At 41.1% G+C, this 222,153-nt stretch overlaps 6 protein-coding genes and 1 non-coding gene across 12 annotated transcripts; 4 read left to right on the forward strand and 3 right to left on the reverse strand.

Annotated features, from left to right (window-relative positions):
* The first annotated feature begins 12,380 nt into the window (after positions 1-12,380).
* Positions 12,381-61,471, forward strand: NIPAL2 (NIPA like domain containing 2). The gene is made up of 11 exons (XM_064703577.1): positions 12,381-12,709; positions 30,019-30,087; positions 34,315-34,486; positions 44,907-44,966; positions 46,917-47,038; positions 50,644-50,740; positions 55,075-55,210; positions 57,559-57,647; positions 59,446-59,509; positions 60,818-60,912; positions 61,223-61,471. Exons 1-11 carry the CDS (start codon positions 12,584-12,586, stop codon positions 61,315-61,317), a joined length of 1,125 nt encoding a protein of 374 aa, XP_064559647.1. The 5' UTR covers positions 12,381-12,583; the 3' UTR covers positions 61,318-61,471.
* Positions 61,472-82,798: 21,327 nt separating this feature from the next.
* Positions 82,799-105,768, reverse strand: POP1 (POP1 homolog, ribonuclease P/MRP subunit). Its single transcript, XM_064706441.1, has 15 exons — positions 105,500-105,768; positions 102,828-103,004; positions 101,816-101,991; positions 98,081-98,329; positions 97,419-97,506; positions 96,942-97,117; positions 96,075-96,325; positions 95,849-95,942; positions 94,963-95,074; positions 93,908-94,027; positions 89,831-89,946; positions 88,311-88,502; positions 87,269-87,423; positions 86,175-86,516; positions 82,799-85,370 (listed from the first exon to the last, which is right to left on the reverse strand). The coding sequence occupies exons 1-15, from the start codon at positions 105,618-105,620 to the stop codon at positions 84,707-84,709; spliced, it is 3,033 nt and encodes a 1,010-aa protein (XP_064562511.1). The 5' UTR covers positions 105,621-105,768; the 3' UTR covers positions 82,799-84,706.
* A 94-nt stretch (positions 105,769-105,862) lies between these two features.
* Positions 105,863-114,615, forward strand: RIDA (reactive intermediate imine deaminase A homolog). Its single transcript, XM_064703579.1, has 6 exons — positions 105,863-105,997; positions 110,179-110,284; positions 110,836-110,890; positions 111,730-111,798; positions 113,335-113,390; positions 113,806-114,615. Exons 1-6 carry the CDS (start codon positions 105,936-105,938, stop codon positions 113,866-113,868), a joined length of 411 nt encoding a protein of 136 aa, XP_064559649.1. The 5' UTR covers positions 105,863-105,935; the 3' UTR covers positions 113,869-114,615.
* Positions 114,616-122,562: 7,947 nt separating this feature from the next.
* On the reverse strand, positions 122,563-138,419 carry ERICH5 (glutamate rich 5). The gene is made up of 6 exons (XM_064703213.1): positions 138,375-138,419; positions 129,746-129,922; positions 129,125-129,533; positions 124,939-125,358; positions 122,848-122,964; positions 122,563-122,748 (listed from the first exon to the last, which is right to left on the reverse strand). Exons 1-6 carry the CDS (start codon positions 138,417-138,419, stop codon positions 122,693-122,695), a joined length of 1,224 nt encoding a protein of 407 aa, XP_064559283.1. The 3' UTR covers positions 122,563-122,692.
* Positions 138,420-138,630: 211 nt separating this feature from the next.
* On the forward strand, positions 138,631-142,527 carry RPL30 (ribosomal protein L30). Its single transcript, XM_064706449.1, has 5 exons — positions 138,631-138,764; positions 138,853-138,902; positions 139,791-139,936; positions 141,034-141,164; positions 142,419-142,527. The coding sequence occupies exons 2-5, from the start codon at positions 138,882-138,884 to the stop codon at positions 142,466-142,468; spliced, it is 348 nt and encodes a 115-aa protein (XP_064562519.1). The 5' UTR covers positions 138,631-138,764; positions 138,853-138,881; the 3' UTR covers positions 142,469-142,527.
* LOC135444735 (small nucleolar RNA SNORA72) lies at positions 142,046-142,180 on the forward strand. Its single transcript, XR_010439263.1, has one exon. It is a non-coding gene; the product is annotated as a small nucleolar RNA SNORA72 (small nucleolar RNA).
* A 1,501-nt stretch (positions 142,528-144,028) lies between the features above and the next one.
* MATN2 (matrilin 2) lies at positions 144,029-208,792 on the reverse strand. Of its 6 annotated transcripts, XM_064706442.1 has the most exons (27): positions 208,763-208,792; positions 200,776-200,937; positions 185,766-186,335; positions 181,589-181,711; positions 178,173-178,295; positions 172,515-172,637; positions 168,446-168,568; positions 164,407-164,529; positions 162,080-162,202; positions 161,115-161,237; positions 160,833-160,955; positions 160,425-160,547; positions 160,215-160,337; positions 159,847-159,969; positions 156,663-156,785; positions 156,446-156,568; positions 156,230-156,352; positions 155,940-156,062; positions 155,618-155,740; positions 155,356-155,478; positions 155,068-155,190; positions 152,698-153,111; positions 152,060-152,212; positions 148,054-148,125; positions 147,451-147,555; positions 147,114-147,209; positions 144,029-144,362 (listed from the first exon to the last, which is right to left on the reverse strand). In XM_064706442.1, the coding sequence occupies exons 2-27, from the start codon at positions 200,906-200,908 to the stop codon at positions 144,310-144,312; spliced, it is 3,810 nt and encodes a 1,269-aa protein (XP_064562512.1). In that variant the 5' UTR covers positions 200,909-200,937; positions 208,763-208,792; the 3' UTR covers positions 144,029-144,309. The 6 variants fall into 6 exon arrangements, with proteins under 6 accessions (XP_064562512.1, XP_064562516.1, XP_064562515.1 ...); XM_064706446.1 differs by lacking the exon at positions 164,407-164,529; XM_064706445.1 differs by lacking the exon at positions 155,618-155,740.
* Between the last annotated feature and the right edge of the window lie 13,361 nt (positions 208,793-222,153).

Below are 222,153 nucleotides of genomic sequence, written 5' to 3' on the forward strand. Positions count from 1 at the left end.
AGCCTGTGGGAAATCATTAAACACACAGGTCAGCTAAAGAGTTGGAGGAATGTCAGTATTTGTTGGTGTACACCTCATAAATCATAAAGTGACTCATAAAGTAACATGTGTAAGTGCCTACACTACCTAGGTGAAGGTGGCAGCTAAAGTCCCTGCTCACCCTTGGAGAGTATTTAGTGGGAATTTCCCATCCTCTGCAGGGACAGACATCCTATTTAGGATCAGCTGTGTTGATGGAAGAGAAGCAGCACCTGCTCATGTCCTCCATCCCTGTGGCTTGCTCCTGGGGATGCAGCTGAATGTGCTTTGGAGCCTGACCTGGGGATTGGCTCAGGCCAGCAATTTTAACTGGCTTAAGTCATACAGTAGGATTTGGGTTTGCCTGCTTGGAAGGACAGGGGTGCTTATGTCCCCTTGGGTGCTTACAGAGGGGAGGCCAGCAACAACAGCTGCCCCCAGAAAGGCAGGCTGCAACCTTGAATCTGACAAGTGCACTGGCCAAATGAAATCCATTTAAAGCTGCCATAATTAATGCAGATGCAGAACAGATGTGAAGTTTTACCTGGCATTTTACTGTGGCATCAAATAGAATTTGAAGCACATGAGAAAAGAGCTTGCCCCTTCCTTGTGCTGGCATCTTTGGATGCTCTTGCAACACTTAGGACTGAGCCCAACATGAATGTTGTTTGTTGGTCTTGAAACTGGAAAGAGGCATCGGTGGGATAGTTTTCACTGGGAAATTACATCATGTTAGAACATGTTGCTGGAGACTCCGGGTGACTACTAGCACAGTGTCACTTCCTGCCATAAGCAAGGCCTGGCAGACAGCTGTGGGGAGGCCAAGCATCATCAGGCTGGGCTGATCTTGCTCTTGTTTGCAGCTCCTTGGGCAGTGGGTGACTCAGCTGCAGCCAGGACAGGGCTGAGCCCCAGCCTCAGCATCATTCCAGTGGCATGGTGCAGGCATGCTCTTGCTGCTTCTAAGTGCCAACAAGCTTTTGGTTTGGTTGGTGGTTTTGCTTCTGATTTTAACAGCCTATAAAAAGGAGATCATGCTTTCTTTTTTAGCAGTCTCAAAAACAAGCAAAATCACTCCTCTTCTAAAAAACTTTGCTATGAAACCTCTAGTAAATTCAAAGTTTTTGTCGATGATTAATCTCCTCTGAATAAAGAGGAAGCATAAACTGTGAGTAAGAGTTTAGGTCTTGTAGGGCTACAATACTTGAGCCATCCCTTTGGGAGTTTTCTCTACTTAATTTAAAAACACCTCCCTTTCAATTCTCTTGTGGTGATTATCACACATAATTTTACTGAGAAGCAGCTCAGACTGAACCACTTCAAAGACAACACTACATTTGCAAAGGAAGGAATTTCTCTCTGACAATTCAGCAGCATCAGCATGTCTTGGAAAATAAGCATGCATCACAAGACAGTGTGCTACACATGGGGAATCCTAAATAAAAAAACTGCTTATGATGAGACTGCACACAGAGAGCTCACATGATTCTGAAGTAGCTGCTTTCAATGCCTTGGAGCACTGAATTAAACTGCTCAGAGCAAAGAGAAGTTGCTCTTGGCCTTCATGTCAAAATCATTATTAGGGAAAAGAATTATTATTTTGCCATGTTTATACAGTGGAGTCTTAATCGGTGTTGCCAGACTGCAAATGTTTAACAATAACAAACACCAAGTGCACCTTTCTTTCTGGAAAATATGGAGGTTACAACTTCAGATAACATATAATAGATCAACAGGCATTTAACTAATTTATTGCAAAAGCTTGATACTTGCAACATGCTATTTAAACCCACACACAGGGAATACTTGCAACCCATACCTGAGGCTGATGGTTCACCTACAAAAGCTAAAATGACTGGCAAATATATTTTTCTTTGGCATTTTTCAAATTAGATGTTTACTTTTCTTCATTATTCTTTCTCTTTTTTGTAGGAAGATGTGCTTTCCTGGCCAGTGTTCAAATGTTAATTTGGAACCCTGAGACTGAGTTCTGCTTTTTATTAGGTTTAATTTTAAAAACAAACAAAAAACATGATTGCAAAAAAAGAAATCCATTTTACAAGCAGCTTTACCATTGCTATGAGTGCTAGTGGTAGGAAATCCGCATCTGAGGACATGCAAGACACAAATAGCTCAAGGTTATTTTAGACCAGCTGTACCTGAAGGTTTGTGCAGCGCTACAGACCCAGTCAGATCCCACCCAGCAGGCTGTGCCCGACCCCCATCCTGCACCCTCAGCTCTGCAGCACCCCAGGCAGCCTCCCCAGCAGCAGAACCTGCCACGCAGCAGTGCCAGCTGAAACACAGTGTGCCCCACATCCCCTTCCCTCTTGCCACCAGCGATGTACATCCATATTTTGACTAGGAAAATAAGACTTGTGACACTGCTTTGGTGCCTGCTTGGCCACTGGGTTTTCTTGTCTAACCATGCAATACTTTTCACTAGCAATTAGAATTGGTTTTTTCTTCTTCTCTTCAGTAGTCTTTGTCTACACTTGGAGTTTCAAAATTAGCAACCTCAAGGCTAAATAAAAATGCTGTCCCAGAAGGATGGGATTACATATAATGCTGTAATATATAAAGGATGGCTCAGAAGCCATGTTCAGGCTTAAGGGCATAATCTCTACTTTGCCGTTCCCATATCCCAGGATAGAGGGGGAAAGGGGGATGTATACTTGCAAAAGATTCATCCTGATATAGCATAAAAATAGAAAAGACAAGGGGCTGAGACAAGACTTTACAGAAATGACAAACACAGCTTGCATTCAATGTAAAGAGTTATGGAAAGCCTGTTATACACTGCAAACTCCAATATACTATTTCTCAGAGAATTAAAATCACCCTCTAGGAAAAAAGGAAAAAATAAAACCTCCTCAAAATGTCAAAGCCACGAACTCCCCCTGGCTTACAGTTCCTGTGTGGATTTGAGCTATTTATAAAGGCAATCTCCACGGTTTCTGTCATGCATTGCTGTTAGCATGTCCTGAGCTAGCAAACCAGATACAAACCTGATCTATATAACCATGGCAATAAGTGGAGATATCTGTGCACTTATTGCCATGGTTATATAGATCAGGTATATATAACAGATATCCATGTTGTGCTTATTAAAATAACAGGAATTGCTGCATTTGATTTATAAAGAGATGAGTAGGTTTCTGCATGAAACTCTACTAATAGTTGAAAAAGCCTGTTCTACTATGGACTGAAAATGGTCTCTCCCCACCCACACGTTCATCTGGGATTTGATCACCAACCTTTGAGAGAAACTCACAAAACCTATTCCACTTAGCAGATTATATTACAGGGCAAAGGAAAACCTTGCAGGCTCAAGATTTGGGGGGAATCCATTTATTCCACATGTGCAAGAACTGGATGAGGAATTGGAGGATCCGCAGCACCAAAACCTCCCCGTATGCTACACACATAAGCCACTCTTGATTGAAATCCTGTAAATCTTTTCCTTATATAATATGTTTCCTTGTCTGGTATAGCTTGATTTCAATTTCAACTGCTCTTATTTTTCTTTCCATCATGTTCAAAACTATCATAAACAGTCTGTAAACTCTGCATCACAAATGGCTTCTTAATGATAAAAAAGATATTTTCATATGAAAGATCAGTTCCTCATGTCTAAGTTGAAAATGGCACAGTGTCATTCAGTCAGAGGTTAAAAAATTCTATTAATCTTAAAATTATAATAATATGGTAAATATACAATAAATACAGAAAGGAATGTTCTGCAGACTCTAGACAAGGAACCAAATTTCTGGCAAGAAAATCAATACCTACTCCAAAGAAAGTTAAAACTCATGAAACATCCATAATGGAGGGTTTTTTTTATATTTTATATATATATAAAATATAAAATATACATATTATATATATATATAATTTGTATTCTATTTTCTTGAATACCTATTCTAACAAAATGGTCTGTGTCAACCCACATCACAGTCAAAAGTATTTTTCTCCACTAACAATGGAAGGTTCCTCTTCAGTGAGGTACTTAAAATCCATCATTTGCCTGAAGAAAATGTAATACACCCCCAGGACATACCCTTGCAAAATCCTGTTTACTTTCATGGTGCTAGTATTCCTCACCAAAGCAAACATCTGCACTTCTGCAGCAAATGCTTCAGGGATCTCTACTTGCTCTTTCAGGAAACATCTGTGTCAATATACCTCATTGAAGATGTTCCCTGCAAAAGAAGTCTATCACCATGTTCTTGATTTATTATTATTTACTGTTGTTCTCTCCAAATAATTCCAAATGTTATCTCCATCTCTGAAGATCTGTATGTCCTTTTCTTGCTTGAATGGTTTTACAAGGATGAAAGCAGCATTTCCAAAACACTACAGTGAGTATTGCTGTAGTTACAGCAAAAAAAAAAAAAGGGACTTTGATCTTTGGTATTTATAAAAGCTAGTTTTAATCAGAATATCTTATCTGTCCTTAGAACACAAAATAATTAATTTGTGAAAACAGAACTCTTATGGAAATAAACCTATTGGATCTTAATTTAAAATGCAGAGGCATAAAAGGGTTTTGTCCTTCGTAATGTGAAGAAAGCTGGTTTCCAATTTTTAAATATTTTAACAAGGAATATTGTGTATATACAAGGTTTGTGATATCAATTGACTGGTTATTAAACATAGTTCAGCTCTTCCCCTGCTTCCAGCACACTCACAGACATATGTGATATTCATGTTAACAATTTATTTCTTGGAGGGAAGAAACCAGTGTGTTCTCAGTCCAGTTTTCCCGGAGGTTGCCTCAGGTTATTTTACTTTTTATGTTTAATATTGCAGGGATTTTATGGATTTACCAAAATACCATAATTTTTATTTTTAAATCACTATTTTTTTAAAACAGATTCAATCCAGATCAGACCCTATCATACTCTGTTTCAGTTCACTGCCACCATATGTAAGTGTTGTCAAGGCTGTAATACATAAAGTATCTGGCTCCAGGGCTAGTTTCAGTGTGGTTTTGGAATACAGATTTTATAATATGCAGTTTCCTTCCTCTGAAGTCAGTGGGCTATTCAGTGGAATAAGGTTTCTGAGGCACAGGTCAGCTTTTCAAAGGCACGTAGGCACCCAAATCCTGTTTAAGGATATTCCAGCGGTTTGAAACAAGGTGCCTGCCTTATTCCCTCCAAAGAGGGGGGATTTCCTGAACCGTGGATAGAGTCAGGTTAAACAGGCACTCAGGCACTCCCCAGGCAGTCTCTCCACTACTTGTCCCCTACCCTTACTGCCTTACATAAGACATAGGCAGGACATGCCCTTCTTTTGAGACTCTGTTGAAGCAGGGCCATCCTCAGACTGATCCAGCTCATGCCATGGATCAAACTGAAAGAGCTGATGGACTTTTGCCCTTGGATTGCATGAGTTTCAGTGATGTTACTGCATTCACACCTGCAGTGAGCTTGCTACACAGACCATCTGCATACACGTGCCTCTGGTGTGGAATGTCCATCTGGTGCTCCTGGGAAGCGCCACATTTGCTGAGCTGGAACAAAGCAGCTGAACAGCAAGCAGGCAATGGCGTTGATAGTGTCCAGAAGCACTGTGCTTTTTGTGTCTTCTCTACGAATGTGCAACCTCTGAAGTTGCCTCAAAGCGTCAGATCTGCTCTGTTGGTGTGTGGTGACAACAGCACGTGCCTCCAGCAGAATTTATCTGCTGCAGCACAGTAGTCACGGCTGTGAAGTCTGGAGGGATGCCAGTGCACTTGGAGCTGTTGTACTGGACCTTCAACTAAAGCTGCTGTACACCCAGAAAGTCAGCCAAATACAGTAAAATCCTCAAAACTAAATTGAGACTCCAAGTCAGAAAAAGAGGACATGTTTTGGGACACTCAGATGTATGGCTTTTTGACTCACAGCACCAAAGGAATGTCATTTTGCTGAGTTGTCCCTTGGGTTCTGACTTTCTTACTTGGACTTTCTGATAGATCAGTGTTTTGTGACTTATTGGGATGTGTGTGGATAATGGCAGACCTAGGGCCGAACTTACAGTGGCAGAATAATGAATAATGGTTTCAGCTCTGTACATGCTCATTAGGGAAAGCTGTTTTGAAGGGGCCTTGTTGCTTTAGCTGTTTTAAATGGTGCCTATGACTGGAGGAAGAGGAATGCATGTACAGAACTTAAAGGATCAAGCCATCAGGGTTGTGAATTGGGCATGTTTGGTTGTAGTACAGGTCCTGCCATAGGACAGAAGGTAATAAGAAGTGGGGAAGAAGCCTTGCAGCAGGTTACCTTACTCTGAAGAGCTGTGCCATTGATTTCAATAGGAAAAAATGCAACCCTCAGATACCTATATTAAAGTAGAAAATTTGTGCAGATATTAAACTGGGTCATCCAAAGAACAGCTTTGGCCTTCTGGCATTTTCCACAGTGGGAAGGAGTATGTCAGAGAATTAAAAAATCGCATCACAATTTTCCCGCTGTTCATATTGTTTCCCTAAGTCATCGAAAACCACTCTCTGTGCCCACCTCCTTGATGAGTTCTCATGTTCATTCATAGCCAGAGCAGATACTGCTGCAGTATTTGGGGTAGGGGTGTATCTTCCCTAACTACATATATGAAAAGCAGGGTTCTGGTTCCACAGCAAGTTCTTCTCTCCCCTCTTGTCCTGGATTGGAGGAAGATGCAGGTCTTCAGGTCCATGCTAAGAAACCCCATTAAGCTATAGGTTGAGGACAGGGCCAAAGCAGGCCCCTCACAGACCTCTGGATGGGGAGAAGAATTGAAGGCAGAGCAGATGGGCACGTTCCAAGGGCGGAAGTAAGCAGATATTTGAGCAAAACCTCACAGGCAATTTCTTCCACCTAATCCCTGCCATAATTCTTGCCCCAGCAAAGCTGATATGGTACATCATTTCCATGAGGCAAAAGGCATTTTTGTAACTGCTCACTTCTCAGAGGTCTCAGACACTTGCTTTTAATCATATAGTGTATGCTGACATCTGGTGGCATTCAGCAACAAAATCTTCATTAAACAAATATGTTTCAGTTTTAAGGAGTCAGCATCCTTACTTTCCCTTAGCTGGCTGCAGAAAAGCATTCCTCCCAGACCACTTCAGACTGGGGTTTACTGTAACACATTAGTTTGGGACTGGCATGTCCTGGAGCTGTTGTGGGACATGTATGTGAGCACTGACCTCCAGATGAGGAAGGGACCGTCAGCCCAGGGATCATCAGCCAAGGCACCTGTCTGTGCTCAAATGCAGTCACAAAATGGAGAACATGGCATCTTGTCATTCCCTCTTCTGAGCACAGAGAAACAAAGCACTAAAAAAAAAGGGGTGCAAAACTACCATGGGTTTTAGCAGGAAGAGAACCACTGTAAAATCTTAGGTGGTAACACTTCTGAAATTTATTTTATTTCAAATTGGAAAGAAAGAAACAAAACAGCGTGTATGAATAGCCAGAGAGATGTAGCAAAACCTTGTTTCAGGGTATGCAATAAGTAGCCTGGAATCAGCTGTCATAGTTAAAAGATACCCATGATGTAGCTGTTCCATTAAAAGCTGGATTAAAATCATGTTTAAATTTCATTTCCTTCAGTCCTTATCCTGCTTTTGATTAGTTTTAAGAGCAGTTGATGGTCTTATGATTTGAAGATTTTGCATTTTAAATTTTGTGTACATGGTCTGGAATTTTATGTGAAATTGTGTGTTTGATCTTTGACCTCTGTTTACTACAGTCCTGATTTGCCACTAATTTGATAGCAAGACATAAGGGCCTACTGTAAACAAGCTGCTCACTTTACATAGCTATGTTTGGCTCCTAAATGAAGAAGTATGTATGGAATATACTTTGGGTACTGTAGCGTCCTACAGAAATAATAAAAACCACATCACTGCTTAGTTCTCCAGGTAACGTTTACATTTGGAGAAAATAAGTTGCATGCCTAATAGAGAGAGAAAATGTAGTTCTTATCCATTTTGGGCTTGTTTGCTTAAAATTATTCTTTAAAGTATTTGAAAGCTGAGGCTGTCTCTTTTGAAGTCAGTGGGAACTTTGACATTGATTTTAAAAGGATCAGGATTAAGCCTAAATTGGTAGGGTCTAAAAGGCAAAAATGAAAACATCCGAAGTCTACAAATCTCTCACTGATCCACCATGCAGAAAGGAAGGACAAAATCCTTCTCCAAGGTCTGTAACGTACATCTTGATTCCAGAACTTCTATTTTTTTGTACATTTGTAGACTTCAAGATGGAAAGCAACTTTCCAAAGGACTGTAATTGCTAGCATATGAAGCAGTACACACTTGCAGCATGGTCTTGTAAAGCTGCTGGGGGAAGGGAGATAAAGACTGCTTATAAAAATCAACTGACTGTTGGTACACATCTTCCACAGATTGTCCTGCACTATCCATTTCACAGTATTCCCTGCCTGCAACCAGATCTCCAGCCCAGAGGTACAGCCTTACACATAGTGAGTGACCAGCAAGAGCCTGCTTGTAGACATTTAGCTCAGAAACACGTCTGATCACCCTGCTCAAGCTCAGCACTTTTGGCACTCATCTGGCACTAGCAGCTGGGTAAAAGCAAGGTCTTCAGCTCTCTCCTGCACCACCCTGCTGGAACCATCTGTCCCAACACTGAACTTCCCATCACCCGGGCTCTATCCTCACAGGAACACCTAAGTACCCTGGACAAAGGGAGAAGGAAACCATTTGGCAGAGAAGGAAACCATTGACTCTTTAATTTTCTGCCCCAGGAAATCTCAGTAACTGTGGCCAGAGCCGAGTAGTCAAGGACAGGGATTCCTCTTCTCAGCTGAGAGTGTGGCTCATCTAAAGTGGCAAAGTGTAAGCTCAGAGAAGTGATAGGGCATGGGCAAGCACACGTGAAAAGCTCTCTTCTTTCCTCTTCAGACACCCAAGAGCATTGAATGTCCCAAATGCAGGGGCACCAGGTCAAGCTCTTCATGGATGACTTCCAGAGGCTAAAGCAACCAGGGGTAGGAACCTGCCTGCTCTGTTGGTTTATGAGGTCCCAATGTCACACAAGCCAGAGTTCAGGGACACACACAGATCAGGCAATGTCCCACAGCATCTGAACCTGAAGCTGACAAAGCATCCATTACAGTCTCCAAATCCTCATGACCAAACAGAGGAACATTATCTGTTATTAACAGCAACTGATGCTTGGCCCAAGAATATCAGATAGAAATGCAACATGCAAGTGAGGGAATCCATGCAATTAACACCCAAAACAATCTCTTGTATCTCCAATGCTCAGAAATATCCCAAGATGTTAAAAACTTGATGGGATGCACAAGAGAGGGTGGATGTAATCTCTCAGGCTGTGAAGTCCTTTCTCTTCTACCCCAAAATGTCGGGCAATAGAATGAGAGGAGTCAAACACGGGCACCTGCAGCTTACTCTCTTTAACCAGCCTTGAAATTTCTCAGCAAATCAACTCAAGAAGTGTCTACTCCATCTTCACAGGTGCTGCCTTGTGCTACTCCAAGGGAGTGAGGTGCTGCTCACAGGGAGAAACAGTCCTGTCCTGATACTGACGTGGTCAGCCACCACAGACACACAAATCTGCTCGTCTGTTGCCTTTGCCCATGTGTAAAAACAGACAGATCCAGCAACACCAAGTCAGGTCACCTTTCTGAAGATACTTTTCTTGGGGTATTTTTTTGAGCTACCTCACAGTACAACAAATACAACAACCAAAGATACACAGACAGAAATTTGTACATGGTGCGTTCTGCACATATCCCCAGTGAAGTGACCTTACTAATGTTGTACCCACTGAAAATGCCTTATATTTCCATGTTTTTGAAGTGGCTGTAGTCTATCCTGCTGGCCCAGCTGGCAGAAGACACCTCTGATTTGAAGGATCCTCAAACGGAACTTGACTTTGGGAACAAACTTTTGGCACAGCTGTGTGCCACTGAAAACTGGGAGTAATGTTCTCAGTTAAAACATCTTGCAGATCCCATCTTCTGCTTCCACTTCATGGGACATTTCCTCAGGATATTTCAGGATCCAGTCCTAAGGACTTAATACCTTTATGCCAAACACTTCAGCATCCCTTTTAGCATGAAAATAGAAATGCACAAATATAGGGACTTTGGCACACAGTTAGTTGTTTTTCCTAATGAAGGGTAGTAACTGAGCAGAAATAGTTTTTAAAATATTCTTTAAAATTTTGATAGGGCTGGTTTAAGATGTAAAGTTAAATTAATCAGAATAACTGAATAATGGTTTTATATGCAAAACAATCAGAGATCTTCAATAAATAAAGGATGCTCCTGGCATGTTTAGAGTGTGTTGGTATGTCTGGAACCAACTGTGGAACAATGATCTGTCACTGTTAGATCAACTTTAAAAGCAATTCAACAAGGGCTCCATGTAGACAGCATTACAGAAAACCTGTTCCAATAGCTTTCTTATGCAAGAGAAAACCACAGTCATATTTGTATTTTAGGCAGTGAACCAACAAGAATGAAGCAAAACAACAGCAACTGTCCCCAGGAGATATTTTGGGCTGCTCCTCTCCTCCCACTCCCCTTACACTCCTTTTCAATCTCCTACCAATCTGGGCATTTTTGGCAACAGAGAACCATACTGAAAAAGTCATTGGCAGGCTGATAGGGACCACTGTGGCTTTTGGCTACCGAAGACAATTTCTCCAGCCTGGGGGAGAATCAACTTCTTTGCTCCCTATTTTGAGCTGGGGCAGAGGTGAATGTGCGAGGAAGGGTGAGGAATGGGAGAACTTTCCTCAGCTCAGCAACCTTTGACAATCGTTGCTGCTTTTCCTCTTCATCCCAGGATCTGCTATACAGCAAGTGCAAATTGAGCATGACAAATAAGAGCATTAGCCTGGTGTTTCTGCTCAAATGATTTTGAAGTAGCTGATGTTGACACTTAAATTGTCAGCAGACTTCTAGTTTAGCACTGCAGTTAGAAGAATGGGTCCTTTCACACTTCCCTCTGGGCTATTGTTTCAACTCTCTCTAGACAGGGCAAATATCATTGCAGCAGTTTACACTCCAGTTTCACTGCACTGGTTATTTTGCAGCCATAACCAAGATTGCCTAGAATTTTTTTCTATAATGTCAGCTTAGACTGCAGAGAATAATTACACAACACTGTAAAAATAATCTGCAGCAATTTACACAGCCATGAAATAGTGGAGCTGTTTTTTTCCATCATACCTATATATACATGGCTGCAGCTAATTCCAATATTTACAAAGGACTCACAGGAGCTGAGATCACAGAAACTGGTATTTCAAGTTAGGCCACATGCATGAACAAAACATTTATTGTTATAAGACAAGATTTTGTATTTTGGGGTGTTATACCATCATCTAACTGAAGAATTACCTTGCCACTTCTGGCTTTTCTAAATCCCCTTCTGTCTGGATTCAAATAAATCCTTGTGGCTAAGATATTATGCGTTCAAGTTGGAAAGTATTAATTTAGCCACAGTTTCTTTCCTGTAATTGTGTGTTTCTTCTATTTTTGACCAAATTAATCATACTAGCAGTCAGCTTTGCTGCTGCTCATTTCTATTAGGGATCATTTCTCCTTGCCTGCTGGAAGCTCAGCTCCCAGCCTGCTATCCTGCATGCTGACTCGTCCTCTCTCAGTGCATCTTGCTGATGGTAGCACTACTGGGACTAAGCAATCAATGCCAGTTCTTCTTAAGAGTAGGAGAAAACCAATGTAGCAGGGAGCAGAATAATTGCCCACTGACCCTTGTCTGCTGCAATAACTGTCAGGACTTTGGGTTTCAAACCCAGCTAAGCGAAGGAATGAATTAATGCAAGTTGGTTCCTTCAAGGTACAGTGTGAGCTTTCTGGATTGCATGCAGTTGTATTGTCAATAGCCTGAAGATGTGGTGTCCTAATATTTCTTTCTATGCTTCTCTGGAGAGGCCTACTTCTGTCTCCTATGTAATTCTGCCAAGCTTGTACCTTGCCTGCTTTATACTCCCTTTAATGAGCTTGTTTATTCATTGTTTTCCCCAGAAGAAACAAATTATCAAATCAAAACTAAAAGAATGAATTAATAAAGCCACAGACCAGGAATGAACACATTGCCTGAAGTCTCTCAAAAGAAACTATTCAGGAAATAATTAGAAGAGGAAAAATAAAGGACATAAGTAAGAATTTATGTAAGTGACTATCTGCCTTTGGGAACAAAAACTTCTAAGTTTTGCAATCTAGCAGTGAGGAATTAATACTTAACCATTAGGTTTAGGCAGTGATTTGAAGGAGTTAAATTCCCAGGCTGCCTCTTCAGAGGAGGGTGGGGCATTGGGGAAGTCAGAGACCAAAAAAAAGGCACCTGAATGCCCTGGGAAGGAGCAGCAAAACCTTCTGTCAAGCTCCCCTTCCTCTCCTGTGCTCCAAGTGCTCTCCAGCTAAGGGTGTCCTGGTGCACACCAGCGATTGAGCCCTGGCTGTGCACCTGCGTGCAGAGGATGTGAGGAGCCTTGCTCACCTCAGGAAGAGAGTGCCACGTCCTGGTCACCTCTCCTCAGAGCCACCCCTCCCCACTGGTGTGACATTGCACGGCATGAACAGTGGCTGGGGCCTGAGGGCAGGGCCATGGACATCCTCCCAGGCACCTTGGAATGCATCCTTTGGGGGAGCAGGATCCGGGAGCGGGCCCCTGTCCGGGCCCTGGTACAGCACACACAAGGTAAGTGCCAGCGCGCAGCACCAGCAGCAGCAGGGCCTGGGGAGAGTGGCACTGGATTCAGCCTCTCTCCTGGGTCCTCTGAAGAGCCCCACTCCAGCACCTGCTTGCTGCTGGCTCTGCTCCCCCCTCATCCCACAGTTCAGCGTGAATCCCACCCTGGCTCCCTCTCCAAGCAGTCCTTGCTGAGCAGGAACTGGGCAGAGCTGTTCTGTTCTCTGCTAGAGCAGCCCTGGTTTTTGTCATCTGTGTTTCTGTCATGCTGACAATGGATTTAGGCAACTGCGAAAGAGAGACTGAAGCAGCCCCTAAGAGCTAGCAATTTGAAGCATCTGCTACCAATAAAAATTAATTGGAGGTTGATTAAACCCTTTACCTTTTCTCTGTTTTTTGTTTAGAAGGCATGGAAAGATAACCAGCATACTTGACTTTCTCTGCATATGAGGCAAACCACTTTGTCATGATGGAAAGTATTGATATAAATTGTGCTTAAAAGGCTTGCAACTAGCTGGTCTCTTTTACTAGGAACAGCCCAGTAGCAGGTGATAGCCTGAAGAAGGTCCCAGAACTGTCCTCTCTGGATTCTGCATTTGCTGCTGGGTGGATATCCATTTGGCAGGGTGCATTTTTCAGCCCCATGTTCTCAGAGTGAAGGAAAACTGAGAATTCTTGTGCACAGGTCCCTGGAGCAGCAGGACTCCTGGCTGATGGCTGGCTGGTGGCAGTGCTTCCCAGGACCAGAGCTGGGGTCTCCTACTGGGAGATAAGAATGTGGAGCCAATGGTTTTACTGTGGGTTTGTGAACTGGGCTCCCAAGGCTGTGAGCTTGCCCAGCTGCCAAGAAGTTGGCAGCAACAGGGAATTCCCTTGGCATGGGGATACCCACCTGCAGGTCAAAATGGGGGGTTTCTGTTTGCTTGGAAAACTTCCCAGTCCTGCTCCTGTACTCCTTGGGGTTGTTGCATGTGGCTGTTTTTTAAATATGGTCGTTTTCTGGGTAGACCTTAATAGTATTGTAGAGCTGCTTGGGTGTCTGTGGGTGAGACTGATACTCTGTTCTTTTATTTACTTTAGTTGTAGCTTTGGAGCAGTAATGGATAGCTATGGGTCATGTGTTGATGCCAACCCTAATTTTTCCAACAGTTACATTCTTCTGTCCACCCCCTTTTTCACATTTTATGTTTGTGGAAGCCTCAGAAACAATTCCCTTCTCCCATTTGTGGCTATCCTGTGATTCAGTGGACCGTCCCATTTTCAGGTGTTTGCACAGGGGCTTTCCCTTCCCCTTTTCTTGAGGTCATTTTGTTCTGTTGGTTTGAGAAGGAGCTATTTGTTTTCTCCCTCTACAAGAGACTATAACTGCACTGGCTCTGATCTGCCTGGGAACAGCCCAAGACAGCTGAGGTGAATCACTTTTGGGAGAGTATTTTTCAGCCCCTTCAACCCCATGAGGAGGTGAAAGAGTGAGATCCCCTTTCAAGAGCTCCTAGACATGAGGGGCTTGGCACAGCTGTCAGATGCCTAATGCCACATGGGCATCAGACACATCCACCCAGCAACAGCAGATCTGATACATTCTTTAGGGAAATCCATGGCACTGGTCTAGGCCTTCAGTGATGTCTGTAAACACTCAGCTCCCTGGAAAAACTTTAAGTGGCTGTGTCCATGTGACTGTGTAGTATAATGCTTCTTTGTGTTGGAATTACGTTTCTTTGTCTTTTGATTTAATTGGGATTATTCTTCAGAGAGGACCCTGATCAGGCTGATTGTAGTCTAGCTGTTGGCCTAAGTGTGGAAGGGGGCACACATGGCCATGGGGAAGAACAGTGGAGTTGGATTTCTCCTTGCCATCAGCATAGCTGATATAGCTTGGCTGATACTGCCTGAGGAGCTGCATCTCTGAAATCAGCAATACCCAGGCCATGCTCCCACAGTCCTCCCTGTATAGGCAGGGTGTGTTATGGGACATGAGTGTGTTTAATGATGCAGTAAAATCTGATGAAATATGTACTTAGTTACCTGAAGTATTTCCTGCAAACTAATATTGTAATATTTTTGTGTCTGCTGGCGCAATGAGTGTAGGAAGCCACAACATGTGGGCTTTGTCTGCTTAATAGAAAGTGTATGTAATTGCCTCAGTGTAATACATTTTTATTTCCCTCAGGACTTCTCATAGGTTTTTACTTATTTACAATATTGTTGTTTATGGACAAAAACAATTTGCAGGATTAGTTGAGATTATTATCTACAGTACTGATCTTGGTTTGACTTTGTATTATCAGAGTAGGCAAAAACATCTGTATGAGAACAGTCACTGAGAGCTCAGATGAAGTAGAATCATAGAATAGTTTGGGTTGGAAGGACCTTGCTGAAGTGTTGGAAGGTCCTTGGAAGAGCCAGGCTGGCTGGTTCCAACCCCCTGCCATGGGCAGGAACAGCTTCCCCTTGACCATGTTACTCAGAGCCCCATAACAACTCTTCTGTAACTCAGCATTTCACGTCTGTTGTGTGTAGACACTCTGTGTAGTTATTCAAGTGCAGAAGCTGAGCCAGAGATAGAAATTTATTTCACTTCTGCTTCTTTTTCCTTCTTTGCCTATCACTTCATAGACTCTGAGTTATTACTGGCTGCCCAGACAGCCACCTTCCTACAACCCACAGCCTTATATTGTGGGTTGTAGGAATAAATAATTGCTACTCTGTATTTAGGGGTTGACAATGCTGACAGTTCCTTCAGATGGACCTGTGGCCTCTTGTCCCCTCAGAGTCCATCAGAGCCTGCCAGGTGGTGAGGGTGTGCCTGATGCCTTGTGGGGTCTCATCAGCCAGCAGTGGTAGTTGCTATCAGCTGTGAGGAGAAATCCCACAGATTAAGCAGATTATTATAGAGGTTTTTCTACTCTGCCTTCTATCATATAGATGAAATCTAGATTTTTTTTTTTTGTGGAATGCCACAATTGAGGTTTTTATCTCATTCTGTTCAAGAGAAACATCTTCAGTGCTTCAACTCAGGGCTTGATGTCCAGTGCCACTGAGCCTCAGCAAGGTGAGAGCATCATTTGGTCCCATTTTTTCCAATGCCTGCTGGTACTTGTGATGCCATGGGGACTGCTTCACCTGAGCTGTGAGGGACCCAAGGCAGGAAGGCAGGGAGCTGCCTCCATGGAGAGAAAGATTTTTCTCTCCATTTGCCTTGGCTCAGGAAGCACCCCAGAAACAGCGAGGGTCTCTTCAGCTGGCACCATCACCAGAGAAAAATGTTGTCATGGTACATCCCTACAAACAATCACCAGGACATTTTAAATACTTAAGAAACGGCATTTCCAACCATGGCTTTCAATTAGGAAAAGCTCTAAGTAACTCAAGGTGTCCATAGGAGATGTGAGTGGCAGTCAGTGGGCAGCATGGCCACAGCACAGGTGGGTTTCAATCAGGACATCTTTCCTCTGCAGGAAGGAAGAGAAAGTCTGTTGAAGTTGAAGGCAAACCCTCCTGGGGTTTTTAATTTTATTTTTTCTGTCTCTGTAGGATACCTCAGTCTCCAGTCTGCTCCCTGATGCACTGCAGATGTTAGCTTTTCCAGGTTAATCAGTAAACCAGTCCCTGAACATGGGGAAAGTGGAGAAAAATGTCCTCACCCAGCTTTCTGCTGGTGTACTCATCTGTGAAGACTGCAGTGAAGTTTTTCCTGTTCAACACCATCCCTTAAGCTCTTTATTCTAGAACTCCTCACTGACAGCAAACAAGAGTATCAAAACACTGACCCTATGTCATCCTGTTGTCCTTTACCTGTGAGATTTCAGAGTTCATGCAGTTTCAGTTTCCTTTTTTTTACTGGGAAATGTGTTTGGGAGAAAATGCAAATAATTTCCTAGGTACTGCAGAAATGTATATTAGTTTCAGCCCTAAAAAATCAATACTTAGGAAGAGGACTTTCTTCAGCCTTTCAAATGCAACCTTTTTTAATCTCTTTTATAGGGGAATTCAAAACTTAAATGTTATAATGAAGCACATGATCATAGAATGGGTAAGTTTGGAAGGAATCACAAAATGGCTAAGGTTGGAGATCATCTGGTTCAATCTCCACGCTCAAGCAGGGCCCCCTAGAGCACATTACTCAGAATTGTGTCCAAAAGGCTTTTGAGTCATTGCAGAGAAGGAGACTCTACAACCTCTCTGTTTCAGTGCTCTGCCAGCCTCTCAGTAAAATAGTTCTTCCTATGTTCAGATGGAATCTCCTATATTTCAGTTTCTGCCCACTGCAGCTAGAAGCAAGAAGCATTGCATGATTTTCCAGTGTTGTTCTGCTGTCAAGAATCCAGCAACTTTCCATGGTTTTATGCCCATTTAACTAGTTTCTGCTAGAAAACAATTTGTGGCTTTGGCTCATAGATGCAGGACTCTCAACTGGGCTAACTTGCACACAAGCTCTCAGGCTCTGCCAGAGCTGTGGGTCTGATCTGCTGAGGGTTGTGCTCTGATTAGCTTTAGTGTGACTAAGAATCTGACACAAGAGGGCAAAATTGAACACTGGTTAGAAAATATTGTCCATATCTTTTTTTAACCTCATACATTCTGCTGTGCTGAACATCAACTGTCCCTGCAGATGTAAAGATCTCATCTCTGATGTGAAATGAGCACACAGCTTATAGACTGCAGCCTCCAGCTTAAAGGGAGATCAGCTGCTGCTTGGGAATTTGCTCATGACTCAAAGGTAAGGGAAATAAGTACAGGAAAGCATTACCCCTTACCTGTCCTTTTGCACAACACTATAAGTATGCTTGTATCATCCCAGCTCTCAAATTCCATAGGGAAATAGAGAGGTTTTTTCCATCAACCACTGCAAGCAGAGTGGGAGACAACCATGAATTCCTACGAATATAGAGAAGGCTGGACATGGGGCAGCAGGTCTGGAATAGTGGGAGAGTAGCCCAAAGACTGGAGGCAGCATGCATTTATATCAGCCTGCTTGAGGACTGACCTGCTTATCTGGTTTCCACCAGGCACTTCTCAGGGTCCCAGAGCAGAATTCCCTAGTGTGTGCTATTGGCAGGCCTCTAGTATCCTGCTTGGATTCCCCTACAGAGCCTGGAAGGAGCCATGGGCCCATGGCAATTTCCTGCTAAGCCCAGCGTGGTGTTGGGCAGCAGAGAGCAGCAGACCAGCCCAGCTCCACATCCTGAGCTTGGGACACACACTCAAAGCAAATGCTGATGGTGGGAGAGCTTACAGTCCATCTATGCTGGACATTTTCTTCTCTTCAGCATTGCTGGCAGAGCTGCTTGCACGAGTGTTTCCTTGCCTGACAGACAACAAAGCTGGTGAGCAAAACCCTTTTATTTAGGCTGATGGCTCACAATTAATTTTGAAGAAGTCTTGGTAGCTCTACCTGGACACCTCATGCAGGACCTTGGAAATGAATGCTCTTGCAGAGCTAGGGCCATGCTAAGCACCAGCTACAGCTTGTCTGTCTGTTGTCTGACTCTCACTGGGCTATTTTTCAGAAATCTCAGACTGTTTTCCATGCTTCCCTTTCCAGCAGATGCAATGGTAAAATGAGTTTTAATTTTTTTCCGAGGACATTAAAGAGCATTTGCATTTGATTTTTTTCCTTTTTTTTAACTGATGACTGAGGTGACTGCAAGTTAAACAGGAGCTTTGTAATTACACTAATCTGTTTTAAGAGGCGTGATAATGTTAATTAGGAAATTTCTAGGCACTAAGGAACATTACAATACTTGTCATTTGTCAGAAAGTGGGGTGCAAAAGACAGATGCAAAGAAACTTGAGTCACTAATTACACATATCCTACCTAGTGCACAATTTAGTTTTGCTTCAGACTGCTTCAAAATGGAATGTTGAAGAAAAATGGGGTGCATAGTGCAGGCTGTGTCTGATATCCAGCTTAGCCACTGACTAGAGGGCTTAAAATATGGAGCCAGCAGAGCAGGGCAAGTCCTTCTCTTCCCTTAGTCAGCATTGAGTGGGAAAGACCAGGCATGGCCTGAATCTGAATCTCTACCCTCCTTTGGATGTGCCTGGCTCAGCGCAGTGCTTTGCCCTTCCTGTCCCCATCTTCTAGACTTGTCTGCAAGTAATGACTTTAAATTAGGTTGGCTGTGGCCACTGTGTTGATTTTCGAGTCTCACAGCATGTCTGTGAGTTGCAAAGCGATGGAGGGTGAGAGTCTGACTGCTCATGCAACACCTGTCTGTTCCTGAGATTTCATGAGGTTGCTGTTTGGATCTAGGACATTGCTGTCACACAAAGGAGTAATGTTGCTCCCACCTTGAATCTGTGCTTCTGGTGCTCCATTTGCCTTAGCATTCATTTGGTTCCTTGATGAGGCAATTTGTCTGGGTAAATTGACAGGAAAATACTCATGGATATAATTTTTAAAATAAAAGTTGTCTTTCATGTAAAATCTCACCTGTAACACCAGCCTCTTAAGATTTTGTGATCCAAAGACTGTGTTGCTCTTCAGAGCTTAAGTACGATCCTTTTACTAGGGTCTTGAAGCCTGTTTTGGGCATTGATAAAAAATATGTCTTATCCTTGCTTGTCTCCAATAGTCTGCCATATCTGATTAAGTCCTCTTTGAAGGAATCAAAAAACCCAAATCACTCAAGCAGAAACTCACAAAAAAGGCTTTAGAAAGATGAACAAACAACAACTGTGCACTTCAGTGATAAGGGAGGTGGGGACCTTTGACTAACCTGGCAACTGAAGACTGTGATTATTTTATTTCATTTGGAGTTTTGGTGACATGTATAAACTGTTATGCTCATGTTTATAATGTCACCATGGATTGTCCCAGAAAAATGGCATTCGCTAATGTGAGCAGTGGGGAGATATGCTTCCCATGCTTTGACTAATATGAACTTTGAAACAAGCAGCCAGCAGCTTCAAAGAGCAGCCAGTTGGTGTGTGAATCAACACCAGGCGAGGAGCAGAGCTTTTAAGGAAGGGATGTTTGCAGTGTGCTCAAAAGTAAATAGTCACCATCAAACTAAACAGGTGTGTGCTGCTTGGACTGAGGTTATACTGGTATAATTCCACTCTCCTTGAGGACGTTCATGGCTGATTTACATCATCTAAGCTAGAAGCTTTGGCCTCGTTTGGTGATACGAACTGTTTTGCCCATAATGGGGAAATGAAGAGAGGTTATGGAACTATGATAGTGAGAAGTCACAGAATTGTTAAACTCTTGGATGAGGCGCACAGCCACTCTCTGGCTATATTTCCTTTGTGTCCTGCTGTGGTTTGCAGAAACAACCTGTAGTGTAGAGGTCTATGGTGAGGTGCAAGGTTTGGGGGAAGTCCCTCCACACACCAAAACAATGACTCAGAGCAAAGCAAATGCTGGCTCCTTGGACAGGACGTCGTGGTGGTGAGGTGAGGTAGTAACATAGAAGTGCATTTCCCTCTGTGGACAACTCTACCTCTGGCTGCCATTTAATTCTCCAGAACCAAATCAGCCTCATGGGAGCTGAAACCTCCACCAGAGTCCTAGCTAGCATGCTCAGTGATTTGACTGTCATCCTAATGGAAACAAAGTAATTTTGCCAGCTAATACAGATTGTACTTGAAGCCCTTTTATTCAACAGCCAAGGGTATCTCCACTGTAAATATGTTCCTGTGAAAAACAACCAAAATATAGACTTTGTGTGCATAACAGACTTGTACCCACACAGTTAACTCTCAGTTAAAACCTAGTTTAATTTTTTTGGGCTCCAGCTTGGGAGTAAATACTTTGCTTCATTTGCTTGGCGTTATGATTCTAATCTACTATTTCTTAATATTTCTTTTCCATTTTTGTTGGGGGTATTGTCGTGGGTTTGGGGTTTTTTCTGCTTTGTAGTTGTCTCAAGGTTCTTTTATTTATTGACTTCTTATCACATAATTTTCTTTCCTTTATTTCTCTTTCAGTAACAGTCTTTTGCTCTCAGCAGTGACTAAAGCACCATGAACATTTTCATTGTGTCTGTGTTATCGTGCAGCAATGACTCAGTCGTCGTGTCAAGGTGACCAAGAGCAAAGCTTGTCGTGTCTGCAGAAGCTTCTGTCAAACAAATAATAGCAGCTTTCACATGATCAAGTCTCTAGCTCCATCTCTTGACTACTCTACTTGTTTTCGCCAGAGTTAATGTTCTTCATAGTAATTTGTGTGGTCTGTGTTTTGGAGTTATGATGAAAAAGTACTGCTAGCAATCAGGGTGTTTAGTTACCGCTGAGCAGGGCTTGCCCAGCATTGAGGTGGGCTTTGTTCCTCATACTGCCCCAGCAATGTGTAGGCTGGGAAGCGGGAAGCAAGAAGGGAAAGGGGACACAAAAAGCAGGAAAGGGGACATGGCTGGGAGAGTTGACCCCAAGTGACCAAAGGAGTATTCTATACCATATGGGGTTGTGCTCAGCATATAAAGCAGGGGGAAGAAGGGCCAGAGGGGACACTTGGCGTTGGTGCTCCTAGGTAAATTACCCATGTTGGAGCCCTGCTTCTGTAGAAATGGCTGAACACTTATACACCAATGGGAAGCAGTGAATGTATTCCTGACATTGCTTTGCTTCTCATGCAGCATTTGCTTTATTTATTAAACTGTCTCTATCTCAACCCACAAGTTTTTGCACTTTTACCCTTCCAATTTTCTCCCCCATCTTGCTGGAAGAGTGGCTCCAGCTGTGTGAGGCTGAGCTGCTGGCGGCTGTGATAACCACACATCTGAGGCTGCCAGGACAAACTGAAGAGCAGTGCATGGTTTAAAAAGCATGCATGTGAGAGATAATAGCATCTGCCTCATGAAAAGGATACTCAATTCTCCTTCATCTCTTCAATTCCTGAAAAGGAATTTATCTTCCTCACCCCATTTCCATAGTAATCCCTGTCAAGAAGAAGCTCTATAACCATTAAATCCTATACTAATGCTAAAATTGCAGAAAAAAGAGACAGCAAGTTCTATATTGGAGAATCCACATAAGATACAGTTGCTGACAGACCAACAATGCTCAAAACTAGGGGAAAAACCATCACCACCTTGTTATCTCTGTAAGTACAACAGAGCATATAAAAAGGTGTTAAAGGTATGTAGAAGAGATCATTCAGCTGCACTGGTCTTGCAGAAGGCAGATATGATCTAGATGCTTTGGATTTTTGTGAACTAAACACCTACTCTTTATGTCAGCATTCACTATGAATTACAAAATGCTAATAATACTTTTTATATTTTAAACCTGTAAACTACCAGTAAACTGGTTTGCAGTAAAATGTCAAAATGTGCAACTGCACTGTGCCACAGGGAGACAGCCGAGCAAACATGAGCCTGCTACCTCTGTCTCAGGCCCTTGCAAGAGACTTGCATGTGAGGCCATTTCTTTAGAGTTTATTTTTTTTATTCCAAGATTTGCATCTTACAGTTTTTATCATAAGTATCTGCAAATTAAAAGCATCCAGCTGTGTGTTTATGTGTAGGCACTCATCTATATATGTGTGAATATTTCAGGCAGTGCAGGACCTCTTGTTTTAGGTCACCACTGATAATCTAGCAGTTGTTTATATTTAAATGAATAATGCTGCTAAGCAAAAGGTTCTGCCTTCTGGAGTCCACTCATTTTTTTTGCTTTAGGAACTATCTGTAAATGATTAACACTCTGGAAATCAAACTAGGAGAGCCAAGTGCGAGAGGTGCAGGAAGGAAAGCAAGAGAATTATTGCAGAGCAACTCTCCTCTGCAGGAACAGCAGGCTGGAAGGGCAGCTCCTTCCCCTGACATAAAATCAAGTAATTCTTTTAACAGATGGAATCCAACTTCATTCTAATTGCAGTCAGGTCTTTTCTTTTTTCCCTGCCCTGTTGTTATCCCTGTTAGAATATTTCTGAAGTGCCACTGGCTTGGGAGCATTGTGATTTCCTGCCCGTGTTTGCCTCTGTCTGACATGGGTGACTTTGTGTTTCAACAACTGAGCGTGTGCACTCAGGTTGTGACATGGAGAAGCATTTCCTGTGAAGATCAAAGGAATGGTTAGTTGCAGCTAACTAGATTATTTGAGTTAGGATGGGAGACAAGCCTGCCTTTGTTTGAAAGTGATGCTGGAGAGGTGCATGCTGGAAGAGGCATGCCATTCCTCTCAACTGGTAAAGGGAGATTCTTATATAAAAATTCTTTTGAGGATTTGCTAAATAATGTATTAAGCTGGTTACATTTCTCTCAGGGTTTTCTGTTTCTGATTGAGGTGGAGTCAGAAATAGCTCATTTCTTCTTTAGCAAGACTTGTTCTACAATAACAGGAGGGAATGAGCTCTCTGTGCCTGGCTTGGAGGCACATTTGTGTGCCCATGCAGAGGTTGTGTGCGCATGCAGAGTGAGCCATCTCTCTGACAGTACTCCTTGTGCCTTGCCCTGCCTGCTGTGACACTGAACAGCTCTGTTTACTCAGTTGTTCACATAGCTCCCTTTTGAGCTTGCCTCCAGCTTGCCATAAGCCTTGTGTCACCTCCTTGGCTCTCACTTTAGGGGTCCATGGAGCCACATTAAGCATGTGATAGGAACAGCACAGCCTCTCAATGTGAGCCAGACTGTAGCTTCTGGGGATTCATATTCCTAGGCTTGGACCTTACCTTGTACACCAGGAATTAGCATGGGTCAGACAGGGATATCCAGAAAGTCTGCTCCTATGCAGCAATAGAAGCATATCCCCAAGCCAACTGGCCATTTTTGGGGAGAAGCTGGTCAGGCAGTGCTAGTTTGCCTCCATGTTTCTCCTGTGGGACCTGGAAACTGGCAAAAGTTTATAATCCTACTCTTGCTTTTCCTGGTATTTAATTTCTGTAGTTGCCATGGAGACGGTATGTGATGGTCCTTGAGAAAATTTTTTATTAAGATGTTTTCAGCTATGATTGATGTTTTTATACAGTCATGGGAGAGGTTTTTATTTTCAATCTAGCAGGTATTATTAAAAACATGAAATAGTCTTTGATTATGCAGCAAAATATCCCAGGAACTAAAATGTCCTGAAGTATCACAGGCTGCTCGTGGAAACAGTGTAAAATTCTGACCCTTCTCCATTTTCCCATTTATTTCTAGTTTTAAGATTTCATTCCTGAGAATAAGAAATTGAAATGTAGAAGTGACAGGTTTAGTTTTAACTCTTCAAATAGGAAAAAAAATTGCTACTCATAGTGGTCTCTTAAAAGTACCTGAAAGTAGGTTGTAGTGAGGTGGGTGATTCTTGTCTCCTAGTAACAAGTGATAGAACAAGAGGAAATGGCCTCAGATTCTGTCAGGGAAGGTTTGAATAGTACAGTAGGAAAAATTTCTTCCCGGAAAAGGTTCTGAAACACTGGAACAGTCTGCCCAGGAAGGAGGTTGGGTCACCATCCATGAAGGTGCTTAAAAGACATGTAGATGTGGTGCTTAGAGTTTAAGTGGTGGACTTGGCAGTACTGGGTTAATGGCTGGATTGAATAATCTTAAAGGTCTTTTTCAACTTAACTCCATGATTCTAGGCTTGTTAACAATACAGTGGGTGGATATGTTTGTACATAACCTTAGTAAGCACATAAAAAGTTACTTTAGTTACTTTATTTCACAGTTCATATTCTCCAGCTTGGTTTGCTACCTGCGATGTATTTGAATTAAAATAATCAGAGTGATGAATATAATTAAGATCTCAGGAAAGAGATTAAAACCCAGAGATAAATAAAAAAGTCCCATTTCTGTAGCTGCTGTATCCTCTGAAGTTCCCCCACCTTTTCATAACTTAACAGACTCTCATTCCAGCGTTTGCAATTTGTTACTTTCCTGGAAAAAGATAAATTTTAAATTTGTGAGGTAATGTAGTTACCAAGTCTCCTCTCTCTATTCCTAACAATGATGATGCCAAATGTTTTAACTCTCTCCTTCTCATATGTTGAACAATGCCCCTTTTCTTTTATGTCACAATGAAAAAATCAAATGCATTTTCATTTCAGGTTCCCGCACTGGTAATTGCTCTTTTACTCTTATTTCAGCTGTCCTTCAGTACTTCATGTGGACCTTAACTGATATCTGAGTATATGAATTGCACTATGAAAACCATTGGAACAAGGACCTTGTTTTATTTATACATCTGTGAAGTACTGAGTACAGCCAGAGCTCTGTGAATAATAATAGCTAAATGATAAGCCTCTCCCAATTCCACATGGTAGCTCTTTGAAAAATATGGTTTTTGTTAAGGACTCTGAATTCCTCTTGCTTCAGAGTTAACTCATAATTGGAAGTTTAGAACATGTTCTACCCCTTTCTCTTTTTTTTTTTTTAATAAGATCCATTGAGGTCTGACAAAATCCCAGTTATTGGAAATGGTGCATAGCTTTTGAAATGGTATACACCATTAAATTTATTGGGAACACCTTTAGATCACAAATACGTGGAGAAATCAACAAAAAAAAAGGAGCCACACTTTAACTAGCCTTGATGAGTGAGCAGGCAACAGACATTTAAAGTGTTTGGGGTTTTTTCTGCTCATCAGTTCAATTTATAGAGCAAGTTTCCATAAATAATGGCATATACCTTGTAGTCAATGCAAATTATGTTCCTTTTTCTAAGTTTTCATTTCACAGACCTGGCAACTGCAGTTTAATGTGCTTTAGGAAAACACACATGTAATATGGATAAATTGCATTTCACCATATAACTGAGTCTCCAATGAAGATTTTAGTCTGCAAGTGATAAACTTAGTAGAATTATTGCCAAATATACAGATTTCAGCCTGGCTTTCATTTGCCATAAAACCCTTATTTTACTTTGACAGTAAACAGAGACTTTGCATGTAAAATGTCAATTTAAAATACTGTCAAAATGATGTGAAAAGGTTTTCTGGTAAACAAGCATCAGGTCCTGCTGAGTGCTGGGAGCAGGACCATACCCAGCCAGCGCCACACTGCTGCTCACTTATTTTGAATAGCAAAATAGTGCTGCCCTCCAGGTGACAAGTGGATTTCTCCTGGCTGATGGTTCAAACCTCCCTCTCCCACACTCCAGCTTGTGCAGCAGCCTCATGTGGCTGGGATGGGAATGCCAGGCCAGGGGTGATGGTGCCTTGCTTGAGGCAAATTTGCCATTTCTTGAACTCATTTACCCCAGCACCCCCTGTACAGGGCAGTGTCACCCCTGACAAACTGCACAGCGTCACCAGTTTGAAACCCTTGCTGTGAATTGTGAGTTCTGACTCTCCTTCAGTGTTAAACATTGGCAGGTGGCTGATAAAGAATGTAATGGTAATGGGTTAAGTTTTGGATGGATTATTTCAGGAACTCAAGCACGCAGTGAGGGAGCAGCAGGCCAGAGGAAAGCATTCCTCAAGCCTGTTTGCCACCAAGGAAAATGCTGGCAGATCCACAATCTCAGTCCATGGTCTGTGTGCTCAGGGGCTATCGAGGAAGGACTTCAAAGTGGGTAGGTGGCTTTCATGGCTTGTTCCAAAACATATTTAAGTGAAGTAAAATAAATTTCTGTATTGTTTCTTATTTTCTGGAAAACTTAAGGTTGTTTCTCTGACAAGCCTCATGCATTTGGAAGCACTGGAAGAATATGTCAACAGTTTGAAATCTGGGGTCTGACAAAGTGGCCTGTATGCTCAGACAGATGTTTCAGTGATGAAGAAACTTGCATTTTATGCCAACAGTTTTGAATATTTAAAGCTCTTTCCTGTAGAAGTCCTTAGTTGACTGAAGCAGTACCATGGCTCTGAAGTTGTGTCTGCAACTGAATTCCCCAACTGAGGTTTGTCTTGAGACTTATGTGTGGGAAGCTCTGCAGTGCTGTGGATGATATCACAACTGGATATCACAACTGGAAACTCAGAGAATATCATGTTTATTACTTATTAAACTGGCTGTTCCACCAGTCCTTTAGCCTCTGAAGGATATTAAACGGCAGACACTGCACAAATAATGGAGCCTTTCACATGATAAGATGGGAACAGAAGGGCTCTGGTGGCTTTCAGTGCCGTACAGCAATTTTGTGATCTGTCTTCAGTTGCAGGTTGTCTCTCATGAATGGTTTTCCTAGCCTGAGATATGCTTTTTCTCCTCTGAGTGCTGCTGTATGTGGTAACCCTGGCTCATTAGAAATTGCCTGAGATGTTTGCAATATAATTTTCCTCTTTACTGCATTTCCCCCCATTTTTAAATTTAATATAAGCACGTGTGGGTATGAACCCACATGAGACAGCTTTGCCATGCTGTAGCTGCAGGGTGTTGCTGTGCTTTCATCTCATCTCCCTGAATGGACCCATGTGATGTTCGACCTCCTTAGGGCATCGTGCTCTGCTCTTACTCTTCAGGGGTGTGTGCAGCCCTGCCTTTGGCAGCACGGGGCTGTCCCCAGCTGAGCAGAGCTCCTGAGCCCCTGTCAGCCTGGGGCAGGCGCTGCACTATTGATGCCAACAGCAACGCTCACGTGAAACGTGTGGTCATTGTCATTGTCATGGTCATTGCCATAAGGTGACCTGAGCCATGGGGGTGAGTTTTGAGCCCAGCCTGCTGCCTCTACATGTGCACTGCTTTTCCTTGGGTGCAGACCGGGAAGTTGCTTAAGTTAGGCACAGAGGAGTGTCACAGCATAAGGATTTTAAGCTAAAAGATGGCAGATTTAGACTAGATACAAGGAAGAAGCTTTTCACAATGAGGTGGTGAGGCACTGGAACAGTTTGCACAGAGAAATTGTGGATGCTCCATTCCTGGAAATGTTCAAGGCTGGATGGGGCTTTGACCAGCATGGTAGAAGGTGTCCTTGCCCATGGCACAGAGGTTGGAATTAAATTATATTTAAGCTCCCTTCAAACCCAAACCATTCTGTGTTTCTCCAAGAAGAGAATTGACCTTTGTAAGATTGTTTCTGCTCAGACACAGGCTGGTCATCATGATAGAAATCATATCTGTTCCCCGGTGATATCTGAGCCAAGCTCATAGGTAGCTGGTGAAGCAACCACCGTGGTGCAAAAGCAGTTGCTGTTCTGGGGAGGACACCCATGATGCAGGGCATTGGAAAACCCACTGCTGGAGATTTGATTCACAGCCTCTAGAGGCACACACTCAGGTCACCATCAGTGCCCACACATGGATCTGATTTAGCACAGTATTTTAGATGACCAATGGAACACATGACCTCATCCTCTGCTCACCAGCTGCATTCAAGAGCTGGATGGAGACCCTCTTGTGGTCTGGCTCACATCAATGGTGTTTTCTCTGTGGTGTGCTGGTTGCCTACTGAGTCCTGTGCAAGGTTTGTGACCCCCAGCTGAAAACTGGGAGGAAGGAGCTGCAAGGGGTTGCATCCAGAGATGCAGCTGTAACGATATGATCAGCCTCTGGAACAAGAGCCACAGAGAGACTGAGTTCTCAGCTGGGAATAGTGGGGATTTGTTACAATTACTAATGTAAGTGCAGTGAAATGATGGGGTAAATGAGGGGGCAGATTCTGTTTTCTATTCCCTTCTGTCTTCTTTTTCTTAAACACTTCATGACAAGGCTGACAAGGCCACTTCTCCACCTCCTCACAAGGAAGCGTGTTGTCATTTAAAAAGTACAAGTCTTCAGGAGCAAGAAAACAGTTTTGATTTAGTTGCTGTTTTTTGAAGCCGCTGTGTGGGCAGGATGAAGTGGTCAAACTTTGGGCAAGATCAGTGCTCACGATTTGATGCTACAGCATTAAGGCATAAGGAAGGAAACCCCATCCCCTGTGCTTCTGCAGAGGGTGGTGTCCATGTGCAGCATTTCCCCAGAGTGGAAGGAGGCTGTGTGTCCCTCTAACAGTGGGTGCTGATCTCTGCAGGGACCTCTGTGCTGAGGTGTCACATCACACACTGGCTCCAGGGAGGTGTGTTCCCAGAACACAGTGTGTGTGAGAGCCCAGAACATGCTGCTGGATCCCAGGGAGAGGATGCAAGAAGGGAAGGACCTCCAGTGGCCATGCACCAGAGGCTATGGGCCAAAATCTTGAGTAATGCTTCTCACTGGATGCTTCTTGTATGCAAGCTGTGGCACTGATGCTGTAATAGTTAGCAGAGGGAGCCCTCTCACTCGCTGCTTTCTTGTCCCTGAATCCCTTTGGACCCATCAGTCATGTCCTGGTGATGCCTGGCAGGCAGCCAGGCCCTGCTCTCTGAGCAGTTCTGTTGTCTGCTTCTCCTGCCAGCTCCAGGCCACTGCAGAAACAGAGGGGCTGGAAACAGTTGGGTTCTGCTGCTTGGCTTAAATATTATATTTGGTTTGTAATAAGGCTGTTGTTTCTTCACACTTTTGGGGATGCCTTTGCTTAGTCTGGGAACTATCTAGCCACAACAACAATCCCCCCTCCAAGTGCTTTTGGAACATGTAGCTCTTTATAAATGTTGAGGGGCAGCAGTCTCTGTGGTGGCATTGCCTGTTCAGAGCTGCCCAGGAACCTTTTGGGTAAGCATGAAACATGAGGCTGTAAGCACAGAGTGGGATGCTGCTTTACAGCCTGGAAACTGTTGTTATGCTGGGTTATATTACCATGACCTTGTTTATAAAAACTGATGGTTATGTTTGTCTTCTCTACAAGCTAATGGGGCTCCTCACAGCACTACAGAAGTGACCTTGAATGGGTTTATAATATACTTAGGATGGCTTGCAGTGTGTTAGAACTTTTTGACAGTGGACTGGGAGCTCTGTCAAGTACATGTTGTTTGACCTTGCTGAAATGGCATCTTTAAATGACTTCTTTCCAAAATAATGAATCCTGCTTGAGCGTTTTTAATTTCTTGGCTTCATAGAAAGCTTGCAAATCTTAGTGAAATTTAGACAGTCTGATTAGGAATTTTTATAATGAAATAACACAATACGTTAAAGACACTTTCAGGACACCTATGTTCCTGGCTGCCCTGTCAAATAGTGGATATGTTAACATGTAAGATAATTGTGTTCCAATAGGAACACAATTATCCAATGGTTTGATTGCTGATGGTTTTCCTTCTGGATAATGTAGAAAACTAGGTCCTTTTTTTGGGGAAAAAAGCCCTATTTGTGGTTTTCAACTGCCTAGTTTTGTCTTTCATGAGATTTAAGAAGGTGTTCTACTGAAGGACAGCAAAACCAGCATGCCTTTTCCTTCCCACTTGTTTATTACTTAAGCCATAGTCAACCATGCAGAGGTATTCCTTGCCACTTTACTCACTGCAGCATGAACTCAGTGACTGAGAAGTACAACAATTTGGTTTTGATTAGGTCATAATGTGCTATCAGAAAACCACCATTATACTGCTCTTCTTAAACTAATAAGTATTTTTGTATTTCTTTGCCTTGTGATTTGCAGACTCAGCTGTTTGGAGTTTTACTTGCTGCTGCTTCAAATTTTCTCATCAGTGTCTCCTTGAATATACAGGTATGATATGGTTTCTCTTTATTCAGAGTTGTTTATGCTTAGCAAGTACTTACATTGCAGTTTGGTTTTGATGAAGTTCAAAATGCAACTTTTGTTGCATTTTTTAAAACTTCTCTCTTTCATGAACTATAATCTAGCAGTGCCCTGCTATAATTGCTGGGAGTTGGGAGTTGTTGGGAGCTCTCAGCCTGTTCTGTGCTGTGATTGTGTCATGCAGGAATAAAAGAAATATTCATAATTTCTCCTTCTTTCAATATGCCAGAAAGAAACACCAGCTGTGAGTCACTTGTGGTCCCATTGAACCTGGGATTAAGGAAGGGTACTGTAAGAGACAGTATTAAAAGCTTTGCTGAAGTCCAAAAAGATTACATTAACTGGCTTTCCTAGATCAGCAAGGTAGGTTACTGTGTTACAGAAGGAAGTCAGGTTTGACAAGCAGAACTTTCTCCTCATGAAGCTTTGCTGGCTGTGACCAATGACTCTGTTGACCTCGAGGTGTTTTACAATACCTCCCAAAATAATATTTTCTATGATTTTGCTGGCACTAAATTGAGACTGACAGGTCTCAATTCTGATTCCTGTCTGACTGACAGGAATTTTTCAGGGTTCTCCTTCTTGAAAACTGGGACAATGTTCACCAGCTTCCAGTCAGCTGAGAGATCAAAATCAAGAGAGATTTTGCAATGACATCAGCTAGTTCTTTGAGGATTGGATGAATCCCATCAGGCCCTATAGATTTTTAGGGATCCAGCTGGAGGAGTAGATCCTGCACAAGTTCAGGGTCAGCTGGGATTTGCTCATTCTCACAGCCATGGTCCTCCAGCTCAGAGCACCGAGACCCCCTTGGTCCATCATCTGTGTTGAAGACAGAGGCAAAGAATGCATTAAACACCTCTGCCTTGTCCATGTCCCTGGTTGTGAGGGGCCCATCCACATCCTGTAACAGATTATGTTATTTCTATGCTGCCTTTTGCCATTAATGTATTTGAAAAAACTTCTTACCATCTCCCACATTTCTGGCCAGCTTCAAATCCAATTGGCCTTTTACTGCATGAATTTTCTCCCTACAGTGGCAAGCTGCATCTCTTATTCTTCCAGGTCACCTGACCTTGCTTCCACAGGGCACACACCTTCCTTTTTTGCCTTAGACCCAAAAGAGGATCCCTGTTCACCAAGCCAGCCTTCTGCTTGACTTCTGACACTGGGGAATTGCTGCTCCTGTGCCCTTGGAAGGTGATGTTTAAAAAGTGACCAGCACTGACAGACCCCAGCACTACTGAAACATTTCCCACGGGACTTTTCTAACTAGGTCCCTGAACAGCCTGAAGTCTGCTCTCCTCATGTCTGGAGCTGAGGTTTTGCTGCTCTTTTCCCCCTTCAACAAGGATTTTAAGCTTGATCATTTTGTGGTCTCTGTGGCCAAGACGGTGCCATTCACCACGTCACTCACGAGAGCTGACAGGCAGCAGATCAAGGTTGGCACCTTCCTGAGTCAGCTCCCTGAGGACCTGTTCCATAAATGCATACAGACACAAAGATTTTTACAATATTGGACCCCAAAACAACTTTGGCCAATTTAGTTGTTCTTCTGCAATTAAGATAAAATAATCTGAGTAAACACTGTTTAAATCATAAAAGTAAAGGAAGGCGTTGTCCTTACAACTATGGTAAAGCATTGTAGGATGTCAATTATAAAAGACTTTCTGGTTTAATAGTTAGAATACATACTCAGTAGAAAGTTACATTTTTCATTATAGTCTGTATCTTGTAGGCTTAGTTGTATTTTGAGGTCTTATAACAAAAGTTTTTAAAGCACAGAAGACGTTGTGTAAATTGCTCAGAAGAAGTAGTTTTGCTAGCTAGTGTTTTAGAAGTTGTACAAGTCTCATATAAAGCTACTTCTTGCTTTTTCTGTAAAGAATGAAAGAGAAAGTTGTGGAATATGAAAGTTTCTGTTCATAGTAACCCAATTTATAAAGCTAGAAGGTTCTTCAGTGATTCCCTTCTATTTAAACATCATTAGCTGGAGAATCCCATAGAAAGAAACCTGTTTAGCCAGAGGAGGTAGGCAAGTTGAGATGACTGCTGGAATTTCCAACAGGAATTCCAACCTGCAGGTGGTGACAGCACTAGGACAGGCCCTAAGAAAACCTCTGAAGTTGAAGTGGAAAGATAAAGGTGAATTGAAAAGTGAAGTGGAAATTCAGTCTGTCCATAATAATGAGATTGTTCAGAGTTCATATCTTTTGTCTGCTGAGGGTACTGGGTGCCAAAGTAGATGCTTTGCAAGGGGATGTACCAAGGCATACAAGCAGACTTCCATTGACTTGTAATCATAACAGCCCTTACTGGATTTGAACTATCAGCTTTTTAAATGCTGATTAGGGAAACCCAATGGTTCTCATTGCCATTTGACGGAAAGTTTAAACTGAATTTTTTTATCCTTTAAATTGGGGTTTTCTCCATTTAGTAACAATAACTTCTAAATATGAATAATGACTTTCCCTAGATCTCAACATTTATTTTCACATCCTATTAACTGGACAGGCCAGATTTTTTTGTTCTGTCCCTTTCTGACCATGTAGTCCATTATCCTGTTTCTCTTCCCTCTAGCAGGTTGTCTACTAAAGAGCAGCTCATCATTTGCAATTTCAGCTGAGTTATAAACAGCCTCCACCTAAATACCATTTGCACACATCACTGTGCAAAGAAGAAAGACATCTGGAGAAAGAAGGCTGTAGGGGAGTTGCTGAGCTCACCTTCCTCTGTTTGCTGCACATCTTTTCAGTCTCACTGTGTCTTCAAAAGTTAATCCTACAAGAATCTGGGGTGAAAATACCCCTCAGGATTCAGTTAAGAATTTGTCCTCTTTAATTTTTGGCAGAAACTCAGATTCTTGAATAATAATTTAGTATTATTTACTATTAATTTAATTTGTATCTTTATTGGGGTTTCTTTGTTTATAAAAATGGAAAATCCATTTTGGATGGGTGGCACAAGTTTTTCTTCTTGGAGGGCTAAACTTTCTTCTAGAATTTCATCCCCTGAACACGTTCCACAGCACAGAGCTGCAACAAAGTGCTGCATCTTCTCAACAAGAGCACTGACTAAGACTATGGGCTATCACAGACATTGCTGTTTGTCCCATGCTCTGTCAAGTAGCCTACAGAGAAGGATGGGAGTATGAGGAAAATCCCTTGCAACCTCCCCGGGCTCTGCAGGGAGACTTCTAAAATCAAATATCAAGTGATGGAAAAAAAAAAATTCTTTTACTACCATTTGTACTGTAATAACTGTATCATTTGATTTCCACCTTGTTTGACCCATGTGCAGAAAGGCTGGAGAGTAATTTGAGAAAGGAAAATATAATCTGCAGAATATAAGAAAGGAAAATATAATCTACAGAACATTGCATCATTCCCAGTTATGACACTTTCTTGATAGAGACTGCCTGGACTCTGTTTCAGAGGATCAGTGTGATCAAAGACAAATTGTCTTGCTATATACACATTCTTGCTGTACAGCCAGAGAAAAAACAATTACAACTTGTGCCAATGATACCTTCTTCATGTAACAGGAAGTGTTCATGAAGTATTACTTGAGCATATGTTATACCTGTGCCAACTGTTTTTTCTTTAGAAAATAATGCTTTACTTATGATCTCCTTCTAAGGTAAAACAGGAGACTGTAGCGAAATCATACATTCTATTTAATTAATTTAGAGTCCTCCCTACAGAAGATGTGAGTAAGTGCTGCCTTTTTCATTTTGAAAGTATATTTGTGGCAAGGATAGGTTTCACAGACAGGAGCACCCTGGTGTCTGTTCCCCTGTCCAGTTTGCTGCCACAGTTCTGATTCGGCCCCATCTCCTGCCTTTGAGTGTTTCCAGATTCAGAGCACAACTGCTGAGTTTTGCTTTGAGACAGGAGCAGATGTGTGCAGTGATAGCTAGGAAGCACTAGCCAGTGTTCACTTAGCATTTTTCAGGTTTATTCAGAGGCCTAAATTTTCAGCCCTTTCCAGCACGGCTAAGAAAGCACATCTGAAGCAGCACTGAGTTAACACAAAGCTCTGCAGCAACAAGCTCAAAGTCATGTTTGAAAAGAAAACCTTGATGCACCTGGAACTTGAAGTTGACAGCCCCCTTAGTTATTCCACTTCTGTCAGACATAAGAACACAATGGAAGTTTTTCTATTCACGCCTGTTCCTGATAATTCCTTTTCTAGAAATGCGCTCACCTGCGGCTGGCTTGCCAGGCAGAGCTGAAGCCGTGCTACAGGAGCAAGCTGTGGTGCTGTGGCATTGCCCTCCTGGGGCTGGCAGAGCTGGGCACCTTCTCAGCCTATGCCCTCGCCCCCATCGCTCTGGTGGCTCCACTGGGATCTGTTTCTGTCATAGGTGAGACCATTTGCCATTTCTTGCTCGGGTATGTGCTTCAATCAAATGCTTGCTTCTGGCTAGAGGAATGATACCACAGAAACTGCGGCAGGAACACAAGAGGAAAATGTTAATGTCGTGGTTTGAAAAGAAATTATTCATATAATTACATGAGCTGACAGTTTGACAAAAACTGTCTACTTAAATGAAAGACTCTTCTAATATATTTCTTTTTCCATGGTTTTGTCTTTTGTGTCACTGTGCTCTGCTAGCTCCTGCCCAGTGCTGTAAGGGCTCCAGTTCTGCGAGCCCCCAAAGAGGGGGACCGGCATCCTGCTGCATGCTCAGAGCTGTGCTCTGATCCTGAGTACATTTTCTGTGTTACCATCACACCAAGTAGTGTCTGCTGCCTGTTCACCATGATTCATGTTGATGTGGGCAAACTTGCTTGACACTCTGCGGTGTGTGACAGAAAGGGCCTGGAAATTTCCAGAAATGTTTAGTACATTTATGGACATTATTAAACATGTTCATTTGTTCCTTTACGTTCAGATTAATTGGACTTTAGCTGAAGTGATAGGATCTCACTCTTTACTTCATGTGGAGGTTTTTGTTATTAAGGTGCTCAGGTATGAGATGTCTGTTTCTTTGACAAAGTGACACACATTTGAAAATATGTCTTTATGTTGTGCTAGTGTAAAGCAGAGTGGACAGGGCAATATTGCCCAGAAGCTGTAAAAACAGGAATAGAGGGTGCAGCTACATCCCTTAACCTGGTCACTTCACATCCACAGCTGAATCATCCAGGACTGAGAGATCTCAACAGTTCTGAATATGCTGGAGCTCATTTACTTGCTATTGGCAAGTGATTACATTGCATGGTCTCCAGCTACCAGTTGCATGCTTGGAAGTGACACTGCAGTGAGTGGCTCTCCATGGGAAGGTAGAAAAGATGAAATGCCTTCCCAGTGGAATGCCTAGCTGTAGTGAAAGGAAGCTGCTCACAATATATAGGTTCAATTTAGCAGAGAGAGAGGGTAAAGGAAACTGGAGGCAATTTACTCCAACCTTCAATGTTAAATTCTGTTGCAGAATTTCAGATATAAAGCCATGTTAGTTCATCATAGTAGGAGAGAGTTCTCAAAGAAAGGAGATGACATATTACCTGAGATGAAAATGTAAATTATTATGACATACCCCAGTGTGATTTTGGTGACACTAGTTATACCTGTAACAATTGTGGGCATTGTCAGAACTTCTCTGCACATCAAAGAACATTGTCTAATCTCATTTGTTGTCCAAGCTGAATAAAATGCAAATATAGAAAATTAGAAAGAAAAAGCAAAAAGCAGTGAGTAGGAAGAAAAATCCCAATATTTACTAAACTGTAAAAGATGAGATCACATTTAGGGTAGATTTTTATCCAAGCAGATTCCTTCTTTGCTTTTTCAGAAAGTGAAGAAATGTTGCATCTGGTGATCCCAGCACTTGACACTTCCCTCACTTACAATAAATACCAAGAAACCATTTTCCTAACTGTTATATCTTACCAAAATTCTCACCCATTTTATTTTTTTAAACTGTCTCAGAATGCTTATTCTGTAAGATCTCAGAAAGCACTTTAATATCTTATATTCCATTCCCATAAATCAGCTGACAGTGTCCATTTCACAGCCCAAACAATAGAAATATCTGAAATTTTATTTAGTCTAGCAAACATTCCCTTAAGGAAGAGCAAGTAAAAATCGTGCAGACAGTCAATTACAGCAATAACTTCCCAGTAACACTTCCTACTACAAGGTACATTCCTGTCTTCTGAAATTAAAGCCAGAGAGAGAGCATACCTTCAATTTTAAAGAGTTCATCATTTAGGGCAGTGACAAACTGCCCAAGTCATGTGTGCATCATCTGCTAGCAACTGGGCCAAGGGTGGTTTAGGCAGCAGGTTTTCCAGTTTAAAAGATCAAGAAATAGTTTTCTCATTACGGGGTGACCATTTTTAAGTGGTGGGAGTGGCCTTTGCAGAGTCTAGCTCACAGGTTTTTTTGTGGTATTGTTGAATGTCTTTCATAAATTAAATTTTTTTTAATGAACAAATTAAGTACTTGATAACAAACTCCAAATGCATACCTGAACCCCAAGTCCAACCTTCTGAGAAGCATTTTGTTCCCAAATTCAGTGTCAGCATGTCCCATATGATAAGGGCTGACTCTCAGTGCCATTGGAAATGCAGGACATATGGTGTGCTGGGGAGAAATGTGCTTTGCAGTGTGTCCAGGCATCTAGGGGATTCTCTGCAGGTCTCTGGGTTTGCAGGGAGTTTCCTTTGCTTTCCTTTGCTCCAAACCAGGGTTTGGAGGAGGAGAAGGCAGACTGGAGTCTCTGCCCAGAATGGATTTGGGCTGTACCCATCATACATATCCAGACTTCTGAGACGGGAGGCATCTTAAAATAGATGGAGCCAACATCTATTATGCTCTGCCACCACATTTAACTACATCCAACTGGATGTTGCACTTAACCTGGTATCAATTAAATAGTGAAAACTTTGTGCCTCTTTCTATTGAGCTGGATTGTTCCAGTGTCTTGTTTTTAAAAGAATAGAGCACCAAAGATCATGAATTGGCATGGTGCCAATACATTTAATTTTTTTTTTTTTTTTTTTTTTTTTAGATTTAAGAGAGAAAAACTATATATTTTTCTTCTTACACAGTGGAAGTATTTCTGTGTGTGGTTGCAATGATGCAAGCTCTACATCTGTTCAGGGTTTTAAATAGTTTGAGAAGACAGCAGTTGTTTTCTTCAAGAGGAGAAATTAGTAAATTTTTAATTTAAAAGTGGAGGAGTAATACATGTTTGATGTGATCATTAAGAAACTTTCTATACTTAAAAAGTAAAAGTCATGTTTTACACGTAGCTTGGGTAATTTTAGGTTGCAGTGGTTTTTAGCTCATCATCTTGCTTTTGCCTGCAGAAATGACTTGGGGATGGGAAAGGTGAGGAAGAGTCAGTGGCATTGGAGACCATTTCTTCTGCAGTGTTCACCATTCTGTGGGGAGTTGTTTTACACTTGCTTCACCCAGCCTGACATTGTTAAGATCCCTTCGTATTTTTATATACTCCTGTAAACAGCAGTGGGAGGCTTCAGTCCTGGGAAAGTTATATTCCTGAGACACTTTAGGAAGATTCTCAGATACTCTTGTAGAAATGGATTTCTCCTGCACACTGTAATGTTACATCTTTGTTGCCCAAGAACTTGGAATTCTGAGGACTCTGTTACTAATGATACCTAGGAAGCATTCACTAAACTCTTCTTTAAAATACTTGATTTGTACTTGCCTAGAAAAAGCAAAAAAAAAGGATATTCAGGGTTTTCCTTCTCTCTGCAGTGTGTATGTCCTATATACCAGGTTCCAGAATTAAGCTCACCTTAATGGTCTCTCTTTTGAGCAGTTTCTCAGATGGGAAAAAATGTTTCATGTTTTGTTCACCACTTTTCCAGTACTAATCTTTGATCATGTTAGAAATGTTACAGGTTCAGTGTGCGAGACAGCTGTCAAGAGGTATCTGTAATGTCTTTCTTTGTATTCAGTGCTACATTAATCTCCATCATATAAACTAAGAATAGCTTTTAGAAGTCAATTAGATGTAATGAATTTGTTCCCAGGCGTCATTTGAGCTGCAGCAATTAAATGTACTGTGTAACTCATCGTCTCTCCAGATTTTGCTGACTCTGTGGCAGACCACAATAGCTTCTGTTTGGGGATGGATTGAAGCATCTTCAAGTTTTCAGTACTGGGAGGGTCCTGAATCACTTCAGCTTGGAAGACAGGCTGAGAGTCTGTTCACATAAAGCATATTCTGAGGTCACATCTTGGAATGTGACTGCCAGCAACTGCATCCTCATAACTGGAGAACGGCTCAAATGATTTAGGGCAAAATCAACTGGGTGAACTTAAACTGCTTGATTAGATGGAAGCACACCCTTAAATTGCATAATACAGAGTAAATGCTTGGTCTCAAAGTGAAATATTGTTGCACAAACTGAGAGAGGTGCTGTCATGGTTTGAGCCTGGCACAGAGCCAGTGCCCCCCCATGAAAATGCCTCACCCTGGTGTCTGCTGTGAGATGTGACCAGGAATAAGCAAAACAGGCTCTAACTTAAACATAAAGGACACTTTATTACTTAAACTACAGGAAAATAGGGAAAGACCATAAGGAAAAAGAAGAAAAGAATTGAAAACCTTACAAAAAAACCATTTTCCTCCTCCCCACCACCTGACTTTCCCAATCCAATACATTCTCCCAAAACACCCGGTACGACACTTTAGTATACTCAAACATCAGTTCATGAAGAGGAAAGGAGTCCTTCTCATTCCATAGGCTTCTCCTGGAAACACACTGAAACCTCGTGTGCTTCTCTGTTACTTCGGCACCGCCCGGAAAAAAAAAAAAAAGGTCCTTCTGCCGCTTGTAACATCGTCCTTCCATGCCCAGTGCTCTCACCACTGAGACATGGACCAGAGCTGCTTTTAGGGTTGTCTTTCAAGGATGCCTTGTCTCACTCCAAAAAGGCACAGTCTCTGCTTTTGGGACATCTGTCCCCCCCATATTTTTCCAACCCCCTGGGGCCGGGGGGTCCTCACGAAGAACCTTCCTGGTTTTGAGGCACTGCCTCCCCCTAAATGCAGTCTGTGTCACAGGAACAACTGAGTCCATAGCCACGAGAAAAGTCCAGCCAAAAGGCCACTCCAAATCATCTCTCCCCATCCAATCATCTCCACATCTCATCTCTTATCTCCCTTCTTATTCAGCTTCGAGGAAGATTAGCATTTTTGCAAGGCCCCAATCATGCAAGAAAGAGTTAAAAGTTTTCAGTCTCTGTCGGTCCGGAGCGACTCCCACGCACGCTGCCCACACGCTGCCGCTCCGGCCGGGCACTCTCCCTCCTTCTCCTCCTGGCTGGCTGCTCTCCTGGGGGGGGGGGGGGGGGAGGGCTGGCTGCCCGAGGGCTGACTCTCTGGGATCTTCCACCCTTCCATCCTCGAAGCTCCCCGAAGCCCCCTCAACCCCATCTCTGTCCAGGCCCCGGGCCTACCGCATGGCCGGCCCCTCCCCCGCCCAGCAGCAGCGGGCTGGGCGGGGGAAGAGATCTGACCTCTTCGCCCGACGATGTCCCAAAGAGGGAGTTCCAAGGGCAGTGCCCTGCTTTTAACCCCTGTGTATTCTCGGAGGTGTGTCCAAACCCCACTGGCCACACCGGACGCCAGTCTCAAACCCAAAACCTTCATTGGTTTGACCACAGCTTCCCAGAATTCCCACTCCTTCCTGGTCAAACCACGACAGGTGCGATAGTCTTTGAGTCATATCTAGTTCTCTTCCCTTGGTATTTCATCCAGACCACTGGTGAAGTGTTCTGCATGGGTGAGTTTAAATGCCTTTAACTGACTGAATCTGTTAAGCTTAAGAGAATTAACATTTAAAGCAAATATGAAATTTTGTGGATTTTTTTTAAACTGTTTGAGAAGACAGTAGTGCAATCAGTCTTTGCATTTATTAGGAGAGCATTAATATTTTTAAATCGTGCATAAAGCTCATCTAGGAATTGAAAAGAGGAAAAAAAATAATAATATTGTTATTAACTGTTATGAACAGTTATATGTGTATATAACTGTAACGAACAGTTGTTACAAAAACTATTTAGGGTAAAATTAGACAGTAAAAACAAGAGGTAAAAAGGTTATATTCATAAATAGCTTTAGTATTAGGAAAACAGCTCAATAGTGTTTTGTGAAATAGTTTTGCATAGGAAAAATAAATCATTTACACACACTTGAGTTTTTTATGGCTGGATTGGACAAAATACACAAAATACATACCATGAATCAGTATGTGTTTTCTATCTTTTACTTCTGTTGTGTATTATCCCTTTCTTAAAGAAACAAACACAACCCAATCCTAACTACAGCTTTCATGTCTAGGAAGCAGAGGAGTTATTTTGTGAGCTGGATTCTCACCATTCATTGTCTGCTAGTGGCAGAACCCACACATCACACTGCTCTTTATTTCTATTTGTGCTGGAGAAAACCTACATATGGAGATAATTGTGAATGATCACTCTCCTAAGAGAATGAGCAGCTGACTGAGCTATGTGTAGCACCATTACAGCCCTTCCTCAAGTCACTTAATTGCATACCATAAAAAACTCAAATCTTTTTATCAATTTTTTCAATTGACATTGAAGTTCACATGCTGCAATGAATACATTCTTATTCAATATATGTGAATATATGATCATTCAATCTATAATTAATATATTCATTCAATAATGAATGTAAACCAGCCTGGTTTATGCTGATGTATGAAAAGATGAAGATTTTTAGATAACAATTAAGTTCCTGAACAAACCCTTTTCCCCCCTTTTCCATCCAACAGTTTTTATTTATCATGATTTTGATGTAGTGTCAAATCATATTTTCCATTTTAATTTCATGAGCATTAAGAAAGGCTCTGTCATGTGGATACAAGCATTTTAAAGGACCTATTTACTTCTCAAATTATGGGTATTAATACAAGCATGCAATCAAGGCATGAAACAAACTCAAGGATTACCTTAGGATGTGCTGGTTCTGTGATGTTTAATCCTTAACAGATCATCTACAGATTTTCTGCCCTTCTCTTCATCTAGCAGGCCACCATTGTCACTGGGAATGGGAGCTGGATCTCTGCCTATTTTTGGAAATTTTACCTTAATAATTAGTGAAAAAGCTAAAAAATTATTCTAATTCACCCAAAAGTACCCAAGTCTTCTCAGATGCCAAGGATGCCTTGATGTCTTGAAGGCTGATAATCCAGGCCTGGGGCTGTCCATGTGTTGCATTCCCAAAGCCAGGGGTTCTAAACCAGCGAGGCTTCAGAACAATGATAAATTGCTTGTTTTGTTCCCAAGCTACTGCCAGCTTTGACACAATTTCTTGTCTGGGTTTCTGTATTGTTGTATTCTATTGCTAACCAATTAAAAAAAAAAAAAAAGAAAAAACAACAAGAAGGAAACTATTCCTCACTTTGACACAGATCTCAATTTCTATAACTATGTTTTTTTTAAAAAAAGAAAGCAAACAAAAAAAAACCATTGCAAAGATGTATTCATACTTTTCAGCACAGCAATTGCCCAAGTTCCTCAGTCTATTCACTCACAGACTGAAACATAATGTTCAATAGTTTATTTCTCACATCAGTATAATGGAGGAGGAAGAACAGTTGTATGAAGGAAGAGCAAAAGAACTCTGGCATGGGAAAGAAAAAATTTGGGCTGAGTGGTAGGGAATTAAACTTACACTGTGGTGATGGGGTGAAATCAAGGGGAAATGGGCTAGGAGGAAAGTATGGGGGTAGAACATCACTGGTAGAGAGGAGGAGAGGTGGGAAGATGCAAGACACCTCACCTGTGGTCTGAGGGAGGGTAGGAAAGGAGAGTCTGGGGAGCTTCAGCAGGTCTGCATTTGGGATACAGTAAGGGCTTATATTCATATATCTGGTAGGCCTAGTTATCAGCCTCTGGATGCCTACGTGCTCTCCTGTGAAGAGTCCACAAGTCCTAGGAGAACTCAGGTTGGAAGGAACCCCAGAAATGCCTAACCCAAGCTCCTGCTCAAAGCGGGACCAGCTTGGAGGCCTCCTGCAGAGAGCAGAGCAGAGAGTGTGTGTTGGCCTTTGGCACAGAGCCTAAACTGCCTCTTTGGGAGGAATTAATGTCCTGAGCAACTGAGGGCACCCAGGGTTGTGAGTGGGAGCACAGAGGAGCTCAGAAGGAGGAGCAGAGCAGCTGGGAGGGCTCTGGATTTCTCTCTGGGCTCCTGGGGAGCACTTTGATGTCTGTCATTTGTCCTGCCGGCCAGAAAAGGCTGCAAAGCCAGCAGAAGGCAAAACTGGCAAACACCAGTCTGCATTCCCAAGGCTCCTCTTGTACTCCTCCTTCTTGGCCCATCTGCAACAAGACAATCAGCTCTGGGATTCTTTGCTTTAATCTGATTCAAGCCTACCTCGAAAACTGAGGAATATGGAAGAATACCCCATGGTCAAACCTAGGAGATTAGACCCCAGAAAACTAACAAAAGTCAAATTAAAATATCACATTCTCTTGGCCATGCTACCATAACTTACCTAAAGTTTAGTTCTGGAGGTAACAGCCAGAGTTTGTGAGGCTTCTCATCAGTCATGTATGTCTTCTAGCATCTCATCAGGTCTGTGCAACTGTTCTCTGCTTATTCTCCTTTATTTACCACGTTTCCTTTTCTTCTTCACTTGAGTGCAACTGGAGCATTGGCAGCTTACCCCAGAGACAGCTATGTTGTGTGTTCAGAGTATCTCCTGGGCCTCATTCACCTTGGTGTTATACCTCTCTTCCTACTGCAGCTTTTTCTCTACTCCCAGATGGTCTAATATGTGTCCTTAAAACCTCTCCTATTTTTAGATTCCTCTACATATTACTCTTCCTCATAGAGTATTAATTATACATAGATTCTGTTAAGCTCATGATGTTTGGTGCAATACCAGCTCTCTGGAGAGAGGGCTTGCTGCATTTGAATGCATTATTAAAGCAGAGGGACAAGTTTCATTACCTGGCTGCATTCCAGCAGCTCCTTGTGCCCACTGCCAGCCTCAGAGGCTGGGATCCCTGTAAGCTGGCATTTGGGCATAACTCATCTTACCCCAGATTGGATGCCAACAGTGTAATTGCATTTACTAGACCTCTGCTGAAGGCAGAGAATCCAGACATGGGGCACTCAAAACAAACAAACGAACAAAAAGAACAGAAAAAAAATCACTGAGGTATCTGTGCTTTAAGCAGCAGCTCTTTGCTGTGACAGAGACTATCTAGGTGAGTGATTTGAGGTGGGATTTGTAAAAGCTGTGAGAGCAGGGAGACAGAGCAGTAATTAATTCCTGCACTATCTTGGATGCTGTTGCTTCTTTACCAGTTTTTGTCCCTTTTTCCTAAACCTAGGTAGCTCTTCTATTGCCAGTGTTGCCTGGATACCTTCAGTGTCTTCAGCAAAGTCATCCCTGTAAAATTGAATAAAGAAAACCATATCAGGCAACTTAATTTCAGTGAGGCATTTTCAGTTGAAGATCCTTTTATTGTGCTTATTCATGTGCACAGATCCCCATCACTCTTGCTACAGTTTAATTTTATGACTTCTGCTCTCTCTGATTTTCTACTGACTGGAAAACAGAGGCCTGATGCTGAATTCCAATTCTCTGTTTACCTCTTGGTATGAACCTCTCTAGATTTTTCTAGAGTACATCTACTAGCTAACCACAAATTAAGTTTTCCATGAGAACAATAGAGATAAAGAGGCAAAGATAGTTGTAAAAATGCTGAACTGTTGTTTCAAGAATAAACCATGCGGTAGACAAGTCGAGAGCTCTTGTAGCAGCATTCCATGACTGTTTCAATGTGTTCCTTCACTGTTCCTCCTGAGCAGTCTTTCTTTGAGGTGAATGAATCAAACATTGCTGATGCACCTCTCACAGAGGACTTTACTCATCTCTTTTATCCAGCCTCTTTTTCTTCTTTTTAGAGGTAGCTGTTGTGTGCTGGGCTACAGCCATGTCTCCCAGTCTCATCCATCCTAAGTTCAAAGCCATTCCTTCCTTCCTCTCCAGCACACGACCCACTGAGCTGCTAACCACAAAACCTGCCCTGACCACTGCTGCTGCTCATCCCCCACTGCTGCCCATCCTGAGGAGGCAGGATTAGGGGCTGGCAGGGGTCAGATGCAAGAGCTGAGCAAGAGAAAGTGTTTCCCAGAAAACAGGAAATCATTTCTAGGACTCGCAGTTTTCTCCTTCCTCAGCGCAATCACTGTGAAAGACCATGGAGAGTGTTCCTGTACGTGTGTGGGTTTTCTCCCTGTTTGCCTGCAGACATCATGACCACTTAGCTCATACAAAATACTACATTCTTGCAGTGACTTTCTTCTTCTCAATTGCGCTGCTGTTACTTTGCTTATAAGCCTCTAATACATTGAAGACTAAAGAAGCAGAATTTTATTGCTCTATGATGCAATTTGCCTTGAGCACATCCATACAGTGACTTGGTAGCCAAATGGGCAGTGAAACAGTAAGGTTGATCAGTGCCCAGTTTTCCTGACATTTCCACACATGACTGAATCAGAGCAGTTCCAGCAGTGTCCCTGTGTGGGAAATAAGAAGGGCATTGCATGTAAGAGCCTGCTGGATACATCTGAAATCTTACAGGAAGTGAGTTTTGGTGGCTTGCAGGAGTGGACTGCTGGCTCTTTATATCATGGTATGGTGCAACAACAACACCCATGAGATATATTTAAACTTGTCCCAAGTCAGGTTTCTGCAGTAGCACTTGATATTCTAACAAATATATGTATATTTATAAAAATCTTTATATATCTCTTCTAGGTAGTGCATTTATTTCTGTCTTTTTCCTAAAGAAGACCATGAGGACTGCTGATATATTGGGTAAGTAAGCATTTGCTAATTTAGACATGTGTGCTGCCATATGCTTAGCAAGCTGTAACTCTCACACAGCCCCCCACCTTCACACTCCCACTTTCCCAAGCAAGTGTTTCAAGGCAGATACTTTCAAAATTGGGAAAAAGTGATAAAAGAGAATCTTCAATGCATGAAGAAAAGACTGTATTCCCAAATCCTCTGCTCTTATAACCATAATTCATTCCTTATGTGCCCTTATTGCTCAAATTTATTTTCATTTTCTATTTTTGCCTCTGAGGTTGCCTTTAGTATTATCTTTATGAGTACAACACAGAATTAATAAAATCAGGGAAGTTATTGAGTTACTTATTCAAATATAAGATATTTTTTCCTACTGCATACCTATTGCACAAAAATTCAAGCTCAATTTAAAGTGATAACTATCCTTTAGTTTTAGTTTTATCACTTCAAAAAACAAATAATCATATTGTCAAGTGTTCAGCTGGGAAATGTGGTCTTCGCTGTAAAAGCTTGACAACTTTTTGCCTGTGTCCAAGATTTTTTTTGCATATCAAGAGTGCTCCCATTGAATGCATCAATGGTGAGAGAAAAGCAGGTTTCAGGGTTTGGGCTTTACACCAAGACACCTCAGCTGGGACAGTGCACCTGATGCAGGGCACCTGATATTTCTGTGGGCTCCTAAAATCTAGGCTTGATTGTCCAAACTGTAGTGAGGACAGCTGTTCTCATTAATGTGTTGGAGAGATCTGTTCAGTATCGTTCCAGGAATACTATATATGATTTATTTAGGTTTGGAATCCAAGTTTGCCAGCTCAGCTGCTAAATTCAAACCCTCCCTCCCTTCACTGATCATGTTTCCCTTATGGCTTTAAACACTGTGTGTTGCTTTAACTGGTATTCAGCTGATTTATTTTATTTCTGTGAGTTTGACTTTGCAAGATGGATTTAACAATGTTGCTACATTCCATAAGAATGAGCTGTACGATGGGAAATATGGTGATGGTTTTGCAAGCACATAAATATAACACAGTTCTGCTTTTCCAAGGGAGCTGTTTGAGATAGCAGTGCCAACAAAACCCTCCGGATGTGCTTTGTTTTGTATTCCTGAGCCCTGCATTCCTCACCGATTTATAGCTTTACCAAGAATTTTAAAGATTACTTGAAGAAAAATTGATTAGCTAATATCTTCCTTAATCCAATACAGTTTATGATCTTGGGATCATCTCACTTCTATCTTGATACTTCAGCGAACATCTGTGTTTGTTACAGGCAGATGTCCACAAGGCAGAACTTGCAGATTTTTATTAAAAGCATAATAATGCAAGTTCGGCCTTGAAATGGGGCCCTGGCAGCCTAGTGGCTGAACAGTCTATTGCAAATCATCCTTTTATAAAACAGTTCATAGATCTGCAAATGCAACAGGCAGCAGCCAGAATGTTGGCCCTGTGACAGCTTCATTTGAGCACTGGAGTGGCACATGTGTGTTGCATCTGATGCTTCCAGGGCAGGTTGGTGGCTTGTGCACATCTCTGTGGCCACAGTGACTTTGGCACAGTCAGGTTTATTTGCACTGGTTAATCATCTAGCTGACTGCACTAGTAGGAAACTTGTCCTTTCAGTTTAGGCTAAGTTTGTGTGATGAACTTTGTGCCTGGGGGAAATACAAAGGATTAATTCTCCTTTGTGACACACTTGAAATTGCATTGTTGAGTTGGAACCCTAATTCACATGGCTTTACTGACAACTTTTTTTCACATTTCCAAAATTCTTTGAGCCTTTAGTAAAAATTAGACTATATAAGTCCACAAATGCAAGGCAATCCAATTGACTAAGTATAGATCTGTTTAAATTGTTTCTAGTTTCTTCTAGAAACTATTTCCTGATCAGATGGAAGTCAAGTATAACTACAATTACCAAGCACTGTATTTCCAAAGTAATGTGTCCTTTTCTTTAAAGGAGGAACGCTGACAATAACAGGGATATACTTGTTGGTCACATTTGCTCCAAGTGTACCTCAAGAGCTCACAGCAAGACAAGTGCAGAATTACTTAGTGAGCTGGCCTTTTTTGGTATATTCAGTGAGTATCTGGTTTGTGCTACTCCCTTACTCAGAAAACTGGGGTTACTGGGCTTTCTATAGCATTATGAATTAGTGGTAGAAAAACTCCTCCTGAAGATAAATTGTGTGACTTTCAAAGGAGAGAAAGTTCCCCATCATCCTACTGAATCCAAACTGAAAATGTGCAGCAACAAAAGATAGTTTTTAACTTCATGTCAGGGGAAAGTCATAATTGTGCAGGATTAGCAAGAGTGGAAAGATTTTGATATTTGGGGAACTTGGGGGAAAACCCTAAATATTGGTACTGTTTAAATTTCCTATATATGCATTCATGCCACCTTGTCTGCCTGTACCTCTAAGTTTCAGGGCTTTTCTGGAATGTGGTGGAATTATGATTTTAAAAATCAGGCTATGTTCTTGGTTCTACTTTTTGTCTTTCATATCTCTCTGTTTTATTCCCATGTTGTTAAGCCTGGCTGAAAGGAGTTTTGTGTGGAGCTGAGATGTGAAGGGGTGCCCTACTTCACTGCCACTTAGGTTAATCTGAACTTGAGATAGAATTCAAATACAAAAACAACATTTTGATTAAAGTGTCTTTAAACAAACTTCAAACACCATATATCTTATTTGATGTATTTAATTAACATCTGGAACAAGACCAGAGTGAGTAGCATGAATTTCTGTCCCTCTTTTCCCCTGGAAAGCTGAAAATGTTTTCCTCCAACCAAATGTAAACATGCAATATTGGAGCTTCAGAAGCAGTTACTATTTCCCAGAACAGGGATTCACTCAAGTTAGAGTCTTAGTGCCCAGGCTTTTCTTAGTAGGAATCTCAGTTAGAAAGCCACTGAGTAGGCAGTTTAAGGACCTTAATCTTTTTAGCCAACTTGCAGATTTTACATGCATCTAACTATCCTTTAACTACCGATTAAGCACAAATCACATGCTACCATAAAACACATTAATCCTCTCTTTCAATTTGCTGGGCATTTTAAACTCTCTTTCAATTTTTTGTGCCCTTTAAAAGATCTTGGAAGATGCTGATTCAGCTCAGTGGAAAAAATTAATATTCATGCTGTATAACTCACAACATGTACTTTTAATCAGGCAGTAGAGAGGCTTTTGAAGGCAATACCCAAGAGTTTTGGGAAACTCAGTAAGGATAGCTTCAGCATCTACAAGAGCTTCAAGAAGTCCATGCAATCAGCAGAGTAAGAGGAGGGATTTCAAGATAGGGACATCAATGCTCTTTCTTTTCTACTGAATATCACCCTCTACCATGCAGTTCCACTTATAGATGATAAAGTAGCCTGACATTTTAGAGGCTGATTTTAAATTGTTGATTCACCCATTTATGTATACATGGGGGAGAGAGAAAACTCCCTATCCACACTCAGTGACACCAGAAATTTCTGTGTGATATACCATTCACATTTTCTTGAAAACAACAGATTCCTGGAAAAGGGCTTTTCCCCACCTGAGGACTTTTTGAACTTAATTTCAGGACAAGTTTTCAAGAATACAATTGAATTTGTAGGAAGACTGTGCTGTATTCTTCTTAAGAGACATTGTGAGGAGGTTGTAGGTAACCTCTGAACTTTGTTTCTCTTTTATTTCTTTTCCCTACCTCAGCCAGCATCTAATTCTGCATGTATAGCATAGGTTGTAGGGAAGGACAGAGCAAATACAGAGCAAATCTTGACTCAACAACATTTAACACTTTATATGTTCCTTCTATGCCGTGCATTCATCTGTGTTGAGCTTCCTCTGACCAAAGAAAGGGGACAAGCGAAAGGCTCCACAGGAGACTGAGATATCAGCCTGATTACCCTGGTATGCTCCTGGAGGATCAAGCAAACCCTGCTGTAAACATCCTCTTTGGACAGGGAACAAGCTCTTCAAAATTGGTTGTAAAATGCCTAGCACAGGTTGGCTGTTGAGATATAAAAAAGTGCAGCAGAAGCTGCAGAATTTTCAGTCTAAATATACAATGAGGAGACAGTACAGAAGTACAACACAGTCCAACAGTCTTTATAAAAGTAGCCCCAGAGTGTGGTCTGCTGAGAAATACAAAGCTCCAATGGTTCAAAATGCTCTCTGTGGGTGGTAAACCATCCCCATGTGGCACTCAGCTGGTATATTCTGCAGAATAGCCCCTATTCCCACAAGACAACTTTGAGTCACCTTCTGAGTCTCTGCAGTAGCACAATTATGTCTGAGCAAGAATGACTACCCTAGCTTGTTTTTTTCTCTTTTGCTTATGTGCTCTTGGAATCTCTACAGAAGACATAAATCATAGATGAAGCTCTTAGGTTTCCCTAAACAGAAGCATAGTAAGAATTGGGTCATTAATATTTAATCTCTGCAAAGTCAGGTTCAAAACACTTCTGCTTTTCTTTTGACGTGCCTAGAAGACCATCTTGTATATGCCAGAAAAGCATCTGAGGCAGCCAATGGGGTATTTTGTTTTGGTGCCTTCTGGTAGAGCTTAGAAACATGGAAAACATGATTATTAAAAAATGTTGATGATATGTGGGCTTGAGGAGACCTCAGTAGAGATTAGCTGTAATAGCAAAGATGATTCTAAGCAGGTAAAGTTCCTTCATTTCCTCTAAACAGAGTATATAATCTATGTCCTTCCCATTCCTGGACTTCATATTTATCACTACCACATCACACTATCAGTGATGAAACTAAGGTCTGTTTTGGGTAGCTCTCAGAAAACAATTTTAAGCAGCAGCTGGGGCACCCCAGCTGTGTGAGCCCCTGTTAGGAGCCATGGACTCTGCTTGCAGTGTAACTTAATTGTCACAGACTCTCCCTTGTCTTCTGATTAAAAATGACCTGTAGGTCAGTCACCAAGTGGCAGAGAATCACAGAAGAATAGTTAGGCTGCTGGGCAGCACTGAGAACTAATTGTTTGGATTTCCAGCTCAGCATGTGAGACTTGACAGAGCTAAGTAAACTTAAACAGCAGCCCTGAAAAGCAAACATCATTTATCTCCCCGGGTTTGGCCACAGGACTGCCATCTCTGGCCCTACACCGTGGCTGCTCTTGGGGTTTCCCCTGGAGGTAGGGGAGGCCATGCACACCGACCTGTGCACCCCTTCCAGAGCTGCCATCAGGGACTCCAGTGTCCTTCTGATTGTTTTGCTTGGCTGTTTCCTTTCAGATGTGTCTTCTTGGTGGGTTGGTTTGCTTTTAAGCAGGAGGAGATGACAGTGGAGCTTTATTGTAGCTTTAGTAAGAGAATAAATGATGAAATGATGAGGAACAAGAGAAGGGTGATGGACAGAGCCAGCTGTGATGACCTGGTTCAGCCAAAGCTGGTGCTGCCTGCCACTACCTGCAACTACCAGGGGGTTGGACTGAGGTAATGAGAAACTGAGGATATAAAAAATGCTCAAAGTTTAACTTTTGCTATAACAGGAAAGATAAATGACAACAGTTGTTTGATAGCTCAGTCAACTGTCAATAGATTTTTCTTTTTAGCATATTTTATAAAGCCATTCTTTGCTTTGAACATATAGAGCAGCAAAAATGAATGTGACATCTCAAAGACTTTGAATGAAGCATTCATTACATAGTTTCACAGCTCTAACTTTCTTTTCTTTTATTTTCAGATTTTAGAAATTCTAATATTCTGCATTCTCCTCTATTTTTACAAAAGAAAGGCTGTGAAACACATCATGGTTTTGCTAATGATGGTAGCTCTACTGGGTAAGAACATATTATTCACTTTAATGTTCCTGTCTGTTACTTGATAATTCCTTGTCACTCCATCTCTCCAGACACTTTAGATTAGAGCCATTTCAAAGCAGTGTGCTTGAAGAAGAGTCATTGAAACATTTCACATGATTTTTACTGCGGTCTCTTTCTGAAGGGAAAAGATGATTTTTAAACATAGTTTCTATGCTTATTGCTGGGACTATTTCTTTTTACAGATACCCTCAAATTAATATGCTATGTGTAATGATATTCTGAAACTTGTTTTAAATAAAACTTTAGGTTTTGATCCTGGGAAAGTGGACTATTCAAAACTTTGCTTTGGAGAGCAGGCTGTGAAAATCTGTTCTCTAAAAGCTGGAGACCTTCTAAATGCTCTGCAAACAAGTGCAGTGATATGCTGTGACTGTACTACAACTTCTAATTATCTATGACTACTTGCATATGCAACATTTCATATTTTACCACCTTTCCTGAAGAAGAACAAGAACTCAGTGGACCACTGAAGTTTGTTTTCTATCATTGTCACCACAATCAATAACCAGGGAAAATATAGGAGATAATTTTATTGGCATCTTTCAATAAAATTAAACTTGAATCTATTTTGAGACATGTCAGGAGTTCATCTCTAAAGCTCCTGTGCTTGTAGGGTTATATCACAAATTTTCACGCCCCCATGTGACAAATTCTCCTGTCCTTGTCTTGTCATTTCTCCATGAAACCCTCATGGGACACAAGACTTTGGTTGAAGTGAAAGGTGCCATCAAAGTATAAGGTTATTTTTTCTCTGATTTCAGTGGGTGCAAAGACTTGCAGTCTGCAAAGACTTACATTTCTAATGGAGATGACCATGAGGGTTTTTGATAAAATAGAATTTCACTAAAGTTTGCCAGGTACAAAGTTTGTATTTAACTGAATGTAAAAACCCTCACAGATTTATTAACTCCCTCCCTTCAGGGTAAAAAACCCTGAGTGGTTTCTTTCTCAGCTAAAAACTCAGACTTTGAGAACAACTTTTTGGGGACAGTCTTCCTATGTCGCTTTCCCAGGTCTAGGAGTATTAGGATCTGTAGCTCTGCACAAGCATTGCAGGATTTCCTTGTTCCCTGCATGAGGAAGAGATGGAAGAGCCCCCAGAGCCTTAGGTCTAACTGCTGTTGGTTAGGAGGAGGGAAGTGTGAATGTGGCTGTCCCCGGCTCCTACCACAGATCAGTGTGGCTGTCCCCATCTCCCAGCACAGATCACTGTGGCTGTCCCCATCTCCTAGCACAGATCACTGTGGCTGTCCCCAGTCCTAGCACAGATCAGTGTGGCTGTCCCCATCTCCCAGCACACATCAGTGTGGCTGTCCCCAGCTCCTAGCACAGATCAGGGTGGCTGTCCCCAGCTCCAAGCACAGGTGAATGTGGCTGTCCCCAGCTCCTAGCACAGATCAGTGTGGCTGTCCCCAGCTCCTAGCACAGATCAGTGTGGCTGTCCCCAGCTCCCAGCACAGATCAGGGTGGCTGTCCCCAGCTCCCAGCACAGGTGAATGTGGCTGTCCCCAGCTCCTAGCACAGAGCCTTGGAGCTTTGGCAAAGCTCTCCTGAGCTGCTCTGCAGCTTCCAGCACAGCCATGAGGAGTGTGGAGCACTGTGCACTCCTGAGCAAAGGTCCAGCCAGTCCTGGACCGGGTCCAGCTCCTCCTCCTGCATAACTGGAAGCCTGAAGATTTCCAGATGTGTTCCTCCACCTCACTGCTGCAGTTGTGGGCTGGCCCACCGTGATGCTGCCCCGAGCAAGCCCGGGGGCTGCTCTGGCCAGCCCTGCTGCCTGTGCCCCGTGTCCTGCCAGCCCCGGTGGCAAAGGGACACGAGGGACACGAGGGACACGTGGAGTGGCAGCAGGGCTGCAAACCCATGCCCTGGCAGGCACTAACTGCAGCCTGCTGCTCTGCCTGAAACCAACCAAAAATACATTTTCAGCTGAGGGCTGCTGAGGTTTTTGTGAGCTTATGCAACCTGAGGAAAAATGTGTCATTGTTTCTGCTCTGTTAAAAAAGACACAAACAAGCAAATCCTGGTTCATGGGACCTTCTGAAATACTGACATTTCCCTTGAGCATGAAACTCAGAACTGCATCTGACTGGTTCCTGCAGCTGTCCTGGAGCCGGGCAGTCCCCACAAATCTACACTTGGAGCACTCTGGTTGGTCTCTGACCTCTCTGCTGAGTGAAGTGATGGAGGAGCTGGAAAATTGTCCATTACTTTGCCTGTGTGTGTGACACAGGCACTGCCCTTGCAAGACCCTGCCTGCTGCAGGGGTGAGTGCTCATGGAAGGTGATATAGTCCTGGTGGAGTGTTCGTACTCCATGATGTAAATTAAATGTGGAAAGGTTTCTTTACAGAGAGGGCAGCCTTGTGTTTCACTGCATATGCAAGCTGCTCTCACCATCAAGAAAATACAGAGGTGATCACAAAATCTGATGAAGTTTTGCCTAGTACAATTCTACAGATTCTTTTGGCGAGAATCATCTTACCTCATGTATACACTCAGTTATCATAAATTTGGGGAAAACATTTCAGATTATAGTGGGATTTCAGAGGTTTCTGCTCTAACAGCTGGAAAGTGACATCATTTGTCACACTAACTTTGAGGGGAGCTCATTCTGACAGAGAAAACAACTCCTGGGTTTGAAACTTGTTTTGGAGTTACTTTACTGAAAAAGATAATTTCACTTCTCAAAGAATAGAAACCAACCAACCAACCAAACCTCCTGGTGCTTTCATTTCTGTCTTGTTAAAATTTTAAGGTGTGGAAATTGGCCTTTCATCAGAAAAAAAAACTTAGCAATCTTTACCCTTAGCATGACAATTCAAAATACTAATTTTTACCTGTAAGTGTTCTTTTAAAATAATAACTTCCCCATGTTAGGGTGCAAATCTCAGTTTTATGTTGATGTCTTGTTGGGGCTTGAGTGTATTTTTGACTTTGTATCACAGCATTTGCACCACTGCAGGCCAGTGTTTGACCTCTGCTCAGTTTTACAGCTGTGTTTGTTAAAGCACTTCACCTGTTTCCATTACACAGAAAGAAGTGAAGTGCTGGGGGGAAAGGTTGTCATGAAAACAGTGAATTTCATGGTCATTAACAGGATCATCACAGGATGTATGCAACTCTTAAACTCCCTCTGAACTTTTGGACTTTCTATAAGAAAAATGCTTGCAATCAAACCCTCAAACCTGCATTCATTCTTCTTCCCCCTCCTTTTCTCCCAACCTTTGGCCTGAACCTTTTGCACAGCACAGGTCTCCTTGCCAATCCCAATGTTACAGGAGGATGAATCAGACTGAAATCCAACACTCCTCAGCTCTGCACCGGGGTGGAACTGGATCTCAGCTGGGGGATGCTGCTCCTGACAATTAATTACCTTTCTTCAAAGGTCATCTCTGCAGCCTGACTCTTGAATTTTTCAGGGTTTTTTTGAATTTGTTACATTTCGTTTGCAGTAATCACAGAATTCTTGGGTTAGTTTCCACAAACCAAGAGCTCCAAAAGGAAATCTAAAGTAACTCTTAGCTAAACTTTCAGCCCCTTTTCTTTTTGAAAGATTTCTCTTGCAAAACCTCTCTGAAGTGGTGACATGTATAAAACCCATTGCTTGCTGTCTGAAATTTGTTTGTGGTGATACAATGGTAGTGATTGAATGGATTGACAATACACTACTGAAATACTCTTTCTGTGGGATAAATCCAGTAAATGGTCTCAAGAGCCTGGCTCTTGAGATGAAGTGCAGACCCCTGTGTTGTTTATCTGCTCTTCATATATATAATGCAAGGGGAGATTTAGGTGCTTTGGGATCAGCTTTGTCCAGCTCCTGTTTCAGAAGAGAAATCCTGAGGATGATGAGTTATTTGAGGCTACCAGTGACACATGCAGGCTGCTATAAAGAGGCATCCTAACTGCTTTGAACAGATAGCCAGACCTTTCAGATGTCTCCTGAATGCTGTAATATGGGCTCCAAATTAGCTACATAAAGTGTGTGGAGCTAAATAAAGTATTTGTGGAAGATGTGGAGGCTGTTGTACCACCTTCAGCTGGGAGTTCAGTATGCTAAAAAGGCTTAAAGGCAAAACACAAAGTGTACTTGGATCTAAGGCCACTGAGCTTAGACAGTAGCTTAGCAAGCATTTTGTCAAATCATACACTTGTTTTAGGTGCCCAAGTCCTTCCTCAGTCTTAAGTGATCAGCCCTGTGGCTCTGGCCTGGATCCTTGTCCTCCCTCGGTGATGCACTGAAGTGCTAATCTGAGTCCTGCCCTGCTAATCTCTTCCCTTCCCTTGCAGCATCCCTGACTGTCATTGCTGTTAAGGCTGTGTCCAGCATGATAGCACTTTCTGTGAAGGGGAAAATGCAGCTAACTTACTCCATTTTCTATGTCATGAGTATTTTAATGGCAACGTCTTGTGCTTTCCAAGTCAAGTAAGTGAGATTCCACTTACCTACTAACCTTCATACATGTTTTATCTGACAGTTTTATTTGGTACTGATAATGATTCCAGATACAAGTTGCAAATTAAGGCAACAAATTTTGGCAGAGCCCTGACAGATGCAAAAATTGCCTCCAGCTGGTTGTACTGTTTATTTAAACTTTATTTCTTAGTTTGTAATTGATTGTTATGGACACCACCTCCTCTCATTATCACCTTCAACGAGGTCTTCCCAAACTTACTTGTCTAGCTTTGGCACAGGTCTTAACATACTAAGTGAAATTTATGCCTATGTAGTCGTTTGGGGGTTACTTTTAGAAATCTTTATTGCTGAATAATCAAATGACCGTGATTATCCTCATTATCCATGTCTGTTCCCCAGCTTTATGGCCCTAGTCAGACTGGAGAAGGGAGTGAACCCCAACTTTCTCCCTGCCTCTGTTAAATCTGCATGTTGCACTTTGCTATCCTGTCTGGCTGTACCTTTCAAGTTTCCCCTGCAGGCCTGTGCTCTGTGGAGTGCTTGGTTTGTGCTGCCTGGGCAGATTGCTGGAGGTGGCAGCACAGTAAAATATGTCTTGCAGCTGAACAGAGGCTGTTCCCTTTCTGCCTGTCCCTCTGCTTCTGGTGCTGATAGCAGCCTTCAGTAATCTCATCTGGACTGCTCCAGTGTGAGCCTGAGTAGTTCCTTGCATGATTATTTTCTGGTAGAAAAGCCAGCCCAGCTTTTTCATGGCAGAACATACCATTCCCATGTGGAATCAGAAAGTCCATGCATTATTATGCACTGACTCTCCATGGCTGACTCAGGAACTCCCTGGTAACAGATTATAAAGTGATTTACATCCAGCTTGTCTTCGCTGGGAGAACAGCTCAGGGCATTTACAATAGGAAATAAGAGCTTGGTAAATAAGAAGCTGCTGAATTAACCTCTCCATCTTGTCATTTTTTTCTTTCCCTCCTTTGCTGGCCAAATTTAAAGCAGAAGTGAACGTGCCCATTTCGTTCCGTGGGCTCAGCATCCCTTTCTCTCTACTCTTTTAGATTCATTTTCTAAGAAGGACAGTGCTGTCAGTCTAAATTTTTCATTTTATTTGTTTGCTCTCTTATTTTATATGACTGTCATTCATTAGCTGAGAACAGCCTGTGCTGCAACAATCTCCTGGATCCAACACGGGGCCTTGCTATCACTGATTTAGTCCCTGTGACCAAGTTTGTTGCAAATGGGAAAAAATAATGAGGTGTTTTCAATGACTTCAAAATCCTGACTATCCTGTGGATATGTAGGATTTCTTTATTTTTAAAGCACCATGGAGACTGTTCAACAGTTGCTAAAATAACCATGCAATTATTTTAATGGCTAAAACAGATCCAAGCTTGGATTTTTACTGTGCGCGTATATTGCACCAGAGAAATGTTCAAGTGTGGTTCTTTTTACAGGCTTGAATATAGTCTGCAGACTCCTGATTTTTCTCTCTGAAATGACCATTCACATAACAGAATATCTACAGGTGCATCCATGATGTCAGCTCATGATTCATCTCTCTGTGGGTGAATGGTGATAGCTGTGGTCTCTGTACAAGTGGGTTAATGGCTTTGCCTTTTTGCAGATTGTGCTGGCTGCTCCCTGGCCAGTGTCTCAGTCCTGCAGGGCTGTGTGCAATGCATGCTCCTGTGGTCCTGCACACTCTTGCTCATGTTTCTGATGAGAGGTCATGTTGCCTTTTGGAACAGCAGGGCAGAGAGTTTCCAACCCAAGGAGCTTGAAGCCACCTTCCTGGACTTTCCTTGCAGGACAGGGTTTCTGGATGTGGTTGCATGGATAAACATACAAATAGGTGTTTCTGTCTAGCTGGAGTGAGCAGTAGCAGCAATGTGGACTTCAGCAAAGTGAAACAGTTCCTACAAGAACTCACATGTTCGTGTCCATGATGCCACTGTACCCTTACACAACCTGTTTGAATTAGAGCAACTTGTCCCTGGCTGCTTGCAGGCAGCACTGCTTCCAAGAACCAATGCAGATCATAAGCAATAATACCCCAGCATTCCTCCCTTATCTGTGGCAAAAAAAATTTTTCCAGCAATGCTTCAAAAATATGTCCATTAAAAACCTGTGGCCAGAAGAATCCATGCCAACCTTCTTGCTTTCGCCTATTCATTTGTACTCTGCAGAGTCAAAACCAGAAAGTAAATTCAGTATGTGTATGCTGTCCAGGGCTACTTGCTGTTGTGGTAAGAAATGGTCACAGTTATTGTTAAACTGACAGGAAGTGGCCTAACCTGACTTAAAGTGCAAGGGATCTCCTATAGGCATGAGATACAATAATGCTTATCTTTCAGGTTCTTGAATCAAGCAATGCATCTGTATGAAGTAACAGCAGTTGTCCCCATTAATTTTGTGTTCTTCACCACCAGTGCCATCATTTCAGGTTTGTTTCTGACCTTCTTCCTCTACAGAAAGATTTTTTAAACATCAGGTTTTCAAGAACAGGAATCCTGTGAATAGAAACCCAAACGTGTCATATTTGTCTTCACAGAAATAATTTTTTCCTAAGCCATAGGTGTTTAAATTCTGAAAAATAAATAAGTTCACAACTTCTGAAACAAGATAAATGGTAGGGTGTTAGAGCTAGATCATCTTTAAGGTTCATCCCAACCCAAATCATTCTATAATTCTATAAAAATAATCAAATTCTAACCTTTCCAAAATAGATTATGTGTGATTCACTGTACCTTGCTGGCTTACTAGAAGTACCTGCATTTATCCTAGCCTCATACTGACATCCAGTAAATGCATTTACCATGTGCACACCAGTCTCTCCCTATACGAACTGGTAGAGTAATTTTAACAGCCTGGCAAACTACTCAAATGACAACCAGCTGTGCTTCATAGTAGTTAGTGTGTATTCCATTTCAGAAGGTGGAATTCTGGGTTAAGTGAAGGAAATAAAATGACTACAAAAACTTTTTAAGCATTTAACATTTTATTCTGGGTGAGAACTTTGAACTCAGCATTGTTAAAGAGGGACTGCAAATCTTGGAAATGGTGTGCAGTGCAAGAACATGAGCTGGGAGGACGACTAAGATGCTGTATCAGCAATGAGCCAAAATGATCATGTTGTTAGAACATTTATGACTCATTTTAACACACGCTGGGGGCTTTCCTGTCATTGCTGTGCAGGAGTTTCTCATGCAGAGCTGCCATTAATGAGAAGGAGAGTTAGCTTCACGCACAGATTGCCTCAACACCTGTGTTAGAAGAGACCTACACTTTGTGACCGAGAAGAAACTTGTGCCAAAAGGGGGTTGCGTTCCTGTGACCATATGGGGAATTTGGCCTGGTGCCTCCTTATAAGATCAAGTACCTATTCAGGAATGGCTTAATAGGTTTGAGAGTGGATACACATGCATTTGCACCAGGTTAGTTAAACCACTGTAGGGCTTAGAAAAGCAACCTCTGCTGAATCTTGCTGGGGTGCTTGTAGAAGGTACCCGTGTCGTGATTCCCCCATCCCTAGTTACAGCCTTTGAAGATACAGTCACACTTCAGCTGCACTGGGTCCCACTGGCATTTCTTAGCAAAGCTATGCTCATCAGTGGTTTAAAGCTAATATACTTGGCTGTTAATAGGGGCAGCTGAGATCCAGATACACATCTGGTTCTGTCACCTCCACTACAGAGGTGCTAATTCCTGGAAGAGGGGCGACCAGAAAGAGCTAGCGACCCCTTCAGCCAGAAAGATTTGGCAAACTTGGCTGCTGGAGCCCTTCACTTGGAGTAAACCTCAGGGACACAGTTAGTTATTGAAAATCTGTTCCCAATTGGAGTTAAAATGTCCACATGCTCTGCTGGAGTAGCTTAACGAAGTCCATGAAGAACCTCTCAGCTGTATTGGTATGTCGCTCCTTGTGAGTAAGACCTCGAGTTTGACCTGCACAGAAATTGTTGCTGACAATGCAAAAGATACATGCATCTGTGCAATTACTAGCCCAGCACGTGTTCCAGCCTGATTGACTAAATCTTCTCCAGCCCTATGCAGTATCTTGAGAAAGCCTAGATTATGGAATATAGGACATAAAGTGAACACATCACAATGTGTATTAATACCTTATTTGGGATTTTTTTTGCTCCATTTAAGCATGACACTTCTCCTGACCCTCCCAGCTGTAATTCATATCACTTGGAAGCCAGTCAAGATCTGCAATTCTTGTTTCTGTCACATTCCAGGGGTCATATTTTATCGGGAATTCCAAAGTGCAGCTTTACTGAGCGTGTTCATGTTTCTGTTCGGGTGAGTGTATCAGCCTAAAATCTGCACTAAGGTTTGTACTGAAACAGCACTGCCTTGTGCAATCTCTTCTTTTCTCAGTAAGGAGAAACCGCCTTGTTATTAAAGTATTATGGAATAGCCATTATAGTAGGATAAAAAAAACATTAAAGGAAAGATTGATGTCTGTGCTTTGGGAGTTTAGAGGCCTGGCTTTGAATCCAAAAATGTAAAAATGTGAGACACTTGTGAACTACTAATCTCATGATGGAATGAAAAACCAGCATCATCTGTTCCTTCAGCAGGAAGGAGAAGTCACTGCTCTCCACCAAATATCAAATTCTAGGGGTGCTTTTACAGCTGTGAGACATCTCCTCCCATGTTAGCTTCCCCTGGTGTGTCTGGCTGGTTTTTCCTGCCCCTAGGCATGGGCAATTATATGAGCTGCTTGCCTACAAGGCAGTACTGTAGTAACTCTCTCTCATCTGCCTGTGTCAAGAAAGACACAGTGTGCCTGCAGAAAAATTCAGAGCATGCTAAATATCTTTTTGAAGAATGGCCTAGGTGTTGTGAGAGCAGAAACCTGGGTATCAGCACCACAACAGTTTTTGGGAGAGGTGACAGTAATAATAATGGGCACAAAATGTTTAAAAGATCTCCTAGAACTGCTGGAGATGTCTTGCACACAGTGCTGTCAAATAAATGGGGCTGATAGCTACAGACATCTTCATCTTCTGCAGCTGGGCTGGAGTAGGTGCACACAGCCACTATCTTGTCTGACTGCTGGAAAGGACACAAAACATGGAGATGAGCAACCATGTATTTGGCAGCTAGGAGTTAGGGGTTATGTGTCCAACACACAGCAGATAGAAGATGTGTCCAGCCATAGCAGTTTTTCACTGTTCCTGGCTTACAGCCTGCCCCTGAGACACGCAATCAAACAAGAAAAACAACAGAGATGTCGACTGTCCGCAGCCAGACTGAGTTGTTAATGAAATTGCACATGCTAGAATGCTAGCTTGGATGCTCGGGGAAGATTTGCTCAGGGATTCAAATGTTGAGGTCTCACACCCACAGGCATCTGATTAGGTATATATTGCTGGAAGTGTAATTTTGGCTCTGGAGTCTTTGGAACTGATAATAAAGCTTCAGGAGGCAAAACTAGACTGAAAGAAACCCAAAATAAATTTACAGAGCTGCCAGGAAGAAGTGTTTCTTTATAAACTCAGCAACTTGGGTTTGGAAGTCCTTGAAAAAGAAACATGGAAAGAAATTCTCATCTCAGATACAGTGAACTGTTTCTAATGATACTGTGCCACTGTTATTTTGCAGGTGTCTCCTGTCTTTCCTTGGTGTGATTATAATTGCAAGAAATAAAAAAGAGGAGCATTTACAAATCCCTTTTATTGACTGTGGACATATTCCTGGTAAGTAGGGCTTTTTTCTGTCTCTGTTTAAATGAGGTATCAGATAATGGGATGACCTAGGAGAATTGAGTCACAAATATGCTCTAGTCATATTTAATAAATATACTGTTCACTTGATTTCTATTCCTGTTCCCAACAGATTTTTCAAAGAATTTTTCAGGGTTTTTCCAAGCTATTGTTGCAACTAGTCAAATGAAAACAATGATTACTGGAGCAAAGAATGTTTAAATGATGGATTAGTGGGGAATATGTTTTATTAAAATTCTTCACAAAGTTGTTGTTTTTTCCTTCTCTCACCACATTTCCTTAGGAGAAAATCTGACAGGCAAAATACAACCAGATTCTCATTGTTCATGCTATGGCACACTGAATAAGGAAGATGACTTGGTGAAAAGGCAAAGCTGAAAGAAGAGAGCACTTTACATGCCAATTAACAGGAGGAACACCACTGGAACAAGGATCAGTAGCACCTTTTTATTGAACATATTCAAGTATACATTGAACTCCTGTATGTTGAAGAGACATAGTATTATTTAATCCTAATTAATTTATCCTGTTATTGTATCCTAAAGATAAAGGAAGCCTTAACAAAAACCAAATCACCATTAATGAAATGGAATATTCCTCTAGTATCAATGCCTCTTGAGGACATTTTTAGAGTTTTAATTGCTTTTAAATGCAATGAGCACAGAACAGGATTATAAAAACTCCCCTTTGGAACTCCTCAGATCTGTGTAAATGTTTAAAGGCAAATGTGAGAAATTAGAATTTTTTTAAGTGATTTCAAAGTATTCTGCTATATATATATAATCCCTTTTAAACCCTTTCCTTCCTGTTCAGGAGTCAAAACTGTAAGTATATATGAAGTATAAACAAATAGAGTTGTGTCTACTAAAAAACAAAAATAATTTTGTATTGGGTGTGGAACAATCCTGATTATCTCCTACCATCAGATAAATTCTCTTATCCTCCAAGGAAATAAGTACTTGTGTGAGCAGTGGGAAGATAATGTTTGCCATGACCACAGGCACATGGGCGCAGGGACACATTTGAGGTGCCCAGCCCAGGCAGGATTAGGGTACTGTACTTGACATTTTACATCCTCCCAGAGGAGTCCTGTGCACTGGGCTGTACTGGGGTGGGCTCTAGGATCTCTTAGCACAGTCTGGCCTGAGCTTTAGCTTTTGTTTTCAGCAAAAGAAGGTTTTAGCGAAGAAAATGCATGGTTCTTCAGAGGAAGTGGGGTAGCCAGGGTGCCTCTCTTGGTATGTCTTGGAAAAATACCTCTAAAAAAGTGGGGCAACTCCTGTTAACACTGGTAATTCTGCATGAGGAAAGGCTGTAAAAAACAGGACCACAGTCACGGTAATTGTGCAGTTTTCCCTTAATTAAACAGTTGTGTCTCCACACTGATTTGAAGAGCCAGCAGTGATGGCAACAATGACAGTACAGGCTTTGTGTTCAGATTTGGGACATCTTGATGTCTCTTTATCCCAGTATCCCTTCAAAAAAGCTTCTTCAAGGAATTCCTCATGGGTGCACTTATCCCTGTGTGGTACCATTGATCCACCTCAGCCAGCACAGGGGTTTTGGTCACATCCCCTGCATAAACAAATGAAAGTGCTCTTGAAAAATGTTCATGTCTTGTTTTAGGATTGAATTAAGCTGCAGTTATGGGTAGGGGCACTAATGGGTAGGGGCCATGGACTGTGTGTACTTTGTTTCAGGTCTATTTTTTTCCCCCAGGTAATTGTTTATTTAATTTTCAGCTGAAGATCCATAAGACAGTTTCATTCCAAATGCTGCAAAGCACACACAGAGCTGCAGTATTTTGTCTGCAGGAATGTCCCTATGGCATCTGGGGATTTGTGAAGCTGTTTTCCAATCTGGGGCTTTTCCAGCTGACACAGGACAAGACACTGTGTCCGCACCTTACTTGTACCACCCGCTTGGCTTGGCCTTCCTTTCCTGCCTAGCATCTTGAGTTCAAGTTTGTAAAGATTAAAATAAAAAAAGCACATGACTTTTACATGCTTTCTCCAGGGAGTAAGGACATGCCTGTCTTTCTTTTGCAAGCCAAATTTAAGCTGCTTGCTAAGTCTCAAGTGAGAGTATGTGCTAAAGATGGAAAAAAGAGGCCTACAGGTTTTCATTCTGTGACCTGGGAAACAAATGGGTGAAAGGATTTGGTATTGTTGCTTTTTTTAAATTAATGGCCTTGGGCATCTTTCTGAAATCTGTTTTCATGGCTCAGGAGGGCTGCAGGAGGTAATAGAGGTTACCAGGTGTAGGATTTTCTCTTTAAAGCAATAAATCAAATGTAAAAATCTGGGGCAAAAGTTATTTATTTTAAATTACTGGATTTCTTCTTGAACAATGTTTTTTTTTTTTTTCTTCCTATGGGTTTATTAAAAAATTATAAGGGTTAAAGTGTTTTATTTTATCTCTGGTGTATTTCAAAATAATTTGTGGACCAAAACACTGGTAGAAATTATGTGCAATTGAAATTTGTGATTTGATATGATCCTTGAGATGTTAACATATTCCAACTAATTAATGTATTACAGGATTGGAAAAACTCAGTTATGAGAGTTCGTTACTGCTCTGCCAAGAAATGAACCATGACTTGTTTCAAGAATCTGTTTCTAACCAGTGTTATTTTCAGATTCTGCTTGCCGTACTTAGGTTGCAAACACCACAGACAAATGCCTGCTAAAAGAAAAGCCTTTGCACTGGAATAAAACAACATATCTGAAGCCCTTCTCCTTAATAAGGAGTTCTTTTCTTGCAGTGCTTTTCCTGACATCAAAAATGTGGGTCAGATAAGCTGCAAAACTTGTGCCTGCAGACTGAATTTTCCTGAACAGATCCTCCATGGGATCTGCAGAAATCAAACCAGGAGAAGGTGTGGTAGGCAGGCAGTGTCTCACGTGGTGCCTCAGGCTCCAGCTTGGGATTTGTGACAGACCCGGACCAGCAGGACTCATTTAGTGCTTGTTCCACTGCTGGTCACGCTGCAGCAAGAGATGAAGTATTAACTGGCCAGGGGCCTGGAAATGGGAGCTCTGGAGCAGAGCAAGACTGTTTAATTTTTGCTGTAAAATAGCAGGATTCATTTACCAACAGTTTCAGCTGGCAAACAATAAACTTTGGACTGGATTTGTCTGTTTGCCCCAGGAGGGGCCTGGTGTTCACCTGGCGGGCTGGTTCCCTGCTACTCGCTCCAGCCCAGCTTTTGTAATACTCACATTTTGCATGGAAGGGCACTGGTCACCTAAAACCAAAGGAAAGAGGACAAACTTTATAAGGGTTTGAATTTCTGTGCTTTGAACCTGTGGTTTCATGCGCCTGGCAAGCTGCTTGAATGGATCAGCACTGCCAAAAGGCCCATCCTCTTTTTCCCAGCTCTGAGGTGCTGTGGCTTCCTGGAGCCAGTTCTGCTCACCCATCCATGTAGAAAGCATCTGCATCCTTCTCCTTGCTGGGGTGGCTCTCTGAGCTGACCCAACCAGACTGGAATGTGTGATGGGACAGATGTGAAAAGGGGGAGAGGGAGTGAGACCTCTTTTCCTTTGGGGGAACCATAATATTATTTCTCTCCTTCTGAGGAGATTCTCTATATGCCAAGCACTCTGCTAAGATCACTCTTCTTATATCACCATGCCCCAAAAGCAGCTAAGAGCTTCCTGAAACTCTTTTAAGTGCCAGACTCACTGGCTTGTGTATATGGAGTGATGAGTGGCCCCAGGTGGGGCTAGGATAGCAGCTTGTGGCAACCAGCAGTGTCCCAAGGTCAGCTAAAAGCAAGGACACCTCTGACTATAAAGGATTCTAAGGGCTAATTTTTTTTATTTTCAGTGACTGTTTGCAATAAGGTGTATAAACAGTGCTGGAAGGATGGACTGAAAGGTCTTCTATCCTCAAACTGTTCTCAGCCATGCAACATCTCCTTCCAGGCCTGTTTATGCAGGATCGATGGTTGCTGGCAGAGAAAAATCTCCCTTTTATAACACTGGGGTGCAGATGATTAGACTGAGCTGTCTGTCAGTGTGCCCTTTTGTTACTGTCCTCTGAGGCTTGACATTTTTCTTGTTCAAATTTGTTTGTTCATTCCTTCTCCAGAAATCAGCTGGACTGTGTTAGCAACTAGCTGAACGGAGATAGAGGCTAAGGACCATAATTGTTACTGAAGAGCCAAGCTGGAAGATTTACAAACCAAGGCCATTTCAGGAGCAAAAGATAGAGAAATGTTTAGTGGTCTCCATTCTCAAGAGTTTGAGAAATCCTGAGTTTTTGGGTTCTGGGACAGAGTCAGGGACATCAGTGAATAAATAGTGATTTCATATAATTTTGTTGTGGTTTTAGTTTGAGTTTTGCTTTTTTATTTATTTCCCACCAGTTTGGGAGTAAAGGATGATTGTTCTCTGCCTAGAGAAGCAGGGAGGAAATACAAAATTCCCTTGGCAGATGGGAGATGCTTCAACCTTTTGAAGCTGGGGAATTTGTAGAGGCATCTCCCAAGCACCTGGCTGATGTAACCATTTAGTTATGACACAAAAGGAGACAGCACTGGCAAATAATCACTACATATTAAGCACTCCTGACCATGTAGGAAGGATCCTTGTCCTCTTGCCATGTGCTAAATGTGTTCAGAGCACATATAGCCAATCTGGCCCCTGGAGATGCACATAAACATATTTTTGAGACATGCTAAATGGGATGCCTTGAGCCTCATATCAATGCCTCTTGGGCATGTACTGTCTTTGATGCAGAGCTCTTGCAGGGTCTTCCCTTTAGGGAAATTGGACAGTGTGATATCTATACAACACAGGTTGCTCTGATAAGAAGATACAGTACTGCCAGAATATTTCCATCACCTGGGAAGTGTTTCTAGAGAGTGCTCAGCAAGGAAGTTGTGTAAACCTGCAGTCTGGGATTACATTCCCTTTACTTTCTGCTTACCACGGTGTAAGATGGACAGTTTTGGTATCCACAGAATCTAAAGAATCTCCAGGCCTAAGTAAAGGATTAGGTGGCTGCTGAGTAGGTTTTTTTATTTAATCTAAATCCCAGTTTCACAGTTAGGCCCCTAAAGCTTGTCCAAGACTTTCAAAGTGCATTTCATAGTACAAATCTCCATCAGTATTTTGCTTGCTAATGGACTCAGGCATCAGTCCCAGGGGAATCTGTCAGTTCCCAAGGTAGCCATGGGAGGGATGCTGTTGGGCAGCAGACTCAGAAATGTATTGTGGTGGTAGGAAAGTTTTGCCTGAACACAGAGCAATTACTCCAGGGGACCAGTAATGTACAGTGGTCTCCTGGGCTCCTTTTTGACAGTGTCAACAAGGCACTTGTTGACAGTTTTCAAACTACAGCTACTGTAAAGGAATGATTAAACAGGTGGTGCTAACACTGACTGCTTTACATGGAGTCAATATATCACTCTAGTCCATGGCACTAATACCTTAAATGTGAAAAGTGGCCTGTGGCCATTGATGAAGGAGCCAATTTCTGTACTTTGCTAAATCACTTTGGGAAAAATAGAAATGATTGATTTAAGCCTCCAGCACAAACATGCACTTGCCAGCTCTCCAGTTGAAGATTTCCACTCTTGGAATAGGCATTGCCTTGCCTAGATGAAATCTTTGGAGTCTGCTGCCAGGTCTTTTGCCAGAATCATTAAACTGCTTGAAATAACAGCACTGTCATTTGTCTTCCATCTGATAGCTTGTGGGCATAAATCCAGAGCAACATGAGCACAAGATCAGGAGTTTTCTCCCCATTTGAAAAAAAAAATTAAAGTTTTCCTTGAGTTTCAATAGCATGTGTACCAGGTGCAGAGCTTTATGCTGTCTAATGCTCTCCAATGCCCTCAGCCAAGAGTAGGACAGAGTGCTTGCATGGCACAGAGGCTGCCAGTTAAGCAGCTTTTACCTGTCACTGAAGGTCGTGGCTGGTAACACATTGTTCAGCAATAGAATACAACAACGCACTACTGGACCTTCTATTGATTTTTCAAGAACTGCTGTTCTGTGCTTTGCAATGCAAAAGGGTTGAGGAATATAATTTATTATGACCAAGCATTGCAGTTACCCCTGTGTTTATTTTTGCTGACAATATTTAACACTGAGCTAACAGCACGTCCCGACAATGCTGCCGGGATTCTGGGGGTGTGGATGCAGGACTTGATTCAGCACTGTGAAGAACAAAGGTTGTTGATATAAGAAGGCAGCTTTATGTCCTCTGGCCTGGCCTCCTGTACAGTTCAAGTCAGGCAACCTCCTCCCAGCACTTGTGTGAACCCTTTGACCCATCCACAGAAAAAAACAGCCCATTCTCTCCTACCAGTCAAAGTAGAGGAACCACCAATGCCATTAGTAATTTTTACTAGCGATGAGTCATTGTTTGCTTTTAAACTCTGCCTTATGTCTCTTTTAACTTGTTTAGTTTGCAGCTATTTGCCTTTTGCCAGTGGTTTAAAGCACTTGGTAAGTCCCTCTAGCAAAATACAATATGATGGATTTTTCACTAAGCTAGAGAAAAGCCTTCTAAGTCTCTCACCACCAGATATTTCTGTAAGGCTTCAAATTATTTTCTGTGGTTGTTTTCTGCTTTCTCTCCATTTTTCCAGTGTCTGCATTTGGGCAACACAAAGTAAAAATCAGATTGCAGCAGCACTGAAGAAGTAGAGCACAGACAGGATGAGACCCAGCGTGCCATGCTTGGATGCCTGGCTTCCCCACTTCCCACAGCTGCAGCCCTGCCACCTCTCCAGGGAGCTGCCTGTGCTTTGTTTTGACACTGTAATTTATTGTTGGCTGTTTTGCACGCCCAGAGATGCAGCAGCCTCACTTCTTTTCAGTGATTTGATTTCTGGCTCACTGCTGAGTTTTGGTGGTGGTCCAAAGGTGCCCAGAGGTCTCCAGGAAGTCCAGCAGAGCAGGAGGCTTTGAAAGCCTCTGGCCCAGAGTGTGACACAGGTACGGTGGTACCTGGCAATGGTAACAGGCAACATCACAGAGCTGCCCTTTCTTCAGCACCTGAGAGATTTGAGAGCTCAGCCCAGATTTGGGAGGAGGGTGACTAATTCAGTGACTGTTTGAGGTGTGGTAAGTAAATACCACACTGGGAGGAGTGCCTGGATGTGGGGAGACCCTGCCCAGGTCAGCTGTTCTCTTCTCAAGGATGGTGATGGTGCACCAGAAAGAAAAGATGCTGATATTTGACAGATGCTAAATATGACACAAAGGTTTCTGCTCTCTCTGTCCCTCACTGCTCACAGCCTCACAGTGAGCCTATGTTCTGAAAGCAGCACTTGGGGCATCTTCCCTCCAAGAGGACACAAGCATCTGGCAATGCTGACTGGGACATCCAAACCCCAAAGAGTAGTGAGATGTGCATACCAGCCCTGGCATCTTTGGATCACCATTCATGTGATCAGCCATTTATTTACCCAGGCTGTGGATCTCCCCACACTGAGGCTCCCAGGGCACCCCACAGGGTCCAGCTCCTGGATGGACCCTGTGCTTCAGGTCCTGCCTCTCTCTGAACAAGGAATGAGTGTCCCCCAGGCTTTGGGGGATATAGGAGTTGAAATACCTTTGCAGTGGGAATATTGTGGTGCTTTTACAGCCCAAGGTGCTATGTTAAGCCACAGAACAGACGCAGCTATTTTGCTGGCAGCTTTACACAGCAAATAGCTTGGATCCAGTGCTCTGAGGTGTTTGGGGTAGTTTTTCTTTGAATTTTCAAATGAAAAGATCCTAATATCACCTCAATTAGCCTGAGATTATTTGTGGCAGAGTTTTTCATTAAAAAAAAAAGTTTCCTTTAATAGTGAAGTCTTTGCAAAAGGCCCTGTCAGAGCACTTTAAAAGTGATTACAGTGACTCATATTTTTAATGGCTTTTTTTTTAATCTCAAAAATGGCTTTCTTCCAAATAAAATCCTACAAGGCCTCATATAACAAACAAGGGTTACTGCTCTTTTCCACACATAACATGAAAAATATCCTTGAGAGGAGCAAACTGCAGCCCATCTGCTGTAGCTTGGCCGGCGTGCGGCGCAGCGCGCTGGCCATTACGCATGGCTCTGGGTAAAGCAAACCACCTGCTTCCTGCAGCAGGGCCCACAGCCTCCCCCGTGCTGCTCCGAGCAGGAAACCCATCCAAACTGCTGATGGGGGATGACAACCTTGGCATTCCCTTTCACTGCATTTGTTCTTGTGCCATTTGTTGTTCGCTCAAGTGCTCTGTGGACTTTCGTCTTCTTTTCCATCGAAACTAGAAAAAGGCAGGCTTTGCCAGGGATAAATAGACTCTTACTTTCCTGTCTATTGCATTTCCTCAATCTCCAGCTGCAGTCAGCAACGTCTTCAGTTGGGAGCCCAAAAGGGCACCATGAAAGGGCAGGGAAAGGAGAGAATTCTTGGGGTAATTTTGCCAAGGAGCAATCGGAACATCAGCCCTTCCTCCCTGATCCAGGGTCTGATGCTGCACATGTTTGACTGAGCTGAGCCTTTCATGTTTCCCACTTATGTCAAACAAGTACTCACTTTAATTCCAGAAGCATCCCTAACATGTACTTCCCAGACACATTTCCTAAACACTTATAGCACAGACAAACTGTAATTTTGCAAAGAATATGCTGAGTAAAAAATGGCATTTCCCCAAGCTGCTTGCCATCGTGCTGCAGAGCTCTGCCAGCACCATTACCCTGCACATGCTGAGCTTCCTGTCATGGCCATCATTGTCCATGAAGGGAAACCTCTGCTCACCTTGGCCACTGCTCAAAGCAGATGAGGGATGCATCACCCATCCACCAGCTGCATGGGGAGAGTGCCCTGCAGCCCCAACAGGTGGGCACAGCTTCAAAGGATGCAGCACTTTACAAAACAAATGTCTTTCTATGGCCTAAGGGAGGTCAGGGTCCTCACTGCTCCAGGTACCCCTTAGTGTCCAAAACATGAATATGAAGTTTAAAAGTACAAGTAGAAATCCTTTCCCAGTCTGAACTGGAGACTATTAGCAGTGTCCTCAGGAACTGGAAGAGCCAGACTATTGGGAAAAGAGCACTTCTGCTCAGCCCTGACTCTGCTGCAACAGTCCGGAGGGTGCTGTGGCAGCACTTCATATTGCCATCAGGACAAGATGCTTCTTTCCTTCTGTGTTAAAAAGAAATTAAATCCAGTGCTGTTGTTTTGCTAAGAAACAAACAGTTTTCATTACCTCCTTCACTGAACTTAAACCATACTCTTAAATTCATTGACTCTAAACAACCATCAGTAGCACCCTGAGGTAAAGTCCTCATATGAAAAATTTCCTCTGAGATGGGAAAATTTTGGCACTTTTATGATCAGCTCAAAATGTGATCTTTACAGCAGAGAACAAAGCAGTGCTGCCAGCTGTGCCCAAGACTGGGGCATTTTTCTTCTTGATATATGTGTTATTGGAGAAAAAAATGTTCATGGGTATGTGTGATTAACTGCATACTTGGGTGGCACTGATTAACATTTAATTTTGCTCTCCCTATCATGTGATTGTTAGAGTGCCAGGTTCCATGCCTCTCAGTGCTCAGAGTGAACCTTTTTATTATTTCTTTCTTAGAACTGAAGTTGTGCAGCATGCAGCAAATAGAATTAAAACTCAGTTAAATTAGTTACTTATGATGCATAAAAAAGTTTTCTAATGCAAAATAGTATCACATTTTTAAACATGTCATTAACCATTGGCCAAAACAAAATCATACCTTAAAAATGCATCATGTTTATCTGGCCAAAACTCAAGCCTATGTTAATTCATTTTGTTATGCTAAATGCCACTGGCAGAGTGATGTGGCAGCTGGGCTGTGTGGAACAGGGTAAAATGTGCAACATGCACTTCACTAAAGCACTGGTTTAGGTTATCTCAACATCAAACTACAAGAATGGAGTTCAAAAAAATTACAGGAATGGTCCTAACTCTGTTTCAACAAATGTTGGTGCTCATGGACTGCAGAAGCTGCAGCAGATACCAGGGCCCTGTGCTTTACTTCAGCTGTTTAGTAGCTAATAATCAAATTGCTGGGCTTAGCTGGGGGGTTACTGGGAGGCATTCAGACTCTTGCCTTGAGCCTGCAGTTACAAAATATTGTGTCCTAGTACAGGTAAGAGACTCTCCTGAATTCCTCACTGCTTGTGGGTAGAGCAAGCTTCTGGTTCCCTTCTCCAAAAAATTGAAATCAGATAAGGTAAGTATCTAGTAAGTATCTGTCAATCACTGTCTGTCTATGTATGTATGTATGTATGTATGTATCTATCTATCTATCTATCTATCTATCTATCTATCTATCTATCTATCTATCTATCTATCTATCTATTTTAAGCTCTAAAACCTGGCCTCCTCCTTTCTGGAGCAATGACTTCTGTTCCCTCTTCCCCATTAACTCCATTTGCCTTTCACAGCAGGGTTTTGGGGTAGTGCTGTGTCCCTGGTGATGAAAGAGGCACCAGAGCTGTCAGCAGTCCGGGCACCAGTTTGAGTCCTCTGCACACATTTGTTTTTGACATCTTCTGCTTACAGTGCTGTCCTGAATCCTTCTGGGCCAGCCTCATATGCAGCATTTTTGAGTGCTCAGAGGCAGCTGGGTGTGTCTGCAGTGCAAACAACTCACTTAGATAACAGGCAGCTGTGGAAGCCAGAAGATAAGGGGTCGATCTGTATGTCTCAAACACTGATAGCCAGATAGTTATGGAGCCAACCAAGGATTGTTGGTAATAACTATGCCTGTGAGAAAAAACAGTATGTGTCTGGACAAGGGTGGAATACAGAGGAAGGGCAGCACTCTGCTGGGACAAATGCTCTTGTTCTGGCTCTTGGAAATAAGCACAGCACAGTGGAGTGCAAGCATGAGACTGAGAAGTGGGCATGGACTGTCAACCAAAGGCTGATCCAGTGGAAGTGGATCAACACCACATCTGCCCCCCAGAGCACTCTGGCTCATTTCCAAAAAGGTCAGAAAGCACAGACTGCTCACAATAACTAATTTGCATTAAATACAGTAAATTTAGGTTGAGGGCAGGAAAATATGGTCTATAAAAAGGCACCCCCAGCACCTGGACAACCCTCAATCTCTGCCTACCTCCCTTTCTTCTTTCCTCTCCCTCACTTTAATCTCTTTCTCTCCCTTTTTCACCCTACCCCTTATTCAAAATCCACCACAGTGTGCCCAGACTAGACTAACTGGGAGCAGCATAGCAATTTCCACAGGCTGGTGGAGCTGTTAGGTTCATCTTGGCTTTCTGCAGCCACAAAGCTGTAATGTGAACTTCTGCCCATAGCAACAACCACCTCTTCTCTTCATAGGGGAGCTGTGAGGAAAGCAGAAGACTTGCATTTGACTGGAGGCTACGTCGGTAGCTGAGATATTCCGGGAGTAATATTTTATGTTGGGAAGGCCAACCTGGCCTACTGCAACAGTGGTAGTAAGGGCTTCAGCAACACCTGAGGTGGCGTCTACTAGACAAAAAGAGTGCAGTAAATAATGTTAACCTGCTTGTTTTATTAGTAGTGCTGTTGCATCTAGTATGCTTCATTCATGAGTATTAATTACCTGGTGGAAGATGGAAGCCTGATACTGCAATCTGTCATTGACTCTAAAGAGTACAGACAACACTTTAGGCAGGTATTTTGTGTCTTCACAAATAAATGAAACAGTGGACAGGCTCCTCCAAAGAAGTGTTTCCCCATGCTCCTTAAACCAAACTTCCACTACCTTTTTTGAGGATTAAGCTGCAGACTGAGCAGTCTTAATGCAGCAGTTTTCATGAATAACCAATTGAAGATTAGGCTGCCCTTTGAAAGTAGTGACATCATGGTGTGGGAGTTGGGCAGTTTTGGGATGGGGGAGGTAGTGGGGAGTTGCTTTGTTTTAGAATTATCTCAGAAACCATTCTCTGAAGTCTTGCAGAAAGGAGTAGTCCCCAGAGCAGAGGTGGAGAAATGCTCTCCCAGGGCAGGGGCACAAGAACATCTGAGAGCAGAATTGCATTGCTCCCTAAAGCTGCCAGGCTGGTCAAGGATTGCTTGGACAGCAGGGGTGTGGTTAGACCTCTCTATTGTTATTCACAGCTTTAACTTACAGCAGAATGGGAAATAGCACTATAATTGTCCTAGGGAAGGAAATGTTTAAACTCTGTGCAAATACAACCCATGCTGGTGTGCTGTGAGCATTAGTGGACAGTCTGAGATCAAGGATCTCCTGGGTATTCCCATGGGGTACAGCATAAAATCAGAGCTGATGCAGTCAATACCTTATGCTTTCTGACTGATGTCCGTGATGATCAAAACATGCAGAAACTGAGAGGGAGTGGAGATTTTAAGGGAAGTTGCGTCAGCAGTCACAAATGTAAGACCATCCCAAGGAAAAAGGGTGGGGGGATCTAAATGATAAGGACAGTAAATGTACGGATCCCTGAAAAGAGCCAGATTTCCAATGGGTTTCTTTAATTTTCTGGATTGAGGAGTAGTCTTTTAAGAGTCTGGCAGCATTTTGTTAGTGCAGAAGAGGTGCTTCAGAAATGAGACATATAAGGATGCTCTGACTAAAAGCAGAACTCTCTCCTCCATCAAATTTCCTTTCAAATAGTAATAAAATGTAAATATTGAAGTCTCCTCTACTTACAACAGTCCTGCTTTTCTGTTCTTTTTGAGGAGCACTTGAGAAAGACATGCCTTTTTCCTTTGTCTGTAGGAAAGCAATAAAATTACAGTCATCTGAAAAATACTGGCACTAGGTCAAAAAAGGATTACACAGAAACATTTCAGAGAAAAAAAAAAGGAAATTAAATATTTGTTACAGTTCAAGATAACTGAATTAATCTAAATGAGTAGCACATTTATTGTGAATGTCAAAATTTTCAAAGGTAATCTCTTAAAAAAGTCAACAATCAACACTCATATGGTTCAGTCTGTACAGAAAAGAAGTCATAAAATGTGGGGGTTGAATAATCTCTGCTCTTCTGTCTGCCCATTGCTTTCTTTCTTTAAATAAGAGTACATGCTCGTGTGTGTGTGTGTGTGTGTGTAAAACAACACAAATCTATCACAGAGCAGGACTTACATGTCCGTGCATTTACCATGCTTTGCTGACTCCAAAATCTGCAATTCTGAACAACAGTCTTGTTTCTCCCCTACAGTAAGAACTTCCTTTTCTTGCCTAAATCATCACTTAAAACATTTTAGGATTAAAACATTACTAAACTTAAACATTTTCATCTGGAGTGAGCATTGTCCAGTAGGTTTGGGTGGTCAGCTTGGATAATTTGGCTTCTATGAAGCCATTTGCAAAGAAGAAAAATGTATTGTTGTAAGTGATTTAGTTTTTTTCAAAGATTGCTTTCTTGATAATGTCATACAATAAATCCCTAAAAGCTGGTTTATAGGCCAGCTCCACAAGACAAACAGTGAACAAATTGGACTGGGCAAGAAAAGCTTTCCTAAGATAATAAAAACAACTTGTGCCGGCACTGTGAGAAAGAAGACAGCTTTCAAAATGTTTATCTTCAAGCTAAAATACAAGTCCCAGGTCAGAGTTTGAAAAGCAACTGGGAGATTGTTGTCCTTGGTGAGGAGCTGATGCGCAGTGGGGGACAGGGGGGCTGGGCTGGGAGCATCACCAGGTGGGACTGGGGCCGGCTGGGATGGCCCCGAGGAGCTGGGCAGGGATCTCCTTCCTCTGGCACATCCCCCTGGTCTCGGAGGCACATCCTCTGCCAGCTGTGCCACAGCCCCTCCTCACAGCACACCCAGCACCTTGAGCCTCTCCCTTTCTTTCTCCCTTTTGATCCCTCCACCCATTAGCACCTATAGATGATCATGCTGTACAATTCCTTTGCCTCTCCTGCATTTTCTGCGGACCACCCTACCGTTGGGATAGCCAAAATACCCTTTTCTTTGCCAACATATCCCTCTCCTATATCTTCTCTTCATGTTGGCGTCCTGCAACTGATTTAGGCAATGATTTACATTAAAACCTAGGGTGAGAACAGAGACCAACATGGTGAAAAGGCTTAGGTTGAAACCTCTCTTTCAGTCCCTAACCTGAAGAAACTGCCACCTCCTGATTCCAAATTTCCTAGTGTTTCAGTTGCCTGCAATTTGGTGGGATTGTGTATTTTGAAACATTTCATTCACAAGAATAAAGGAAGCAAAGTTCAGTTATTACTGAATGAGCAAGAAATGGAGGAAAAAACCCCTCTTCTCATTAAAAAAACTACTCAGACCTTTCCCTGGCTTTCCCTACAGTCCAAGCAGGACTTCAAGCAGAAGACAGTTTCAGGCAGTATTGACATACATTTGCTATGGGAGTACATCCATGGAATGCAACACATAGCCAGGTCCTGAAGGAAATTTCTGTTGTTAATTGGATAGTTACAGGAATTTGGATGTCACCTAAGGAGCATATGATATTGGGTGTTACTGTCTCAGTCACTCATTAATCCTGCACCTGGTACATTTCTGTGCAGCAAACACCACATGCAGGACCATCATGTCATGAAATAAACAGTCTGAGGAAACCAAGGGTCTGGAGAGGACAAACCCCTTGCCCAGGGTGAGCTCTTGCTATGACAAAACTGTTAGTAGAGGTCTCCTCTGTAAGCCTCAGCCCTGCATGTTTAGCTGTTTGCTGGCTGCAGATGAGAGTCTGGACAAAGCTTGTGAGCCATCCCCTGCTCACTGTTCTGTTCACACAGTTCTGCTGTGCCACCTGCAGAGGCTGTTGGGCTACAAAAAATGCACCTTGCCCCAAAAATGCAAACAAGTTGGACATCTAACTAGAGAATATGGTCACAGTGGATCTAGTTCTGAAGATCAGTTTCTTTGAGAAATGGGGAATAATAGAGCCCAACTAACAACACAAGGGTACAGTAAATATTGGCAATCTCTTCTGAGTCCTTCACAGAAGAGTGACATCTTTGTGCAGGGATCATCTCTTCTGTCTCTTTTTTCTTTTTTGGTTAAGAGTGGCATCTCTGCTTAGTAAATACCTGCTCTGTCCTCAGTGCATTTTGTGCTACTGAACAGCTTTATTGTGACAGGAGATGGCACAGAGGCACAGAAGCCAAAATGTCTTTAGGGCCTCAGAGAAATCACATCAGCTGTATCAGAAATAGTGTATAACATCCAAGAGAAAAAGATTAAAACACCATACTTGTGAAAAACATTGTTAAGAAGAAGTTTCAGGACCTGCCTTGTTTGTTGCATGGTTAGCAGCTACAGCTTAGGCAGAGTAGTTACTGCTACAGCAGCTCTGCAGCCCTTCCTTGCAGACAGAGCAAAACACAAATATTGAAGTATGTTAGAGTCTGTAGCAATATGGGAAAGGGCCAAAATGGATGGTGGCAAATAGTGGGGAAAAGGTCATGAGAAAAAAAGTGAGGGAAGTAAGTTGTATTAAGCAGAAAAACAGGGCATGACCCTACCATTTGGCAAAGTTACAGAAATGTTAACCTTTGGAAATGCTATTAGTTCATTGCTGTTTGGAAAGTTGGCTAGAAAGGCAGCACTCAGGACTGACTCAGTTCTAGGGTTTCTGCTGTGGTAAGCACAGTAACACATGAACACACCTCCTCCCCTCTTGGAGGCACGCTCATGAGGAACAGCCACTAAATACTGTTATTCCTAATATTTTGCTACCCTAGGCAACCAACCATCAACTCCACTCGGCATGACATAGCCTGCAAGAACTAGATTGTCTAGAATCAATTTGCTACTCCAGTTGAGTTTGATTTTATGATCTTAACACTTGTCATTTTGGGAAGGAACAAAACATTCACTGTTCCCAGGGTATGTAATGCTACTGGGAAGCCATAAATTTTAATTTGGTGCTTTATTTCCCTCATGAAGAGATGTTGTTCATATGTGCTGTCACAGCTGGGGGTTCCTCTTTTTTTCCTTATCCCTTCATTAAGTTGGAATATACTCAGATACACGACAGCTTTTGTTTCCATCAATGATGGATGTTAAAGTGAGAGTTTTGGTCTGGTTTTCTTGGACTAGGAATAGTTTCACATGAAATTTTCTGCTGGATGAGCTGGCACTCCTGGCTCCCTCTCCAAGCTCTGCCAATCACTATTATTTTTTTCTCTTCAGCATTCAGCTTGAATTTGAAGTGGCAGGACATAGAGATTGATGGTTTTATTCTTTAGAGGAAAGGAACTAATTCCGAGTGCATGCAGGAGCACAAAAGAGACTTGGGGAAGAGAAATGCCCTGCCAATTTATCCAAGTGTTTTTCAGGAATTGAAAGTGGAAACAGAACACTTACTAAAATATTTGTATTTTTTATTTTAATGACTATCTTAACTTATTGGAAAACCCATACTCTATGGAGTCTCCTGTAAGATGTATTGCTTCATATTTAGGAAAAAATACCTGGATGTCTAAAAGTTTAGAAAAAGTATCTGCTTTTCATTCTTTTCCATAGTATTTTCCACTTGAAAAAAATTTATAATGACAAAAAATATAGGTACATACAGCAGAAGGCTCAGTTAATAGAAGTATGCCTACAGCAGCCTGTGAAAGAAGACAGGTTTTACACCAAAGGAAATTTTAATGACAGAAGTCAAAGTTCAAAGGACTATCTTTTAGGTTTTCTTACAATTTGATGATATGGAATAAAGGTATATGCCGTCTGTAATGTCAGAAACCCTGTTTAGCTCTCGTTTGAGAAGTAGACTCAAGCTTCAGTCAGATTGGCTCAAGCTTTTAATATTTTTCAATACTCAGTGGTCTTAGCATTTTGAGGACTGAAAAGGAGGAAATGTATGTTTTCCTCCAAGTCTAGGTCCCTATAGAGTAATTTATGTCCTTAAAAATATGCAAATTAATTTTACAAATGGATTTGGATAAGAATCAAGTTTTAATGGTCATCAATTTCATGACCTTCTAGATAGAAGAACTGACCTCTCTTACTGCTTAATAGACTCTGAAATCCAGCTGACATGTGGAGTTCGCTATGTTCAATGGTGAAAGGAAGTTATTATTTTTGGTGGGGTTTATTTGTTCCCATCCCTGAAGACCACATGAAACCTGGCTACTGTCCTGGGACTTGTAGTTCAAGTTATTGTCTTTATAGTCCCCGGAGTTAATCTAATAGCCTGGGATCTTGACTGCAGAAAACATTTGAAGAAAAATAAATTTATGTTGTATTTCCTGCATATTTGTGATAGTTGTTTGGCAAACCTAACAGCATCCCTCCTCTTGTACTGTGGGACAGTAATCTTTCAGCTTTTGATGATCTTTTACAGAAGGAAATCTGAATTAAAAAATAGTGTTTCAAAATAAAGGTCAAGATTTACTCAGAATAGGATCAAAGCAGAATTTAAAAGACAGATACAGCATAGAAAGTTTTTCACAGAAAGAGTGACAAAGTTCTGGAATGGTCTGCCCAGGGATATTGTGGAGTCACCATCCCTGGATGGGGCACTTGGCACCATGGTTTAGTTGAGGAGTTAGGGCTGGGTTGGACTCGATGATCTTTAAGGTCTCTTCCAACCTTGTGATTCTGTGAATAGGTGTAGTCATTTGCTCTGCTGTGGTCTTTACACTTCTACAGGAAAGCTGCCAAACCATGAACCATTCCACACCAAATGGCAAGGGCACAGGGTCTGAACTCGTGGTGGGAGCCAGGCTGGATGGGGCTTTGAGCAACCTGGTCTGTTGGGAGGTGTCCTTGCCCATGGCAGGGGGGCTGGAGCTAGCCAATCTTTAAGGTCCCTTCCAACCCAAACCACTCTATGTTCCTATGATCCTAAAGATGTGTGAAGTCTCTTCTGCTGCTCAGGCAATCAAAACAATGATTTGCTCTAAGGGAAGCAGAGATTTGAAAGTCTGTTCATTAGGAAGCCCCTTACCTTGTGTGTTGCGTATTTGCCCACGTGCAAGGCCTTGCACAACCACACCCTGTAACATCAGTGAGCTCTGGCCTCACACCAGTGTGCTGTACCATAGAAAGGGGGTGGGTGCCTCAAACACCACAAACAGGCCTTCAGGCAAAGAGGGAATTGCTCTTTTCTGGATATTTCTGCTTTCGTTGGATAATCCAAAAAGGAGTAAAACTAATCTTCTACATGTCTTCTAACCTAAAAAAGGAAAGTTTAGAGATTGTTTTTTTATTCTTCCCCAAATTAACACAGAATGGCAGGATCAGGATCTCCGAGCTTACCTTTCTTACCCTTCCTTCTCCAACATGGAATGACTCCAGAGCTTTGCATGGCAAGGATTGGCCTCCACAGCTGTTGACACAGGGTGCTGTCTCACTGCTCCAAGAGCAGCTTCCAGTGGGACACACACTGTTTCCTCAGGCCCCAGTGTGTGTCCCACTGGGTGCTGCTGGACACCTGCAACACCCCACAAACCTCCTCTGCCCCAGCATCAGGTGTGGGGAGACTTCAGGGGACACAGAAATCTGTAGTTTGGGTTGCCATTTTAGAAGTTGGGCCATTGTGTGCTGCCTATTGGCATAAAAGTGAGTTCTTAAAGACACAACACAAACTACATCTATTTTTTTAATAGTTAACTCTTATGAATACAAATAATTAATGCCTCAAAATACAGTAGCTCAGTGAAAGCCCTAAAAGGACTAAGGGAAACTACAATTAATTCTTTTTTAAGACATTCCTCCAACTACTATGTACTAATGCTCATTTTCATCTGCTTCTCTTTGAAAAACAAAAACAACTGGTTACAGTTCTCAACCAATTTAATAAATTTTTGTGCCTTCATTTGGAACCCCCTTCATGTATTTGCCAACTAATTTAAAAGAATTATTGCATTGCAAAAATATTCAGAAAACCTGGATGCAATTGATTCCTGTAAGAGACACTGTTCTACATGAAAATAAATTATCTATTTTTAACCCTTTAATCCCTGCTGGTCTGTACCAAAACTATTTCCACATGCATCTTAAAAAAAAAAATAATCAAAAATCACTGCATTAAGCAGCTGCCCATCTGAAAAGTGTATTTTTAATTGCAGATTCACTGTTATTCTGTGCATGCACTCTGGATTTTTTTCAGTGCTGAGGAACAGTAACAGACTTTGATGTGGATGACCCCCTCTTTCCCACCCAACCCTATTCATTCTGAGCAATTGGCTTTGCCTCGGGGTCAAAGCTTTCTTGGATGACACCTGATACAACCCAGGTAAGAGTTTTAGAAGTATATGTATGGTATTTATAAATAATTACAACTGTAGACACACAGGATTCATCACTAGAGCCACAGTCAAAACAACTGGGGTGTCTCCATGGGTAGAAGGGGCTCACTCCTGAGGGGGCATTTAAAGTAATTTCTGAGTAATAAAGCTCTAGATAACTCAGGTTTTGCCTGTCCAAGTTGGTTTTTATTTCATCCCTTTGTTAGAGACGGAAAAAAAAAAGCCTTTAATATTACCTAATATGAAAAAAGAGATCAAACCCAGAAGAGAAGTGATATGAGAGAGCTTTGATGGACAAAGATTTTGAGGTGCTTGAGCTCTCCCATCCATCACAACCATTTTGGTCTTCTATAAAAAAACACAGTTTCTGGGCTATGAACAGGATGCTGAGAGAAGGACTGAGCTGAAACAGCTTTCTCATCCTGGCTACTTATTTGATCTTGAGATGAAATGAAATACTGAATTGCACCATCCTTTCTGGAAAGTTGCAGAAAATCCTCACATATTTGGATCATGAAATTTGAGTTACTCTGTTCCTTCAGACTGCTTTTTCATTCTCTGCTTTACTCTTGTTGTGTCCTGAATGTCTTTTTGATTTTATTTCTTAAAAACTGGACTTAGCTAGTCAGAATAGCAGCTCTGCTGTAGGCCCATGATGAAAAGATGACTAGAATGGATCAAGCAAGCTGATGCTGGTAGATGTTACACTCATCTCACAGTGTCTAAAAATGCTTTAAAAAAATCTTCCTGTGCGGACACATTGCTACTGTAGAAAAAACTGCATTTCTTTAAGAAGAGACCCAATGCAATAAATAAAAACTGTGCTTTGTCTTTTGTCACTGCACCTACTTTGCAAACTACCTTGAACTCATTATTTTGACCAACATCAAACTGGCTCTGACTTTTAAAGCTGGCACAAAATGGTTTCAGGCCATATCCCCTATCCTTTCTCAGTTCTCATTACTCCATAAAATTTTACTTGCTCTTGCAGGAATTTGATGAGACCAGTGTCGCAAAGAACTGTAGTACAGCCGAGTTGAATTTGCACAAGGTGATTTGTGGGTGCTGTTTACATTGCTGACCTCTGTGAATATCATTTAGAAGCATGGGATTTTGGGTTGGGGTTTTCTGTATGTTGATTTCTTGGAAAACGTAACAATGTAATTGCTTTTCTGCTTTTCTCAGTCTTAGTGCTTCAGAAAGTGGCCTTTGGTGGTTTACTCCCCTGGGCTCTGTTCCCACTACCTACCTCACATGGACATGAGAATGAATCAGGTTTGACATATCTGGCTCTTCCAGATTTAGAGCACTGAAAGAAAAATGTCATGCTGAATTTGACAGCTCTTTGTCTGCGTATGCCATGATCCCCCAAGGCTTCTATCTCCATCAAGCAGTCTAACACCCTGTCAATTATTTTCCCAGATTTGTTTCAGCAACCCCAGCTGCCTTTCTGCCAGGTAACTTCTCCCATTACCTACAGGCTGCTAAACAGATTGCCCTGAACATCTTTAACAAACACACAACAATCTGGCCCCAGTCCCACCTCACTTCATCCCACAGAGTAATCACCATCCTCCTCTGCAAGCTCATTTTCTGGACTTGAGATGGTAAAGAATGTGTGTCTTGGAGCCCCTCAGCTTGGTAGGTCCATTAGTCACTGCACCTGTCAGCAGAGCAGACAACTGCCATGGAAGTTGTGGTTCAGCCTGGGAAAAGACCCCTCACCAGGTGAGTCAAACGCAGCATTTCCACAGCTGCTCTGAGGGAGCCACAAAAAGAGCTACAGGAGCCGTGTGTTACCATTCAACCTCCTCACTGTACTACAGAGAATGCCAAAATTGCCTTCTGTGCTTCATTTCAGCTTTCAAAAGCTCTTGCCAAGCACAGAACGAGAGCTAAGGGTCTGTCCTGGCACCCATTTTGAGAAAGTTATCTGGAACTTAGCATGGGAACCTGAGAGCTTGTGAGAGCTGCTTTCACCAGGCCAGAGCTTCCTAGGTTCCCAAAAATGCTCGTGCATTACAGCCCACAGGAGCTGATCCAGATGCTCTGGGGTAAGTTAACCAATGTGCAGCAACTGCAGTAAGAGCAGATGTGTGCTGTAAACTACACCTGATTCAACATGATGAGCACAGGCATACTGTGCAGCTGATGCACAGATAACACAGGTTTAATTACCCACAGTTTGATTATCCGGTGTTGACATGGTTTTTATGACTAAATCACCCCTGAGACACAAGGAATCTGGAAATTGCAACCACAGATAAAAATTTCCTTGCAGCTACATAAAGTCACAGTACTTTTCTGACAAATTTTGGCTGAGAGTTTTGAGCATTTTTAACTTATCTGGTTCGCAGTGTATTTTACAAGGAGTGAAGTCTTAAGGCATAAATCACTGACTTACAGGAAAACAACTGTGTAACAATATTACAAGATATACAGAACAGGATGCACTTGGGTTCCAGTTTCTGTTCACTGGCTCACCAGAGACAAGGATCATAAATCAAAAATAGAGAATGGAAATCAAAGAAAAGTAACAGGAAGTGTCAAAATGAAAACCTGGCAGAAATTACCAATAGAAAGAAAAAAAAGGAAAGACTCCAGATGTTGTTTTTTTTTTTTAAATAAAAACCTGGGAAGGACTCAGTGAACAAAAGATCTACAAGCAGAAAAGAAAAATTATAGCTTGGGTAGAGGCTTCTCTTTATTTCTCACATACAAGCCACGTCTACTGAGGTAAGTAAATATCTATCTATTAAGAAGATGAGGGAGGTGATGAGGAAAAAATCATACAAACATCACATGCCCTCCTTTCTTCCCATGAAGCACAGCTCTGGAAACTGTGATCCTAGAAATATTTCAGTCAGGCTTACAATTCAAAAGGTTCATTACATCCAGGATTATTACCATGAGAGAACTTGATCAGAGCAGCCAGGCTGTAAAGTTTAAGGGGCTCCTTATTCTCACATACCTACAGGCTGCAGCACTCACAGTCACAGCCAGGAGCGTGTGAATCCCAGCCCTGCCAGAAGCAAACTCTTTCCTCTGGGGCCATCTGCTGGCTTTCCTGCAGATGCTTCCCAGGACCTTGCTGGGACCATGATTGCTTTATCAGGTGCATCAAAGGTGAGCAGTGAAGAGCCATTTTCAGCATGATTTCTCAGGGAGCTGCAATCCAAGCTGCGCTGGAAACTGCGTCTTTCTTTCCCACATGCCACCACAACTCCCATTGCTGGTGCACATTCTACAGTCCATCTTCTGAAGACTTTAAAAACAAAATCCAGCCCCACTTCCAATATTTCCCTTGCAATCAGATGTTCCTCCTCCTTCCCCATGTGTGTGCCATATTTAAATGGTCCTATATTTTAATAATTTTGAGGGTAAAGGCACACTAAATCTTGCCTCCAACAACTCCAGCCAACATTAATAAATTTGCCTAAGACTTTCAAACAAGACTGTGAAAGAGGAAATTAAGTTGAACACTGACATTTAGAAAGAAAAAGTCATTAACTAATCCATACTTAATTTCTCTAAGAATCAAATTTAGTCAACAGACTATTAACTCCAGAATACATTACATTTTTATTTGTACATGATCATTTCAGGATAATTTTACCAACTGACATATATTTGTATCATGCTGCTCCTAAACTACAGCATATTACTGTAAATTCCTTTTCAAGTTCCTTAACTCAGGAACAGCTAGATGCTTAAAGCTATCATTAAAAAAACCCAAACAACAGAATACCAAACACAAACAACCTACCCACACTACCCCAGGCAAATCAAACAGCTTTCTCCCTTTACGCCATAGCATATTTTACAAGTTTTATGTTTGTTTGAACAACATTCATGAACTGTACTGTAACATGAAGAAATCTTCAATTCTAGCACATTCCATACAAAACTAAATTCAGGTTTTGAGGAACAAAAATATCCCCTATTATTAACAGAAAATATGTGCTGACCCACTGTGGCATTCAGTAGCAATTTGCATCTGTAAGGCTTATTACCTTTCAGAACAGGGAGACAGACTGATACGCTCTCCAGTTTAAAAGCTCCAGTTGCTATAATTCAAAATGGCACAGCTGGTCTATATTTTATTCGTATTTCATTTAGGCATTCAGCTTTCTCTGCATAGCTCTGGTGCACTGCAGCCACCCCTATTCAGATACGAGGAATCAGGAAAGCCACTTGCTATATACACTGGATCAGACTGCATGCAGTTACATGTGAAAGTGCACTGTAAATTTACAGTCCATCTGAGCAAAGACTTCTAAAATTAACATGATGATTTCCTGTATATTGTTACAGCATCCACTGCTTTGAGGAGAAAAAATGGAAGAATATGCTTCTTTAGAGATAAAGAAGATCATGATAATGATCTGTTAGAAATCCTTAGCAATGCAGACATCAAAAGTAACTCTACTCTCTTTAGATATTAGTTATTTTCTTGAATAAGGCAGAAAAGCTTTTTAATTATTTCATAGAGCTGTTTTGGCTCAGAATAACCTCAAATTTGAGAAAAATCAGAAAGGCCACAGAATACAAAACAAAATTCTTTGGTATTTTTGGCATTCTACTGCACTGCAATGATGCTTAAACCTCAATAGTAAGTCTTGCAAACCTGTACTGTAAAGATGCTGGAGTCCTTAACAAAACAAGCCCTTTCTTATCTGCTGGCTGGTTGTGTAACATATAAATTAACCCAGTCAAGCTAACAAAACCCAGTGCTTCTCCACAGCCTACAGCCAATGAAAAATCCCCTCGAGTGACATACCCCAAGACAGTCCTGGAGCAGTGGGAAGTAACATCTGGGAGAGCATCTGACCAAAGACCGAGAACGAGGTCTTCATGGTCCTCAGCTGCTTCTTCATCTGGAATGCCTGCAGGGTCACTCTCTAGGGACTTCACGTTATCCTTTTTCTTCTTCTTCTTCTTCTCCTCTTTTTGCTTCTGTACCTTGTCTTTGAATATGTCACGATGCTTGGGTTCTTGTGGGCCACAGAAGAGTTTGTCTTTGCTTAGGTGCAGCAAGTCATCTTCTGTTGGGATGCAAATCATGGCATGTAATTCAGGGTTCCCCTTTCTCAAGAGTGACAAATGGACCCAGACAAGAGCCCTTGGGTAACTCATCAAAATTGGCAAAAACACGTCTTCAGTCATTTCCTTCTGTCCCAGCCGAGAAACGAGGCGGATCCGCCGATCTTTCCCAGCAGTGGGGTAACACCAGGCTGACAGCTGCATTAGTAGTTTCTCACTCCTATTAAAATTTTTTGAAAACAAACATCACAGATAGTTACTAATGAGCAGTTTAACAGAAATCCAGGACCCCACATATCTGCAAGAGCACGCTTAAAAAATGCCCTGGGGCTTTCTGTAACCTTCCAAGCTGGTAATTGTATCACTCTTAGCCTAAAAAGAACTTTGGTGAGTGGAACTCATGAGTTGTCTTCAGAAGGAAGGAGACATCACTTGTTAAAACCCCCAAAGCTTGTTAAAACCACAAACACTCTAAAATCTCCAGTGATACTAATGCAGTCCAGAACTTTCAGTGTTTTCTTCCCCTGGTAACCACACAAAAATGAAAGACCTGTGCTCAGGCACTTTCCAGTACTGTTGCTGCCCTCATGTGTTGCACTGGAATGCGGGGGATTCTCTATTTTCTGGGGACCTTGTTAAGGAGTGCAAGAATCACCTGTGGTGATGTATTAGGGAAGAGAATGCAAGATGATTTTCACAGCCAACAGTCCTAAAGTCACAAATATGAGCCTCTAAAAGCTCCATCGACCTGGAAGCAGACAGAATATCTAAACTCTAAAAACACAGTAAACTCCAAAGTGTTAAACTTAAGATACTTCAAGGAGTTTTCTTTACGTAGCCATCAAGTTTGCTGGAGAAAAGCAGGATTTCCACTCAACAGCAGATTCTGATTTGTGACAAAACTATTTAATCTCACTGTATTTGGATGAAATAATTCTCTCATGCTAATAATCAAGGCTGAGCTCTTCCTTTTCCCCAATTCAATACCAGTTAAGAAATACATGTGTGTATAATTTTGTCATACCTGAGAACAATACAGTCACTTGTCTTAGTTTCATCTCTCTCACCAAAATCTTGGGTGCTTGTAAGATCCTCTGTCTTTAGGGCACCTTCAGAACTTGTTATTTCCATGGTCTCCTCTGCCTCACCATTCTCAGGAAAAGCTTCTCTGACCGCTTCTGCCTTGGGGTCACAAAGGGTCTGCCCTTCAGTTGTGCAGCAGTCAGGATGTGGGGAAGAAGGACATAAAAATCCTCCTGAAGCTTTCATTCTTCCTTCCCAGTTCTTGGTCAGCTGCCCCCAAGGACAGATGAAAGGAGACAGAGTGCCCAGCTTGATATAATTTGCCCTTTTTGCAGGTGGACGTCTAAATAATAAATCAAATAAGTAGGTGAGAATATTTTCAAAATCAAGTACTTAAAACAGAAAGGGAATGCACAATTAACTTTCTAACCTCATTGAACAACAATTTTAAAATTACACTCTAGAAAATGCTGCTGTATTTATGTCTACATAAATATGTAGACATATTTATGCTGATGTATCTTTTCAACCATGCTAGAAACATCTACCTGCTGTGACTCACACCACCACCTTTTCCTCTGAACTTCTCCTATTTTCCCCTCCTATCTGGAAGTGGAACCAACACCAGTTGGTGCAGAGGACACTTCCAGCTACTCCAAACTCATGGTTAAGAGCTCTCTTTGTTGCAGTAAAAATGAATGCAATCTTCAGAATGCCTGATACTTAAAATTAGATACCAAAATGTACCTCCTAATTTACTTTATTCTTCAACACTTGGTACATACTTGGACATACTCCTTTGCATTCTCTTACCTCCTCCCCCATTTGCTGCTTAGGTATCTGAAAATAGTTTTGTTTATTTTATTGCTATGCAGCCTTGTTACAGCTCTATAACTGAGCATGTCTCTGGGAATAGAAGGGTTTAATTTATATGCTCTGTTTAGCAGAGCCAAATATATCTAGGATTCCTAAAACACTGGTGAAAGATCACAAAAAGTCCAAGTCTAAATGAACACAAGAACAGATAATTAAGGGAGTATTTCAAGCAGTATTATTTTTTGTCATTCTTGCCATCAATTTTTAAATTAATGTTACCGTTTAAATTTTTCAAGAAGACTTGTTTCCAGTTCTTTGGCAAACTGCATTCCTGCCTGGCAGTCTGGGAAATCATTTGGAGTGTGAGGTGTTCTTTGGTATTCAGAATGCTTTAATGCCTCTTGCAAGCCACCGACTCGTACACCTCGATATATCTGTTATAAAAATCAAATACCCAAAAAAGCAACGTTTGAACCAATTCTGGGTTCCTAGCTGAAACAAAACATTAATGCTCAGAGGGTACTTCCTTAGAAAACTGAAAGTCTAACACTTAAGCTTTAAAAAATAAACTTAAGCGAGGTTTCTACAGTTCTAAACGCTAATTTCAACAAAATAGTTATTCGTGCTTTTAATTTAATTCTGCAAAACTATCAACAAAACTGAAGAGAATTTCACAGGTTCTGATGTTGGACATTGCCAGGAATGTTGCATTACCTCAACAACCACAGCCCAATGTATTTTAACCATACAATAGGTATCACTGTAACTAAATCCCCTGAACATTCAAAAGCATCATTTTAACTGCAGAAAGGTAAAAAAACTGCCACCTAAACACACAAAACAGGCTGCTTCAAACAGCATCAAAGGAGTATTCAAGCTGAACTCAAACTTTGTCTTAAGCCCTCTCCCAAATCAGCAACTTTGGTGACAGAGGTGTAGATAGCCAAGGTGGAAATTGATTAGCAGCAGGCACCAAATGATTTCTCCTTAGAGGCATATGCTTGTAGAAACACAGAGAGGTATAGCTCCAGCTTCTCTCCTGACTCCCCACTGATTTGCTGCTTCTAGACTGCCATGTGGGCATAGCTGTATGTGGGCACAGCTGTCTCCCAACAGAAGATATGGAAAGCTAATGTTTAAGTTTCAAAACCAAGCTTCTGTCATATAAACCAGTTCATACACCATTTTTTGAAGTGAAATTTTGATCCTGTAATTGGGAATTGGTTATACAATGTGAAGTGCATGCTCTAAAATCAATTAATTTAAACTAAATTATATAAATTACTGAATTTACTTGCAATTTGCCATCAAAGTTACTTACAAAAGGAATCCAGAAAGCCATGCCCCAGCCCTTTGGGAGACAGATATCCCAGCCACTCCCCCATCCTCGTCGATCTTCTCCAGCCATTTTGCCTGGCTGCTGCACCAACAGTATGGGAATCTTAGATTCACAAGGACCCAAATCAAGATGTGATCCAGGTACCAGTAACTGAGCTCTCATATGGTTTAAATCCTGAGAAGGAGGAGACATTTCCCATAAGTTAATAACCATTCTTCTTCCCTCTTCCAGATACCCTTCCAAGACACGGAGAAGAGGTGAGCTTACAGCTAGGGAAAATATAGTAGTAATACACTATATATTTTAACAGAATTTTATCAAGGCATGAAAAGTTATTTTAGAAAAGAGTATTAAGCATCCTTTTTCTCCCCTTCTTACTTCCATAGTCCTTCATAAAGAGTAGGTACAAGGTACAACATAGATGAAGGAGGAAAATCAAGTTTTGCAACTTTGTGTTTATACACTTGTGCACAACACCAGATTGAACAAGTGCTTTCAGTCTGTCAATACATGGAGCAAACCTGAACTATATCCAAACAGAGGGGCAGAAGTTTTGGTCATCAAACAGTTTCACATAAAGCATGCTGGCACCGAGGTTTTGTCAATCACCAGTTGTTATATGCCATTGTACCACATTAAAAATACATTTATGAAGAAACAAACCATCCAACTCCCTGTATTTTATCAGGTAAACATTAGATTTCATGACAGCATAAAAAACACATATATAAAAAGATTGTCATATACAAAAAGATTGTTCTGGTAACTGTCATGTGCTAGTGTAATATTTTTAAGTACTCTGCTTTTTTACACTATGTCAGACAGTTTGAAAGAGCACAAATTAAATTTCAGAAAGAATATTTGAAAAGATATTTTTGCCATACACATCTTTTCTCTTTCTGATTATAATGGTGGCAAAAGTTTATCAGCTCTTGGGACCAAATCACGTTTTTATCCATGCACTTTATGGGCTGCCCTCCATTGTCAATGAAAATGTGAAGATGGGAGATTTCAAACCTGCAACAGCAAACTGGAAGCTCTCTACAAAACACAAGTTATTGCCCAGCACACCCACAGCACAGTGTGCTGCAGTTCAGAAAAACAGAATTTCTTTCCCTTCTGCTTCCACAGTTCTTTCACTCAAAAGAATCATCCTGCCTACAGCTAAAGGCCAGAGCCTTCCTGTGACACTCTTTTCTGCTACACAAGTCAAGGTGATGTATGAAAAATCCAATTCCAAACTTTTCTGTTATGTAAGCCTACAACTACAGTCCCACAGACAATCCAATAAGCTTCATTAAGCTTTCTTTTAATTGAACCCATGGTCAATGGCTGTGCAAGAACATTATGCAAAGGCCACAAAAAATCACAACACGTCAGCAGCTGGATACTATGACATTAAGGAAGCTATTGATTAATCTTAGATTTATACAAACTTCAGGAGTCTCCTTCTATGGACTTCATGAACCATTTCCTCAATGGCAATCCACCTACTGAGTTACCTGCTCTGAGATTTTATTTTCAGTGACGTTCTTACAGATGTCATGGTCCCAGATAAAGCTGTGAGCACAGTCTGCAGGTACACCCTTCAGGTACAGCTGCCTAACTTTATCATTATCTACAAAAGAAAAGAACCTTTAAAAAAAATTCAAACAATTTTTTTGGTTGAAGTACCAAATTACCAAAGCCACCTCCATATCATAATGAGCAGACAACCAAGAAAAGCCTGTTAAAAGCTCAACAAGCATCCTTGCTTCTGGCACATCTTACTATTACATGTTTTTCCAAACACAAAATATGAAATCAACTGTTCGTGTTAGAAAGACCAACCTGGTATTTTCTCAACAGCATTTCTTCTTAACAAAAGACACGACTGTTGGCAATGTAAACTAGATCTTTACATACCACCTTTGATATTCTGGAATCTGGCCTTTCTGGCAGAGTGTGAAGCTCAACAGATTCAGTCAAAATCACAAAGAGCAACATTATAAAGCCTGAAATAAATCTGCCTAAGTAAACTTGTAAGAGAAGCAAGGGTTACCTGTAAGAAATGTACATACAGGAAACATTTGTATGGCTATGCTTAGCCTACAACACTTATTTAGTACTAGTTTCCTGCTCAGGATCCTTTCAGGCTGTGTGCTTCAACCAAGGGACTATTCTTACTTATGCCTGCACAAATCAACAGCTGTGTACATTACTGAAGAAAAACAACAACTGCAGCTTTAAAATTAATTGCTGAAGTGTTAAATAACCTATCTCTTCTTCAGTTTTACAATCTAAGGAAAGCAAAGAAAATGTGTACCTACCTTTAGTGATCTAAGGATTAACAGCCTTCAATGTACAGAGCTCTTTGCAATTCCTAGATTCTATAATGGCATGAATATTTGTTGCCCCACTAGAGAAAGACCTTTTAAGTCAGTCTCTTTTCATCACCACCACTCATCCAATATCCTCCTTATTACCCTAAAATATCCTTCTCTAACTTGGTACATTCCTTCTCTTTGGTCCTTGCTGAACCTGGAGAATTTATTCTTTCTACTAAGCATACTATAATTCAAATCACAATCCCAAACCCTCACACCAGTTCTTCTTACCTCTCTCCTGTTTTCTTCAGTCCATATTTTAAGATTTCTGGGGAAATAACCTTACTGATTAATAAGTTGCTGGTAATAGTGAAAGTAAGATGTTAGGGCTAGTACAGGAAATAGGAAGTTGCACTACTAAGCACATGAAGCTCATCAACAAGCTACTTCTGCTGGTGTCAATAGCTGGTGCTTAGACAATACAGGCAGACAGAAGAAGGCTTTGCTCCATTTCAAGCTATTGGTCTGATTTGCACAGCTGATTATCTGTCTTAGAAGACAGGCCTAAGAGTTCTATTTGAAACCTTTCCTTCCTCCCTTTCACAAAAAAAAAAGAGAAACACAGCCTGGGAGCAGTCTGAGAGCCCTGTGTCTGTCTGCAGGGAGGGTGGGTATCAGGACAGCTGGGGACAGATACCTACACCTCTGCAAGAGGTGCATTTACAGGCATGGCCCCAGGCTCTGTGTCTGCAGAAGGAACTTTAGTTCACATATGTTTCATGGTTTATCTAGACATTTCACCATACTCCATGTTGAGTGTTTTTTAAGGCAGTAGAATTTGTTTTCTCCATACGTGACAATAACAACATATCAAAATGTCAGATGTGCACTTCAAACTGGAGAAAGGAACAGAACTAATGTGCAGTCATGTAGGAGTCTTGACTCCTGCCTGAAGAAGCAATGACAGTTGATTTGAATTAAATCCGATCAGCCTGTGTTCACACAGCTTGCACACATGCAAATGCACTGAAGAGATAAACTAACTTGGAAAGACTGAAATTACATTTGATTTGTTAGTGTGTTACTGACAGGGAAAAACTACACAGGCATATCTCAGAACAGCATTTTGGAAAAAAAAGTACTATGAACAGATGTGTATCATTCCACAGACTACATGTATGACAATCCCTAAGCAAAGGTGATGGCTATAACTTACCTAAACTATTCACTCATTTGACAAACAATGCATCTTTGAATTAGTAACGTTTATCTAAGAAAATCAGATGGCTTTTATACAATACTGAAGAACAAGAGAGGCTAAAATACATATGGAACCTGTATGGTAATGTATAGAGTGCAATTTCAATCTTACTAATATTAATCCTGATAGTACTTGAATGTCCAAGAAGCAAAAAAGGGGGAAAAGTGTGGAATACACCAATGGTTCCTTTTTATTACTCAATAAACAAGATGTGATTAAGACAAAAAATTACTATTAACATTTTTAATAAAGGTCAGTTCACAATATTACTATATCTGAGTAAGGTCACAACACAATCAAGGCTCAGAAAGTTTAGTAATTCTAAGGATCATAATTTTTTTTTCAGAAGGAGGAAACAAAAAGCACTGAAATTGAACTGCAGATCTTAGAGAAGTCTTTTTTTGGGGCAAGTTCTACTGTGGTATTGTCTGTCTTCTTTCATCCTTCTGCTTACTCAAATTTTTCAGCTGTGTGTAACAGTAAGTTATTTAGCAGAACCTAAATTAGAAAGTATTATTCCATTTACCTTTCCTTGCTAGCTGAACAAGGACCTCCTCTTTCTCCTAAATAAAAGTCAGAGGGCACAGAAGCAGTTTTAAGTTCATTATGAAAAAAATAAAAAAATACTCAGAAAGAAACAAAAAAGCAACACCAGCTTTTCTGAGTATTTGTGGTATGAAAGATATTTTGCAAGTGAAGGCAGAAAGATTTTGAAGATGGACATTTCTACCCAGCCAAAGGAAGAAACACAGAGGTACTCTTGACTGCCTATCTTACACCATTACCTCTTTACCATGGCCATCCTTCCTGAGGGAAAACCTGCTCCAGCAGTGGGAGAGAAACTACTAGGAGACATTTAAAATACCTAAATGCCTTGTGTTGATCTTGCCTTCCTGAACACATCCTCACAGACATGACAAGCAGAATGAAAGACATCAAATTACTTTCTATAGCAGCTAACTCTTCTAGCAGCTCAAACCAGTAAACAAGGGCTACATATCTCACCTTACTTCTCAGCAGGAAGGAACCAAAGTAGAGATCATGTATGCTGCAGCATTTCCAACAGGAACACTAATGATGAGAAAGTTAGCTGAGCAGAACTAATTAACAGAAAGGCTGCTCTAGATACAGAGGGTAGAATAGGAGGATGTAAGAACATGAAAATAGCAGAATTTTGCAAAGAGCTAAAAGTAACTGAAGTAGGTGTTCAACCTGACTTAAGTGATATGTGAGACTAGATGATTCTAGTGTCTTGCAAACAGACCACCAAGGAAATGCAGTATTTTGAAGTCTCTGGAAATTTCAATTTGTCCTATTTGCTACTGCTTGCTAGCTGGCTATCATGTTTCTCCTATTAGATGAGGCAGCCTGTGTCCAGTCAACCTGGACATGCCCACACTGTACACAAACTCCCCTATATCCTGCAAATACTTTTGCACATTTTTAGAGGACATTCACATCCATATGAATTTGAATTTTGCACTGAAACATTGTGTAAGTCAGCACTGAAATGAAAATTTCAGAAGTTATGCTTGCATCTTTCATTTTCTATCATAACCAGCATCTTGGCCACCTGAAATACTAATCCTGCAATTTTTGCAGTGGAATTGCAACTTTTCAACATCGTGGGCCTATAAACCAGAAATAGCAGATATCTTCTTGGAGAGAGAAACAGGAAGACTAAACACCAAACAGAAACCTACTATGGAGCTTTTAGCACCTGGTTGGCCTTGCCAGGATTCGAACCTGGATCATCTGTATGGTCAGACAGAGGCTTCCATTGAGCACAAGACCAGCTTTGGTGCATGTCCCTCCCTCACAACTGCTGCTCTAGAACCTATGCAACTTTCAAGCTGTTTCTGTTCTGCCAGGGGCTCTGGAAATGGGAAATATTTTGAACCAAAGCCTAGAGGAAAACAGCAAGAGACAATCTATAGAAGATGACAGTAAAGGAAAACAACAGAACACAGAGAAACTAGATCTCTTCATATAATATAAACAAGGGATTTCACCTTGGTATTTTTCAAAGTCTGGCATGGCTTTTGTCTTCTTTTTTGGCAAATTGACTCGAGGATCTCCAACAGTGAGGCCAAGTATCGTACCTGGTGGCATATCTGACGGTGAGGTCATCCCTTTAAAAACACACAGATTAACATTGCCATGAAACCACCAATTAAGCTGTGATCTTTTTCTGCACTAGTATTTTGTGCATTTTTGCCTGTAGTGATGTGACACCACTGTAAGCCAGTGAAGCAATCCAGAATACTCTATTTAACATGTTTGGAAAACTCACCAATGCTTGTTAAATCTCCAGTAACAAGAAACTCAACAAGAGCAGTGCAAGACTTGGTTTGCAATTACATTTACATTTAGCATAAAGTGAAGTCACTGTCACATACTCAATTAATTCTTTGCATTTGCAACCTTTGTTTCACACCTGTCATCAAGAGGAAGGAAATTCAGAAGTGCTTTGTGAAAGTTTTATCTCATTTCTGCTTAACTGCCTCACATTGGATAGACAGCTTGAGATCTACCAAAGTGCCTTACCTACTTCAGTGCTAGAAATTGAGAAGATATTGTTAATTTTATGATACTTTACAATTCAGCCAAATACACAACTGCTAATTTAGAAATGAATATATATAAACAAAGTACAATACTTTCACTTTGGATTGGAGGCTACCACTTTATCTGTGGATGTATTGTACAACTTATTGTCTTAATTTGAAGTGTATGGTGAGAGAGAGTGAGAGTATACATCAGACTGTATATCCCATCAGTAATCCCAAATCTAGGTTCATGAAGATAACAAACAAGATTCAGTTTCTCTATTAAGAGTTTGAACTACACAGAGGATTTAAATAACCTTAAATACCCACAATGTAACATTTTCAATTCTTTGCCATGCCCTGACAAGTACCTAAGCACATTCTCAAAGGCATCACTATCTTGATCATCCAATAAATGAGCATGTACAAAATGAAGCCAACTTTTTTGGCATGCCAATTTTGACCACTAGATTTTAAGTTTCCCCCCCTTCCACCAGCAGCACCACATGCCCAAATACCTTCCAACAGCTCAAAGATAGCACTTTGACATTGATGAAGAGATACTTTTTCAGAGTCCTTGCAGTTTTCTACCCACCAGTTATTCAGTTCTGTTTCTGAATCTGCCATCTCCTGGAAAACAACGTATTTAATTAAACTCAAATAGTTATTCATTATTTTCTATCAGTATGAATTCAGTCTGTTTGCCTTAAACACTATAGTCACTTTCCTCCTCTTCAAGTTTTAAACCAAAGTAATTTTTTCTTGATGAAGTATAGTACTATACTTTACAAAAATCTCTAATAAGCTGTAACCTGTATTCCAAAAATAAATAAAACAATCCACAATGCTTCCTAATTCTGTCATTAATTATTTCTTACAGAAAGCCAGAGATGTCATGACCTCATTATGTTTGCTTCAAGAGACAATAAAAAAAAAAAACAGCATTAAAACCACAGTGATGCTGTATGCCAAGAAGTGGATGAAACGCCTAAATCCTGGAGAAACTCCATATTTGATTGAAAACAAGTAAGTTTTTTGTACTTTACATGTCTTGCTCCCTGATTTTAGGTGCTCTAGCTCATAGCTTGAGAAACAGGATGTGTGGTTTGTCAAAAGGAATATGAATTATTCTGGACCTCTCAGCAGAAGCTACACAGCCTGCTCAGCACAACTGTTTGTATTTTCTTCTTACTCCCATTTAAAATCCAGGTGGGAGCTCTTCCTGAGAAGAAGATCAGCATTAGTCAAGAGGCTCAAAACAGAGAAGCCACCAGGGTAATACATAGGTTGGCCTTTATGAAAAGGAAAGCTAGATAATTTATGGGTCTTTCTAGCAAAAAACAAGCTTGCACGTTCTAAGAACATTACCAAAATTACACGAGCATGCAAAGTCAATTTCCTTACTGTTTGGACAGAAGCTGCCTTCAGGGTCTCTGTGAGGATGCGGTGTGATAATGGGCCGATCAGCCGGTATCTGAGAATCTCCATGCTTCTGTCACTGAAACAGCAAAGTTTCAGGTGAATGTGCAATTGTACAACACGCATTATTTTCCCCAGTACTGTTCAGCCAGAAATGCAGCCAATGTTATGTGGTTATGAGCCACAGCTTCTGACTCTACTGTGAACAAACCTGACTGCAATGCCAGTAGTCCGTGAGATCCAAGAGTAGGACTGGAATGGATCTCTAGTGCCGTCACCAATTATTTTTTTCACTGGCACAGCTTTTTCTCCTTCTTTATCCTCCTTCTTTCTTTTATTGCCAAGGCTCATAACAACTTCCACTTGTTTTTCCTCTTGAACTGATGCTGTAACAGGCTCAGAAATACAGACTTCTTCAGGCTCTGAACACTGAAAAATTGCTTTTAACTCCTTCAGTATGTCCTTAAGAAAAATGAAGTTTGGATTAGGATGATATGCAGTACACTACAAACCTTAAGTACACTTTTGAAAATTATACTCCATTATTTAATTTCCCTATGTGGATTTCAAGTAGTAAAATTTAATTCTGCTGAAGTCAAGGGCTTGCTAAGAAAAGCTGAAAGTAATATTGAAAGTTGCTAAGAATTTGTTCTCTTGAAAATTAACATAAGAAAAATTGCCTGTGCACAAGATTTTACTTTTTTCTTTTTTTTTTTTTAAAGCTGATAGCTAAGTATCAGAATGTAATAATCCATGATGATACTGAACTTAGCCTGCTGGGGGTGCCAGTGGAAAGGATGTAAATCAAGCAACATAATATTGCACATAAATCCTGAAGCAAGTGACACTAAAAATGTTTTCAGAAGCCGAACACCTCAGCAGCACACACCTTCTGTACAAGCTTTATAAGAATAAATTGCAGAACATGAATATTGTTAGAGTGGAAATAGTCTTCCAACTTTTAGTTCCTGAAGCCATGTATTATACCCAGCTCTTCCATACTTTTCAGATGACCTCTTTAGCATTAATAATGCACAATACATAAAGAAATAAGAGTTCAACTATATAGGAAATATACCTGCTTCAGAGCTGGATGCACCCAGATCCACAACTGTCTGTTTTCAGACCCATCCCTGGGCTTCCAAATAAATGTAACAGGACCAAGCATACCCTCAGGATAGCGATCTGCTTGGTAAAGATTCAGGGAGCCCTCAAATCTTCCAGACAGACAAGAAGCCTCTTGAAATGTCAATCCTAAAAAAGAAGATACTTATTGAAGAACAAAATAATATGCTGTTTAATAAACAAAGTAAAACTGAAATTCAGTCTGGCTGCTGAGTGGCTGATGTTGTACCATAATTAGTTTATTAATAAGCCGCTGAAATAAAAATGTCTAGTCCTACTATGACATCTTAATTACATTTTTCACTCAAAATCAGTATCAACTCTGTTACTACTATTGAGTAACTACTACTGACACATTACTAGAAAAGGAAAAGGACGTGTCATCCTTTAGTCTATTCAGAATCTTTATTTTGAATTATATAAATTTTACCTGTGTCAATGCTACATATTCGAGCAAGTTGCTTCAGAAGCTCATTCTCTTTACCCTTCAACTCCAGGCAACAATAATATGATAAGTCCTGAAACAATATGATAGGGTCAAAGTGAGGATAACTCTTTAAAGTGAGCTTGTTAAGAAAGGATCAGACAGGGCTTCACAATTTACTCTTAAGTAGAAATTTCTCATTTTCTAAAGTTTGCCAAAGTGAAATGAGCTTTTTTTTAACTTAAAATTAATAGCTGTAGGAAAGTGGTGAGGCATTTCTCATTTGAGGGCCAACCTGCCTCTCAAACCAACAGATCAAAAAGGACATAGAATAAATTATCTCTCCTCAATAGCTGCTCAGGTAGATGATATAAGGACTCAGTTAATCTCTTCGCTCTTGAGAAAACTGAAAATGCAGTATTTCAGTATTTCATAGTTACTGCAAGACTCCTTTAAAGGCTCATCTTATTCTCTCTGAAACTTGCCACTCAGAATTACACTTAAATTATTCATTTCATACCTGGCAATCTTATTAAAAGCTGACCCAAAAGTACTTCACAGAGTATATTCATTATAACTAGAGAAATCACAGAGAAATATTCATTATAACTAAGCAGGCGATTACTTCACCTTGGCAAAATATCAAACAAAACATGTAGAGGTGGTACCTGAAGAAGGCATTGCTTTGTCATGGCTCGGTAACAAGCCCTGTAGCTCTTCTCTGTAGGGCTGTTTCCTAAACAGTAACCCCATTTCTTTACCATATGAAATCTCTTTGCATGCCAAATATGGGTTTCCAGCCAAATATTTTTTCTTTGCCTGTGATTAAACTCTGCTACCAAATTTATGTGGCGTCTTCTAGCTTTGCGGCATTTAGTCTTTGACTGTTCTTTTTTCTGATGCACAGCTTTCTCTGCCTGTTTTTAGAAGAGAGGATATTGAAGTAAATCTCAAGGCAAAAAAAATCTGAAAAGAAAAAGGCTGAAATATAAGAATACAGGAAGAACTAACATTAAGTTATACTATGTTGGATCACTCTTGAGGGTAACTAACTTTGAAATTTTCTTTGCAAATCACAGCCACAGAAGTGCATCAAGGTTTGACTGAAACTCGTATATAAAACAAAATCCCCACACATTCAGAAACTTAACAGTGAACAGTAAGTGCTGCTACTTCCTGTGTGACGTTTTTGCCACACATCAATATATTCACATGAACAAATCAATGTGACATGGAAAATGCCTGGAGGTTTGAGCTCATTCAGAAGCAGTACAGACTATCAGACTGACAGAAAGGACCCTATCAGTTCTACAACTCATAGAAGCTGACAAGAGAGGAGTGTGGCAATATCCTGACAAATTCTTGATAACCAGACCTAATCAAGGTCTGAACTATTACATATAGATGCACAACTCGAGAGGAAGGCATGACTCAATCAGTGTTTGGTTTTTCTTTTTGTGAAGAAAAGTGGCACAAAGAAATAGGACTTCACCAAGAAACACTTGACAACAGACCACTGGTTATAAGAGACCCATCATTCATCACAGAGAAGGAAATACAAGCCACTGGATCAGTGGTAGGTGACTGGTTCAGAAAGGCAATTAGAGAAAAAGGAAAGTGGCATTGTAGGTGAAAAATATACATCTTTAATCTTGTTGAAGAGATAAGAGATGGTCGAGGTAAATGTTTCAATGAATGGGGTCATGATAAAGGATCTAAGACAAATGAAGAAAATGCAGCAGAATTGAAACAGATAATTTTGAAGATGTAGATCAAACACTGAAAAGTAATAGGCAGAACCTTTACAAAAACAAGTAACAGAGACATGACAAGCTGCAAGAAAGCATGCAAACACATAAGCCACACCAAAAGACCTGAAGGCAGAAAATGTAGCACAAGAAATACAGCTGCACCAGGGCCAATTAAATAATCTCAAAAATCCAATGGGAGAGGAAGTGTGAGCATGTACACAGAAGTCAGAAAGGCTGTCATATGAAAGGAGTTAAAAAAGCAGGACACAAAAGAACCAAACATAAACATTGGAGAAATCTAGATTTAACAAGGATAACACATAACTATAACTATACAAAACAGTCCATGCCTTCTTCCTTCAGTTCCCAGAAAACGGGCCCAAACTGCTTTTCTTGTCATGTTTGACAAAACAAAAAGAATGTGAATCAAAACAGTAAAATGTGAAGATCCAATAAAACACCCTAAGAAACATGTAAGCGGTGTGTGGCTGAGAAGTATCTGAAACGATTTCTGAAACCATGAGCAATCATCTTTAGGAAATCAGGGTGGAGGGGGCAAGGTCTCAACTTAAAGACAATGCAAAAGAAAAAAAGAATGCAAAGAATAAATTTGTCAGTTAACCTTAATACAGACAAAATTTACCAAGTAAACTCAATTGATCATTTTAAGAATTCTGAGAGATTATAAAGTGATCAATGCCAAACACTGAGAACATCATTTACCAATAACATCCTGCTGAACTCATTTTTAGTTTTCCTTTTTAAACACACAGGAAGGCCACAGTGAGTAAGGAGCAAGTAATCCCCATAGGCAAATTCTGAGAGATACTGCCACAAAATGAGTTCCATGAGCTGTTTGGACTAGTCAGTGTCATGGTTTGAGCCTGGCACAGAGCCAGTGCCCCCATGAAAATGCCCTCACCCTGGTGTCTGCTGTGAGATGTGACCAGGAATAAGCAAAACAGGCTCCAGCTTAAACATAAAGAACACTTTATTACCTAAACTACAGGAAAATATGAAAAACTATAAGGAAAAGGAAAAAAAAAAAAATTGAAAAACTTACAAAAAAACCACTCTCCTCCTCCCCACTACCTGAATTTCCCAATCGATACATTCTCCCAAATCACCAACTGCCCAGCCTGGCACCACACTTTAGTATACTCAAACTTCAGTTCATGAAGAGGAGAGGAGTCCTTCTTGTTCCATAGGCTTCCCCTGGAAACACGCTGAAACCTCGTGTGCTTCCCTGTCACTTCGGCACCGCCCGGAAAGTCCTTTTGCCGCTTGTGACATCTTCCTTCCATGCCCAGTGCTCTCACCACCATGCATGGACCAGAGCTGCTTTTAGGGTTGTCTTTTATGGATGCCTTGTCTCACTCCAAAAGGGCACAGTCTCTGCTTTGGGACATCTGTCCCCCCCATATTTTTCCAACCCCCTGGGGCCGAGGGGTCCCCACGATGAACCCTCCTGGTTCTGAGGCACTGCCTCCCCTAAGTGCAGTCTCTGTGTCACAGGAACAAACTGAGTCCATGGCCACAAGAAAAGTCCAGCCAAAAGGCCACTCCAAGCATCTCTCTCTTCACTCAGCCAGTCTTCTCTACGTCCTTCGGGCCAGGTCCTTGTTTCATCTTATCTCTTATCTCCCTTCTTAGTCAGCTCCGAGGAGGATCAGCATTCTTGCAAGGCCCCAATCATGAAAGAAAGGGGGTTAAAAATCTCAGTCTCTGCCTGTCTCAGAACGACGATACTCCCACACGCGCTGCTGCTGCGGCCGGCCGGGCTGCACCCTTCTCCCCCCTTTCTCCTCCTGGGCCGGCTGCTATCACATTCCGTCTCGCCGACTCTCCCTCTCTCTCTCCTGGGGGAGGGGGAATGTCTGCCCGATGTCTCTTGGGGCTCCTCCACCCTTCCATCCTTGAGGGCCTTCTCACCCCCATCTCTGTCCAGGCCCCGGGCCTACCGCATGGCTGCCCCTCCCCCGCCCAGCAGCAGCGGCTGGACAGGGGAGGGAGATCCGACCTCTTCTCCTCGACGTCCCAAGAGAGCCTCCCAGGGCCAGAGCCCTGCTTTTTAACCCCTGTGTATTCTCGGAGGTGTGTCCAAACCCCACTGGTACACCAGGTGCCAGTATCAAACTCTGGACATCCATTGGTTTGACCACAGCATCCCAGAATTCCCACTTCTTCCTGGTCAAACCACCACAGTCAGTTACTAAGGCTTAAACATCACACAGCCTGCCCACAACCTCAGTGTATCCCCCACGTTGGAGCTGTAACACTCGAACCATGGCGTCAGCTGCACTAGCTTCAGGCTGGCACAGTCACATCCCAAAGCTGTGCTGGGCTGCAAGGCACAGGTCTTACTGAGGACTCTTGGACACCTGGGACCAGTGCACCACTTGAACACCCTCTACTCTAAAAGAGTGGACTCTTTTACCACTACTCTAATAACTTTTCAAGATGTCCAGTAATCACAAAGCCAGGTGGTTAGTGAGACCTATTTGAGCTACCACCTGAAACTGAGGTGTTCCTGCATTGAAGTGAAATCTCAATCAAAGTTTAGGGTACTCAGGAAGTCTGGCAGAAGTTCAGGTCTGAACACAGCGCTTTGGCTGTGCCCACTAGAGGAAATGCTGTAACACACAGCCATACCTCTTTCCTGGCCATCTCCTGGAGGCGCCTGGGTAAGCGTTTAACGTTGTGACTCATTGCTCGCCTCCGCATGTGCCTGGGGAGGGTCTGGAACACCAGAGAGTTGGAAGACTTCTGTGACACTGCTTTCAACATGGCACTGATCTCAGCAGCACGAGCTTCAGCAAAGGCAGACACTGGAATGAAAGCACTGCATCAGAGCATGACAAACAGCAAACAAACCCAGAGGAGGATATTATATGTAAACTATGGAATCACTGCTACTACAGCAGTCTAATATCTTCTTGACATAAAATTAAGTACTGTACACTCACACTGAAGAAATTTCAGTTCTTTATATATCCTGAAGCTTACAGATATGGTCAAGCAAATATTTACACATGAATGAATCTCAAAGCTGTTTAACCAACAATTCCTATTTGCATTAAATACTTCTTTGTTAAATTAGAATGGCAATCTTTTCATGTGGTATTCAGGGAGATGAAAAAAATCTTTAGCATGGAAAAAAAATGGAAGCAGTAACGTATTACAGACTGTTTTGAAACAATGAAATAAAAACCTAGAGCTTGGTCTCATTCCATGTTTATGGAAGTGTATCTACTATCACAGCACTGCCATATTTTGCAAAGCTGATTTGCTCTCCTAAATAAACCTTCTGTTAGGCAAAAAGCTATATTTAACTTATACCACGAGCAAAATCAGTTTCACTGGCTACATTAAAAGCAGATGAGTATCAGTACTCATTTTGCTGGCAAACAGCAACCAAAATGCATATTCCCTCACTACAAGCAAGTGTAACTTTTCCACTCCAAAGTCTGAAAGGACCCATTGAACAACAGCTAGTCATTCATTCCAGTTCACAACTACTTCTGTGTTTTAGAGAAAATCAGGAAAAACAAAAAACATAGCATCAGTTCTAATTTTCGCTCTCGCACAAAAACAAAGACAGCAAACTTAATCACCAGCAAATTGCCTTGGACAGATTAATTATGACCTTTTCACATATACAAACCTGTTATGTATTTTGGCATCTCCTCAGATATGCTCTGGTGTCCTCCTTGCCATCCTCCTCTGCCTCTGCCTCTCTCTCCTCTACTCTGTCCCTTTGAAAAATATTGGTCTTTCCTGTAAGAAGGCCCAGATGACTGATTTGAAAATTGCTGCTGCTGCTGCTCAGAACGAACATCTCCTGGAAGGTTTAGAGATGAAAAGAGGTTAGAGAAACACAAATTAGTCTGAGTAACAAATAACTCTATTAGTCTTTCCTCATAAAGCTGCATTGCAGACTCCTATTATATTTACTCCATGTAACTGCAAAAGCCACCAGAAATCAGAAGAATTACATTCTTTCTTACAGGAATAAATAAGAATTTTACGCTGCCCAGAAGCAAACTTGTGGTAGAATAAGTAACTTTTCATGCTCTGAAAATGGTACACAATCCAGACTTTGCCTCCAAGAGTCAGAGCAAAATCAGTCCATGCAACATCATAGTGATTTTTAATACTGTCTTGTCAGAATTTTAGTAACAAAACAGCAAAGTTATTTTTTCCACTTGCTCCTTAATTTTTTTTCTATAAGCAAATGTATTCCTGCCTGACATATTACTTTTACAGCAATAATGAAGGTAAGCATGATACGTGTATGTTGGTGCAGTAAGTTACTTGTCTGGTACAAGCACTTAAACCAATACTGAAATTAAATAATTAAAGCCTATAGTAAAGCTTTCTAAGGTACAGACATACCTTTCAGGAGTGCTAAGCACCTGGCAAGTACCTAAAGCTTCAGAGGGCCTTGAAGTCCTTATTCAAACACCAGCGTACATTCAGCCTAACAAATACTATATACTAGTATTTATATGTATAACTAGTATAACTTTATGTTCAGTTAAGCCTTAGTTAGGATTTCTAGTACAACTTGAGATATGGTTCTCAGGCAGTTCATGCTGGACCATCCAAGAAAAAAAGCTCCAGACAGCCGTTCCCATCACCCCATCCACTACATCAAGACAAGTGCTAGAGAGAACAAGGGACAATAGCATTCACGGAGCTTCTCTAGTCAAAATCAAAATCATTTCTGTGTGTCCACACACAGAGTGTGAGATAAAAAAAAACAGTTTTCAGGTTGATCAGCTTCTTAAACAAGCCTGTCCCTTTGTCCCAAAAATGCTACCATTGGCATGAAGACCAGCCAGGAGTAGATTCACATTCAGCAGCATCTCAATTTATGAGACTTTAAAAGGAAAAGAACCTCTTTTTTCCATTTCAAATAAGCAAGAAACTGAAGTTTTATGTTTAGCAGCAGTACTGTTGTAGCCTGCTGCAACCGCACATCATGCAGAACTGCAGTAATACTGCAGAAAAAATAATTTGGTGTAGAAATAGAAATTAGCTTTTATGTCCTGACCTGGTTTTACACTTGCCTGAGAGCAGCATTTTCCAGACACTGAGGTGAAAGTGAGAAGGAAATAGCTGGAAAAGAGGGATGGAAGCTGTCTCAGTCAGCAAATCTGTGTAGGCTTACAGCCCAAAATTAACTCATATCACAAACACACCCTCCTAATGAAGGACATAAAAATCGTAATCAGAAGACTGTTTGGCAAAACTGTCACTGACTTAATAACTAAAAAAACCTTAAATTATTTTAGCTGCTGTACAGATTCATAATTTTGTAACTCCTATTTAGGATTTTGCTTTTCTGTTTCTACAAAACAGCTCTGTAAAACTGTGATACTGACACTAGAGAAGGATGCTACATGGACGAAAATCCATGCCTTTTAACAGAATGGAAAAACATAACCACATAATCTTGGAAGCTCCCTGCTACAAATGAAGTTAGGAAAATGTATTTAATCTAGCAATACTCCTGTAATGACATTCCAAAATCTTCAGACATGGCTGAGCATAATTTGCTATGTCATTCTGTCTGCCTAGGAACTCTTCTGCCACCTAAATACACAGTGACGCTTAAGGGTTTTTTCATTCAATCACAAAGATGCAATTTGTCAACTTCTGCAGGCCTCACAGTAACAAGTCCTTTTTTAAGTTGGGTTTTTCCCAGAAATAACGTAGGTAACAAAGTATCTAAATGTGAAGGTGGTGGGGGAAATTGAAGTCCGATTGAAGCACAGAGGATGCAGGTCAAACCTCAAAGACAAAAAGAGCATCTAGCATACAAACTGACAGGATCCTTCAGTCTTCAGCTGCAAAGGTTACCTGTGTACAAAAAGCTCCAGCAATAACCCAGGACACTGACATTTTAGGGACATGCTTTCCTGCCTCCTGCCAACACCCTTCAGAGATACAGGAGCCACCAGCCCCAGGAGGCAAACCGGCTGGGCATGCACATCTGAGGGAAAACTGGTGCATGAGAGAAAACAGCACCAGCACACTACACCAGGCCCTCCTGCAGCTCCCAGGTCTGGCGGAAAAGCAAGGGAGAAACTGGATCGGGTATAACATCCAAATTCACTTTACGACTGGGAACTGCAAGGATTCGTTATGTAACCGAAGGGATGACAGAGAGAAGGGCATATTCACAGGGTACAGAATAGTTTGGGCTGGAAAGAGCCTCTGGAGACCACCCAGTCCAACCTCCCGCCAAGGCAGGGTCACACAGAGCAGGTTACACAGAACGGATCCGGGTGGGTTTGGAATGGCCTCACACAGGGGCTCCCACAGCCGTACCTGGGGTGGGGCAGGCTCTGCTCCCGCCGCCGCCGAAGGGCCCCGGCTCTGCGGGCAGCGTGACGCTGGCCGGCTGGTTCCTCATCTTCTTGGCTCGCTTCTTCTCCCGCGCCCCAGACATCTCCGGCGGGGTTGCGGAGCCTCTCCGCAGCGGGGACAGGAGGGGAGAGCTCGGCGGGCGGTGCAGGTGCAGCCGCAGCCCCCGGCACCAGCCCCGACACGGCGGTCACTCGCGGCGCGGCCTCCACCGCCACACGTGGGCACCCACGCCCCGCTACCGCGCATGCGCATTCTCCCGGCAGACCCCTGAAGGACTACATTTCCCAGAGGCCCGCGGGCGGTGGTGGGCGGGGCGTGCTCCTGCAGAACGCTAAGGGGAGGGAGTGCAGGCGGGGAGGCCCCAGCAGTCCCTGCAGCTTCGGGACCAGCTCCTGCCATGGCCTCGCTCGTGAAGAAAATAATCAGCACTGCTAAAGCCCCTGCACTGGGTCCCTACAGGTAATGCTTTAGAAAGATCTGAGAGTCTTGGTGGATAGCAAGTTGACCGTGAGCCGGCGGAGCCCTTGCAGCCAATGGTGTCCTGGGGTGCAGCAGGAACAGTGGCCAGCAGGTCGAGGGAGGTGATCCTGCCCCTCTGCTCAGCCCTAGTGAGGCCACATCTGGAGAGCCCTGTGCAGTTCTGAGCTCCTCAGTACAGGAAAGACAAGGAACTACTGGAGAGGGTCAGCAGAGGGGCACAAAGATGATGAGGGGTCTGGAGCACCTGAGGAGAGTCGGGGGAGCTGTTTAGTCTGGAAAAGACTGACAGGGGATCTCATCAACACCTATAAATACCTCATAGACAGGTGCCAGGAGGATGGTGCCAGAATCTTTTCAGTGGTGCCCATTGACAGGACAAGGGGCAATGGCCATAAACTAGAACAGAGGAGGTTTCAGCTCAACATGAGGAAGAATTTCTTTATATTTGGAGTGGCAGAGCAGTGGCACAGGCTGCCCAGGGAGGCTGTAGCGTGTCCCTCTCTGGAGACATTCCAAACCCGGCTGGATGCGTTCCTGTGTAACCTGCTCCAGCTGCCCCTGCCTTGCCGGGGGGTTGGACTGAATCATCTCCAGGGGACCCTTCCAACCCTAACAATTCTGTGATTTTGGGAGCGGGAAGTCTCTCAGGGGGTGCAGGAGCAGGTTTTGCTGGCGGGGTTTTGGCATGTCCCTGGGGTCTGTCAGGCAGGCCTGGGCTGAGGGCAGGACCCTGAGCAGGGGCCGCTCCTGGTACCCCCTCCCCAGTAACCCCCGGGGCGCCTGGAGTCCCAAAGCACGAGTGGGGCTGTGGGGCCACGGCAAAGTGCAGCCCCATAGCGGGAGGGGGATAGCTCAAAAAGTTAGGTTGGGAAAATAATTCTGGAATTAGTGGTAAGGAGTGAATTTAAAAAAAAAAAAGAAGAAGAATGATTGCTCTCCAGAAAAAGGTGCTTGGCTTTTTTCCCTTCCATGTTGTGCAGGGAAGCTAGAGATGCTGACTATGCAGGTGATACAGAGTGAATGCTGAGCCCAATCCAGGGCGAGCTTGGTTGGATGGAGAATTCAATGCCTGGGAATTGAAAAGTCTTTCTTATTTTGAATAGTTATAAATGTTTTTCAGCCTAAAAACTTAACTGCTGTAAAAATATGTAAGATGTTCAGCATTTTCACAAGTATGTTGCTGTAGCAGTTTTGCATATCATTAAAATGAAAAATCCCAGTTTGAATTGGAGAAAGGCTTCTCTTTGCAATTTGGATATGAAAAAATGTTCAGTCAGTATAGTAGATTGTCATAGCTAAAGTACTAAAGGGTTTTTACCAGGATATTTTCTAAGAATTTTTAATTCTATATTCAGGCTTTGTGTTCACAATAGCATCTTTGTGCCTTCCAGGTGCAGTTTTTGTCTCCATTACTTTGTGTCCTAAGCTTTCTAAGCTTCGGACTTCTTATAGGCATATAAAGATGGAAAAATACAAAGTGTAGAAGCAGAGAGACATGACATGAAGGTTAACTTCTGTAAACAATAAACTATTGGTGGATGGCAGCCAGGGGCCTGGCATTGCTTGGCATCAGGAGAACATCTAAGACATGGGAATGCAACAATTCTTTGTCTGCATGTCCACACCACTGTCCCAGACTTCAACATGGCTTTCAACTCCAAAATGTTGTGCTTATTGGTAGTTTTTGATGAAATACTGCTTATTGTGCAGCCTGTTAAATGTATGATGGGTCTAACATCAATAAGTTTATCACTAACTTAGTTTATCAGATTTTAGTAAACTTGTCAAAGTCCACAGAGCAGAAGTTGCACAAGAAATAACTGCCAGATCTCTGCTGTGAGGTCTGAGCTTGGTTACACAGCAATGAAGGATTGAGATGAATGAACTGCATTCCTGGTTCTGCTACAGCCCTTCAATATGATTTTTGGTGACCTATTTTTACTGTATTTTTCTATTTCATTTACTGCATCCATTTGCCAGTACCTTGAGATGGGTAGGTAGATATATAAAAAGACACATATGTGTATGGACCTATATATCTCATTAATGTTATTAACCTTTTAAAGGATACTGTTCTTGTATTAATCCACAGTCATTTGTGTAAAGATCTGATTAACAGAGCATGGTTCCTAACACCATGTCTCTGACAGACAGTGTTGTTCCAAGGTCACAGTGTCTGCCCAGTTATGCATTCAGGCACACTGAAATGTGACTGACTTCAGACACACATCACATCCCTGCTGATTAATGAGTAGCTATGACTGGCCCTAGTTGCAAGGTGCATCTGCAGTTAAGAATTGATTGGGGTTTGTGGAGTTGAAGTTTCCCTTAGCTGCACTTGTACATTTGAGTGCAGTGCAGGTGTGCTCCCTGGCTGGTAAATTGTTCCTGGCCTCAGTGAATGGAGGATTCCCTGGTGGGCACACCAAGAGGAGGAAGCTGAGCAGACCCAATCAGGCTGCTGCAGATGTTTGTCTGGCAGTGGTGTCAGAAGGCTTCAGCTTGTTCTTTCCCAAGTTATTCATGATTTAGGACTCTCAGAAGGTCTCCGAGATAAACCTTTCACTGTCATTTGCTCTGTGATAAACAGTACAAGACAATCTCTTTCAGTGGAGAGCCCATACCTTCTTGTTGCACAGTTCCCTGTGCTTCAAACACAAACAGAAGGTTGTGCTCTGAGGGCCTCCCTCCACAGCAGCAGTAGTAGCAAAGAAAACTAAAGAAACCTATGTCTACGTGCACACATTTCTATCAACAAGACTGGGTCAGCTAGAAAACTATTCACTGGTTTCTCTTCTTTGTATGGTGTAGTTTTGTGATTTACTCCGGTTTTGTTAGTTGATGACAGAAAAAATAATTCCCACGTAAGACAGTTTACCATATCTGACAAAGTTACTGGCTATTTTTTCCCCTCATGAAATTCAGGAGAATGTAGGGCAGGTGTAACAGAAAAGATGGGAAGTTCAGACTGCCTAACCCTGATCATTTGACTGAGTCCCTAGATGAGGTTAGTACCTTGTGAGGTAAATGCATTAAGACAATCCAACTGAGTGAATCTCAGCTGAGAGATGTACTGAAAATATTCTCTGAATATGTCCCTCTTTTTTCATCAACATTAAAGGGCAGCAAACCTCCTATTTCAGATACTTCAGAAAGTGCCTAACTCTAGTTTGTGTAGCTTGAGAGAGCTGTTGAATGGCCAAAACATTGCATTTTCTTGTGGAATGAGAAGAGATATGAAAAATGGTATTGACATGCCACAAGCACTTGCAAAAGAATCTTTCTATAATTTCTTTGCAAAATATTTTTAATTATTGGTTGAAGATAATCAAGTTGTGTCACTTGTATAATGTTTGCTAGGTAGTTTAAATCTTTGCTTTCAACTTTTAACCTCTTTGTAGTAGAGACTTTAATAGTTGCTGACTCAACTTCAGCAAAAGCACACCTGACATTTTTATATAAATGTTTTGCAAATAGCTTCAATTTTGCATTCTTCTGAATTAACAGCAAAGAAGTCACTCAGGTTATTTGGTGAGAGGAGTGTGATTGTTCTAGGAATGGAGTGATCAAGGTGTTTTGCTGACTAGCCAAATTCCTTACTCTGGAGGAATACTGCCAGAGAATCAGGGTGCAAGGTATCACCTCACAGCTGTAACTCATTTTCATAGTGCCTGTTTAAGAAGAAAAATGTTAAAAGTTAAATATCTTTTGACTTTCCTTTTTTTTTTTTTTGTTTCTCCATTGCTCTGCAGATGAATTGTGGTTGAAAGGTATTGTCTGCTTCTCAGACAGGGATGCAATATTTATCTGGGCAGGTGCAAAAAATGTTTTTATTTACTCTGCCTTCCCTCTGTGCTATTTGCTGTGGGGAACCTGTAGCTCAGTTTAGTGTTGTGTTACTGCATTTACAACTTGTGCCTTTGCAAGAAACAAAGGTTTATCTCCTCGAGGGCAGAGCTTAGATGGTGTAATCCCAGCTCTTCAAAAGCATAAGCAGATTGATGTGTGACTGCATGTACAGACTTGCATGTGCAAAACCTCAGTCTTCTTCCTGATACATTATAAAGTACTGTAGAAAATTTGAAATGTGCTTTTGGATTTGAAATTTGAAATGTTTTTGTGGGGGAACATTAGACCTAAAATGGCACTTGTGCTTTCAGCCAAGCCGTGCTGGTGGACCGGACAATGTACATTGCAGGGCAGATCGGGCTGGAGCCTTCCACTGGGCAGCTTGTCTCTGGAGGGGCAAAGGAGGAAGCCAAGCAGGTAAGAAGTCTTCCAGCAATGAACTTGTAATGGAGTTGCCATGGGTCTCATTAAAGGTGGAATTGTGGAAAAATTGAGGAGGATCGAGAGCACATCACATTGTCCAGATGGGGGAAAAGCAGGAGGAAATCATTCCATCTTAACTAATGCTGTCATTTTTCCAACAACTTGGAAAACACAAAGGTCAGGGTGGAAATCTGTTTCATGTAGGAAGGTATGAAAGGTTCAGTGTTTGAAGCAAAGGTTCACACCCCAATAAAAACCCTGGCTTGAGTAAGGCAAAGTTTTAGTCCCCCAGCAGCAAAGAGGTGGAGTGAGATAATGGGATGAGATGGAGCTGCATCATGTATTTACATCTAATGAGTGGATGGTTTAATATTTATTAGATGCTCCTTCCTATTAATTTTTATTTAAGTTAGTCTTTTTTTGACAGTTGAGGTTCTGCTGGTTGAACAGTAACACTTCAGCCAAGTCACAAGTTATATTTACATACTTACATAAATATAACCCAGCTGATAGCTAAAAGATTTTTTGTTTCATGTTTTCTTTAGGCTCTAAAAAACATGGGAGAAATCCTGAAAGCTGCAGGCTGTGACTATGGCAATGGTAAGTGCTGCTGTGACTCTGGCAAACAGGTGGTTGTTTTTACCTGAATTAAAATATTAAAAAATCAAGTGACCTTAAAAAAAAAAGAAAAAAGCTATTTGCTGAACATTCAATTGTTACCAATAGCTGGAAGAAACAAAAATTGTGAATTTAGGTTAAAAAATAAAGGAAATTAATCTGCATGGAAGTCTTTGCAATGGGTATCAATGGTACACTGTCTTTCACCAAAAACTTCTGGCAATGGTAGTAATGTTTTAATTCCAGCTGGGGGAGCTCAGGTACAGACAATGTTTCAGTGACTGCAGACATTTTAAGCATCCTAGGCTTTGCTCCAGGTGAAAGCAGATTTGTATCTTTGCTGTTAGTATTCTAGACACTGTTTTTGGGGGGAGGATTCTACTGGTCAAGCCACACCAGGATTCATGCTGGGTTAGGCAGTCCTGGGAAAAATTCTAGCACAGAGTATATTTTCAGACCTTCCATGAACTTTTTTTTCTGGCAGCAGATATTATTATATATAAGTTATTGCCAGCAGCTGGCTTACAGCCTGTTGTATTTGATCTGCTTATCAGTTCAGTGCCTCTTGGGAGAATTTGGCTTTTTCAGAGCTAGTCAGGAATGGTTTAATTCCCTAAGGTTTTATTACATACTACGTGCTCAGATTTTTTTTAGGTGGTTCCCTAGGTTGTAGCTCTAATGGTCAATATCTGCAAAACTTTTCAAAATGTTTAGAATACTTGAGAGAAATGTATAAAATAAAAGCAAGAAATGCACTAAAGTTTTTCAATTTTTTTATGCAAGTCAGAGGTCTAAAATAACTGCACTTACATAATTTCTAGTTGTGAAGACCACAGTTTTGATGGCTGACATGAAGGACTACAATGATATCAATGATGTTTACAAACAATGTAAGTAGATATTTTAGTTGTTTTACCATTATGGCTTGTGGAAAAATTATGTTCATGGTAGTCAAAGTGTTTTAATGACTCAGATGATGTAGTTCCATATTTTTTGAAATTCCAGTAGAAATTTGTTTACAATTTCAAGTATCAGATCAATCAGAGCCTAATTTCATGTGCATTTGTGTTCTCCATCCCACTAACTCACTGTCCTGTGAAGATCAGCTCCTGCTATCCCTACAAGTTGATATTCTTTGCCTCTTACCTTGCTTGATGTTCTGCTGTCCTGGCTGTAATTCTACCGTAGGCAGCCTCCAATGCTGAATTTCAGATTTTATATCTCCATTTCTTTAAAGTCTGTATCTTTGAATAATTTGAGGGCCATTGTTATGGGACAGGGCTCGTTCTTTATACAAGGATGAGCCATGCTGCTCCCCTTGAAGGAAAAAAGAGAACAGTGCTTGGTCAACAAAAGTGAATGTAGACTGAAATGGGTGATTCCAACGAGCCATGTTGTGCAGAATAATTTGGGACAATTTGCATGAGCTCCTTATTTATGTAGCTTTGGCTTTTAATTAGATAGCAGCATCTGGTCTGGAATGAAGTCTCATTGAGAAGCAAGTAACACAGTTTCCTACTTGTCAAAATGTACTGGGGGTGTGAGTTCTTAAGCAGGGTAAAACCAGACCAGCTGCATGCTTGGTTACTTGTTACCTCCAGCTGGAGTTTGAGCAAACAGCTGCTGCTGTTCTCTCATTGTGAGTTATTACTTCAGTGCAGGACCCCAACACTTCCATTATTAACAGTTTTGTGATTACTGTCACTAGTAAAACTTTGACTTCATTATGCAGATTTCTTGATAGTGCTCAGTCTGGCTGGACAGGACTTTGAGCAATCTGATACAGTGAAAGATGTTCTTGGCTGTGGCATGGTGGTGAATTGGACTATGTGGTCTTTAAAGATTCCTTCCAGCCTGAACTATTCTCATATTCTGTAAATCCAGCTCTTATATCTTTACCAGTACCCTTCCCCAAGCCTTACCCCTGTTCTAATATCTGTGTTTGTCAGGTTCTAAATAGGCCTGTTTTTCCTCTGTTTTTCTTTGATATGAGTAAGGTTAGACTCCTGGTGACTTCCTGTGAATCTGGGATCTTTGCTCATGACTCTTTTGGCAGAGGCCTGTTTCTGTCTCCTGCTCCTTCTGTGAAAGAGCCATTCCCTGATGTTTGAAACTGGATGATCACCATTCTGATTTAATCATCCTTTTGCAGCCAAGTTGGTGTGAAGGCCCTGCAGTGTCAGCAGAGTACAGGTTATCGCTGGCCACCAGGTCTCAACTGCAGCTGACTGCTGGGGGATGAGTGGTGGCTTGCTGAGATTGAGAGCAGTCAGTCACTAAAGCAAAAAAAAAACAAGGCCGGCATAGAAGTCTTGTAGCCTTGAACCTGAAACTGTTCCAATGATTTAATTTTATACAGATTACTTTGAACTCTGTTTTATCAAGCCAAGGTTAGTGATTGCTGGATGTTTCTGTTTAAATTACAGTTTTCAAGGCAAACTTCCCAGCCAGAGCAGCTTATCAAGTTGCTGCTTTGCCCAAAGTAAGTGTCACTTTTCTATCTACAAAAAAACCCAACATTTTCTGAAATACTACTGAAGCATTCTGACAGCTTTTTGAATTCTGAAATAGCTTTGATTGCAATTATTTCAATAAAGACTTAATTAGTTTCTTTTCTAAGTATACCATTGTTATTCCCACACATTGTCAGAGATCTGCATGTGAGCTACATATTTCTTTATGGTGGAAAACATTAGAAATAAGGGGTTATGATACTTGAGTAAGCATAAATTGAATTTACAACATACTGAACATTGCTAAATCAGTAATACAACTGTCAGAAATATAATCTCTCTCAAATGTCACTCTGTTTTTTATGAAGTTGTGTTGTTCATCCAATTGCTTCATAAAATAGATACATTAAATTCCTAATATGTTTCTTCATTGTTTTGTCACAGGGGGCCAGAGTTGAGATTGAAGCTATTGCCATTCAGGGACCTCTCCAAGATGCTTCAGCATGACTATAAATAGAGATTGGATATCTTACAATGGCAGTTTTAGATTGAGTTAATACTTCTCCCTTATATCCAATTCCTACAGCTGACTAACAGCAGTTATACACAGCTGAAATCAGTAAACTTACTGAGGAAAGGTGCTTTCTTCAGCACTCACAGTGAGTTCTGTACTGACAAACTCTGAAAAGTGCCTGAGTCCTGCTAAAATCAGCTGAGCCAGATTGCAGGACAGGATCTGCCCTTTGTGGGGGTGACTGGATATTCAGGTATTAAGGTACATACCTGGGTGAATGTATTGGAGTTACACTATGGGTGATATGGACATGGAAAACTATACTGATTTGTAATTGTAGGTCTTTAGTAAAAAAATTTAAATTAAAAAAATGACAGAAATGAGAAAACAGAACACATTAATTGCTTAGCATACATCTTCACTTCAGAGGAATTTTATTTGCTTCTGAATTTTCTTAACCTCTTTCTTTACATAATAGATTACTGTTGGGACTCAGATTTTTTTTTCATATGTAAGCAACTGCTTAACAAAGACAATAATGATTTCAGAAAGAAGAAAATTATGATTTTCTGAAGTGGTACCTTTATAAATCAGATGGATATTAATATCTACATGTAACCGTTCTCGTGATCTTTTTTATAGCAATTCAACTTTGACTGTTTTGATTTTAAAAAACCAGTAAAAATTAAAGAATGTTTAATGAGAATCAAATAAAATTGCAACTGCAAAATGTGCTTGTCTATTATGGGAACAAACTTTTCTTTTCCTGAGTGTGGTTTAATACTCCATTACAAAAAAGTCTCCAGCTTGCTTATACAATAACAAATTTGAACCAAGAGAATAGGCTTATCTACATCCTAATAGCTAAGGATTAAATTCTCCAGGACAGGAAGTTTTCAGCTACCATCATTACAGTTCTTGTAATTTTTTCCTCTGCCATTAAGGTCAGAAGCATTGGTTTGATGGGGTGATTAGGCAATATTGAGAAATACAACTGGTGATGCCAGTAACTTATCCCATCCCTCTGTATTGATCTTCTGTCAAGTAGAAATAGATACTGTGAGAACAGTCAGCCCTACTTACCAGTCCTAGATTTGATGTGAAACAACCATTCCTCCTTTTCACTGATCTTATAAATTGTACCCTTATAGACAAAAGATTCTTATTGAGGTTTACACAGCAAATATATGCAGCTATAAGGATTTTTTATAGAATTACCTTGCTTTCTCTGGGAGATAATTATTTTTATTAGAAGCAAGATAATGCCTTTGTTATTTCAAACAGCAGACTTCCAAACAACCTTTGAAAAATGCCTGACTTTTCTCTAAATAAACTTCCTATGCATAAACTTTTTGTTGCTGTTCTTGTTCTGTCTCCTCGGCTGTACTAATAAGGCATCTTATGCTCTGTAGCTCTGATTCCATAAGCAGTCCCACCTAAGAAAACACATGGTCAGATGTGTTAGGAAGGAGTTAGTACTAACTAATATGGCTATGACTTTCTAGGAAACACAAAGCAGATGTTCCTTCATTTTGTTAATTAATAATAATTAAAAATAATGTAATTGAATGGAGTTACATTTAAACTTTTAAATGGAGTTAAATTCCTAATTTATATTAGGTTTCTCTGTTACAGCTTTGTTTAGGTGTAATTACTTGGTTGGGATCTGTTTCACTGATTTGTAGGAGATTTAGTTCAAGTTTACTGTTAATGAGCTGATTTCAATTGTTTTGAGCATGAGCTGTGTTCAGCCTTTTATAACCCCGTGGTTTATCCCTCCTCACTGCTCGCTGCCTTCCTCCTGTGCCCGCCTGGAACCCAGCGCTAGGTGGCAGTTGCGGTGTTGTGGTGGCGGGCTGAGCTGAGCATTGGCCGGTAAGAGGCAATCACAGCCCTCCTTGGGTGGCAGGAGAGTGAATGCACCGCTGCTCTGCACAGCGGGGGACATTCTGAGACTGAGATGTAAATGAAACACCTGGAAAAGTTCCATGCTGGATGCAGCTGACAAGGCAGAACATACTGCCTCCATTAAGTGTTTGTATCAGTAAGGTGCATTCTGCAAAAACTCAGGAGCAGAAATTCCCTTTTAGCTTTATGATTCTTCAGATGAGGATAGTTGTAGTTTTTAGACTATATATTTAAATCAAAGCCTTTCAAGACATTTTCTTGATATGTATTCTTCTGATACAGGAGGTTTAGAATAACTAAAATAAACTCTCTTATTTACAGCTCTAACACAGTTGTTTTCAAAATAAAAATTCTGCCTTCCACAGAGAAGTATGAAACATTTATTTTATTTAAGCAGTTATATTATTTGACTATTCTTTAAAACAAAAAGGCCAACAGCCATGATTCTCCAATATGAAAAGCCTGTCTCCTAGGTCTTAATTTTCAAACTAAGTACATAGACATTTAACAAATTGTTTTAAATAGAGGTATGTTAAAAGACAGGGTTTTGTTTTTCCTTTGGTAGATTGAGCTGCATGCAAAATACAAAGTTGCAATTCATCTTGTGCCATCCTCATTTCGGCATTTAAAATCTGTTTCTATCACATGTAACTAAAAAAACACAGCAAAACACCTCTTTCTGTGAAAGTTAAGCAATGTATAAAGTACTGAAATGTGTATGTTCTACCAAGTGTTTCTTTTAGTAAGACTCTTTCTTCTTTAAGTGATTATATTCTCAACAGGTTAAATAATGCAAAAAATAAATTTCAGTACCTAGTTTTAATGAATGTGTGTTCTCTTAAATCACATAAACTGCCCCAATCTTCTTCTACCTGCACTTTCTCTTGCTGCCATATTTACCTAAAAGCAGTTCCTCATTGAGTGAAAGAGCCAACCCCAGCCAGATGTGCTGGGATCTTCTGAGACCCTACAGTGTGTGTATATGTCTGCACAGAGCTGGCAGGGTGCAAATTTAACCTCTTCTAGGGCTGTGTTTATTGGAAACTAGAAAAAAAATTCTACCAGAACTTTCTTGTTAGCTTGGAAAATAAGTTTGTTCTTTCTAGTGCGCTGCCCAGCACTCCCTTCAGTGAGGAATGGTTACTTCTACCTTGGATGAAGTTGAGGACTGAAGATCGTTTAGCTTTTGATAAAATACAAAACAATCCTCAAAAATGCTTGACTGTATTTAAAAAAAAAACCAACATGTTGCTTAAGATCTGGAGGTGTATCATATAAACACAAATATTGCAGCAAATCCTCCTTTTCCCAGCCTTTAACATGAGAAAGCTCTTTGACAGACAAATTTCTGCTCCTTGCAACCTCTGAGTAGTCCCAGGTATGCAGGAGCAAGTAACTGCAGGCAGTGGCTCTTTATCCATAGTACATGCTTTGCTAGCTCCCAGACCATGAATACCAGATCTCAATGAAATTTGCATGGCAGGGATGTCTTATTTCTCAGGGCAGGAGTGTTCAGCATATTTCTAGCAAGCACATTTTGATAATTTAGGTGATTTAACTTTTCATATTTAACATAGTATCAAGCATACTTCCTCTTTAGGAGGGGAAAAAGAGAATTCACCTGTTGTGATTATAGACTTTGTAAGGATGAAGATGATTGAGAAATACTGCTACTGTTTAGTCATAAACTGGTTTATATTCCTCTTGTTTTCATCTGCATTGCTTAATGGCCTGAAGAAGCTGAACTGTGAAGAACATACACAGTCACCTGTCATCCTTGTTACAACAGTGGTAGAAAGAGTGACTTTGAGGTGAGCAGGTCATTGTGACTCCCTTGTATCTTTAAATTTTATTTCCAAGTGCAGTCTCCTCTGTTGCTATGAATACTACTGATCTCTGTCACAAAACTCTTGTTGGTTTATGCTTAAAAATAGTTTCATGCTTGCCAGACTGCAGTTCATGATCTTGCCTGTTGGCAGCCTGTCTCTGCCGATTTCATCTCCTGTGTTTTGGAGTGGGGCTGTGCTAGTATATGTGCTGGTGGCTGAACTGAATTCCCAGCTCACAGGAGGAAATCAGCTGAGGATGGAAGTGCTTGGGGCATCCTGGAACATGGCTGTACACCCAGCCCAGTCCCATGTCACTTTGGGGTGTTCTCATTCTGCTCAATACCTGTTCCCCAACTCCTGAAAGTGCATGGTGATGTTTTTCATGGGATGGTTTGAGTATGTGGATAAAAACATTGACTACTTCTGTTTGTATTTTTGATGCTCACTTTAATGTCAATAGATGTTTTAAATAGACCTAGCAGCTTGTTTTAGCTTCTCTGTTACAGAAGGCCAGAAAAGCTAAAAAATAAATTAAAAGTGACATCCACCTAGCAAAAATTCCCTAACAAATGTATGCATTTGGCTTTTAAAAGTTTGTGGTGTTGCCTAGAGGAAGTTGACATTAAATGAAACTGACAAGTTCATAATAATGCTGCTAAGGAGAAAACCTTAGATTTAGTAATACAGCCAAGAACTATCAGCTTATACAAAAGGTTAATAGGCCAAGGATATCAATTAGATTATTTAATACAAATCAGAGTCAGCTGGAGTCAGACATGTGCATGCACTATGAAATTATATCTTAGAGGGGATTTGTACAATTTGCTGGTGACAGTTAGGATTTTTGTTAAGTCCTATTATACAATAAAGCTATTAAAAGAGCAATATTGTGCTTGCCATTTTTAGGTAACTGACCATTTCTCCATGTCCTACATCCTTATGCCAGAGATCTTGTAAACACAGTCCCTAGCAATGTATTAGATCGAGTCCCTTTGCACAGGATATAGCCTCAAGCTGTGCCAGCAGAGGTTCAGGTTGAACATCAAGAGGAATTTGTTCACAAAAAGGGTTATTGGAATGGGCTGCCCAAGGCAGTGGTGGAGTCACCATCCCTGGATGAGAAATGACTGGATGTGGCACTTACTGCCATGGTCTAGTTGACAAGGTGGTCTTCAGTCAACATTTGGACTAAAGTAACTTAGAGTTGTTTTCCAACCTAATTGATTCTGTGATCCTGCAACATTCAGCACCAGAACAAATTTCTACTCTTTATCTGACCCAAAACACCAATCCTATCTAGGGCCTATTTCACAGGAAATTTGTTTGAAAGTATTGCCATTCAGCTTCATCTCCAAAATGATTATTTAGCATTTTGGAAAACAACCCAGACAGTCCCTGATAGCATAGAGAAATAAAATAGATAACCTTTTCTTTGGGAACAGGCTTATATTTGTCTCTTAGACAGGTTTGTATTTTCTCTCTTAGAAGTCCATTTTAGAAGCCACAAATGCATATGAGGAGAACTACACAGCTAAAGACAGGTTATTATTGGCCATTAATGTTAACAGCTGTGAAGTGATCTTCTAGGATTTATATAACTAAAACATCCCATTCAATTAAAAATGCCCCCTGTATTGTAGTACAATCCCATCAAAAAATTTGAATTTAAAAATGGGGAGTGAGAAGCACACAGCTGGGTCGTGGACACTGCACTCTGTTATCTTCTATTTTCTGGAAAACTGCCCTCTGCATTTAGTTAGAGCTTGGTAAATTTCCTCTCCCAGTCCTCTGCGTGCTGTACATTTCAGCAGCTGCCTGCATTGGTAGTCCAGGCACTCAGAGGACCTGCCTCCATACACTAATTGAAGAGAAAAAAGCTACACTCTATTTTTCATGCTATATAATGTTGGTTGAAGGTTTCAACAATTTGAAGCCAGTTAATCTGAACCTGGTAAAAGCTCCTAATTGAAAAAGGAATGATCATACTGCTGTTGAAAAGGTATGCTGGTGTGTATAGAAGGCACTCTGTGGCAGGGAGATGAAAGTTTGAGTATTTCAAAAACTTGAAGCCCTGGCAGCTTGACTTCAAAAAATCTGTATTATACAAAACTTTTTCTGATGCCTCCTATTCATGTGTCTGTAGCTTGTGTTTCAATCCATAAAAGCCTTTATATTTTCCCAACCCAATAAAATTTAAAAATATTCATGTGAACAGAAGAGCAGGCCCAAGAAGAGGACATTCATTGAGACATAACTTCTATTCCTTGATATTAGCTGTCTCTGAAACACATGGAGAAAATTAATTTAGCAATTAATGGAAAGTATAACTTGATATTCACTAAATCTGACAGGAACTCAAAGTGAAAGTTCCCTGGAAGTATCACAGGATGGAGGGGATATCTGCTCTTCTCCCAAATTTGTAAGAATGTTCTGTATGGACCTAAAAGCAACCAGTGGTTCTGCTTCCTCTCTGCCATCCCATCATACACAGTCGCAGTTCCTGTCACAGACATTAACATCACCTCTGTGAGTCACTGCTACAGTCTCTTCTCCTCACCCTGCTGCCTTTTCTCTTAACAACTTTTGAAATCACTACATCCTTCCAGTCAGATTTGGCACAGAGGCAGGCATTTCATGGATAGTAAATCCTAAGTAAGGACAAGAGACAAAGGGCACAAATTGAAGTGCCCTTTTAAATACAAGATTATTTTTTTTCTTTTACTGTAAGGACAGCTAAGTTATGGAAATAGGCAGCACACAATTGATGCAGTCTCCACCCCTGGGGATTCAAAACCCAGCAGGACAACCTGTTCCTGCTTGAGCAGGACTAGACAAGCTCCAGGGGTATTTTTCTACCTCAGCTATTCCATGACAAAGTATGGCTGGGGAACTGTGTCCAGTCCCTGAAGCTACTGTTGGCCATCAGCAGCTGAGAAGCTCTGGGGCTCACTCGATGGCTAAAAGGCAGTGCCCCAGGGGGTGACTGGCTGAAATCACAGTGTCTGGCCATCCCACCTCAAAGTACTCCTTCCCCAGCTAGGAGACTCAGCAAGGGTAGGGAACATGAGAATGTGGGACTTCCTCACACTGAGCTGTGGTGTTCCATGAGGGAGGGTAAGGAACACTGGAAAGGTGGGAAATTTTGCCTGGGAATGAAGATGACCAACGAAAGACATCCAACTGCAGTGATTCTCTGTGAATAAGGTTTTTAATAGAACATGAAAAAAGCCAAGTCCCTTTAATGGTTTCAAATTCAACACTTAGTATGTTACTGTTCCCTTGTTCTTAGGTGGACATCAGCTACCTTTAGAGCCCTATTTTTAATTTTTTTTTGAACTAGGATCAGCTTGTATCCTCTTAGTCATACCCTCCTAGAGACAAAGATGTGAATGTTTTTGATGTCTCTCAAAGTAAGAATTTTTCCATTCCCTTAAGCAGTCTTGCTTTCCTGCCCAGAATCTTGCTTTATTTCTCCAATATCCTTTCAAGATGGAAGAATTGCTCCCTTACACAACAGAACCCCAGGTTTAAATGATCAGTATTCCCTTCTTAGCATTGTTTGCTCCTCTTGCCTGCAGCTGTTCTCTGAGCTGGGTCAGTGCACTCCCATCATCTGAAATGCATTACCGACAGAGAAGTAGGGCTGCTCTTTCTGCTCCCTTACAAAACTGTTGGGGAGAATACTGTCAAAGCAGGCAAATGCAGGAAGAATTTCAATAAAGCATTAAATTTCATCACTGAGTGAAATTTCTAGTAATGTTCAAGACCAAGTTGGATGGAGCTCTGACCAACCTGATCTAATGGGTGGCATCCCTGCCTATGGCAGGAGGGCTGAAATGAGGTGATCTTTAAGGTCCATTCCAATCCAAGCCTTTCTATGATTCTCTAACTCTTCAGGAGCAGGAAGATGTTCTTTGAGGTTTCCTAGAACAAGTTAAGTGCTTTGCTGAATTCATAGCACAGAGAGATGATTCTTTGCAAAAGCATAGGAGCTTTTAACAAAGAATATAATTTCCTTTAGCCCTCTGGCAGGAGCATTAGCAGCAGTGCTACAGCTGGCTTGCCCTAAGGCTGTGACACATCCCAGCATTGGGAAGGAACCAAAGAGTGCTCACCCCAGGTGCAAGGGGCTCCTTTGGAAGTCATGAAAGACACTGGTGTAAGGTATCTGCCACCCTTTCTGCTGAAGCTGTTCTCCTCTGAATTACAGAAATACCTGCTAGCCCAGAGAGCATGACCAAGTACAACAGTGATTAGGGGGAAGGGGAGAAGGAGAAGGTGATTCCGACTATTGCATTAACATTTGCTGGGGGAAAGGGGGAGCATTGCCTGCTCATCCTTTTCCACATTCCAGCAATACCATAGGGTAACCTGTGGTGCTGGAATCACCATCCCTGGAGGTGTTCAAAAAACATGTGGATGCAGCACTTAGGCACAAGATTTAGTGATGGACCTGGTAGGGCTGAGTTAACAGATGGACTCAATGATCTTTTCCAACCTAAATTATTCTGTGATTCTAATTCTGCCTTCTGGGGCGTGTGAGCACCTTACATGATAGACTCACGTGTGAGGTTCTTAGTGAATGTGGAGGAAGAAGAAATAACTTTTGTAGCAAGACAGTGGTGACAGAATTTTGACCATAATCTCAAAGTCTGCCAGAGGGATAATCTTATCCCCTTTAATTTTTCTCTTCACTGATGTGACAGTTTTGCAGAGGAACTTTATTTGGCCTGTGGCTTTTCCTTCCCACCATGTGACAGAATATGCTGTGTAATGTGCTTTCATCACAGCACCTCACTGCTGATTTCAACTGATAAGGAGAACAAGGGGATCTAAAATGACTGGCACAGAATGGAAATCACAAAGAACCATTAAGGCTTAGCTTACAAAGACAAGCCTGCAAATAATAATAAGCAGAGTCATGACTTGAACAAAGGTTTTTTATTTTCCAAGACTGCATGTTACAGTCTATCATTCTTCCCAAAGTGGGTAAAGTTATCACTGATAAGGCTTGTGTATTATATAAAGATGACCCATGTAAAAAGCATGACTTCCAATTGGTTGCTTCCAAAAATGTCTTTTACTGTAAAGTATTTTTGATTCTCTTGTGTAAAAATGCAGAAAGCAGCTGTATGCCTACAGGGGAATAACAAGATATGCTCAATAAGGACAGGACAGTCTTTGCTGTCTCTTAAACAACAACCCATGTGGTCCTTCCCTCCTCTGTCAACATACCTATCTCTGTCGCTGCTGCACTATCCACAGCTTCTCCTGTTTCTTCTTCTTTTGTTTCAGGCCCTTCACTTACTGTCTCACTGAGCAGCTCAGTTTCCACCTGTTCTCCCGTCTCACCTGGGAAGGGTAACCATGGAGATCAAATTAGGATCCACTAAAAAAAGCACCAAGTGTCCCAGCTTCTTTCTGTAAACCTGATTTTGTTTTGTAAGCTCTCCAATGCACATTATCAACGTATCCCCTGAATGAACCCAGAGAGAACAAACAGGAAAACAAACACTTTTCATCATCCAGCTGAAATATGGTTGCCTTATGCTTATGAAGTACTCCTAATGCTTTCACAAAATCCCCTTGATGCTGTATCCAAAGGAAATAATGAGTATATTTCTGCTCAAATTGTTTTTTCCTGAATTTTATTTCATAGATGTGCAGTTTTATTTGCAATTGGAAAAAAAAAAAACAGAAATAGAAAACATGGTAACATGCAAGTCTGGCTGAAACCCTGCTTTCCCAGGGAAGCTGCTGCCTAACTCATTTCCTCCCATAGCTATGAAAGCATAAAGGGAAAGCAAAACAAATGCTAAGTATCATATGTACCATAGCATCAAAATAGAAAATCCCTTCTTCCACAGAAGAAAGGAAGAGAGTGCACATAAGTTAAGGCATTCCTTCTATCACAGAAATAATAGGAGCAAAACTCTTTTCCCCAAAAGCTTCATTCACTCGCCCTGCGCACATCACGTGGTGCTAGAGGCCCCACAACTCATCTTCAGACAGACAGACAGACAACTGTAAACATGTTTCTGCTGATGAGATGTGACAGCACAAGGTTCAGGGTGTGCTGCTCTGCCTCTGGCACTGCCCTCAGGCTTACAAATGGTGAATAATGAAATTGGAGATTGCAGCTGGGCAGGATGTGTCTTTAACAGGTGAGCAACCCGTCATTTGCTGCTTACATAAAACAAGACTTTATTCCAAAGGATAGATGATTATGTTGAAGACAAAATTCTTTCATGAAGAGACACAGGAGAGGACAAAGCAATCCAACAACCATGCTCAGCTACAAAGGATGTGCAAAGAATGAGATTCATAGAGCCAGTTCAGAGACAAGCAGCACAAAGCCACAGGAGTTGTGGCAGTGTGTGTAACTGGCTCTGGAATTCACACGGATCTGTCCTTCTGCACCTCACACTTCTGCAAGGCCAAAGTGGAGTGAGGATGTCTCCCTGCAGAGAAATACTCCTCATGTGCTTCACCTGCTGGTTCCCTGAAGAAGAACTACCCCAGGAATGCACCTGATTCCTTACTGAGATACTTTGTACCTTTTAGGAGAAATCTGATTCCTGCTGTGAAGTGTTCATCTTCGACAAGTGCAGTCCATGTCCTCTGGGCACTAGCCCAAGGAGGAGCATAGCCTGCAATTTCCAGGAAGGAGCACACCTCCTGCTAAAGGTCCCTCCACAGCACGTGGAAATCCCATCACCTCAGACACCACTGCTTCCTCACACAGCCTCTCTCCCTACCCAGTCATGTCCAAGCATTGGTGCAAAACCAGCCCGGTATCTCTGCACTGCTGCTTCTATTCTGCTTGTCTTGTAGCCAAGCTTCAAGGACACACTGGAGATGCCAAGTGTGCATCAAAGAGATGCTTTTTCTTCTACATCCAGCTTTATGTGTGCAGGGACAGTTGGCACATAATTAATAATTAGTAATTTATAATTTAATTTTTAGTACATGTGACTAAATAATTGAACCTTGGGCTGCGCAAATATTAAGGAATGTATCTGAGCTACCCAGAGATACAATGTTTTAAATGAAGGGTATGGTGGGACATTTTACCTGCTAAGAACAAAATGAACATTAAACTAAATAGAAGAGGTGGAACTGCTGATTAAATTTATTACAGCTTGGACTTGTAAATCCGAGGCTTCCCCAGCCACATTCTTCTATGCCTCCCATTGTACAGACTCCCTGGACCAAATTCTGACTCCAGAAGCTCATTTGAGGCTCTTAGTAAAGCCAAGAGGACCCACACAGAAGTCCCTGGAGGTAAATTTTGGTCTTCTGACTTTATGAAAGCACAAATATTACCCTCAGCGAGGTGCTCCTCTTCAGCAATATGTACTTTCTCGACGACTTCCACTAGAGAGCTGTCACTGCCCTCTGCCAGCCCACTGTCCTCTGCTGGTTCTGGCGATGGTGCCCCAGCATCTTCTCCTGGCGCTGGCGGTGAGGGGCCCCTGCTCTCCTCTCGCCACACGGAGGGCAGCTCGGAGCTCTCCTCCTCTCCTGCAGGCAGCGGCTCGGTGCCCTCTGGCTCCTCCCTTTTACTGACCGACCCCGTCTGTCCCTCCAGGTCCCGGAGCGCGGCTGAAGCCTCCTCTGCCGGCAGCTGCCGGCCCGGGCTGCTCCCCTCCGAGGCCAGGCTCGCCCGCTCTGCTGGCTCCAGCGGGGCTTGGCCAGCTGCAGCTCCATGGTCACCTGCAGTCACGGGGTTTGCACCTGAGGATGCTTTCAGTCACAGCGGGGCAAGGAAAGGAAAAAGAGGATTACAGATAATTGGTGAATGGGCACATAAACTGGATGACAACTAAACCCACAGTGAACCACACAAGCAATACCTGACAAAGAGCTTCCTCCTGGCTGGGGAAACACTCCCTCCCAGGTCTGTGCACATATCCAGTAGAGGATGGTGTGGCTCTTACAGTAAAAATAAGTTTTCATTTGATGCATGCAATACATTTTTACATGAAGAGAGCAGACTTGTTTGCATGTCAATGTTCAATTACATTTTCCCTTTTGAATCTGCAGCGTGGAGGTGCTTTGCTGGTGATGGGACACTGCAGGGAAGCACCTTTTCCTACCCCAAACCAAGTACAGCATCAATGTGGGGAGTGTGAGGGAGCTGCTGTCCTGGGCTGTGTGTGAGAAGTTCTGGTGGTACCTTCAGGTGGACTGAAAACAACCCCTGAGAACCCAGAGGATGAGCAGTGCTCACCTCATAAAACAAAAACCACTTTGTCTGTCTTTTTCAATACTAAACTACCATTCATACTATGTCTAGCAAAGAAAATCAGCAACAGGAAGCCTAAACAAATTAAAACTTCCACTTCTTTAATCTTTCATCAACTTATTGGCTAGCAAAGCAATGGAGTTTGACAGAAAAAAAATTATGAATAAAGAACTGACAAAATTACTTTGACAGGTATTTAAGGATAAAAGCTGAAGACTCAAAATGAGCTATACCTACCTATCAGACTGACTTACTAACATTCTAATGAAATTCAGTTTGACAGGATCTTGTACTTAACCTTTTCCTAAAGAATGTCAGGATGAAACCCCTGGTAATTCAAGCATGAAATCTGTTTATATAATAATTACAAAACTGGAAAAACTGTATTTTCTGAGAAAATTATGATTGCAGTGTCAATGCCAGTAAGCAGAACCATATGATACTGTTCACAGATGAACACATCTACACATGTTCATATAGATAGATGAACAGGAAAAAAAGTAGTACACCCTGCTCTTAAAATATCTGCTTGAATATTGCTGCCCTTAAAGTAAGTTTAGAGTTCTTTTGAGACATTCAAACAAAACAGCTCCCCAGCAAGAGTCACCTCATCAGCATGTGCCTACAGACCCAGGGAAGGATGGCTAAGCCAGAAGAAGAGCAAGAACTGAGAATCTGGACTGTTGAGACAGATAGAAGGCAATTTTGACTATGTGACAGATAAAATCTCATTTGTCCCAGGAACTGTCAAATCATCCAAGTTCCAAACAACCCCTCCAAACCCACAGTGGCATGGCAATTTATAATGCAACAGCAGGAGGCAAACTCAGCAATGGGTCTCTGACAACAGACCCCCCACCCAGGGCAAGACCCTGCCTCTGACAGCTGCCAGGGGCAGGGGCAGAGGGCCCCAGCCCACAGGGCTGAGTGTCAATCTGTCAGGGGAATTCCTCTGTCAACCTGTTCAAGCCCCTTTGCAACCTGTTTACACTCAGTCTCCACTATACCCAATGGGAATGAGGGCTGCAGCCCACTTACACCCCCTGTAAAACACATCTTGGCTGGTTTTAAGCCTGCTGCTGGTCATTTCATCAAGGGGCAGATCTTGCATTATGAGAAACAGCAAATATATTTCCTTGGTTGCTTTCTCTAGATCTCTATCACACCTTGTCTCCCAAGCACTCCTTTTCCTAAAATGAAGCTCAAGGTGAAACAGATACCAAATCAGAATAGTGAGTAAATGTTAAACTTAAGCTACTCTAAGCAGTGATTAAAAAAGTAATGTATGCTCAGAGACCAGAAATTTGATGTTTTCACATTTTTATTTTTCATCCCTTTAGACACTTTTCACACCTTCATCTTGCTCAGTGCCAGATGGAGAGAGGTCATTTAAAGCCTACAGATAGAAACAAATGAGCCATGAAAATTAGCATGTTATACAGAGTTTTAATTCATGTTAGCAGCAAAAGAAACAATTCAAATGTATTATTACTAAGAATCTCCTGCAGCTTCTATAAGCATCAGCCCTATAACTTCCAGCTAGCCCTCTCTACATCAAAATGTTTTATAAAAATTGGATTATGAAATACTGCCATGCAACACAAGATCTGCACTGCTGGAAACCCTGGAAGCATTCCTGCGCTCTCATCTGAAATGCAAAGAATTCCCTAATATGGAAAAATAAATCCTCTCACTAATCTGTTCAATAACTTTATCCCCAAGAAAAATGAATATCATGTGGCAGTCAGCATTCCTAGAATTTCTTCTAGTTTTGTTTTATGTTAAAATTTAAATTTTTTTATTTTTCCTGCTGTAGACTCTTTTAGCTGGAAAAACAAAGAAAAACACAGTGAATGTATGTGAGCCATGGCTACAGTATTTTCTCTTTGCCTTCTTTCCTTTTGGAAAAGCCTCAAAGTTTTATGAGTTACACATCACTGGAAGAAAATGAAATGCAGTTGCCCTTATTAACTTATTTAGAGAAGTTTTTTTCAAATGATCTTTTCTTATTAAATTGTTAACATATCTGGTTAGTAATTGCCAAATTAATGCAGATCTTTCAGCTGTAATTACAAACTGCATTTCGTCCTTGCTGTGACATTAGTGTATGTATTAAGAACATTTCATGACCCATCCTGCCATGAACATGCTTTTATACAGAATAATTAAAATACTCAGAATAAATTACTTCTGCTGTTACTTTGATCCCTTCAGTGCTCCTTTGCAGGTATCATTTAGTGGAGGATGGAAAGGCAGAGGAATTGGTACATTGACAGGTGATGGAGACAGCAGGTACAGCATAAAGAGGTTTCTCCTGATGCTTTCAGCAGATCTGTGCTGGCTCTGTGGGGGCACAGACAATGCTCAGCCCACAACCTGCTCTCCTCTCTGCAGTTATAAGCCACAGCACCACAAGACAACACAAAGAATACAAACCAATACAAAAACCATGGATGCTGCAGGCACAGTAACACCAACAGATCATAACTCAAGAATACAGGAAAGAAATGCAGTAAAATGAAATGCAAACAACTTTTTTGGGTCTGCCTTCGAGTTGTATCTTTCTGGAGAGGACAATTCCTGTAACTGCAGCATTCAGGTTCTTACAGAAGTGTTTCCAAACCTTCCTTGAAGCAAAGAGCTAAATATGATGAACATGGAAACAAAGTTTTGTTTTAGTTTTACTGAATAGCAAGGATATTCTTATGGAACATCCTGCAAATATACCTTGCTCACAAAATTAGCCTGCTGTGACTTGAGCCAACTAAAGCCACATGAACATTGCCGATGCTGCACACTATGTCGGGGTGGATTTTGTAAGAAAAAGGAAGGACAGCGGGGTCAAATATTACTAGTTCATTATTCTTTTAAAGAAGGAAAGAAAGGGCACTAGACTGGCAAGGAACTACACAAAAAGACCAACAGCAGGACGTATCTGGAAATTAGACAAACAAAACACTCCGCGGAGCGGAGTGGAAGTGACTTGGGCATTCATTCACAAGAAACACCAGTTTCGAAGCCATCACTCACGGGGCGCAGCTCCCTCCTCGGCGCGGGCAGAATGAAAAGCCGAGGCAAGCCCGACGGCTCCTGGCCCCCCTTCTGGGGTTTCTGTGGGACGCGCACCCGCGGCGCCTTCCCCGCGACGGGACGGGACGGGATGGGACGGGATGAGACAGATCGGGACCACCTGAGCGCAGCGCGGCCCCGCATCCCCCAAGAGCTCTGCGGGTTCCCCCCGCCCGGCTCCCCCGCCCCGCTCACCCGGCAGCGGCGGCGGCTCCTGGGGGCGGCTGCGGGCGCTGCTGGAGCAGCCCATGGTGGGGCCGGCGGGCTCTGCAGCCGCTCCCGACGGCCGCCTCGGCTCGGCTCGCCTCGGCGGGGCTCGGCTCGGCTCGCCTCGGAGCGCGGCTGGCGCGGCCCCGGGCAGCACGGACCTGCGGAGCCGGGGGGCGGCCCCGACGCTGGAGCCTCCCCCGGCGCTGAGGCCTGGCCGGCTGCCCCGGGGCGGATTCCTGCGCTGTGCCAGGGTGCCACAAGGTGTGAGTGGCAGCCGGAGGGAAGGGACTGCAGGGCCGTGTGCCCCGGAGCTTAACCCTGAGGGTGTGCCCGTAAACCTCGCTAGCAAGCTTCGAGCCCGATAGCACCCGAGGAGAGGAGACCCGCAGCCCGGCTAGGAGGGTGCAGGTCTGGGCAGCCGTATCACACGGACTCGGAGGCCACGCCGATGTTCGGCGGTCCGTGAATGCGGCTGAGCTTGTGAACCTGAGAGGGTGGGGTGTCTGTAGGGAACCCCAGACCGGACCCGGGGAGGGAGCAGCAGGGCTGGGTTATCTGCACTGACTGTATGTGGTTTGGGCATCCCGGGAGTAGCCTCGTACACACACACAGGAGCCGCAGCCCCGCCGCCAGCCCTCCCTGCACACAGCAACTGCTGCGGGATGCACCCGTGGGACTGAGAGGGACAGACAGACAGACCCCTGGGTCTGAGGCAAAAAGGAATCCCTGGTTTGCAGAGTCCTCTGGGTTCAGCGACCACCCTGCAACATCCTTACCATCAGCCTGAAAGGCAAAAAAAAAAGATAATATTTTTATATTTGCTTATAGGTGAATTGACAGATGTCCAGGAATGACCTAAAAACCTCCCAGAGTGTAAGAATGAGGAATCTTTGCCACACATTTGCTTGCATGAGCAGATAATGTATGTATTGCACCCAAGACATAATTTAATTATGTCAAATTTAGACTAGCCATGTGTTCTTCTAAATGAACTTTTTTTATCCACCCATAAATTTATTCAGACAAATCACATTGTATTTGGACATTTTTCCAGGGTTTGTGATGTTCCACAGCCAAGGTATAGCAGTAGCAATAACTCCAATAATTTCTGCAATAGTTTCTGCTTCCTCAGTTTGAATTAATTTTCAGGATGCTTTTAGAAAACAACAGGAAAAAAATCCATTGTAGGCTCCATAGATTTCTAGGTAGCTATATATGAGATTACTATGAGACACTAGACACTGAAATGCTGATAACTTTATGATTAGCAAAATGTTGCTCTGTGACAACAAAAGCAGAAGTGCAAAAAGAGGCTTAGCAACTTAAAAATTAATTTCAGAAATATTTAACATTCATGCTGTTGGTGTGAAATCCTTACTGCTGTGGTGGGAGCGAGCTCAGTTCCCTGCACAGCACCTGGGGATTTCCTGTACAGCACAGATGGAGACACCCAGGCATCCCACTGCTCTGCTGCCACAGGTAGGAAACAAAAGTGCCTGGGACTCCGAAGCTGAGGAAGCCTGACATGCCAGGAAACATACGTGATATCCCACCTTTCTTCTGTGATCTTTCAAAGAACAAACTAAGGAGGACAGACCACCGGGACAGGCTCATCAAACACTGGGCGCTGAGGGAAATAAGAAAGGGAAGTTTACATTCAGTTCATTCTCTTGCCTGCAGAGCTTTGTACCTGCTTCCCTGCCTGTCCTAAGCAAAGGGTGAGCTGTGCAGAGTGCACCTCCCATCCAGCTGACTGATGCAGCAGAGAAAGGAACTCAGGGTTTGCAAGGCCAGAGAGAGGAGCACAGGGCAGTGTGTGCTGGCAGCAAGGCTCACCTCTGTACTTCATGTTCTTTAAACAGGCCTTGGGTAGGATACAGAAATAGAAATGAGAGCCCAAGGACATTTTGGCAGGTGACTCCCACAAACACTAATTAACAATGTCATGGTCTTCCCTCTTCCTGTGTTGAATCTTTTGGGCAGGAAGGCTGCGCATAACAGAGCCAGTGCTGGAGCTGGGCACGGCAGGGCCACGCCGGGACAGGGCTGCACCTCAGAGTTTCAGCCGGATCACACGGCCAGGCCAGGCTTGGCCAACGTGTGCCCTCTGCAGAGCACAGACATATCCCCCCACAGACACGCTGCCTCTCTGCCACCCTCCTGCCTTCTGGGAGCACGGGATTGCACAGACCTTCTACGGAGTACCAAAGAAATTAAAGTGACACTGTGGCTGCAGAATGATGTTGGCAGATGAAAATCCTTGGTAGGTTTTCCATCTCATCTCTTCCCCTTGGCAGGGCACCTCTCCACAGACTCTCTGTCTCTAATCCAAACCACCCAGAGACTAATCCAAACTCTAATCCAAACTGCCCCAGCTGAAGGCAGTACCAAAGTAGCTAAGTAGCTAAAAAAGTAGCTAAAAAAACCCCCAAACCTTTAAGAGCAAATAAATGAAACAATTATATTAAGCTAGTTATTTTACTCAGGAATACAAATTTGGAAATTAAAATTAAATGTAAACTATGAGTATTTAGGGATAGCTGTACATCCAGAGGTAAAGCAACAAATACCTATGACCTCTTATATACAATCAGCAATACACTTCCAAAAGCAAACTTCATGAAGATTTCTCTAAGGCCCTGATGACTTTTATGTTCTCCAGGCCAGTACTACATGACCAAACTTGTTCCACTCATTCCAGAGCTCACTGGCTGTTAAGATTTTTGAATATTTTAGATATTATTCCTACTGCAGCAATTAAATTTATATTTATTTTCTGATAGTCCCAAATCTTGTTATTTTCCAAATACAGTGATTTTTCAAGACATTATGTTATTCAAAGTTTTCTTTTTGATGACTTCTTTTCTCAGCTCTTTGGGTACAGGACGACCAGTACCTAAACAAGTAATAAAATATTCTAAATTGTTTATTGTGTCAAGTAATCCAGGCCAAAAGTTTCACTGTTTCAAATATTTGTAGGTCCATTGAAGGCTGTTCTGTGATGCTGAATTATGAACTGCAGAGCTGCCTTCTGAAACAGCTATTTTTGTTTTGCCTGGGATAGCGATGACCTCGAAACTTAGCTCCTAGTACATGCCTTGTAATTTTCTGGAAAGGGGTCAATCTGAAGATTTTCTCATCAAACTAATTACTGTCTTTAGAAATCTGCACCTGTAGATTTCTGCACAATTTGACCCTTAGAAAATGCAGTTTCTCATTGTACTGGCACTGGATTTAAGCTGGCTACACATAGAGGTATAAAAATGCATGTATTTATACATGTATATATTTATGTACGTGCACACACACACATACTTAACATGCTTTTATTGGCTGAAAATCTATCCAGGTCTGCAGATATCCAGGTATTTGCAGCAGACAGTATTTAACCTCAAGGTTGTCCCTGTTCCCTAATGAGATAGCCTTTCTCCACTTGACCCATTTTCCTCCACAACTCCTTCCTTCCTTCCTTCCTTCCTTCCTTCCTTCCTTCCTTCCTTCCTTCCTTCCTTCCTTCCTTCCTTCCTTCCTTCCTTCCTTCCTTCCTTCCTTCCTTCCTCCTTCCTTCCTTCCTTCCTTCCTTCCTTCCTTCCTTCCTTCCTTCCTTCCTTCTCTTCCTTCCTTCCTTCCTTCCTTCCTTCCTTCCTTCCTTCTCCTTCCTTCCTTCCTTCCTTCCTTTTCCTTCCTTCCTTCCTTCCTTCCTTCCTTCCTTCCTTCCTTCCTTCCTTCCTTCCTTCCTTCCTTCCTTCCTTCCTTCCTTCCTTCCTTCCTTCCTTCCTTCCTTCCTTCCTTCCTTCCTTCCTTCCTTCCTTCCTCCTCCTCCTCCCTCCCCCCTTCCCTCCCTCCCTCCCTCCCTCCCTCCCTCCTTCCTTTCTCTTTCCTTTCCTTCTCCTTCCCTTCCCTTCCCTTCCCTTCCCTTCCCTTCCCTTCCCTTCCCTTCCCTTCCTTCCCTTCCCTTCCCTTCCCTTCCCTTCCCTTCCCTTCCCTTCCCTTCCCTTCCCTTCCCTTCCCTTCCCTTCCCTTCCCTTCCCTTCCCTTCCCTTCCCTTCCCTTCCCTTCCCTTCCCTTCCCTTCCCTTCCCTTCCCTTCCCTTCCCTTCCCTTCCCTTCCCTTCCCTTCCCTTCCCTTCCTCATGATAAAGCTGCTTCAAGGGTGGCTGAAGAAAGGTTTTAATTCAGATCTAGTGGACCTGTGCCTTACTGTGATTCTAAATTCCCAGTAATCTGAAACAGAGAGCTGAATTCGTCTGCCTGACAATACAGGGGTAGTTCAGTGCATGGCCCTGTGAAAATCAGATGAACATGTTTGCATTTGCTGTAAATGCAATGATTATCAGAGAACACAATCTGTCACTTTTAATAGCTCTGATGTGCAAAACTAGAAAATAATGGCTGCAGGTGTTCACACAGCATTGTTGTGTAGTTGTGCAGAGACTTGACCAGACTATAAATCAAAGCAGGACTGTATTTTTTGCATATTTTCATCCTTGCCTACACACTGCTCTACACATTGCCTACTGACACTCGGGGGAAGGAGCTAAGCAGGGGTACAGCTTCAGGTGTTCCTCTGCATCCCTGGCTGCCAGAGTGATCCTCACTTTCTCTGAGGATCAGCAGCGCTGCCACTTCAGCTTTATAAAGACCTCAGAAGTTCAGAGAATTTAACAGAATGTTCCATCCCAGACTGTACCAGAAGGTGCCCATGTACTGCTCATTTTCCAGACTTCAGAATGATTTTTTCTCATTCTTCTCTTTCTCTTCTTTCTACCCTTTTCTCTCAGTTAACTATACACTGTCTACAAGAGCATACATAATTAGCACACAAATCTGTTTTCTTAGTACCTCATTTTACTGTTCATTGAATTTTCCAGTGAGTAGTGAGAAAAGCTGATGATATTATTACCACAGCATTTGTGGGGGCAGTGCTTGGGGTTCTATAACACAGAGAAACAGCTTTGGGATTTCTCTGCAGAAAGGCATGCTGCCTGGATGAACCCACATAAGCACTAGGTCCAGTGCTGATTCCTTGCAGCCAAACTGTGGCAAGAGACCCCATGGGTGACACTGGCCAGCTCCATGAGCTTGCTTATCTGTCCCCAGGTGTGTGTGTCCCTGCCACCATGGCTTGTTTGCTGATGCACTGGCATTAGTGTCAGTGCTGCTGCAGGAGATTGCCTTGATGCTTTAGGATTTTAGCTTTTATGCTTTTCATATATTTGTAATCCTGCAATTCTTTAGTGTATAACTTTAAACTCCATATAGAGTGTCAGCTACTGTCTTCCCCATTTTGGTCAGACAAAACAATTCCTCTCTAGGCCTGGGAATCAAGGACACCTTTCTGTCTCAGGCCCCAAGAAATGTAAAACAAAAGTGAGTTGGGAGGGGAGCAAACGTGGAGTAAATGACTTTATTATCTGAAGCTGCAATTGGCAGATGAACCCTCAATATGCAAATGGATCAAACTGATAAAAGTATGAAAACCCATGACAAGTCATTCATTTTTTTGGGTGTAGCCTCTTGGCAGACTTTGTCTGCCTGAAGCATACCTGAAGGCCCTAAATAATAATAAATATAACCACTTTTAATACTCTTAATTTTGTCTGGCCTTTGTTTTTAATTATTCCCAACAAGGCATCACCCTGACTTCCCTTTTTAGATACACTGAATTGGTTTCATTCACCTAAAATGAAGTTGGTTTCTAATTTTTGGGATAGGTCAGTGTTCCACCACTGACTTTTCTCGTAGTGCTCTCACTCTTCTACCTCTTCGTACCTCTAGCTGGTGCTTTCTTACACAACCTTGTTAGCATTTTAGTGGGGAAAAGTGGTGAAAGAACTTCAAGACTACTCCTCTCTGGATTAAGTTCTCCCTCTATGTTGGAAACCCTGCTCCTACCCTCTCACCAGGTAAGAACAGTCAGGCCGGGGTGAGGAGTGGTCCTGCTTTCCCCAAGTAGTCTGCATTCCCTGCATGCTCATGTCCCCTGCCAAACTGAGCCCCAGAGCCCCACCTGGCTCAGCCCCAGAAGGAGCTGACCTCCCTGGATGAGCTTGGTGGGGCAGGCAGGGCGGCTGGATGAGACCACAGTGCCTGCTGCTGGTGCTGGGAGAGTGACACTGCTTTTCCTGAGCTGCTCCCTGGGTCACTCCATCTTGAGATTTGTTTGTTGTCTGCTGCTTCCCTGCCTTTCTTCTATTTCTGCTGTATCACAGCCCCGTTGTGGAGGGGAGCTCAAGATCCCTCATGGTGTTGAGGGTGCCTGGGTGCCAAACTCCCCCTGATGTGCCTTCCCCCATTCCTTAATCCTCAAACAGCTGCTGTCAAGGCCCATGCACTCCCAGCTGCAATATGCCAGCATTAGACAGTGGCTGTGTAATATTATTTAAGGAATTTTAGTGGGGCCAAAGCCTTTTCTTTCTTCTAGTGTAATTTTCATCTGATTTGGACTGGCCCTTTGTCTTTACAAATGACATTTTATGGACCACAGACCCCAGGAAAGGCCTTCACAGAAGGGAGATCTGGGGGCTGAGAGAGACAATAGTGCCCATTTCTGCACGTATTCCCACCACCCCCAGCCCAATCCTTATTCCACCTAGATTTAGGGCAGAATTTGGGGTCTAATGACAAAAGTGTCTATCAGAATGTTCCTTTGGAAATGCGGAGATTTTTTAAAAGCACATTACTAGAAAGAAGCAGTGATATAAACAGCTAAAGTCGCTCTCTTCTAACGTGAGCGGAGGCTGCAAGGGTATCCTTGGAAACAGCTCCCCCTCCCGGAGCCACGCGCGGCTCCCGCATCTTGCAAGGCGACGTAAAACCTGGAATAGCCCAAAGAAATGGCACCGAGGACTTCAGGAGGCCCACTGAGCTTTATATTCCCTTGCCTGGAATTTCAACAAGGATGAAAGATGAATGTTTCACCAGACCATAACCAACCGAGTAAAAGTACAAAGAGTTAAGAGCAAAGTCACAGTTTGATGGGGAATAACAGCAATGCACCTGATGGCCGGGACAAGGGCAAAAAGTGGAACAGGAATAGAAAGAGACATAGAATGGAGTTTACTTTTCAGTTGCCAAAGAAAAGTTTGGAGTATACTTCAAAATTTTTTGAATCATACTCTGTAAAGGGATAGAAATGTGTTTTTTCTTCAATAAAAGATACTGGACTATAGAGACACAACAAAATGTAACATGTTTGTATTATTATTTATATACTACATGTATAATTTATGTGCTTAACACAGACATTACTCCCAGAGAACTTTACCTTTAGAGATGGACAAATGTCAGAGTTTCACTTGTGATATTTCAGCTCCATTTAAGTTTGGTAACATTTTTTCCAACATACCTTTGTCTCAGTGTTACTTTAGAACTTAATTTAGATTCTTAAACTGATCTGTCAAAACCCAAGGTTGTTACCCAGAAAAAAATGATTAGGGTGATGATTTGCATTTTGACCAAAGGCTGCCTGTCACTGAGAAGGATATCCTGTTGGAAATATTTTAGTTAGGTCTGTGATCATACATCAGAAAAAGTTACCATGGAGGTAGCCATACCAGGAAAAGGGCATATAATACATTGCTATAAATTATTTCCCTTATTTGAAATAATACCTGTTAATAAAAGCATACTAGAATAACTGAATGCAACATGTTTTGTTTTGGCTTTTTAGTTTGTTGCTCCATATTCCATATTGATAAATGTGTCACACTTCCTAAGGCCAACAAGCCCACCACTTTGCCGTGCTTGTGCTAACCTGGGCGAGTCTAGCAAAACTCCTATGCTAGTTCTGTAATTTTATAAGAAATGTACACACTGTGATGCCTTTCTGGGGCAGTGTCTTAAGAGCATCAAGTCACACCAGCAGCAAACCTGGTGTCCTGTCCTCAGGCTGGATCCCTGAGCATCCTCTAGGGGATGTCACAAGCAAGCCCCGCAGCTCACACCCAGAGCATCCACACTGCTCATCCCTGCAGGCGCCAGCTGAGCTGCTGCTGCTCTCTCTCCGCCCTGTGCCAGCCTGGCCTGCTTGTTCTAGGATGGACAGCACTGTGGGATTGAGAATAAATGTCCTCGGCCTGGAAATGGCAGCCTCATGTCGCGGCCCTGGTCCTAGACATTGCAGTGTGTGTGTGCTCAGTGAAATAATTTTCAAGCTGCTGGTTTCCAGAGTGCATGGAGGACAGGAGGAAGTTTCCCTGCACTGTCACTCTGGCACAGCCAGGGACTGAGCTGCTTGGGGATGGGCTAAGGACACTGCACAGACACTGCACAGCTGGTGGGAGTGCAGAGCCATGGCCCCAGCAAACCCGGAAGCTGCACTGAGGGCACCCAGAGCTGAACCTCTAACATAGGCAGAGTCGGGCCCAAGTCTATTCCCAGGCTCAGTGGCTGGTTTCATGAAAGAAACCTGTCTGTGGGCTTGGGCTCGGGCTCATCCTGGAGCTGTGTCCCATTGGGACAGGCCTGTCATGCAGGACTGGGGCCTGACAGGGGCTGTCATGCAGGGCAGAGGGCAGGCGCTGCTGCTTCAGCGAGGCAGTGCGGACAGCAGGGACGCGGGGCAGACCACCACATGTCCCCTGTGCTGGTACTTTGCATTGCCCAAGAGATTTACCTTCTCCATCCCACCATTTCCCCTGTCAGCCCTGTGTCAGAAGTGACAGTCCCAGGGACACTGTTCTGGTGACATCCCAGCTGAGTACCATGCTCAGCTCTGGGGTCCCCAGCACAGGAAGGACATTGACCTGTCAGACCGAGTCCACAGGAAGCCACCAAGATGATTAGAGGTGTGGAGCTATGAGGAAAGGCTGAGAGAGTTGGCATTGCTCAGTCTGGGAAAGAAAAGGCTTTGGGATGATCTGATTGTGGCCTTTAGGATAACCTGATTGTGGCCTTTCAGGACCTGAAGGGAGCCCACAGGAAAGATGGATTTTTTTTGCAAGAGCATGTACTGCTAGTGACAAGAGAAAGGGGAATGGCTTTAAACAGAGAGAGTAGTTTTACATTAGATATTGGGAAGAAGCCCTTTACTGTGAGGGTGGCGAAGACACTGGTATGGACACAGCCCGACCCTGTGAGGTATTCAAGGCCAGGTGGCATGGGGCTCTGAGCAAGCTGGTTTAGCAGAAAATGGCATGGCAGCGGGACTGGAACTAGGTCAGCTTCAAGGTCCCTAGCAATCCAGGCCATTCCGTGATTCCATGATGGAAGGCTCTGGCCGCTACGGCTCTTACCGCATCAGCTCCTGAAGCCTCCCGCGAGGCTGTGATGCGTAACATGCGTTAATGCCCCTCTGCGGAACGAGGGAAGTGGTATGCATGGGAAAGGGCGGGAGCCGGCCCCGCCGCCGAGCCGGCCCCGCCCACACGCCCCAAGCGCCGTCTCTCGTTCAGCCAGGCCACGCCCACATTAATTCAAGACCCGCCCCCATACAATATAGCCCCGCCCACTCCGGACAAGGCCCCGCCCCTCCCGGGGCCGCCGCCGTCGTTCGGGCTCATTGGCAGCCGTGGGGCGGGGCGTGGTGTGCGCGGCTCTCGCGAGAGCTGCCGCGGTCTTCGCGCGGTGCTTGCCGGGCGCTCTTTCCTTTCTGGCGGCCCGGCCATCTTGGCGGCGCGTCTGCGGTGAGCGGGGCCGGGCCGGGGGCGCGGGGGCCGCTGCGGGCGCTGCTGCCGGGTTCTGACCGCTCCCCTCCATCCCCCTGTGTTCCAGGTACCGCCCGAGCCGCGCGAGGCAGCAACATGGTGGCCGCCAAGAAGACGGTGAGTGAGAGCGGGGCCGCGTCGGGCGCACGTGGCGGCGGAGCGGCCGGGCAGCGCCCTGGTGCGCGGGGGGACCCCGGCGGGGCCTGCCTTGGGGGCCGGGGGTGCTGGGGGGCCCCTGGACACGGCCCATCGCGGCCCTCAGAGCTCGGGCCGTGCCCTCCTGCCACTGGCCGCGCCCTGGGCCGCCTCCCGCTGCGCTCGGTGTCCTCGGGTCCCTCCGTGCGATATCCCGGGGGCTTGCAGAGCTCCTGAACTGGCTGCAGGGAGGGAGAGGTAGTGCCGAGGGGGTCCTAGTGCGGGTGGAATTCAGGTTTTGCCTTTCCTGCCATGTTCTGGCCTTTCTCTTACAGTGGCTCTGACAGATCTGAGTTTCTTGGTCAGTGGTGGTGATTTCGTCCATCAAATGCGCCTAACCTGTTGTCATGAGCATCACGCTCCGCTGTTGTAATATCAGTTCGATATCGCACAGAATTCCTTCTTTCTGCTGCTCCATGTAGCGTTGTCAGTGTGTGCCCTGGGGAGAGACAGGCTCTGAACCTGGCTTAGATTTGCAAAGCCTTGACAACAGCTTGTCAAATACATGCAGTTGTCACTGATTTATGTAGATAGCAACAACAATAGTGAGATGTATTTTTGAGATGCATTTTTCTATTGAGAGATGTGGGGATAAGAAAGAACTTTCTGAACTTGTGAAAACACAGTATCAGCAATGTCCCTGTCTATGAGCTTTCTTATACTCTGGTGAGTGACTGGCCTTTCCTATTCCATGTTTCAGATTGTAGGGAGATTATGAAAAGTGCACATATTTGAAATTTCTCTATTGTGTTCCCCATTGTTTTGGAAAGTGTGAAGTAACACAATAACACTTCTCTACATCTTTTTCAGAAAAAGTCCCTGGAGTCCATCAACTCCAGGCTTCAGCTGGTTATGAAAAGTGGCAAATATGTGCTTGGGTACAAACAAACTCTGAAAATGATTCGTCAGGGCAAAGCCAAGTTGGTCATCCTCGCCAACAACTGTCCTGCTTTGAGGTAAGCAGATGTTGGAGAAAACAATTTCGAGGTGGGTTCTTGGGCTCTTTGTACAAATGCAGTTTGTGCTTCGTGCTAATTGCTCCAGAGATTTCATACAGAGGGCTTTGCTGGCATGTTCTAGAGTGCTCTGAAATTTGTTTGGTCATTTGCTGTGTAATGATTTCAAATCTAGAAATGTTGAAATTCTTCCTGGTGTTTTTCTGGCTTTCTGATTCAAGGAGTTTACACTAGAGAAAGTCTTGGAAGCTTTTCACACTTGATAGTGTTCACTAAGAGTGTAATGGGGCTGAATTCCTATGTTTTTCCAAAGTAGTATATTGGAAAATAATTTTATAGCTGGAAAAACTGATAACAGATTTAAAATATTTGAAGCACTTTGCCAAAGTTAGTTATAAATTTGGGGTCCTGGCCAGTGAAACTGATTTTTTGAGAATGTAATTTTTACTAGTATCATGATGTTTTCCTCATTGAATACCTGGGCCCTTTCTGTTGTTGAGGGATATTGACAGGCTCAAGACAATGTCAGTGCACAACCCAGAAATCAGATACTTGAGAAATAGCAAGACTGTTGCAGTGGGTGGCAATCCCCAATATTAGTGGGGATCTGAAAATGGTTGGGAAACAGTACTGACTGCTAGACTCTCCTAGTGGAAGTCAAAAGAGAGGGCAGCATAGGTGGACTTTTTGTTTTAAATTAAAATACATGGTTCCTTTCGCAGCTGCAACACTGGTGCCTCTCTGTTCAGCATCTGGTTGCCACTGGCCATCAACATTAACTCTTAGTTTATGCACTTTGGCACCTAAAGAAAGGCCTTCCAGAGGTCTCCAAGTGCTGAGTCCTTCTATCATGTAGAAATGAGCCTGAGTAGGAGCAGCCTGAAGGGTTTGTTGTTGCAAACCTTCAGCAGACATCTAAATAAAGGTTCCTTAGCCACAAGCGTGGAGTGATGCTGCCTCACAAGAAACAGTTGTGTTTCTCTGGGTGGGAAGGAAAAGTTAAGGGTTAAGTGTGGTAGGAGTTAAAGCTGCTCTCTCTGTATTGCAGTTGTCAGAATTGTTTGTGGTCCTGTTAACACCCAGTTTTTGCATTTCAGAAAATCAGAGATCGAGTACTACGCTATGCTTGCTAAGACTGGTGTCCATCATTATAGTGGGAACAACATTGAGTTGGGCACAGCGTGTGGAAAATACTACAGAGTGTGCACACTGGCCATCATTGACCCAGGTAATTCCTTCCTGCAGTGTAGAGGCCAAATGAGGAGGTGTTTATGGATCCTCCCTTCTCCTGTGAGTCGAAGGACTGAGCACGGAATGAGCAGGAGTGATGACACACTTGGCTGCATTTTTCCATCAAGTTTAACACTTAAAATTTTTGCTGACCAAGATCCTGTTCTTTTGTGAGTCCAGGGTTGTCAGAACCTGGAAGCACTGCTGCATCTCTTGCACATAACTCTTTTACTGCTGAGCCCTGTGAGCATTTTTTCTGCTTGTCAGTCTGTAGGGAGGTTTTGGTGTCTGGGAAGCAACTGTATGGGACCTGTTTCTGAACCCATCAGCTAGGGCATGAGCTTGCACAACATACTGTTTACAACAGCCCTGTTTGACTGTTCTTAGTCTGAGACAAAGGGTTGTGACTTGTCCTGCTTCCCAGAACAGTATATAGAAAAATAACCAACAGGCAGGTGGGTATTCATCAAGGGAATGAGAATCATGTTAAATGCTTCATTTTAAAACTACATTTGTATGTAATTACTATGGTTTGGTAACAGTGTTTGTCCCAGAGAGTTGCTTAGGTTCCTTATATAGAATGCTAAGTAGGTGACTTCCCATCCTCTTTCCAGAATGTTTTAAGAGAAGAGTCAATCCCTTGTTCTGTTTGTTGACCAGAATGCATACACATAGGTTTAATGATTCCTGTAATGACTTTAACCAGCTCTTCCCCAAGTCACAATGAAAGATTTGAATTTCCTGCTGCTTCAGGAAACTTTATTTAGCTTGTTTGTATTCAAAAAGTAGCTGTAAACTTAATTGTCAAAATGTCACTTTCAGGTTTGGTTTTGGGTGGGGTGGGAGCTGTAAGTCAGTCCCAATGCTCTGGAGCTGACAATGCGAATATTCTCGCTGTCCTGATATCTCTGTGATCAGGGGAGGCTAGACATTCGCTAGAGTAAAACTATGCATTGTGTCCTCCAGGACTATATTGCTGTTTTAGTCCTGGCTTTGTAAATGCTGGTGACAGGTGTGTAATTATTGGAAAATACTGTGCTTGGATTAGAAAAACACAGTTAAAAGTATTCTTATCGTCAATTTTATTAAAATTATTCGCTTTTTTCCTGAACAGACTTTCTGTTCTTTTAGGTTGTTTTCTTTTTCTAGAATCACTGTGGTGATTTTATGAGTAGAGGGTTTTTTTCTTACTTTTAGTCCTAAAATCATCTTCCCATGAGTCCTCTTCTAACCATACATTTTTGTTTTACAGGTGACTCTGACATCATTAGAAGCATGCCAGAACAAACCAGTGAGAAGTAAATGCTGTAAAGGTGTTATTTCTACAATAAAACTGGTTACAGATCTCTTTTAAAGAAAAATTTGTATTATACTTTTGTTGGTTTTAGGGAACAAACTATATAAATGAAGATTCATTACCACTGCTGTGCTTCTTGTTCTGTTAGAAATAACCTTCACATGGCAAAATTTGCTGTTCTTTCTGTAGGCATTTTGGATCTTAAGAGGTAAGTGAAGCAAGGCTTGATGATGGCAAGTATGGTGCCAAATCCCAACGGGCTGGGGCTCCCTTAGTGTTTGCTTTTGGAGTGCTAATGCAAACACAAGCTGTAATGTAAGGAACAGTAGCAAATTTGGGATGTTGGTGGGGAACCCCAAGGGTTTATTTATGTTAAATATTTCACACTGTTTTTACCAAGTGAAATCAAGTAGAATGTGCATCAGTTCCTTTGTCTTTTCCATCCAAGAGTACATACCTGTAAAAGGACAAACAGGGTATAGCTTCTAGATGTGTAGTATAGGCTTTCAGTAAGATACCAGTAAACTTTACAAAGCTGTTTATAAATCAGTAGCCTTTTTTGTTTTTAGTTTTCTGAAGATATTGGAGACAGATGAGCTGGTTTTCTCAAGGCAATTGCTGAGAATGTCAGTATCTTAGGGATTTGTGCCTGTTTTGTTTGAGACCATGACTGCAGGATGTTCCTTATTACTAGGGATTGTTAATTGAGGTGGCAGTGATTTTCTGACATGGGAAAAACAAACACCTAATGAAAATCAGGATGTACCTGTAACCCCGCAGAATTCCACAGTATGCCAAAGCATGAGGTATCTTTCAAAGCTTGCTGTTGTATATCTATGTACACTCACCAGCTAGTCTGACATCAGTTAATCACTTAAGTTTTGCTGCAACTACTTCTGTTATAAAGCGAATGAAGTTTGGTGTTTCCATTTGGAGATAGTCAAGATGCAAACTCTGAGGTGTGTCAGAGCAAAGGAGGAAGTGCTGGTATATTTACCTATTAAACCACAGACCTGGATGAGTTGCAGTCAAGGGAAGGGAGTGAGACTTGTAAACACTTAGGGTGGCCAGAATAGAAGCAGTTGGTTTGGTTTTGTTTGTGTTTTAGTGTTTGACAGGTGTGCAGCTAGCTGAATTGACCAAGTAATATTTTCAGAATTAATATACTACTTGCATTCAGGAAAGTTAGAGAATCAGTGAATACTGACAAAAGGACAGCAGGGAGAAGTTGGGTACTCTAGACATAAGGAAAAGGTTTTGAAACTTCAAGTTGTGATGCCCTGATAACCCAGCAGACTTCTCACTTTGATAATTTAATTCCATTACGGTTTAAACACAAACGTGTAACTACATTTTTTACTTCCTACTGATTCCAGTAGTAACTTGTTTGAAGAATCCAAGTCAAGCCTAATGGCTGTGAATGCTGTCTCACTTGTTCTCTGTATGTCTGTACATAGAACTATATATATACACAATCTGTGTGCTTAAAATACTAGGAGTGGAGGAGGGAAATACAGAAAAGCAAGTCAAATTCATACCCTAAAAATACTTCAAAACATGGAGGTTTCATTTCAAAAAATAACACCATTTTATTATTTTGCATAGCTTATTTCAGTTTGTTCTGCTTAATTAGAACTTCTGCTAGTTACTAAATTGTTTATATAAAATTATCAGCATTTCTTATCTGCAATCAATGCAAGACAACACATGGCATATGAATGCAAGGATCCAGAATATTTTCAACTTCAGACACAAAGATGTTATTTTTTTTGAACCAGTTTAAGAAAATAGCTCTGACAAGTTTGTATGTATAAATATACAGTGTAGGATACACTTCAAATTCTCATCAGTATTTTAGTCTGTTTTCCAAGTCTTCCATTCTCTTCGTCATTTCTTCCAGTAGATAAAAGTTAAGGAAAGAGAGCTACTGATAAAATGCATTAAAAAGTCAGCTACCTGATTGCTATGGTCCATAAACATTCTCGTTTCTCCTCTTAGAATCCCAGTAGTTTCTCATAAAATATTCCTTTATTTTCTTCTGATTTGATCAGCTGAGTTGAGAAAGCTGTGTGAAGCCCCATTACTTAACAGGTTTACCTTGACGTGGAGTTCAGACTGTAGCTTATTAAAAAGGCTGGTTCTACAAATTGATTGCTTTTCTCCATTTTAAAGTGAGGGTAAATATTTATCTAGTTAATGCTGTTTAAAAATGTTTCACTTAATCATGTGGAAAACTGCACATAACTGGCAGTAGATTATAGAACTGTGGGGCTCTGAGACCCCAGTAAGAATGTCTGCTCCTCATGTGTTCCTGTCCACAGTTGTGGCAGTGGTTTCCAGACAAATGTGGAATAGAGAACAACAAACTCCATGGGATCTAGGGCTGGTTCCAGTTACAGTGAGAAGCTGTAGCAATACAAAGTAGTGTACAGTATCCCTTTCCTGATAAGCACTTCCAGTTGGCAGGAATGCTGTCTCCTGCAGGAAGATGTTGGACTGGTACTGTTTACTTCAGCCCCTCTCTCTGAGTGCTATGGAAAGGCTGCAGCCAGGGGAAGCTGAGAGGAAGAGGAGGCCTAGCATCAAGTGAGATCTGAAGTCACTGAGATCTACCTCAGAAGGATGAATTTGCTGCACCCCACTCCTTGCTTGTTTGACTAGAGTCTTAATTTCAACATTTTAACGTCTTGCACAAGGAAAATGGAGAACTGGGCATATAAATTGGGATCTTTGACACATTGCTGCTAGGAATTTTTAGGGCAGACAGGCAAATAGAATTTGGCCTCTGGAGATTGGCCAGAACAGCTACATTCTGTCTATGTTACTGTCCCCCTCATTGTCAGCAGGGAAACCTCTTGCTAGTAAGGAGCAAGGGTGGGTATCCTGCTTTTGTGGGTGTTCAGTCTGCCTGGACATTGGGTTTGGTAATTGCTCATCTGTCTGCTGTGGCAAGGTTACTCTGCATAGGAGCGCCATGTGAACTGCATTTTCTTCAGCCATATTCTCAAGTGTTCACAGAGGCAAAGTTGAAACAGTGAAACTGCACTCAGCTTACTGATAGAAGTTAATGTACCTGGACACAAAACAGTTTGGACTGGTCCCTCTGAATTTGTTTTGTGTAACTGGGGCTACTTTTGTAGCCAGTTCTCCCTCCCCCACCCCCCAGATCTCTGGATGAAGACTAGCCAGCAGTCTGCAGTTACCAAGGACTGCTGTAGCACCTCATACCTGAGCTGCTCTTGAGATAAGGCAGAGAAATGAGGTTTGTCATAAAGAGGAAACTGGATGGTTCATACTCTTCTAAACAGTGGCTGCACAGTGCTCTGAGGAAGTGCTTAGCACTATTCCTATCAAAATTCCTAGTCTCTGGTTCAGTGTTGACAGGTTTTCCATTACCTTGAGCCATTGGAGTAAAAATCACAGTTGCCTGCTCAAATGGCAAAGCAAAAAAGCACACGTTGCTAAGCTTCTAAGCTTAGTAACTAAGTTCATTGAGTAAGCTCAGAGCTCCTCACAGCCCACTGCAGGAGATTGTGGTAAAGAGCTTCTGAAGGGGCAAGAATTGATCTCCTTCCTTGTTAGCATGCAGGCTGGAATGCTGCATGTCATGTAACACTTAAGGATGTGGGAAAGAACCTAGAAGTTTTTCTCCCAAGTTGTTAGAAGTCCTGTCACAACAGTATGTGTGTTGATGAGCATTTGAAGCACCTAGCAATAACCTTACAGGATGGCTTTCTCCTCTTTTATGAAATCTGCTTTGCATGGAGTAATTTAATCAAGTGATTAGAACATAATTCCTTAAAGTGTCTGCCATGTTCTGCATCAGGTTACCAGTCACCGAGGGCTCTGCTTGCCTCCCTCTGCACTGACAGTTCAGAGTGTGAAGCTGTTCCTGCCTAGGAAGCACAGTGATGAGCTGTTGGGATCACTGCACTCTTCTGTGCAGAGAGTAAGTGCTTACTGTTCTTGCACACAGTTACACAAGTAGAAGATGTGATGTTTTGTTAGCGTTTATTTGATCAGAAGCAGCTTTCATGAATTTGCTGCATAAATAGTGCACAATGAGTTGTATTGCCAGTTTGCTGAGATGTGGATTTGCAGGCAGGGTAAAGGCTGCTGCACTAGCAGCTCCCTTGAAATAGACTGAGTGGCAGAAGCTAGTGATCTGCATTTCGCTAACTTTTATCTGCATTTCTTTTAATGCAAGATTAACCAAACCTGAGTTCTCTGATTTCCTCCTTATCTAGATTATGGTTTTAAATGACTCACTGCATATGTGCCTCACCAAGGAGTTCAGCAGGGAAACCTGTAGTCTGTAAATGCTATTTCAGTAGCATCTGAAGAAGTAACAAAAGCAAAGCATGTTAGTATTGAATTTGACCAGTTGTTTCTTTGCTGTTCCTGAAAGTTTACTGTAAGGAGTTATTAAAATTCAAGATCCTTGTTAATATTTTTGTTCCTTCTATGAAGAAGAAGCAGATTAAAAGTTAAAGGCTTTGCTTATTGGCAACTATTACGTAGTTTAGATTTTCATAACAATAAACTGTTTTTAGCTATGGAGGCAGTTTAGACTTGATCTGAAAACACGTAGTTTGTTTTAACCTGCCTTTCTTATCTTACCTGTAAGAAGCAGTTACTTAGAAAGGATATATCGCTGGGTGAGTTTTCTTACTTCACTGGTTGCGTAGTTCTGGAATGTCACAAGGTTTTCACATTTGCACTGGTCATTGTCTTTTGAGGCTTTTGCTGAAAAAGAGAAACAATTAAGTATAGGCTAAATGCTGAATAAATTGAATAGGATGGGGAGGAAATGACAAGGCATTATGAATGCAGAGCAGGTTTATTACAGCTGCCTGTTCTCAAAACAGGTCAACATCCCACGGAACACCCTGAGGCAGATTCTGTTGGTACTGGAAAACAGTACACAATATGTAGTCTTCCATGTTCAAAGAACAGTGGGTTGTTCTAAACAAAGGAACCCAATTACCTGTTGTTGAGTGGATGTGACTGTCTTCAAAAAGATACTTGTGATGTACTGCAAGATGTGGACAGTCAATGACATCTGTGATGGCTATTGTGGTTGACTCAGGTCCTGCAGGAAACCCCCCCCAACACTCTAAAAATCAGACCCACTAAATTATAATTTCTTTTTCTACTTGCATGCACTGAGTTCTCCTTAATTAGTAGGTAATTCAATCATTCAAGGAAAGGATTAGGGATACAAAGCTATGAAGGAACCAGGCTGTTAGGCTGTATTTACTGTATACATAAGTTGTGGGTTGCAAAACTGAAAGGGAATTGTGAAGGTTCCTGTGAAAAACAGAAGTGATTGAAAGCTGAACATGCTTTAGGTGTGAAGCCCAGTGTTGAAATACAAGCTTCCCCATGAAGTATTTCATTCAGATGATGTAAGAAGCATGCAGCCATGCTTTTGTTACAGTGAATCTCCATTTTTCACATTGCAGAGTGACTCGGAGGGGCGAAGAGGCAGGGACATGGGATAAACCATTTTAGCTGAATTGTGAGAGTTCTCTACAGAAGGCAGCATGAAAAGGCAGCAGGAGAGGACACTTGAGTTAAAACAGCCAACCTGAAGGCTGTGGACCAGTCCTGTGAAGCCTCCCAGATGATGCATCCTGCTGGTGAGGTGACTCTCTCAAGGCTGGTAGATAGAAATTTCCAAAGGAAATGATATCACAAAAGAGCAATAAAAATGTTCACATTCCCCACAATTGATGTTTCTTGCCAGTAGCTTGATATTTGTCTCTCATTACACATGGAGAATGCCTCATACCTGTGCAATTTAGAAGAGGCCCAGTGTTGAAACTCCACAATTTGCCCTTCAACTCAGACTGTCAGAATAACTCTTCCAAAACCAAAGTGATTATTTAATAATAGTGAAGCAATCTGAAATGACAGCAATCTACTTTGTGTCCTACAATGAAAATTCTTTCATGTTTCATTATCATCCAATCATCCTTTGGGGTGAACTGAATAAGAACATTGCTTGGAGTAAGAAAAATTTTCTTCTTTATAATGGGAAACATTGATCAGGGAGTTGGGAGTTTTTAGGTGAGAAGGGTGCAGCAGAGTCTGTTTGATACACTACAGGCAAAAAATACACGTTTTTAATTCATGAAGCACAGCCTTTAAAATGTAAGGATTTATTTCAGAGTGCACACCCCGATCTTTTCAGTCAAGAGATGGAGAGGAAACAGAAACCTGTTGGGAGGCAGAACGGCCGCCATTGTGTGCCCTGCCCGTTTCTTGCCGCCAGAGGGCAGCGTGGAGGCGGCTGCGGTTCCTTAGGCACGGGTCCTTCCCTAGGAAACGAACACTTCACCTTCCACTGACTCCGGGCCCTTCATGGCCCAGATGGGCTGAAGAGCACGTATTTATCAACTGCACGTGACCGATGATGCCAAGGTGATGGAGCATCTGGGACACAGCCTCTCCTCTGGAAGCCAGAGCCCCTTCCCTAAAAGTGAATGCATGGGGGTAAAAGGTCACAGTGCAAACTCGCACCATATGCCATGAAGATGCAGTAGGAAGGTGGAAGATGCTTCTGTGACATCCAGGTTTGCTATAATTATTGGAGTCCCTGCTGGTTTAGTCAGTTTTGACAGATGCATAATAATATACAGCTATGCTAAGTTGCACTGGGAAGGAGATGAGGCCCTTTTGAGTGGAGGTTGAAAGTACTGAGCATAAATATCAGGGAAGAACAGATGAGTGGTTGAATAAGGAGACCAGAGATCAAGCAGGAGAACTACAACATTTATATAGAGCGCTGTAGATAACTCAGTCTGCATGAGAACCATCTGCTGGAAGGAACTCAGATTTTGGAGAAGAGTTCAGGGCAGAGAGGTGTGGGATGAGATCACAAGGGAATGAAACGAACGAGAAACAGAGTCTAGCTAAAGAATGATCAAATGGGAACAAGGATGTTGAAGATTTCTGTTGTAGGAGAAATGGAGCAGGTAAGATGAATTTTGAGTGTTTGACCCTGGGTAATGGCTTGCTCTAGAAGTTGTTCAGGAGCTGCAAGCTAATGAGGGGCTTGTTTAGGAAGGGCAGAGGAACTGACCTGAAATGTTTGAGCTTTGGACACTGGGCTGGTATGGATATGTAATTAGGGACAGAAAAATGACAGATGCACTGGTAGAGGTGTGGCAGGAGGTCTCCAGTTTGGAATAGCAATTGGGCACTTAAGAAACTTCTCTTCAGGCTTGAAGAATAGTTGGGGCTCTAAGATTTCTGATCTCGCCTCTGTGAAGCTGAATAAACACACAAGTAGTGACAGAGGCTGATCACCCTGAATCCCTTGGTGAAATCAGTGCAATGAATAAATTTGTTGGGGAACAATGCTGAAATTGGATGTTGATTTTTAGTGTTCTGTTTTGTAAAAAAAACACAAGTAATTTGTTAGGAGGAGCCTGTGAGAGTGTCATCAAAAGCAGAATCTGAATATTTGCTGAACTGAAAACTATCCACAATTTGGAAGGAGAACAGAATGTTAACCAGCTGGCTGCTGAGTACTGTCATCTGATCAGGGCTGGGGTCTTGTGACAAAAATAGTATATGACCATGTAATTAAAAGCTCCCACAATGCACATGCCCAGGGCTGAAGCTGCAATCATATTGAGTGTGTATTATGTATGACATTGCTGGAGCCTCGTTAGTGCTTCCAGTCAGATGAGAAATTAACATGAACCAAGGCAGTGAATGGGAACCTTCCAACTGAATTCCTTTTAATAAGAGGCAATAGGGAAAAAAAAACCCTCCTTTTTTGCCTTTACTACTAGTCATCAAGAATAATTAATAGTAATCAGCAGCTATTTTACAAGGCAGATGCTTTCTTGCAGAATAAAAGAAAAAAGCCTAACCCTCAAAGAAACATTTGGAGAACTTCTACTTTAGCTGGAAACATGCAGTGCATCCACAGCTGGGATTAGGGATGAGAGGCTCTGCATCTCCTACTGTCCTCACAAGGTGCAGCCTCAGAAGACCTCAGCTAAGGACCAAAGCTGGAGTAAAGACAAAAGTCATTGCTGTTGCAAAGGAGGAGAAAAACTGCGCTGTATACAACAGAAGGAATTAAAAAAAAGAACTTTTAGATTATGTAACAGGTTTAGAGGCAGAATTTCTGGTGGAGTGAGTTGATGAGTAATAGGTAGTTCTGGAGTGTCCAGAAAAACCAGGCTGGTCAGTCCTCAGTTCACAGGTGTGAGGCATTCATTGCCTGTTGTTGAGAGAGGAGCAGACCAGAAGCTGAAGCACCAGTGCTGCCCAGTTACTGGAGGTGTAGACAAGAAACTGCCACAAAGGGGCAGGATTTACTTATTTTTTAATATTTTAAATAATGTAGTTAAAAGGAAAAAAAATGTGGTTGCTAACCACTGTTGTGGGTACCTGAAGGATGCATTTCCATCCCCGAGCTCTGGGGTTTGCTGGTCAGTGAGAGTTATTATACTGGGGTTTGCTAATGAGTCAGAATTATTGTTCAGGCTGCCAGATAGTTTTGGGTTTGGCTTCTCCAAAAGCTTTTAAGATGACATGCTGTCATTGGAAGATTGTCTGCCTAATAAGGTTAATTGAACTGACTTTGTTTTATGTTTTCATTTAGTATTTCAGAAAGATGAAACTAGGACTTCTTAGGACTGAAGGACAAAGAGTATGCAAGCTAAGAAACATCCTCAAAGTCTTTTTTACAGATTCTTTCTTGAGATCTGTATAAAGAAATGTCCTGCAGCTAATTTTATACAATAATGTAAAAGAAAAGAAAAAAAAAGGCAACATCTGTTTTGATTTAATTTCAAGAAAAACAACCGGATAAAATCTAGTGAAAATTAAATAATCTTGCACAATTCTAGTCTTATGACAAACATCATTCCATGTCTTGTTTCTGAATTTTGCTTCAGGTACCAGTTTGGATGTGCCAAAAAATACTGAGTCTTGGAAATGTGTGAGTGGGAGAGATATGCTGTCCTCTCTCTGGCTCCATAGCTTTCATCTCAGCTCAGATTCCCCCTTCCCCTTGCAAAACTTCATCTGGGAATGTTTATATAAAAGCTGTTTGTTCCTGAGTGAAGAAGGGTGCTTTCTGAAACAAACCTTCCACATTTGTGTAGCAAAACTCAGAGCTTGTGCAAAACTGACATCCACTCTTTGTAGCTGTGAATGGATGTTCAATGAACTATTTTTAGTCTATAAATACACACTACAGGTCTTGATGATTTATTTTGCTGTGTTTTAGGGTTTTGCTGCTGGTCTTAGGATTTTTTTAAAATTCTCATTAAGGTATTATAAATCCCTGATTATTTTCCCACATTCCCAATGAAATAGATCATGTGTATTTAGTGGAGTGGGGTTCATTGCATGGTTAACTTAATCAGAGAAAAATAAGAGAAGAAGCGATTAATTCTTCTAGGCGTAGAATTGTACATGTTATGCAATGTTCATGAAAATAAGGGGAAGATAATTTACCCAGTGATTGATTATCAGTACATATTCTTCATGTATTAAAGAGTAGAAAAATCCAAAAAGCAAAACACCTGAAAACATTTACTTCTATAAGGAAAATGGAATTTTGTTACCTTCACAGATTTGGGCTCTTAGCTCTTCACTTATGTCCTCCAGAGCTGTGAAATCCTCAGCATAGAAGAGATGTTTATATGATGGCTCAGAAGCAATTTCCAGCAGTTCTTCCTCAATTGCTTTTCCTATTCCAATGGCATAGATGATTATACCTGGATTCAAAAGAAATTGCACATACTTATTATTTCAGCAGTTCTAACTCTAAGCACTTGTTCGTCCATGAAAGGAAAATAAGAGAGAAAGGGAGAGCCCAAGAAATGTATATTATATGTAACTTTAAAATCAGTGAAGAGGCTTAATATGTTGTAATTACTGGGAGATTTGCAGAAACTCTCATTTGCTGTAATTTGACATACAGTTTTTGTATTAAAGAGATGACACGTGCCTGACACTACTGATAGTAAATGGTTCCAGAAAGCAGCCTGCTGTGGGGAGGATGCACATGCCTGGCAGCAAAGGCCCTTGTGAACACAAAGATCTGATGTGCAGGACAGCGGCCACTGTCACCGTACTGGCCACACTGCTTTGGCAAACGCTCTCTTGGTTAGACATCCAAACTGGTACTACATCTTATTCCTAACAACATTTGCCTTTTAGAATGAGACAATAAAAACATTGACACCAAACTTGCACTTACCACGCTGCTTTGCTCTGGTAGCCCACTCAGACACTTCATCCTGGGCCCGCCCATCCGTAAACACAATGGAGATTCGAGGCACGTTTGCTGAGAATGGTCTTGCTCCTTCTGTCTCTGTGAAACTTCTCTCAGACATTTGCCTCAGTGCCAGTCCTGTCATGGAACCTCTGCCCATGTATTTCATTTGTGACACAGCTTTCTTCATGTCTTTGGCTGAGCTGAACTGCTTTAATGTAAACTCTGTACGAACCTCAGTGGAATACTGAAGCAAACCAACTCGAGCAGCTTTGGGTGAAATCTCAAGTGTATCCAAGATTCCTGAGACAAATTGTTTTACAATTTCAAAATTATCCTCTCCAAGACTTTTTGATCCATCAATCACAAACACCAGGTCAATTGGGCCTTCAGTGCATCCTGTGAAAAGAGCAACAGAGTGTACAGATCAAGAAAAAAGTCCACAAGATTGGGAAAGGGATCTGGATACCCTGGCAAAAATTCAGGGATCATCTAAAGTACCCTGTTCCTGGCTCGTCTTACTGTGCCAATGTGTCTGAAGATGTTGTGTACAGTCTGTCTCAAAATCTAAAAGTGGGCCAATGACTAATAATTTAACAAAATTATAACTACTACTATAACTCAGCAAATATTTACTGAGACATATTCTGCTTTGCAGAATACTACACCTGTTAAAAATGCTTCAACAATCAGCAAATGTTTAGAATTTCTCTTTAGTGGAGAGAACTGAAGAACATAGAGTTGCCATCATTTTCTTCCAGAGATAAGCCTGTATACTAAGCTTGCATTTGTCAAATTTGTCAGCACTGAGACATGGAAGAGAATCACTGAACATGCATTAGTGTTACAGGCGTTACAACTATACAGCACTACTACTAGTGTTACAGAATCAGTTGAGAGAATCAGAATTGTCAAGATAAGGGCGTTTTTGCTTGTAAGTGTCTACCAATTTTGTAATTAGAAGACCTATGTATTGCTGCTGTATTTCTGGTTGACCCATTAGAGCTGGGAGTTTGTCAGAAGACAGGCAAATTTGTAAATTTTTTATTTCTCATACTTTTTGGCATATGCACATGCAAAAATCAAAGTAGATTGTAGGGCATCAATAACAAGGTTAGGGATTTTAGAGATTGGAGAATGTCTTCCAAGCTGCTGACTGCTTCTGCCAGGTGAGTTGTCTTGTTTTGTTTTGTTTTGTTTTGTTTTAAATTCTGGAGAGGAATTGCCTTCAGCAGGCAGAGATTAGTGTGCTTTGTGCAAAGGCTAGCTGTAGGGCTCCAATTGGAGCTAGTTCCTATTGGATCAATGTAGCTTCCAGGGAAAATATGCCATACTAAGGAATGTAAGATTTGCTTCTTAGTCTGGACCAAATAAAGTTTGACCTCCACTCGTCTCTCATCCTTGTACAGGCATAATGCTGTAAGCACTACACAAAAGAGAATTATTCAGCAGAAATTACTCTGTAGAAATTACTGGAGATGTTTGTTACCAAGTCAAAGTACGAATAACGGATTTTCAGCTTTAAAGCCTGGACTTCTCTTCTTAGGAAATACCTATTTTTAAACTGCTCAAGAAATCCTTCTTGCAGTCATCTGAGAAAAAGTCACCTCACACGTACTAAGGTGATGAAAATGCAATTAATATACATATCAGAACCACCTCAATACCACTGCATAAGTCAAGAAAGGGCAGCATGGTGCATGGTGTCAGTTAAGATCGAGAACAGCCAGAACTTGTTACTGTTCTAATCACAATCTCTTCAACTAAAGCATCCATTTTTGGCAGAATAAATGTTTTTACTGAATTCCAGTAGAACTTCTCCTCCAAGTATTAAGAGATGATGAGATAAATAGATGTTATGTTGGAAGATAAGCAAATAAAATTAATGAGATTTTAAAATATAGTACATAAAGATAAAAGACCCAGAGTATATGAACCTGATTAAAATGTACATTCCTTGGTAATAAGATTCCCTTTTGGCTTTTCCCTGAGGTTTCAAAAGAATTATTATTGTACTAAAACAACTCTTCCAAATTTGATAGATTTTTGTATAGGAGAGCATCAAGTTAATTGTTTGAGACATTTTCTGCCACACACATATGCCCTGGGCTTTCAAATATTATATCATGTTTGAAATGAGAGGCTGTGGCAGTATTCAAAGCCAAGCTATATTTGGCTTGGAGACACCTGGTCTAGTAGAAAGTGCCCTTGCCATCAGCAGGGAGATTAACTAAGTGATCTTTAATAAGGTTCCTCCAACCCAGACCATTCTATGATTCTATAATTTTTTTGAAGGGAGGTAAATTAATTTTAGAAATAAAAGAACCAAGTGCTTTCTAAATAAAATATACTTACTTCTGCATGTTTTCTGGTCCTCTTTTAGTACATATCCCTCCTGGCATTTGCAGATATAGGAATCGCCATTATTAACACAAGCATATTCACAACCATGGTCAACTGATTTACAGACATCTTTACCTAGGAAAAATTGAAGTATTTTTCTGTATTCTATTTAAGATTTTATAAATCCAAAGACCCCAGACATGATATCTGAAGAACATATGACAAAGGAGTACAATATCTTTGTTCATTTATGTAGCAATGCCAGAGAAGAGGGGCTGACAGACACAATGAGTTACTTACTTCGACATGTCCTCCCATCTTGTCTCAGGACAAAGCCCTCATGGCACTGACAGCTGTATGAGTTGTTAGTATTAATGCACACATGTTCACAGCCATGGTCAATGGATTTACACAGGTCTTTATCTGAGAATTGTTAAGAGAATCCCCTTATTAGACCATTTCTCTAATACAAAACTGTCATGAACAAGCTTTGAGTGAAAGTAAGCCTGTATTTCTTTTAAGACTGAAAAACATATTCCCCATAGAAGTTTCAGCTACTCACTCCTGCATGTTTTCCTGTCTCGCCTCAATATAAATCCCTTGTGACACTGACACATGTATGAATCTCCAGTTGGAACACAGACATGTTCACAACCATGGGTGACTGTTTTGCAGACATTTTTACCTTGGAATAATGAAAATTGTATTTAGCACAGTTAGCTAAGTAAATAAATTTCACAAAATATAAAAAATTTGGCTATGATTTGCTATGAAGGAGCTCACATTAAGCTGATTCTATAATAAAGACACAAATGACACACTACTGTTGCATAGTGTGTTTCATTAACAGATCAGGAAGTACAAAACAAGATTAAATAACTTACTCCTGCAAGTTTTTCCATCTTCTCTCAGTATGAAGTCTTCATGACACTTGCAGACATAGGAATCACCAGTATTAACACAAATATGCTCACAGCTGTGGTCGACTGAGTTGCAAACATCTTTATCTGAGAAAAGTGGACGGGGTTTGTGAGGTGAGGCTTGTTGGGAGAGACAGTATCTTTTTTAAACCAGCCCAAATAGTTGGAAATCACGAACACACATGTGTGCACTCACACCCACAACAATTGAAGGCCTCAAATAAAAACATACTTTTATAGCTCAGGCTACTCACATCTACATGTCTTGCCATCTTCCTTCAGTATGAATTCTTCATGACACTGGCAGATGTAGGAATCCTCAGTATTCACACAAACTTGTTCACAGCCATGGTCAACTGAGTTGCAAATGTCCTTGTCTGCAAACAGGAGAGTTGGTAGTCAGCACACATCAGCAGAGGCCTTCATTACTGAATGTGTAATTCATCCAATTAAGTTCCTGTGCTGCTTACTTCTGCAGGTTTTCCCATCTTCTCTCAGCAGGAACCCATCATGGCATTTGCAGGTATATGAATCACCAGAATTAACACAAACATGTTCACATCCATGGTTGACTGATTTGCAAAGATCTTTATCTGAAAACAGATGACAGCTTTTGCTGGTTAGCCCACTTCTACACAAGCATGAGCTGCAGATAAAGAGTATGTTGAGTAATATCAGACTACTTACTTCTGCAAGTTTTTCCATCTTCTCTTAGCTGGAATCCCTCGTGGCACTTACAAACAAATGAATCACCAGCACTAGCACACACATGTTCACAGCCATGGTTGACTGATTTGCAAATATCCTTGCCTGGGAATAGTTAGATAATATTTATGTGGCTTGTTAGTTAATTTTTTTTTTTAATAAATACATCAACTGGGGGATCAATCCCATGAGCAAAAAGAGATGGAAGCTTGCAAACTGAAAGCAAATCTCTCTCTCACTAGTTAAATGATGGACATCTTAGCTTACATTGAGTATCTATTCTTTATCATCTGACCAGAATTTCATGGTTTGGAAGACCTCCAACTGAAAATAAACCATTTTAGGATTAATCTGACTAGATTAAGGAGGAGGAGTTTACGTTAAGAGCACCAAGAGGGAAATAGGGGAATAATTTAGTACAGTCATTTAGCATAAATGCATACTGGTAAAAACAAAACTAAGAAAAACACCACAGGACATGATTTAACCATAAGTCTTGACATCCTTATATCAGTGCCAAGAGTCTGCGTAAACAAAACCTGAAAGAACAGGAACTACTTATATAAGACAATAAACAAAATCTAACTGGATTGCTGAAAATTGATGCCAGGACTTGTATGACTGCAATGTTAAACCACTTGGTTAAAACCTCTTCAAAAAGGATAGATGGGGAGAAAGTGCAGAAGAAAGTGGAGCCATCTATCAGCTTTCCCTTTTTCTTCTTCATGCCAAACACGAGAATTATCAGTTTCTAATGGAGAACTACCTTTACACAAAAAGTGGCCTCCTGAGAGCCAAGTTCAATTTGACTCTTGAGGTTTGTGTCTTTAGAAGAACTTCAACCTGAGGCAAATTTCTTGGGGTTTCCTGCTACCAAAAGAAAAACTCCAAAAGCTACTACATAAGACAATATTCTAACTCAAAAATAATTATATTTAAGACATGGCAATCTAAACAAGATCTGGTCATAGTGGGTAAGGGAGAAATTACAATTTAAGTAAAAATTAGCATCTGCTTATACACAGCTGTGCACAACTCAGAAACATTTGTTTATAAACAATAAAATACAAACCAGCAGCAGACATGGTTATTACTCCAGAAGGATAAATTTTATATAGCTGAAAGTAAGCATGAGCCAGACTATGTTGGGATGCAAGAGGGAAATAATAATAGTAATAAAAACTATCAATGATTGCACTATTTAAGGTTATTTTACTAGACACCTCCAAAAAATGTAGTCTCATAATCTAAAAAGAATGCCAGGCTAGTTAAAAATCTAGAAATTGAAGTTGAAAACAGCTATAAGATTTGAAAAATGACTGAAAGAAAGGAACATTCACAGTATTTACAGAATGGGAAAAAAGTAGGAATTTGAAACACTGAAATAATAAGATGAAGGAGAAGGGGGTGAATGGCCAACCAAATAAAGGGTAGTATGAGTACATTATTTAGATACTATTAGGAACAAAAAGCATTTTAACAATGTATTATTAATTAATGGACAGAAAAGTAGAACTGCTAATCTTCATGCAGAAATATTAAACATTTTGGTGTATTCAGATCTGAACCTATGAAATAGATTACTGATGACCTTGTTGGAGTGAAGAGTTTCACTCTGTGTGAAGTAGGTGACACAGCACCTACCTAACAAACACACACACTCATTTTTGAATAAGAAACTCCAGATAACTTACAGCAGAGAGTTGCAAAAGAGGTTTCTGAAGAATATCATTGATGCCTAATGGTAATTTTCAGGAACTCCTAGAACTCTGAGGAAGCCCCAAAACACTGAGTTGTCTCCATTCTCAGTGTATGTATACACACTGAAAAAGTAGTATGGTTGCATATGGTTTAAAAAGATGAGTAGTTCACTGTAAGCCTGCCAGACTGACATTTATCTGAATTAAAATAATGCAACAGATAACATGGAACTTGAGTCAGAGTAAAATCAAAGAAAGAGGACTAATATAAATCAATTTGGTGTTATGGAAAAATTAATCCTGGAAAAACTAAATAAATGTCTTTCTTAATTGATGATGAGTCTGGTTTTTAAAGTTTATGCTGTTCATACAATGGAGCATTCAAAATGGCAGCAGTCTTGGTACTATTTTGATTAAAGAAACAGACTACAGAATCAACATTATATGGATTAACACTGGCTAGAAAGGGTTTCAGAACCAATTAAAAATGAGCAACCTTCAAGTAACTTTCTTTCCAAGAATTTGCTTTGCTTCTCTACTACTTAATATTTTTATGGACAGCCCAGAATAAGACACATAATAATCACTAATAAAGTTTGTAGATTACTCCATTTCTGAGAGAATAGCAAATAAATATAAAGCAGCTGCTGATATAAGGTAACATAAATCTTTTTGGAAAACATCAAATCATATGTATTTTAAAACAGCCAGAATTAAGGATATACATTTAGAAACAAGGAATGAAGGCTGTACTTACAGCCTTAAGGACATGGGACACCTGTAATACTGTGAATCTTAAATAACTTTTGATCATGGTAGATAACAAATTGAACATGAGTACTAGCAGAACATTTTGGTCAGAGACTAACACTGTCTTTTGCCAAAAAAAAAAGATTAAACAAAAGATAAATTATTTTAAAAATGATAGGTAGATTCAAATAAGAACTAGATGGGTTATTGTTCCTCTGCTGTGGATCCTGCTGAGTCTCCTATTAGAAGACTTTCTTTCACTGTGGTGCATTCACAAGGATGCTGATAAACAGCAGAGGTTTTAGGGGAGCAAGAAGAGAGTTATAAAAAGATTAGAAGACATAAAAAGCCTGAAGGATTTTAATTTGCTTATAATTTACAAAAAAAAAAACCATGCTAAGAGGTTACAGAACAAGTCATGATCTGCATGAATACAGACAGAAGAACACAGTACGGTAAAATGTAGCAACATCCTATGCTCAAGATTAAAACTCAATATACTTAATTTGGAAATGAAGTTCACATTTTAAAACCTACATTTAAACCTTAAAATTGTCTTATTTTTCTGAAATGTAGCTTTAGTTCAAACAATCCTTAATTCATACAAGTCTTATGATCTATAGATAAAAATATTCCATTCTGGCTACTATGAACCAGTGAATAATATTCTAACAAGACAAAAATTACATTTCTTCTTTTATTAGTAAACTACTTACTTCGGCATGTTTTCCCATCTTGCCTTAGTACGAATCCATCATGGCATTGGCAAGTGTATGAATCATCATTATTAACACAAAGATGTTCACAGCCATGACTGACTGATTTGCAGATGTCTTTACCTAGAAATAATTTAGAATTTATTTACTACAGTTTGATGAGTAAGAACATTTCCAAAACTTTAAAGACTAACAGTAGTAAACTCTTAGTAAACAAAGAATTTATTCTCCTTTTTGCAAGGAAAAATCTCCTATAAGAACAACTGCCTCTAAATAATATGTTTTTTCTAAATAATTATTTTTTATAAATAATATGTTTTATGTAGATGTCTGAATATAATAAATATAGTAACATTAAAATAACTTACTTTTACATGTTTTCTTATCATCCCTCAATACAAAACCCTCATAGCACTGGCAAAGGTATGAACTATCAGTATTCACACAAATATGCTCACAGCCATGGTCAACAGAATTGCAAACATCTTTATCTGTTAAAAAATAAGATTTCCATATTTAAAATATATCTCCAAATGTGCAGATTATAAAGAAAATCTACTAAAGAGAAGGAAACTTACTTCTGCATGTTCTTCCATCTTCCCTCAGTGCAAATCCCTCATAACACTGGCAGATGTAGGACTCATCAGCATTAACACAAACATGTTCACAGCCATGGTGAACTGAACTGCAAATGTCTTTATCTGAGAACAGTTGACGATATTTGGTTAAAGAACATCTACAGCAAATGGATCATATTTTCTGTTTCCAGCCTATTAGCTGACCTATTAAAACACACTATTTTTGTCCACAGAGTCTCTTACAGTCATTTGGATGGTCTAAATGTATAAATGTATAAATTCTATTCCTATATTATACATATGAAGACTACTGCTTTATTATGACAGTAAACTCTTGTATTTGTTTGAATGCTTCTCAGATCTACATACTGTAAATAAAATTCTGTGAGTAATTCTCAGAGTACTTACTTCTGCATGTTTTCCCATCTTCTCTCAGCAGAAAACCCTCATGACACTTGCAAACATAGGAGTCATCTTCATTAACACAAATATGCTCACAGCCATGGCTGACTGATTTGCAGATGTCCTCTCCTGGGAACGATTGATATAAATGTAGGTTTTGAATGAAAACATGTTAGAGAAATGTAGCTGTCAAAAGGAAGTTTGTTGCTTCTTTTCCAGTAGGAAGTAAAAAATACCCCTTTCTTTCCTTGTACATGCAAAAGTGTTCGACAAATACCAGTCACTCACTTCTGCAGGTCTTGCCATCTTCTCTCAGTACAAATCCCTCACGACACTTGCAGACATAGGAATTGTCAGCATTAACACAAATATGCTCACAGCCATGGTTGACTGATTTGCAGACATTTTTACCTGGAAGTAATTTAATATATAAAAATTCTGTCAGTTAAGGGTAGTATGTTCAAAATTAACTTGCTTTTAGTGTATCCTAACTTTTTGAGACAGGCAGGATCTGTCTCTGCACAGAATAACAAAAGAGGGTGATGTTGTGAAACAGCAGCTAAGAATAAGAAGCTTTTAATTAATCATGGTAATACCTGGATGCCTTTACTTTTTTTCTGTAAACATTTTTAACAGCAAATGTTGACATTAGATATTATGGGGATTGCAGTAAGAAAATACTGAATGCCTGTGAGTTTTTCTGAAATTTATCCATGATTCTTCTTTGATCACTTGGTGACTTATGCCATAAAAGTTGAGAAAAACTAATTTTTTCCTTGATATCTGACACTTATAACTGTGTAATATAGTCAAATTTGTAACCCAATTATGATATTTCTGTTGCAATAATCTTTATCCTATTTTGGACAAATGAACTTTCCATTAATAGTGTTGAAAGCTTCATGCTGGATAAGACTTTATAAACATTATATATTTTTGCCTTGAAATTTTAGAAGAAAATCACAGTTGTCCCAGCTCTGGATAGTTTTGGACCCACAACTGTCTAATTTCAGGGCTACTTTTAAAATGTCACTGATGTTTAGGATGTGATTCAGGTGCCTAAAAGTATGCATTCAGTACCATTTTAGGTGCCTCAGCATATTCAAGATATCACCATACTGCTGGCAAATGTGACACCAAAGGGGAAATATGACCTCTAGAAATCCTTGAACATTTTAGGCAATCCAATCCTACCTTACAGATTTCTTCTGTGTGTGCAATATTAGACTCTGAGCTGCTGAATAATAACTTACGTTTACACGTTTTCCCATCGTTACGGAGCCTGTATCCTTCGAAACACTGACAAGTATAAGATCTGTCACCATTCACACACAAATGTTCACAGCCATGATCACTAAGAGCACAATGGTCAACTCCTGCAGGAACAATCAAAATTATTTAAAAATTTAACCAATAATGACTCAATTACTTTTCATCTCTAGTGTTTGTATTCCATATTTGCAAGTAAATATAAATACATTGAACTGCTTAAACAGTAATTCAGTTTCTCATCTGATTATAAAGCTTCAATAAAATGTAAGAGGTTCTAGTGAGGTTCTACTTTTCATTTTTTGCTTTAAGCAGAGTTGAGAACTCATACTTTTCTGTGTTTAATGTAACTAAATGGAGTCCATATCTGGATTGAAGTGGATTAAAAAACCAAAATACTTTGGCAATGATTTTATATAAGACACTGGCAAAGACATAAAAGCTACCCTGTAAACATTCTTTAAATAGTCTCTAAATGGCCTGAAGTGAAGGTGGCAGTCCCCAGAACCCACTTGTGGACCTGACCCAGTTCCTGTGGCAGCAAGAAGAAAACCTCTCAGATGTCAGTGGGACTTGGCTTGGGCTATTCAGGATTTTACAAAGAATTGCAAATGACAAGTACTGTCAAATATGGTCCACTTTTCATCTCAAATTCCCCAAGTGTTTCTTCTCTGTCACATAAGGACATAGGGCTTCTGAGACTTTGTAAGCAGGACTTGCTACTGTCTATTGGCTACACACACTTATCTTTTTGTAATGAATTCTTGGAGTACAGATTTGGTTACCATTCAGGTGTTCCCATAGCTTTCTTAAGATCCTTGAGTCAGTTCATATAACACTAGAACATCCCAGATGTTTTCTCACTAGGACTGGTGTATGTTAAATGCTAATCCCTTCCTTTCAACTTATCATTCAGGAAATTGCAAAGTGCCAAAACTCTGTTCATGGTACCTAAAAATGTTCATGAGGTTTCAACCTCTCATCTAGAGCTCAGGAATAGGACAAATCTTTCCTAAATATATATGAGGACAGGGTTAGGGTTAGCTATTCAAAAAAGCCCAGTTTCATTGCACTCAGCACCATTTTCATACAATCATAGAATATCCTGATTTGGGAGGGTCTTGCTAGGACCAATCCAAGTCCTACTACTGGCCTTGCACAGGACAGCCCCAAAACTCACACCATCTGCCTGAGAATATTGTCCAAATGCTTCTTGTAGTCTGCTGCTGATAGGTTTCCAAATACAGCCTGGAGGAAAATAACTCAGGAATGAAAAATAATCTCTTGTTACTAGGAAGGGAAATGGATTTTCCGTTTGCAAGTTGATAAAACTCCATTATTTGGCTGTTTCTAAATTTTCAGTGGTACTAGAGATAAATATCTAAAAAAATTGTTTTCAGTAGACCCTATTGTTGTTACATGTACACTAATCGTACTTTTGTGTTACTGTTTGCCCTCTTCTAAAGAGCTGCAGTGGCAGACAGAAGCAAAGTCTGTCAAGGTATTGGATGGGGCTAAAGAGGTTAGTATGGAGGCAAACACAAGGATAAATATGAAGGCAAATTGCCTTTGTTTCTTTGCCTCACTTCTCTCTAGATAATTTTTGTGACTGAGGACTTGCTTGACTTCTGTTAAAAATTTGTGCCTGAGAGCAAGAAAAAGGGTGAACTCTTGAGCTGCTCCAGAACTCCACAGGCTTGAAAGATAACATACCTCCAAAATCTGGAAAAAGTGGACAGAACACTCTCACCAACGAGGTCCATAAAAAGTCAAGAGGTAAAATGCACTCATATTGTTCTTTTTTTTGGCACTTTCAATACATTATTTTTCCAGTTAAGGAGGCCATTCAACTGTTTGTGAAATTGTATAAATTCTCAATTATAATTTGATTTATGAAGAGTGGAGAGCTGCTAGGACAACTGCTCACTTTTTAAGGGTTCCCATGCTAAATGTAAAGCTCAGTGTGGGGCTCTCAGTTCTCCTCCTGCCCCAGGTAGGGTGGGGCACTTTGCCTTGGGGATGCTGCTGTCCAGATGACCTGTCAGATACATTTGTCATGTGACTGAAAAACTATCCTCAAACCAGGGGATGAATATGTCTCCCAAAACTTTTCTAAATATATGAGGACTAACAGTCCTCTTGAAAAATATTCTTTCCTAAATAATTTTTCTGTTTCTGCTTTCAAATAATTACTAAAATATTACTGAAATGCAGACAGTAAGAATAAATTGAAGGCGAGTCTTTTTCCCTGGACGAAACCAAAATCCTTTCCCAAGGGAGTTGAAGTAAAGGATGTTCTCACAAGACTCACGTGAGCAGGTTTTTAGGTCCTCATTGATGACAAATCCTTCAGAGCACTGACAGACATAGGAGTCACCTGTATTTAGGCACAGTTGCTCACAGCCATGGTTGCTTTCAACACAGTGGTCCACTCCTATTGATTTGTGTTAATGATTGAAGAAATCACATTGGTGTCTTCGATACATAAACTATGACACTGTAGTTAGTACATGATGCCTTTGCAGAGCAAGGCAAAAAGATTAGTAGAGCTTTTTATTTATGCAAGTATCCCCACCTACTTGAGTAACCTGAGTTAATTAACAACACCTAAGTGAAATTATTAAAACAACCCCACTTGGCATATAGCAAACTTGGTGAAATGCAGATTTTCTTTGCCAAACATCACAATGTGATTGAACTAACAAAAAGTGGAGAGAAGGGAGAATCCTGAAGCCCAGTCTGGTCTCACCCACAGAATCATGTTTTCCTTCTTTAAAAAGCATTCTGTTCACCCTTAAATTTTCACAGCCAATATGAGTATTAGCAATTTTTGAAATAGAAATTATGGCTTTCAGATGGTTTCATAAAGATTAAATTCTTTTCTCAACAGGAAATCACCAATTTAAAACTTTAAATGGCCAACAGGTTCAAGCAGTTAAAGCCTCATGGGAGACAGATAAAAATTATGAGTGTGAGAGTGTCTTAACATGTTCCATTTCTTTGATTTTTCTATTCCTATTCCAAGTAACATAAAATGGAATATATCTTTTAAGTCTTGTATGCAACTAGTTGTGTGAAAGACAAAAGGTGGGGGAAGGGAGAGAGGTGTGAACTGGGTTTAAGAAATACATTTCCTCACAGTGGACAGCAAAGCTGTAGGGTGAAATACATGCACTTGCAGATGTACTATACAATTTGCTGTCTCTGTGAGTATAGAAAAAGGACATTTTAGGAAAAAAGCTTTGAACTTCCTCATAGTGTTTTAGTGCTGGTTTGTTAATGGCTAGTTTTAGTTATATAGGCCCAAATCACTTTAGCCTAAATTGATCAAAAGTAGTGGAGTTCCCTCAGACACACACACATAGTCTCGCATGTCTCCTCTGCAAATCATTTACAGATGTGAACAGACATGTCTGCAGCAATTTGTTTACATTTTAAAAAATCTGTACTTAATAATAAATCACTTATTTTACATATTTCTGTTTATTGGTTTATTTAACTAAGCAACGAGTTTGCAGTAATTGGTCCAGATTTGCCATTATACGCAGAGAGACAATGTAGGCTTGAACAAATGAAGCTGAGGTGTCAGTTTTTACTAGCTAAAGCAAGTTCCAGCTGGAACCTCCTCTTTTTTCCAAGAGTTCACATCATCATGAAGAGGCTTGTGTAACTTCTCAGAGCACACAAAAAATGTGGAAACAAAAAAAAGAAAATACCCATATTCTCTGTGAAAAATTACATCTGTTTGGCTCCATCTTTTCAATACAAACACCCACATCAATATGAATTTTTAACATTTAAATATTTGGGGCTCTCATGCAGAATTTTGTAACACACTCTTTCAAAGAGTGCAGTAATCACAAAGGTGCTAATTACTGGGCTTTGGAAATCAGTATAACTGTAAATGTTGTAATCATATGTGCTTTATTATATGTGTAAAAAAATGCAACCAGGGGAAAGGATGAGGAAGGCTCACTGTTTTTACAAACAAGGAATGTCTTGGAATATATTAATTTTTAGAAATTCAAATTGAGGTAATTTAAAACTAAAATTGTCAAAAAGTTGCAACTCATCCAGGTTACCTTAAATATGCCCTTATCACAGTTTCTTTAAAAATTATTATTCCCTGTCCTACGAAGTGTTTTAAAAACTTCAGTGACTGAGTATTCCTTTGGAAAAGTAGGTTGTAACTGCATCAGGGAAAAATGCTGCCAATGCTTTAGGTGATATGCAAAATGGTTCTCTGCAATAAAACTATCTTCTAAAACTGGGTGATGCCAAGTGGGCAGTGCTGTTGGGTTTCTCTGGGAAACACCAATCCTTCATTTAGCAACATTCTTCTGAAAAAGGACACCTCATGGAACGGATCACTGAAGGTGCAAACACAGAGAAGGGATGGGTCTCTTCACATCCCCACATAGCAGCATGCAGCAGCAGGAGGTGCGCAGGTTACACAGCCCACAGCAATGACATGGATGTTCAGCAGGAAGCATTGCCTTTGTGCTACACAGCACCTTTGAGTGAAAGGCTGAACACATTTCCCTAGTTATTTGAATTGGAGAAAATGATGCTTTAGTTCTCTGTTGGATCAGGGATCTCACCACAGCATTATTTCACTAGGCCTGGCTTCTGGTGGACTTTGCAGTAACATAGGTTTGCATGACTCAGAAGCATCTCAAAAGGGACCCAGGAGTGTTTTCTCACTCTGTTCACACCTCTCCCTTGCAGCAAACTATCCACTGCAGTTCATGAGACACACTCATTGCTGCACGTATCACCATGGTGTTCTTGGGTGTATCTGGGATACATTTGCACACAAACAATTCTTCCATGTTAACACATTCGTGTTCACAGCCATGCTGACCTAAAGCACAGATGTTTACTTCTGTGGAGAGAAAAATTGGAGCCAGCCATAACGGCTTCTAAAGTAAAATGGCTTAGAAAAACTCTCTTTTCTCAAACAATACTGGATTCTGTGCTTTGGACGCCTACTAAACCTGACAGTGAGATGAGGACCTGAGAGCAGACTGCAAACACTCAGCTATGTAAGGCTTCTCTCTGACCCCCACAGATCTCCTCCTGCAGTCATCAGAAGTCACACGTGGTGGTGAAGGAGGAATGCCTGGTGCTTGTCACCACTCACCTACTGTCCCTGACTTCTGAAAAGGGCATATATGCAAACATTCTGCTTTATTTCACAAGCTTAGCTAACATGACCCTTGTTACAACAAGATTTGGAATAGGAGCCCAATCCTGGAAACATCACCAGATTTGCAGCCAAATCCAAAGCCCCATAAGGAAAAATACCCCAAATGGGAATTACAATTTGCCTTTAATTTGCAATTACATCCTTGGCAATAAATATTTTATATGATGCTGTTCTTTTGCTCTATTGGCTCTATTTGCTCTACCAAGGCTATTGAATCTATAAAAACCTGAATGTATTAACATACCATATAGATAATAAAAAGCAGAATAGCATGGATTACTGCAAAAGCAGCACTGTGTAGCCAAAAATGCTTTGTGAGAACATATCTTTAAGACTGAACAAAACTACAGTTTCAAAACCAGATACATTTTATGAGTGTCTAGAAACAGAATTAGATTGCTCCAAACAAGTTTATTATTCATAAAATATCAGTAGTACAATTTTCTCCCCCCAACAACTGAGTCACGAGATCAGCTATTTCATTTTGCTGAATATATTCTCTCTAAACTTTAACACATCACAGTAAAAATCTGCTGTGATTCCAGGCCTCCAGTCAAAAAGAGCTGTAACACTAAGTCATTCTAAAGTAAAAGAGCTGTAACACTAAGTCATTCTAAAGTAAATGGCACGTGTGACTGGTTTATAATGCTAACATTGCTCATGCTGTTTTTATAATTTTTTTAGGAAACTGTAAATTTTCCTGGGTGACTCTAAGATTATTTTGATAGCTGTGTTGTCTGTTCAATAAATTTCCAAGCTGATGAAATGTATCTGTCCTTGGCTAAACCAACTGGGTAAAACAAGGTGTTTTTTTTTAAATTTCAAAGCTATTAATGTCTTTACAAGCCAAGGCCAGAAAGTTTCAAATAAGTACTGAACTTTAAGTAATTTTGTTTCCTACACTAATCCTCAGGTTTTCATAAAAGTCTGCAAAAATGTCTAATATACAAAGTAATCTACAAAACAGAGAAATGTATACATTCCCAACATGATTCATTCAGTTAAAGTTCAAGTTTATAATGAAACATTTGTTTCAACCTTAATTATAGAGAAAACTTCCCTCTTTTCAGAAGGGAAACAATTCACTCAGGTTCAAGAAATAAAAGCAGATGAACTTTATTATGTCCAAAGAATTACTCACTTTTGCATGTTTTCTTATCTGGATTAAGTCTAAACCCTTCTTGGCATTGACAAAAATAGGAATCATCTGTATTAACACATTCCTGTTCGCAACCATGGTCCTGAAGAGAGCAATAGTCTGGTTCTAAACAACAAAAACATTAGTGCCAGTGAGTAATACAATTTCTTGGAAATAAACTAGGTAAAATTAGTTATTTTGTTTTCTTTTGCCTTTTTTTTTTTTCCCTTAGGCACCATTTTGGTGTTTTACCACATTGTTTCAAACCATGAAAATAAAATGCTTCTTTTTTTTCCAAATATCTGCTATACTGATGTATATCTGACATATACTACAAAGAATTATTACAGAACATAAATAGTTCATGCAGTAGAGAAGTTAGAATCTTAAATATTTCCTAACATTTTGCAGCTAAGCCTTATACATTTGCTCATCAAAATTGCCTCTACTCACTCAGAGCATGTTAGACATGATGTGTAACAAACACACAAACATGCTTTTGAATGCTGTTTATTAGATCATAGCAGGACAAACAAGTCATCAGGACTGTGGAAGTTTTTAACAGATCTGAGTGCTTGCTTCACAATTCTTCCACTTGAAATGCCCATGGAAGAGAAGATGAGCAGTCTAGAAACAGCTACCACTTGTGGATAAAGTAACTTAGAAAGGACAGCAATTGTGCACTAAGCACTGAGATATTTCCCCTATGGAGTTTATCATTATTGATGAAGTCAATGAAACTGACATTCACTTAGATGCAGAGTCTGCCCATCACTTAGTTTTGTGTCAGTGTAGGTTATTCACATTAGTGAAAAATGCTCCTAACCCCTTATCACTGCCAAAAGTAGATAAACAAATAAATCACACTTCACAAAATGTCCAGGCACTTTTTAACACCTCATTATACAACCTGAAAACTCAGGGGGTTTTATTAATCCCAGAAGTTATTAATTATTATTCCCAGAGGTGATTTGCTTTCAGAGGCATGGACAGTTCTTTCTTTGGATTTGTGGAAGATTAATGGAATTGACTGTTTATATATGATGAAAGCCCTTTGTGATAATAAACCACCTATATTTTCAGAATAAATGAAGTGGAATGTGACTTCCTAAGAAAACTCAGAAGGACTATAATTTCTGTACATCACTCTGTATATTAATTAACATTGATAACATTAATTAACATTTTTTTTACCAAAGCTTTTTCTGACAGCATATGCACATACATTTATACATAACATGGAGATATCTGTTTACTAAAATGAAAATTAGAAAATATATTTTTGTTTAAGAGGGCACTGAAGAGACAGAACCCACAAAGCCTTGTGTGTGCACCAGAGGAATGCAGCTGTATGCCTTCTGGACCTAAGCAGTGTTGTGGTGCATTTACCTGCTCAAATCCTTGCTCACTCAAGGAGAGACTTTTCCTGGATAACTGATTCTGAAGATGACCACAAGGGCTGAAAAATATGTATTATCTTTGTTGAAACTTTGGGGCTATTCTGTTTGGATTACTAAAAACACTCTTCTAGTATGTTTATCAACACAGCCCAGGTTAAGGATATTAACAGAGCCTTGCCCAGCTACAAATTATGTGAACCCAGAACTGAAACAGGTCTTTTGTAAAGAACAGTTGAGGCTCAGCAGCACCCAGTACAAGCAGAAGCTGCCATCTGTCCTCTTGAGGGGAGCAGCAAGAGTGGCAGGAATCTCCTTAATAGTGGCTTGAATGTCCTCCAGCTGCCTCACTGATAAACCAAACCTGCTGTGCTCTTCCAGCAATAGAGCACTCTGATGGTGCTGGCAAGGTTGGCTTCATGAGCACTGCTCCTTGTGTTTCATTCTAAGAACTTTGGAATAGCTCCCAGAGAAAACATTTGTTAGATATGCACGACCATACTGACAACACTTATATTTCCATGCATTTCTTTGTAGCCATGAGCATAAAGGCTTACTTTCTATTTTTGAAAGGGAAGTCAGGCTTGTGAGACAATCATGAGATCTCAGGAGTGGGCGCCTCAGGCCTGTTTCCTGATGCAGAGAGCTGCTCTGGCATGTGTGAGTCTTGACTAGTTGGCCATGTTCCCTGAGACTCAGTACATAAGCCAAACATGTAGAAATTTATGTTAAATTTTTAAAGTCACAAACATTTTAAATCCAGTGATCTGTAGTTTGTTGGCATTGTTTATGCAGACTCAAACTCAGTGTGATTTATAACATATGGGAACTAGGGGACACTTTTGCTCTGAAGAGCTCTCGTGCTGTCTTGACTTTTGCAGCATTAAGAGCTACACAGTTCTTTCATTCATGCTTTAACTTATCCACAAAGCTCAGAGGATATCAAGTGTAAGGAATAGTGGCTTAGTAAGTCTTATTTGTGCTTATTTATGCCTAATATACTGTCTCAAGCAACAGATAAAGGATAGAGACAGGTCAAGCCTGAAATACTACTTTCCCAGAATACTCCCTCAGATGTCAACATGCTGTGAATCATCGATTTAAATATGTTAAAATAATGCATACAGTTAGGCCATAAACTAAAAATCAGTCAAGGAATATGAAATGTTTATGCAGTTTTAAGGACTTTCTTTGGTTCAAACTGGAGGAGAAAACACTGCTCAAAATCCAAATTCTTAAAACAAAGAAATTAACAAAAACTTGTGCTTGGGCAACTAAAATAAGATTTCAGATAGGTATGGATGTGGAAGTATAATTAGCCAGCCCTTAGCTGATAGATACTTGACAAATGGGAATGTTAATACAATCTACAAATGATGTTAACCACTACAAATACTCTGGCCCTTGGGAAGCAGAAATTTCATCTTCCCTGACTCTGACCATCTAAAAATTATGTGTCCAGTCTGGCAAGTCATTGAGACCCCCTGTATATTCAAGGAAAATACAGGCACTTCCATAAATTTGTGTCAGAACTGGAAGGGTTCACCTTTGAGAAGTGTATGTCTCTTTTCCTTGATGGTAAGAACACATATACAGACTGGATTACATGTTTTCTCCCTAAATGTTAAATTTAAATGGAATAGATATCAACCATAATACACAATATAAATACAACCTATGGGCTAACCAAATCTCTCATCAGAAGGATTGAAATGCCCCTCACACAGGAATGCAGTTGTATACTGATACATTTTTTCAGAAATAATGTTTGAACATATTATTCAATAATATGGGCTAAATTCATCACTGGCAGCAGCAATAGTCTAAAACTAATGGAGCTTTCCTGCATACAGGCACAATAGTAATATTTCTTTATCAAAGCCCACATTTATGAAGAAAGGTAACCAGGAAGGTACATTAAGGTTTTCCCTTGACATTTCCTTAAAGGGAGTTATGAACATTAAACACTGTGGAGGTTTTAGCTTTGTTTCCCAATTATGGGAGGCCTTGGCATGAATATTTTCTGGTCTGTCAGATCTCCTCCACTTCATGTCCACTCTTCATTCCAGTAATTTTTTAATCTTTTTAGCCTGGTATGGAATTTGACAAACAACAAACAAGCAAGCCATGAAGTTATTATAAGCTGGTGGAAACACGGAAGCCTGGGAGAAGATACTGATAGGGCTTTGCCACACCATCAGAGAACTCACTCTGGAGAAAAATCCACAGAAAAACAGACTGCAATGTTTCTTCTGATTGGGAAACTACTGATTATTTTAGATCATCTTACAAAGCAAACTGATTATAAATTGTTTTGCACAGACTTGTTTGTTTACCCAGATAGGGAGATTATATTCTAACCAAAAAAAAAAAAATAAAAAAAAAGAATAATCAAAGAGAAATCCAAGGCAAAGCTTCAGCTTTTTGCTGTTGAAAAAGAGCTTGGTTTCATGTTAAGTTTCCTGTTCATAAGAGGGACCTTTACCCTTAGGCCCTCCCCTCAAAACAACTTGCTTTGCTTTCAAGACCTTTGGCTTCCAGGGCACTCCAACCTGATGCATTTCTATATCTGATGCATTAGTCAGCATTCTCAGGACAAGTGGGAGGACTACTGCTGGCAGCTGGAAGACAGAAAAAGTATAAACTGTTCATAATTAAACTTTATCACAACTTACTTCCACAAGTTCTTTTGTCTGGATTTAAAATGAACCCTGGGTGGCATCTACAGTAATAGGAGTCCTCGGTGTTAACACATTCGTGTTGGCAACCATGGTTATCCAAAGCACAGTAGTCCACAACTGAAAAAGAACAAGACGAACGTGCAATTAGGAAAAAAACCCAGAACTGTTATGCATGGATATTATGGTTCTAGAGACACACAGTAGCTATAAAAAAAGGAAAAGCTGATGTAATTGCTGTCTTGAAAAGCTTGTCTGGAAAAAGTAGTGCACTCACAACAACAGTTGGTAAATCAGATTTTAAATGAATCCTGAATAATTTCTCAATTTTGAACATTTATCAGCTCTCAGACTGTCAGGAGCTTTCTCAACATGTTTTCTCAGATCTGGAAACCATGCATCAGTGAGCATCTCTGTCCAATGTTCACACTGTAGTCCAGGGCATAGAAAAGTTTGTTTGATTTAGTCTTCTGTCTCTGAAGTCCCAGTCCTGGAATTGCTCTACTTTTCCTTAGTTCCCTACCAGCAGTATTAATTCTCAAGAGCTGGTTCTGTAGCCTGAGTTTATAGGAAAATCTTGGCATTATCTTCTACACTGAGGACTGTCACAGTACATTCATTTCTTCTAATGTGCTCCAGATTCGTTCTGTGCAAAGTAGCTACAACTGCAAAGCCTGAGAGTTTCAGGCTGATATTCACCATGGATATTCTGCTTATATAATGCAAGGGACAAAAAAAGTCACAGGCAGTCCTGTCATCTATTTCATAACTCTGGTCATTTATTACACAAGTCGATTCAAAGTTGCTAAAGAAATTAAAGGATTTAAAAAATTTCTTTGCAGGTTAAGCTTCATCTTCACAACAAAAGTCTTAGAAGAAATTAAAGATAAGTCACAAAGCTGGTGCTCTGCCCACAAAGAGCTACCAGGCCTACATTATAAAAGTATACCTGATTCTTTCTGCAGAAGACAGTAATGTACTTAGCTTCATAAGAAGACAGGTTCCTCTTTGCCAATTAAGTAAAATTTTTCACTGTTTTATACTGCTGAGCCTCACAAATTTCTTTAAGAGGCAGTAATTTGTTTCAATGCAATCATTTTTTTCTTCAATTGCCCCACCTATGTAAATCATGCACAGTCAGGTGTGCTACTATATTTAGTCAAGATCATCTAGTTAGGAAAGCAGATAACCTATTCAGCTGCTTTGAAAGAGTTTCTTTTAACCCTTCAGAATATTTCTGTTGAATCAAGTCAAATTACTTTCTGGCTACCATGTGATACCATTTTCCTTGCAGGAACCTTCCTGTTTCCAGAATCGATTCATATTAAAACTTATTTACTGAATACGCATTTCAGGGATATAATGTGCCATACAATTAACTTTCCTCTTAAATTAATTCCAATGTGCACATTTTCAAGTGTTTAAAAGGCACATTAAGAAATAAGTAGGCCAAAGAATACATGCAATTTAGCATCATGCCTGGGAAATAACCCATATGGATACCTTTGTAAAGTTACCTCTTTCTCTGCATTTAAACCTTAACAAAATTAATTTCTATTGCAATATCTACAACTGCCCAACTAATGATTATAAGAGTGAAAATAGAATATTCAGTTGGAAGAGACACACAATGACCATTTAGTTCAACTGTTTGACCAGTTCAGAATTGACTTTGCCCAAATGCCTCTCACACACTGACAGGTTTGGAGCATCCACATTCCTACAGCATTCCTCCTGTAGGAAGCTTGTTCCAGTGTTTGACCATCTTCTTGCTAAATAAATGCTTCTTAATGTCCAGTCTAAACTTCCCCTGGCACAGCTTTGAACCATTCCCACGTCCCTGGGAGAAGAGCATATTTTATGCTAAGTCATGAGATATACATGAGAATGTGAAAACCTGAGATTTCACTGTTCTGAATTTTATCTCATGTCTATTTCAATAAGAAATTTTTTCTAGATGATTTATTAGTGTCCTTTTTAGTGAGCAAACTATTAATTCAGTTGTCGTCTCTGCATATTTGTTCCACCTTGTTTTTCTCACTTGGCATTAGTAAGTGATGAAAACCATCTTTGACTTCCAGTTAGTGGTTCTGCACTCTGGGTGCTTACATTACCCTCTCTGAACCATGGACTGCATGGGTCACCTTTCTCATAAGGGGTTCTTTTAGCCCTATGATGTGTATAGAGGTTATTCAGGTGTGGGATGATGAAGGAAGTTAAAGAGAAGGGTAGGAGGAAAAGGCGTAAAGCAAGTAAAGGCATAAGGAGGAGGAAAAAGAATATGAGGGAAGAAAAAAACACACTCAGGGAAGACTCGTAAGAACCTAAGAAGCAGCCAAAAAAATCCAGTACTGCCAGCAGCCAAGCCACTGCCAAGAAAAAGGGATCCAAGCCCAGTAAGGGCAGCAAGATGGATACAGTCTAACTAACACTAGTGCCAGGAAAGAGAGGACAGCATGTCCAGCAACACCAAGGTGGAGAGACTGAGTGTCCAGCAGCCTGATGGAGAAAGGGTAGCTCATTACCAGCAAACATCAGCTGACAGGACTTTGTCCATGTGAAAAACAGATCAAAAAAGGCAAAGTGATAGTGCCTTGCCGGCTAGATTTACTGCTGAGCAGACAGTTCCAAGTTTTGTTTATCCTACAAATCTGTTGATAAACTGCATTGCAAACTCCCAGATTGGTTGGTTGTTCAGTGGTCAGCTTGAATGGATACTTGTGAGTTCTGGCTGTGAGATTTCATGTAATTATTGCTATTCAGGTAACTGGCTGGCACATGTCAATAAAGCAATTAATATCACCACTGATCCTTAAATTAACCCATCAGAAAAAATTAATAAACATGCCCATGAAATGAAGTTTCGGTACTTTCTAATTTGCTTTTGCTAGAGTTAAAACTTTAGAAATCACAGAGATTTTAGATGGAAACCTATGACTCTTTCCAAGAATATCACAATGCATATTTCCTACTGAAATTCTCTTTTCATTCTCTGGAAGGGGAGGAGTGATTAACCTTAATGAAGTCACTGCTTTTTGCAAAATTGTTATTATTCTCAGTGATCTCTAGTATATGTGTGCATCAAGATCTTTATTCATATCCTGCTCATTTGATAATAAATACTTGACAGAAAGGAAGGATTAACTAGCTTAGGAGTAATGAAAACTGAGAGTTATCACTATTGAGTCAGTACTACACATAGTCTCCCTTAAAAAATTTTCCAGCAAGAATGATTATTCATTGGTGATCACACCTGCAGAAACTGTACTTTCTTAGTAGTAGCATACTCCTCAAAAATCTCAAGCTGTACAAACCTGAAAAGTCAAATTCTAAAGGCTGTCAATAAGATTTGCAGACAAATTAGCATCAAATTCCTAAATTACCCAATCTTTTCCTGTTCAAGAAATGTAGAGAAACTGAGTTCTGCATAGACCAAATATAATTAATACACATTTAACCATTCTTGTACATCAGTAACAAATTTAAAAGTTAAGTGCCAAATATACAACTGAAAAAGAAAAATAAAAAATAGAAATGTTAATAATGTGCTTTAAAATTTCAATTAATACTGCTAATTATTGCAGTGGTATGAATAGCATGTATTCATGTTTTGTTACTAAAAGGTACAAATTAATAGAAATCAAGTGGAGAAGAAAAACTCCTGTAAAAAACAAGACAGTGAACCCATGCATGCTCTATTTTGAAAATAATAGAAGAGAGAATATGAAATCTTTAAATGTCAACAATAGTGCTCATAATAAATGTGTATCTCTTCAAGCCAAAGAGAGTCAGTGAGGAGGTAGGGAAAAAAAACATCAAAGATATATCATGCCTCCAAACAGCAATCACCCCAGACTTTGCCGATAAGTTATTAACAGACAAAAGTCCCAAACACCAATGCAAGAAATGTAATAGTGGCATAGAAATATTCTGAAGTTTTAAATAACAAAAATAGATTTCGCATTTATTACAAAATTAATATTAGACTTGACATACAAAGAATTTCACCACAATGAAAGCTCTGGTAGTTACTTTCCTGGAAGGAATATCTTGGGCTGTCAAGGAACTTCAGCTTAATAGAAAATAGTAACAACAGCTGATGACACTAAGCATGAATATTTTGGATTAGAATACACAGTAGGAAAGAATCAGGGATGAAAGAAGTTACCAGGAGTCACGGATTTCCTGTCTCAGGATATAGTCAAATAAATAGCAGAGAAGTATGTCCTTTATTCTAACACAAGTAAGTCAAGAGAGTCAGCTAAGGTTATTAGGTGAATGTTGGATATAGAAATCTGGGCCAGAACATAAAAACTTACCTAAATAACCAATATTATCTGCATTTTCAAAGCAATTTGGTTTCAAAAAACAGGTTCTTAAAATGGTATATGAGTGGCCAAATTATGCTGGAGACAAATTATATTGAGACCTTCAAATATCCTATACTGAAATCATGAAGCCAACAAGTAAAGGAAACATTTCTGAAGAGTAAGCACAGAGTGAATATTCTTCAAAACCTCGTGTTATCCCAGGCCTAAAAAATCTCAAAATCTTTTTTGTGTGTCTCGCATGAAGCTACATGAAGAAAGTTCCATAAATTGTCACCTATTTTGCATTTCAAAACAGGGCTATCCTGGAAGCCAATAGCTTTTTGAAGGTAATAAGAGGAAGATATGCTAGAGCTGTCTTAAAATGACAAGAAAGAGTAGGCTGTTGGACAAAAGCATTGTGGCAGCCTGTGGCAGAATTGAGGCCAAGGACTGACTTGGATTCATTTCCATGGCACTTCAATTTGTGTTTGAAATTAAGCATGCATCTAAGTGCTTGCCTGAAGAGAATACCTAACAAATAATGTAATTTTGAATCCAGATCTCACTAGGGCTTTTTGCAGTGGAAACAGAAGACAGAAGACAGTATTTTCTCAGAATGGAGCACGGAATGAAAAGTTTACAAGAATAGGTACATAGACTTGTAAAAGAAATTGTAATAGAAGTATTTACCACATATGAACAGCGAAGAAGACTGAGATATTTACAGAGTAATACAGAGGGGAGTATGTTTTGTGTTAAAGACTTATTGTACCATATTTCCACACTCTCTCTTTTGAGCTGTAGTTCTTGGAAGTTATATTTATTTCCGCATTGCCTGCAGTGAAAATTAAAGGCACATAGTGGATGGTTTCCTAAAGTGGTTAAACTGTCCTTAAAGTCAACCTTTCCAAAAAGGACTTGAAATGTCTCCTCACATCACCATAAAATCAAGTGAAAAAACATCAAAAAATTGTCCTCTTTTAAAGTTTTTCTGTGCATAACTTCTGTCTGAAGAGCAGCTACTGACTTTGTCTGCCTTTGTTTTTTAATGGCCACATATGTCATGCCAGTACATTGCTGGCCACCTACATGGATCTTGAATAAAACATCGGGTGTGTTGTCAAAATGGAAAATTACTTTCTGTGTGAAATTGGTTGGAACAATTTTCCCAAGACACCATTCATTATCAGTAAAGGCCTACAAACATGTCAATTATGTGTGCTTTCTCACCTATCACTCATACAGGAGAACATATTTGTCTGTAGCTAAAGTAGATACTTTTTTATATTGAGTTTTACTTTGGTTTTGTCAAGAGATAAATGTGAATTGTTGAATTCATACTCACCAACACAGCTCTTTCCATCTGCATCAAGCTCATACCCTTCATAGCACTGACAGACATAGGACCCAGGTGTGTTCACACAAATCTGCTCACAGGCATGTTTCTCCACAGCACAAAGGTCCTGAGCTACAACACATAATTGCATGAGTATGACATTCTTTGACCTTCTACAATGCACAGGTAGACCATAGATCAAAATAAATTTCAGGAAGCTATGGACAGCTCTTTAGAGATGAGCTCATTTTAACACAGATCATGCCAATGTTCTGTCAAACAGTGAAAGACAATAGGATCAGCCACTCAAAGCTGAAGCACTCATTCCTTCAGTTGATGGCAAAGACTATTAATGGACCAATGGTGTCTAGTAGAAGTTTTTGAGGTATGTTTCCCTAAAATGTTCAAAGTGCATTTTTCAGGGATTTTTTTAAAAGAAAAGTAATTGTGTTTATTTATGTATTTTTGGGGCTTTATTTTGCATAACCAGATAAATGATGATGAGGTTGGAAAGGGAAAGAAAAGGAAAACACAACAGCAAAAAACTCAGGCATATTTAATTTCTGGGTTTTAGAATTTTTCATTTTTTGCAAAATACCATAGCAAGTCACCCCTCCCATGCAAAACATCTCAAAAAAATGACCATGACAAATGAGGTCAGTTCAGCACCTAGCCAAATAAAGCACACTGGGCTTTCTTTTCAACAGACTAAAGCTTTATGAGAACCCCAAGTTTCCCCAGCGGAAGCTCTGGAAAGCAGAGTGCTTTGTGTTGTTCAAAGACTGCTCAACACATAATGGTCATTTACAGCTACAAAATAGGCTTTTGGAACATGTTTGAGGAAATCAGCCAAGCAAAACCAAATTTTCTTTTATAGCTGTCTGCTTCATATCAAGCGGCATGATGAACAGCATAAACAGTCGCTTAACTCTTTTGTTCCAGTGTAAACACCCACAAATAGATAATTTTCCAGCTTGTTTCAGCTACATTCCTCTTTTGTATCATTTTGTTTATTAATGTAAGATTCGAGCATCTCTAGAGAAGAATGGGAGAGATTAGTTAAACAAACAAATACAGTGTAATAAGTAAAGAATACCCATTATCTGACACAAACACTCTTCTCTAGAAAAGTTAGACCACAGTACACAAAAGGAGCATCCTTCCATGGATGCAAAAACATAATAATTAAACAAATGTAAGAATATTTTTAGTTTAAACAAACCCAGTTCCTAGCATGAAGTGAAGTTGCCAGTTCATTGCTGATTAAAGCCATTTTGTTAAGGGCTTTAAAGAACTGAGTGTTGATAGCATATACTCTCACAACATGAAAAAAAGGGAACAGAACAATAAAAACAGAGTCTAACAAAAGAATAAAAAGACAGTATAACATTAGCTACATAGCATTCATCTTTTCTGCATTGTTTAATTCAGAAAGTGCTAAATTGTATATGTAAAGAAACTATTTGTTCATTGAAGAGGTGCCAATATGACCAAACCTTAGATAAATACATCTGGTTTATGTTGATCATGTATTGTACTTAACATAAACATGATGAAGATTTATTTTACTTAGATGACAAGTGAGGAATCCATTGTCTCTGCGCACTTGTGGGCAATGAACAGCTAGTGAAGGTAACTAAAATACTCTCAGACTGTGCATTTTTCTTTCACTGTGGTTCTCCTACCTCCAGAACTAAGCTGCCCCCATTGGGCTTGACTCTCCATCCTCATGAATTCTGTTACATCTCTGTGGGGTTTTTAGACTTAATTGTTTGACCTCCTCTAGACTGATAGGGCATCATCTCTCTCCTTCACCAGTGATTTGCACCATCCAAGCACATTGAAGGCCAGTTTGATGACTCTCAGATTTCCAGTGCTAATTGCCAAAATTAATTTATAATTTGGTGATGTAAAAAACCCAAAGGCTGCAAACACATTGACAGACTAATTTCCCTTTCACATTGATCAAACTGCAATCTGGTACCATCTGATTGATTGATTGATGATCAAAGCAGATAAATCAAAAAAATCATGTGAGAGGTAAGTGGGGAACACTAATAGATGTCATAGCTAAAAAACAAGGTAAAGCAATGCAGCAAAGGGCTTTGAAAAATGGTAGAGAGGGAGCATATTGAGGGCTACTGTGCCTGGGCCACTAGCAGGAAAATTACATACAATTCCAAAACTCTTGGAAATTAACCTGTATTTGAAGCAGTGCAATGCCCAAATGTTGAACTGCTGGCTGAGAAAAACTATGGAAATGTAACAGAGTAAAAAGAAGAAGAGAAAATAAAGAAAGAATTTTTCAAACTTGTAATTAATTTCTTTTAAATTTATTTACATACCTTCACTGTTTCATTGGTGCTTCATATTTGATATAAAACAACTCTAAGCAAGAGAGACTAAGCAGTTTTATGGCACTCTCCTGAGATACAGAACATCAAATACAGTGATGGGATTTAAGCCTGCAGTCTTCACCTTAGTTCTAAATTATCAGTTGTAAGAGCTACATCCTATGCTCTCATGATGACTGTCTCCCACAGTTTCTTGAAAAGATGTTTTTCAAAATTTTTTTCTGGCTAAAATCAGTTTAGCAGCTTCAATTTGAATCCATGCACTTTCATATGAATCTGTACACTGCTGCGTAATAAAAACTTGAATTTTTAGCACGTACATTTTCCACAAGTAATTAAATATAGTGTTAGATAATGTCTTTAAAATAAGGTGGATACAGAAATAAATTTGACATATCCCCCTGATGTAAATTGCTGTTAATTACTAGGAAATAACTTAAAATGCACTAACAAAATACTGATCACAAAAATCAAAATTAAAGGGAAATAAAGTTTGTTATTATAAACTATACAGCCAATTACTCAAAACTGAAAAATTCCTCTCTTTTAAAGAGAGGAATGAGAGCACAAGCAAGTCTTCTGAAACCATTCTTTAAAAGGTTGCAAACCGTTATATTTCCACCAGCAGTTAGAAAGAGCTTTTCAGAATGTCAGGTTATTTCACAGTTTTCTAGTATAGGGTCTATTGCACCATTCAGTACCTTTTAGTACTGTTGCTAGCTGAACAAATTAGTAAAGTATATAAATTCACTTCATTTGAAATTATAAAGTTACTGATTTGGTTGTTTTTAATTGTTGAAGTTAAAATACCAATAAAATTAAAATGTAACTTCATATAGTTACAGTGTACCTCTGCAGAGTTGTGTATAAAATTCAGCTGGATATACTTCAGAAAGATTTGTAAGAACTTCACTTAAAGCAAGAAAAAGAATTACAACTTCACCTTTCTAGACACTTTCTGATGATTATCATTAAAATGTACTGACCTCAGTTCTTTATGACCCCAACAGAAAGGGTGAGTGATGTTAAACCCTTTTTGGGAGTATGAAAGAGAAAAGAAAGATAACATACTGCTGCAAGTCTTCTGGTCAGCATTCAGAATGTATCCTTGTTTACATCTGCATAAGTAGGAGCCAGGGGTGTTTATGCAGAAGTGATCACAGTGATGCTCAACTATGCTGCACATATGAGGCACTGAAAGAAAAAAAGGAAAACATTATTAGCTGCTGGTCCTAATTACTTATGGTCACAACTGAAAAAAACCTGATGTTGAAAATTTTAGTGAAGTAACTCAGAAATTTCAAATTAAGTGTAGCTAGTAAAGATAAAAAATGAGATCTTAAGAAAATAAAAATACACAAAGGAGTATTTCAAAAAGCTAATCATTTGGTGGCCCTATGAAGACAATGAAACAAACCTATTATAATCAACTTTAGAAAATAAGTGAAACTTAAATGTAAGGTGATTTAGAGGACATTCAATTTCTTGCATGAAGAAAATCACCACACAATAATAAAGAAGAATTATTAAAAAACAACTTAATGAAGACACTGTTTTGCTTGCTTAGTTATTAATGTTGAGGAATGTGCAAGTAATACATGACGACATTGAGGATATGCATCTCCAAGATTCATTATGCAGGAGCTGAGTTGAGCTACCCTCCAGATTGTAAGTCTTTCTGAGTCTATTTTTGTTCTGTTTGTATTTTATGTCTCTAATAGCAGATATTAAAATGCAGCAGACAGCCAATGAAAGAGAAAAAGAATGAAGGCCCATTCATTCATTGTTGAACTCTTTTTCTCCAGAGCAGTATTTGGGGATTAAGAAATCTGATTTTTTTTTTTTTCCACTGCAGCATTGCTTGTATGTAATCTCCATAATATATAAGTGAATTACTTCTCAGAGAACTTTCTGTGGAAAAGTATCTATTTTCCTCAACAGCAATCAGGGATTGGTGTGTTCCTAATGCGCTAGGTCGACAAAACTATAGTAAAATTTATGGAATAGATATTGACAGTAATCTTCTAAAAGCCACAACAGAAGCCTGCAAAGTATCTTAACCTGATAGGTGTGGTACTTGTGGAAAAAACCCACACGTGATTTTAAGATATATACTATGTATCTGCCCTTTGGCACGGTTACTAGAGTTAGGTATTTATTGCTAACACACAAACCACCACAATTCCCTAATCTCTTAATCAGCTTCTTGGATTTCACAAATTTCTCCCATAATAAATCTTCTCAAGTACTTTTATTTATGTGAACACAGACCTACTTTGACTTCTTGTCTTGTCATCTTTCTGTCATTCTGAAAATGAAAGCATTCAATGACTCCAATAACTCCCATTCCTTCTGAGTGCACATTGTTGCTGTCTGTTACCGATCTTCCCATCTACCACACAAGTACAGTGTACATATTCTGAAGTGTTTCTGTTACTCCCATTTCAAAGCAGTGATACTCTGGTCATTAGTCTGATTTCTGTGGTGGAGTCTGCTCTCTGAATGATTTCTGCAACCTCATCTGTTGCAGGAGGTGTTTGGTGACCATAGGAAGGTAATAGGGTGATCTCATAGTTAAGGAATCTGAACATGAGCCTTGTTGTGACTTAGATATTATCTCTATATCACAGGGTCCTTATTTGATTTTGAGTCTTGTTGTGACTAAGATCTTATCTCTATATCACAGGGTCCTTATTTGATTTTGGGCAAGACAATAGTATCAGTATCTTCAAGGAAACATCAGCCTTCACACTGTAACTGTTCAGATAGAGACCTGAATCTGGATTTGCAAGAGTGCAAGTGATGGCTGTAGAGCTGTGAATAACATGTTGTATTAGTCCAAAAATGTTACATGCCTGAAAATCACATCAGGGATTGCACTGAGTCAAATATTTAAAGTTAGTGGAGGTAACTTTAGGTAGAGTCAAATATTAAGTTAGTTTTGACAAACTTAACCCTGTTTCTCTTCCTCCATTCCTCCAGTGTAAAATGGGGATGACATTGCTATTTACTTTACAGGAATATAATAAAGACTTTATCTGCTCCTGATTGCTCCATTCCAAGTCCTGTCTTTCTCACACTTCATCTAATCTCCATCTCCTTTCCTGGATTCTGTTCCCATTTCCAGTGACATTTTCTGAGTTTTCAACTCTTGTCTAGGATACTCCTTGCTTCCGTTTTACCTTACTGACTAGTAATAAAAAGGGGTCCTGGCTTCATCTGGTGTTTCTGATACCCCCAAACCTTTAACAATCAGGGGCAGCAACTGTAGGGAACCTCTGACTTAACAGAATAGATCACAGTTCACAGGGATTCTTCTGAGAATATAGGTCCTGGGTACTTAGTAGTCTCCCCCATCCAGTAGTAAGCAGTGGCTAATTTGGCTTACTTCTTGTTTTCCCCACAAAGCTTCACCATTTAGGCATGGTTTTTTCTTGTCACCACAGGAACCATGAAGACATTCCCACAGACACAAGGGTGATTCAGACACAAGGACAGCTCAGGGGCCAAGGTCTTTTCCCACAACACGAAGCCCAGCAGACAGCATTCCAGAAGGCTTGACCACAGGGGTGCCTTCAATTGCTTTAGCAAAGAAACAAGGTGTCCAGATGTTCCACTCAGCTACTGATATTGCCTCTGGGTCCACACCTGGGAGGACTTAAACTAACCACATTTCTTGGAGGAATGATGAATTTCAAGAGAGCAACCATAGCCTCTGCTTCCTAGAATTACTCTCTTGAAATTCATCAAGCTGAATGCTGCTTCACAGTCAAGAGCAAATAAAATGTTATGGATCCTATCTCCAGTTTAGCACCTTATGTTGAAATCCATATGAATCTAACAGTTTAAACTCTCTGTTGAACCTGGATCTGAGTTTTTAAACATGTCTTAGGATCTCACTTTGAATTCTCAGCACAGCAAATCCTGTGGAGGCATTTCCTGGGGGCAGGAGGCAACTGCTATCCTTGTCACCTCCATAGTCCTCCATCAGCAGTGGGGGGTGGCTTCACTGAGGAACACATAATTTTGATTAAAAGTGAGCTAAAAACTCTAATAAACTTATTGGATATGGCCCAGTGAGAAAAAAATCCCAACCAAGTAAATGTTATTTGTATGGGATTTGTTTCTAAAACAAAATCTAAAAAATCAGCATTTGCTGCACATTCCATTTAAACTCTGAATCCATGATTAGTTTACTCTTTCTTGGTTTTTAAATATATCCTACTATGCCAGATAATAATACAGCAAGGAAGAAATGGGAAAAAATCTATTATCTGATGACTGTCTCTGTTGGTGTTTTCTGCTGAGACAGTTCAGCTGCTCTTTGAAACAATTTTGGAAAAGATCAAGTAAGGAAAATCCTCCAGACTATCCTTACAATAAGCTGCACTTCTTTCCTGGCAAAAGCATCCCTAGACATGAGTGATCATTTAATCTTATCCTGCATTCTTTTTCTGGATTCTAATGAAAAGACATCAGCTAAAGGTCAAAGTTGCAGGAAATATTTTCACATTTATCTCAGGAATAAATGAAAAAGTCTACCAAGCACATAGATTAAAATAAAATTAATTACAAATGCCATGATATTTGCAAAAGGTAATTCCTTATCAGGGAATTACAGATGGAAGTGATATCTCTATTGTAAGTTAATGCTTATTTAAATATTTACCTCATTGGATTAATAAATAATGTCACTGTAAAGGCTTTTCCTAACTTCCTGTATTTAAAACAGATGGAATACAAAACCTGCTAAGTCTGTGTTTCACCTCCAGTCACAAGACATATACAGAAATGATTCTTTGCATAGAATTCGTATGTAAGCTTTGGAAGAGGAATTCATGGACTCTCAAGACTATTTAAATAACTGAAAGACTCTCCAGCAGTTAAAAGTTTCACTGCTAAGGGAGACCACTCTTAAAATGAAGAGATGAAAAAACTTAACTAATATTCAAATATCATAAATAATAAATTTATTGCTATTATGTAATAAATAGGAAAATCATTATATGCATGTTTGCCTAACTGCTTACGACCACGAGCAATGAAATAATTTTTATGGCACTTAAAAGTAGCATGAGTTTTCCCCATGTGTGTGACTGCTGTTCTGGATATTGTTTGGCTAATCTCCCTTCAATACATATGTTCTAACAGATAAGGTTTCATGTAAAAAAAAAAAGTTTAATGATAATGCTTATTTTTTCTGTTTCACTTTCATCTATATATTCAAATCTATAGATAAAAACCTTACCACAAAGTTTATCTTGAAAGGCAGAGGTCAATGTTTCAATCTGACTGAAATTAGCAACCAGAAACACATGTTCTTCATGTGGTTCACTCCCAATGGACTTCAGAGTGTTCATATCCACTCTTCCCACTCCAATAGCAAAAATTAGGATTCCTGAGTTACGCGCTTTAGCAGCAATCTCTGCCACAGGATCTTGAGGTCTCCCATCTGTCACTATCATGATAATTCGGGGCACATTCTGCCTCAGAGGTCGAGCCCCCTCTGTCTCTGAAAATGCAATGTTCACTGCATACTGCAGGGCCAGTCCAGTCATGGTGCCAGTGGAGAGGTGCATCATCCTCCTCACGGCTCTTTCGATGTCCTGCTTCCTCCTGAAGGTCTTCAGTGCAAACTCCTGCTTGACGGTGCTGCCGTACTGAATCAGACCCACGTGCGTGGCGTCAGGGCTGATGTCCAGAAACTGCAAGATGGTCAAAATGAACTCCTTCACTTTTTCAAAGTCATAATGACTCACACTGCGAGAGCTGTCAATGATGAAAACAAGGTCCAGACGTTTGTTGTTGCAAGAGTTTTCTAAAAGGAAAATGCAAAAACAGTACTTTACAATTTCAAAAGGCAAATAGGTTCAGGTTTACTGTCTAAACAAACTCTGACAAGTGCTGTGAAAATTCAGGAAAAATAGGACAAAGCACAATTAAGAATACTTGGGCAATATAAATTTGTTCTCCAGTATATAATAAAAATGTCCTGATACTTTATCATTATATGTTTTTTTTTTTGTGTGTGTATGTGTGTGTGTGTGTGTGAGGTAAGTGCCCAGAATGGTTAATGGCAGTGGAATGGTGAGAAAGAATCACACAGAGCTTGGGTTGAAAAGGGCATTAAAGATCATGTAGTCCAATCCTCCCTGCCGTAAGCAGGGACACCTTCCACTAGACTGGGTTTCTCAAAGCCCCATCCAACTTGGCCTTAAACACTGCCAGGGATGGGACATTCACAACTTCTCTGAGCAATCTGTTCAAGTAAAGAATTTCTTCCCTACACCTAATCTAAACCTGGACTCTTTTAGTTTATTATTAGTTCATTCCTTTCTGTCCTACCACTACATGCCCTTGTCAAATGTCACTCTTCAGGTACTTGTGCATTACCCTGTTTTGTCACTGTTGAGATTTTGACCTCACTCCCCATGCAAGAGTGGAAATCCTCGCTGAATGACAGTTAACTATTTAAGTGGATGCACTGTGATGCTTTATGTGGCAGGGCCTGAAAATTTAGAAATCTAATACTGTGACAAGTATATCAGGAGGATATAAGTGTTTCATTAAAAACAGAGAAATAGAACACAAAGAAATACAGGTCAAAAACATCTGTTAATTGCACTGATAAGAAAGGGACTGATTTTTTAAGGAAGTTGGCACTAAGCAGCACTTTGCATGTACAAAGTACTGTTCTCAATGATGTCAACTGCAGCTGTGAATGCTCAGCAGTTCTACAAATCAAATGTCATGATTTCAAGCATGTAATTAATACCCATCTGGGGAAAGTTTCATGTATTGGACTAGCTCAGCATCACAGAGAAATTATATGGTTGCATCAGAGAGAAAGCCCTGTTGTCTGCAGTGGCACTCTACTCAGCCAAAAAAACACTCATACTGAACACTCCCTGAAATCTATGTCAGCTTTCAGAAGATTTTTATTCCAAGAATCACTGAAGCAGAAATATTACAGACAGAGTACGTCTATATCTGATTATGGCACAGATGGGCAGGCCAAGCTATCAGGGATAGCAGTAGAAGTGATGGTTGGCTGTCTTGTAGGAATACTAAGAGCTTTCTGGGACTCTGGGTACGTCCTCTGGCTTCTGCTCAGCATACTTTTCTGAAAGAATATGAGAAATATGAGATACATTCATGAGTTGCATGATGAGAATGGATAGAGACTGACCATTCACAAGAAGCTGGCACATGACAGCTTGAGACAAGCCTGTGAGTTGAGCTATCAAACTTGCCACAGAAAAAGCATGTGGAAAAAGGACTTTGATGGGATGCTGATGAAAAGAAATCAACAGAGGTTTAATGTGTATACCAGAGACTCCTCCAAATTAGGAAATCCCTGCATCATAAAAGCATTGCAGTTCAGGGAATAACTGCAGGTGGCATTTTCTTGTCCTTAAATTATTCCACATGCACCTACTTTTGACCTCTGTCAGAGTCAGAACATAGGGTCAGATATACCTATGGCTTCAATCATTGTGTCTGCTCATCTTCCTAAATTCCTGTGGCTATGAATAAACCTGTGAGGTTCTTAGTTGTGTTTGTATACCTAGCTTGAAAGATTAAAGATGGGAAGAATGCTCATCAGACTGTAGTGGCATCCTTATTTTACTAAGATGAGACTCCCCTAATCAGTAGTTTCCAAACTGTATTGCCAAACCCAATTCAATTCCCAGCACACTGTCATCCATCGTGTACAGTGAACAAGGCACTAGTTAATGTTTGGTGGAAAAGCAGTGTCTGACTGTACAATCAAAGGACATGCCATACTGCACTAGTACAAATGGGCCAATCAAGGACTCAATTGGGAAAACATCTCTCTGTAGACTGTCCTTTAAACAAATTCGCTTGTGACTGCTGACGAACACTCACCATGCACTTCTGCCAAGGCAGGGGGTGAGAAAGATGCTTGTTTTCACTTGTTAACTCAGAAGCCTCTTTCATAGATTACCAAGAACACTTTTTGGCATAGAATAAAAATGCTCTTTAATGACAATAAAAATGACTGCCTGGATTTATTCATGTGCAGTCTACAGTACAGCTTTATTCATAAGCGTAGGAATATGCTCGGGTTGCTTATTCTTTCAAATTCAGAGCAGGCTGAATGTAAGCCAAGCTCAGAAGAAACAAAATTCCAGTTCTAATGGGATACAGATATCCTGACATAACTATTTTCCACCTTATTATCTTAATTACCTTATATATAAAAAATTACAAATTATCTTTACTAATATAAAATGAATTATTTCAGCAATATGAAGATAATGCTAAGTTATGATTTGTGGGAGCAGACCAAGAGGAAAGAAGGAAAATTACAGAAAAAAAGATTAAGAATATGTGTGTGCACATGAGGGGAAGGACAGATAAGGGAGAAGGGTAAAATGGATGCTATTTTATTTCCCTTAAAAGATTCCAGCATTGATTCACTAAAGGTAAATCATGCTTGGCCAGCCTGATTGCCGTCTATGATGAAACGATTGCCTGGATGAGAGGAGATTAGTGGATATTGTCCACCTAGAGTTCAGCAAGGCTTTTGACACTGTCTCTTACAAAACCCTCATGGGCAAACTCAGGAAGTGTGGATGATGTGGACAGAGATGTGGCTTGGTTTGGTTTGGCACAAGGTCTAGTCAGAGGCCTGTCACTGGTGGTGTCCCCCAGGGATCAGTACTGGTCCCAGTATTGTTTAGCTTTTTCAATAACTTGGGTGAAGGGGCAGAGGCCTCCTCAACAAGTTCCCCAACAACACAAAGCTGGGAGGAGCGGCTGATAGCCCAGAGGGCTGAGCAGCCCTTCAGAATGACCTCAGCAGGCTGGAGAGATGGGCAGAGAAAACCATCTGAAACTCAACAGAGGTGAATGCAGGGTCCTGCATCTGGGGAAGAACAACCTGCACCAGTGCAGGACAGGCATGACTTGCTGGAAACAGCTCTGCAGAGAAGGATCTGAGTCCTGGAGGACAATAAAATGTTCATGAGCTGGCACTGTGTTCTTGTGGCCAATAAGGCCAAAGATATCCTGGGCCACACTAGGAAGACCATTGGCACCAGGTCAAGGGAAGTGACCCTGCCCCTCTACTCAGCCCAAGTGAGGCACCATCTGGAGTGCTGTGTCCAGTTCTGGGCTCCGCAGCACAAGAGAGACATGGAGCAGCTGGAGTGGGTCATGAGGGGACTGCAGCATCACTCTTATGAGGAAAGGCTGAGAGAGTTAGGCCTGTTCAGCCTTGAGAAGAGACAACTGAGAGGGGACCTCATCAATGTCCATCAGTCTCTGAAGGGAGGGTGTCAAGAGGATGGACCCAGCTCTTCACGGTGGTGCCAAGCAATAGGACAAAGGGCAGTGGGCAGAAATTGATGGGCAGGAAGTTCCACCTGACCATGAGGAAAATCTTCTTTATTTGTGTGGGTGCACTGGATCAGGCTGCCCAGAGAGGTGATGGAGTGCCCCTCACTAGCGATAAGCAAGAACCATCTGCACACAATGCTGTGCCATGTGCTCTGGCATGGCCCTGCTTGAGCAGGGAGATTGGACCAGATGACCCACTGTGCTCCCTTCCAACCTTGTCCATTCTGTGAAATCAAATCAGAATTACAGCCATGGTGTTGAAGCCTTTTAATTGGAATATAGAGATTTGGATCCCAGTCTGAAGAGACTCATTTGTCTATTCTGAAGTCTGGAATGAATCTTGGTGGGAAAAAGCCCAGAGAGCCTTGGTGGACAGAAACACATCACACTGTGCTGAATTACTTTAGAAAAATCTATTAAGATGAATGAAACACAATGTTTTTCAAAACTACTTCAACCAGCAAAGTACTATCTATAGAAACTTTTAATAAAACATTTCCAAATAAAGATGTATTTAAAATATTTGTCTTCTGATTTGGTATGAATTTTTTTTTAAACGCTGTAATTATTTAAGTTGATTTAACTTGGGCTCAATGAAAAATATTATGTTACTCTTCTACAGATAAAAAATGCAGCTTGGTGGTATTTTGAGGAGTGGCAATCAGTAGTAATGACTGACAGATCTAAACACTCATCCTCTCAGATAAATTTTCAGTGATAGCTTTTTAGCAGTTACATGCTTCTCTGTCCTGTAAACTAAAATCTCTTCTCTGACCAGCTCTCATTTTCAACAGTGAACTTTCTCACAATTTTGACAAACATCTTCATAACTAAAAGTAATTCCCTTTCACTCTTATGAAAATTTACTCACTGAAAAGAGCTACTCATCCATAAACCTACTTCTAAGTCAGCAGAGGTCTTTTATTGCCAACACAAAAGTTAAAAAAAAAACCCTCAGTGTGGGTTGTATTATCCAAAGGGGAAGCAAGGAAAGGGAAGACAAGCCAGTAGTAAATATGTTCTCCTTCTTTACTCAGTATCTACTTTGTAAATGACAGCCACAGTGATGCCACCTTTGGAACACTAACAATGCAAGGAAATTTCAGTTCTACTGGGAAGAATCCAGCTAGGATCCAATTACTGAGATTCATAAAACAAGGCTTAAAATAATACTGAGCATCCTTATTTCCTCTAAAGCTGAAAAGTTAGTTAAATCATTTTATCTGATGACTGCAGGTTTCCTTCTATTCCTTTCTCAAGGCAAATTATGCTGAGCCTGCTTTGGCTTTGACAAAGCTCACAGTGCTTTGATTTTGCTCACCCATCCAGGTTCTGTGTCTGAGAGCATGTTTCTATCCTCTCATTTTTCACTAATGTTACATTCCCTTAATACAACTAAAGTAGCACTAGGGAGCTTTCTTGGGCATTCAAATTGACTCCTCTAGACTGTTAAATCATTAGGACAGTTCCTGATACTGTAGTCTGAGGGCAGTTCTTATTTTCTGAAGCAGTCCTCAGGCATGATACAGCATGAACCAGGGATCCATCTTTTGTGGACAGAACTGGTCTGTGAGCTCGGGGTATTCCCCAGCAGAGAAGCAGGCCACGTTGTATCGCTGGTCTCAGTGCCAGAGAGCAGTCTGAGGCACCAGCTAAGCTCAGAGCCCACCTGGCTCCATCCACAGTGTTAAACTCACTGTCCTGCTCAAACAGAGTGGCTGCATGCAAGAGGCCTCCTGGGAATAATCCCTGCAGGGATTATTCTCTGTACCTTCTGAATCATGCATGGTGATGCCTAGTTTCTGTGGGTCACAGACAGCTCCAGCCATCTAACAGCAACAATAATGGGGGAGGTTCCAATGTGCAAGAATGTGCCCAGCACTGTTTCATTTCCTCAAACATTTCCATCTGTGGATATTCAAACTGAACACATTCAAAGACACAAGTTTTAGATGGTCATTTTTCAGAAGTGTTTGCAAGGTGGTTGTCTTGAAAAAAATGCTTGTTCAAAAATGAGTTAGTTATTTTCTGGTATTGTCCTACATCTTTATGACCCCTTAATAATTTTTTTTCCTTTCTCTTAATCTAGATATTACTTATTTGTCTTTATCCTAATGGATGAGAATGGATAAATGTTAAAGAAGGCTATTGTTGTATGCAAAGCAAAAGGAGGTCAGCTCAGTTTGGTAAACACTACAACCAAGTTTACATATTGAAAAAGTAATCTATAACAAGTAAATATTAGCTCCATGAAGATGTTATAGAGTATGACAATTCAAGCAAAAAGAGTTAAGAAAAAATGAGATCATAGAATAATTATTGCCTGAGCAGACTTTAATGGTAATTTTAATATTTTTTGTTTCTTAGCTCACTCCCCAGTAATGCACATACAATAATTACATGTCCTGTAACACTGCCAGCAGTAACACCAGGTTTATTTTTAGATTTAATCTTTGAGTAACAGAACAAGTTTTTACTGAAAAGTAAATAAAAGGGGGAGAGAACTATTCTCCCTCTTAGCATATTTTACAACTTCTTTCTAAATGTCTCTTCTTTCTTTACCATTTTATTATTTCATTTGCCCTGCTCGTCTTCTTTTTACAACTTCTTTCCTTATAAATCTCTTCATAACTCCTACAAAATTTGTTAAAAGATGTATGAATTTCCTGGGTGTCAAATATTTTTTTATTGAGCCATATTTCTGGTTTTCCCTAGATAAATATCCAGCCAGAAAGATTGTGTTTGATGTGTTGTCAGATAATTCCAAAAGATTTTCTAGTTCATCAAGAAGGTTTAATCTTATAAAATTATAGACTATATAAAATTATACAGGTAAATAATAGGCAAATTTCCAATTCATTCATAAACATACCAAGTGCAAAATGTTTTGGGAAAAACATTTCCTGATTGTGATTGTTGCAAAGAATAAATGAAGAAGAGCATTTAATTCCAAGCACTTCTGTCTCTAGTGAGACATTTTGAGCAAGTTAGCTTTCACTCCTTTTGGGTTTTTTTTCATTTAATTTAAAGATGGACAAAGTATGGTATGGTACATTTAATGTAAAAATATCTTTATATGAATATGTATATTTCATATATACATATGAATATGTATAATATATATATGTATATTTAATATACATATTATATTACATATAATCATACCTAGTTCCTGAAGTAAACATTAGAAACTGCCCAATATCCCTTCCCTAGCACACATACATGCTGCTCTTGGTTCTGCAGGTGACACCACCTCTTCCCAGCTCTGGGACAGGCCGTGGATCCAAGACCTGCCCCTGTACTTTCTGGCCCCATGCTTGCTGTGAATCTTTCCCCAAACACACAGGCCTATGGCCCTAACCCAAATATTCATTATGAGTTTGGCAGCTCACCCATTTTTTCTTACAAATTTCTTCATCTGGGAACAATCTCTAAATGGAACACAGCCTCCAGACACTTCTTTATTGCCTCTGACAAAATCTTTTCTGAACTTCCAAAATTTCTGGGACAACTATACAGCAGGAGGCTCTTGTCCAGAGATTTCCTTTTCCTTCTACATGCAAATGCTTCATTATTAGTCACTACAGTGACTAAAGTAGTATATTACTTTGTTCTCATTTCACCTCACTATTTCTATTCCTTCCCTGTCACACTTTTCAAAATAACAAGGTCATTATTAACATTAAGTCTCTCTAAATCCAAAGAACCAGAACTGACTCATAGTATTTCTTCATTTCTTTACCTATACTGGTGCTTCTCTGGTATGAAGCCAAAGTATGGCGTAAGGACAGTCTCAAGTTTCTTAGTTGTTTCTGCATATTTCAGCTGCTCTGAGACAGAAACTGTTGGGTTTCCTGACAGGAGCCAAACCTGCTTTCACGGTCAGGGCAACCAGGGAGCAGGTTGTTTTCCTTGCAGGCAGGGGAACACCTGCACAGAAGGATAAAGTATCCTGATATCCCCATGCACATGGCAACATGAAAATCTACCCACTCTCTGACAGAAACAAATGTTATGTGCTCTCAGTTAAGGATAGCTTACACCCACGAGAGATGAGGAATTCATTTTCTGAGCCACGATGAGGAAACTCGTGGTTTGCACAGTAATGCTACTTTGTATCCTCTTCCCACAGCCAGCCTGGAAGCACTTTACTCTGTGACTCTTTTCCTGCACTCACCTGTAAAATATCAAATCACAACCAACACGAAAAAGGTGATTGTGTGGGAGAATGTGATCTTTGCAGCTTTCTGCTTGAAGATCTGAGACTCCTATCTTACCTCAGCTACTTAGGGTGCTGCTGGTGACACAGAAATTATTAGAGAAAGAATGGATACAGAAAGTAAACAATTGTTAGTAGCAGCACAGACAATCTAGAGAAAAAATGCAACCTTACTGAGTTTGTGGTGTCCTGCTTTCAGGACATTAGCCTAACCTTTTAAAAACTCTTATAGATACTTTTTTTTAAAGTTGTCCATGTATTTGTTTATGGGGAAAGCTGTTAGCAACCTCAGCATTACTCATTGATCAGCTGACCTGAAACCACATATTTCTATCTATTGGTAACAGTCTAAGAATTAGATTATTTTCCAGAACAAATTCAGAAACAGCATGAGGATATAATGCTGTATACCATTCCCCCTGTCTCCCAAAACATGTGGGACATCATGTCCACTGGTGAACCAGCAGTTCTTCTGCTTCAGCAGTACGTAAATAAGATGGTGTCTTCAAGGTTCTAAAGCAATTTAGAGTATGTTGTCCTCATCCACAGTAGTGTCTGATCACCCACTCACGCCTATAAAATGAAATGTTCTTGAAGTCGTGCAAATACTATTTCCATGAATTTCAAACTAATTTTGCACATATGTACTTTTTAAATTAAGAAGTGCTCAAAATGAAGTCAAAACCACCACACTGCTGAATATCAGTGTTCTTTCTTTTGGCCTGATTTTTCTTCAAGACATAATACACAGAGGAGGCTTTGAGCTCCTTGAGAGTATACTCATAACAACAGTTTTTTTACTCACAGTAATGTTCCTCACTGAATTTTTTCAAGGCAAACTTTTTTTCAAACAGAAATGGTATTTCACAGTAATTTGAGGGGGTGGTAACAAACAAATTCAGAAATACAAAGATCATTTGATGTTTAGTTCATGACTCAAGTTTTTTTCTGTAACAGCAGATATTCTTTCATCCTGTGGAAATATTACAAATTACCTTCAAAAAGGGAAAAGAAGAAAAGTGGGTGGGGGAGGGGTAAATTAAAAATAAGAAAACAAAACAAAGAAAGACGAGAGGAAGGAGGGAAAAAGCTTTGATAGAGGAAATACACATTAAAGAAATACAATATAATTTCTTGTGATGCTGGAAATCAAATTATACTCCATATAATTTAAATTACATAAATACCCCACAGGTGACTTACAAGTGAATGTGATTTCAACACATGAAAATCGATAATGAATACTAAATACAAGAGTTGGCAAGCAGAATGTTGTTCTGTGGTTAAAAACTGCTAGCACAGACCAAAATCCAAACTTTCTGATCTCCGTGGTAATTGGCTACAGATGAGCATACTCAGATCAGAACATAAATCCCTGAGGTCTGTCACAGTCCCAGCTAGTCCCTCATTAGCTGGGGCTGTTCAAGGCATAACAGCTGCTGCAGGAACAACTGGCTGGGCAGGGATGTGGTTGCTGATCAGATCTCTCTTGCTCAGACTCTCGGACCTCTGTGAGGGGCTGGGGAGGCACAGCCATGGTTAGCACAAACCATGCTACAAAGCCTCAAAGCCACAGAGAGAGGATGTTCTACTGAGCAAAAACCCCAGAATCTGAAAAAGCAGCTACTGGGAGGGGAGAGGCCAACAGCTGAGAGATAAGGATGAAAGTTGAAATTTTGAGAGTCAGAATAAAGTTCATGGGTGACCTCTCAGCTATTGAAACAAGCACTACTGGGAAGCAAAACACACCATTGCTAATATTGCCTTGAGACACAATGATTGCAGTATCTATCTACACGCCTCAGAAGGAAAAACCAGGAGATTTTGCTGTCTGTAAAATGCTTTGCTTGCTCTCTTTCCAAATATAATGTGTTCCAATTTATATGACAACATCATGCTTTGAAGAGAAAACTGATAGGTAAATAAATAGATAGATATTTGATTACCCTGTATCCTTACAAAAGCTTGGCTAGGATTTTGCTTGTATTTTAACTACTTATGTGGTAATTCAAAGGATGTAATTTGCAATCACTTCCTACCTTCATCTGCCGCATGGAAGAGTTTTCATCTCCCCCAGTACCATACCAGTACAGTATGTCTAGCACATGATGTAGTTACTGTGACATAATTCTCATTTCAATTGCAGTACAGATTTCAGTTACAATAATTTTACTTTCTGACAGGATTATATCTGAGGACATAAAACTTGTCAGGCTTGCATTTATGTGAAGAAATAACACATCCATACATTGAGGTTGTGATTAGCTCCTTACAGCAGAAAGCATCCCACATTGGCTCAACACAGCACATTAGCAGAATTTAGAGATCTCTGGTCAGCTCTTACTGTATAAATATACAATGAATTAAACCAAAATGAAACAGGAATCTTATCTGCACTCTACAGAAGCATGATGGGTTGGGCTCACTTTTATCACATACTTTTCCTTCTAATCTGCTGCTAAAATAACTCAGAATGTTTAACCTGATAATGTCTTCAGTCCTAAAGTTACCTACACTCAAGTTTAAGAACGGGGTTGAAGATAATAATCCTTGGATTAGTTTTAACTGGATGTAGCAAGTGATTCATAAACTTCATAGTTCCTATTACTTCATATTATTAGTGGAATCATACATATACAAGCAAGAGACAAATCATTGTATATTTTGTTGCAAAATATAATTTAACGCAGACAGAGGCATTTGCGTTTTGCAGCAGCTTCCATTGAACAGGAGCCAAGTACATTTCCTTCTTGGCCTCCTTTCCTTTCTGTTTTAATTTTGTGCAGTATCTGTTAATTTTTTTGTTGTTTCTTCTGGTATCATGTAATATCTAAAGGAATGCCCCCTAAATTAGCTTTTGTCCTTACACAGTTATTTTCAAAATCATGTAGCTGCATGTTTCATATTCCTAAGGAACAGAAAGAATGTCATTGCTTAGAACAGTATTCTACATTCTAGCTTTCACTGTATTCACTACAGCTTTCAGGCATTCGCTTCAGATCTTTCCAAAGTATACCCATATGAAATGAAATACATGCCCAGTTTATTAGAACAGAGTTAATCAAGAAAAAAAGCAAACACAAACACTTGTGGTTTTTTTTTTTTTTACAATGTGGGAATTTTAATTTGCTTTGTTTTGTCATATATTTTTAAGATGCAGTAGGGCCTAAGTCCCAAATCTGCTTCAGAAAAAAAATCTCACAACTTCGAACACCAAAAAGGCACTGCATCTTGGATCTACAAAGACTGGATGCATGTTGCTTTTAGACATTAAACCTGCTGAAGGGTGCTGTGGACCTCTCACTGGCCTTGCAAACACGGCATGGAAATCACCACTCTGGACAAATGACCTTGCTCTTCATCAGTCTGTTTAGGTGCAGAAGGTCATTTCATTGTGTCTGAAGGGAATCAGCTAATCTAACAGACAGAATTTTATCTTTATAACCATGTAGCAAGCATTTCACTGCTTTTCTTTAGAAAAAACCAAAATATTATTTTCCTTTCACAAGTCAGGATAAGCCAAATTTGATCCAAACTCTGGATCAAAGTACTGATGAGGGGAAAAAGAAGGCAACATTTAGTTCATATCTCAGAAAAGGGGAAAGGTGACTGTTATCTGCAACAGAAAAGAGAAACTGACAATCCTACATCTTTCTGTTGTTTCACAAGACCTTGCACAACTATGGAAACAATTCTTTAAAACATAGATACAGCTGCATGAAAACAGCATCTTCCAGCAATATAATACAAATTTTTATTACTTGAAATACATGCATATCTAATATGCTGCAAGAAAGACTTAAGAAAATGTTAAAAGTTAACTAATTTGGCACGATTGACAAGTTTCTAATCTTTGGAAGTCTGACTCAGTGGTTCATAAAAGAAAACCTGCAAAGGAGTTTGGCTTTCAAGGGCCACATAATGAGAGTTCCAAAAACTCTATTTCCTATATGTCCTTGAACAAGATATTTTAGCCCTTTCACAGAAATGACTAGCTATAGCAATAATAATTTTAAACAGCAATAAGCAATGCAAAGACCTGCCAAATTAAAACAACATGCATTGAGATTTAGTTGAAAAATTGAGGAATAAGAAAAATATATATCTTTTTAGACACAGCTCATTGCTCCAGAAGACTTTGTTAAAATGTATATGCAATTAGACCTAACAAGACTGTTAAGAAATCTATGAAGTATTAGTGCATGGCTGATGAAAAATTAAATCCACCTAAACCTGGATCTCAAGTACTTTTCTCTCTATATGGACAATCCCACAGAATTTTTCATCCATTCCATTTTACTTATTTAATTTGTCAGTCTCCTAGAAAAATTACTTTTACTTCTGTACTTGGAAACTGCTGTTATTTTACCAGTAAATAGTTATCACAGCAGTACACTTTTGTTTTAAAAATGGTGAAAAGAAGATAAAAGGAATAAAATTATTTTAATACTGCTATACTTACATAGTATAAACTTTAATTTTAGTCCTGAAAAAGAGACTTCCGTCCATAAAAAATCCAACCCCCAATCTTAATTTTTATTACTTTTCCAGGTACTTGTTGGTTCTTTGCAGCTATTTTGCTCCATTTTGCCTGCCAAGCAAGTCTTTACACAACAGCAGCAATTGTCATCACCACCACTACTTATAATATGCACACTACATAGAATGTGACAACTTCTAATCCCTGTTAAGTTGCTGGAATTCTGGAGGGATTTAATTAAGTCTATTACTTGATGTCACTGAGATCATGTTTTGGCCCTGTTCTCTCTCATGGCATTTAAGGAACACTCAACTTTCCAGAACAGTGGCACTTTACATATTCTGTTCTTTACAGAGAGGCATGTTTTTACCATGCCACTGTTTCTATACATTGCTGCACATAAGCAGGTGACCTAATTTCTTGAAACAGAGAGCAAGGCCCAAGAGTCTGACTCCAAACTGCCACGTACTTTTATGGGCTGGCTCAGAGAATGTTCCAAGTTTTTTGCATCATTTAACATCTTGAAGAGGCTCCTTTAGCCAAAACTGTTTGCATCCTGCATATGCCAAACTGAGTAGAGATCCACTGGTTTCCAAATGCAGGGACCAGAAATCTCTTGGCTTTTGAAAGAAGAAATAAATAATTTATTCTACACATTTTGGTTTGGTAACCCTTTCATATATTTTCCACTATTTAAATTTGAAAGAGGCTATAAAAGGAATTTTTAAAAAATCACAGGGAAAATGGCAACTAAGGAATGTGACACTTTCTGTTTCTCCACATAACACCTTGTCCCTGCAATCATTTTCTAGAGACGGGCAGTTCATTTCTTAAAGTAATAAGTTCCCTTAGGGTATTTGCTAGGAATCCTAAAATATTTGGGAAGAGCTCCTATATAATCACATTTTAGAATTTAGGATTTTAGAAAGGTTGGGGTTCTTGTTAAGTAAGGTGTGAATGTGAGTATTTCTTTTTGTTGTTCTATATCCATGGTTTTTTGTGGATTAGAACTCCAGAGCTGTGGTTTTCAGCATTCAGTAGCAGAACCCGAAGTGTTTCAGGACTGCATCTATTAGTTTTGAGAAAGATGAATAAGAAATGGAAATCTGTTATCTTTTGTTTTAAATTTGCCCAATTTGAATGTTGAATTGAAAATCAACATTTTAAAGTAACAGATTGTAAATGGTACTTTATGGAGTTTTACATCATGTAAAGGATTGCATTTTATTTAGACAAGCATTTCACTGATAAAATTTGGTGCTCTTCTCTGTATTCCCCCATATTCTTTCTTTCTTCCTGATGTATCTTCTGCAGGACATTTCACATTCCTCATGGTCACTTGGGTTAGGTGACCTTTATGGAGCCCACTTACCATCCCCAGTGGCTGGAGAGAGGTATCTGATGAGATCTACTACTGATGTGAATCAATTAATCCCTAATGATGGGCTGTGTCCAAACTCCATCTATGCTGTACTCTCATAACCTGACAATTACTTTAAACAATTAGCAACAGACAGTTATTCTAAGACACAAACTGTTAGGAAATAAAAAAGTTGACTGCTTGGTGATGCACAGGTGATGACCAACAATAGAGAGATGAACCTTATATTTTAAAACATGACAGCCCATAAGCTGAAACTGATACACCCCGTCCTAAGATTTTTGGCAAAGGAGGAAAATTACAAAAAAATATTCATTATAAAATAAGCTACTCATTATAAATAAATCTGACAAAATAAAAGGATTATCATCAATAATGTAATGACAAGCCTCATTTCAATAGCCACAGATTTCTATTCAATCATCTTTATGCACATTACACACATGTAGACAGGTAAAACTTTCCAGCATGGTAAAAGGTTCATTTGACAGAACCTCCATGGACCAACACTTATTTCCTCTAAATACTGAAAACAAAGCTGTTTCTTTTTTTTTTTTCAAGCCAACAGTCTGGTAGCAAATATTTATTTAATACCACTTACATAAAGTAAATCTAGTACCCCAAAAGTAAATACCTTCTTTCAACAGCTGCTACCCGGTCAACAAACTATCACATACCTGCTGGCAAATGGAAATCTCCTTTTTGTTACAGAGTAACTCAGCCAAGGTTTGGCCAGCTGCTTATGCCTTTTATCGTTTGTGTTTGAGACAGTCTTTGGTAGTGGTGTTTGGGGTATTTTGTGTGTAACTTACCCAGTAGAGATTGTCTGTTAACATCCCTTCTTCGAGTAAAATGTCTTCCAGGGAGATCCTTTGCCATGACAGTGGAAAGCAGAGTGTGTGCAAATAGCAGAAGGAAACATGCAACCATTTTCTTCATCTTCATGAAACAGAGGGACACACAAAGATGTAAAACTGCAAGAGGAGGAAGGAGACAAGTTCTTTGATTACATAAAAAGATGCATTCCAACCACATCAGTCACCCAGCAGCATTGCTTCCCTTCCATCACATACAAACATGCAGACACACGGGCACCAAACAACACCTACAACTTCAAGAAATAAGGTTTACACAATAACACAGCAGTTGGCAGTCCGTGTGTAGCATTTCTAAGTACTGTTAGTTGAAATCCATCATCAACATTGACAACAATTTACAATAATCAAGAATCTTAAAGTAAGAAAAGAAAGTTTTTTCACTCAGCCTGTCAGCATAAACAAGTTTCAGGAGGACACAAATATATTTTTGTTATTCCACACAGTGCTCCTTCGCAATTTTTTTTAGAAGTTTAATGGTTCTGTTGTCTGAGGGATTCTTGCTGCAGAAAATCTTGGAGAATTAAAATAGAAAGAAGAAAATGTATTTCAGAAACAGCAAATATAAATGTGAACTGGCAACAACTCATGTTCGCTTTTCAGAAGACAGTCCATGGTTGCTAACATGAAGATGTCAGTGCAAGATTAATCTTGTTTGTAGGAATAGACTCCTGAGGACTGGCAAGGAGCTTGCCATGGGTTCTGGAGCAATTTTATCATACAGAAGAACAAATTGACAGCCAAAATTCCTACATTAAGAGATTACTCCTGACCAGGAGCTTGTAAATGCATTATAAAAAGCCATGGCTAACTCTGCCACAAACAGAAACCAAAGACTGACATGCTAGAGATTCATTTTCTGGCTGTGCTCGCCACTGGTGGCTTCCTCAGACAGAGGCTCCTTCTATGCTCCCCCAAACCTTTATTGTTGTGGCTGAGAGCATCCCACAGGAGCTGGGTTCAGTCTTGGAGTGGGTGATAGGATGAAATTTAGTAAAGAGCTCCCCTAGGTGTGCAAGAGATGGATAGAACTACACACTTTCATAATAAAGAACTGTTTTAACTGAATCTAAGTGGAACTTCTGAAGCAGTGCAAATTTTAACAGTTATTCTTGGTGAAGTAACTAAGACTTGAAAACATTTTTAACAGGGCCCTAAACCTAACAAGCAGTTATGTAACAGAAGGCAACTCAATGCTTCACTTCTGAAAGATAATTCATTTTGTTTCCCACCATGAGCTATTCACTGACAGAAAGGAAAATTCTGAATATTTTCTCTCTAATAAAGATATCTCATTCATTATTTTTCAGTCTTTCCCATGCAACCATTACACATCATGTATTTTTCTGACTATCAATCTATTTTTCCTTTTGTGTATCCTACTCAGCAGCCCCAAATGCAGACACAATGTTCTGGTACATATGCCAAAATGAGTCCTTGCACTCAAAATGCCCACACTTACTTCAGTGTTCAATATTATCCAGTAATGAGCAATACATGATTTAAGGACATTTGAACTAGGAAACAAATGGAAATAGCTGGTGTTTATAAAAATGGCCACAAAATAATTAAATTTCTGGGCATCTGGATGGTATTGCTAGAGTTTTTCCAGTGTTCTAGTTAGAAACAGATGAACACTGGAAGCAGCGGACACACCACTGAAATGGGGCTGTGTTTCCCTGGAGGTAACAGTTGTTACATCTGGAGATCACCAACCCCAGGTATCGCTTCACTCCTCAGAACATCAATACAGACAGGAATTCTGTGCCAGGGGTCTCTCTGGCTCAGGCCTGCTCATTCAGCACACGAGGCAAATAGACCCCAAGGACACATGCCATTTTAGCACTGATATTTTAGAAAATCAGAAGCCATGCTGTCAGGGTGTCACCGTCATATTTTCTGCAAAAATCCCCTTGCCCAGGATTCTTGTCCTGGGAAGCTCAGAAGCCTCAGAGGAAAAGGAAAACAATATTATCTCATTTGCTTCTCCTGTGTTTTGCTGCTTTGGAATGTGTTTGGAGATTGTTTATCCAACAGGTGCATGTTTCATTGGTTTCATGTGAATTGACTTAATGACCAATCACAGGCAAGCTGCATCAGGACTCTGGAGGGAGTCACGAGTTTTCATTATTATTTTTCTAGCCTTCTGTAAGATCCTTTCTGTATTCTTTAGTATAGTTTAGTATAGTATTCTTTAATATAATATAGTATCATAAAATAATAAATTAGCCTTCTAAGAACATGGAGTAAGATTCATCATTCCTTCCTGCCACGGGGCACCCCGCAAATACAAGGTCAGGGTTAAAGAGAATAGAGAAATGTCCTTGTTGCAGGGCTGTTACAGGAACTAGAAGAAGTTTGGTATAAAAGAGGAGATTTTCCCAGGAGATGGCAAATAAACAGATGGGCTCTCTGTTCTTTTAAGGCTTTCCTCATTCCCTAACTGGCTGCTAATCAAGAGTTGAATATTGCCATGGTGTGTTCTTACCAATTTTACCTGTGCTAGCTTAGCCATATACCCATGCACCAGAGTAATTTTTCTGATGAACTGTTCTGGACTTTCATGAACCACAGTGTAGGAATACTAAAAAATAAAATTGAGATTTCCTCTTTAAAATAGCTATTTCCTTTGTTGGACAGCACTGAAACAATACAAGCCTGTTTCTCTGCTTTCAAGTATCTTTCTATGGAAGTCTCCTTGAAAGGGATTGATGGCTGTTTTGGGCAGAGACATTACTGAATATTCAGTGTCAGTGGTAATAAATCAGTGACCTTCTGCACTGCCTGTTGCAGGGCATTAATATTTGTCCTCTTCACTGTGATAACTCTTAAATGATATCAAGGGGAAAGAGATGCTCTGTGGCTTATGCCAAAGTCAGTGTCCTCCCACCTCTTACCACACTTCAGGAAAATTTCTTTTACAGAGAAGCAGAAAACCCCTCCACTGGCCTGTAAGATCACCTTTTTTTCACTCAAGTACCTTAAAATGTACCTGTCTTTGCTGAGCAGATCATGCTGAAAAACAAATTGGAAAACAAGTAATATGTTTCAGCTCATACCTTCTGCTCCTCTGTATGGTCTCCCTCCCTGTCTTGCAGTTCAAGTTTTCTTCCAAGGCTAAATCAGAAACATAAATTCCCCAGATCCCTGCCTCTCCACTTTCTCCAGCTACCAGCAAAACTGGCACAATACACAGAAGGGGAAACACTCAACAGTTACATGGAACATCAACACCTGCAAATAGTATCCCCCTCTTGAACCTTGTATAATTTCTCATCATAGATGGGAGGGAAAAAGAAGACAAAAAAAGCACCAGAGGCAACAGTTTTTTGCACTACAGAGGTTGCCTTTGGCTTTTCTTGTTCCCTAGTTAAAAGAGACAGCCATTTACTCTCATTAAGCTTCCAACAGACCTAACTTCAGTGTTTCTAAGTTATAAAGAACATAAGTTCATAGAAGAGAGCCATTCTGAAGTTCTTTCAGCATTCCTTATTATCTCCCCATTTTTAAGGTAACAAGAAACTGTGATCAAATAAAAAACTTTCACTGAATGTAAATGAACTGCAAGCAATCTATGTGAGTCAATAAAATCAGTCTGTTTCCCCAGTTTAGCAAACATGGTGAGTTACTTGGAAAAATAAATGAGGTCTTATTACATGAAAGCCACAAAATATCTCTTTCTCAATCCCATCATCTCAGAAATTAAAAAAAAAAGGGCTGCAGGCACTGTAAAGCCCTTCTAACTATCAGTTACAATATATTCCAAAATACTTCACTATTCACAAGCCAGCACATGCATTACTAGTTCACTACTGATTAAAATCACTGTGTAGCATGGGCATCAGGACACAGAGTATTAGAAATTTCCTCTGTCTTTCTGGACCAGTTGCTGACACATGCATTTTCCAGTTCTAAAAAAGACCTATAGAGGCCCACAGAGTCCAACATCACAAATCATCATTATATATCATATATATATATATCATGTCCCTAGCCATGCAGGTGTTGTGTGGGGGCAGGTGGCCACAACTGGGAGGGTGATATTTAGCACATCAGCAAGTAGCACCATCCTGCCTTCATCATTACAAAGGAGCACTCTACTGTCACCCTGTTTCATCAAGTGATGCACTGGATTTTCTGTAGCTCCTTGCTGCATAAGGAAGCCTTCACCAGGCTTAGCAGCACAGGACAGGTAGACACCTATTCTAAATCATGGCTATCAATAGCATTTCACCAATAGAGTTAAATCACCAAGAAGAAACAAAGTTGTAGGTGCTGTAAGTTTGTAAATTCCTCACATGTTGCTCAACCCTGATGGCAGGCACTAGGTGCCCATGAACCTGGATGCCCACGAACACATAACTGCACCATGTCCTGCAAAGCATCAGAGCAATACTCACTTGTTAAAACATTTTTTAGCTCCTTTTAAGAGGCTACCTTGAGCCATTTGTGCTGTCAGTAGTATGAGATAGATCTGGGGAACTCATTATCTGAAAATCAACTAGTAATTGTGGTGTATTCTGAGACAGCCAACCCAACTACAAACAGCTTTCACAGTAGCACAGCAAGCCACCACAATAACAAAAGGAACTCTTGACTTGGCAACACCAGTCTGGTATCAATCTGAAATCAAGAGTGTCCAGACAGTAGGAGTAACCTGAACCTGCAGTGGATTTAGGACCAGAAGTTGTGTACTCCAATGTGAGAAGACTGGGACAAATTCTTTGGATGGGTCCATGAAGCTTCATGGCCGCAGGTTGTTTTGTATCTGCAGTGGGACACGATCCTAGCATGTGACAGCAACGTCTGTTCCAGACATGTCTGCATAGTGGTGGGGACAGGGTGACAAGCACAGACTCACAAAGTCTTCCACCTTTGTCTCCTATGCTTCCATACAGTCCTCCTCATCCAGCACATATCCCTACCTTGGCAACTAAAAGGATATTCCAGTGCTTTCTGTACTGAGAGATGCCCCTGCCTTGCATAAGAATTGGGCTGTGGCTGAATCTCCACCAGCAGCTATTTATTCCAGCTGCTGCTAAAAATTCCCACAGAGCAGCTGTAACTTGGACTAATAAAATCAAATGTGACAGAGGAGTAAATTAACTTCGATTTTGAAACAGTACAGGGAAGACCCAAAATGCATTACAGAGCAATTCCTAGAAGGGGAGGTGAATGACATTTGGTAATCAGCCAAATAATCAGCCCAGAAACCCAACCCTGTACAGGATAGCCCTGTGCAGAGCATAACCCAAGGTGCTGCAGGACACAGGAGGGCAACCACATTCTGGGAGCTGTCCAGAGAGTGCTGGGGATGGGGAAAGGACAACTTGCCTACCCAAGCACAAGGGCCAGATAAGCACACACAGGAATTGATGAGTTCAGACACTGAAATATACAGCATATCAGAAAGAGCAGAGATCAGCATTCAATTTTACTGTCAGATGTAAATATCACAGTGGGACTGCTACACAACAGACTTTGTTATCTAATGGGCTTAGAGTATATGTACTACATATACAATTTAATTTTCTACAGCTCTAATGAAATGAAGAAGACTAAGGGACCTGTTCCTTAATTTAAAGTCATCTGTCACAATGACATACAGACTTCCTGATATCACTGTTCTAAAATGAATAACCTCTAAATCATATAATGATAAAATATTTAGGTCAGAAAGGACCTCTGTAAGCCATCAGGTCCAACCCCTGCTCAGAGGTGAAGCTGAGGACCATTTCAGTAACTTCTCATCACATAAAAGTTAATAGTGGTGCTATAGAACAGTACACCCATAGTATGGTTTACTCTGCATAGTTTCCAGTGGTCAGACAGCAAGCTCTAGCAGTGGGAATTCTTATTTTATGACAGCATCAATCCCCATGCCATGATTTTCTTCAGTTGCCACTTGGACAATAGACCTTTTCATTATCTTGTTCTTTTGAGAAAGACTCATTTGCACTTTCTGGTACTGAATCTCATCTAGACATCAGAGTTTCCACAACATGCCCAGAAAAGTAGCATGGGAAAACTGAGAAAATTCACTTTTACCATGCACAGTAAGTATTTAAATGAAAGCATATATTATATGACATATTATACACATGCAAGTTGCTTAGTTTTGTCTCTGAAGTCGTCACAAGCCACAACAGACTTAACTGCAAACAGAAAGGTTTGGGAGAAAAAAAGGATACAAGGATTCTGAAATTTATTTGTCAAGTCACACTGACCCCAGCACCAGCACCACTGTAAACCAATAATTTGGGGATTAAACCCTCTCCATTCCAAATACTCTTTGTTCATAATGAAAACACTAACAATGAGTACACTGTATAAAAAGAGCTTGTTAATGATACCCACAATACAATTAAATAGTTATTACTGTTTTACCTTCCAATGGAGATGGTTAATAAGTCATGAGAGAGTATTGTAATCTGATTAGCCTTTCTGTAGTTTGCCTGGACTGACTAAAACATCTTTTACCATCACAGCTGGGTCCCTGAGCCCCAGCTCATAAAAAGTAGAATGTGCATTCCCTTGTCCATGAGAAATCCCAGTGAAGTCAGTGGAGACACTCACATAAAGTAATTAGGTGTGAATATTGAGTGCAGGATTAAGGATCTTAACTGCAGCTTTGTGTAACTGAGTGCTGCATTTTCTGAAGATATAAAACAAATCAAATTTAATCTGATGAATATCACAGTGATACACATTACATGAGGAAAAGTTTAGAAAATCTCTTGCTTAAAGCTGAGACATCTACAAGAAAAGTATAATACTCCAAAACTATTTTGTAGATTTTGTAGGATTTAATGGAAAAGCCATATGAGTATTTTATTTAGCTCTTGATTTAAGGTGAATTTTTGATGGGATACAGTTTGATGATTTCTTCTTGTCAGCTGTTTGACAGAAGCGCAGCTGTAACATGTAACACAACATGTCACCTTTTCAGAGCACAGCCAGGATCATTCACCACAAACAAACCCAAGCACTTAGGAGCTATTACGTAAATCAGCAGGTTGCATTCTTTTCTCTCAGTCAACAATATTCTACAGTTTAGCAGTGATAGAGGCCAGTTTGACACAGAAAGGACTGCCTTCTGAAGCAGGAATACATAGTCATAAAAGATGCCATGATAATTTTTGCCAGATTAAGGAGAACCATCTCAGGAGAGTTTCCAGTGTACGTATATTACATTCAGCAAACCGCCCCTGACTACAGCAAACGCAGGGCTCTGAGGAAGCCCCTGCACGTCCCAGGTGAGCCCTGAGCTACCTGAGGGCTGTGCCCTGGCACGGGGAGAAGCCGCAGCCCGCGTTGCCGCAAGCTGGTAAAGGCACCTGCAGGCTGCTCTCGAACACGTTTCTAAGCCAAGTTCGGTTCCGATGCTACACTGATCTTAACAATACACCGGGGGTGTTTCCTTACAGCAGATACTGTTAAAGGAGTTACCGCGGCAAGCACGGGAAGGAGGATAAATGAAGAGTTTGCTCGGACCCACGCAGTCCAAAGGAAAGGGAAACCCTTCTCCGGCGGGCTGCACCACGAGCAGCGAACCGCTCCAGCGGGACCCAGCAAGCGAGCATCCAGCCCAGCCCCAGACGCCGCCGCGGCCCCTCGCCTCGGCCTCCCGCTCCCCGCCGGGCCCCCGCCGCCCGCGCTGCAGCCCCTGCCGCCCGCGGGGCCTTCCCGGCCGCCCCCACCCGGAGGGGCCCCCGGGGCAGGGCCGTCCCTTCGCCGAGCGGGGCCCTGGGGCGGGGGTGGCCGCCGGCAGCGCAGAGACTGGGGATGGCAGCGATGCCGAGCCCGCCGGGCGGCGCGGGACGCGGCGGGGCGCGGTGTCCCCGGGCGGAGCGCCGCGGACCCGCCCGGCGGGCGGGAGAGGCGAGGCGAGGCGGGGCAGGGCAGGCGGCAGAGCCGGGCTTACCTGAGGGGCTGGCGGGGCCGCTCCGCTCGGTGCGGCAGCGGCGGCGGCCGGGAGCGAGCGCGGAGCCTCCTCCCCTCGGCGCGGCCCCGGACGGCGCTCCCCCGCCCGCCCCCCGGGAGCTGCCGCCTCCCGCCAGCCCCGTCCCCGGCGGCAGGAGCCCAGCACTGAGGGGAGGGAACGCGGGGAGTCCCGTATGGAGACACCGGCTGCCCTGCCCAGACCTCCAGAGCCGGCGCGGCACCGGGAGGCCGCGGGAGAAGCCGCGGAGAGCCGCGTTCCTCGCTCCTCAGCCGCCTGTGCCGTCAGGGACCCGGTTCTTCACTCCTGCCTGCCCCCTGAGGGGTACGACCGCCGTCCCACTCCTTCCCGCCTGCCCCGTGTATGGGACCGGGACTGTTCTCCCGCTCCCTCACGCCTGCCGGGAGGAAAGAGAGGAAATCGACGGCTCTTGCGGGACACGGGCCGTCGGCCCCAGGCGTTCCCGCCGGGTCCGAGGGACGCGGGGCCCGCTCCCTCCCGCCAGCCCCGGCAGGGACAGGGGCTGCCGGCCCCTCGGAGCTCCCGGCCGCGGTGGCCCCGGCCCGGCCCCGGCGCCCCGCGCACCTCGGCCCCGCTGCTGTTCCTCCCTGCCAGAGCTGTGGCGGGCGGCCAGGGGAGCTCCCGCAGCCCCAGGAGCGGCTCCGGCTCCGGCTGAGCGGGCTCTCCCGGCGGGGCCGTGGGTTCCCGCTTGAGAAAAGCGGTTTCTGTCTGGCGGCTCAGCGCATCCTTTCCCGGCCAGCGCCGTGCTCCCCGGGCCGCAGCCTTCCAGGGAAGCCGACCAAAGGAAACGTCGGGGAATGGAAATCCCATTCCCCGCGGGCCAAGGCAAACAGTCCCTGGTGATTCATGCGGTGTCTGCCACCGCGGCGAACCGGTGGGAGTCTCCGTCGGGGAAAACGCTGAGGGAAGCGTGAAATAAGTTGGCAAGTGGCAGGGATCGTCGTTTCTTAGCTGACGCAGCAGCGGTCAGTAGTCCAGGTGGAAAAACTAAGTGTGGAGTTTATATCAACACTTACGTTATTATGTATGAAGAAGAAAAAATAAAACTCCTGCTTTGTTCCCAAGCAATTGTGATTTCTGTTTCCTGGCAAACAAAAAAACAAACAAAAAAATCCAGTGAAAGCCATTTAAATGGCAGAGGTGAGCAGGACCCACTGTCACTGTCCAACATAAAAACAAATCACCAAGCCATGCCAACTGCAGTACATCAGGTGTCAGAGGAGTCTCACAGAGGAGATTTTTACCCCTCAGAGCTGCTGGAATAATGAGTAACTCTGGCAATCAGCAGAGCTACTTTATGTAAGTTTTGTAAGGCACAATTAATTGCCTGTGATGTGGGTGTACAAAATGTAATCTCTAAAAGGAAGCATACAGATAAGAAACAAATCTAAAACTGGAAGTGGTTGGATTCACCTTATCTTTAATTCTGAGCACTGATTCCTGAACCTTTCCTGTAGCCAGAGGAAAGGGAAAAAATAAAAATGCAACTGAGCACTGATAGACATTATAGCAAACCCAGCAGGGCCAAGTGCAGAACAATTCTCCCATTCTGTTTCTGTAGGATGAGGCCCAGTCACAGTCCTAATTAATGCTCTGTTGTCTGAAAATACAGAAACCATACTTCCATTTCCCTGTGCTGTGGCTTGAGGCATCAGCTGAGTTGCCAGAGGAAGACGAAAGTCAGGAGAAAATGTTGTAGTGACAAGATCATGTGAGAGCCCAGAGTAACTCTGGTGGCTTTAGCTCCAGTGTATACACAAGAGAGCCCATCACTAGAGCTCATCCCAGAGGCCGTGCAGCCTGCTGCTGCTGGCAGGATGAACACAGGGAAGGTCTCCCAGAGGGAAATTGGAGGAAAGGATGATGGCAAGTCAGCACAAAGCATCTCTTTGTTTCATAAGAGATAGCATAGAAGATTGGACACTTTTATTTGACTTTATTTGACTTTGGTATTTATTTGTACCACACCAGAAGTACTATGTAATCCCCACATTTCAAAGTCCCAGTCTCTTTACTGCTTGTCCTTTCTCAAATGATGAGCTTCTGTCCTCCACTCCCATCGTGTGACTTCTTTTGGATTTGGGAGAGCCTTTGTTCAAGTCTGTTAACATTTGATACACTGGGTAGAGGAAGATTGGAAGATGTTTCGTACGGAAAAAGCTGGAGGTTTCTATCAAGCCATGCTTTGATATGCAAAGAATGAAAAATCTGGCAAAAAAAAAAAATCAGGCAATTCTTAAGCTTCATGAAGATTGCTGACTAGAAAACCTGAGACTTTGGGTTCGTTTGTTCCTTTCCTGTCTTCTCTTAGTGCCTGGAAGAATTACTCTCATTCTGGAAGAAGGGATGTAGGCTGCTTCTCACTTATCACAGGCAATCACTTAATACAAAAACCACATTTCAGAAAGTAGGTTTTACATTATAAGCAGGTGCTTTAAGTAAAACAGCAATGAATTGATTTTCCTCCTGCTGTTAGAGGACTGTGTCAGACCTTCATGGTAGTTAGACACTTCCTTCTAATTTCCAGTCTAAAAGTATTTATGGCAATTTTGTATTTGTTTCCAAATACCAACATTGTCTTTAAACCTAAAGAACTCATTTTGTTCTCCAAGGCTTGCCTAGGGCATTTAGTGATAGCAATCATTTTCAGCTTTCATTCTTGTTTCACTCAGCAAGTTCTTGTTGTGTATGTGGCTCCTGAGAGGGCGTTTGGCAAAACTAAACACAATGCACCACACAAGCCCTCTCCACTTCCCCTGATGTGCTCAAGGACTTCTTTATAATTTTCAGTGGCCACAGCACCACTGATGGCTGATGTCACCTTTGTGTCCAGTTTAGATATGCAGCTGCACCTGTTTGCCAGTGGATTAATTCTCTCTAATACATGATCTTGAGGGTCTCTTCCAACCTTGATGATTCAGTAATTCTGTGATTTTATACTGTGGTATTTCTTTCTTTTTATTCTTTTTTTTTTTTTTTTTTGCTTCCAACTAGCATCCCTAATTGTACTTATTGTAGATATCAAAGTAGATAATTGATTTTTCTGTCTTTTGAAGAAAATATTTTATTTATCTGACTGTGAGTGAAACTTTTCCTTTGGGTTGGATTCAGTGGCAGTACTAGAAGTATCTTTTCACTACCTAACCAGGTTCAACTTAGCTACAAACCATACCAAGATTACTACAGATCTTCTGTAACATCTCATACCTTACAATATCATAGATACTACTATCTAGTAGTATTTTCAAGAAGCCTTTAATCATTCATCCTTTCACTACAACTTCTTTTTAAAGTTTTCTTCCTCTTCAGTCTTTTAAAACACAGTGATTACTGCAGAGCCAAAATACTGGCAAAAGCCACCACCACCACCACCAGTGATTGTACTAAAAACTATCATATTTTGGAGAGTTCCTAAGGTAAAATTTCTTGACTACAGGTAAAACAGAAGATTCACCATATGAGGCTGTAACTTAGAAATGCTGGACACCATCCTTGGGTATTTTTTTGGTCCCACCTAAATTTTTCCATAGTACTGTCAGTCAGTGCATTATTCAAAAAACTGGTAATAAAACATAGGACTGCTTAAGGAAACAGATTTTGTCAAAATATCCCTTTATTCTTTCTTTTTAATGGGCTATGAAAAGATCAATATGGGGTTGAGTGTAAACATTATACACTTGGACATTTTTTAGGCACCCACATAACACAATATTTTGACTAGGGAGCTATAATGCTGCAGCAACAGCTTTGCACATATGAAATAGATTGCAAAACAGATGATAAATCTCAGCTGTATGTGAGCAAAGAATACTCATTAAGTGAGTATGTTTCAATACAAACTCTGGATAAATTTTCTACTCCATAGTGCTTTAAATTCTTTATCCACAGCAGAGAACACATTCTATTTTGGCCACACCTTAAAGCTCTGAATTCAAGCAGAATGCTTAAAAAATCTTGGAGTGGGATAGCAAAGAACTGAAAGAACCATTAGAGAACTGGAAAATATGCCATCCAGTAAAAGCTCAGGAAATGCAATGCCTTTAATAACTCAGATTTAGAAGGTAACTTAAGGACACCATATAAGTAAGTATATGAAGGACAAAACTTCAATAAAAGGTGTCTTCAGTGAAGCCAACAGAAATGTAATAGCACTTCATGATAGAAACCTGCAGACAGAAAAATCAGAAACAGACTGGTTTATCTACATCTCCGTCCTTCATATTCTATAACATTTTGTAAGGGAATTTTTTTTTCTCCTTTGCAATTTTTTGACTAATAAAGAACTGCTGTTGTAAGGCAATCCATAAATTAATGCAGAAAATAACCAGTTTGGGGTAATTCTTTATATTTTTGTATACTGAAGACTCAAAAAAGATCTTGTATTTTAATTCCAAAAGGGATATGTAGAGAGCATATTTAATGGTTGCCCAACCTTCAATTTGCTCAGTTTCACTGCTCCCTTGGTGCCTGCAGCTCTGCGTTGCAGACCACGTTTTCTCCAGCTGTGGAGCTGGGCATTCACCTCCTGCCTTGGCCCAGAGGGATCTGGTATGGAGAAAGACATCAGTTTGTACAAGGTTGAGCAGGCTGGTGCCCAGCTCATGCACAAGCTCCCTGCAGCTGTTTGGCTGCCCGAGTTCCCCTGTGTGCTCTTACATCACAGCCAGCACAAACCAGCAGAAATCTACCCCTCACAAAAAGCATAGCTGGCTCCTAGTGCTTTTTGCAGGACAGTCTGAGATGCAGGTGTGACTTTGCTGCTAACTCTGTTTGCACAGAGGCTTGGAGCACCTGTCCTGGAAGAGTGCATGAGAGCGAGCACAGGGTGACCAGCACAAGGTCTCACAGAGCTGGACAGACCTGCCAATCCTCCGTGGCTCCCAAGGTCCTCTGCACAGCCCTGGCAGCAAAACCCAGACTCCTTCTCTTCTGGATGTGAGAATAGGATCGGCAACAAACAGATTAATGTTTACATGTCTTTATGAACTTCATGAAGAACCAAGTTTCTGGGGCGATTTCCACAAACCTAGGCATTGCAGGACCAAACTTTCAGGAGCCAAATTTTTTTAAGGTTTTGATTTTTTTTTAAAAAAAAAACACCAAAACCTCTGAACATATATTTAATTTGAAGATTGTGAGTAATCTCTTTTAAATCTAAATTCAGTGCAGGGTTTGGTGCCTCCTGTTATCTCCTCAAGATGGTCCATGAGTCAGACTTAACTGTGGCTCAGCATCACAACTGTACCATAGCCAAAAGAAAAGATGCTTCCCGTACACAACATTAAATCAACACCAAACTTTTGTATATATGCACATATATGTACACATCTATTATGTATATGAATACCTATGATGTATATAATGCATATATAATATATATTAGTAAATCATCATACTGGCCTTTTAACAGAACATATTTCATCTGAGATATGCAGAGTCAGGCAGCATTCTTTAAACTTTTTCTTTTAAAGATGTACTTATGAGTTTAAGTACCACACTCCTGTTGATATTTGCTACAAGAAAGTCTCTTTCCTTTTTAAAGTAGTAATATCATCACTAAAGAGGAAATCAGAGGAAATCTCAAGCCAGGAGCCACAGCAATGACAGATCAGGCAGATATTTCTGCTGCAAATGTTGCCACAAAACCCCTAGGAATCTGAATGGACTGGTTATCCTTTGGGTGTTGGGCATCTGAAACACCACATTTTAAATGTTGATGTTGACATAATTTTCTTTTTTTATTCTTTGTATGAACACCATTAGGTCAAGAGCTGTACTGCCTAAATTCTGCCACAGTTGCAGTTCAGATGATATTTGGGTGCTTATTTGAGCACCACACAGACATTATATAAGATTCATGAAGAACCTTGTTATTTCATTTCAGATCCAGACACACATAATAATCCAAAGACATTATTACATTTAGAATATTCTTTATTGTGCAAGGACTGATTTAGAGCTAGCAGTTTGCATGCTTTCTGGATCATGTTGTAGGATCTAAGCTGGGCTCCCTTGTGTGTGTGATGTCAATTTTGTCCCAGAATTGAGTAAGAAAACCTTGTCTTGGATTCTTAAGGAGAGTTGCATTTAAGCATGGCATGGCTTAAATTGCCAAGGGAAATGGTGAAAATGCAGTTTTCCTGCTCACATGTTCAAAGTTACAGCAGAAGTAAAACCTGTGAATATACTTGGCAGAGTAGCAATTCCAGCATAATTTTTCAGCTAGATAAAGTAGGTGAGTGCTGTCTGTGGATGAATTCAGTATATATTTTACCAACAGTATGTAACTTCATTGAGTCCTGCCTCTTTGATCATATATTTTTTTTTTAAGTAAACATTATCCAGCCTGGAAGGTAATCATAAGCTGCCACATAGTTCTGAAGAAAATCAAGAAAATATGTAACCTATGCATAAGAAATACTTGCTTTTCAGTTACCATCTGCAAGAGTTCTGATTTTCTTGTTCCAAAACATTTTGAAGAGTCAAATGGAATTTCCAAGAGAATTTCAGTAGGAAGAACTTAGTTAATTGCAATACGTGGGCCTCAACAATCAAAATGTTGCCTTGTGCCCATTTCTCTGTGCCCCTGTGGCTGACCTCAGCTGCTATCCATGGCACTCAGAAAGATGGAAGTCTGCAGGGGGACAGAGACAGCAAGGCAAAAGAAGCCTGAGCCTGTATGTCCAGCCATGCACACCAGGGAGTTACTTGCCTTTTTCATTTACTTTAAGAATGTGAAATCATTCTTCGATTCAAGTACATCTCATCAAGAATCTAATCCTCGATCATCTAGAAATAAATCACAGCAAGATGACCACAGAAGTGTGGGAGAGATGTGCAAGCTCTTTACATATTCATACCCTTTGATCTGTTTCAGTTCCCCTGTTTTTATATGTATATAATGAAGTTTACAAACCATGAATTATGAACAGAACTGTGTAATTCATGTATCATTGATCTATCAATGACACTCAGGATAGTCCTTTTTACCACAATTGAGAAATAAACACTTTTCATTCCATCTGTGTTTGAGTCTTTACCAAATTTGTTTCTAACCAGCAGCATGTTCCTGGAATTATAGAAAATGTTTGCTCAAGGCAGAGGATTCAAGTAAGAAAACAGTATGGGTTTGCAAAATATCTGTCTCTTCATTTCCCTTTAGAGATGGTATTATGTATGGTGTACAAATTAGAATCATGTAAGTGTCAAGCAGGTGGCTAGCTATAGGAAGAGATGCTTAAAACAGCAAAGAAAAAAGTGGAGTGCACATCCAAAGTGGAACCTGTGGATGTAGCAAAAGGATAATGTTTTCAGATGGATGATGAGATAGAGAAAATTATCTACTTACTTCTTCAGGAAAACAGATTAAATTTAGCCTCGAACTCTATATCCTTATCTTTTAAGTGATTTTTAAGTGATAAAAAATGGAGAATCATATGGTAATTGACAAATAACCAGTAATGGTTGGTCAGAGTTGTTGTAGTGTGTTGTTAAATTAATAACACACTAATAATAATTTAATAATAATATATTATATTATAATAATTATAATATATTTTATATATATATATATATATATATATATAAATAATAATAAATTAATAAAAAATTGAGTTGTTTAAATTGGGTGAGACCCTGGCTAGGCATTCCGACCAAAGACCTGGCCCCCCTTTTCAATTTGTTGAAAGGGGGAGAGGGGCTTAGTTCCCCTGGGGCTCTCACCCCAGAGGCTCAGGTGGCTTTGGAGAAGACCCAAAAGGCTATTTCAGCCAGGCAGGCCCATCGCTACCATCCAGGCCTGCCTTTCAAATTTATAATACTGGGAAAGTTGCCACACCTCCATGGCATAATCCATCAGTGGGACAAGACCTTAAAGGACCAAGGCCTGGGAAACAAACTCTTAATCATAGAGTGGGTCTTCCTGAGTCACCACTGGTCCAAAAGAATGACAAGGCCACAGGAGTTGGTAGCCGAACTGATCCTCAAGGCAAGATCGAGGATCAGGGAGTTGGCAGGGTGCGATTTCTCATGCATTTACATACCCATTGAATTGGAATCGGGCCAACTAAAATTGAAGACCTTCAATGAACTGCTGCAAACAAATGAAAATCTTCAGTTTGTGTTGGACAGTTACACTGGGCGCATCGCAGTAAATCGGCCGGCCCACAAATTGTTTAATTCGGAATTCAAATTATCACTTTAAAAAGTCCAGAGCAAGGAGCCCCTGGATGCAGTGACAGTTTTTACAGACGCGTCCGGAGCATCCCACAAGTCAGTGATGACTTGGAAGGATCCTCAGACTCAGCAGTGGGAGACAGATGTTGCTGTTGTGGAGGGTTCTCCACAAATCACTGAGTTGGATGCAGTCGTCAGGGCATTCCAGAGGTTCCCAGGACCTTTCAATTTGGTAACAGATTCTGCGTATGTTGCTGGTGTAGCGTCCAGAGCTCAATCTGCAGTTCTACAGGAGGTCTCAAACCAGAAGATATTTGACTTACTCACGAGGCTCGTCGACCTAGTCTCCCACCGCTGCAGAGGAGGGCATATGTGGCCCGAAGTTTAGAGTCCGACTAGCTGAGGGCGAAAGGCCGACGCCCCTCTGCAATTCCTGGCCAGCACCCTTCGGCGTCTGATGGCCTCGGGCTGTGCTGGCTGCGGACTGGCTTACACCACTGGTATTGGAGAGGAACGGAGCTGACCATTTCCCGGGGGGTTAAACATCGGTTTATTGAAGGTGTTGCGGGATCCAAACGCGGGGAAACCAACTGGGAAAAAGTTCCTCCATAGGGGGTGAAACAGGATTATAAAGGAGGGGGGTGGGTACAGGCGGAACCAATCGGGAAAGGTGAGGGGATGAACTTCACAGAACTGACACTCCATGGAGACCAATAATCAAAAGGTAAAGGAGGTGTCCTGGGACCCCAGCCAACCACCATCTCCAGAGAGGAGAAGGTTCTCGAAATCTGGGAGGAGAAAGGGAGTGATTGACTGGACCTAGGGAGGAAACAACTTTCACTTATAAGGAAACCAGGGGAGGGGCAATTACACATCGGCAACTATGAATAGCGGTTACTATAGCAACTTAGCTGACAGGGTAGCAGTGGCGGGAAAAACTGGGGGAACAAAACCATTTTACACATAATAGGGGAGAACAATACATAAATTGGGGGAATAACACAAGAAACTTACAACACACTACAACACACACCGCGAGCATCCCTTTTATGTGATGCATGTGAGATCGCACACAGATCTGCCTGGGTTCATTGCCGAGGGCAACCGTCATGCCGATTCCCTGGCCGCGGCTGCAGTTGAAATGGGCCCACTCCCAGATGTGTTCGGCCAGGCTAAGATCAGCCACCAACTCTTTCATCAGAACGCACCGGGCCTGGTCCAGCAATTCAACCTAACCCAAGACCAGGCTAAGGTGATTGTGGCCACATGCCCACAATGCCAAAAAGATCAGATGCCCGCCATTGCCTCGGAGGCTAATCCCCGAGGTTGGCGAGTTGCAAGGTGTGGCAAATGGACGTGACACACATCCCTTCATTTGGTCGATTGTGTTACATCCATGTCTCAGTGGATACCTTCTCCGAGGCTATCTATGCCTCTGCCCACACAGGGGAAAGGCCGCGGATGTCCAGAAGCATCTGCTTATGGCATTCGCTGTCTTGGGCATCACTAGGACCATCAAAACAGACAATGGCCCAGCGTATACGTCCAAGGAACTGCAGAGCTTCCTGCAGCAATGGGGAATAGTGCATAAGACCGGCATCCCCTATTCCCCGACAGGCCAAGCCATGGTGGAGAGGGCCCACCAGAGCCTGAAGAAGATCTTGGCATGACAGCAAGCGGCTGTGAAGGTGGAAACCCCCCACGTCCGGTTGTCAAGGGCACTCTACACCCTCAGCTTCCTTAATTGCTCCTTTGACAACCAGAATCCTCCAGTGGTCCGGCATTTCGGCAGTCACCAGCAGCTGCAGCCTAAAGCCAGGCCGCCGGTCCTTATTAAGGTTCCGGAGACCTGGTGGACGGAGGGGCCCTTCGACCTGGTGACCTGGGGGAGAGGATATGCTTGCGTGTCCACTCCCTCAGGCCCCCGCTGGATACCATCTAAATGGGTCAGGCCCTTCATCCCAAAGCAGGGGATGCAGAAAGGGGCTGTGCCACAGGTACAGGTAGCGTGTTGGCGGCGGCGGAGGAAGCCCTCCCTCAAAAGGTCATCACACTCCTCCGGTCTTCTCCCTATCCCAGAAGAGTCCTCTCCTTCCCCTCCACCTTCAGATTTTCTTCTGATTTTTGAGTCCAGACCCTCCTCTCCCGTTTCCTCCCCATTTTCTTCTGACCTGGATTTATTTTTTGGGGCAGAACCATCTGTTTAAGTATTTTGTGTTTAACTGTTTCCTTTTTGTCTTTTAGTACATCTCCCCAACTCATTGTTGATTTTCACTCCCCTGGTCCGCGAGCTGGCCAAAAGAAACTTACCGCGCTGAGTGCAAGCGCTTAACACCTCGGACCCATGGAAATGAGCGACCCCTCTTCTTCGACCTCTCTTCGGAGGCAGAAAGAGCCGCAGATGAAGAGGGGCCTACTGTTCCACCTCGCAGCCATCCATGGGCCGATGAACTTTGTCTTAGAAGTTGAAAGCACTTGGCTGGACCAGCCGCGGATCCTTACGTTTTGCGTTTCTTACATGGACATTTACTTTCTTTTCTGTTTATTTGGTAAAAAACAGGGAGATGTTGTAGTGTGTTGTTAAGTTTCTTGTATTATTCCTCCATTTTATGTATTGTTCCCCCCTGTTCAACGTAAATGGTTCTGCCCTCCCCAGTTTTCCCGCCGCAGCCCTACCAACAGTTAGGTTACCATGGTTACCCCCGCCTTTTGTTTTGTCCATTACTTAAGTTATATAATTCCTCCTCCCCCTTTATTTCCTTAAATGTAGACTTTCTCCCCTCCCTGGGCCCAGTCAACACCCCCCCACTCCTCCCAACTTTCCAGAGTCTTCTTCTCTCTGGGGGTTGTGGTTGGCTGTGGTACCGGGGCCCCTCCTTTACTTTGTAGTCATTGGATTCCCCTTAATGTCAGTTATGTTAAGTTCATCCCTCCACCCTTTCTGATTGGTTCCATGTAAGCCCCTCCTTTGTAGACCCACCCCCTTTATAACCTTGTTTCACCCCCATTTCTCCGTCTCTCCCTGGGGTTTCTCCCTGGATGGTGTCTTGGGTTGTGCATTAAACCGGACTTAACCCCAAAGAGAGTCCAGCTCCTTATTCACAGTCGCATTGGCGGTGAGATCGGTCCGCAGGCGAGCACAGCCCGAGGCCCTCAGACGCTGAGGGGTGCTCACTTTGGATTGCAGCAGGGTGTCGGCCTGCCCTCTGCTTAGCCGGACACTGACCATCCAGGCCAGATACACCCTCGCCGCACAGAGTGTTACTGACCATCTGTAATGAACCTGCTGTACATGACAGTAGTTTGAACTACAGTAGATGTCTAGGGAAAAGAAAAGAGAAGAAAGAAGGGAAGGGAAGAAGAGAAAAGAAGAAAGTCTTGTCTTTATTTAGGAAAAATAGGAGAGAAATAAAAGATTGATTAAGTTTTGCTTTCAAGATACTGTAGGAATTCAAGAAAATTCACGGTAACTAGCAGGAACTTGCATTCTTTATTTTAAGATACCAAACACCTGCTGACCTGGCACTTCAGGAGTCAGCTGAGACAGTTTGATTTCAGTCAGCACTGGACCCAGGAAAGGGTGTCTCTTCTAACTAAACAATTAAGACTGATGCTTCCACTGATAAACTCAAATTTGCATAGGCATTGCAAATTCTTCTTGATTAATTGCAGTACAGTGTGGTTTATAAAACCACTGACCTAGTATTACACATACATTCTACATTTCCAGTCATAAGTTTGTCAGATACAAATGTTTTAAATTATTTAAAAACTATGGTTTGATCTCTCTGTAGACTAATAAAGACAGTTAATAGTACAACAACATTATGATCTTGTTGATAAGCATTTCAAACCTTGCATGTCAATAAATAAGAAGCTGAATTCCTCAACTGGCAAAAGCCATAGACTTTTTATTGCACTAACAACCATTTAAATTTATTTATTTATTTCAAACTACTTTTTACTAAGATCTCAATTTTTCCTGTTTGCAATAGAAACTAATAAAAAATTTATCTAGGTCCTTGAGAAATCTGTCTTGCTTCTGTTTGTCTATGCAATGCTAAAGACTTTGCTATCTATAAATATTTTATTACAGTCAACACAGACAAAGGCAGGATAATGAATGAGAGCTGCAGCAACCACAAACAAGGCAGACATGAACCTTAAAACACATTCACATCAAGGGGAGGAGACAATTTCCTTTCCAGCACAGATATATCAAATTTAAAAGCAATAAATACCTCAGACCATCATGATTTGTACAAATGCCATCTCAACTTCCATTCTAATCCAAATAATACTGAACACTTCAGAACAAAATTCAAAGGAAAAAAAAAAATTACAGATGTTTGAAAACATGAACAGGTGACAAATACAGAATTAGTTTCTCAACATTAGGATGTGCTCATCCAACCTGTTGTGGGTTTTTTTAAGGCAAAGGAAATGTAGTAGATCTAATCTGCCTGCATTTCAGAAAAGCATTGCCACAGAGGTGATTTATAACTGAAAAAGGAACAAGCAGAAGGAATGTGAGCTAAGTGTGGACCTAGCTCATGGCCAGGAAAGACATTCTGTGTTGGGTGCATGTAGACACCATGAATACAACCAGAGATCACATCCTAAAACTTTCCCAGCTTGTGACTCTATCTGGTCTCAGAACCCCTGAGACAAAGCTGTTTGGTAGATGTTTGTTTGTTTTCTCAAACATCCACCTCCCTTTTTTCTTAGACACTCCTTTTTTTCAGCTCATCCTCAGGCTGGGTGTGTGAAATGAACTGGTCTGGGCTCAGCTGGGACTGTGCTGCTGGTGCAGCCTCTTGCACAAGAGCCACAGATAAGGCAGCTCACACCTAAATGTTGCTGCCCTACACCTGCCCAGTGGCAGTTCTAGAACCATGCATGTTCTGTTGCTTGGTGCTAATAGGAGTGCAGCAGTTGACAGAGGAGTTTTTCTGAGCTTCCCTTTTTAACCAGGGCTACTTTCCTAGACCCCTGGAGTGCTCACACAGTGTCTGTTGAGTGCAATGATACATTACCTTTATTTGAAACTTATTTGCCCAAATTACTATGTCAGGACTTTTTATCCAGGCTGAAAATTTGAATTGCAGAGAGGAATAAGTAACCAAAAGGTAACAATATATTGTGTTGTGCTTTGGGCTTTTTTTTGCTGACAATTC

This window comes from Zonotrichia leucophrys, chromosome 2 (assembly GCF_028769735.1).
Source record: "Zonotrichia leucophrys gambelii isolate GWCS_2022_RI chromosome 2, RI_Zleu_2.0, whole genome shotgun sequence".
NCBI lineage: Eukaryota > Metazoa > Chordata > Aves > Passeriformes > Passerellidae > Zonotrichia > Zonotrichia leucophrys.

Excerpts from the sequence above, each read along its gene's own strand:
- NIPAL2 (XM_064703577.1), top strand. The coding sequence starts at position 12,584 with ATGAACAGTGGCTGGGGCCTGAGGGCAGGGCCATGGACATCCTCCCAG. Across the intron at positions 34,487-44,906 it reads GGGATCTGTTTCTGTCATAG|GTAGTGCATTTATTTCTGTC; the intron begins GTGAGACCATTT and ends TATCTCTTCTAG. Across the intron at positions 59,510-60,817 it reads GTGTTCATGTTTCTGTTCGG|GTGTCTCCTGTCTTTCCTTG; the intron begins GTGAGTGTATCA and ends GTTATTTTGCAG.
- POP1 (XM_064706441.1), bottom strand. The coding sequence starts at position 105,620 with ATGTCTGGGGCGCGGGAGAAGAAGCGAGCCAAGAAGATGAGGAACCAG. Across the intron at positions 97,507-98,080 it reads CAAAGCAATGCCTTCTTCAG|GACTTATCATATTATTGTTG; the intron begins GTACCACCTCTA and ends ATATTGTTTCAG. Across the intron at positions 86,517-87,268 it reads CTTCTTGAAAAATTTAAACG|ACGTCCACCTGCAAAAAGGG; the intron begins GTAACATTAATT and ends TTTATTATTTAG.
- RIDA (XM_064703579.1), top strand. The coding sequence starts at position 105,936 with ATGGCCTCGCTCGTGAAGAAAATAATCAGCACTGCTAAAGCCCCTGCA. Across the intron at positions 110,285-110,835 it reads CAAAGGAGGAAGCCAAGCAG|GCTCTAAAAAACATGGGAGA; the intron begins GTAAGAAGTCTT and ends TGTTTTCTTTAG. Across the intron at positions 110,891-111,729 it reads AGGCTGTGACTATGGCAATG|TTGTGAAGACCACAGTTTTG; the intron begins GTAAGTGCTGCT and ends CATAATTTCTAG.
- ERICH5 (XM_064703213.1), bottom strand. The coding sequence starts at position 138,419 with ATGTTACGCATCACAGCCTCGCGGGAGGCTTCAGGAGCTGATGCG. Across the intron at positions 125,359-129,124 it reads GGAGCCGCCGCCGCTGCCGG|CATCCTCAGGTGCAAACCCC; the intron begins GTGAGCGGGGCG and ends TGTGACTGAAAG. Across the intron at positions 122,749-122,847 it reads TGCAGCAGCGACAGAGATAG|GCATACAGCTGCTTTCTGCA; the intron begins GTATGTTGACAG and ends ATTCCCCTGTAG.
- RPL30 (XM_064706449.1), top strand. The coding sequence starts at position 138,882 with ATGGTGGCCGCCAAGAAGACG. Across the intron at positions 138,903-139,790 it reads TGGTGGCCGCCAAGAAGACG|AAAAAGTCCCTGGAGTCCAT; the intron begins GTGAGTGAGAGC and ends CATCTTTTTCAG. Across the intron at positions 139,937-141,033 it reads AACAACTGTCCTGCTTTGAG|AAAATCAGAGATCGAGTACT; the intron begins GTAAGCAGATGT and ends TTTGCATTTCAG.
- MATN2 (XM_064706442.1), bottom strand. The coding sequence starts at position 200,908 with ATGAAGATGAAGAAAATGGTTGCATGTTTCCTTCTGCTATTTGCACAC. Across the intron at positions 160,956-161,114 it reads AGATGGCAAGACCTGCAGAA|GAGAGGACATCTGCAAATCA; the intron begins GTGAGTGACTGG and ends AATCGTTCCCAG. Across the intron at positions 156,353-156,445 it reads AGATGGGAAAACCTGCAGAA|ACAAGGACATTTGCAACTCA; the intron begins GTAAGCAGCACA and ends TCCTGTTTGCAG.